The 288,358-nt window shown below is 36.0% G+C and overlaps 1 protein-coding gene across 1 annotated transcript; it reads right to left on the bottom strand.

Annotated features, from left to right (window-relative positions):
• Positions 1-48,586: 48,586 nt before the first annotated feature.
• SEMA3D (semaphorin 3D) lies at positions 48,587-276,298 on the bottom strand. The gene is made up of 19 exons (XM_007530229.3): positions 275,952-276,298; positions 206,517-206,707; positions 179,447-179,607; positions 158,665-158,727; positions 144,540-144,659; positions 137,771-137,864; positions 130,293-130,421; positions 123,409-123,551; positions 109,599-109,713; positions 107,734-107,803; positions 100,482-100,626; positions 86,664-86,886; positions 83,590-83,678; positions 81,760-81,801; positions 70,087-70,244; positions 66,045-66,109; positions 59,413-59,552; positions 51,741-53,214; positions 48,587-51,381 (listed from the first exon to the last, which is right to left on the bottom strand). The coding sequence occupies exons 2-18, from the start codon at positions 206,665-206,667 to the stop codon at positions 52,789-52,791; spliced, it is 2,334 nt and encodes a 777-aa protein (XP_007530291.1). The 5' UTR covers positions 206,668-206,707; positions 275,952-276,298; the 3' UTR covers positions 48,587-51,381; positions 51,741-52,788.
• Between the last annotated feature and the right edge of the window lie 12,060 nt (positions 276,299-288,358).

Raw genomic sequence — 288,358 nt, 5'->3', positions numbered from 1 at the left:
GCCAGCATCCTGGTGGTATCTGGAACCTGGTGATTGAAAAGAGAGTTAACATATGAAGCCAAACAATTTGTTGAGGAATCATGGATCCCAAGCTTGGAATAGTGGAGAGGAAGTGTTAGGGAGGTACTCACTGCAAACTCTAGTGTACTTCTGCTTTCAGGTATATATTTTGCAGTAGTTTATGGATACGTGTGCACATAAGCTCTCTCTCTCACAGAAACTGGTGTATATCTAGGTTATGGGACTTTGTTAGAAAGTGAACTACCTGAGATGAAATTAGAGTGTACTATAAAAGGAAAGGACTCACCCGAGTAATGAAGCTGAAGGGTTGTCATTCCACACATGAAGTCTCTGGATACAGCCTGAGGTGAAGCATGTTGAGGTGGCAATCGTTGCTTTGGTTAGGTTGTGATCGGCGGATGCAATATTATTTGGTTTGGATTGGGAGATGCATACGGGAAAGTGGGCCCTATCCAAGGGTTCCAGGACTGGGGGAAGTAGGGGTTCTATAGTGAAGATGTGAGGTTCCTGCTGTCTTAGGGTTCAAAAAGACAATTGATAGTTAATATTATCATCACATTATTTGTTAATTGGGTTAACTTTGAAAAGTCCCTTTGTTATGGTTTGCTGTACAGTATCCAGTATCTTGTATATAGCTGTGCTATTGGATGCTTCTAATCTACTTGGTCTAGGCTTTTGAGAGAGTCCGCATATCAAATACATAGCCTATATATGAAAAAGATTCAGTTTGTCTTTTGAGAAACTTTGAGACATACAATTGATTTCGCCCTCTCATATTAATTAACTACTGATTTATATGTCTACATTTTGCTAGGAGTGTACATAAATACCATTCCCACCACCAAAAGACTGTGACCCATCCCACCCAACCACTCCCACCCCCCACTGGCCCAGGAAGCTGCATGTCTACCCCTCACCATTGGGTTTTTACTTTGGTGCCCCACTTACAATTTGATCAGGTCCTGCTTTTAGTTTCCCTTTCAGATCTTCTTAGTCAGCTTCTGTTGATGAGTGGGATCATCCCATAATCATCTTTATCTTTCTGACTTAGTTCACTTAACATAATTCCTCATAGCTCTGTCCAAGATGGGTCAGAGAAGGTGGGTTCATTGTTCTTGATAGCTGCATAGTATTCCATTGTGTATATATACCACAGCTTTCTCAGCCACTCATCTGTTGTTGGGCACCTGGGTTGCTTCCAGGTTTTAGCTATTATGAATTGTGCTGCTATGAACATAGGAGTACACACCTCTTTTTGGTTGGGTGTTATGGAGTCCTTGGGGTATAACCCCAGGAGAGGAATTACTGGGTCATATGGAAGGTCCATGTCTAGTCTTCTGAGAGTTTTCCAGACTGCTCTCCACAGAGGCTGTACCAATTTACATTCCCACCAGCAATGTAAAAGGGTTCCTCTGTCCCCACAGCCTCTCCAGCATTTGTTGCTGCTGTCCTTTTTGATGTATGCCATTCTTACAGGAGTGAGGTGGTATCTTAGTGTTGTCTTAATTTGCATTTCTCTGACAATCAGTGACGTAGAGCAGTTTTTCATATGTTTGTTAGCCTTTTGGATCTCCTCTGTGGTGAATTTTTTGTTATTTCCTCTGCCCATTTTTGGATGGGGTCATTTGTTTTTTTGGTGCTAAGTTTGCTGAGCTCTTTATATATTTTGGTGATTAGTTTCTTGTCTGATATATGGCATGTGAAGATCTTCTCCCATTCTGTGAGGGGTCTCTCTGTTTGTTTAATAGTTTCTTTGGATGTGCAGAAGCTTTTCAATTTGATGTAGTCCCATTGGTTTGTTTCTGCTTTAGTCTTCCTTGCAATTGGGTTTGATTCATCAAAGATGTCTTTGAGGTGTATGTAGGGAAGTGTTTTACCAATGTTTTCCTCTAAGTATTTGATTGTTTCTGGTCTGACATCTAGGTCTTTGATCCATTTGGAGTTGATTTTTGTTTCTGGTGAGATAAAGTGGTTCAATTTCATTCTTCTGCATGTTTCAACCCAGTTTTCCCAGCACCATTTATTGAAGAGAGCCTCCTTTTTCTATTTAATACTTTGGGCCCCCTTATCAAAGATTAGATGCCCATAGGTGTTGGGATTTACTTCTGGGCTTTCAATTCTGTTCCACTGGTCTGTGTGCCTATTTTTGTTCCATTACCATGCTGTTTTGATGATGATGGCTTTATAATATAGTTTGAGGTCTGGGAGTGTGATGCCTCCATTTCTGTTTCTTTTCCTTAAGATGGTTTTGGCAATTCTAGGTGTTTTCAGGTTCCAGATAAATGATTGTAGTGTTTGTTCTATTCTCTTAAAGAAGCTTGGTGGAACTTTGATGGGTATTACATTAAATTTGTTTATGGCTCTGGGGAGAATATTAATTTTGATGATATTTATTCTTCCAATCCATGAGCATGGGATATCTTTCCATTTCTTGGTATCAGTTTCTATCTCCTTGAGTAGCGACTCATAGTTTTCAGTATACAAGTCTTTCACTTCTTTGGTCAACTTTATTCCTAGGTATTTGATTGATTTTGCTGAAACAGTAAATGGGAGTGATTTCTGGATGTCTTCTTCAGATTTAGTGTTTGCATAAAGAAATGCCACTGATTTTTGTACATTGCTTTTGTAGCCTGATACCTTGCTATATTGCCTAATAACTTCCAGTAATTTTCTACTGGATTCTTTAGGTCTTTCTATGTATACTATCATATCATCTGCAAATAGTGAGAGCTTGACTTCTTCCCTTCCAATCTGTATGCCTTTGATTTCTTTCTCTTGCCTGATTGCTATGGCAAGAACTTCCAATACTATGTTGAAGAGTAACGGTGACAGTGGACAGCCCTGTCTAGTCCCCGATCTGAGGGGGAATGCTTTCAGCTTCTGTCCATTGAGTATGATGTTGGCTGTAGGTTTGCTATATATAGACTCCACTATCTTGAGGAATTTCCCATCTATTCCCATTTTTTGTAGAGTTTTGAGCATGAATGGGTGTTGGATTTTGTCAGAGGCTTTCTCTGCATCTATTGAGATAATCATGTGGTTTTTGGCTTTGCTTTTATTGATGTGGTGAATGACATTGATTGACTTACAGATGTTGAACCAGCCTTGCATTCCTGGGATGAATCCCACTTGGTCATGATTAACAATCTTTTTGATGTGTTGCTGTATCTGGTTGGCCAAGATCTTGTTTAATATTTTGACATCTATGTTCATCAGAGATATTGGTCTGTAGTTCTCCTTTTTTGTTCTGTCCCTATCAGCTTTTGGTATCAGGGTGATGTTGGCTTCATAAAAGGTGGAAGGGAGTATTCCTGTTTCTTCAATCTTATGGAATAACTTAAGAAGTATGGGTATTAATTTTTTCCTGAAAGTTTTGTAGAATTTGTTTGTGAAGCCATCTGGTCCAGGACTTTTGTTGTTGGGGAGATTCTTAATAACGGTTTCAATTTCTTTGTCTGTGATTGGTGCATTTAGATTTTGTAGTTCTTCATGGTTCAGTTTTGGAAGTGCATAGGTTTCTAGGAATTGTTCCATTTCTTCCAGATTCTCTAGCTAGCTGGCATATAGTTCTTTATAGAAGTTTCGCAGGATTCTCTGGATTTCTGTGGTGTCAGTTGTGATATCTCCTGCATCGTTTAAAATTCTATTAATTTGAGTCTTCTCTCTTTTTTGTTTGGTGAGTCTGCCTAGGGATTTGTAAATTTTTTTTAATCTTTCAAAGAACCAACATTTGGCTTCATTGATCTTTTGTATGGTTCTTTTATTTTCGATGTTGTTTATTTCTGCTCTAACTTTAGTGATTTCTGTCCTTCTGGTTGCTTTAGGGTTCCTTTGTTCCTCTTCCTCTAAGTCCTTGAGGTGTGCAGTAAGGTCGTTCATTTGGGCTTCTTCTTGGTGTTTAATATGTGATTGTATGGCTATAAGTTTCCCTCTCAGTACTGCTTTAGCTGTGTCCCAAATATTTTGATAGGTTGTGTCTTCATTTTCATTAGTTTCCAGGAACATTTGAATTTCCTGTTTGCGTGAGTCTTTGACCCAGTGGTTCTTAAGGAGCATGTTGTTTAGTTTCCAAATTCTATGTCTTTTAATAATTTTCCGTTTGTTGTTAAATGTTAGTTTTACTCCACTGTGGTCTGAGAAGATACTTGGGATTATTTCAATGCTCTTGAATTTATTGATGCTGTCTTTGTGGCCTAACATGTGGTCTATCCTTGAGTATGTGTTATGTGGATTTGAAAAGAAGGTGTATTCCAGTTTTTTGGGGTAGAGGAGTCTGAAAATGTCCAAGAGGTCTAGTCTGTCAATCTCTTCATTCAATTCTCTTGTATCTTTATTGGTTCTCTGCTTTGTTGATCTGTCTAAGTGTGAGAGTGGGGTATTGAAGTCTCCCACTATTATTGTATTACTATTGATGTATTTTTGAAATTCTTTCAGTAGATGCTTAATGTATTTAGATGGTCCCTCATTGGGTGCATAGATGTTAATAATTGTTAAGTCTTCTTGGCTGATTGAGCCTCTAATCATTATGTAATGTCCTTGCCTATCTTTTATTACTTTATTTAATTTAAAATCTATCGTGTCTGAGATGAGAATGGCTGTTCCTGCCCTTTTTTGTGGTCCGTTAGCCTGTATGATAGTTTTCCATCCTTTCACTTTAAGTCTGTGTTTATCTTGTTGTGACAGATGGGATTCTTGCAAGCAGCATATGGTTGGGTTATGTTTTCTGATCCATCCCCCAACCCTGTGCCTTTTGATGGGTGAGTTTAAGCCATTGACATTTATTGATATTATGGATTTAATGTATTGTAGTGCCATTGTTCTAAAAAACAATTTGTTTACTCTGATATATTGCAAGTATTATAGTGATGGTCTTGTTTATAAGAGGTCTTTTAGTACCTCTTTCAGGGCCGGCTTGGTGATGGTTGCCTCCTTTAACTGTTGTTTGTCTAAGAAGGTTTTGATCCCTCCATCTAGCTTGAATGAAAATCTAGCAGGATATATTATCCTTGGTTGAAACCCTTTTTCATTCAGGGCTCGATAGATATCTTGCCACTCCCTTCTGGCTTTTAGAGTTTGAGTGGAGAAATCTGCAGATAATCTTATGGGTTTTCCCTTGTATGTGACTTTTTGTTTCTCTCTTGCAGCCTTTAGGATCCTTTCTTTATCCTTACTTCTTCTCATTGTGACTATGATGTGTCTTGGTGTCTTCAGGTCTGGGTTGATTCTTTTTGGTACTCTCTGGGCCTCTTGAACCTTGATATCCTTTCTGTTATTCAGGTCAGGGAAGTTTTCTTGTATTATTTCCTCTACAATGTTTGCTTCCCCTTCCTCTCTTTCTTCCTCTGGCAGGCCAATTATACGAATGTTACTTCTTTTGAGATCATCCCATATGTCTCTGTTGTTGTTTTCAGTGTCTCTCAATCTCTTTTTAAGCTCTTTCACCTCTTTCTTAGTTTTCTCTAACTCATCCTCTGTCTGACTAATTCTGTTTTCTGCTTCTGTTAGTCTGTTTTCCCTTGCCTCAGCTTCTTTCTTCATTACAGCTATTTCAGCTTTCAGTTCTCTAATTGCCTCAAGATAATCAGTATTTTCCTTGGGGGTCTCAACTGTTGTTTCCCTAATACTGCCATTCCTTTCCTGCAGTGTTGTTTTCATTTCTGTGATTAATAAGTTTATTATTGCTTGCATACTTTTCTTATCTATGGTTACTTCTGGCTGATTTGTAGTTTCTGGGCTCTTGTCTTCATTCATTGGAGTAGCAGTTTTATTTGTTTTTGATCTACCCATTTTTTTGATTTATGTGTTTCTTTTTTTATGCTCTGTTGTTCCTCAGCTGTTGTGTCTTGAGTACAAGCAACACTGTACTAAACACCTTTATGAAAATTGCACTCACCAACCTCAGGAATTACAGTAGCAACTGAATATTGAAGTAGTTTAATCGTTACCAGTTAGCCAAACAATTTCTCCAGTCCGTGAAAAAATAGTAACCAAATCCCAGTGAAGAAAGAGAAAAGAAAGATAGGATAGCAAGAATAGACAGTTATGCAAATCTACTATCCAGTGTATATTCTAGGGGTAACAAGAGGGGAAAGGGAACTAGAGCAGAGATACACACATAGAGTCCACTCTGAGTCAGATTTCTTCCCCAAAGTAATTCACAAATTCAGAAAGGCAAAGAAGAAAGAAGAAGTTTATGACAAGATTAAAGAGAGAGAGAGAGATAAGAGAGAGAAAAGGGAGAAGATAAGAAGAACAGTTATAATTAAAGAGCAGTGCAAGGAACTTCCCAAATGTGTATCAGTGAATTAAAAAAAAACACCCTGTTTGGTGGTATGGGGTATCCTGCTAGGAGCTGGTCCCAGGGGCTGCTTATGGAGGGGGGGGGGGCGGGAAGGATGTATGCTTGAAAATTAAAAGGAATAAAAAAGAATTTTTTTCCCTACTCTAATTCTTAACCCAAATTAAGTTATAGTCACCTCCTTGGTGTCTAAGGACACCTTATTGGCTGGCCTGCTAAAGGCAGAAAATCCTATTGTCTCTAGGGGAATGTGTTCGGAGCTCAGAGGCTAGCAGCTTCTCTGTCCGCCATCTTCCGGGAAACCCCCCCCTCCAGACTTTTTTAAGGGATTTCTCGAAAATGAAAACTAGCTCCAAGTCCTTTGATCCAATGAGAGCTATACTCAAGAAGTCTTTGGATCCGCCCTCAGGGTCGCGGTGGTCCCTGGAGACTCCTAAGAGAAAGCCCCCATGCTATAGTGCTCCCTCCAGGTCCTCTGCCTGCCGCCCAGGAGCGCTCTGCAACCAGCGGAGGAGCCGCCTTCCCGGGCAGAGGACAATGCCCGGCGCACTCACCTTGCCCGGCGCCGCCTGGGAAGTCTGGAGCCCCGCTAGTCCGTGTCACCTTTACTCTAATTCTTAACCCAAATTAAATTATAATCACCTCTTTGGTGTCACCCCTTATTGACAGGCCTGCTAAAGGCAGAAAATCCTACCGTTTCTAGAAGATGTGATTTGAGAACACGCTGTTAGCAGTTTCTCAGTCTGCCATCTTCCCCCTTCTCCCACATAATTATTTTAATAGATGCAGAGAAAATTTTTGACAAGATACAACATCCTTTATGAGCAAAACTTTTTATTTATTTATTTATTTTTATTATAATCTTTATTTATTGGATAGACGCAACCAAAAATAAAGAGGGAAAGGGGTGATAGAGAGGGGGAAGAGACAGAGAGACACCTGCAGCCCTGCTTCACCACTTGTGAAACTTCCCCCTACAGTTAGGGACCAGGGGCTTGAACCCAAGTTCTTGCACATGTAAAATATGTGCTCAGCCAAGTGTGCCACCAGCTGGCCCCAAGAGCAAAAGTTGTTTTTTGTGTGTGTGTGTTTTTTTTTTTTACCAGAGCACTGATCAGCTCTTGTTTATGGTGGTGCAGGGGACTGAACCTGGGACTTTGGAACATCAGGCATGAGAGTCTCTTTGCATAACCATTATGCTATCTACCCCTGCACAGAGCAAAACTTTCTAAATTGGACAGAGTGGTAGCATATCCAACAAAGCACACATGTTGCCATGGTCAAGGATCGAGGTTTGAACTTCATGACACTGAAACAGTACTCCAGGTCTCTCTCTCTCAATCCCTCTCTCTCTCTCTCTCTCTCTCTCTTTCCTTTTCTACTTTTAGCTCCGTCTCTGTCTCTATCTCTCATCCTCTTTAAAAAAAAAAGGGGGAGTCGGGCTGTAGTGCAGCAGGTTAAGCGCAGGTGGCGCAAAGCACAGGACCGGCATAAGGATCCCGGTTCTAACCCCGGCTCCCCACCTGCAGGGGAGTCGCTTCACAGGCGGTGAAGCAGGTCTGCAGGTGTCTATCTTTCTCTCCTCCTCTCTGTCTTCCCCTCCTCTCTCCATTTCTCTCTGTCCTATCCAACAACAACAACAACAATAATAACTACAACAATAAAACAACAAGGGCAACAAAAGGGAATAAATAAATAAAATAAATATTAAAAAAAAAAAAGGGTGGATGGGGGAAATGGCTGCCGGAAGTGCTAGACTCATTTTTAGTCACCAAGTCCCACTATTAGCCCTGATGGCAATAAATAAATGAATAAATAAGTAAGTAAATATGTAAAACTTATTTATTTATTTTTACCAGAACACTATTCAGCTCTGGTTTATGGTGGTATGGAGGATTGAACCTGGGACATCTGATGTCTCTGGCATGAGAGGCTGTTCAAAGAACCATTATGCTATCTACCCCACCCAATATGTAAAACTTTTAAGACAACTGGAATGAAAGGAATACCCTTCAACCAAGTAAAGTTTAAATTTGACAAACCATGACAACATTATACTCAGTGGTGAAAACTGATAACTTTCCCTCTCTTACATTAAGCACTAAAGGCAGCTTCACTATTGCCAATACTGTTCAACATAGTCTTAGAAGATTTACCAATAGGAATTAGTCAAGTACTAGAAATCAAAAGGAACACAAATTGGAAAAGAAAATAATATAATAGCATACAATGGAAATTCAAAGAAAATTTGAAAATTCTTTAGCAGTGCAGTAAGATGGAAGATTACAAAATTTATAAAATTTGTTGTCACTCCTATATTCAAATAGTAAAATGGAAAAAGAAATAAAGACACACCAATCCCATTTACATAGCTGCATAAGTAGTCATTTTCTAGAAATAAATTTAACAAAGGAGGTGAAACACTTATGCATGGAAAACTATGGTCACTAGAGAGGAAGTAGAAGAAGACACAAAGAAATAAAAAGACTTCCCATATTTGTGGACAGGACATATGTAGACTATTACAGTCACAATTACATCCAGAGCAAAATACAGATTCAGTGGAACTCCTATCAAAATACCACCTCATTTAAGGAACAAAGTCAATGAAATAAAGATTTGTCTGGAACCAGAAAATACATAAAATTGACAAAGAAATTCTGAGGGGGAAAAATGTGATTGGGGCATAAAGCCTTCTGACTTCCAGTTATATTACAGAAATATAGTAATCAAAATTACATGATGTTGAAAAAATAAATAGAAACATTGATCAATGTAGCAGAATTGAGAGCTCAGGAAAAAAATTTATACTATAAAACATTAACATATGAAAAGATAACCCAGAACATTAAATGGAGAAATGAGAATCCAGGGGCTGGGTCATGGTACACCTTGTTGAGTGCACATGTTACAGTGCACAAGTACCTGGGTTCGAGCTCTCAGTCCCCACCTGCAGGGGAAAAGCTTTGTGTGTCATAAAGTGGTGCTACAGGTGTCTGTCTATCTTCTAATCCCCCCTCTCAATTTCTGCCTGTCTCTATCCAATAAACGAATAAAGATAATACTTTACAAAAGAGAGAGATAAAGAAGAATCTCTTCAACAAATGATGGAGAAGAAATTGGGTTAAAACTTGCAGAAGTTTGAAACAGGAACATCACATCTCAATGTCCACAAAAATTCACTCCAAAGAGAACAAAGACTTGAGTATTAGGACAGAAATAAAAATATACATTGAACAAAATACCAGCAGAACACTTCATTATCTTCAGAGTCCAAAAATAAATAAATAAATAAACAAAAATAAACCAATAGGACTACATCAAATTGAAAAAACATTCATAATAAAAGGAACCACCATCAAAATTAAAAGACACACTGCTGAAGTGGAGGTCTTTACTGCCACACATTAAATGAAGGAATAATAAGCAAGATATATAAAGAGCTTCCAAAATTTTGTAACAACGATAACAATTAAAACAAAAACAATCCCATTAATAAATAAGGAAGGCTATGAAAAAAATATCAATTTGGCTTAACACATGAAAAAAATGTTCAAAGTCACTGATTTTTAAAGAAATTCACATTGACTATAAAGAGATATTACCTAATATCAGCATGAATATCAAACACTAAAAAGGACAGAAATGGCAAGTGTTATATCTTTTTAGGAAAAAGATGGCAAACGCTAGAAGAAGGAAAAAGATAATTACTGGATGTTTTTTATTTTATACAGAATAGAGGGAAATACAATGCATGAATCTGTGAGAAAAAAAAAAGGAAAGAAAGGAAGGAAGAAAGACATGGCAAGTGTTACTGAGAATGTGGGGGAAAAGAAACCTAGATACAATGTTGGTAGGAATATAAATTGTTGCAACCCCTGTGGAAAATAGTCGAGATTCCTTGGAAATAAATCTACCCCTATGACCCACAGTTTCAATCCTAAAGGTTTTTCTAAAGAATACAAAAGCATCTATCTAAAGATATCTGTGCACACCTATGTTCACAGCAGCACAGTTCATAATAGCCCACAGTTGGAAGCAACCCAAATATTAAATAGCAGATGAGTAGTTACATAAATTGTGGTATAAATAAACAATAGAATACTATACAGTTGTGAGAAATGATGAAATATTCTCTTTTGATACAACATAGAAGGAACAGAAAGGAATTATGCTACTGTAGACGAGCCAGAAAGAGAAGGCAGAACACTGGATAATCTCACTCATTTGTGGGATTTAAGAAACCAAGAAAAACAAAATACATGGGGAGGCTTAGATTAGCTATGATCCATTTCAGCAGATAGAAGAATTCTAGAGAGAGAAGGAAAGAGGACGTAGAAAAGACATTTAAGTTCTCAATGGATCAATGTGAAGGAAGATGTTATATGGTGGCAGATGTATGCAAATACCTCTGGCTAGGGTATAAGAAAATTAACAAATGTAATAGCAACTATCTTGTCAATGATTATTCCCCTAGTAAAGAGATTTTAGAAATATGGAACCAGTGAGATAGTGACTGTAAATAAATTGACTGGCTCCAATGCACACCTGAAAGATGAGGGAAAGATCAGGTTGTAGAATAAAAAAAAAATTATAGTGACAGGTAAGTGGGAGCAAAAAGTAGGAGGTATTTCATAATCACATTGCCCAGGAGGAATCTGCTTTGAATTTATGACCTCGGACTTTGCCACGAAAAACTCTTTGCTTCCTTACCTGGATTTGAGTATCTATTTGCAAGATGATACAACACTCTTCCTTCTCTGGACATTTTTTTCCACAGCAGAACCTCGGGGACTAGTTGTGGCAAGAGTATGAGAGCATTGGAATTCTGTCAAGCTTTTCTCACATGCTTGAAGAGAAGGGGCAGTTGGTTGACTAACATAGGCCAACTATAGTTAATCATGAGTGAAGCCCTGTTGTCTTTGTTTTACTTGATGAGGAAATTAAGGTTGACAGAGGGTGAAACTGCTAGCCTAAATTCTGTAAGAGCTACTAAATAGTGGTTTGACTACAATATACATTTAGTCAATGGGATGAATTCCCGTTTCTCCAATTAACTAAAATGGATAGAAGACACAAGAGAGGTCCCATCATACAACTTCTTAGCTCATACAGAAGAGAGATACAACCAAATTCAATATTCCAACTCAGACGGAATATATCGTATAAATAACCAGAAATATTATGTGAAAGTATGTTATGAGTTGTATTGTATTCCACTCCCGGTTCATACGTTTAAGCCTCACTTCACAGTATCTCAAAATGCAATCTTATTTGGAAATAGAATCATTGTGTATTTTACTAAGATGGTCATAATAGAGTAGATAAGGACCCTTATCCAATATGACTGGTGCCCATAAAGAAAACTTAGACACAGAGACTTGTCATGTGAAGATCAAAGCTGAAATCAGAGTAATGTATCTACAAGCCAAAGAATGTCAAAGGCTACGGACACACCACCAGGAGTAAGAAGAAGCCTGGGATAGATTCTGTCATAACTCTCAGAAGGAATTAACTCTGGTACATTGAACTCAGTCTCGAAAATTATAAGACAATAAAGCTTTGTTTAAAATGCTTCCTGTTTCCCATAGCAACACACACACACACACACACACACACACACACACACACACAAATGGGCACACACAACTATTCCAATGATTGTCAAAAGTTTTAGTCCATTCAAATGACGTTTAGTATATACCCACTAATCCAGAGCTGAATACAGAAGTGTGTCTACAACCTATAATAGATTTGGGGGTTGGTAAGGCTAAGAAAGAAGATAAGAATATAAGAAGATAAGAATAAGAAAAGTGGTTGAAGTTCTCAATTGATTGGAAAATATAGCTTGAGTTAAGTTTTCTAAATTATGAAGTTTATGTTAAAATCTAATTTTTCTAAGAGTAACTATTTTTCAAATAAATTTGTATGTATCTACTAAAGTTCTTCTAGTAGTACAGAGGGATAAAACTATAAATATTGAACAGTCATATCAGAGAAACTATTTCCTAACCTCTACTTGCTATAATGTTTTCTTTGAGTTCCTGCTCCCTTCTACATATATGTATTATAGATTACAGACCATCTTCCTTGATACTGGTAAATGTTCAGGACTCCAGCTCTATTTATGATTCTGATGTGAAATTGAGACCCTGATTTAGCATGATTAACATGCAGCACATTGGAAATTACTGAAACAGTGCTCTGAAGTTATGCCAAATACACACTCTGTAGACATGATAGCCTTCAATAAAGATCACAAATGATTGTTTTCATTTTCAAGCAAGCACATTAACTCCAGGACTACCACCCAGAGAGTTATGTTCATATTGCTAGGGAATGATTCATTTTGAATTATGAAAACACAACTCCTTTCAGTCATGTCTGAAGTTCCATTCAACCTAGTATGAAAGCAAGTATAATGCACACACACACACACACACACACACACACACACACACAAACACAAACACACAAAACTATGAAGGGTGCAAATTAAACCCACACAAAGAAGGATTCTAGCCAGATTTCTAGAAGGATATTTGAGCTTAGCTCATGTCACTGTTGTGCAAACATAAATTAGAGAAGGGAAAGTGCCAATATCCTGACTGAGTAACAGCATGATTCTAGCCTCAGGCCTAAAATCTAAATTATCCATTAATAATATTTTCATTCTTACTCAAACTGAGCATGATGCTTGAAACAATTCAAGAGTCTGATACGTGGTGAGCACAATTAGCTCACACATGTGAGGTAATTCAGTGTCTTCTGGTATGAAGGAACAGTGGTAATTTACCAAATGGTACCCTACTGACCTGAAAGAGCTGATTTACTTCATATGGGAGTTTCATTTTAGAAGGGTTTTTTATTGACCAGACCTTATTATAAGACTGACATATTGTATGCTGACTGAAAGTATATTGGGATATTTTTTCCCCTAAGGTTCTTTTTTGAATTAAGAAGTTTTATATTTAGGTGACGATTACAGGTGATGGATTAATATTCTAAAACTGGAAATAAGAGACATATAAAGTGTATTTGTCCTTTATTGTGACTGAATCAGAATAATATCTATTATAGTTATGAAAACATGAGCCTTTTATAAATCCTGGTTCACAGAGGAAAGTTTTTGCTCTTGAAGAATTAAACATATGTTATTATTTCAAAACTTGAGTTTCTCTGCTTTGTATACTCTGCAGAAAAATTATGTTTAAATGTGATGTATTAAGGGTTTCCAAGTCTGTAGTTTAGGATCAAGTTACTAAAAATTAGGTTGCTTTTTCAGTAATGAAAGAGGAAGATCTTGCATAGCTGTTAAAATGAAACATTTGCAACAGTAAATATGTAGAAAGAATGATTATTACTGTATTACTTTGGTGTGCATTGTGTCACTATAACATTTGTTTAGTGGAATTATTTTCAAGATTGTGTAGAGAGTAATACAAAATTCTACCTTCTTGAAAAAACAAATTGCTTGTCAAACATGCAAAGTAAAAAACCCAATCGACTGACCTGGGGGAGGAAGAGGGAGAAATAATTATTGAAACACTATTCCAACTGCTCTGAAAACTGCATATTATATTTTGTCCTGTGGGTCTCTGAAAGGACTCAACTCACAATAATGCTGTTGCTAGTCCTTGTGATACTCCCACAGCATCATTTAGAATTCTCTCATCATTAAATAACAGACATTTTGTGGAACTGATAAATATAGTCTTCAACATTAACTAAATAATCCTCCCAAAAGTCTGGTAAAACAGATGGAGAGAATAAAACAGAGAAGCTGTTAAGGGTCTTAAGTCAGTCCACAGAGACAATCTTGTGACTTAGTTAGTTTTGGACCTCCCTAGTTTAAGTTTATGACACCTTCTCTTCCATCTTTTAGCATATAAATCTCAACCAAGTTTCCAAACCATAACCACCGCAACCTCCATTTCTTCATATTGTCTTTAACTTTTTCTATTTAGTCAAGAACATAGCACAGTGGTGCAGCAAAGGGAATTGTAGGTTTTTCATCTAAATATATATTTTTGGCACACCAGAGTCTAACACAGGCACAATTCCACTGCTCCCCAGTGAATTTATTTATTTATTTATTTATTTATTTATTTATTTATTTATTTATTTATTTGATAAAAAGAGGAAGATACACATATGGGGATATCAAAAGCACTACTCCACAATTTGGGGAGTTTCCTCTGATGCTTCCTCAAATGGTTTTTCCATATGGTAGCTGGAGTTTTTTGTACTCTACTGAGTGAACTATCTCCTAGCATCATGTATATATTTTGTAGTGTATATATACATTTTTTTTTACTTTTTTTAATTGGGGAATTAATGTTTTACATTCAACAGTAAGTACAATGGTTTGTACATGCATAACATTCCCCAGTTTCCCATATAACAATACAACCCCTACTAGGTCTTCTGAATCCTTCTTGGACCTGTATTTTCCCCACCCACCCACCCCTGTGTCTTTTACTTTGGTGTGATACACCAATTCCATTTCAGGTTCTACTTGTGTTTTCTTTTCTAATCTTGTTTTTCAACTTCTGCCTGAAAGTGAGATCATCCCATATTCAGCCTTCTGTTTTTGACTTATTTCACTCAACATGATTTTTTCAAGGTCCATCCAAGATCGGCTGAAAACGGTGAAGTCGCTTTTTTTTACAGCTGAGATGTATTCCATTGTGTATATATACCACAACTTGCTAAGCCACTCATCTTTTGTTGGACACCTGGGTTGCTTCCAGGTTTTCGCTATTACAAATTGTGATGCCAAGAACATATATGTACACAGATCTTTTTGGATGGATCTGTTAGGTTCCCTAGGATCTATCCCCAGGAGAGGAATTGCAGGGTCATAGGGTAGGTCCATTTCTAGCCTTCTGAGAGTTATCCAGACTGTTCTCCACAGAGGTTGGACCAATTTACATTCCCACCAGCAGTGTAGGAGGGTTTCTTTGAGGACACAACCTCTTCAGTATTTGCTGCTGTTACCTTTTCTGATGTATGACATTCTCACAGGAGTGAAGTGGTATCTCGTTGTTGTCTTTATTTGCATTTCTCTGACAATCAGAGACTTGGAGTATTTTTTCATGTGTTTTCTAGGCCTTTTCTATCTCTTCTGTGGTGAATATTCTGTCCATGTCCTCCCCCCATTTTGGGAAGGGGTTATTTGTTGTCTTGTTGTTGAGTTTGGCAAGCTCTTTATATATGTTGGTTATTAACCTCTTGTCTGATGTATGGCATGTAAAGATCTTCTCCCATTCTGTGAGGGGTCTCTTGGTTTGGGTAGTGGTTTCTTTTGATGTGAAGAAGCTTTTTAATTTGATGTAGTCCCATAGGTTTATACTTGCCTTAGTAATTGGATTCGTTTCATTGAAGATGTCTTTAAAATGTATTTGGAAAAGAGTTCTGCCAATATTTTCTTCTAAGTATCTGATAGTTTGTGGTCTAACATCCAAGTCCTTGATCCACCTGGAATTTACTTTTGTATTTGGTGAAATAGAGTGGTTCAGTTTCATTCTTCTGCATGTTTCAACCCATTGTTTCCAACACCATTTGTTGAAGAGACTCTGGCTTCCCCATTTAATAGTCTGAGCACCTTTGTCAAAGATTAGATGTCCATAGGTGTGGGGGCTCACTTCTGGGCTCTCAATTCTATTCCACTGGTCAGTGTGTCTATTCATGTTCCAGTACCAAGCAGTTTTGATGACAATGGCCCTATAATACAATTTGAGAGCTGGGAGTGTGATGCCTCCGGTTCTGTTCTTTTTTCTCAAGATTGTTTTGGCAATTCTAAGTCTTTTCTGGTTCCAGATAAATATTTGTAGCATTTTTTCTTCTCCTAAAATATGTGCTTGGGATCTTGATGGGGATAGCATTAAGTTTGGATATGGCTCTGGGTAGTATATTCATTTTGATGATGTTAATTCTACCAAACCATGATCATGGAATATCTTTCCACTTCTTTGTGTCTTTTTCAATTTCCTTGAGTAGCGACTCATAATTTTCAGTATACAAGTCTTTCACTTCTTTGGTTAGGTTTACTCCTAGATATTTTATTGTTTTTGTTGCTATAATAAAAGGAATTGATTTCTGGATTTCAATTTCTTCTAGCTTAGTGTTTGCATAGAGGAATGCCACTGACTTTTGAATGTTAATTTTGTAGCCTGACACCTTACTGTATTTCCTGATGATTTCCAAAAGCTTCTTGCTGGATTCCTTAGGGTTTTCTGTGTATACTATCAAGTCATTTGCAAATAGGGAGAGTTTGACTTCAGAACAGGGAAACAAAATAGATGAACTCCAGAAAACAGTAGAGGGCAGAGAGAATAGAATCAATGTGGCTGAAGACAGAATTAGCACAATCATGGACGAATTAGAGACAACTATGAAAGAAGTAAGAGATCTCAAAAAGAGATTAAGAGATGCTGAAAACAACAACAGAGACCTATGGGATGACTTCAAATGAAACAATATATGAATTATTGGCTTACCAGAGGAAGAAAGGAGGGAGAGGAAGAAAGTATTCTTCAGGCCATAATAGCTGAAAACTTCTCTAGTCTAGACAACATCAAACACATAAAGATTCAAGAAGCCCAGAGGGTTCCAAACAGAATTAACCCAGACTTAAAGACACCAAGACACATCATATTTAGAATGGAAAGGAATAAGGATAAGGAAAGGATCCTGAAGGCTGCAAGAGAAAAACAGAGTCACCTACAGAGGAAAACCCATAAGATTAGCAGCAGACTTCTCAACACAAACACTACAGGCCAGAAGAGAATTGCAAGATATCTATCGAGTTCTCAATGAGAAAGGCTATCATCCAAGAATACTATATCCTTCTAGACTGTCATTCAGACTAGAGGGAAGCATCAAAACCTTCTCAGACAAGCAACAGTTGAAGGAATCAACTATCACCAAGCCTGCCCTGAAAGAAGTTCTGAAAGGTCTTCATAAACAGTCAGACCATCATAAATAGGACATATATCAGAACACTCTAAAACTCTACAAGAATGGCGTTAAAATATCTTCAATCTTTGATATCAATAAATGTCAATAGCCTGAATTTACCTATTAAAAGACACAGAGTAGGAAGATGGATCAGAAATACAACCCAACAATATGCTGTCTACAGGAAACCCATCTAACTCAACAAGACAAACACAGACTTAAAGTGAAAGGATGGAAAACTATCATACAAGCCAATGGCCCACAAAAAAGGGCAGGAACAGCTATTCTCATATCTGACATGATAGACTTTAAAATAGATAAGATTAAAAAAGATAGGAATGGACACTACTTAATGTTTGATCAGTCAATCAAGAGGACTTAACAATCATTAACATCTATGCACCAAATGAGAAGCCATCTAAATATATCAAACGTCTACTGAAAGAGCTACAGCAATATATTAATAGCAACACAGTCATAGGAGGGGACTTCAACACCCCACTCTCTCAACTTGACAGATCATCCAGGCATAAAATCAATAAAGACATAAGGGAGCTAAATGAAGAGTTAGATAAACTAGAAGTATTGGACATTTTCAGAGTCATTCATCCAAAGAAACTGGAATACACATTTTACTCAAATCCACATGGGTCATTCTCAAGGATAGACCATATGTTAGGCCACAAAGACAGCATCAGCAAATTCAAGAGCATTGAAATCATCCCAAGCATCTTCTCAGATCACAGTGGAATTAAACTAACACTTAACAATCAACAAAAGATTAGTAATAGTCCCAAAATGTGGAAGCTCAACAGTACACTTCTTTTTTTTATTTATTTTATTTATTTATTCCCTTTTGTTGCCTTTGGTGTTTTATTGTTGTAGTTATTATTGTTGTTGTCATTGTTGGATAGGACAGAGAGAAATGGAGAAAGGAGGGGAAGACAGAGAAGAGGAGAGATAGACACCTGCAGACCTGCTTCACCGCCTGTGAAGTGACTCCCCTGCAGGTGGGGAGCCGGGGTTCGAACCGGGATCCTTATGCCGGTCCTGTGCTTTGCGCCACCTGCGCTTAACCCGCTGCACTACAGCCCGACTCCCCACAGTACACTTCTTAACAACCTCTGGCTCAAAGAGGAAATAAAGGGAGAAATCAAAATGTTTCGAGACTTCAATGAAAATGAAGGCACAAGCTATCAAATTATTTGGGATACAGCTAAGACAGTACTGAGAGGGAAGTTCATAGCTATACAAGTCCACATTAGGAAACAAGAAAAAGTACAAATGAACAGCCTGACTCCACAACTTAAAGACCTAGAAGAAGAAGAACAAAGGAACCCTAAAGCAACCAGAAGGACAGAAATCACTAAAGTTAGAGCAGAAATAAATAACATTGAGAATACGAAAACCATACAAAAGATGAATGAAAGTAAATGTTGGTTCTTCAAAAGAGTGAACAAAATCGACAAACCTTTAGCCAGACTCACAAAACAAAAAAGGGAGAAGACCCAAATAAATTGGATAGTAAATGAAAGAGGAGATGTCACAACAGACACCACAGAAATTCAACATATCATGCAAGGCTTCTATGAACAACTATATGCCACCAAGCTAGAGAACCTGGAAGAAATGGACGATTTCCTAGACACCTACCAACTTCCAAAACTAAGTAAATAGGAAGTGGATAACATGAACAGGCCCATCACAGCTAATGAAATTGAAACAGTTATCAAAAATCTCCCAAAAATAAAAGTCCTGGATCAGATGGTTTTACAAATGAATTCTACAAAACCTTCAAAGAGAACTAATACCGCTACTTTTAAGTCTTCCAGAAGATTGAAGACACTGGAATACTCCCTGCCAGCTTCTATGAAGCTAACATCACTGATACCAAAAGCAGACAGGGACACAACCAAAAAAGAAAACTACAGACCAATATCTCTGATGAACATAGATGCTAAAATACTGAACAAAATTCTAGCCAACTGGATACAGCAGTATATTAAAAAGATTGTTCATCATGACAAAGTGGGGTTTATCCCAGGCTTGCAAGGTTGATTTAATTTACATAAATGTGATCCACCACATCAACAAAAGCAAGACCAAAACCCATATGGTCATATCAATAGATGCAGAGAAATCCTTTGACAAAATACAACATCCCTGTATGATCAAAACACTACAAAAAATGGGAATAGATGGAAAATTCCTGAAGATAGTGCAGTCTATATATAGCAAACCTACAGCCAACATCAAACTCAATGGTGAAAAACTGGAAGCATTTCCCCTCAGATCAGGTACTAGGCAGGGCTGCCCACTATCACCATTACTATTCAACATAGTGTTGGAAGTTCTTGCCATAGCAACCAGGCAGGAGCAAGGAATTAAAGGGATACAGATTGGAAGTGTAGTGTATATATTTTAGAAGCATTAAAATTTAATAGGTCATTTTACTTAAGTTATTTTAACATTTTCAGGACCAGATTAGTTTGAATTATATTGCTTCTATGCTACAAATAGCTTTACCTATTGCTCTTGGCTATGACCACATCCTCTGTGATTAAAAACTGAGATAGCCATCGTTATTGCATTTTATCTTTATGACAAGTGCTTTATTAGCCACTAAAGGGGGAAAATAGTATATGGCTGGTATCTTGAAGGAAATCATAATAGGAATTTAGAATGGCGACCAGGTAGATAATAATAATCATAGTGATGCTAGTAATTCCTTGGGAGGGGGATATTATATTCCAGATCTAGAGCTAAGCATAGCTAACCTCATGGGTTCTTTGATGTAGAGTTTTTTTTTATTTTTTGCCTCCAGGGTTACTGCTGGGGTTCACTGCCTGCACCATGAATCCACGGCTCCTGGAGGCCATTTTTTTCCCCTTTTGTTGCCCATGTTGTTGTAGCCTTGTTCTGGTTATTATTGTTGTTGATGATGTCGTTCGTTGCTGGATAGGGCAGAGATAAATCAAGAGAGAAGAGGAAGACAGAGAAAGGGAGAGAAAGACACCTGCAGACTTGCTTCACTGTGAAGCAACAGCCCTGCAGGTGGGGAGCCAGGGCCTCAAACCAGGATCCTTACTCTGGTCCTTGCACTTTGTGCCATGTGCACTTAACCCACTGCCCTACTGCCCGACCCCCGATGTAGAGTTATTTCTGTTCAATTTTTATTTTTATTTATTTTTTTATTTATCTTACAAACCATGAAACTTTAGCTTGGCAGATGAACACCATTACACATTAAACATAAGTTTTATCCCTTTCTTCTCTTCCAGGATCATCAAGCATATTATAATACTTCAATTTTATATACATTTATCCACATAGAGCTTATCTAGCAGCTTTAATTCTAAATATAATGAATACTTCTTATTATGGTCTACACTTATATGATTTTCTTGGCTTGAATTCTGTCCCTAAGTTCAATTAGGGTCACTGACAAATAGCATTTCAGAACCTGCAAATTGAGAGCTATTTTGAAAATCATTGTATCAGGCTACTCAGTAATTTTTTTTGGGGGGGTAGTGATTTTTCTCTCAAATACTAACTGATCCTTGAAAATTTCCCCACATTTAAGTAGTTGTGAATACTACTTTTATATTGCCTTAAAGTATATACTGCTATACTTATTATTTCTACATTCATATGAAATCCTTTATTTTCAAATAATACACATTTTATATGTAAGATTAAAAGTAGGAAATGAAAGGCCTTCATAAGATTCAGATCTGAGATTTGCAAAGTTGTTTCTTTTGCTATATGCTTTTATTTAAGTGAATCACAGAGCCAGCACAGAGTCAAGATCAGATAGTTTGTTTTTAGATAAAAAAGAGATACAAATAAAAAGGGAGAGTTGGGGCCAGGTGGTGGTGCATCTGGTGAAGCACACACATTACAGTGCTCAAGGACCCAGGTTCAAGCACCTGGTCCCCTCCTGCAGGGGGAAAGCTTCACAAGTGGTGAAGCAGGGCTTTAAGTGTCTCTCTATTTCTTTCTCTCTCAACCTCCCTCCCTCTCAATTTCTCTCTGTTTCTATCCAATAATAAATAAAATAAAATAAAAAATAAAAGATTTTAAAGAAAAAAGAAAAGAAAAGATAAATAAATTTAAAAAGGGAGAGTCATCAAAACACTATTCTAACATCTATTAATCTTTCTCTGATGTTGCCTTCATCCTCCTATAGTGTCAGGTTTCAAACTTGGGGGTCATGGCTTGGTAAATCAAGCGTTCTAATGCATGAACTATATTTCAGTTCAAAATATTTCTTTCTTATTTTAAATATTTATTTCTTTTCTCATTGTAATATCATAAAGGCAGAGACCAGGTCTGGTGTCTGTTTTCTCTAATACAGTCTCAATAATACTATGTATAACTATGTATAACAGCAATACTATGTATAACAGCAATAGCAATTGCAATAAGGTGACTAAATGAGAATTTACCTTGAACCAAAAACCATTTGCAGTGGTTCAAAAAGAATGTCGCTGTCAACTCTCTTAATTGTGCAGTTATTTGAAAGTAATCAGAATCCAGAGGATATTATGGTATTCAAACATGAGGATCTCTCAGAAAGTAGAGAATGTGCTATTCAAATTCAGAGAGCATTTCTAGTTCCTTTTTGTTTGTTTGTTTCTGTTTTTTGCTTGTGATTCCTTCCCCCCTTCTGGTCAGTTATTTAAATGCTAAATTTGTGAATTTTAACAACTTCTAAGGGAAAAAAATGCAAAGGTTCATTGTTCAGTAGAGGAATATTTAAAATCTTTACTGCTTTGTTATATTTATGATGTCCTCATTAATTCAAACTTAGTATGGTAATCATTAATGTCAACTTTTGTACAAAAGATGTTTCCTCCAAATGTGCACATACTAATACTCCAACTCTATCTCTCTTTTACTTTCTACTTAGTATACATAAAATCTGTATTAAAAAATCTGTTAGCTGTGTTAAAATTTATGCCAGTTTGTGCCCGATCACTACACTTAGAAGTCACAGTAAAACTCATATTTATCTAATCACCCTTTTATTCAGGACTATTTCTGCTGAACTTAAACTCTTTCTTTGTAATTATTGAAGACTCATCAGTGACATTAGTAGTTTCTTGTAATATAATATGTTTGCATTCCATATTTTTCTTAGGTAAAGAAATCAACTCTGACAAAGTAATGACCTCTATGTAATTGTTGTTAACAAAAGGTTACAGTGTTCTCACCAGAATAATAGAGCTGGAAATCACTCTCTTTTGTGAATCTACATCTTACTTTGCTCTAAACTCTTTAAACATAACAAATAATCATGCTTATTAAGCACCTGCTCAATGGAGTTGGGAAATAAGACTATAGCAACATTAAACCCTGGCCTTTGACTTCTTCTGTCAGATGCCAGGATGATTATTTCTACCGGATTTTAGTTTGACATTAAGGAGCAATTGACTAATCCTCAGACTTTCTAAACTTGCTCTCTGATCTCTTGTTAATGCTCATCTTGTTCTCTGTGTTAGATTTATTATGATATATCCACCATGTAGAGTAATAGTATCTCCTTTTATCTTAAAGGGAACAGTATCTAGATGATTTTTAATCCTCCTTCTCAAGGGAATTTAGAAAATATTTGAAAATGTAGACATGGACTTTATCTTTTCATTTTGTCTCCTTTCCTTATATAGAATTTGATAAGTGAAGAGATGTGTGAAAGAGTGAAGAGAGGCTGAGTTTAAGTGGTTGAAACTTATCACTTGAGGAGTAAATATTAGTATAACACCACATCCAGAAAAAGATTTATGGATTTGAATAGTTTTTTAATCAACAAGTCGAATATATTTATTTTGAAATGTAATCACTGAGCCTTTAGAATCTTAAAAGCATAGTTGGAGTTGGCATTGCTTCTAGGTTATAAATATGATGAAGTCAGAATAATGAATAATGTAAACTTGAATTATATACATAATTAAGTGCAAGAAAAAGCATTGCAGCAGACTAGACAGAAGAGAGAAAGCTTGAGGAATAGATACAAATATAATATGTAATAAAAATGAACTATATTAATTGCACATCTATGATGTTCAACACACATATAGAATTGCCTAAGTTACATGTGTGAGAGACAAATAAACACTTCATTAAATATTTAACCTACTCGGTGTACATTTATAAAACACATCATTCATACTGAATATTTTATTTGAAAATTATGCCTATTAAATCTCAAATTACGATGAAGTCAGCTGGAATATAGTGATCCTATGAAATGAGATGCTATGGGCTCTAAAGAACAATTGTATATTAACTTGTGAGAACATATATCTAAGAAAAATGCAGAAGACATTTGCATTTTGTACATTTTTCAATGTACAAAAATGTAAGATGCATGGCCTTTTATTTAGTTATTAAAGTTATTTAGACATGTGCATTATGCCTGTACAATTTCACCATCCCAGGTCAATCTTTTCAGATAAAATAGAGTGAGAGAAACAGACAGAGGGGATGAATCAACACAACATCAAAGTATTCACCAGTGCTATAGAGCTTCCATGGTATCTGCTGGGCAAGCCTGCATCACTTTTTTTTTTTTTTAAGAGAATGGAGAGAGGACAGGAAGATAGAGAGGGGGAGAGAAACACCTGCAGACCTGCTTCACCGCCTGTGAAGTGACTCCCCTGTAGGTGGGGAGCCAAGGGCTAGAACCGGGATTCTTCTGCCAGTCCTTGTGCTTTGCACCACATGTGCTTAACCCACTGCACTACCGCCTGACTCCCAGCCTGCATCACTTTTGCTATCTCATACTATTGAAAAAAATATGAGCAATTGAGTTCCTGAGTACCTATATGTATCAAAGATCATAGAAGGATAAACACTAGCTTAGTTTATGGAAACTTAGCCTGAAATATTCATATGAAGCATGTGGATTATAGTTATCCCTCATGAATCATCCACTGGTTACTAGACACTAGCCATTCATATAGGATGGCATCTCTACATTCACTATCTTTTCTTTCATTCAAATTAATTTTAATCCTTTCCCAATATTGGGAATACCTATTATCTTATACTTTTAAATTTATTAATACTCCTTGTCTCCAATAAATCTTACTCTGACTCAAATATTCCTCTTCCCTTCATTGTTTACTCACAATTCAGAGTTCTATGTTCTCATAAATCCATTTGAAAAGCAGAAAATGTGGACATACAAGCTCTTCTTTTATTATTTTTATGTTATTAGTTTTGATTTTCTTTTAAATCCATTCAAACCAATTCAAAATCTCTAGTAATTGAAACATGATGAAGCTCAATGATTATAACTTTAAGGAATACAACTATTGTGCTTGTTTGCCTTTTTATTAGCATGTATATCATTTGGGGACATTTGGAAAGGAACTTATTACAGTATCTGTGCTCAAACTCTGTTATACAAAGAAGGAATTAGAAAATGGTGGCCCATTTTTGGTTTGAGAACTGTCCAAAATCATAACAGTGACTGGATGTTTTGGTCATTTTATCTGAAAATAATCCTCTAGAGAGGATTAAAGTCAAGCTAAAGTTGTCAGTGATAAAGAAACAGTTATCTTCCTACTTAAATCAGCAGAGGTGCTGTTATTTTTATAGTTGTAGACTATCCTTGTCTCTGTTTTATTTTAGGCATAGGCACAGAGTGTTTTTCTCTGGGTCACAGGCTGATGGGATGCCATTTGAATTCTATAAATATTATTAATGTTTATTTGGGAACATTAAGTCTAACTACAAACTCTAGGATTATAGGTCCCCAAGCCTGTCAATGTGAAACATCTTTATTAATGTTATTTTTGTTTTCTATTTGTTTCCTCTTCTCCCTAGGGATCTTTATTATTGGTTTGTTTGTTGGTTTGTTCCATTTGTTCACCTCCAGTTGCTGGGGCTCTGTGCCCGCAGTACAAAGAATACACCAATCCTGATGGACATTTATTCCCTTCCTCCTCTCCGTTTTATTAGATGGGACAGAGGGAAATTGAGAGAGGAGGGGGAGATAGAGAGGAAGAGAGATAGACACCTGCAGACTTGTTTCTTGTGAAGAGTTCTGGAGGCAGGTTGGGTGCATGGGGATGTCTAACTGGGTCCTTGCACTTAGTAATATGTGCACTTAGATGTGTGCATCACCGCCTGGCCAGCTATAGAGATTTCTTTCTACCATTGATTATTATTATATAATGAAACAGAATCTGGTTTAGTGTAAATCAGAAAGGTGTAAATCCATTCCTAAGTTTCTGGGAAGAAAAAAAAAGGACAATAGTGCTAAAAGTGAGATAATTTTGTAATATCAAAGATCTCAAGTGAAGAGCAAGTCACAACATAGTTTTACTCCTATGAAGTCATCCTGTGACACAAGTGAGCTTTTTGGGGGGTCTACACAGAGATTGACTTGGTCACACAATTCAACCTAAAGTATATTATATTTGCAATGATGGCCCACTTAGTTTCATTCTTGTCTTATGGTCTTCCTTATGTGTAATGGATATTAATGTATTTTCACCTTCAAATTGTGATGATATGTCAGCTAAATCAACACAACCAGTTCCACCATGCTACGTTTCACTTCAGACCGTATCCAGAAATGCCAAGCCTGAGATGTCAACCTTCCAACTCCAATAATCTGGTAAGACCTTTCCTAACACATGGAGCTACCCATTTCCATTTCAAATAGCACATTCCCTAGCAAAGTTACAGGTCCTAGATAGAGACCAGAGCCTAAGGGACAGTGTGCATGTCATATATCTCCATAAATTGAGGAAAACCATGTACCTGAAGTAAAAGTGCTCAATAGTCTGCTGCAAATAACTTAGACACAACAAGTTCTGCAAACAAGTATAAAAGACCTAAAGAAGACAACATAAAGTACCTAATAAAATATTTACTGCTTCGGCCTAGACACCCTCCTCTCCTACCCCCTACTTCATTTCCCTCAATCACTTTATGTCTAACCTCCTCAGATAAAGTAAGGACTACAAAAGCTGGTTAGGGCAAGAGACTGGCACCCTTTAATGATGGCCTTTTTGGTCAATACCAAGCCAATCCATCATCTGGAGTCTCTAGTCAGGGAATCCTTGGATTTCCACATCGATACAATGTGCCTAAACTTCTCTTCCTCCTACTCTTCCTTCTTCTTTAATCTTTATTTATTAGATAGACAACCATAAATGAGAGGAAAGGGAGAGACAGAGAGGAAAAGATACAGAGACTGTCCCTCTCTCCAAAGGGAGACTGAGTCAACCTACTAAGTCACTTGAAGAAGACTGAGTATGTGCCAAGGTTTAAGATAGTGCAGGTGGTTAAGACAGTGATATAGGCTGGCCTTCACTGAGTGAGCATGTGATACAAATAGAGATGAGGAAGGTCCTTAAATGAATGCAGCCTAGAATGTTCCTAGTTGTGACCAAGGATTGTGAGCTCAGACTGACAGGGAATCAGGTTACACAGGCTTCTATGCTAAATAGATCTGTAGCCCAGAGACTGTAGAATCAAATCAGCCAATCACACACATTCATACCAGAGTTTAAGAAACATTCCCAATTTTAAATTCCAGATACAGTCATCTTGATTATTAATAGAATTTCTTGACATGGCCTAGGGCCATACATATTCATATTTAGACTTTCTACACATTCTTAACCCTTTATTATATTTCAGTCTTTCTATCCTGTATGGAGACTTACTTACAAATGCACCACAATCAGATTATAAGCACATATTATAAGTATATACAGGGAATAAAATATAAACATTCCATATCAGTCAGATTGATGGGATTAACAGTTAATGGTATTTTATACTTTCCTCATATTTGGGAGCTACTCTCTGCACTTACCCAGCTTTCTAATCCTATTCTCAACCCTGACTCTATATTTCCAGACAATACTTTCAGTCCACCTGCATGTTAACTATTGGGCTTAGGCAAAAATTACTAAAGTCATGCATGGTCCCTTTGAAACATACCTAAAATAGACTTCCTAGCTTCTACCATAATGAAGACCCCACTTCACCTGTTATACTCTTACCTTTAGGTTCCTGATTATTAAGATTATTATTCTGCTTTACATCTTAATGCTTTTCATCCACCAAGTTGCGGATGCTACTGTGACGCCAATCTGACTTCTCTGAGCAAGCGACTTCAACAATGTGTCCTGGAACCCCACTTTCTCAGAGCCCTACCCCACTAGGGAAAGATAGAAATGGACTAGGGGTATGGATAGACCTGCCAACACCCATGCCCAGCAGAGAAACAATTACAGAGGCCAAACCTTCCACCTTCTGTTCCTCAGAAAGATTTTTAGACCATTTTAATAATACACAAAATATATGAGTTTCTTTGAGGAAAGTGACAGTGGTAAAATTATTATGATAGTTGGCTCATTAAATAGAACAATGGTAGGATTGTTAAATTTTAAAGATGGCTTGGGTGGTGGCATACCTGATAAAGTACATACCTTTCTTTCTTTTTTTTAAAATTTTTTATTTATAAAAATGAAACATTGACAAAACCATTGGATAAGAAGGGTACAACTTTGAAAAATTCCTACCACCAGACCTCTGTATCCCATCCCTTCCCCTGATAGCTTTCCTATTCATAAAACCTCTGGAAATATGGACCCAAGCTCATTGTGAGATGCAGAATCTTGAAGGTCTAGCTTCTGTAATTACTTCCCGGCTGAACATGGGTGTTGGCTGGTCAATCCATACTCCCAGCTGTTGGGTAGTTGCCATCTCCCCCTGGCTTCTGCTTAACCATATGCCTATATAGGGATTTTACTGGTCCAAAGCTTTGGTCTATTTACATAAATCACTTTTACATAAAGCACTCCAGGGCATTGGTGGTTCTATGATTCTCTCCTGCTCCACCCCCTCCTTGTCACACACTGATCCCTTCTTTGTCACACTCTGATTTTCACCAGTCACTTTTCTCTCCACCCTCTCTATATCACATCCTGTTTCCACCCTACTTGGAGAGTATAAAAACAGCTGCTCTTCTGATTAAAGACACTTGGAAATTGCTTTCCGGCTCCGAGAGTTCCAGAGTGTATCTCCTGCGGAAGTTGGTGCAGCACGAGTTCCTGATCCCTCTCCCACACAGCAGCCTAGATCAGCTCCAGTTGAGTTCTCTCCAACCCAGAGAGCACTAGCTCGGGAAGAAGTACCCTCAGGCTATCCCCGCACCCAGCCTGTCTCTATCTTTGCTTAGTGGGGAAGGGCTCTGAGGAAGCAGAGCTCCAAGGTACATTGGTGGGGTTGTCTGTCCAAGGAAGTCTGGTTGCACCCTGCTAGCATCTGGAACCTGGTGGCTGAAAAGAGATTCAATATACAAAGCCAAACAAATTGTTGAACAGTCATGTACCTAAAGGCTAGAATAATGCAGATGAAGTGTTGGGGGGTCTTCCATTTTGTAGATAACTAGTAGGCATATTTTAGTTATATTTCAAAGGTCCTGTAGCTATACTAGTGGTGTTTTTTTTTTTTTTTTTGCCTGAGCCTGAAATCTGATATACAGGTAGATCCAAAATATTGTCTGAGGAGATGATGTCATGGCTGGGAAAAGGACCAGAAAGCTGGATCAGGGAAGAGAGTAATTCTCTAATATGGGAAAGGAGTATAAATATTGTTGACTGTAAACCCCATCAATCTGATGTGATCTGGGGCCCATATTCAGCTTAGGAGCCTGTGTGACCTCTGCATTCCTCTAGATCTGAGCTCATATTCTGTGGTCTTGAGTAGGAACATTCCAAACTGCCCCAATATCAGGACCCATCTTCCTCAGGTGTAGCATAGAGTATGTTGTGTATCTTCCTTTCGGAGGATGGAACATTCTCTTCCATTGTTGATCCAAGTTGAGGGCAAGATCCTATGGGGGCCCACAAAGGTGTCTATTTTGTTGTTCTTTAGAAATGCTATTTCCTTGGGAGACGGGCAGTAGCTGAGCGGGTTAAATGCAAGTGGTGCAAAACGCAAGTACCTCCATAAGGATCCCAGTTCAAGCCCCCAGCTCCCCACCTACAGGGGAGTAGCTTCACAAGCAGTGAAGCAGGTCTGCAGGTGTCTGTCTTTCTCTCCCCCTCTCTTTCTTCCTCTTCTCTCTCCATTTCTCTCTGTCCTATCCAACACAACGACATCAATAATAACTACAATAATAAAACAAGGGCAACAAAAGGGAATAAATAATAAATACTAAAGAAATAAATCTAAAAAAAAAAAAAGAAAGAAATGCTGTTTCAGCTCTATTAAAACTCTGTGGGCCCAGTTTTGCAAGATGGAGGGAAGAAGAAAAGAGAGGAACAAAATCTATAAATAAATTTGTGGTAAATCCAGGCAGTTATAAGCAGCCATTGTGGAATTTAGTTCTAAGAGCAATTAGTTTGGGGAGGTAGATTCATAGAGAAATACCCATAGGTATAGACTGCTAGAGTTCTCCCAGCACTTTATGATATCAATGCTGCATCAAGCTTCTGATTATAAAACCTTGGAATTCTAACCTTAGCCATGTACTTATGGCTGTTAATCCTTCATTACTACTCAGAACAACCTAAGCACAGTGATGGCCCTGTTTTTCACAGGTAATCAATCATAATGGGAAAATAGGGCATTTTGAAGGAAACCTCAAATTCAAAAGTTATTTAGATTTCCTGAGGAAGATTTTATATAGAATCGCTAGACAGTGGTTTACCTTGTTGAGTACCCATGATACAATTTGCAATGGCCTGGGTGAAGCACCCCTCCTCCCAGTCTTGGACCAGTTTCCCCAAAAAGTTCCTGAAAAATCACAGCTTTCTAGTCCTATTTCCAACTCTGACATCATCTCCCAAGACAGTACCTTTGGCCCACCCGAGTATTAATTGTCGGACACAGGCAAAAATTAGTGCCCCTTGGAATATACCTCAAAATGACCTACTAGGATTTTACAAAATGGAGACCCCAAATCTCATCTGTTGGGGAGTCGGGCAGTAGCACAGCAGGTTAAGCACACATGGCGCAAAGCACAAGGACCAGTAAAGGATCCCAGTTCAAGCCTCAGGCTCCCCACCTGCAGGGAAGTCACTTCACAAGCGATGAAGCAGGTCTGCAGGTGTCTATCTTTCTCTCCCCTCTCTGTCTTCCCCTCCTCTCTCCATTTCTCTCTGTCCTATCCAACATCGACAACATCAACAACAATAATAACTACAACAATAAAACAACAAGGGCAACAAAAGGGAATAAATAAATAAATAAATATTTTTTAAAAATCTCATCTGTTGTATTCTTGCCTTTAGGTTCCTGATTATTTAACAATTTCTTCTGCTTTATATCTTAATGCCTTTTCAGCCACCAAGTTGCAGACACTACCATGACGCCAACCTGACTTCTTTGGGCAGACAATCTCACCAACGTACCCTGGAATCCCAGCTTTCCAGAGCCCTGCCCCACTAGGGAAAGATAGGCTGAGTATGGATCAGCCTGCCAATGCCTGCCCATGTTCAGTGGAGAAGCAATTACAGAAGCCAGACCTTCTACCCTCTGTATCCCATAATGACCCCGGGCCTATGCTTTCAGAGGGATAAAGAATAGGAAAGCTTCCAATGGAGCGGATGGGGAATGGAACTCTGGTGGTGGAAATAGTGTGGAATTTTACCCCTCCTATCCTATGGTCTTGTGGATATTTTTTATTTTATAAATAAATTTTAAAAATTTAGCTACTAATACATGTACCATTTCTAGGTCAATCTAGGATTTGAATACACCATTTGAACTGCTTTTTTTGGTTCCTTTTAGGGTTTTTACTTGGTTTCTGATTTATATTGTAATCACTATTAATATTGTAGTCGTAATCTCTACTATTTGGCTCACCCAATCAAACTTCCTTTTTCTCTTGTCCTCATGACCTTGCTTTGATTACTAGTTAACACAATCATATCTAATCCTTGGTATAACAAAATCTCATAATACGTATTAGATGTGGCAAAGTGTATGTGTTCATAAATAGGTATAATGCCCTACTAAATAAATAATGTTTTATCTATTACACAAGGTATTTGTTCACGTCTTCTCAGGAAAGGACTATATAGTCAAATGAATTTGGGATTAAACATTTGTGACAAACCAAGTTCTGGACATATAGCCAGGAAAGATAATGTTGAGTTCAATTAGGCTAGAAAAATAAACTGTGAAAGTCAGCTGGAGATGCTAATAAGAGAAGAAGAGACAAACATCTGAGGAATTCATAACATTTTAAAATCTACAAAGTAAAACAGATTTTTCTATGTGTTTTCACTCATTTTCTCGGATAAATATATTTTTTACCTTACATATTTTAAAGAAAAAAAATGGAATACAAACACTTCCTCTTCCCCACATATACATGTTAATATTCACAGGAACAAATATGAAAAAAAAATACATTTTACTTTGAAAGAGATTACCATCCTCAAGAAATCATCTTATCCCATTGTTATTAGGGTATTTCCACCATAATGTGTGGATTTCCACAAAAATTCAGATGGGGGTAAAGATACAGTGTGAGTGCTTTGTGCTGCTTCACTCACTCTTATAATGATGGGTGACGATGTAGCATATATTAACTCATAGTATGTTCACATATCAAATCCCTTTCAATAAAAAAAAAACCTTTCAATAAAACAAAAGTTGGCAAAAGACTATTTAAAATCCAGAATAAAATGCTGGTTTAAAATTACCAGGCTTCTACTCACCAGAAACTCAGAGGTTTGAACATCATTAATCACAACTCCCTCACTTCTCCTACCTGATTTTTTCACTCATAGTAAGTCAAAGTTTTAGAACTAGATTGTTTTCTTGTGTGTTGCTTTTATGAGTTCCCATTATAATTGCCAGAAACTTTCTTTTGAAATCTGTTCTTTTGTGTGAAATCATTTGGTTACAATCAGTACTTCACCTTGGTCAGCACAAAATATACAAACACTGCTCTGAAGAAAAGCACAGCCTACTCTTATTGACAGGGTTGCCTGAAATATACCCTTGTTTCAGAGTTGGCTCCCTGGAGGCAAAGCAATCTATGACAAAAAGAGAAATGGGATCGTGTCCACTAAGCCTTCAGCAGCATTTTTCTGTTTACTGTGCCTTTGAAAATGGATTCATAATTCATATAAATTCTACAGTTTCTATCATTCTTTACTCCTAAGCTGAAAAACAACTGCTATCCAAAGCCCTTCTCAGACTTAGCAGAGTGTCTTCATTTGGAATTTATCTAATAGTGTAATAACTACAAATGCTTTTATATGTTACAGTGTTAAAATATAAAATAAATATTTATGAAAGGGAAGGGCATCACTTTTACACATGTAAAAAAAAAAGCTAGAATGCTACCAACTAATTGATGAACATGAATATTCTAACTAGTGCCAGTTACCCCCACTAATTCAGTGCCATTTCTTCATTCCACGTTAGCATCTTCTGAATCTATAGAGACATACTGACTCAGCAAATTCGAGGTGCAGACAGTGATTGAGAAGAAACACAGCAAATTCAGTTAGGAAGAATTCTTATGCTGCAACATGAAATTTTAGTATGACTTCAATTTTTGCCACCCATCATTAAATCCTAAATATAATCTCTTGACTAGACTATCATTAGGCTTATAAGAAAATACACACACACACACACACACATACACACTCCATTCCAGAAACCTGATAAGTAATCAGATAGCACTGGATGGGTTAGGAAAGGAAAAAACAATGATTTGATAGATGTATGGGGGAACTACAATGACTATGAAAGTAACAAATTCTTCAAGAGAGAGATGGATATACATTCTAGTTGGGGTCCCTGAGATGCCAAGGAAAGGAGAGAGAGAGCTTTCACAGTTAGAAAGGGTTCTACCTTCTGCAACCCACAATGACCCTGGGTCCATGCTCCCAGAGGGATAGAGAATGGGAAAGCTATCAGGGGAGGGGGTGGGATATGGAGATTGGGTGGTGTGAATTGTGTGGAATTGTACCCCTCCTACCCTATGGTTTTGTTAATTCATCCTTTCTTTAAAAAATAAATAAATAAATAAATAAATAATAAAAAAAGAAAGGGTACACTCTACTCTGAGAGCAAAGACATTCCTAGTTATAGATAATGAGCTAACAGACATGCTTCGACTTGGGTAATATCTTTCCCAGACTACATTCCTCTAGGCCATAAAAGAAACTAGTAATTGCTTTTACCTGCAACAATGTAATCACTTGAGGATTGACCATCTATTTCTTGATTGGGGGGAGGGGAGAAGGACAAAATCCTCTTGGCCTGAAGGTGTTTCAGGGTTTTTAACTCAAAATAATCTGCATGCCAGAACAAGTACTGTAAAAGGACCAGTTCTTAGAATCTTGAGGTGATCCGGCTACCATACCTTTGCAGGATAACATAGTATGCATATTCTTAGAATGGAATTTAAATGTTGGGCTTGAGAATCAGTGCTAGTTTATATCAATTTGCCACTCTAAGCTTAAAACAGCAGATTCTGAGCCAGTCATTTTGGGTTCAGACTCTTAACTTTGCCTCCATATCACCAAAGACAAATTACTTAACCTTTTAAATCCTTAGTTTCTCCCTTTATAAAGTTAAGATAAAATAATATTAATCTCAGGGGACATTGTGGGGATTGAATTTATCTTTCTAAAGTACTTATAATTGGTACAATGTCTATATATTAATACACGTAAAATCATTATTGTTTATTCACTTTATACTTTAATTTCTGAAATACTAGGTTTTAAATATATTAATAAAAATAAAATACTACTTGCTAAATTGTTAAAACATTCAATGTGCTTTGCATCAACGATTAACTTCTATAATTTTAGATTTTAGTATATAGAAAGAAAATAAAAATTCTCATCTATCAGTATGAATGTACTTATTACAAACGTTCTCAATTTACATACAAATAAAAGAGAACATTGTTATCATTAACAACTTGGAATTCAATTTCAGACAGTTCAGCACTAACTAGTGACATAATATCTGTAATGACATATCACACATTTATTCTCTGTCAATTCCAATTTCTCCAATAATTAAATGGTAATTCTTACGTCTAAGGGTTGTTGTGTTAACTGAAATAACGTCTGAAAATATGTTGTCACATTGTACACATTTAATAATTGATGACATTAGCAATTTTCATTTTATTGTGTTGCATGGTTTCAGACTCAGATCACATTTCCCCTAAGAAGTTACATCTGAAATTGTAATCAGTATCTTGAAAAGTCTTTGTAACCACAGTTCATTCAAAAACTAGCTTAATAAAGCAATATACAGTGAAAAAAATGAAACGTAAGAAGTAACCGCATTCACAGGAGAGGACCCTCTTCTATGGTAGGATTACTCATCCTCTCTTAAAGGCTCTCAAACATATCACCCAAGGCAAAATATCCGTATCATCCCTCAGTACTACCACCTTTTTCTTTTTTTTTTTTTTTTTTTCCTCCTCCAGGGTTATTGCTGGGCTCGGTGCCTGCACCATGAATCCACCGCTCCTGGAGGCCATTTTTTCCCCCCTTTTGTTGCCCTTGTTGTAGCTATTATTATTGCCCTTGTTGACGCAATTCGTTGCTGGATAGGACAGAGAGAAATGGAGAGAGGAGAGAAAGACAGAAGGGGAGAGAGAAAGACAGACACCTGCAGACCTGCTTCACCGCCTGTGAAGCGACTCCCCTGCAGGTGGGGAGCCGGGGGCTCGAACCGGGATCCTTAGGCCGGTCCCTGCACTTTGCGCCACATGCGCTTAACCCACTGCGCCACCGCCCGACCCCCTCCTACCACCTTTTTCTAACTGACAAAGATTCTTTCTTTGACTAAACTTTAGTCATGCTGCTGTATGTCCTCTTCTCAACTACTCTGAACTAGGACCTTTCCTTTTTAGTCTACATGGTTATATTTTAGCAAGAATTCTGCCTGGTCAGTTTAGCAAAACTTCTTCATTCTCAACATCTGATGACCCCTGATAGTTGGAAAATTCTTCACCTCAATCTATCTCCCATGTGGGAACTAGTCAGCCTGGTCCACCTTCAACAACAGTTCTAACCATTTGCTTTAGCCAAAACCCTCACTTAACCCCTGATGTTCCCACTCTGTAGTTGTTCATCCATTGACAAAAACTCTGTTTTTGGACTGTAAATACTTATTTATTAATTCTATATTGAGGACATTGTTTTCTTTTTTAATTCAACAGCAATTATGTTAAGATTTTTTTAAATTTCTTTACTGTTACTGCATTCTTGCTCTTTTGAAATATTTTTGTTACTATAGTAATTTTCAATTTTGGCTTATGGCCATCTTGGGGATTGAAAATGGAACCTCAGTCATGAAAATTAGTTGTTTAAACAGCTGTACTGTTTTCATTGGTCCCTGAGCTCATAACACTTCCCAACATTTCTATTTCTCCATTCCCAACATTAGTATTGATTATATATTAATCTCCCTTTCATCCTCATAGCCAGTCTCTATCATATACCATAACATGATATGGTATATCATGTTGACATTAAGAGGGAGAAATTAGAACTGTATGCCACTTAGCTGTCTTGGTGACAGATAGAATACATTTCTCTGTTAGCCACTCAATCTATTGGTTACATAAGTGGAAAAACACAAAGGAGAATTACATGGAGCAGTATGATATAGAGGTACTTCTTAGGGTCCCCAGACACTTATCTATATCATATAACTCTCTTGCATATCAAAAATAACATTTTTTATATTTTCATTAAATACATTATGTGTACAGTTAATTTGCAAACATTCTTTGGATTTTATTAGTTATTTAATAATTGTTAACAAAATTATAAAAGTACAGGGTTATAGGTCCACACTGCATCTACCCATCAAAGAAAATAGTTACCAGTTTTGCCAATATCTAGAAATGTTTGCTTTTTTTAGAAGCAGGACTTTTTAGAATGCAGATTTTCCCAATTTTTAAAAAATGTTCTCTCTCTCTTTTTTAAAGATAGTGTTCATTTATTGTTGAGAAAGATAGGAAGAGAGAGAGAAAGAACCAGACATCACTCTAGTACATGTGCTACTGGGGATTGAACTCTGGACCTCATGCTTGAGAGTCCAAAGCTTTATCCACTGTGCCACCTCCTGGACTACTTTCACCAATTTTTGCATTTTTATTGTGATTTTGTTGGCTTTCAAAGCTATACATTACAAAGATGCAGTCATTTTCTTTTTAAGTTATATTCATTAATTTATTTATGTAGGAGAAAGAATTAGAACATCACTCTAGCACATGCAATGTTAGTAATTAATTCTAGACCCTGTGTTTGTGAGTTCTATGATTTATCCACTGCACCACCTCCTGGGTCATTAGGGATATAATTTTATGCCATATAATTCCCACCATGATTATTCCCATAATCCTTCACCAAAATCTACTGAAGCCCCTCCATCTTCCTACTTTGATGACATCAGTGTAGGGAACTCACATGGGTAAGGTAACAGCTTTGATGCAGAGCATCACCAATAAACAGAGCACAGTGACATACACAAACACACACACACACACACACACACACACACACACAGACATACACACAAACACAAAAAGAGAGATAGAGATAGAGACAGAGACAGGAAGAGAGAGAGAGTGATAATATAACATTGGTTTATTCTTTTTGACCTAGGATTTTAGAGATACAATATGGTGCTTTACAAGAAAATTCTATTAAGGCTTATGTGTTCTTTTATGCATAATAAATAGGGAAGTAATTTGGCAAAACTAGAATAACTGAAAATTTTATCTAGAAAATATACTGTTTTCTTGACTATGTTGCAAATTTAAACCTTTAAAAATATTTTTAAAGATCTCTAAAGTCTTTGTGTTTAAAGAAAACATCCATTACAAATTAGATGGAGTTTTTTTTTTTATATAAGTTAAGCCCATGTACTAGGCTCAAACTGTGTGTTTAATTCTGAAACCATGATTTCACTATCTAAAATAGTTTTCCCTCACTTATTTGCTATTTAATTTTAATATAACTACCATCCACCCAACTGAAAAATATAAAATGTAAGTAATCACTTTTTATATTTATTTTATATCAAAATTTGATGGAATATCATTGCCATTTCTCTATTTATAAATCTGAATAATACTTTTTTTTATGTAACCCTTTCTTCAAAGAAGATAGTCCTGTTTATAGAATTGAATTTTCATATAGTATGAATCATAAAGTTTCTAATAAACAGACACTTGTTTTCTTGCCCAACTTTTTATAGTTTCCACACATGAATGAAATCGGTTTATTTTCACTGTAAATTTTACATGTGGCTACTGAACTATAAAATTACTTTCAAATGTCTATAAGGATTAACTCATAGTAACAAAAAGTCTATAAGAGATTGAAATTTTCTTTTTTTTTTTCAAATAGTAAATTTGTAGGACAGAAGCACAACTTTAACATAATTCAGTAATGAAAATAATTTGTCTATTAATGATGTGTTTCAATGTATTAAAAACTTAGAGGAATACGACTTGTTAAACAACTCCTTTCCCTATTATAAAGGAAGTCTCATCAGTGTTATTTTCTTCTTAAGTAACTTTATGTACCTTAAGTTAAGACTTTCTTGTATGCCTTTTGTGTTCCTATTAGTTTACAGTTAAATATACTAACCCCTCACTGAACCCAATGTAGTTAAAAATTCTGGGGCATGGGTCGACATACTCTGCCACTCAAGGAAGTCGGGTCCTGATGTGAGTGTAGCCTAGAATGTTCCTAGCTATGGCCATGGAATGCAAAATCTACAGGGTACATTTGGGAGCTACTCTTTTCCCTGATACAGCTTTCTAGTCATTTTTTCCAACTCTATCACCATTTTTTCAGACAATACCTTTACATGACAGACAATACATGCATGTTAGCTATAAGGCTCAAGCAGAAAAATAGTAAAGTCATAGGCCCCTTGGAATATACCTAAAATGGATTTCCTAGCTTTTTCCAAAATGGAGACCTCAAATTTCATCTCTTATATTCTGACCTTCAAGCTCATTATTAAACAATTTATTCTGCTTTATATCTTAATTTTTTTTTCAGCCACCAAGTTGAAGATACTACCATGATGTGGGGAAAGGGCCCACTGTCTGAGAAATCGAAGCCATTATTTCCATGAGAATCTGAGTGGGTTGAGCCCCCAACCCCAGAGGGGCGGTAAGCAGGTCCCTCCTGACCTTGTGAACTTATGATGCATGGACTTTTTCTGACTTGGTACCTTCCTGCACATGCTTCTTCAATCCCTTTGAACAAACACCAAGAATTACTGTGTACAGCCGACCAAAACCCACCGCAAATATCCTGGCTTTGCTCAACTGCCCCCTTCCCCTCCTGCTCAGAGGTGCTTGTAATTCACCCTTAGAGAAAAAAGCCTACCTATATATTATGAGCTCATGACTAGACCTTATATGGTAACTTTCCAGTTGTGATCAAATACTGGATAGGTCCAGATTTAACTCTGTATTGTATATGGATTAGTGATTACCTTAACCTGTTTCAAACCTTTGGGTATATCTACTTGCTTGTCATCTCTCTGAAGCTTCTACCGGAGGGGGATGTGTGTATCTTTCCTCTCCATGCACTCTCCCTCATCACCAAAGCCCCTTATAACCCCCAGGGACTGCCCCAGTCTCTACCACCAGTGGCCAGGGAGGTGGAGGACCAGGGACGACCCACACCATGACACCATGACTTCCTCGGACAGATAACCTCACCAATGTGTCCTGGAACACCATCTCTCCAGAGCCCTGCCCCACTAGAGAAAGAGATAGGCTGGGAGTATGGATAGACCTGTCAGTGCCCATGCTCCGCAGGAAAGTAATTACAGAAGCCATACCTTCCACCTTCTGTACCCCATAATAATCCTGGGTCCATGTTCCCAGGGGGATAAAGAATAGAAAAGCTTCCAGTGGAGGGAATTGAATATGTAACTCTGGTAGTGGGAGTTATACCACTCTTATCCTACTGTATTGTGGTAGATCATTGTTAAATCAAAGAAGGAGGAGGAGGAGGAGGAGGAGGAGGAGGAGGAATGAAAAGGGAAATGAAAAAGGAAAAGAAAAAGAAAGAAAAAAGAAAAAATAGAATTTGAACCAAAGGAAAATGATAGGGAGTCAGGCAGTAGTGCAGCGAGTTAAGCGCACATGGCGCAAAGTGCAAGGACTGGGCGTAAGGAAATGCTTTGGGTCCTAATGACCATTTTCATGTTTGGTGGATTCACAATGAATGTGGAAAGATTACTACAAATTTTTTTCTATTAAAAAAAGTTCTGGGGGCAGGGAGATGGTGCACCTGGAAAAGCATACAGATTACAGAGAGCAAGGACCCAGGTTCAAGCACCTGGTCACCATCTGTGTGTGTGTGTTGTGAAGGGGGTGGGGGCGCTCTACTGGTGAAACAGTGCTGCAGGTTTCTCTTTCTTTCTCCCTTCTCTGTCTTTCTCTTTCCTTGTACCTCTCAACTTCTTTCTCTTTCTTTTTCTCCCTCCAAAAAAGAAAAAAAATCTCAAAGACAAAAATGTTTGGCTTAATTTTGTTTAGTTTATAAATATAAACAAAGTATCCACAGTAAACTGAAAGTGTAAGCTTTATAAATACAGAATATTTCCTGTGGAAGAAAAATTTTGGTGACATTACTCACTTAAAGATTTTTAGCAGGCTTTATTTTCCCTTCATTAGGTTACCTACAGAGCATGAATCAGTCTGTAAATTTGATATATAAACAAGAAAGGAAACATGCTATATAAACATCACCTGTGAACAGTATTTAATTCAGGAAAGACCAACTCAGCTATATGGAATTTTTTGGCCTATTAAACCATACTTCCACACTCTAGAATTCACATAACAATCAGGTTTTGCTTTGAAAAGTAGACATTGTTCCAGAGTTCCTTGAGGACAAAGTATCTGACTTTTTTCAGAGTCATATCTGACTTTTTCCAAATCATCAGTGTATCCAAAAGGTCCACAATGTAAGAGTGACTGGAAGGAAGCATTTATTATAACAGCTGAATAAGTAATATTCTGATGTATACATTTTTATCTTTTTCTCTTTCTCTAATATTTACATTAAGTTGTTCTCTTGACCTAATATGCTTATTTTCCTTTTTTAATGAATAATATCAAACACACAGAATTATGTTGAGAGTAAGATATTTAACTTAATATCCAAAACCCAATATCACAAATACTAATTTAAATATTAGCTTCTACAAATATATATATATATATGTTACATTTATTATATAAAATTTAGATGTGTTTTAACAAATAACACATTATTTAAGCAGTACTATTAGCCTATGTCCTCATCATCTTCTTTGATTTTTAAGAAGAAAATCTATTTTGATTTTAGTGTTTAAAGTTTCCAGAAGCAGCTCTTGTATATTTATTATACTTATTATTATATACATACAAATTCATGTATCTATAAGTAATGGCATTTGTGGCAACTTTTTCAATGATATGTACTGAACTGAGAAAAACTGGTTTGAGGAAGGTGTGCATTTAAAATTTCATTGGCTGTTGCCAATTCACTCATTGAGATGTATAATTATAACAATATGTAAAGAAAATAAATGTTGCTTCTGTAACAAAGTTATATGCAGAGGAAGGTAAACAGATACAAACAAAACTATGCAAATGAGTATTGTAGTTACAGAGATTTTCAATTACCAACTTAAATGTCAAACTCTTGTCTTCTCAATCACTTATGTGTCTTTCTAGATTCAAATAAACACACCTGGGATTTATCAGCTTTTAGTATTTAATTTATTTATTTCTTTTTGATACCCTTGTTTTTATTGTTGTAGTTATTATTGTTGATGTCATCGTTGTTGGATAGGACAGAGAGAAATAGAGAGAGGAGGAAAAGACAGAGAGCAGAGAGAAAGATAGACACCTGCAGACCTGCTTCACAGCCTGTGAAGTGACTCCCCAGCAGGTGGGGAGCTGGGGCCTCAAACCGGGATCCTTACACTGGTCCTTGTGCTTTGTACCACATGTGCTTAACCTGCTGTGCTACCGCCCAACCCCCATCTTTCAGTCTTATATTCTAGTTTATTTATAGAAAAAGCCTGGATATGAATTATCAAGGACATAATAGGAATTATATCATACTGGATAGTTTTCCTTAAATATCGTTCACTGCTGTAAGCTTTCATGTTAAGAGTTTTTCAAAAAACACTCAGAATAGTTAATATTTCCCCATACAATATTTTTATTAGTGATTAAATGTTAATTTACAAAATTACATGCCAACAGGGGTATAATTCCATACTGTTCCCACCACCAGAGTTCTGAATCCCTGATACCTCCATTGCAGTCCACCAAGGTTCTCCCAAGGTTGCAGATATGAGTTAACCAACATCTCTATAACTGTCTACATTTGTATATAGTTACCCTTCTTTTCCTTCCAGGTCTTGTTCTCTCTTCTTCTCCAAGCCACACAACACCCCATTACTTCATCCAAATATCTCTCTGCTTTTCATCCTCTCTCTGTGGGACTTAATGGAGCTTGAGTTCAGAGCTCTCTTATCCTCTTCCTCCTATTACTTCTCCCCCACTGGAAGTATGGATCAGAGTTGTTTTTGGGGTGCAGAGTTCTGACTTCTGCAATTGCTTCACTGCTAGACTTGGGCATTAACAGGTCAATCCATATCGCCAACCTATCTGTATCTTTCCCTAGTGTGTAGAGCTCTGGAGAGGTGAGGTACCAGGACCATTGGTGAGGTCCTCTGCCCAAAGAAAACAGGATTGAATCACTATAGTACCTACAACTTGGTGTCTGGAAGGTGGCAAGACATAAAGTGAGACATAATGGTTAATGAACAGGAACCAAAACATAGGAACAGAGCAGATGAGATCAGGAATCCCAGGCTGGAAGAAAGCTAGGAAGTTCACCTTAGGTATATTTCCAGGAGCCCACATTTATGGTAGTCACTGCCTGAGTTTGATAGCTTAGTGTAAAGTCTGATAAAAAAAAACAGTCTGAGAAAATGGCGTCGGAGTAAAGGGCTAGAAAGCTGCATTAAGACAAAGAGTAGCTCCCATCCCTACAATATTCTGTAGATAGAATTAACTATTTACCTCCATTCACCCAACCCAAGGTAGATATATACATTTAGCACCAAGCCTGTATAGCTTCTGAGTCTTTATTGGCCTGAGCTCCGAGCTCATGGTCACAGCTGGGAACAATGTAGGCTGCATTCATTTCAGAATCAATCTTCCTCAAGTGGAAGGGCAGGATACCCCAGTCTCCCAATGGAGTCTGGGGTAGTCCCAGCCATAGCTGCTCTATGATGAGGGCTAGATCCTGGGAGGGCAAACAACAGGGTTTGCGATGATATTCCTGGTAGAAGTGACAAGTGGTGGTGGAGAGAGGGATGCATTAGCAGGCAAGACTCATTATATTTGTACGGGAATCCAAGGTTTCCCTAACTGGAGCCACAGATGATGCGTTGGTGAGATACTGACCAAAAAGGCCATTATTAAATGAGCCACTCTGTTACCCTTATCCAACTTTTGTAGTCCTCTCTTTATCTGACAACTTTAGATTTCCTCCTAATTGTTTAAGCAATGAGTGTCATTTATTAAACCCAACCAGAATTAGGCATTTGAGATCTGTCTTCTTTAGGCCTGTTAGATCACTTAGCTAATTAAGTCTAAGTCTAATATATTAGAGAATTTATTATGCCTTTTTTCATATATATTTTTTCATTTATTTTTTATTTAAGAAAGGATAAATTAACAAATCCATAGGGTAGGAGGGGCACAACTCCACACAATTCCCACCACCCAATCTCCATATCCCACCCCCTCCCCTGACAGCTTTCCCATTTTCTATCCCTCTGGGAGCATGGACCCAGGGTCTAGTGGGTTGCAGAAGGTGGAAGGTCTGGCTTCTGTAATTGCTTCCCCGCTGAACATGGGCATTGACTGGTCAGTCCATACTCCCAGTCTGCCTCTCTCTTTCCCTAGTAGGGTGGGTCTCTGAGGAAGAGGAGCTCCAGGACACATAGGTGGGGTCTTCATCCAGGTAAGCCTGGCCGGCATCCTGATGGCATCTGGAGTCTAGTGACTGAAAAGAGAGTTAACATACAAAGCCAAACAAATTGTTGAGTAATCATGGACCTAAAGGTTGGAATAGTGGAGAGGAAGTGTTGGGGGGTACTCACTGCAAACTCTATTATACTTCTGCTTTCAGGTATATATTTTGCAGTAGTTTATGGATACGTGTGAACATATGCTCTCTCTCACAGAAACTGGTGTATATCTAGGTTTTGGGTCTTTTTTAGAAAGTGAACCACCTGGGATGTTTAAAAAGACAATGGAAAGTTAATGTTATCATCGCATTATTTGGTAATTGGGTTAACTTTGAAAAGTCCTTCTGTTAGGATTTGCTGTACAGTACCCAGTATCTTGTATATAGCTGTGCTATTGGTTGCTTCTGATCTACTTGGTCTAGGCTTTTGAGAGAGTCCGCACATCAAATACACAGCCTATATATTAAAAAGACTCAGTCTGTGTTTTAAAAACTTCGAGACATACAATTAATTTTCCCACTCTCATATTAATTATCTAGTGATTTATATGACTACACTTTACTAGGAGTGTACATAAACACCATTCCCACCACCAAAAGACTGTGACCCATCCCTCCCACCCACTCCCACCCCCCACTGTCCCAGGAAGTTGCATGTCTACCCCTTATTTGTTCTTATTTTTATTTTTTATTTAAGAAAGGATTAATTAACAAAACCATAGGGTACGAGGGGTACAATTCCACACAATTCCCACCACCCAATCTCCATTTCCCACTCCCTCCCCTGATAGCTTTCCCATTCTCTATCCCTCTGGGAGCATGGACCAAGGGTCATTGTGGGTTGCAGAAGGTAGAAGGTCTGGCTTCTGTAATTGATTCCCCGCTGAACATGGGTGTTGACTGGTGGGTCCATACTCCCAGTCTGCCTCTTTCTTTCCCTAGTAGGGTGGGTCTCTGGGGAAGCAGAGCTCCAACACCTTGGTGGGGTCTTGGTGGAGGAGAAGGGAGGGGAGAGTCTGTAAAGAGGTAGGAGTAAGGAGACAAGTTCCTCCCACAATAGATAAGATGCCCACTACCCTAGCAATGAAAGATACCCTAAGAGTTAATTCTGATCAATCTAAAGGGGGGGGGGAAGATATATGCCTTTATATAATATTAATAATAAAATAGAGCAGGGTAAAAAAAAAAACCTGTCCCAGATTGCCTCAAACCTCGTGATCGAGGCAGCTGATTGTTAAGAATGAGAAAAAACTCAACAACTTGTTTGGCTTCGTATGTTAACTCTTTTTTCAGTCAGGTTCCAGATGTCATCAGGATGACAGCCAGGCTTCCCTGGACTGAAGACCCCACCAAGGTGTCCTGGAGCTCAGCTTCCCCAGAGACACACCCTACTAGGGAAAGAGAGAGGCAGACTGGGAGTATGGACCGACCAGTCAACGCCCATGTTCAATTACAGAAGCCAGGCCTTCTATCTTCTGCAACCCACAAGACCCTGGGTCCATGCTCCCAGAGGGCTAGAGAATGGGAAAGCTATCAGGGGAGGGGGTGGGATATGGAGAATGGGTGGTGGGAATTGTGTGGAATTGTACCCCTCCTACCCTATGGTTTTGTTAATTAATACTTTCTTAAATAAAAAAATAAGTAAAATAAAATAAAATAAAAATTATATGTAAATAGACACAGTTCAAAAAGTAATAGTACATGGAAAAAAATAAGCAAGATTATTCAAGGTTTTTTTGTGATCATAGGGATAATATAGTAAAATATGTGGATTTATTAAAAAAAAAGAATGAGAAAAAAAAAACCTCAGGACTAGACAAGGATAGCTGAAATAGACAGTTATGTAAATCTATTATCCACTGTATATTCTAGGGGTGGCTAAAGGAGGAAGGGAAGTTGAGCAGAGACACTTGCAGTGAGAGTCCACACTGAGTCGGAATTCTTCCCCAAAATAATTCCCAAATGTGTATCAGTGAATTCAAAAAAGCACACTGTTTGGTGGTGTGGGGGCTGGGGGCTGTGGCTTTGGAAGCTGTAGGATTAAGGAAGAAAGGGTGACAAGAATGAGAAAAAGAAAAAAAAAAGAGAGAGAGAAAAAAGATAAGAAAAGAACAGTCTTAAAAGAGAGGTGAAAGGAAAGATTTATTTATTTATTTATTTATTTATAATTATTTAATTAGCTATGCGGGGTGAGGTGGGAGGGTTGGCTACTTAGAAAGAAAAAAGGCCAGAGGTTTCAGAAGGGTATAGACTTAGAAAAATGATACTCCCTGGTGGGACAGGAATTTGGTAAAGACAGAAGCTCAGCAGGGGAGCATTCTAGGAGCTGGTCCCCAGGGACTGGTTATGAGGGGGGGAGTGTGCTTAATAATTAAAAGGAAAGAATTTTTTTCCCCTTTTTTTTTCTACTCTATTTCTTAACCCAAATTAAGTTATAGTCACCTCCTTGGTGTCACTGCTAGGACCCCTTATTGATTGGCCTACTAAAGGCAGAAAATCCTACTGTTTCCAGAAGATGTGGTCAGAGCTCAAGCCACTGGCAGCTTCTCAGTCCACCATTTTCCGGGAACCTCCTTCTCTACCCTTATTATGCCTTCTTTTTTTTAAAAAAAAATATTTATTTTATTTATTCCCTTTTGTTGCCCTTGTTTTTTTATTGTTGTAGTTATTATTGTTGTTGTCATTGTTGGATAGGACAGAGAGAAATGGAGAGAGGAGGGGAAGACAGAGAGGAGGAGAGAAAGACAGACACCTGCAGACCTGCTTCACCGCCTGTGAAGCGACTCCCCTGCAGGTGGGGAGCCTTCTTTAGGCACTTCAACTAGGACTCCAGGTTTACTAGATCTAAGTATAATCACCAATGACTGTTGAATATTATTACTTGAGTTATATAATTGCCCTCTGCTTATCGATACATGTATACCTATACCCAGTACCCTAAATGCTGTCGCATATCTAGTACCTGTGTTAGATATCTAGTACCTATTGTTAGATAATGTGCCATCTAACATGGATGTAGATAGTGCAATGTGTTAGGAAGGATCTCATCCGGTTTGAAGAGTTGCAAGGTTAACATCTTAGGCTCCATATCTCTAGTTACAGTCCATCTTAAGAGTTCATTAGCAGCATAATGTGGGATGGTAGCACTAGCAGCAATTCGGTTATGTCTACGTAGGTGATGTGGCATTAAAGAATCAGAAAAGAATTAACAAGTATGGGTGTGGTCCTAGAGATTACAGGACTAGGAAAAATGAGGGTATTAAAAAGGATGGAAGGGGGTCAAGTGGTAGTGCAGCGGTTTAAGTGTACACACTACAAAGCGCAAGGACTGCCATAAGGATCCTGGTTCAAGCCCCCGGCTTCCCACAATCTCTTCACAGGCAGTGAAGCAGGTCTGCAGGTGTCTTTCTCTCTCCTCTGTCTTTCCCTCCTCTCTCAATTTCTCTCTGTCTTATTCAGCAACGATATCAATAATAACAATAATTAACTACAACAACAATAAAACAACAAGGACAACAAAAGGGGAAAAAACTTAAAAAAAATTTTAAAAAGAGAATGCAAGAGGTTTATTGTAGTCTTAGAAAGAGTTTAGAGTAGCAATAATTAATCATTATTAAAACCAGGACATTTGGGGGTTTCTATAATAGCCCAATGGTTAGCATCTACAGTAATATACTTAGCCTCACTGTGGTTTCTGCCCTTTATTGGTATCTGAACATCTTTGTATTTTAGATACTGACAGGGCCAAATGGTCTTGATCTGTCTGGCCTAAAATTGTAGTTGACTTAGATGTTTAAAAAACTATATATCGGGAGTCCGGAGGTAGTGCAGTGGGTTAAGCGCATGTGGCGCAAAGCGCAAGGACTGGCATAAGGATCCCGGTTCGAGTCCCCGGCTCCCCACCTGCAAGACGGGGGTAGTCCCTTCATAAGCGGTGAAGCAGGTCTGCAGGTGTTTTTCTCTCCCCCTTCTGTCTTCCCCTTCTCTTTCCATTTCTCTCTGCCCTATCTAACAACAACAACATCAATATCAACAACTACAACAACCATAAAAATCAACAAGGGCAACAAAAGGGAAAATAAATAAATATTAAAAAAATAAAACTATATATCAGATTTTTAGACCTCCTTAAATAGTTTAAGCCCAATGTCAGAGTTTGATCATCTTACAAATCTGAGATATTAGATACTTATGTTAATGCAAATATTTGTACTTAGAACCATAGTCTAGGCAGTTAGAAAACATGAAATATTAAATCTATTTCCCCTCTGACAGTGACTTATGAAAATACAAATCAAGAGGATTATCATTTCACACCTTTCCTGCTACCAAAAGTCGATGCCCATCCCCCATCCTCTTTGGCAACCACTATAGTTTTTCACAATCTGAATATGGGTTGTATTTAGTTAATTTGCTTATTTCAAGTATGTGTGTTCAGTTCTCTAAATTCTACATATAAGTAAATCCATCTTTTGGTTTTTCTTTACTTTCTTGCTTATATCACTAAGCATAATGTTCTCGAGTTCCATCCATTTTTATCCCAAAGGATGTAAACATCATCTCTAATGGCTGAATAGTACTCCATTGAGTATATGTCCCATAACTTTTTAATCCAGACTTCTGTTGAAGGGCATTTTGGTTGCTTACCCCACACAATATTTCTACAAGTTTTTCATTACCATGTTTGGTGAGGACCTATAATATCACCTATTTGTTCCAAATTGCTGAGATTTTTTTTTTTTTTCCTGCTCAAAGAAAGTCAAGGGACTGAGTGTTACCATGAACAAAGAACTGGGTTCAAGCTCCCAGTCTACCTGCAGTGGAAAATCTTCACAAGTGATAAAGCAGTATTGTAGGATTCTCTCTCTCTATCTCCCTCTCCCTCCCACCTTTCTACTCTCAATTTCTCTCTATAAAAAAAAAGAAGAAATAAAGAAACAAAAAGAAAAAATAAAGAAATGATTTTACAACAAAAATAGAATAGAAACCCCAGCTTATTCCTTTTATAAATTATTCTCATACACAGATAAAGTTATAGATAAGTATTCAAAATCCTACATACAGAATGAAAGTTTGGGATCTTAAAAGTATGATTTTTGGAAGTAATGTTCACCTGTCTAAAAAGTTTAAATTAAAATGTAGTAACATATAACTATCTATTTTTTAAAAGGGAACTTATTGCATATTAATTTTGCTGAAAATAGAAAAATTGATATTTGATTTAGTGAACTCTATATAAAATTCAGCTATCATATTTCATGTTTAAAAATTTTATTATACAAAGTAACATAATGCTTATAATTACAGAACACTAACATTTGTTTTATTATAATACAACCAAAATATACATTTAATACTTTCAATTCTTAGATTACATTTATTTTAAAATAGCAAAACTATAAATTCACCACATACAAGATAAGAATTAAATTACAAGATTAACTGACAGATTTTTGTCCTTTCCCAAAGAATCTATCTTAAATTTACTATAAATACTTTATACCACAAAACATATAAATGAGAGGTATCAATTAATTACATGTTCCTGTCTTTGCGCTGTCAACATGTAGAACCTGGGAATTTTAATTTTTATTGGTTAGCCTCATATGGAATATAAATTATTTAAAGAACATCGGTATTTATTGTGAGAAAAATATGCTGTTCTATACACACTTTTCAAATACGTGTTTTCTAAACTCTTTATACCCAACAGGGGCTTGTCAATGTCAACAAATTATGGAAGAAAATTGTGGAAATCTAAAGGGAAAAGTATTTCTCTTTTGCAGTCCATATGTAATTAAGGTAGTTATGAAATTTATCTAAAATACAGACTTAAAATAAATCTTTAATTATCTTTTAAATTTAGTATTTTGTGAACATAAACTTGATAGTGAATTATTCTTTTAATTTGATGATGCCGGAAAACAAATACTGGCCATTGTAAACATACTTTTTAGTTTAGTCTATATAATTCAGCAGGAATAAAACTAAATAGTACATTAAGAACCCAGTTATAATTAAAGACAAATTCAAGCACAGGATCATTTTGCAAGCAGCATAATGAAAATAAGTATTTTTCTAGTCAGCAGATTAATGAGATGTGATAGGAGATATAATTCTTCTCTTTTTAATGACATTTACAAATTTCTGAAGTCCTCTATTATCATTTTCCTTAGTTTTAAGCTTTACGCATTTTAATTGCTGAGTCTATCCATTTCCAAACAATCTCTTAAAATTCCCAATAAATGAATGTAAGTGAATGCAGCCAGACAGGATTCTACTTAGTAGCTAGGAGGAAAAGTAGGCAAAAACATGTTAAGCCAAAACATGTATTCAAAATAGGAGAGAAATATGAGACAAAAAAATAAGCATAGATGTTTTTTTCCAGAGAGGGTTGGTTTCTTGACTTATGTATCTGAAACTGTTAACCATAATTTTATTTTTCCATATTCAACAGAAATTTTATAATACTTCATTGAATACTTCAGTGGTAAGGAAGTACATTGTGTGTTTTATCTTTAAATATATTCACACATTGTGAAGTAATTAATTAGGTTAAAATTAATTGCAGCTTAGATGAACTCATTTTTATAAATCCAAACCAAACCTTATCCATATGTTGTTTATCATATGACATTTTGTTAATATTTCAATTTTCAAGCAATTATCATAAGTTTGTATTATGGATTCATAGCAGTATTCATAGTATTGTCTCACAATACTGTGAGACAAAATAGGTTCTCAAAATTTTTTCTGAACAACTAAGATTAGAAAGATAATTAAAATGGCTTGAACATTCAGATTTTGATCAAAACAAATTTTATTTTAAATAGCAAATTAATATTCAGGTGTCATGTACTTTTATAGATACTATCTACAATCTTATTAATTCCATCTGATACATAAACATTTAGAAATCTTTTTGAAATAGGTGTCATTTATTATCAGTCTTACGTTGAGTTCCTAGAACATTTTAAACCAGCAAATCAATAGTTAACAGTCTTACTGTGATATTCAATTAATGGTCTGATCCCCCTTCACCTGCTTCAGCTATGCATATGCCTTTTTAAGTTATTTGCTCTGCCTCATTTACAGAAAAAAGAAAGAAAGGAAAAAAATGAATGAATGAAAAGAAGATATACATTCCTTATTTTCTCTATGTACTGAGACATCTGACCACTTTGAGATAGGTAAGCAACTGTAAGTGAAGTCAAAGCAAAATTGGATGTTTTGAACATAAACGCTAGTCACTGACATGATCCTGAATACTGTATCCTCTCATAACTGTATCCTCTCATAACAAGGTTTCTCACAGGTTTTTCTTTCAAGACAATTAGAAAGCATGAGAAAAGGGCCTTGTCTGCTTTTTAGTTTTCTGAAAGGCTGCCTTCCATGTGAGGAAGTGACTAATTTTTCATTTCACACTATAAGGTGCGTGAAAAGGCAAACCAGAAGAAGGCAACAGGCTTAGTGTTGTGAGAAGGAAAGGTGAGTCCTACTTAATCAGGCAGGAAGCATGCCATATAAATTCAGAGGGAAAGTAAAACTGGAAACATTTAAAAGTGCTAATAAAATGTGAAAAATGCTTATGTTAATGTTGTGAGTTGGCTTTTTTACATGCTTATTTACGTATTTATTATTAAATTATTGAAACAATGTTATTCAACTTACACCATATAATCTCAGAAATGCAAAAAGGTTATGAAGATGTCAAAGAGTTAACTTAACCCTTTCCGTTGTCTAATTTTTGCATTTGTTGTTATTCAACAAATATATATGACCCCATTCACCACCATTATAGTCTACCTAAGCCTATCTCTATGTATGTAAATATTATTTTTCCTATTTAACCAAAAAAATCCAACAATATACTATTTAGGAGAGAATAGAAAGTAAATGTAAATAATTTACATAGTATGATGAATTTTTAGAAAAAAATAATGAAAATACATATTGATATTCAGTAGCTGCAAATAAATTTACATTTAACCGTCCTATGATTTCTTAAAAAAATTTTTTCTATAGATGTTTTATAGCATTTCCCATGATCTATATTTGTTGTTTACATTGGGTTGTTCTAGTTCTCCCCCGCCAAGAAAATTGGATCAGTCCAGTTAGTTTCGCGGCCGCTTGGCCCCACCCCTAGGAACCCTGAGAGAAGTGCCAGAGTTCCAGAGTTGGAGACTTGGAGAGTTGCAGAGTTAGAGAGTGCTTGTGCTGCTGCGGGGGGGGGGGGGGGGGGGGGGAGGCAGCAGAGTTCTGTTTGGTGATTAGTTTGTCTTAGTTTATGAATCGTTGTTCTTGAATAAAGAAATACAGCTTCCCTGCCCAGCCATATGTCTCTGGTCATCTCTGTTACCCGCCCGTGAAGCTAGCCCGGCCAGCTGGAGCCGCCGAATTTTAACAACATATATTTTTAAAAAATAGATTACAAATTGGCAACTGCTTGCACACTAGTGAATAAACTTAGGTTACATTCCATCGGCTTTATATGTGATTGTTCTTCCTTTTTATATCTCCTATGAGTATTCCCCAAAGCCAGAATTTATGGTTGTCTTCAGTTCTGCTTCTGTCTCTTACAAATCCCATCTGCATGTCTTCCCTTGAGGATGCAGTATACACGATGATGTTCTCTTACTTTAAAAAAAAAATGTTTCCCCACATTGTATTAAAGTACATATTAAGCACCCTGTGTCTGTAAATGAGCTTAGCATATATTTTAAAAACACTGCACTGACATTAATTTTTCTCTAACCTGCATCTCCTGACAAGTCTTCAGAAATTCTGGGATAAGCACTTACACCTTCAGTAAATCTTTGTTGCAGTAACTTAAATACCTCCCTGGGATCTGAAAAATAAAAAAATAAAAATAATAATGCACCTCTCCTATTCCTCAACTATGCTCCAAGAGTGAATGACTCACTGGGAATCTTTCTGCTATTAATGTGAGCTTTTAAAATTTGTGTCTTCTTCCTTTCCTTTCCATTCCTTTCACATGATAGCCAATTTGAAAGTGGAATGATAAATATATTCATAATAACATGAAGCCCAGCTCCATGGTAAACTTCATGTTTAATGGCCATGTAAAGGGAAGAAAACACCTTATTTCAATATCAAATATCATGCTTGTTTAACTCAGCTATTCATATGACATGAAAAAATTGTAAACTCAGAAAGTAAGTAAAACACTTAAAAATGCAAAGTCCTTATTTAGAGAATTTTTTAAAAATAGTTTTTTCAGGTACAAGCTTAGTTCACGAAAAGCTGAATCAGATTAATGAATTATTTCCCCTTACTAAGCCACATTCACCATATAGTCTATTCAGATTATTGAGATTATTGTTCTTGTGCATCAGCAAAACACGGAGAGTCCTTTGAGTTAATACAAGGGCTGTACAAAATGGAAGACCATATTTTTATTTTCATATAAAGAATTTTTTGCTTTAAATAGAAAAACTACGTGGCCACAGCTCTAGAAAGTCCATCCAGATCTCTGTGATGTCTTCGGTTTCGTTTCTTCTTCATTTCCTGCATGTGCTTCCACTTTGGTCCACCCTTGTTTCGCTGTCTCCGTTTCTCCCTGTGCCACATCTGTTCGCAGTACTGGTCCAGGCTGAAGTTTGGGCTGCTAAGGATTTGGATGTAGTCTTTGTATCTCAACCGTGACTCAGCCAACAGATCCTTGACCTGCCCCTCCTCGTGCTCTGCCCTCTGGGTATTTTCCATCTGCTCGTTCTCAATGACATTCAAAGTCAGCTTCACTATGGTATGGATAAATGTGTGCTCCTGTGCTTTGCAGTAATATATCCCAGAGTCCTTCTTTTGTAAACTTCGAATCAGTAGCCCATATTCCGTTTTGATGATCCTTTCATCAGGTTTCAACTGCAGAATTGGAAAAATGTAGGTAATAAATTAAAAACAGAGAGGAATATTAGCAACTGAAAACAGGCTGTAGAGTTTTTGTGTAGATGGACCTAAAATATAAATTCACCAGCTCTCTATCATCAAGCATAATATTGTTATCCACAACCTAAGAGGGTAGAAAAAAAGTCTTCACAGAGGCAAGTTTGCATCTTATGTCTTACTGAAAATAGTAAGTACAGTTAGCCTCTCTATGAATCTACAAACATATGTGAAAAACTGAAAATTAATGGAGTAAAATTAGAAGCTATCAGTTGATCTCTTTTTACATAGATTTTGGTTACTAATTGGTTTTCTAAGAAAATCAAGTGGTGTCTTAACTCCAAAGCTAGAATGTGACACATATATTGTTTGGCAACATGTTCTTTGATTAATGCATGCTCGTCTTTGTAATGTAGAATAAAACTATGATTCCAAAACGAATTTATTATTTTTTACACATCAAAGAAGTGGTCTCAGTAGTCTATGCAGAGCTATAAGTGGTTAAAAGCCCAGTCTAGAGGCATGAAAACAGAAAAATCTTTTGGATGTTAGATTTGTAACTGAGTAAAACTCTTATTGGAAGCCTAGCAACATTTAAAGTTGAATTTCATTTCATTGTGGATTGGATTCCAAGATCATGTATGTGTGTACATATGGTCCTTTAGACTATGTAATTTGTGGAAATATTTCCCATACCTAAGTATACTATAACAAGTTAATGTGATTTCAAGTGTGAGAAAACTCAATGGACAAAAATGTGGTGCTCCTTATCCTTTGAAGTAATGCTACTAAAAGACAGTTCAAGCATTTAAATTTGCCAGGACTATAATCTGGTCAGAATAGCAAGTCTATCTTCAATAAAAACAGAGGTATGCTTACTGACATAAGAGGCCTGTTTAATATGAAGTATTAGTGAGAGGGTCAGTATTAAGTAGAATAACAACAATCACCACAACAAAGAAGTCTGGAAGAGTTCCCAGTTTACACATCTGCCCCTGTATTGTACACTTTTAGTTGATGAAAATCAAGGAGGTATAAAGATGGCTAAATTAAATTTATTCACAGTGGGTGGACTATACCCTGCATTTTTATGTGAAAAATATGTAGGAAAAAAATCCCTTCAATTCTGGACATATGAGAAAAGGAAAAGAAACATCTCTGGCTACCAGCCCAGCTAACTAACAAGTATGTAGCTAGCCACCCTCTGTGCCAGAGAAGTGCAGCTGGCGGGGTACCACTTGAGGCCACAGGCAGGTCACAGCTCAGATCTTTGGTTAATGAGGCTGAATGGTCTCCAGCCTTGACTTCACTCTATGCTGAATCCACACCATCAGGGTTTGTTTGTTTCCATTTGCCCATTTGGTGAGTTGGGTGTGTGGGAAGTTTTTGTTTGCTTGATTGTTTTAGTTTGCTTTTTAAAATGAAGTTATTATTAGGGCCCAGACATTTAAACTTGCAAATTAACTTTTAATTTCCTTACATTCTCTGAAACCACAGGAACTTCATGCCTAGAATAAATGAATTTGAATTGTTAGCATTTTAAATGGTGAATCTTAAACAGAAACATCAATCTCGAATTTAACAGTATGCATACAGTTTTTCATTATAATACTTACATTGTGGGGATTATTATTATTTTTAAGTTGAATACATCTTAAATTATAAAATACTAACTTCACTGCTCAGTTTCTGGTCTCTATCTTCTCTGCTTCCTATGAAGACTCGTTTATCTTCCCCAACTGGTCTCCTATTTATCATACTGGTGACATAACATATGGTGTATTTGAGGGTTAAAAGTAAAACTCATAGACTATTGCTATGCTGTTTAAGAGGTAATAAAGTGTGTGTGTGTGTGTGTGTGTGTGTGTGTGTGTGTGTGTTCCCATTATTCTCTTCATAGAAAATGGCCCTTAGTTATTAGTACAGCAATCAAAGTTGGTGGTTTCAGTTCTTGGTCACCTATAGATTACCTATTGATAACTGCTATTCTTTCAAAAGCTTAAGCCTCATTAATGTGTTTTTTTAGATATTGGTTATAGCTCTGACTCATTACATTCTGTTTATCAGTCTTCTGACAGGAAGAAATTATTACTTTGATTTTACACATTATGTAACACTTGGTCATTATTTTTGTTATGTATTTTTTGTATCTTGTTTATGCTTTTTACTCTGAAGTATGAGTCCCTCCTCCTCTTTCTAGTCTAATTCTGTCTCTACAGGACTCAGTGTATTATAAGTACTTGGGATTTCATGACTCCATAGTGTTTCTCATTTTTGGTTTCTTCCATGGGACATTTAACTTGTCTTTGATTTTTGGCCTACAGATATTAAACTTGCTTTAATAAATGGTGGGGTTACCTAATGTCTATTAGATTGCTTGTGATTATGTCTCCTAAAATATGGAAAGTATGTCTTTATCAAAATGAGGGTGTTAATAAAATACATTTGAATTGAGATATTTACATAGTATTTTTGTGACTGGGAGATTGCAATGTGTAATCCAGACATTGAGTGGTTTATTAACAATTTCCTGCTTTATATTTTTCACATGCTATAATGCTATCATCCTGTGATGAAATAGGAATGTATTATGCAGACTGAATCATAATGGTAAAATGTCAATTTAGAAAATTCAGCTACCCAACAGAGAGATAATTTCTGGCCACCGATTTAAATTCAAGATTTTTTTCCCCACACTAGAATTTATAGGAAAAAAAAAACAAAACTGCTCAGCCTTTGAAATGAAAACCATACTTGAACTGGGGTAGACTACTCATTTGCCTAATCAGTGCAAGTATACATTGCTTCTTTAATTCATTTTGATACTCCAAATTCAATAGACACTCTCAGACTGTAGATTAACTTGCTAGTTACAGCATAAACGTCAATTTCGGGGCTGAGTGGTGGCACACCTGGCTGAGTGCACGTTACAATGCTCAAGGACCCAGGTTTGAGGCCCTGGTCCCCACTTGCAGGGGGAAAGCTTTGTGAGTAGTGATCAGTGCTGCAGGTCTCTCTCTCTTTCTCTCTATCGTGTGTGTGTGTTTGTGTGTGTGTGTGTGTGTGTGTGTGTGTGTGTGTGTGAAAGAGACAGAAAGAAAGAAAGAAAGAAAGAAAGAAAGAAAGAAAGAAAGAAAGAAAGAAAGAGAGAGAAAGGGAGGGAGGGAAGGAGGGGGAGAGAGAGAAAAACAAAGAGAGAGAGAGAGGGAGAGAGGAGAGTTGTGTGAAAATAATTCATACTGTGACTTTCCTGGTAAGGAGCAGAAAGTATCCTGCTGGGAAAAGTGCTTCAAAAACAGTCTGGATTTTGCTCATTCCCTCAATTTAGGAAGCAGTATTACATATCCTGGACAATGTGTAGCTTCTTATTTACAAAGATACATAGAAAGATAAAACTAGACTTAAGTGAAATAGACTTGTTCAAAACATAATAATAAAGCATAGAATTTTAAGGAATATGAAAGATATGAATGAATGCCAGCAAGCAGAGGCAACTATGTGTAACTGTAATCAGAAGATTTCCCCAAGAAAAATGTCTAATTTTTAAAAGTGAGATTAAAATTTCCATGGAGGAAAACCATTGCTAAATAACTGCAATTCAGCTGAAAATGTATTAAGACTTAACTGTAACATTTAAAACATCCGTGGGGGTAATTATAAATAAAACATTACATGTAACTAGAATATCTGCAAAGAAAATATTCAGATATGATTCTTCCAACATGTCATGGGTAAAAGTTACAGATCCTGGACATAGACTAGGACCTTTGGTACTGTCTAGATGTATTCTTGGCTTCATAAATTAGAGACAATTATATACTAAAAAAAGTAAAAGTGTTTACTAGTTCTCTGTGACTAGATGGAGATGTAATACTCTAATAGAATGGTCTAAAGAAGGCACCATAACTTCTCTAATTAAATATTTAGGCCTAGATGCATTCTTCTCCAACCCTCTAGCTTCCCTTATTCACTCTTGCTATTCGACTAATATACATAAGTAAATAAGTAGGATTCACTTTCCCATCGCTAATCTCTTCTGACAGGGGATCAACATTACTGTCACCCTTTGCCAATCTTTCGAAGAAGAACTGTGTACAATTAGTCAAGAGATGTACTTCAAGGAACATACTCGGGAAAAAAATCAAGTAAAGTACAACTGTTGTCTCTATGACAACCTTTACTAGTTATAAAAAAAGAAAGTTATATAAAATAAATCAATTTGAAGTTAACTCAGACCTCATTAAAACCCTAGTTTTATTTCCTTCCTAACTTGAGGCCAGCCTCTGTAAACCTAGTCCAGTCTTGGATTCAACAAATAACATCCAGTGCCTTCACAACTGAGAGAAAACCCAAGCCTGCAAGAAAAAGAAAGGACTACAAAAATTGGAAAAGTGCAAGAGGCTAGCTTACTTAATCATGGCTATTTTGGCTAGTTCCATGCCACTTCATCCCCTAGGGTCCTAGTCAGGGAATACTTGTATTTCTCCATAGATACTAGAAGACTACACCTCTAACAGATCCCTCTTTACTATTATTGGTCACTTCCATCAGGAATGTCTGCCCTAACCCAGCTTTCATGTTATATTCTCTTCTTTGACATCATTCTCCCAGACAATATTTCTAGCCCACCTTCATGTTAGCTATCAAGCTGAATAAATAAAATAAATAAATATAAATAAAATCCTAGAGATTAACTATGTCAATAATTTTGAAGAATTAGGTCTTATTGGAGAACTGACATAATACAGAAGGTTGTTAATTGTTTGGTAGCAAGTAAGGTTAACATACTGATTAAAAAAAAACCTGTTTCTGTAGATTAGATCTTAGCTGAATAGAATATCAGTTTCTTACTGTAATACTGGGATACCTATAAAACAATACTGTTAGAAAATTTGATTGTTCTATTCCAATATTCTCACTCTGAATACTACTGACATTTGAGATTGTTTAATTCTTCATTGTGACTATTGTTAAGTGTATCACTTCTTGCATCATCCCTGACATTTATCTATGAGAAGTCAGGAGCAAACACCTACATGCTTATCTCCAAAGTGCTGCAAACTCTAAATTCTCTATGCATAAAATTTCATCAGGTTGAGAATCACTACCCCATGCTAATGTTTGTTTGGTTACACATATATAATTTGTATTGCATATGGACTTAGCAAAGAGTCTAATACTTGAGAGAATATTTGGCCCCATCAATTGATAATGATAAATCAAGTGCTAGAGAGATTACAACCTCCTCATGAAACATCAGCAGTCATGCTGACCATCTGACCATAATCAGCACTATTTTCTAGTCCACATATCTTCCTCTATAAGGAATCCAGTATTTTTAAAAAATCTTTTAATTTATTTATTATTGGATAGAGACAGAGAAATTAAGAAGGGTGGGAGAGATAGAGAAAAAGAGAGACAGAGAGACACCTGCAGCCCTGCATCACCACTCGTGAAGTTTTCCCCATGCTTGTGGGTATCAGGGGCTTGAACCCGAATCCTTATGCACTATAAAGTGGGCACTTAATCAGGTGTGCCACCACCTGGTCCCAAGAATCTCGTTTTAATATGCATTATTTTTTACACTTGTGAGCAATATTATGCTTTGAAATTCACATCTTCATATCTTTTTCTTAATTGATTTTCACACAGACTTTACTACTTCAGTATTACTTTTCCATATTAAAAGAGAGAGAAAGGGAATCGGGGGGTGGGGTGGGGGAAAAGAGGGAGATCTACCACAGAACCAAAGCTTACTCCACTGCCATGAGGGCTAGAAACCTGAACCAGAGTTGCACACATGGCAAAGCAAGTACCTTCCCAGGAGATCTATCTTACTGGTCCATATTATGTTCTATCTCTTGATCAGGGAGTTGTCCTAAAATATACACTTTTAAATATAGAGCTTTTACATTGAAATAATCATTTTAAAGGTTTAATTTGCTTTTGAATGTATTTCACTGTTCCATTTGTAATAAATTCACCCATTAAGTTAAAAGACAACAAAGACATTATCACTTTAGAATTAGAGAAAATAAACTGCTATTTTCCTTTTCTCAAACAGTGATAGAAAAAAAAAAAAAACTATGGTCCTAAAAGATGGGCATCTCTCAAACCAAAACTCTAGTTTCCCAGTATTTCTATCAACATGAGTATTATTTGATGGCTATAACTTACCTCCTCTCTGTGTTCATCTCCTGAACGTTGGATATACCATTTAATAGATGCTTGTTGAGATTTAGGTATACATTCCAGAAAGGTTGAATTAAATTCAATGCCAAAAATCACCTTTTCATCAGCAGTTTCATGACTAATGCCTGAAAAGCAAACATGGAATAAGAGATTAACCTTGACCTGATTTTAAAGCAATGGGAAAATAGACTGATTTAGAACAGATGCAATGGTGGAAAGATTCATACATATTATTGAAGAGAAAGGAAATTCATGTTATAATATTGTTACCTAAGAGTCAAATATTATCTAGCAGATTGACTTTTTAAAACTCTATCCATGTACTGCAGTGCACTGCAATTTGTCTCGTTCATCAATATTCTGGCCCTTTACAATCATGTTTTATAGGAATTCACAACATCTAACTTTAACATTAATTCTTTCTCTGAATTTAATTTAAAAAACTTTTTTGAATTTTTTAATTTATAAAATGGAAATATTGGCAAGACCTATAGGATAAGAGGGGTACAATTTCACACAATTCCCACTACCTGAACTCCATATCCCATCCTCTCCCTTGAAAGCTTTCCTATTCTTTATCCCTCTGATAGCATGGACCCAGGATCATTATTAACATTATTAACATCATTGTATGCTTTCATTTTCAAAGATTCATTTACAGTCATTCAGCTGAGGGTCAAAGGAATAGCTTTCCTCACTAAACCCAGGTTCCAACCAAGAAACCAGATGGGAATGCCATGACACTAGGGAAAGCTCTAGAGCCATGATGTGTGTGTGTGTGTGTGTGTGTGTGTGTGTGTGTGTGTGTGTGTGTGTGTATCTAAGTGAAAAAGTGAAAAGTAGTCTGGAAACCGTGAGATTGTGCATTAGGCTTGGTTCTACAAGTGGTAACAACAATAACACATCTTCATTTGTGTAAAACATAGTCAATGAGATAGATAACTCTGGAAGAGTAATTTTCCTCACCTTTAAGCAAAATTCTATCATGAACTATTTCACAGAACTGACTGTATAACATTAAAGCATTTTGAGGCCACAAAAGGATAATATAATAGTCTATATTTGATTATATTCTATAATTATGATAATAATCTATATGGTCTAGCGTTCTGAATCTGGATCTTATCTGTATTTTATGTTAAAAAAGGTATTTTTATTCAAGGTCAAGGAAGAATTCCTTAGACCATATACTAGGTCTAAGATATTAATGGGATGCTAAAGGAACAGTGTCTCAGACACCTTATTTTCATAAATCAACCACACCATCTGAAATACATTCCATCCAGAGTAGCCAAGGGCTGTGTCCCACGTGTGATCTAAGATCTGCAGAACAACCTTTATTAAATAAAAAATGACAACTGCTCAGTCTGGCCCAAACATCCACTTTTTCATTGTGTACTCAGATGTCTCAATTCTGCAGATGGAGCTACTTAGTGTTTTAGGAATAAACCAAAGACTAAGATTTAAGAGACCTAAGTCAACCCTACATCTAAGCACATAACATTACAAGAAAATGATATGAATGTAAGTATATCCAATAGCAAGGTTCTTTTTCAAATAACTTCTTCTGAACTTATTTATATTTTACCAGCAATGGCTAGGTCAAGCATTCTGATAATATTATGAGTTATCCAGGTTTAACCTCCAAAACATGTAGTTTCTCTTTGGACCTTGAAATCTATGAACCATTCTTATCAATTCAGCTGATCTCACCGATGATTTCCACAGTAAATAAATCCCTACTGCATAGAAAGCTCATCAGTGTCACTTGTGACTTCATAGTAAAAGATCCTATTTCTCCTGGCCTAGTGAACAAAGCAAAAAGGGTACAAGCTGATCCTCATGTTATGTGACAAAAGCTCAGGAGAAACTCCATTACATTGGTCCGACCAAAGAACGGGCTAACATTACAAAAACATAAATTAGTGAAGTCAACTGAAAAAAGTAATTAGTTTAAAACCCAGTAAAAAATAATGAGACTACATTACAAAAATATCATCACTAAATCATTTTGACTGAAAATGAATTTGTTGTTGCTTTTAATAATGTTCATTTCATTTCCTAGTTAAAATTCCCTATTATTTATCTATTTTTGTAGTACCAGGATTGAACCTAGGGTCTCATACATGGCAGGCATATGCTTTAACTCTGAGCACCCTCTCAAGCACCTGTTTTATTGTATTATATTTTTACTAAAGTGAAAATTCATGGAGTCCCACTTGTTTATGTATTTATTAGTTTCATATGTAGTTCCAAGGATCACACTTGTTAAGTCCCATGCTCTGGCTGTCCCAATTCCCTGATCCAAATTTCCTATTTTGAAATGTAAAAATGGATGAATGTATGAATATATATAGGCATCAATCTATCTACAAATATTCAAGTACATTTATTACTCTGCTCTAGTATATAGTTATATATTCAGTTACTATCTGATTTTTAAGGCATGCAATATATAGAAATTTTAAGTCACTAATGTTTTAAGGTTGTTAGGATATGTCTTCATTAACAATAACATATTTAGAGGTATATTTCAATCTTCCAGACTATAACAAATTATTTTATATAGAAACACCTAGAACATTTTAGTAATAAATCTGTGATGTATCACTGAAATCATATTTAAGTCACTGAGGCAGTATTAGATGTGTTTATAATGTTAAAAAAAAAAACATTTCCTCTAAATGTATTACTGATTTACTCTCATCCATAATTGTGCATCTATACAGCATACGACAATCAAAGAAATGAGTAAAGGAAGGCAGGCAGTAAAACAAAACTGCTATTTGCTAATTATTTCAGACTTACCTGTCAAGTAAAGTACAACACGTTTAAGATAGATTAAGGGAGTCCGGCGGTAGTGCAGCGGGTAAAGCGCAGGTGGCACAAAACGCAAGGACCGGGGTAAGGATAGATTATAAACAAGTAATTTCCACTACTATCATTATAAACTATTTTTCACTTCTGACCACTTCTTTGCCTTAAAACTGAAAAGCAGTTTAGTTGATATATATATCATCATGTACTCTATTTAATTCTCATAGCTGCCTCTTATTCCTATTTTTTTTCCTGAATTCAATTATGATCTCTATACATGTCAATTTCTTGTAACTGAACAAAAAATTATTTAAAAACACAAAATAGTTTTTTATCACCTGCAGGGTGATTGTAAACTCTATAAGATAACATAGAGAATACCTATTCTATGTAAGGATTATCTGATACTATTTTATCTACTTTAAACAATTTAATTATCTTAAGATGCAGGTCAAATTTCATACATTTGAATAGCCTTCCTTTTTATCTATGCATTACACAAATATTCTTGTATGTGATTTACACTGACATGGTTTTAGCTGCTAGGGATATACTATGACAGGCAAATTCATTTTCCATTGGAAACACAATTTAGGTCAGAGACAAAATAATTGCATGAATTAATAAACAAAGAGTATTATACCTGGCAGTGTTAAAATAAGAAGATTAAGAAATAAGGGGTTAAGGAAGAAAGATATTTAAGGTACAGCAATCAGGAAAATGCTTCAATACTGAAAAATTCACACGTTGGACACATTAAATAGCCATATGAGTATTTTAAGAGATACAGCATTAGGTAGAATCAAATGCAGTCAGACTGAGGCAAGAAGCACATCAGTGACTTCATTAAAAAAAAAGGCCATGAGTGACTTATGCAACAATGATGACAAGTGAGAGTCAGAAAATGGGTCAGGAAACAGATCAATAGAATTTGATAGATTATAGTAAAGACTGATTATTTATTTTTTTAAATTTATTTATTTTCCCTTTTGTTGCCCTTGTTGTTGTAGCCTTGTTGTGGTTATTATTGTTGTTGTTGATGTCGTTCGTTGTTGGATAGGACAGAGAGAAATGGAGAGAGGAGGGGAAGACAGAGGGGGAGAGAAAGATAGACGCCTGCAGACCTGCTTCACTGCCTGTGAATCTACTCCCCTGCAGGTGGGGAGCCGGGCCCGAACCAGGACCCTCATGCCTGTCCTTGTGCCTTACACCATATGCGCATAAGGCTCCTGGTTCCAGCCCTGGCTTCCCACCTGTAGGGGAGTCGCTTCATAGGAGGTGAAGCAGGTCTGCAGGTGTCTATCTTTCTCTCCCCCTCTCTGTCTTCCCCTCCTCTCTCTCCATTTCTCTCTGTCCTATCCAACAACAACGATGACATCAAGAACAACAATAATAACCACAACAATAAAACAACAAGGGCAACAAAAGGGAAACTAAATAAAAATTAAAAAAACTTAAAAAAAAGAAAAAATCAGTCTTTACTATGATCTATCAAATTCTATTGATATGTTTCCTGACCCATTCTCTGACTTGAATTTGTCATCATTGTTGCATGAGTCACTCATGGACCTTTTTTTTTTTTTTTTTTTTAATGAAGTCACTGATGTGCTTCTTCTCCTCTTTAATTTATCTCTAATTTAGAAGTCAATGGTCAGAAAGACAGCCCATCAGGCAGGATGAGAGACTTGCCATATATATAACCTGGGTTTGAACCACGGGCAGCACTGCAGGAAACTTTGGTGTTGTGATCTCAGTTTTTCTTTGAATGAAACAGCCCTCAGAGCAGTCAAATTATAAATTTTATAATTATAAATGCCCCACTTACACACACACAGAGCAAGAAACTAGAATTAAAATTGCCCATTGGATTTGGTAAAGAGGAAACTTTAAAAAACACTGTATAAGTTACAACGATGTTGATGATTTGAAAAGACTGTGTAACAGTTTATAACAAGAAAGAGATCTAAGATGTGGAAATGATTCTGAGTGCCTTTGGTAGCAATTGTGCTTTATATCATTTCCTTTTATAAAAATATTTTATTTGTTACATATGAGAAAGTTTCACATACAACAGTGATGGGAGACAGAAAGAGAAGGAGGCGGGAGTCAGGTGGTAGCGCAGCAGATTAAGCGCAAAGTGCAAGGACTGGTGTAAGGACCCCAGTTCAAGCCCTCGACTCCCAACCTGTAGGGGAGTCACTTCACAGGCTGCAGTGAAGCAGGTCTACAGGTGTCCCCTTCTCTGTCTTCCCCCCCCCTCTCCATTTCTCTAGGTTCTATCCAACAATGACGACATCAATAATAACTACAACAATAAAACGACAAGGGCAATAAAAGGGAATAATATAAAAAAAAATTTAAAAAAAAAAAGAAAAGGAGGTGGTGAGAGAGACAGAGAGAGAGACACAGAGAGACAGAGAGAGATCAGAGCACCACTTTGATACAATCTCAGTCAGTCATGCAAGTTTAATGCTCTACCAGTTGAGCCATTTCAAATCTGTTGCTTACATCACATTTTCTGTAATTTTGACCATTATTTCATATAGTCTATATTTTATTTGTTTTAATGGGTTTGTGTATGTGTATTTGCTTTACCTATTCCCTAACACATATTTAAATGTAAGTTTCAGGAATACCCAATTTTCTTTCTTTTTTTTTGTTTACTTATAGAGCCTCAATATCTTTAATATTCCTGATTGAATATATCATGCACCTGTAAATTTATGTACACATTGCATAGAAAATAGTAAATCAAACACTGGATATGACAGTGAGTCATCTGCACAGTGTATTGTGAAATTAAACATAATACTTGGGGCCAAATTTTATTTTTAGAAGAAGTAAAATTATGAATCATAAATAATTATTTTAGCTTAAATTAAGAAAATGGTTGGGTCATGAATTATAGACTATGAAATGGGGGATACCAATTTAACACTGAAGTGGTTACTAGCAATATATTATTGGAGGAGAGGCATTTCCTACTTCTTCCATTTGTTTGTGTCTGTGCAAAAAACTTTTTACCAGAATGTAAAGCTTGTGAAAAGTAATGAAAGCTCTGAATATGTGACTTTATAGTTTCTTTTTTTTTTCTTGGTCATCATACTCCTTACTGTTTTTCAATCTGCCCCTCTCAGACTCCGACTTTCAAGACTTTCCATTCTCTAAACTTTTATCTGAATAATAAATACAGCCCCTGGTGATATTTTCTTTCACTAAAACTCCCATATCACTAATTATGCCTTATGACATTTCCCCAAAGAACCACATCCTCTCTAAGGAGTTTCTTTGTATCAAAGAAAACCCAGGACAATTATTTGCACATGGAAGTTACTTAATAAGTATTTACTTGAACAAGCATATGAATTAACATGTCAATAAAAAAATAATACATGTCATCTCAAATTTATTTCTAATAAGTTTCTGAAGTTTTATTAGAATTTCTGGGAGGGTCTCTTTGAGTTTACTCTAAGTGTCCATATGTTTTGGGGTTGTATCTTGCATTATTTCTAATAGCCGTTTTCAGACTTTACAAGAATAGCTAAGGCAGTAAAAAAAGGGGGGTATAGGAATTTTAAAAGACATATGAAACAAATAACCATATAACAAAGGATTATTCACTCATGTATGTAGACAGGGGCTGATTTATAAAATCTCCTGTTGCTAACCCCAAATGTAAGCATACCACAAAAATAAGACTTTCCTACATAATAATTGTTTAAAGTCATATAATAAAAAGGCACACAAAGATTAGGCTTAAAGTTTAACATGGATAAAAGGCATATAAACTTAATACTTACTGTCTTCTATGTCCCAGCATTGTGTGATTGGATCTCCATACTTAACATCTTGGCGTCTAGCTCGTCTATGAAAAAAGAATAACAATGTTCAGAGCTTTCACAATGATAAACAAAATATCCAAAGTCTGCATCTAATACAATAACAGTGACTAAGGAAACGTCATTTGTGTCTTATGGCTCCACTTATATACAAGTCAATATTCCATGTCCTCTAACATTAATTCCCCTGTCACTAGTAGCAGAGTACACATAGAACAAATCCCATTTTGGTAATAAGATACTGTGAATTTTATTTTAATTCCACAGCTTATTTTTGTCCTGAAATTTGACAAATTATTTAACAGATATGTTGTATGTAAATATGATCCAATTTTTGCCTGCAGGGTTATTGCTGGGGCTCAGTGCCTGCACCACGAATCCATCGCTCCTGGATGCCATCCCCCCCGCCCCATATTGTTGCCCTTGTTGTTGTAGCCTTGTTGTGGTTATTATTGTTGTTGATGATGTCATTCATTGTTGGATAGGACAAAGAGAAATGGAGAGAGGAGGGGAAGACAGAGAAGGAAAGAGAAAGATAGACACCTGCAGACCTGCTTCACTGCCTGTGAAGCGACTCCCCTGCAGGTGGAGAGCCAGGGGCTCGAACCGGGATCCTCACTGCAGTCCTTGCACCTTGCTCCACGTGTGCTTATCCCACTTGCCACCACCCAAGCCCCAATACAATTATATACATCAAATGGAGGTAACTTTCACTATCTTTATTCAATCAGTCACAAAATGTTCTAAGTTTATTATAATAAATTTTTAAAAATTTTGTATATCAGATAGAAATGCACATAGAAATACAAAAGCTTTACCAGATAGAGAGTCATTATTACATACCTCTGCTTAAGAATAAAAAACTGAGGGGCTGGGTGGTGGCACACCTGGTTGAGCGCACATGTTACAATGCTCAAGGACCCAGGTTCAAACCCCCAGTCCCCACCTGCAGGGGGAAAGCTTTGCAAGTGGTGAAGCGGTGTTGCAGGTGTCTCTGGAGAACATGGTTATTTTAAAAAAAAAGAATAAAAAACTGAGACAGGGTTCTGGTGCACTTGTTTGAGCAGTCATGTTACCGTGCACAAAGGAACTGGGTTCAAGCCCCGAGATCCGCATTGGATCGACCTTCTCATGGTGCATCCCGTGAGTACCCATTCACTGGGGAAACTGACGATCCTTCCTAGCCGACTGAATCCACATGGATCTCAGTCACTTTCAAAGCCAGCAACAAGCGGCTCCTGACAGCTTTCAACCTGACGCTGTTGACTGGCTACGGAAGAAGGGCAAACGCTAGAAGAAGAAGAAGAAGAAGAAGATGGGGAGGCACTTTACTAGCATGGTGAAGCTATGGTGCAGGTATTTAACTGTCTTTCTCCCTCACTTCCTCTCTTTTTCTCTCCCATGCCCAATTATTCTATGTCTTGTAAAATAAAAGAAAAAAAAAAGGGAAAAAAAATGGCCACCTGGGGCAGTGAATTTGTCCTGCAGGCACTAAGCCCCAGCAAAAACACTACTGACACACACAAACACACAGGAACAACTGTCATTTGAAAAAGCACAGGTTTGATCTAACATGAATGGTCAGACATTATTTCTACCTGCTAAAAGGAAGAGAAGAAACTCACATTGTTTCTGAAAATAACATTTGTAATAGTAAATGATGTCTGCCTGCTATTGTCACATATTTTCCTTAAGAGAAATTAATAATTATTGTGCAAAAATATTTGCTACACTAAGTTAAGCAGGTTTTACACCCCAATAATTTATTTTCATTTCACAACATCAAAGGTCATAGACATTCGAGTAAATGTTCTGTGGTATTTAGGCTGTCCTTTACAGACAGTGCTGACCAAGATGACAAGCCTACAAGATTCATCTATCTCACACATTTTTTTTTTTGGCTCATATGAGCATTATGTGAGGTAAGGAAAAGCATCATAATGGCATGCGCATAGTTCAGAGATACAATCCTGGGAAATACAAGGAGAAAAAAAATTATGACAGTAAAGGTGCATGAGGTCAAGAATGTTTTTAAATCTTGGCTTCTTAAGGAAAAAAGTCAATTAATCAAAGTGAAGGTTCATTACCAACTAATAAGCATTCTTGGTTTTTAGGTTTTTTTAAAAAAAAGTACTCCCCAAAGTCTTCCTATGATGAGTATATTCTTGTCTAAAACTGAAAAAGAATGTTGAGAACTTTTACTTTCAGCTTTCAATAATAGTAGCTCTCTACTGATGATTAACTTAGAGATTTTATGACATCTAAAATGTACTCTAATTTATAGTAATATCTGCTCTTGTACTGTACCCTGATCTGTGATACACAGAATTTGCAATTTCACAGTTCAGTAAAATTTTAAAAAGAAAAAAAAGTGCATTGTAATAGTAGATTAGCATATGCTTATCTTCTATCTTGATTTATTAACGTAGATTTAGTGATTAAACAATTACCATATAGAAGCTGCCAGCAATGGCTTAGGGAGATATCATAGTATTTTATCAAACTAGAAAAACAAAAACAGGGCCAGGTGGTGGCGCACCTGGTTGAGCATACACGTTACAGTAAGCAAGGACCCAGGTTTGAACACCTGGTTCCCACCTGCAAGGGGAAAGCTTCACAAGTGGTGAAGCAGTGCTGCAGGTATCTCTCTCTCTCTCTCCCTATCACCCCCTTCGTTCTCAATTTCTGACTGTCTCTATCCAAAAAATAAATAAAGATAAAAAATTAAAAAAGAAATTATTAAAAAAAGTTTTGATCACAAGGATCGGACCAGTGTAAGGATCCCAGCTCGAGCCCCCAGCTCCCTGCAGGGGTGTCCATTCACAGGTGGTGAAGCAGGTCTGCAGGTGTCTATCTTTATCTCCCCCTCTCTGTCTTCCTCTCCTCTCTCCATTTCTCTCTGTCTTATCTAACAATGACAACATCAATAACAACAATAATAACCACAACAACAATAAACAAACAGCAAAGGCAACAAAAGGGGAAATAAATAAATATAAAAAATTCTTTTAAAAAAAGCTTTGAACAATACTTTTAAGTAAGGAGGTCACTAGCTTCTACATTTTAAAATTAGTATAATTTATTCAACAGTTATCATATTTATGGACATTCAGGTTGTTTTGAGTAATTTGCTGTTGAAACCAATGCTTAAATGAACACCCTTGAATAATTTTGTGGTAAATTTGTCCATGTGTTTGTAGAATAAATTCCTAACTGGAAATCGTTAGTTCAAAATAACATTAGTTTTAAGAGCACACCAACCAAGGAACTATAAGCAGGAGGACAATCATTTGATATGGAAGCATAGCAAGGTGGCAGAAGTTTATCAAGTTTGAATTATTATAGCAAAAATAAAATTGTCCTGCATCACTGGAATGTGCTGTGAGCTGTACATAATCAACCCTTTCACAGGCTTGTTTTGAAACAGTAATTGCCAGACACTAAATATGGACATATACATATTCAGAAATAAGATAGTAAGGAGAAGGAGTATTGAAAATTCCAATGATAAAGAATACGCTTTACAGGGCCAAGGATTCTCACATCTGTGATTTCATGTCCCTCAGATTGACCTTTTCAAAGAGACAAAGTAAGAGACAGATAGCTTCAATGAGTGAGGTCAAAGCACCATAGTACCAGAGCTTCTTCTGGTATTATGGTACCCTCATGTGGTGTCAGGGTTGAAACCTGGGCCTCATGTATAGCAAAGCATGTGCCCTACCCAGTGAAGTATCTCTCCACTCTCTAAATGTACTTTTAATAGTGTTTAAATTCAGCAGTATTATATTAATAGGAAAATAATACAAATAACAGATTTTTTTAGAATTTGACCTTTCACAATTTCTGAACACTCTTCTTTCAAATTTCAGGCTTAAATAAAACTACTGTAATATGCATATTCTACCACAGATCATCTTTCTGCATATTTTCTTTATGATTTCAACTATAAATAAGACATCCATATAGGATATTTGCTGCATAAGAAAGGCGGTTTCATACTCACCTTTTGGAAGTAGGAGCATATCGAGAGCATGCATTTCCATCCCAGGCACAGTAGGGGTCTCTGGCGAGACAACAATCTGCACAAGCTTTTCCATACGTGCCACATCTGTGCAAAGAGAGCTGAACCAATCCATCACTGGAACCAATGTACAATTGTTGCTGTAAATCAGGCACAACAAATGAATTAGAAGCATCTATCAGACCAGTCTTAAGAACATCCTTTTCTTAAATACCACAACACAAATCTCAATCAGTTTCTTTTTTGGTGTATTGCCCCAAACTGACACTTGTTCTGACATACAGGGGAGAGCAAGATAAGCAACACACTCCAAGACCTGGCACTGTGGTGTTTGAATATTTTGATAGTGAAACAGACAGCATTCTCTAGAGCAACAGTAACCTTGGCAGTAACTTAAGAAGGTCAAAAACAGCTGCTAGACAGAAGTATTAAGATGTCAAATTCCTGCTCAAAACTTGAAAATACACTTTGGTAAGTTATATCAAGCACAGATGCTCTACATGCTATATTGATGATCTTTCCCTGCCACTGACTTCTTATAAAAGAGACTTCTGAAAAGAGATTTATAAACCTTTCTTTTCTTGTTTTTTTTTTTTTAAAGATTTTTACTTATTTACTTATTACTAGATAGAAACAGAGAGAAATTGAGAGGGGAGGGAGAGATAAGGAAAGACACAAAGAAACACCCAGAGACATGCTTCACCACTCGTGAGGCTTTCCCCCTGCAGGTGGAGACCAGGGGTTTGAATCTAGGGCCTTGAGCTCTGTAAGGTGTGTGCTTAACCAGGTGTACCACCCCCTGGTCCCCCTGTTTTTTAACTAACTATTTCATTTCCTAATGAAGTACCGATTCCTGAAGAAACAGGAATTACCAGGAACAAAGTATCAAGAAGACTTGAGAGTTTACATATTGCATAAATGAAAGACTTCAGAATATTGAAAAAAAAAATCCAGCAAATAAGTTGCATTTTGCAAGTAAGTTCTGAAAATAATGTGGCACTATCTGTAAAGGGACATCTGAGTGTCTGTATTAGAGAAGTCAGAGGAGTGGGGAAAGAGTTAGAAATAAGCTATGTTCCAGGTCATCACAGAGCTCAAGCTCAATTCTAATGGACCACGCCAAATTTTAAACAGAGAAGTCAAACATGAAAAATCATATTTGTTACCTGTATGTACAGAAATCTCTCTTATATACCCATTAAACTACCAGTTAAAACTTTCTGGTTGCGGGGGTTCCCGGAAGATGGCGGACTGAGAAGCTGCTAGTGGCTTGAGCTCTGACCACATCTTCTGGAAACGATAGGATTTTCTGCCTTTATTAGGTCAGTCAATAAGGGGTCCTAGCAGTGACACCAAGGAGGTGACTATAACTTAATTTGGGTTAAGAAATAGACTAGAAAAAAAGGGAAAATAAATTTTTTTCCTTTTAATTAGTAAGCACACCTCCCCCCCCCCCCCCCCGAATAACCAGTCCCTGGGGACCAGCTCCTAGAAGGCTCCCCTGCTGAGCTTCTGTCTTTACCAAATTCCTATCCCACCAGGGAGTATCATTCATTATAAGTCTATACCCTTCTGAAACCTCTGGCCTTTTTTCTTTCTAAGTAGCCAAACCCCCCCCCTCACCCGGCCTAGCTAATTAAATAATTAAAAATAAATAAATAATAATAAAACCTCTTTCCTTTCACCGCTCTTTTAAGACTGTTCTTTTTCGTATCTTTTTCATGTTTCTCTCTCTCTCTTTTTTTTTCTTTTTCTCATTCTTGTCATCCTTTCTTCCTTAATCCTACAGCTTCCAAAGCCACAGGCCCCAGCCCCCACACCACCAAATAGTGTGCTTTTTTGAATTCACTGATACACATTTGGGAATTATTTTGGGGAAGAATTCCGACTCAGTGTGGACTCTCACTGCAAGTGTCTCTGCTCAATTTCCCTTCCTCCTTTAGCCACCCCTAGAATATACAGTGGATAGTAGATTTGCATAACTGTCTATTTCAGCTATCCTTGTCTAGTCCTGAGGTTTTTGTTTTTCTCATTCTTAATCAGCTGCCTCTGATCACGAGGTTTGAGGTAATCTGGGACAGGTTTTGTTTTGTTTTGTTTACTCTGCTCTATTTTATTATTAAAATTATATAAAGGCATATATCTTTCCCCTCTTTTGGTTGATCAGAATTAACTATTAGGGTATCTTTCATTGCTGGGATAGTGGGCATCTTATCTATTGTGGGAGGAACTTGTCTCCTTACTCCTACCTCTTCTACAGACTCTCCCCTCCCTCCTCCTCCTAGCTAATTAAAAAAACTAAATTAAACTAAAAATAAAGTAATAAAAAAAAAACCTTTTCCTTTCACTGCTCTTTAATTACAGCTCTTTTTCTTATCTTTTCCCTTTTCTCTCACTTGTCTCTTTTTTCTTTTTATTCTTTTTCTTTTTTTTTTATCTTGTCATACACTTCTTCTTCCTTCTTCTTTGCCTTTCTGAATTTCTGAATTATTATGGGGAAGAAATCTGACTCAGAGTGGACTCTCTATGTGTGTATCTCTGCTCTAGTTCCCTTTCCCCTCTTGTTACCCCTAGAATATACAGTGGATAGTAGATTTGCATAACTGTCTATTTTTGCTATCCCTTCTTTCTTTTCTCTTTCTTCTTCACTAGGATTTGGTTACTATTTTTTCACGAACTGGAGAAATTGTTGGTTAACTGGCAGTGATTAAACTGCTTCAATACTTGCTTCTGTTGCTACTGTAATTCCTGAGGTTGGTGAGTGCAATTGTCGTAAAGATATTTAGTACAGTGTTGCTTGAACTCAAGACACAACAGCTGAGGAACAACAGAGCATAAAAAAATAAACACATAAATCAAAAAAATGGGTAGGTCAAAAACAAATGAAACTTCTACTTCAATGAATGAAGACAAGAGCCCAGAAGAAACTACAAATCAGCCAGAAGTAACCACAGATAAGAAAAGTATGCAAGCAATAATAAACTTAATAATCACAGAAATGAAAACAACATTGGAGGAAAGGAATGGCAGTATTAGGGAAACAACAGTTGAGACCCCCAAGGAAAATACTGATTATCTTGAGGCAATTAGAGAACTGAAAGCTGAAATAGCTGTAATGAAGAAAGAAGCTGAGGCCAGGGAAAGCAGACTAACAGAATTAGTAAGACAGAGGATGAGTTAGAGAAAACTAAGAAAGAGGGGAAAGAGCTTAAAAAGAGATTGAGAGACGCTGAAAACAACAACAGAGACATATGGGATGATCTCAAAGGAAGTAACATTCACATAATTGGCCTACCAGAGGAAGAAAGAGAGGAAGGGGAAGCAAACATTCTAGAGGAAATAATAGAAGAAAACTTCCGAGACCTGAATAACAGAAAGGACATCAAGATTCAAGAGGCCCAGAGAGTACCAAAGAGAATCAACCCAGACCTGAAGACACCAAGACACATTATAGTCACAGTGAGAAGAAGTAAGGATAAAGAAAGGATCCTAAAGGCTGCAAGAGAGAAACAAAAAGTCACATACAAGGGAAAACCCATAAGATTATCTGCAGACTTCTCCACTCAAACTCTAAAAGCCAGAAGAGAATGGCAAGATATCTATCGAGCCCAAAATGAAAAAGGGTTTCAACCAAATAATATATCCTGCCAGACTTTCATTGAAACTAGATGGAGGGATCAAAACCTTCTTTGACAAACAACAGTTAAAGGAGGCAACCTGCACCAAGCCGGCCCTGAAAGAGGTACTAAAAGACCTCTTATGAACAAGAACATCACTATAATACTGGCAATATATCAGAGCAAACAAAAAAAGTTTTTTTTGAACAATGGCACTACAATATATTAAATCCATAATATCAATAAATGTCAATGGCTTAAACTCACCCATCAAAAGGCACAGAGTTAGGGGATGGATTAGAAAACATAATCCAACCATATGCTGCTTGCAAGAATCCCATTTGTCACAACAAGATAAACACAGACTTAAAGTGAAAGGATGGATAACTTTCATACAGGCTATCAGACCACAAAAAAGGGCAGGAACAGCCATTCTCACCTCAGACAAAATAGATTTTAAATTAAATAAAGTAATAAAAGATAGGCAAGGACATTACATAATGATTAGAGGATCAATCAGCCAAGAAGACTTAACAATCATTAACAGCTATGCTCCCAATGAGGGACCATCTAAATACATCAAGCACTTACTGAAAGAATTTCAAAAATACATCAATAGTAATACAATAATAGTGGGAGACTTCAATACCCCACTCTTACACTTAGACAGATCAAAAAAGCAGACAACCAACAAAGATACAAGAGAATTGAATGAAGAGATTGACAGACTAGACCTCTTGGACATTTTCAGAGTCCTTCACCCCAAAAATCTGGAATACACCTTCTTTTCACATCCAAATAACACATACTCAAGGAAAGACCACATGTTAGGCCACAAAGACAGCATCAACAAATTCAAGAACATTGAAATCATCCCAAGTATCTTCTCAGACCACAGGGGAGTAAAACTAACATTTAACAACAAACAGACAATTATTAAAAGTCACAGAATATGGAAACTAAACAACATACTCCTTAAGAACCACTGGGTCAGAGATTCACTCAAGCAGGAAATTCAAATGTTCCTGGAAACAAATGAAAATGAAGACACAACCTATCAAAAGATTTGGGACACAGTTAAAGCAGTACTGCGAGGGAAACTTATAGACATACAATCACATATTAAAGACCAAGAAGAAGCTCAAAAGAACGACCTCACTGCACACTTCAAGGACTTAGAGGAAGAGAAACCAAGGAACCCTAAAGCATCCACAAGGACAGAAATAACTAAAGTTAGAGCAGAAATAAACAACATCGAAAATCAAAGAACCATACAAAAGATCAATGAAGCCAAATGTTAGTTCTTTGAAAGATTAAACAAAATTGACAAACCCCTAGCCAGACTCACCAAACAAAAAAGAGAGAAGACTCATATTAATAGAATTGTAAACGATGGAGGAGATATCACAACTGACACCACAGAAATCCAGAGAATCCTGTGAAACTTCTATAAAGAACTATATGCCACAAAGCTAGAGAATCCAGAAGATATGGAACAATTCCTAGAAGCATATGCCCTTCCAAAACTGAACCAAGAAGAACTACAAAATCTAAATGCACCAATCACAGACAAAGAAATTGAAACCATTATTAAGAATCTCCCCAACAACAAAAGTCCTGGACCAGATGGCTTTACAAATGAATTCTACAAAACTTTCAGGAAACAGTACCCATATTTCTTAAGCTTTTCCATAAGATTGAAGAAACAGGAATACTCCCTTCCACCTTCTATGAAGCCAACATCACCCTGATACCAAAAGCTGATAGGGACAGAACAAAAAAGGAAAACTACAGGCCAATAACTCTGATGAACATAGATGCCAAAATATTAAACAAGATCTTGGCCAACCAGATACAGCAACACATCAAAAAGATTGTTCATCACGACCAAGTGGGATTCATCCCAGGTATGCAAGGCTGGTTCAACATCCATAAGTCAAACAATGTGATTCACCACATCAATAAAAGCAAAGCCAAAAACCACATGATTATCTCAATAGATGCAGAGAAAGCCTCTGACAAAATCCAACACCCATTCATGCTCAAAACTCTACAAAAAATGGGAATAGATGGGAAATTCCTCAAGATAGTGGAGTCTATATATAGCAAACCTACAGCCAACATCATACTCAATGGACAGAAGCTGAAAGCATTCCCCCTCAGATCGGGGACTAGACAGGGCTGTCCACTGTCACCGTTACTCTTCAACATAGTATTGGAAGTTCTTGCCATAGCAATCAGGCAAGAGAAAGGAATCAAAGGAATACAGATTGGAAGGGAAGAAGTCAAGCTCTCACTATTTGCAGATATGATAGTATACAAAGAAAAACCTAAAGAATCCAGCAGAAAACTACTGGAAGTTATTAGGCAATATAGCCAAGGTATCAGGCTACAAAATCAATGTACAAAAATCAGTGGCATTTCTTTATGCAAACACTAAATCTGAAGAAGAAGACATCCAGAAATCACTCCCATTTACTGTTTCAGCATAATCAATCAAATACCTAGGAATAAAGTTGACCAAAGAAGTGAAAGACTTGTATACTGAAAACTATGAGTCGCTACTCAAGGAAATAGAAACTGATACCAAGAAATGGAAAGATATCCCATGCTCATAGATTGGAAGAATAAATATCATCAAAATTAATATTCTCCCCAGAGCCATATACAAATATAATGCAATACCCATCAAAGTTCCAACAAGATTCTTTAAGAGAATAGAACAAACACTACATTCACTTATCTGGAACATGACAACACCTAGAATTGCCAAAACAATCTTAAGGAAAGGAAACAGAAATGGAGGCATCACACTCCCAGACCTTAAACTATATTATAAAGCCATCATCATCAAAACAGCATGGTAATGGAACAAAAATAGGCACACAGACCAGTGGAACAGAATTGAAAGCCCAGAAATAAATCCCCACACATATGGACATCTAATCTTTGATAAGGGGGCCCAAAGAATTAAATTGGAAAAGGAGGCTCTCTTCAATAAATGGTTGCCCCGGCCAGCAGGGCGGTGAGCAGAGGCTAGGAACCCAATGAGACCTGAAATGATAGGGACAAGAGACGTGAAGAACGAGAGCAAGTCAAGTTTCTGATCAAGCTCTAAATTTTATTGTGAACACAGGCATTATAAAGAATGCCCCGGCCAGCAGGGCGGGGAGCAGGGGCTAGGAACCCAATGAGACCTGAAATGATAGGGACAAGAGACGCGAAGAACGAGAGCAAGTCAAGTTTCTGATCAATCTCTAAATTTTATTGTGAACACAGGCATTATAAGGCTTTGGGGAAGGAGGGGGAAGTGCTGGAGGAGGGGAAGGGGGAGCAATCTTCAAAGAGGAATGTTCCTTGCAACAAATGGCAGGAACCAAACTGTGTGTTGACTCACTTGTTTTGACTCACTTGATTACTGATAAATGGTTTACCTAAGGGGAAATGGCCTGCCCAGGGGGGAATTAACATTTGTCTTGAGGGGTTCCGTTGTCTCAAAGCTTATCATCTATAAAGCAGAGAAATGGCTCCTGGCAAATGGTGCTGGGAAAACTGGGTTATAACATGCAGAAGAATGAAATTGAAACACTTTATCTCACCAGAAACAAAAATCAACTCCAAATGGATCAAAGACCTAGATGTCAGACCAGAAACAATCAAATACTTAGAGGAAAACATTGGTAAAACAGTTTCCCACCTACACCTCAAGGACATCTTTGATGAATCAAACCCAATTGCAAGGAAGACTAAAGCAGAAACAAACCAATGGGACAACATCAAATTGAAAAGCTCTGCACATCCAAAGAAACTATTAAACAAACAAAGAGACCCCTCACAGAATGGGAGAAGATCTTCACATGCCATACATCAGACAAGAAACTAATCACCAAAATATATAAAGAGCTCTGCAAACTTAGCACCAAAAAAGCAAAAGACCCCATCCAAAAATGGGCAGAGGATATGAAAAAACATTCACTATAGAGGAGATCCAAAAGGCTAACAAACATATGAAAAACTGCTTTAGGTCACTGATTGTCAGAGAAATGCAAATTAACAACACTAAGATACCACCTCACTCCTGTAAGAATGGCATACATCAAAAAGGACAGCAGCAACATATGCTGGAGAGGCTGTGGGGACAGAGGAACCCTTTTACATTGCTGGTGGGAATGTAGATTGGTACAGCCTCTGTGGAGAGCAGTCTGGAAAACTCTCAGAAGGCTAGACATGGACCTTCCATATGATCCAGTAATTCCTCTCCTGGGGTTATACCCCAAAGACTCCATAACACCCAACCAAAAAGAGGTGTATACTCATATGTTCAGCACAATTCATAATAGCTAAAACCTGGAATCCACCCAGATGCCCAACACCAGATGAGTGGCTGAGAAAGCTGTGGTATATATACACAATGGAATATTATGCAGCTATCAAGAACAATGAACTCACCTTCTCTGACCCATCTTGGGAAGAGCTAGAAGTAATTATGTTAAGTGAGCTAAGTCAGAAAGATAAAGATGTGTATGGGATGATCCCACTCATCAACAGAAGTTGAGTAAGAAGATCTGAAAGGGAAACTAAAAGCAGGACCTGACCAAATTGTAAGTAGGGCACCAAAATAAAAACCCTGTGGTGAGGGGTAGACATGCAGTTTCCTGGGCCAGTGGGGGGTGGGTGTGGGTGGGAGGGATGGGTCACAGTCTTTTTGTGGTGGGAATGGTGTTTATGTACACTCCTAGTAATATGTAGTCATATAAATCACTAGTTAATTAATACGAGGGGGAAAATTAATTGTATGTCTCTAAGTTTTTCAAAACACAAAATGAATCTTTTCAATATATAGGCTGTGTAATTGATAAGCAGACTCTCTCAAAAGCCTAGACCAAGTAGATGAGAAGCAACCAATAGCACAGCTATATACAAGATACTGGGTACTGTACAGCAAACCCTAACAAAAGGACTTTTCAAAGTTAACCCAATTTCCAAATAATGTGATGATAACATTAACTATCGATTGTCTTTTTGAACCCTAAGACAGCAGGAACCTCACATCTCCACTATAGAGCCTCTACTTCCCCCAGTCCTGGAACCTTTGGATAGGGCCCACTTTCCTGTATGCCTCTCCCAATCCATATCAAATAATATTGCTTCTGCCGATCACAACCTAACCAATACAACGATTGCCACCTCAACATGCTTCAGCTCAGACTGTGTCCAGAGACTTCACGTGTGGAATGACAACCCTTCAGCTTCATTACTCGGGTGAGGCCTTTCCTTTCATAGTATACTCTAATTCCATCTCAGGTGGTTCACTTTTTAACAAAGCCCCAAAACCTAGATATACACCAGTTTCTGTGAGAGAGAGCATATGTTCACATATATCCGTAAACTACTGCAAAATATATAACTGAAAGCAGAAGTACACTAGAGTTTGCATTGAGTACTCCCCTAACACTTCCTCTCCACTATTGCACGCTTTGGGTCCATGACTGTTCAACAATTTGTTTCGCTTCATATGTTAACTCTCTTTTTAGTCACCAGGTTCCAGATGTCATCAGGATGCCGGCTAGGCTTCCCTAGACTGAAGACCCCACCAATGTGTCCTGGAGCTCAGCTTCCCCAGAGACCCACCCTACTAGGGAAAGAGAGAGGCAGACTGGGAGTATGGACCGACCAGTCAACGCCCATGTTCAGCGGGGAATCAATTACAGAAGCCAGACCTTCTACCTTCTGCAACCCACAATGACCCTGGGTCCATGCTCCCAGAGGGATAGAGAATGGGAAAGCTATCAGGGGAGGGGGTGGGATATGGAGATTGGGTGGTGGGAATTGTGTGGAATTGTACCCCTCCTACCCTATGGTTTTGTTAATTAATCCTTTCTTAAATAAAAAAGAAAAAAAACTTTCTGGTTGCAAAATACAACACCTTACATTTCATTATTTTTGTACTAAATTTCTCTACTGTATTTGACAGTAAAGACTACATCCTCCTTGAAATTATTTTCACCTTCTCCTGTTCTCCCTCTCTAGTTCTACTTAAGATTTCTGTGTTCTTTGATACTGCCTTTTTGTTGTTCTATTAAATTTTGAGTTTCTTTCTTTCCTGTTCTGACTTCTTTATCCTTATTGCACAAAAACTTAAGTATCTTGGCGGGGTTGGGGGGAGAACATAAATGTGGACAATCTGATTTCCCTAAATCTATTCCTTCTGCCCTATCTTGTTGAGAGGCCAAATCACAGTCACCCAAGACACAAAGCTGGGAGCTGTCATTGAATCTTCTTCCTCTCACTTGCAATCTGTCATCGTGTCTTTTCCATTCTCTCAAATAGAAATCACTAATCTAATTCCTCTTTTTTCTTTTCCACTGCCATTCCCCTTGCTTTAGTCCTTATCATCTCTTTCCTGGATTACTTATAAAAGTGTCCTATTTCCTGTGACTTTAACTCCCCTCTCCCCCCAGCAACCTTTACATTTCTAGCCCAGGTCTCAATCTATCTACCACACTGCCATAACAGATTGATCTCCTGCTTAGAATCTTTAGTGGGTTCCATTGTCCTCAGAAGTTATTAAACTTCATAGAAGGAGTCACAACGATATGCTAAGTCTTATTCTGTCTTACTTTGCCAGATTCATTTCGAATCCCCTTTTCCCTGAACACACATGTGTGCCCTTTGCTCTAACTGTACATGGATTTATTAGAATAAGCTATGGTCTCTCACTTTTCACACCTTTTCAAATATTTTCTGTTTGTACTTGGCATATACTTCCTCATTTCATCCTCCGTTTTATTTATCTGGCTAACTGCAATATCCGTCATAGCTCAGGTTACATGTCTCTTAGTATTTCTATCTCGTCCCGTTCCACAGACTTCCTTGTACAGTTCCTCTATGTCTCCCTGGTGCACACGTCCATTATTATTCTGTATTTTCAGCTCTTTCTTTTGTCTCCCAACTTCAATACAAACTTTTGGAGGTTAAAACGTATTCATTTTAGTATCTTGAAAGGACAGTGTTAAAATGTTAAGAGCAGTTCTCCTATAGATAAACAAGTTAGTGAAAAAATCTAGAAGGTTAAATTTACTTAGATCATCCCTCTAGCAAACCCTGTACCATACTGCACAAAGAAGATTCAGTCATTTTAATGCATTAATGCTAAACATAATTACACAATACTCATAAATCAGAAGATTACATACTGAAATGGTAATTCAAGTGTGAAAGTGCTGAATCTATCAAGATTTGAAATATGTCTGATATTTATCTCTTTAATAATAATACTAAATATTTTATTAGCAACCATTTATTTCACACTAAAATTTACAAAATCATTATAATTTTACATGTAGTATCCTAAAATAGAAAGGTATTATATTTTCAACTTTACTGTTGAGGAAACTGATTGTGGGGAATTGACATTATTAAGTGATAAGTTGACTTTATCTGCTGGGCTCTTGCTACCCAGAGTCTATAATCTAACTTCCAAGTATCCTGATTAAACACTATTTTTTAATAATTAGGCCTGATAGTCAACAAAAGTTGACTACATGAATTCCTTATGACATTGACAGGAAGAAATATTTGTGAGTCTAGAAACCTGATCTAAATTCTCATGAGTCAAAGGGAGGTAGAATAGCTAACTCAATGCTCAATGAAATATGATTTCTTTCTTTTTTTTTTTTGAAGACAAGATTGAGACTGTGGTCTCTTTTTTACAAAATAAATTTATCATGAAAAATACTTCTACATTATTTATAATTTAATTTCCAATTCCAGTAGATTTTCCTGAAATGAACACTGATATTTTCTTCAAATCATTATATTGGGGTTTTAATGGCTTATACTATGGTTGTTGATATATAGAAACCATTTCTCATCTCCCCATGACTAGTCTGAAAAACACTCTCATCCTCAGAGTAGGTCCTTTTCGGTCAGATGCATCAGCATCCAGCACCCTTTCTCTACTCTTTCCCCAGAGCCCTTTGTTTTGGTGGAATGCACCATAACCAGTAATAATCTATACACACAGACAATAGAATACCTGCTTTATGGACAACTCCATGTTCAAGATGATTGATGAGTGCTGAAAAGAGAAGTTAAATATTAATAAGTCCAATCATTAGCCATCTTTCATAGAACCTAATATGTTGCTTTTTTCTTTTTTGTTGTTGTTTTTTCTTGTACAAGAAATCACTGATGTAAATGTCAACACTCTTAAATACAGGAGGCAAAGGTCTTAGTTTTTGGTATTTATTTGCCAAATATATTGATTCTACCTTAATAGAAATTATCAAAACAGTTGTTTTGATATATCTTATTACAGAAAAATTACCTAAATGTATACAGAAACACTACTGGAAATTGTTCCTAGTGACCCACAGGTTTCTTTGTCTTCTAAATCTGCTTACCTACTTCCATCTTATTTAAATTAGTAATGACAAGATCATCTCCATAATTATTTATTACAACTATCTTCTCACACATAGATCAGCAGTCAAAGAGCTTGTTCAATAACTGAGTTCTGAAAAGTATTAGTGCTCTTGTGAATGACCAGGCTTCTTTGTAGAATATATGATTATGTATAGATGCAACATTAAATCAGAAAGCTGAATACAAAATTTGACCAACTAAAACAGATGAATGTATTAAAATGTTTTATCTAACATCTATTTATCCACATATCATTAGTAGCCATTGATTTCAACTAATATTCAGTAATATCAAAGAATAGGAGATTAAAGATAAAATTTTTGAAGAAAAAAAAAGCAAGACAGTTCTACCCAATAACATTTTTTTGTTACAGACAAAGAAAAACAGGTACATTATTCAAATTAACAGTGGAATCCAAAGTATTCCTCTTCACTACAAATATCACTGAGCTAGACTTGTTCTAAAGTGACTGTAAGTGTTATGAGGTCTTTTCTTTTTGGCCTTAGGGTTTATATATATTTGACATTGTGTTCTCCCTTAGGGACAAGGCAAGACTTTGTTTTCAGTAGACACCAGATAGCAGGTCTTGTTCTAGTTAACTCCTTGATCACTATTATCATCACAATGTAAACAGGATTCTGTGAAACCCAGCATGTTAATTAACTTGAGTTCCTCACAGTGGAGAGCTCTACTCTTTTTAAAGCTAATGTATGCTTACATGGAAGCAATCCATTTTAATAAACTACCTCAGCAAAAAATGTTAACAAAAGGAAGGCAGACTATTTTCAAAGTTTCCTTTTAAATAATGTACACATATTTTGAATTTTATGTCATAGTTCATCATGTGATCTAAAAAGTATTCTGTGATTCAATTTATTGCTAAAGATAAATTCTAAATCTGGGAAATAATTATTATAGACCTATTATCTCTTTTGGTGAAGAAGGGGAGTTTAGCATTCATTAAGTCTTATTATCATGTGACTTTTAATTTTCTTTTCAAATTTCCTTACAGAAAACCAGGGACACACTATTTACATACTCTTCCACTTTTCTCAATTCAATTGAGGAAAAATTGGAAAAGCAAAATTTGCAAAGTAGAAAGCCTCTGGATTATAAAAGAGACCATAGGCTTTCATCTGCTGTGGCTGTTTGACCATATGCTTAGAGAGTGCAGTAATGATAGGGCAATCCCAGGAGCCCCCAAATCACTGGCATTTTATAACAGAAGATGAGTAGCATTCTTAGTTACTTTTAAAACTGTTTTTCATTGCTTATGGAAAAAGGAAAATACAAGCTCTCCTTGCAAAGACTTTTTCCAGGAAAGTGATAGTGTATTAGCACAAATGTGCCCTCTATGAAGAGCTATTCAGTGTCTTCACCTCCCATATCCTCCATCATCCATCTCCCTTCAAAAAAAAAAAGGCTCTGCCTTGGGACTTACCTTGAATATCTGCAACTCCTCCAGTACTACCTCTTCCATATTCCACTTCTCCTTTGAAATGCTGACAACTTTCAAGACAGTTCCGATGTCTGAAAAAATGTTATTCATGATCCTCTGTTCGTATTTTAGTACTTAGTTATAAGCACAACCCTATCAACTTTATACTATTCCCTTCATTTTCTCTAATTAACACTCAAGAAATCAGATTAAATAAATTGTGCAAGAAATGAAGTTCAAGTTTTTTTTTCCTCTGTATTAGTACAATTTTAAGCTGCTAAAATTCATATTTATAATGAAGTTTTTTTTAAGGCACACACTCAGACTCTATTCCTAACAAAAGAAATAGATATATGTCTCAATTAAAAACTGATTTAAGTAATGATAATGGAATGATATTTTGAGTCTTAATTAAAAAGGTTAAGATAAAATGACATATTATCTCAAAGTAAAAAAAAAACTTACATAATATCTACACCTGATACATACAAGAGGAAGAAATATATATTTGAACCCCTAACTTCATAATATACAAACATAGCTTGTAATATCAATAACATTATAAGATGCTTGACTATATTTCTGACTACAGTTTTAAGAAATTAAAAGCAGGTGCAGTTTTTTTTTAACAAGGAGAAATTATAGTTCACTCATAAAATGTATTTTACCCCCAGAAAAATTAATGGAATAAAAACTAAAGTTTTATTTTAAGTTACATTGTAATTAAAAAAGATTACAACACAGACCAACAAAAAAAATCAATATTTACAAAAGCTCTCTTAAGTCCATCATCTTAAATTGAGGTTACACAAGGTTACATGGTTTACAGGAATAGAATCTAAAGAAAATTTTAGGCAAAGAAAAAAATTCCTATTTGGGAATCAATTTACAAGAAGTTGATGCTTTCAAACCTCTGAGCATAGTGGCAGAAGTGTATTAAAAAGTAGGGTTATTGGGAGTCGGGCAGTAGCGCAGTGGGTTAAGCACACGTGGCATAAAGCACAAGGACCGGCATAAGGATCCTGGTTCAAGCCCCAGGCTCCCTACCTACAGGGGAGTCGCTTCACAGGTGGTGAAGCAGGTCTGCAGGTGTCTATCTTTCTCTCCGCCTCTCTGTCTTCCCTTCCTCTCTCCACTTCTCTCTGTCCTATCTAACAACAACAACAATAATAACTACAACAACAATAAAAAAAAAAAAAACAAGGGCAACAAAAAGTAGGGTTATGGTCCTAGTCTAACAAAAGGAATTTAAATTGATTATCTTCTTTTAAATTGCTAAAGGATCTTTGAAAGAAATATTAAATATACATTTTCCAAATTTCATAATTGAAAAATCTGTCTGTAGCAGTTTATTCACTTTATAGGCTTGTTTCAGTTAAAGTTATGTAGTACCACCTAGTGGTAGAATAGCATCTATGACATTAAAGGTACATCAATAAGGAAAATTAAGCAGGAAACTAGATAGTGTCAAATTAATCATTTCAAGTTTGATGCTTCAATAGCAATCTCTGTAGTCTTGGAAACATGACTGTTTTAAAAGGACTTAGTACTGAAATCTGCAACATAATCAAGTTTGAAAACTGGTGTTCTTCAAGTTCTCTGCAATTGTCATACAAGCACTTTTTAACCTATGCTTAGAATAATTTGTTCTAGAATTGGCTTTGCACTCTAAAAAACAAGTACATTACGTTGTCTGATTTCCTAGATATACATTTATTTGTATTTAATTAATTGCTTGATCTATTAAATTACATAAAATTATTTAGTACACAGGCTTTTGCTTGATGATACATGTTTACCTTTATTTTCATTAGAGCACACATGACATTATTAGGTAGTAAATTTTCTTATTTTTGAGATGTACCAAGTAAACATTGGTTTTTCTGGAAAAAATCAATTTATAATTCATGAGTAAGCATATTGGTTCCAGTAAGGAAAATTATACTTAACCCCAAAATTTAAAAGTGGAAAACATATCTCATAAATAGATTGTTTTATTTATTTAAAAAGCTTTTCAAAGTAGTGCTTAACTTCTTTTAAAAAATGCTAAAAGTTGGTAATTTTCAGAATTGTGTGAAAGAATGTTTGGGTGAAAGTATATCAAGTTATTGAGAGAGAGAGAGAGAGAGAGAAATAAGAAGTATGAAAATAAAGGGACATTGTTTTACCCTACTATTGTTTATTTTTTTCTCTACTGTTTAATCTTTGTCTATAGTCATTCAACAGTACAGACCACCTCATTTAATGCAGACACAGTGGAGTCATAATACTTATTTTGTAATCTCAATGACATTAGAAGATGCTTGACTATATTTCTGACTACAGTTTTAAGACATTAAAAGCATTGCAGTTTTTTTTTTTTTTTTTTTTAACAAAGGCTCTAGCTAATAGGGAGTTTGCTTTTCATACTTCGGCAGAATAAGGATCTCAAGCATATGCAATTTCACTATTTTAGGCTATTTTTTCATCCATATAGACATGCAGGTGGGGACTGGGGAGACAGACATATAGAAACAGAGACAATATAGCACTGAAGCTTCCTCCTGTATGGTGCCAGCACTAGAACCTGTGTTATTTGCATGAAATGCACACAGACACCTTATCCAGTGAGCTACCTTTCTGACTATGAGGTTTTAGCTAATAATTTCTTTATATTGATTTTGAACAATGATTTCTTTTTTTTTAATTGTATTTATTTTAGTATTCTTTTTATTACCACCAGGATTATTATTGTGGCTCAGTACCTGCATGATGAATCTACTACTGCTAGTGGCCATATTTAAAAATATATACATTTAATGTATTTTATTTCTATTTGATAGGATAGATACAAATTGAGAGGGGAGAGGGAGATAGATACTGAGGGAGACATTTTCAGTATCTGCTTCACCACTTGTGAAGTTTCCCCCATGCAGGTGGAGGCATGGAGTTGGAACACGGGTCCTCATGAATGATAATGAGTGTGCTTAACTGGGTGCATCACGGCCTAGCCCCAAACAATGACTTCTAAAGCTTATATTTTGTTTAATAATGGAACATTCTTTTTTGAAAGATAACACGATCTGGATATAGCATACCTGTTCCTAGAAACATTACATCGTACTGGCCGTCTTCTGCAATGACATGGTCCACCACAATCTGCGTCAGTCTGTAATCCACATTAATTCGCTTGAATGTTGGGCCTCCCGCAACTGGGTATACAGATTTATACATCACAGGATGTCGTTTTATGAAACTGATGACATCATCTGGAAAATCTCTGGTGGATTTAATCAGTGGATCATAGGTTTTGCTTGGACACTGAAAAGAAATGAATAGGTGTGTATAGACATCGCTCATGTACTTGAGAAATTTACACTTATTTTTAAATAAAGTTTTAAAGTTTTTCCTAGATTAATTTTAAAGGTTGGTCAACAGGATGAATATGGGGCCACATGTACTAGTAAAAGAGTGAAGTTTACCTTACATAGAGTTAGAGTTAGTTTTTCTCTCAAAACATTCCAAATTGTATCTATTTGTCAATACTTCTAAAGTTTCAAAAGAATGCTCTTTTGTTTAAAAGATTGTTTTTTCCCCCCCTTAGGAAAATACATGAAATATTATTTGAAATAATTATGGAAAATGTGACACATGTATATGTGGGAGTATATGAGAAATCTTTATTTTCAATTTATTTAATGTGACTTCAGTTCCAATTAAGGTTGTGATTAATAGAAATAAAATGGAAGAAATCAACATACCATAAAACATTACATATAAAAGTTTTAAAAGCTGATATTTTAATTATCAAGTTTTTCTTTTTAAAATGATGTGATCATTATACTGTGAACAATCCAACATCTCTTTCTCTGAAAGTTACATGGAAAATTCTAAGATTTTATTTCTTTTCATCTAAAATTGCCTTGTGTGCCCTTTTCAGAGTTCACTGATTCAATAGTTAGTATACTATGCCCCCTGGTGGCACATTGGTACATGTAAAAAGTTCATGCTGAAACAAGCTCAAGTTTAACTGCTTTTATCCAGAGAAAACAGAGGGAATTGCTTTTTAACTGACTTAAGAAAAAGAAAAAAAGCAAACATCTCCCCTCCCACATAGAAAACTTATTTTAACTTCAATATAGTGTAATTTAGGAAGTTACCTCAGATAAAACAATCCTGTCATAAAATTTGAACTTTAAATTGATTATATTTCTTCTGGAATTTAGAATTTTTACTTTGTGATTACAGGCATAGAGAAGATGCATGACATTAAAAAAGTTTGTAGGGGAGTTTTTAATTTTTTTCCCTGTTTTAGTTTTTAGATACATTAGAAACAAATCTTCACAGAACTGAACCACTTATGCTGTACAATAAGTAGAATCTGGCTGTCACGTTTCCAAAACTGCATTTCTCAGCCAAAGATGTCAAGAAGGTTATTCTCAGGGACAAAGTACTCTGGAACTGAAAACTAACGATACAGGAGTTAGTCACAATATATTACCCTGAACCTCATACTTTATACTGTAAAATTATACTGGCTCATTAAAATTAGAAATACCAAGTAGTTGTTACTACTACTACTACTACTGCTACTACTGCTACTACTACTACTACTGCTACTACTGCTGCTGCTACTACTACACTACTACTACTACTACTGCTACTACTGCTTCTACTGCTACTGCTACTGCTACTACTACTACTGCTACTACTGCTACTACTGCTTCTACTGCTACTACTGCTACTACTGCTACTGCTGCTACTGCTGCTACTACTGCTACTACACTACTACTGCTGCTATTACACTACTACTACTACTACTACTACTACTACTACTACAATGGTCTTCCATAGATAACTTTTGATATATTAAGAAATCTATCTTCTCTTTTTATTTATTTATTCCAAGAGCACACCAGAAAAAGTTAGAAATGTCCTAAGATATTAGTTTCTTGGTAATTTGTTAACTGAATATTTGTCTTGAGATATAAATCTGTATCCTCAGTCATTATTTCTAGACTTTAGTCTTCAGTAAAATATAGTCTATCAATTTGATAGTAGAAGAAATCCTAATTAAACAGAGGAAGCAACAACTCACAGTGGATGTAGAGCTCAGATGATACAAAGTATTTACCCAATTATAGGCTGCATGTTTGAGGTACCATCTAAGTCCATTTATAAAGACTAGGATTCTATCTGATTGGTCTGACATTAAAATCAAAGCAAAGCAAGCTTTTGTCTTTACTACCTTTTGGAAATAGCACTGCTACTTAAAAAAAAAGTCTCCTCTGAAAACAATACGAAAACATTCAAGTTATGGTTTCTGATACCAAGCTTAAAATAATTATAAAATTTTATATGAAAAAGTACAGAGGGAAGAGAATTTAGTAAAGGAAAAATTGGACATTTCTCATTACTACCTTTAAAAAATTGAATTATAATAAAAATCTAAGAAAAGAGGGAAAACCTGGTTTCTATTGAGTTTTACAAAATGATCTTGAATTTTTTTTTTTCCCATTAGGGCAGAGTTTCCTCATGGCATAGAGCCCATGTTTGAATAAGATCTCTATCCTTTAGGTAGCAGTGTATGATCTCTCCAAGAGGTCCACATCGCGTCTGTGCTTTCACAAATGAAATTGATTTGGTAGAGTTACTCCCTGAGATTTGAGATAGTAAAGTTTGAACCAAACATTGTTTTAGTTCATTCAAACCACTGGCATTTTTTCCTTTGATATCACATAGCTGCTTAGCACACAGACCTAAAAATAACTTTAGATGCCAAGAAATGTTATTCAGGTAAAAATAAAATAGAAAAGAAAAATTCCAAAATGGTAAATACAAAACACTACATATAAAGTAAATGATGAATCTGTTCATTTCCTTGAAAAAACTCCAGATTTTTTTTTTCACCACTACATTTATACATACCAAGTCTTTAAAATCTAGTGAATTTTCTCATTTGTATTTTAGGATTCACATATTATCAGCACATCTGAATATACTCTAAAGAACTATTTATTTCTCTATCTGGCTTTTTAAAAATTTTGTCTTATTAGGGAAATAATGACATATAAGACAGTTATTGTCACATGGGTACAATTTCTCATCTTTCCATGATAAATGTCTATACATAAATCTACCACCAACTTAGATCTTTCCTTCCTCCTCCCCATATCCTTAGCCTTCTTGCAATAGCTTTCTAAAGTTTCCTTGATTTCCACCATTCCAGTTCCTATAACTGAAAGAAATAAGTCAGGGAACTTAATCTATTGTCTCTCTCTACTGTTTTGAGAAACTCTTAAGATGGCTAAAATGTTTAGGGCAAAAGAAAACACAAAACACAAAAGTAAGTTAATCCAAAACTAAATTGTCAGTGTTTTGCTGTAAGCAATGTCAATACAAGAGCAGAAAAAGAGACCTGTCTAGGCAAACCCAGAGATGAAAGGGTAAATGCAATAGCAACAAGCCCTGGTACAGTGCCTATCTCCCGGTGGCTGCCTGCCACAGCCAGTAAGGTGTGATCATGTTATGCTTGGCAGATCTCCCTGTTTGCACAAGGCCTTTAGTAGTGCAGTGGGAAGCAATGGATAAGAGGAGAAAAAAAAAGGCTTATATCCAAAGAGAGAGCTTTGGCCCATTGGCAAGGCACCAGACAGCTGTTAAACGTTTTCTCTCCTGGCTGCTCCAGGCAATTCTCTACAGGTTGCAGCTCCCTTTTAAACAAATCAGTGGAATGACTAATGTGACTGGAAGACATGATGCAAGGACAAACTAAGCCAAGCTCTTATTTTTAAAAAAGGGTGAAATAAGCTAAAGAGAGAGTTCAAGTGAGCCTGCTTTTTAATTATAAATTTTAAACATGCATGTAAATTTAGTAAGAGCTATCCTATTCCTTTGTTTATTCAACTAAGAGTTACTGTATAACAAGTGGGGACAAGGAAAGATCCTATATACAACATCAATATAGAAAATGCAGGGGTACTAACACAGAGTACACATCAGTCTGTCTCTTTCTCTTAAAAGGGTTCTTTCTCTTAGAGGAATTTCTATCTCATAAAATGAAAAAAAAAAAAACAAAAACAAAAAACTATTGAACATAGGAAGTAACCTGGGACTGGAGTACCTCATTTTGAAACAAATGATGCTCTTATGGAAAAAAAAAAGAGGTAGTTGAAATGTTGATGCTTTTGTTATACATGCACTTAAAGGGGAATGATAGTGTGACTAGGTCATAGCACTCCTTCAGTGAAATAAAATTTAGAAACTTTGGAGTCAGGACATGCAGATTGTGGTCTTACTTCTGCCTCACTCTTCCAGAATTGAATTTCTAAATGGAATAGAACTTATGATATCCTCAGAAATTTTCAAAGTTGGTGGCAATATTATAGTACTTATTAAGTAAGTGGAAGGTCATGCAGTGAACTAATGCTGAGGAGAAAATAAAGCTGTGAATTGAGGTTTGTTTTTTTTTTTTTTTTAGAGAGGAACCTATGGGCTTGTTAAGCATAAAATAAGGTTTCCCTGGTTTTTCATAGGTTTAAATTAATTAGAAAACTCATAAATCAAATCATCAAACAACAATAAAATTTCAGCATTATCCTTCAGGTGCATAAATTAGAGGGAAGAATGTTAGTGTGTGGGAATTTTTCCATTTTTCAGTCACTTGATTATCACAGTCTGAAACACTGTAGATCAAAAAAAGAATTTTAGGATGTTACTTTTGAATTACATTTTTTTCCCTGTGATTCAGGAAACACCAGTGTTTAGAAGAAGTCAATCTTAAAATATTGCTATAGGGCTGGGTGGTAGCACAGTGGGTTAAGTGCACATGGCACCAAGTGTAAGGACTGGCATAAGGATCCCAGTTCGAGCCCCCAGCTTCCCACCTGTAGAGGGGGGTCACTTCACAAGCGGGGAAGCAGGTCAGCAGGTGTCTCTCTCTCTCCCTCTCTGTCTTTCCCTCCTCTCTGGATTTCTCTCTGTCCTATCCAACAACAACAATGACAATAATAATAATAACAACATCAACAAGGGGAAAAAATAGCCTCCAGGAGCAGTGGATTCATAGCATGGATCCCCAGCAATAACACTGGAGGAAAAATATATACATTGCTATAATATAGTCAGCAAAATCCTACTTAATAGGACCAACCAAAATCATGTCCTAAACATAATTTATGAGGTTCATGACCGTACACCATCTTCAAGCTCATCAAATCTCTGTGAGTAAGGTGTGTTAAAGAAATATGTCATTGTTCAAGTCAAATATTTTTTGATGTATTAGGAATAGATAATAGTATACTCAGAGTGCTGGGAATTGGGAAGTCCATGGCCATTTCAAGTCACTGTCATTGAGAACTATTGCTAAGGTGAAAGTGGGAATCTCTAAGCAATTATCTCAGTTCTAAGTCAAACTATTGCATACATCTGAAACTTATAAGAAATTAATCATTGATAAAACATTCTATTTAAAATCAACGGGAGTTGGGCTGTAACACAGTGGGTTAAGCGCAGGTGGCGCAAAGCACAAGCACCGGCATAAGGATCCCGGTTCGAACCCTGGCTCCCCACCTGCAGGGGAGTCGCTTCACAGGCGGTTGAAGCAGGTCTGCAGGTGTCTATCTTTCTCTCCTCCTCTCTGTCTTCTCCTCCTCTCTCCATTTCTCTCTGTCCTATCCAACAACGACAACAACAATAATAACTACAACAATAAAACAACAAGGGCAACAAAAGGGAATAAATAAATAAGTAAATATTTAAAAAAAATAAATAAAATCAACATTATAAACCAATATGAAGTTTAGATAAGGTAATGATGCTTTGATACTTTAGAGCAAACAGTTTTTGTTTTTTTTAACAGGTAGATAGATATTCAAGCACCTAGAAATGAACTGGCCCATGGTAGCAGTATAATTGATCTAACAAACTTTCCAGTGGACCTGGAATCAAAAGAATTTTATCATATTTCAGTGTAGTTTAAATTGTTCAACTAATGTTTGGTAAGCAATAGTTAAGAAACATTAGACATATTGACATGCATATCCTGGGTTTGAGAAATTTTATCTCACAACACAATAAAAGTTCAGCCACACAGGATGAAAACCATTTAATCTTTATTTTCTCAAGAGAAAACCTATCTAAGGACTTGGACAAAACTGGGACATCTTAATTAAAGTATTTGAGATGCTATAAAGAGAGAACTATTTATTTAGACTTGGTGGTAGGTGAAAGTCCAGTTAAGTTTAATGGCTAATTGACTAATATATGGTACTGCTTCAATTAACCCAAAGAGTGAAGAATTGGAGTCCATCCCCCACTTAGTCAGCTGCAAATGTGACGGTCTTGCATTCATGAGGCCTCCACTTTCTTGTTCTTGTACCACATATGCCAGAGTGGTGTTCTGATTTCTCTCTTAATTATTTAATCTTTTTAAATAATTTTGTCTAAAACCAAATTGGAGAGGGGAGCTGTTTATTCAGTCACTATCTGAAACTTAACAGTGATTACTTAAGCATTCACAGGACAATATATATTTATTTATTTATTGGATAGAGACAGCCAGGAATTAAGAGGTAAAAGGAGAGAGACAGACACCTGCAACACCGCTCGTAAAGCTTTCCCCCTGCAGGTGGGGACTGGGAGCTTGGAACTGGGTCCTTGCACATTATAACATGTGCACTCAACTAGGTGAGCCACCACCAGGCCTTGATATAATATTTTTCTTATCAAAAGAAAGATGATGTATTAACTATGGCCAAAAATAAACAATGGAGCAAAAATAAATAGGAAGGTGGGGATTAACTTAGTGGTTTAGATAATTTAGTGCAAACAAAAGAAAAAATTAAGAAAAAGAGGTGAAAATGCAAATATCCAATGTGTGCATAACACTCACCATAACCACCACTAGATTTAGCTTCCTCTCATTACAAAATAAGACCCTTACCCTACTCGCCACAGTCTCTTCTTCTTTCCCACTAATAAACACCATAATTTTCATCAAGTGCAAGTGTTAATTCTGCTGTTTTTTTTAATGGTAACTTTCTCGAGTTACTTATTGTGAGCGAAGTTATTCAATAATTGTCATTCGTTTCCTTACTTATTTTACTTAGCACAATCACCTTAAATTCATCACCTTAAATTCATTTTATTTCAAATAAAATAATTTTATCTTTTTAATGACATAATAGAATTTCATTGAACATATATATTATAGATATTCCACAGGCATTGCTGCTTCTTCTCTCCTCCTCTCTCTCTTTCTTCTTTTTAACTCCAGAATGACTTTACAGAGGGAATGCTGACTTACTAGATTATTTTCAGGAGAGCAGAATGGCACCTTTCCCCAAGATAGGTGTCAATGCATTACACCCTTAGTTTCTATATCCAGTCACATTTTGTTTTGATGGATATCATATGTACCATGAGGTGCATATGATTCGAGGTCCTTTTTAGCATGTTCTTTACAATATGACTTTGTTTCAAATGTTTGAAGTAACAACTTCATAGTGTTTTTAGAACCACTATTTTAGTATCTTTTAGTATATTTAAATGAAAAAAAAGTTTTTGGGACAGGTGGTGGCACGCCTGGTTAAACATACCCATTACAGTGTGCAAGGACCCGGGTTCAAGCCCCTGGTGCCCACCCAAAGGTGAGAAACTTTCGTGAGTGGTAAAACAGGGCTGCAGGTGTTTCTCAGTCTCTTTCCTCCTCTATCTTCCTTCCCCTCCCCTCTCAATTTCTCTCTCTATCCAATAATAAATAAATAATTTTTTTAAAAGAATTTAAAAAAAGAACAAGTTTCACTTATGACAAATTAGTGAGAATTACAATGTGTTTATCATTCACTGTCAATAAGGATACATTAAAAACAAATCATGAAGTTAAAAGAGGGTATCTATTTCTACCTGTTATTTTATGTGCATGTCTTGATATTTGAAAGTAAAGCCAAGGGAGGCTAGAAGGTGGCTCATTTGGTAAAGTCTACACATTACCATGCATATGGACCTGGATTTGAGTCTTCAGTCACCATATGGGAGCACATGAAGAGAAGTTTCATGTGCACTGCAGCAGTATGATTGTGTCTCTCCTCTTTATGTGTCTCTCTCCCTCTCAAGCTCAATCTGTTCCTCACCCTTTAATTAAAGAAAGGGCAAAAAAAAAAAAAAAAAAAAAACCTTTGGGAGTGATAGAGTCATGCTGGCACTGAGTACCAGAGATAATCCTGGTGGCAATAAAATCAAAGTAAAGCTAAAATATTTGATGTAATAATTGAATTCAAAAAAAAATTACATTTCACATTTTGGCTATGGTGCACAGTGTCACACAATCAAATGAGCATACATATCTTCTTTAAAGATCCTGATTTCAATTTTGTTGGACTGACATCCAAAGGTGGGATTGGTGGGATTTATGATAGATTTTTAAAGAATTTTCTGAAGAATTTTCATATTGTATGCAGAAATGAGTTAAATGTGTGACTATTGGGTGGTGCTAGGTAGCACAATGATTATGCAAAGGAGACTCTCATGCCTGAGGCTCTGAAGTCTCAGGTTCAATCCCCTGCACCTCCATAAACCAGAGTTGAATAGTGCGCTGGAAAAAAAAAAAAAAGACTATCAATGGAAACAAGTAGTCTCATAGAAAAGAGGAAAAGAATAGGGAATTAGAGGAGTGGGAACTGAGAAATTTATAGCCAATGGTTATATAGTTTCACTTATATAAGACAAATTCTGGAGATTTGCTGAATTAATTATATCTATAGACAACAGTAACATATTGCACACTAAAAATATCTACCAGAAGGACATATACTAAGTATTTTTCTAATCTTTTTGACAAGAGAATAGCTTAAAAGTGGAAACTTGCCTTTACGTAGAAAATGTGTTAATGTTTTACATTTATGCAAGATTGAAAAAATTCCTTATTGGTAGCTGGGTGATGACACACCTGGCTGAGTACACACATTACCGTGTACAAGTACCCAGGTTCAAATCTCTGGTTTCCACCTGCAGGGAGGAAGCTTCATGAATGATACAGCAGTGGTATAGGTCTCTCTCTCTCTCTCTCTCTTTCTCTCTCTCTCTCTCTCCCTATCTCCCTTTTAATTTCTTTCTGTCTCTATCCAAAAATTTAAAAAAGTATTATATAAAATTCCTTATCAATGCATAAAACCACACAGTAACTCTTACCAAAAATCAAATACGTAAGTCAGTAGATAGCTTACACAGTAGAATAACTAGATTCCTATGCATAAAAAGCTGTGGGTCTTTACCCTAGATATACCATGGCATCAAATGAAACTCTAGAGATGGTGTCATCATGTTATGGTGTCTAACTCTCTTTCTCTCTCCCTCTCCCTCTTTCTCTCCTCTCTTGCTCTCTCACTCTCAGACTGTATCTTTCCATATACATAATTGAAACTTTACAACAATAATGGGTAAAGTTGAACAAAAGTGGAATTAGCATTTTGAAGGCCATGACAGCATCTCTCTCTCTCTCTCTCTCTCTCACACACACACACACACACACATACACACACATACACATCAAATATAAAAAGTAAAATATTTTACTGCTACATATTTTCTCCAGGTTCTGAGCATCCCAGAAGTCTATGATTCTGGGGGGCTGACTTTTGATTGGTTTCTCTAAGTGACCTGTACCAATCATGGAAATATACTTTTTCCCCCCCATATTCCATATTTGGGGCTTCTTAACTACCTAAATTGCAGTTCTTTTGATTGAAAAAGTTGTTCAATCATTCCATTTGGACACTAGAGGGCAGAAGAATCACTTCAAGTGAGAAAATTGTAAGCTGATCCTGCTTCATTGTAGTTTCCAGGCTTCTTAGCATTAAAAAATAGTGTTATTATTGCAAGACTTGGAATTTAAATTTTACTTGATATAACAGGAAGATATACAAAAATGGAATCAGCTCTTCAGTAGTAGTAGGTAGTGTTTATCCCTACACCTGTCTGTATGATAATGACAATATGCAGCCAGAGGAGAATAAAAAGAAGTAGAGGAGGAGGTGGAAGAGGAACTCTAAGCAGATCATTCAGCAGCATGTCAATAAGGTAAATTAAGAGCAAAAATGAATATTAGAAATAATCAAAATTAAAGGACAAAAGATAAGAAAATCCTGACATCCATATTAATTTTGATTTTTAATAATATGATGTTGGGACATTTATAAAAATAATTTGGGCATAAATTTCCTCCTTTGTAAAATGAGGCTGAATTTTATAGTTTCTATCATCCATTCCATTTCTTACATTGTCAAATTTTACATAAGTAGTTATTTGATACACCATGAAAATAATTACAATGATTTTATGAATACAGTGAATTAAATTGTCAGATTAGTTTATGTAAAGTGTATTCGCATGATCTGTTTTCATATTAGATATGATATTCCTTACTTCAATGCCAGTTCTCTAAATATAAAACATAATGTAGATGATCAGAATAATAGTATTGCATGCAAATAGCAAGATCCATTTTAAAAATAGTAAGAAAACAAGTTTACCAAATAATGCATGCTTTTAAACATTTTCATATTTGTTCACAATGATTTTTAAGAGAACATAAAAGTATTTGTTTGGAAATAATTGTATCCTTTTGCTAGGGTGACCTCCTCTGATATGACCCTGCAACACTGTTCATAGAGGCAATCAACACTTTGCTCACACAGAACAGATTGGAAAAGGCTGGTCAATAAAATAAAATGTTAAGATACTGTGATTTTATTGACAATAGATAATAAAACAGTTAAATGTTTGAGAATGGTTTATAGCTTTGATTCTGTGCTCTTAACAAGAAAGACTCTCCCTTTTAATTAAAACTACAAAACAAACTTATATCCAGGAAGAACTAGATTTTTTTTTAATGTCTTATAGTCCTATAGAAGAATATAATTTACCTGATTAAAGTCAGTATTCTTTCCAAGGGAAAATCTATCTTTCTGTATCCATTACAATACAGTGACCCAAGTACAGACTACAGTTAAAATTTTAGTTAAAAGTATAAGCCATAACATATTTTGAAAAAAAAGAAGAAAGAAGATTTATGAGAAATATTAGTGTTTGGAAAGGATACTTGGATAACTGTGCTAAATGAAATTTCTCTATGCCTGGGATTTTTTTTTCCTTTTCTCAATTCTTGAAAACAAAAGTATGTGTTCTGAATCAACCCTATTCCCTAGAATATCTCAAAACCTTTCATAAACATATAGAACATAAACTTTGTATTTAGTCCATTTTGAATACTCTAGCAGCAATGAAGGGTTTGCTTAACAAAATGCAGTACTTCTTTCTTGCTAATGAAAAACCTTCCTTACCATGAGTCAGGTGGTAGAGCAGTGGGTTAAGCGCATGTGGTGCTAAGTGCAAGGACAAGCATTAAGGATCCAGGTTGGAGCCCCTGCTCCCCACCTGCAGGGCGTTGCTTCACAAGCAGTGAAGCAGGTCTGCAGGTGTCTGTCTTTCTCTCCCCATCTCTGCCTTCCCCTCTTCTCTCCATTTCTCTCTGTCCTATCCAACAACAATGACATCAATAACAACAATAATAACTACAACAATAATAACTACAATAACTACAACAATAAAAGGGCAACAAAAGGGAATAAATAAATTTTTTTTTTTTTAAAAAAAAACCTCCTTACTGACATACATGTTTATCTATGGGAGGTGGTAATTTATTCCATTTCATAGAATTGGTGGGCAAACGCTAGAAGAAGAAGAATAGAATTGGTCATGCACTTGAGAGTGCAGTCATGCGAGCTGACTTTATTAAACCTGTGATGATATAAACAGCTCTTTCAAATACTTACCAGGAAGAACTTAGAAGTGACTTCAGTCACCTCTACAGTACCACTTACTTACACAGTCATTATAAAGTAATAAAATCTGAATGCACTAGTATATAATCATTTTGATAATCCATTTTAATTCTTAGTATTTTAGTAGCTAACTTCAGTATATATGCATGCAAATGACTTTCAGTGAAAGTCATTTCTGATTTGCAAAATTTGCCTAGATAAAGAAGTCTGCTAAATCATTCACACCTTTGTCACTTTGGGCCAATTACTCTACTTACTTGAGCCTCAGATTGTTTCTCTGTTAAATGGCATTCACAGTAATAGCACTTAGTTCATAGAGTTGCTATGAAGAATGAACTAAAATGTGCAAAACCTTTAGAAGAGGGTGTAAGTCCATGGACCCCACCTGTAGGGGGAAAGTTGCCAGTGAAATAAGTCTGCAGATGTTTCTATCCCAGTCCCCCCTTATTTTCCCACTTCCCTCTCAATTTATCTGTCCTATCAAATTTTAAGGAGGAGGAGAAATGTTGCCAGAAGCAATGGATTAGTTGTGCAAGCACTGATCCCCAGCAATAACCATGGTGGAATAAAACAAAAACAAACAGACAAACAAAACCTTTAGAAGACTGTTTCTAAATGTGTCTACATGATACATTATTATTAAAAACAAAGATATATTAAAATATAAATACATATATTGCATTATAGTATATCCCTTTAATATATATATATGTATATATACACACACATATATACATATATACACACCAAGTTGAAAGTTTGATGTTCAAAGAAAATAAAGAAAAATATGTAAATTCAGAAATTCATTTGTAAAAACCATTATTTTCATAAAAGTTACCTTATACAATAGGCCTAGGAAGGATACTTTAAAACATATTTATAATGAGTTATTATGAAAGAAAATAGGAATATACTGTGTACACACTTAATTAAATTACATAGAAGAAAATAGAGAATTCAGAAACCCTGGCTTCCAGCTGTTTTCCCTTTTAAGAATGAACATATAAAAAGACAGTAGTCAGTGAAATTTGATGAGTTAAATCAGCAACTTTTCTCAGAATTTCTTATAGTTATTTTGACTTGGCAGAAATATTCTGAATGAATTATATGTGAAAATTGTACACATTATTTTTTCATGTATACTATGTCATTAAACAACCCCAATTATTTCAGTAACAAACTATTTTCATTATATCAATAAAACAAAAAAAATATCCCCTGTATAGTGCAAATACAAATGTTTAAACTGCAGAGACTTTTAAAACAGATGCATATACTCTAAAACACATTTCTAACATTCATAAGTTCTTGAAATACAAATTTATATAATTTGAATACAAATTTGGACTCAGGCTTCTGTAGGTCTTTTCTCTATCTAAAAATACAGATCATTCCAAGAAGAGACATAATAAGGAAAGATAAATAATACATAAGGAGAAAGGAAATTATTTATTTATGTATGTATTTATTTACTTATTTATTTGCCTCACCTATTGCAACATTACTACATTTATCCTTATACTTTCTATTTTAGGTAGTGAGATTTAAAGAAAGAGAGAGACACCACAGCATCTCTCTGCCATATGTGGCTCCATACTGCTTCTAAGTGCTGCTGGGGATCAAACCAAGGACCTCCTCCTGTAGTAACGTGCACTTTACCAAGAGTAAAGCTCACTTAAATGAACCATCATAATTGACACAACATTTTCAAAGTAAAGAAGATTTTAGTCATATGCAGAGTTGTATGAAGGCATAATGCCTATTTGGCATTTCCATCTATTTAGTAGTATTTAACATTCTAAATCCAAAATCAATTTGATGACTATAGACTTACTGAAGATAAACTCTGTTCTCAGCACATCTCGTGCTTATTGAGTGTCTGTTGTTTCCTGTATCACTTAATAGTGATATTCAAAAGAAAAATGTTAACTTTCAGTTAATACCCCACTATAAATAAGTTATTTCTTAAGTCCACCATTCATGTTTCTTTGGTGAATAGTACAGTCCATTATTATAAGACTATAAAGAGTTTGTGAAGCCTAAGAAAAGCTTTATCTTATTACACTAGATACATACTGTGCCAGGTCGAGGATAAGGAATTCTTCCATCATACTGCACCCAGCGATGGTCTGCACTTTCTTTATGAGCATATGGACCATTAAAAACTGCTCGGATATCAGCCATACTATACACACAAACAGCAGAACCTTTGAAGATGGTGCTGAGAGAAAATAACATTAGGTTATGAACTCATGATTCATTTAGTGGACATTTATACCAGGGATTTTGGACAAATACATTCAACAACTTATATTTGAATAGTGTTCCAGACTAAGTATGCATATGTCCTTAAGGATCACAAGTCACGCAGTATTGAGTAAAGTATAATAACTATAGTAGTTGGAGTCGGGCAGTAGTAGGGTTAAGCACAGGTGGAGCAAAGTGCAAAGACCAGCTTAAGAATCCCAGTTCCAGCACCGGCTCCCCACCTGCAGGGGGGTCGCTTCACAAGCGGTGAAGCAGGTCTGCAGGTGTCTATCTTTCTCTCCCCCTCTCTGTCTTCCCCTCCTCTCTCCATTTCTCTCTGTCCTATCCAACAACAACGACAACAACAATAACTACAGTAATAAAACAAGGGCAACAAAATAAAATAAAATAAATATTTTTAAATGTTTTAAATAATAATAACAGTAGTGGTAGTTTTAGTGAACTAAACAGTCACAGAATTAGAAAACTGGCATATTTTTTTTGTAGTTGTTGCTGTCAGAGTTTCACTACTTGGGGCTAATTTTGTTTTCAAATAGCTAGCTAGCTAGAGAAGCAGCAGCAGCGCTGCTGCTTCCCACAGGGTGGTGTGGTTCAGGTTCAAACTTGGGTTGTGTACATGGCAAAATAGGCACACTTTGCAGGGGACTTATTATTATTTTTTCTGTCAGCCTAGTACAATTTCAGAGAAGATGCAGTCACTAAATTGACAGTTAATGGATAAATATTAGCTGAAAAAATAGTATATAGAGGAATATGCAATAAAAGTAAAATAATAAATAACCCTACATTTTCTTCAATTGTATTTCAAGAAATCTTATTTTAAGTTATTATACCTTAATATCTTCTAAAACTCAAAGCTACAGTGTCCACTTTTCTTAAATAAAGGATTTACTTAGAATACAAATTAAATGTCTTATTTGTCTTTTTTAATGAGAGTACTGTACATAAAAATGGGCTGTTAATGATTTTTCTTATACATGTGTTAATAATTGTCGAAATAATCTTTTTGTTGCTTCTGAATTTTCAATTTATATCTACAACTTACCTGATTCTTTTTTAAATTTAAAAAAAAATTTTTATTTATTTATTTTCCCTTTTGTTGCCCATGTTGTCTTCTGATTCTTAAAATTATTATAACTAATGTCCATGCAATCAAGGGAAAGGCAATTTCCACAAGAATTCAGTAAATGGGGGGGGGTGGCACACTGGTTAAGCACATGTTACAGTGTGCAAAGTTCAAGTTCCCAGTCCCCACCTGCAGGGGTAAAGCTTTCCAAGTGGTGAAGTAGTGTTGTAGGTTTCTCTCTTTCTCTCCCCCTATCACTCCCTTCACTCTCGATTTCTGGCTGTCATTATCTAATAAATAAAGATAATACATTTTTAACAAAGAATTCAGTAAATGGAGGCTGTGTGGTGGTGCTCAAAGTTATGCACATATGTCACAATGCTCAAGGATGCATGTTCTAGCCCCTTGTCCTCACCTGGAAGAGCAGAGCTTCATGAGTGATGAAGCAGTGTTTGTTGCAAATGTTTGCCTGTCTCTCTCCTTTTATTTCCTCCTCCTCTCTGTCTCTACTAAATAAATAAACAAATAAATAAAAACTCTAAATGTTTGCATGATTAATGAGGAAAATTATTATCACTCTCATCTGATACTTCTAGAAAGCAAAAGGTATTTCCTTTGAGATTAAAACTTTCAGTAACCTCTGTTCTTCAGTATAAGCTCACCTTTTATTATCTAAGAGATATAGACAGATATGATTTTAATATCACACACACACAAAAAAACCTCAGAATCCTAAAGTATGACTAGTTTATAATTATTTGTACTCTTAGAATGACATTAATAAAAAAGTACCAGTAAACAGACAACAGAGAGAAGCAAGTTAGTTGGTAACAGAGAAGTGATATGCACATAAAAATCACAGGATCTGTCAATGATTTTAAAATGATGAAGCACCATGTTTAATGGCACAGCTTTTACCACAGATTAATTGGACAAAGGATGTGACATGCATCCCAACATTACCTCAGGCTTCAGGAAGCCATTAAAAATAAAATAATAAAGCACACCAAGAACAAAGAACTCACTTGTGATTTCACATCCTTGGTGGGCAGAAACTTAATAGAAAAAAAAAGAGAACTATCTTGGGGCTACATTTCCCTGGCACATATCTATGTCTATTGCAGGGAACCCACATTGACTTCAAAGATAGCTTTGTGAATGGAAAGATGCCAGAAGAAGTAAAGCTAAGAAACTTAACTTGAGTAACTATGGGAACTTGCTCTTCCTACAACTTTTAAGTTATAGATAAACTGGCATAAAAATGTGGTCCACAATAGCAGCTTCCTAGTGTGTCTTCTTTATTCTCATATTTAAATATTCATATTGAAAAAGTATTCACGTGTCCCAACATATTCAGAACAAAAGTACATCCGAATTTACCTCTAAGGTGTTATAAATTGAATGAGAGAGTAATGAAACAGGGAAAAATATATAATTTTCCTATAAATTATTCTATGAACTGAAAGGAGACAGACATACTATATCTCTAATATGGGTATCACTGATTCCTTCAGTAAAAAATATTAATGAATACTGAAAACAGCTATAGAAAAAAGTAAAAGGTGTTTTAAAGAATATACTAAACAGTATTATGAGACAAGAATCAAGACAAACATTGAAAATAGTCAAATTTAAGTTACTGAAATAAATGAAAATTAAGACAATGGATGTACAAACTATTGTATTTACTGTCAACTGTAAAACAATCCCCCAAAGAAGGAAAAAAAATTAACAACAACATAAACATAATGAAAAAAGACAATGGGTAAAGTATAAATAGACAAGATGATGGAATAGTAAAATAGCCCAGGACTTAAAAGTATAAGGTCCTGAGTTTGCTATCTGGCACAGAATATGCCAGTGTAAAGCTGTTTCTCCCTATTATATCGAAGAAGAATAACAGGTAAAAAGCAAATAAGATGACATGTGCTGACATTTCAAAAATCAACTATGTTCTACCTCTGAAACAGGGAGTTATACCCCATATAATCTTATAATCTTGTAAAATACTGTTAAATCACTATCAAAAATAGATAAATCTGGGGGAGTCAAGATGGTGACTTTGAAACAATAGCTGGCATGATCTCCAAAAAGAAGAAGCTTACAACCTGGGATTTTCTGGATAGGGTAGAATACTGGGCCATGGGTGAACAATGGGTGATCAGGGTGACACTAAAAAAGAGACCTATAACCCACTCTTTGGTTGGCAAACAGAGGCCAAAAGGCCTCCACTCAAACTCTAAAAGCCAGAAGAGAATAACAAGATATCTGTTGAGCCCTGAATGAAAAAGGGTTTCAACCAAGGATGATATATCCTGCTATATATACTTCATTCAAACTAGATGGAGGGATCAAAAACTTCTCAGATAGGCAACAGTTGAAGGGGGAAACCATCACCAAGCCTTCCCTGAAAGAGGTGTTCTAAAACACCTCTTATAAACAAGTACAGAAACGAGACCTTCCACTTTCTGCATCCCATAATAACCCTGGGTCCATACTCCCAGAGGGATAAAGAATAGGGACAACATCAAGGGAGGGGATGGGATACAGAGTTCTGGTGGTGGGAACTGTGTGGAGTTGTAACCTTCTTATCCTATGGTTTTGTCAATATTTCCTTTTTATAAATTAAAATAAGAGAATATCACCATACTACTTTCTATATATCAGAGAAAGTTATTGAATAAAAAGTTATTGAATAATGGCACTACAATATATTACATCCATTATATCTATTAAATATATCCATTATATCTATTACATATTATATTATATATCTATTAAATATATCCATATATATTAACTATATCCATATCTATTAAATACATCCATTAAATATATTAAATCCATTATATCTATAAATGTCAATGGCTTAAACTCACTCATGAAAAGGTACAGAGTGGGAGGATGGGTCAGAAAACACAACCTAACCATATGCCGCATGCAAGAATTCCACAAACCCAACAAGACAAACACAGAATTAAAGTGAAAGGATGGAAAACTATCATACAGGTTAATGGACCACAAAAAGGGGCAGGAACAGCCATTCTCATCTCTGACACAATAGACATTAAATAAAATAAAGTAATAACAGATAGGCAAGACCATTACATAATGATTAGAGAATCAATCAACCAAGGAGATTTAAAAATTATTAACATCTATGCACCAAATGAGGGCCCATTTAAATATATCAAACAGCTACAAAGAGCTACAAAAATACATCAACAGTAATACAGTAATAGTTAGAAACTTCAGCATTCCACTCTCACACTTAAACAAATCAATGAAGCAGAGAATCAGCAAAGAAACAAGAGAATTAAATGAAGAGATGGGCAGACTAGACCTTCTGGACATTTTAAGAATTCTTCACCCTCCAAAAGAGGAATACACATTCTTTTCAAATTCACACAGCACATCCTTAAGGATAGACCACATGTTAGGCCACAAAGACAGCATCAACAAATGCAAGAATATTGAAATCATCCCATATATCTTCTCAGACCACAGTGGAGTAAAGTTAACATTCAACAAAATATAAAGCCACCAAGCTAGAGAATCTGGAAGAAATGGAAGAATTCTTAGAAACATATGCCCTTCCAAAACTGAACCAAGAAGAATTACAAAACATAAATGCACCAATCACAGACAAAGAAATAGAAACAGTTATTAAGAATCTTTCCAACAACAAAGGTTCTGGACCAGATGGCTTTGAATTCTACAAAACCTTCAGGAAACAGTTTACACCTATACTTCTAAAGCTCTTCTATAAGATTGATGAAACAGGAACACTCCCTGCCATCTTCTATGAAGCCAACATCACCCTGATACCAAAAGCTGATAGGGACAGAACAAAAAAGGAAAACTACAGACCAATATCTCTGATGAACATAGATACCAAAATATTGAACAAAATCCTGGCCAACTGGATACAGCAGTATATGAAAAAGACTGTTCAGCATGAGCAAGTGGGGTTTATCCCAGGAATGCAAGACTGGTTCAACATACATAAGTAAATCAATGTCATTCACCACATCAATAAAAGCAAAGCCAAAAACCACATGATTATCTCAGTAGATGCAGAGAAAGCCTTTGACAAAATCCAATGCCCTTTCATGCTCAAAACACTGCAGAAAATGGGGATGCAACAAACCTACAGCTAACATCATACTCAAGGAACAGAAGCTGAAAGCATTCCCCCTCAGATCGGGGACTAGGCAGGGCTTGTCCATTATCACCATTACTCTTCAACATAGTATTGGAAGTTCTTACCATAGCAATTAGGCAAGAGAAAAAAAAACAAAGGAATACAGATTGGAAGGGAAGAAGTCAAGCTCTCACTATTTGCAGAGGATATGTTAGTATACATAGGAAAACCTAAAGAATCCAGCAGAAAACTACTGGAAGCTATTAGGCAATATAATAATATATAAAAGTTTCAGGCTACAAAATCAATGTACAAAAATCAGTAGTATTTCCTTATGCAAACACTAAATCTGAAGTAGAGGATATCCAGAAATCACTCCCATTCATTGTTGCACCAAAATCAATAAAATATCTAGGAATAAACATGACCAAAGAAGTGAAAGACTTGTATACTGAAAACTATGAGTCACTATTCAAGGAAATAGAAAATGATACCAAAAAATTGAAAGACTGCCAGCCTCTGTGGAGAGAAGTCTGGAGAACTCTCACAAGGCTAGACATGTACCTCCAAATGACCTAGTAATTCCTCTCCTAGGGATATACACCAAGGACTCCATTACACCCAATCAAAAAGATAATGTGTACACCTATGTTCATAGCAGCACAATTCGTAATAGCTAAAACCTGGAAGCTACCTAGGTGCCCAACAACAGATGAGTGGCTGAGAAAGCTGTAGTATATATACACAATTGAATACCACGTAGTTATTAAGAACAATGAACCCACCTTATCTTGGATGGAGCTAGAAGGAATTATGTTAAGTGAGCTACCTCTGAAAGCTAAAGATGAGTATGAGATGATCCCACTCATAAACAGAAGTTAAGACAGAAGATCAGAGAGGGATGCTCAAAGCAGGATTTGACTGAATTTGGAGTAGGACACCAAAGTAAAAACCCTGATTTGAAGGTGAGGGTGGATGTTTGACTTCATGGGGTGTGAGGGAGGGGTGCGATGGGGGGAGGGGGTGTGGGGAGGGAGGAGGATGGGATGGGATACAGTCTTTTTGGGTTGGAAATGGTGCAAAAAATAGATAAAGCCCAATTTCGTGATTAAAATCTAACCAACAATTAAGACACACATTTATTTAGTGTATATATATATCACAACTTTGTGAAATTATTATGATTTGTATATGTGTATATCTCAACACCCAACAATTTTAGTGTGGCAATTTGTTCCACTGATAAATTTGCTCATACTAAGAATGGCACAGGGACAAGGTCAGTCACTGAAGCACTACATGTGCCAGTAAAGGACTAGAGGATGATGAAAATTCCTTGTGTTGGAAACTTATTAAGTAAATCATGGCAACTGGACTAAGGGTTATGATTCTTTTATAATAAGAGCAAGGAGACTTTTAACAACATTTTGGTTTGGTTTTCTTTGTTGTTGCTGCTGTTAATGGGGTTACACCACTCTGGGTTGACTTTTTTTTTTCTTTTTTCTTTCAGACAGAGGAAAATAGAGATAGAGCTACAGAGAGAACGAGGAAAAGAAACCACAGCATGAAAGATTCTTCTACTCCAGTTTGAAAAATATGATTACAACCTGGATCATGGGCATGACAAAGCAGGTGCAATGTCCAGATATGCTATCTTGTAGGCCTCAAGGAGACATTTTATGTATTGATATTGAAAGTTTATAGAAAAAACTAAGGAAAAAAGTAGAGTGAGAAAGATGTGTGTACGACATGTCAAGTAAAAAGGAAGGTGGAAAGAAAACATATTACTGTATAGGTTTACATTTATATAAAATTTTTCTGTATGAATCACAGCTATTGTTTTAACATACCTGGTTGTTGTAAAGACCCCATATACTACAGGATTCCTTTCATCTCTTGTGGGGAGCAAGTAGATATCTTCTATAAATGGAAAAAATAGTCTATGTATCATTTTTCATTATAATATGTTTATTTTTCCTTAATAATGCAATATTTCTGAGACTCGTAAGCAGTGTATAAGACCAAGATGATGCTGGAGAGTTGGGTGGTAGTGCAGTGGGTTAAGTGCATGTGGTGCAAAGTGCAAGGACCAGGGTAAGGATACCAGTTGGAGCCCCAGGCTCCCTACCTGCAGGGGAGTCGCTTCACAAGCGGTGAAGCAGGTCTGCAGGTGTCTATCTTTCTCTCCCCCTCTCTGTCTTTCCCTCCTCTCTCCATTTCTCTCTGTCCTATCCAACTACGACAACATCAATAACAACAACAATAACTACAACAACAATGAAAAAACAACAAGGCAACAAAAGGGAAAATAAATATTAAAAAATTTTTTAAAAAGATCAAGATGATGCTAAAAGTAATTACATTATCACATAAGAACAAGCATGATTCTCTCTAAATAACCTTGACTTGCACACTTAACCTCTTAGGTACTTATTCCAGTCACCTATAAATGGCATAGTTGTTTCGATAATCTCCAAGACCATTTATAATCAGGAATTTATTATTTCATATAGAAAATAACTTTAAAACATTTTTTCACTTACTTATAGAAAATGTCTAACTATGTAAAGTCATTAGTGCTTTAATTAACCATTTGATAACAAAACAAAAAGATCCATGGGTAACTATTTCAATACTGGCACTAGATTATATGGAATAATACTCTAAAATAGTTTTTTTTCTATTTATTTTTATTGTAACCCAGGTTATTGCTGGGTCTCAGTGCCAGCATGACAAATTCACCACTCCCAGTGACTGTTTTTTTTATTCTCCTTTACTTTTCTTTCTCATGTTGACAGAGACAGAAAGTGGAAGAGAGAGCCATCTGGAGTACCAATTTTTTCACTCATGAAGCTTCCCCTTGGTATGTGGGGACCAAGATCTTAAAGCACTGGGTCCATGCACATACTAACAGGTGTGCTCTACTAGCTGCACCACTGCTAAGCCCTCTTAAAAAGTTCGAGATAGGGAGTCAGGCGGCACAAAGTGCAAGGACCAGCTTAAGGATCCCGGTTCCAGCCCCTGGCTCCCCACCTGCAGCAGAGTCGCTTCACAAGTGGTGAAGCAGGTCTGCAGGTGTCTATCTTTCTCTCCCCCTCTCTGTCTTCCCCTCCTCTCTCCATTTCTTTCTGTCCTACCCAACACTGACAACAACAATAACTACAACAATAAAACAACAAGGGCAACAAAAGGGAAAAAAAGTTCAAGGTACATGCTTATATACAGCAAGAAAGACTATCCATGAGTGCTGAACATGTACTTGAATACTGTTATGAGACAAGCATTACAAATCATTCACTGATACAATCATTCTGTTATGCATGGGGATATTAAAATTTCTGGAAAACAAAAGCTAATGATAATAACTTGGTATACAACAGATAAAAATAATCCTTCTGGAAATAGCTTTAAGAATAAGAAGAGAAATGAAAAACAAAAACAAACAAAAAAAAGAATGTGTAATACTTCTGAGTATCCTTTTCAGTATAAGTTGGACAGACAGAGCTCACTCAATCTGATTTTTCCTGTACTTTTCAGTAGAGGACCTCAGCAGCATAAGGAACCTAAATTCTTGTTACCTATAGACAAAGTCTCCTTTCACAGTGAAAGACTACACTGAGAATGGTGGGAATACTTAGAGCTAAACTAGAATAAGTGACCCCATACCTAACGTCTCACTAAGGCATTTTAAGGACAAAAGGAACATGTGACTTACGGAGTTCATCAAAATGTGTATCTGCCCCATCACTTCCCGAAATGGAGCAAATCAATCTTGCCTTCAGAAAAGTTGTCCATTTGTTTATCAGGCTGCGCTGACCTCCTACATCATTCTGTAGTGAAGAAAACAAACAAAAATAAATACCAAAATAAGTAAATCAACAAGCAAAAACAATGGTTATTATACAAGAAGTATCTCATTAATGCTATTGCCTGTAAACATTAGAACCGACATATTTACATGCTGAACTTGTGAATGAGAGGGAAGGCAATGTCTTTTCTTATAATTGTATGTTTACCTCATGGTTAATGCAAGCAGAGTAGCTCAGTATCCACTACTGAATGCATATACATAAGACTACAATAAGTAATGCAACTTGGAATCAAATTTATCTTGGCCAATTTTTGCTCCAGGTCCAGTAAAATCTTTTTTGTGTATTATGCACATAACTTAGATAAATAGTTTTCACCCTTTAGAAATATGGTTTAGTAAAGACTTTAAATACCAAACAATATGTGTAATAACATTTATGTATTTTTCTTTTAAATGCTAATTATATTTTCTCCATACCTATTTTACTTTAAAATATTTCATCATTAAAAAGTTCTATAGACATTTAGAAAAACGTAACTGTTTAAATCAATTAAATAGAACAAACAGGGATATGCTACTCACTAACTCACATGAAAATAGTGTACTAAGTTAATGTGATTTTTAAATCAAAAGATCTGCTATACTTATAATAACTAAAATGAGACTTTCTTCACATAAAAATACAAAGTACTGAATTTCCACTTTGAAAAAAGTATTTTTGGAGTTACATTCCATGAATTTTTTCACATTTAGATATACATTGTATAGTTTTATGTAGTCTAAATTTAGTCAAGTTAGTAAAAATTTATTGCCAAGATTTAATGTTGAATAAAAAGTCTCTTAGTTATGCTCCTTTAATTTCTGAAAATTAAATTATACTAGAGAAGTATATCTAAATAAATGCTCCAAAGAGAATTCAAAGTCATATAAATAACTGCTATTCTGGATGGACGAGAGAGAAATATAGCTTTATTTTAGTATTAACAAAGGTAATAAGGAAATCTAATTCTTAGATAATATAGTGATAGTATCAGAGCAAAGCTCAGCTGATCCTTAGACTCTTAGATGTACAGGAGCATTGAGAAAGGAAGTAAATCCCTGGAGAGCAGGATCATCTTTACAGCCTTTGCACCTAACACCAAAGGTGTAATCTGATGTCAGAGTAAATCATGTTTTATAACCCTCTCTGCTAAACAAAAAAATAATTATTAATAGTGGCACTTCTTTCATCTGCAATGACAAATGTTTTTCTTTAGTTATTCTTGAGAGTTTTAGCAAATATAAATTTAAGAGGAAAAATTTCAAATTCATTAAAGCATTTTTTTTTATCAATTAACACTTAAGATTTTGCACTCCATAGAGTTTGTACATTTCTCACTGTTTCTAATTTTAAATATTGCCAAATCTTGTGAATTTACTCTTGAATCACATGTGTGGTCATGCTCATGTGTTAGAAACTGATTACATAAATGTGTATGTGCATACATATACACAAAAGAAACAGTGATATACATAGTGATTACCATAATAAATTTTGACCAAAAGCATTTCAGTACAGAAATATTTTGTCACTAATATGGTGCTAATAAAAAGCAAATTAACATGATTTTCTAATAGCTATTTTAATTTTCACCAGTACATTCACTCTCATTCCTTTCACCTGTTACTCCAGACATATCACCAATCCTGTTTGTTTGTTTATATATGTTATATTTAATAGGTACATTTTACCGGTACACTGAAAAATAAAAGATAAAATAAGTGAAGAGTTAGTTATATTGTTTAAAATGATAGTTTCCCCTGAGCCCTGCCCCACTAGGGAAAGAGAGAGACAGGCTGGGAGTATGGATCGATCTGTCAACGCCCATGTTCAACCAGGAAGCAATTATAGAAGCCAGACCTTCCACTTTCTGTACCCCATAATGACCCTGCATCCATACTCCCAGAGAGATAAAGAATAGGAAAGCTATCAGGGGAGGGGATGGAATACAGAGTTCTGGTAGTGGGAATTGTGTGGAGTTGTACCCCTCTTATCCTATGGTTTTTGTCAGTGTTTACTTTTTATAAATAAAAATTTTAAAAAATGATAGCTTGGTTCAGATATGCAGAGATTGATTCAGGCTTTAGCCTAAGTGTTGGGAACTAGAAGGGACAAAAAACAGGAGGACTATTCAAAACATGCATGAAAACCAGGATAAACTTGATTTAGATAAAAATTGAGATAAATGGAAATAATGTACATTGTTTTATAAAAGTAAATTGGGGCTAAGAGGAAAGAAGACTTTAAAACCAAGCAAAAGCATTTGTATGTTAATTAGTACATGTGGAAAAACTTCTAAAAGATTTAGCAATTAAGAAATAAATTAAATACTAAGTTTTAATGTAATTTTTTTAAACCAGAATGCTTCTCAAATCTGCCAGGAATATTAAACCAGAGGTTTTGGGACCTTAGCTATGAATGTTTTCTCACATAATCATATCCTATCTTCCCAGCTGAAACAAATGCACAGTATATTCTCCATAATATAACCCTTTAGAAATAAATGTCTATAATTGCTTTTAAAGTTATAATTTGTATATGGTACATATATCATTGTCCAATAGTAGATAATACATATTTTCAATACCTATTAATGGTTTTTGATTTTTCAGATGTAAAGTAAAACGTATCAAACTTCTATTTCATTTTCTTTCTTCTTTTTTTTTTTTTTTGGTGGTAGTATGTTGGATCTGACACGTACAATTTCACCGCTCCTAGGTTAACTTTTCATTTTTTTTTTTTCTTTTGCAGATAGAATCAGACAGACAAAGAGAGAAGGAGAGACACTGTAACACCAGAGCTCTCCTTGGTTCTGTGACACTCCCATGTGGTGCGGGGGCTCAAAGTCAATGAGCACACCTGAGAATATATATACACTCTACCAGGTAAGTTATCATCCAGCTTCAAGTCTTCCATTAAAAAAAATTTTTTTATTATCTTTATTTATTCGACAGAAACAACCAGAAATTGAGAGGGAAGGAGACAGAGAGAGACACCTGCAGCCCTGCTTCACCGCTTGCAAAGCTTTCCCCCTGAAGGTGGGGGTCAGGGGCTCCAAGTCTTCCATTTTTAAGACTAACATTCTCCAGCATTTAAAAAATGTAAATTAAGAGGTAAATGTGAATGTACAAAATATGGATATTTCCTCCTAACATAATAATACATAACTTTGCTAATTTACAGTATATATAAAGATATACATCAGTTCCTGAATACAAGGCCTAGGACTATGCTTGGTTTATTGCTTTACTCCCACACAGAATAATTTTTCTAACTGTATAAACAGAATTGTGGTTATTTGTCTAACCACATTCCTTTAACAGGTGTACACATCATTCCTTCACCATAAAAATGAGCAGCCATGTCTTCTTTAAGGTAGGCTGCTTATAGAAATTGACAACTTGTATCCATTTTTCAAACACTATTTCTCTTTTTAATTGTAATTGTCAACCATTATTTAAGACCAATCAAGCAAATATTCTATTTTGTTAGTACCAAATTTGTTGGACAGAAATGGAAATATATACCTTACCTGTAATTTTTAGCCTGTCAAGTGGAAAGTGCAATCTTTTGAACAAGAGAGCCTTTGCTCTCACCTACCCATCAAGAGTGACCTTTCTTGGCCCCTCCAGGGATAAAGAGATGAAAACAAACAAGAATACAGGTCAAAGATAAAAGTCACCTGCTGTCAGCTAGAAAACAAGTATAGTTGTTAGGGGTAATAGCTCTCAGGAATGGATTATAAATATTTAATTACTGGATAGTAACTCACACAGACATTCAGAATTGTGACCCAGGATAGCAAAGTTCACTTTGCAAATAATTGTATTTCTAGTGGAGGGAGGTGTCAGTTCACTGACTTTGTTGACTAGCTTCTCAGCTCCCTGGATTTGTTTCCAAACCCATTACAATCCACACCCCAACCACCCCCACCCCCACCAGAACTTTAAGCCCTAGCTAGAGGCAGCTGAAAGGGAGGTAACCACTTTTGTACTAAATTGTCACCTCCCTGATTATTTTTGTAAAGTTCTAAAGAAACAACTATCCTACCAACACAATAGATTTATTATTGAAATGCCAGAATCAGCTGCTTGGTTATCAGGCCATTTCTATGGTCTCTACTCTATCACAGTTTCTTTGTGGTCAGACAGGAAAAAAGCCTTGCTATCCTGTACACAAAGTTGCAGATGAAAGTCACAAAGACATTAGATGTAAACAGACCAACCGCATGTGTTCTATGTGGGTGGTGAGTATAGAGAGTGCCAGCTTTCTTATTCTCTATAGTTTTTTTATGTGTTTGCAATATTTCTTCACTTTTAATTAATAAAGCACATAACAAATTAAAAGGTGAAGCAAATATAAGTTATGATAATTCTTTAGCTTTAAATATAATGTGGCTGTGTCATTTGATTGTATGATGGCTACATTTTATGAAATATGGTGATCTAACTGTACTAATGGGTAGGTTAATGGTGATTCCATTTTCCTTTTACTGTCCCAGCAAATTTGAGTCCTCATAAATCTTGCATAGACAAGAAGAGTAGCTATAAGCTATCACATACACATTTTTACTGAGTGTGTCTTTTGACCTCTGGGTCACTACACTAGGTTCATCCGTTAAACATGACTTTATCTGGACCACCTCAGCACTTTATAAATATTGCCATTTTCGCCTATATGTAGTGAAACAGAAGCACTTAGACAATATAATATTGACTTCCATCTACTATGCTCTTAAACTTGGAAGATTTTGTAAGTCAATGCAATCTCCATGGAATTTGTGAACATGTTCTCTGTAGAAAGAAAGAGAAAAACGAAGGAAAGATAAAATGAGAGTAAGGTTTAATACTGGAGCCCGAGGTTGCATATTTGTTTTTTTTCTTTTTTTTTCTTTTTTCTCACCCAGCATTGCCCTTCCATACCTTTGTGCAGGTTAGAGGATGACTCTGAAACGCTCTAAAAATTAATATCTGTACATTATTATTTACTCCTCCCCCCACTGTACTCAATAATAACATCAAATCATAACAATTGCAGCTTAAAATATGATCCACCTGGTGTGAACTTACTGCAGCACTGTAAAAAATACAAACAAAAAATTGTGTTTCTACAGCTGAAATCTTCACATTGAAACAAATAGATAAGTTTTCCACTGACTAATTAAAAATTCAACCAGAAAGTACAAAGTAATTAAACACAGTTATGTAGGGAGTTGGGCAGTAGTGCAGTGGGTTAAGTGCAGGTGGTGCAAAGTGCAAGCACCAGCAGGATCCCAGTTCGAGCTCTCGGCTCCCCACCTGCAGGGAAGTCACTTCACAAGCAGTGAAGCAGGTCTGCAGGTGTTTATCTTTCTCTCCCCCTCTCTGTCTTCCCCTCCTCTCTCACTTCTCTGTCCTATCCAACAAAGACAACATCAAGATCAACAACAATAATAACGACAACAATAAAACAACAAGGGTGACAAAAGGAAATAAATAAATATTAAAAATAAAATTTAAAAAATATGTCAGTAAAGACTCATTTGCTGTGCTGCCTCTGGAGACATTTCAGAATCATCCTTACATTTAATATAGACAATCTAGGAAAGGCTACCGAAGTCAACAATGACAAGGATTATTTACACACAGTACAATCTTGTTAGAAGTTTAAAGAGATATACAACAAACCTACAGACAACATCATACTCAACGGACAGAAGCTGAAAGCATTCCCCTTCAGATGGGAAACTAGACAGGGCAGTCCATTATCACCATTACTCTTCAACATAGTATTGGAAGTTCTTGCCATAGCCATCAGGCAAGAGAAAGGACTCAAAGGAATAGATTGGAAGAGAAGTCAAACTCTCACTATTTGCAGGTGATATGATAGTATACATGGAAAAACCTAAAGAATCCAGCGGAAAGCTACTGGAAATCATTAGGCAAATAACAAGGTGTCAGGCTACAACATCAATGTACAATAATTAGTGGCATTTCTTTATGCAAACACTAACTCCAAAAAAAAAAAAAAGGATATCCAGAAATCACTCCCATTCACTGTTGCAGCAAAATTAATAAAATATCTAGGAATAAACCTGACCAAAGAAGTGAAAGACTTGTATACTGAGAACTATGAGTCGTTATTCAAGGAAATAGAAAATGATACAATGAAATGGAAAGATATCCCATGCTCACGGATTGGAAGAATTAATATCATAAAATATTCTACCCAGAGCCATATACAAATTCAATGTGATATCCATAAAAATCCCATCAACTTTCTTTAAAAGAATAGAACAAAAATTACAATCATTTATCTGGAACCAGAAAACACCTAGAATCACTAAAACAATCTTAAAGAAAAGAAACAGAAATGGAAGCATCACACTCCCAGATCTCAAACTATATTATAAGGTCATCATCATCAAAACAGTCTGGTACTGGAACAAAAATAGGAACACAGATCAATGGAACAGAACTGAAAGCCCCAAACTAAACCCCCACACCTATGGACATCTATCTTTGAAAAAGGGACCCACATTATTAAATGGAGAAAGGAGGCTCTCTTCAGTAAATGGTGCTGGGAAAACTGGGTTGAAGCATGCAGAGGGATGAAACTGAACCACATTATTTCGCCAGAAACAAAAATCAACTCCAAATGGATCAAGGACCTGTATGTTAGACCAGAAACTATCAAATGCTTAGAGGAAATATTGCTGGAATACTTTCCCACCTAAAGCTTCAGGGAATCTTAAGTGAATGTATCTTGGTCCATGAAATGAACTAATGGAAGGTGGTGAAGTTATCCCTACTGAATCAGAGAAAATGATGTTGTACTTCCCTTTCTAGCCATGAAGTCTTCTTCAGCCATGTAAAACTATATTTCATGTGTTTCATTGAAAGCCAATAAATAAAAGCCCACTACTACTACTACTAATAATAAAAGTCTTCTATATCTCTGCTAATAATCTTCAGATACCTGAGAATATCCTTCTATTGAAGAACTAAAATCATACAAACTCAAACATCCTAGGCAAAAGGAAAGGAAAAAAATAAACAAACTAAGACTAAAACAAACAGAGTGTATTGAACATATTTTTCTGTGAGGATAAATTTTGTAGATTCTCTTGACATTTTTTTCTTCTTAAAAAGAACAAGTGTTTAAAATTGAATGGTTTTGATTTGCCATTGAAGAATAGAAATGGAGACCATGTTTCCTTAATTATATAAAAAAAAATTCTAAGGTTTATTACAAATGCAGAACTTGGATGATAGACCATGATAAAAAACTTCAATTGTAATATTTAAATAAGGCAAATTAAACAGTCTTTTTAAAGGTAAAGTGAGAGTTCATTAAATTAACCAAAAAAAAAAAATCCACATCCAAAAGTATAAATCCTTGCCTAGGAATTTCTGACAGGAAAACAGATGGAAGTGAAGCAAAAGCACATCTGTAGTTTGTGGGCTCTAAATCTCTCATTTAGATTGCAAGTGACACGATGAAAGTATGGAAAAAAAAAATCATGATTCAGTAGAGATTAATAAATACAAACGTATCATTAACTTAAAAACACAAATCTTTAAAGGCAATAATTGTACAAACAGGACCATATATCAAAATAGACAATGCAAGCAGAATCTAAGCACAGGACTATTAATTAGACCCCCAGGCAAGTTATGGGAAAGGGCCATCCAAAATGAATTCCTGGCATGGACAAAAGGAAATACCACATAACAACAAGATCAAAGAGATAGAAAGAGAGAGAGAACTGGCATAACCTGCAGCTGGAATCTGGAGTGGGCCAGCATAAGTAAGATAATAGACAGTGCTTCCAAAAATGAATATAATTCAAAAATTGTGTACAACAGCCTGAGGTAGAAGGCTACAAGCAAGCCTTACTAAAAAGTGATTGGTGTTTTCATATATTAGTAGTGGAAACACACACACACACACACACACACACACACACACACACACACACACACACGGGGGGGGGGAGAGAGAGAGACTGAACTACATAGTAAATAGATACAAATCTTTTATCTTTTGAGGGATTCATTTTAGCTATTTCACCTGTTCTATCAGTCAGTATTTAATATCTAGCCAAGAAAATCAGTGTAATTTACCCTCTAGAAGAGCAGGGTAAATTAATTACACTACTCAGTGGTTGAAAATATTAACTGGTATCAAAGAATTACAGACTTTAACAAAGACTTTAGAAATCACTAAAGGCTAACCACTTTCCTTTCCTATGAAATTCTCTTGTACATTGGTTTCTGTGCTTTCTAGTGAAGTCTCCTCCTACTCACTACTCTTATCCAAAATGTGCATTCTCTAAATTGTTCATACAACTTTTACTATAAAAGTTGCCAAATACTTTTGAATCTACAGAAATAAACAGAAATAAAGTCTATTTTCAAAGTATAAGCATTGTTTAAAATGAGGGCAAAACAACTAGTTATTACAACCTTTAAAACTAATATTTTTCCAGTCAACTTTTATAAGTAATCTGAATTTCTTACACACATATTCCCTCTCTCTCTCTCTCTACTGTTTAACTAATCAGGGGGAGGGCTGAGCAGTAGCCTGTAGCTTGGTAGAGCACATTGGTTACCAAGTTAAGTGGTCTAACTCCAAAACTGTGTATCTGTCATACACAAATCCCTACAACCTCATGGAAGGCCTTAGAGGCAGGGGTCCTCACTTTCTTGGTTTAAAAATGAACTAGTGAGAAGTTCAGCAAAATGGGGCCAAGTGATACTTCATCTACTACAGTAGAAACTTTATTATATACTAGGACCTCTAGTTACAAGCCCCAAGTCCCAACTGCAGGGTGGGGCGAGGGGGATAGAACTTCAAGAAAAGTGGGGTAATACTGCATGTATCTATTTATTCTCTATCTGTCTGTCTCTCACTCTGTCAAAAAGGACAAAAAGCAAAGAATGACTGCGGAGAATGGTGGAGTCATGAAAGCACTGTGAGCCAGCAATGACCCTGCAATGACCCCCACAGAGGGTTAAGCGCTCATGGCTCGAAGCTCAAGGACCAGCTCAAGGATCCAGGTTTGATCCCAGCTCCCCACCAGCAGGGAAGTCGCTTCACAAGAGGTGAAGTAGGTCTGCAGGTGTCTTTCTCTCGCCCTCTCTGTCTTCCCCGCCTCTCTCCATTTCTCTCTGTCCTATCTAACAAAGATGACATCAATAACAACAATGATAACTACAACAATAAAAAACAAGGGCAACAAAAGGGAAAAGAAATAAACAAATATTTAAAAAAGAAAATAAATAAATAAATAAATAAGTAGGTAAGTAAATTGTATAGTATAGCAAAGATGTAATCCTAGATCTGATTTCAAGTTGCATATTTGTATTACTTAGGAAAATATTATATATATATATATGTATTCGTATTTTATTCAATAGGGCAGAGAGAAATTGAGAGGGCAGGGGAGATAGAGAGGAAGAGAGAAAATAGAAACACCTGTAGACCTGCTTTACCACTCCTGAAACGTTTCCCCTGAAAATGGGGAGAGGGGGTTTGAATTTATTTTTAAAAAATATTTATTGGGAATCGGCGGTAGCGCAGTGGGTTAAGCGCACATGGCGCAAAATGCAAGAACCGGCATAAGGATCCCAGTTTGAGCCACCGGATCCCCACCGGCAGGGGAGTCACTTCACAAGTGATGAAGCAGGTGTGCAGATGTCTTTCTCACCCTCTCTCGGTCTTCACCTCCCCTCTCCATTTCTCTCTGTCCTATCCAACAACGACATATAAATGCCAACAACAATAATAATTACAACAACAAAAAAGGGCAACAAAAGAGAATAAATATTTTTAAAAAATTAAAAAATAGAGAAATTGAGAGGGAAAAGGGATAGAAAGGAGAAGAAACAGAGAATGACCTGCAAGCCCTGCTTCACCCCTTGTGAATCTTCTTCCCTGCAGGTGGGGACCAGGGACTTGAGCCTGGGTCCTTAACTAGGTGCCACATCTGGCCCCATTTCCACTTTTTTTTAAACATTGTTTTCCCTCACTGTCTGTAGGTAGAGTTTAAATTAAATTCTTTAAAATGAAAATAAAACGTCTTGTCTTTCAATTCATCAGTTAAATCTCAAATGTCTTGCTTTCTGTACACACCTCTGAGTTCCATTTACAAGATTTCTCTGTTCTGTAAACAAATGATACACTGTCACAATACTGTCTGAAATGCCCACCCTCTTTTCATTCTTTAGTGTTAAGTCATCTTCTTACAGTGCAATTCAAGTATCACTTATTTTCAGCTTCACTTAACATACAGTTTTCACCTCTAATGCTACCACATAATTGTGATTATCTGTTTATATCTCTGTTATCTTCACTAAAGAAAAGCAGAGTTACCTGCTTATCTTGCAGTGTTTAGTTTGGTTTATTTTTACCACTGAAGTTAGTTGATATGCTATCATGTTGTAGAAATAATAAAATAATAAGTGATTGGGTTACAGATTTGAAAGCATTTATCCTTATTGTGTAAGCAATTCTTTTACTCCTTGTTGTGTAATTTTGGCTTATTTCCAAATCTTCTTGACCAATAACTATATACTACTAGGTCTAACAGTAATATCTTTCACAGATCAATGAGACAACTCTTACTTTGTAGTTTAAAAGGCAAGGAAATGCCTCTGAGATTGCCAACACTTTTCCACTATATAGAAGGCATTAGTTAAAAAATGAAAGCACTTAGGAATGACAACATGGGAGTTGAGCAGTAGTGCGGTGGGTTAAGCACACATGGCACAAAGTGCAAGGACCGGTGTGAGAATACAGGTTCAGGCCCCTGGCTCCCCACCTGCAGGGGAGTCACTACACAAGTGGTGAAGCAGGTCTGCAGGTGGCTGTCTTTCTCTCCCCCTCTCTGTCTTCCCCTCCTCTCTCCATTTCTCTCTGTCCTATCCAACAACGACAACATCAATAACAACAACTACAACAATAAAACAAGTGTAAGAAAAGGAAATAAATAAATATAAAAAATAATAATAAAAGAACGACAACATATATGACTATTTCCAAGTAAATGGGTACTCCAGAACTATCTTGGCAAAACAGTATAAAGGGTTTCCATGTTATAGATAAGTTTTCTAAATTCAGTAAAACATAACTCTGTTAACTCTTAATTTAATCACTTCTCTTCTAGATCTTTACTCACATCTATTTAACTCAATTTAGCCTCATCACATAAACACACATCTGTTATTATTTGTTAAAGTAGAAAAAACAATATTACAATTAACCCAGTAGGTGGAAAATGAAACAACTGAGAACAATAAAATGTTCTAAATAATATCAGAAGAACAATTTTATGTGCAAATATAATAATAGAAATAAAGAGTTTTTAATTAGAAATTAAATTCATTTTTGTCCTGTAGGACATAAACTATTTTTTAGACACTTCAAATTATCTTTAATCTTGATAATGAGAAGACTGTCTAGGAGTGCTCATTTCTGGCCAGAACTTAATCCTAAAACTCTGGGGGCGGGGAGTGGGAGGGTGTCATGCCACAAGTAAGAAATACAAAGAAAGTATTTGTAACCATTTGACCTGAGTGTCATATATGTAGTGGGATATTCTGATGATGGTTCTCACTTTAAATAATTTCTAAGTAAAGAGACACAGTAATGTGAAATCCATCACAGTGTTTTTTTTTTTTTAGAGAGTATTCATCTGCCATATTTTCTCATTTGATCTCACAATATGTTAATTTTTTATCCAAAGACAATAGCATGACAAAATCTTGCTGTGTGGCCTCAGAGAATTTTTTTTTGTTGTTGCTATTGTTGTGGGAAGATTTATATAGTACAATTCTCTCTGCTTTTTTTAATTCTACAGGGATTTGTACATAATTCAAATAAAGTTTCCCATGGTGATACTCAAAATGTAGATTATAATTTTAATATAGATGCTTATAAAAGAGACACATATTTTAAAATAAGCATTTCTATCTTTAAGATTAACTTTTAGCGGGAGTCTGGCGGTAGCACAGCGGGTTAAGCGCATGTGGCGCAAAGTGCAAGGGCCAGCGTAAAGCTCTCAGTTTGAGCCCCAGGCTCCCCACCTGCAGGGGAGCCACTTCACAAGTGGTGAAGCAGGTCAGCAGGTGTCTATCTTTCTCTCCCCTTCTCTGTCTTCCCTTCCTCTCTCCATTTCTCTCTGTCCTATCCAACAACGACAGCAATAACAATAACTACAACAAGGGTAACAAAAGGGAATGAATAAATAAATACTTTATAAAAAAAGATTAACTTTTAGCATATTTATACTGTGATCATAAACAAATTAATTGTTATAAATCAATTTCTATCAAATGGAATAAGTTTAAACAAGAAAGAAGTACTGGGTACATAAAGCAAAGACTTGCTAAATAGTCATCAGAAACTGACACTTGAAATACATTTAACTTGGGATTTTGGAGCCTCAGCCATGAGAGTCACTTTGCATAACCATTATGCTATCTACTCCCACTGCATTTAATTGAATGTAAATCTTTTATGACATATTTAACATAGTTCATTAATACAAATGATGTCAATCCACAGCAAAACAGTGTTGAGACACTGTTGCTAGATGGCATGCTTCAGTACACTAACACAGGATGGACTACTCTAGCAATGGTCATTCATCTGTAGTCAAGAAGCTTCACAAGAAATTTCTGTGAATTCTTAGATACTGAAAGAATAGGAATGCTTTTTAGAGAATCTGTCCCCTGAGGGGGTGAAAGGCTCAATGGGAGACAGCCTTTCTGGCTAGAACACTAGGTAAAGAATGACCAGTGCTCACAAGTTGGTTTTATTCAAAAGCCATGTTTTCATAAGTAATTTTAAGTGCAGTGGAGGTTTGTACTTCTGCCCCAGGAAGTGTTCAAAAGCCTGAGGGCAAAGATTGAGGCAAAAAAGTAAGAGGCTAGAAGGTAAAAAAAACAACAAAACAAAAAAAAACACAAGTACAAAGAAAGATTCCCCTTGAGAGTATTCATTAACTTAATAGCTTTTCCTTTTAACAAATGAGTTTTATGTTCAAGGTGTCTGTCTATTTATGCAGAACTATTTCAGTGAAGATAAGTCCAATTTAGAAAACAGGCTGAAATTAAAAGCATAATACTGGTCAAATTATCATTCTGTAAAGCATATCTTGAATCAAATCAGAGCACTAAGCATAAAATGAAGATGACTGAAATTCATGTAATTTACATAACACATTGTGTCACTAAATCTATTATGATTGTTACATGTAAAGACACATCATTTTACATACACGGTATGTTTTGATAAAATTATATGCTATGGTTCTGTTAATGTTTGCTACTTTAGTTAATTTTTCAAACTGTTTCTCATTTCAAGATAACCTTAATGTATACAAACATTTTTGCCTCCATGAATGAGGAGAAAGTGACATTCAAATAATAACTGGCTGAGGAATTATCAGTCAGTAAAAGAAACAAGCTGCCATAAAAATCAAATACCTTGGTACTTGTCCAGGCACTGGAAAAAATAAATTGCAATATTGGAAACATCTGAACCCCTTTATTATTTATTTTGTGAATATCAGAATTATATGTATAACAAAATATATACTACTACTTGTGAATAACAAACATTGAACTTCAGTTCAGCATTACCTGGCAATTACCTACATATGCCTTCAGTGAAAGAAATATATCTTACCTTACAAACTCTTCCAACTCGAGAAAGGATGGTCCTATCAGAAGTACTGCCTTCTTGTGACGATTCACGAAAAAAGAAATATATTTTATCATCATCTGGATTATAGGTGTCTGGGATGGGGAAAGTTCCAATAAATTTTGCTCCTATTTGAAAGAAAACGAGGTATAAATTAAAATGCTAAGGTAAATTAACCATGAGAGCAGTACTATAATCTTTTAGATATGAAACAATTAACAGTAGACTAGCCGAGTTAAAGAAAAAAAAAAGACTAGCTACAATGTGGGAAATAAGAAATAGAAACAAATAAGCATGGCACATACAGAAATTCTTGTTAGCATGAAAAAGTCTGGAACATCCCAAAGACCATGACTAGGTGATACATACATTCTTATAACTCAAGTAACTTAAAATCCTTTCAAATCTGTGAAGTTGTGCCCCTCTTATCCTATGGCCTTGTCAATATTTTCATTTTATAACTAAAACTTAAAAAAAAATCCTTTCAAACCTGGAGACTCTATGATTTTACATTACTTTTAAAATTATGTACTTACTATGAACTCTACCATGGAGATTTTAAGAAAACTGTAAACATATCACAAATTTTGGCATAATGTGGAATTATTTTTCTGTTTTGTATAACTGCCAAAGTGGGAAAAATTCAAACAAACAACAATGCTTGGGCAGACTCCAGTGAAACTGGAGTATCCCTGCCATTTGATGGATAAGTGACCAGGGTTAGTTATTTTTCTTTTCTATGCCTAAACTACCTCATACTTTTTAGTCATTGTCAATATCATCTGTACTAGTGACACATTACTTTAGTTCAGAATTAATAATTTTGATTAAAGAAAAGAAGACAAAGAGAGTGGTTATTGAGAATTGTAGGAAGGCCACAATTGTATAGGAAATATGAGACACCTGGAAGGAAGACAAAACATTGTTTAGGAAGTAGAAGCAGAAAACAAAAGTTTCAATAAAAGAAAAAAACACATGAAATGTGAAAAATATCAACATTGCCTACTCTAGAATTTCACCCAAAAAGCTGATTACTGTATATCCCAGGAGTATTGAAATACATTCTCTGCAAATATCTAGCCATATGTCAACAATACAATGCATAAGACATCCACAACAGCCTTCCTTCAATAGATAAAACTTAATGTTTGATTTCAAGTGATGGGTAGTTCATTCCATTGTCCTAGCTTCTTTAGGTCAACTCTGAGTCAGTCTCCTGCCCAATCTCTTTTTTGTTGAAATGAGAACACAACAGAAGAAGAGAGAATAGGAAATAAAGGTATAAACTTTCCCCTTTGTTCTTCATTATTTCCTTGTTCTTACTCTGCAGTTCAGAACTCAAACAGATTCTTAAGATTTCTGATAACTTCAACTTGATATGGTACCAGATAGCATGAAAATTACTTTTTTAAAAAACGCATAGGTGTTTTTCAAATTTGTTTCTAATTAACCATAACTTGATAAGATCAATTAGCAATTTCCATTTAGTGTTTTCTAAACCCACCCTATTTTAAATTATTGACAGATCACAAAACTTTTGTTTTTGAACTCCCGAGCAAAGATTTCTTAGAAGTCAAATAAACACTACTATTTTAAAGCTTAAATATGTGGCGTTTTCTTTTTTTTAAAAATCAATTTATTAAATAAAAAATTTTTAAAAAAAGTGGTCCAGGAGGTGGCACAGTGGATAAAGCACTGACTCTTAAGCATGAGGTCCTGAGTTCAATCCCTGGCAGCACATGTACCAGAGTGATGTCTGGTTCCTTCTCTCTTCCTATCTTTCTCATGAATAAATAAAAAATTTAAAAAAAAATCAATTTATGCAAAATTTTGTTCAAACTGGTCGATGGGGTACTATGAAAAAGAATTGTTTTAGTTACTATATTTTAATGCTAAGATGAAAGAATATGAAAATTAATAAGAACTGACTCTTTACTGCAAACCAATCACAGTCTGGGTTAAAGAAATACTAACATATGGCCAAGGTATGGCTAAGGAGAAGATCCAACCTTGATGTTCCTCATGACTTGAAAGGAAATTGTAACAAAGAGTAGAGGAAAAGACAACCAAGTTGGGGTTCCCACAGACAAAGACCAGGCATTAGTAATACCTATAAAACTTTAAAAATATATGTGACAGAATTGAAATTTAAAGCTGCCAACCTGACTGAACATCTCCATCTGCAGAGCACATGTATTTTTAAAAGTATATAAATACAAAATAAATAAATCCATAAAAATTGGGTCTCTTAAGAATCTGAGTCCCCAAAATCAGCATTTTTTTTTTTCTGAGAAAAAACTGTTACAGATAGAACTCATTAACACAAGCTCAGGGTTGTCAATACATGCACAGAGAATTTGAGTAAGGACTAAAAAAATACTACTGAAGCTATACAGGAGTGTTTACTTTGACAAATAAGTGGTTTCAATATAGTGATTACCACAAGTAGAATGTATCCCAGAATTTAAGTTAAAACTGAAGCAATATATTAATAATGGTATCTCTTGCAAGCTAATCTCTTATCAGACCTACTCATTGATTGGCTTGAATTTATAACTAATAATAACATAGTACTACAAAACTTATACAAGCCTCTTTCCAGAGAGATAAAAGTGTTAAAACAGATGAAAGGTATAATGAATGCCAATGCTAAAGAATGTAGTCTCTAAAGCTTGTCAATACTCACAGGTGCAAGACATGGTTGCATAACTGATGGCTTGGGCTATTATACTTACAGAGTTCAACAACAACAACAAAAATAATAACTAAATGAGGGGCTGGACCTTGGTGTACCTGGTTAAGCACACATAGTGCTAAGTGCAAGGACTTACCCCCCACCCATTCCCCACCTGCAGAGGGATTGCTTCACAAGCAGTGAAACAGGTATCTATCTGTCTTTCTATCTTCCTATCTTCCCTTCGTCTCTCAATTTCTGTCTTATCAAAAAACAAACAAAAAAAAACAATTAAATGAAAATGAGAAGAATGTACATGAACTAAAAGGATTACAAACAAAAGTAATAATTCATATTCTCATCCTGCAGAAATGCAAAAGCCAATCCATTTACACTATGTAAAATATTAACCATGTGTTGCCAGATATTGTGATTTGAAATGGTCAAGATTAAGACTATAAAACCAGCCCACATTCAATAAATTTTATGATGATATCAGTGCAGAAAAACAGAGAACTTCTCCAAGTTATATTTCCTTTAATTCTCAAACATGTTTATTTACTGTGTTTATTCAGTAGCTACTTTTCTGGACTCTAAGTGTTGATTCTTTTATATGTCATATGAAAGATTTATCTGGGAGTACTGTAAGAAAATTCACTGGTGGCAGTGCTTAAGCCAAGTGTTTATTTTATATGAAGAAATATAATTATAAAAATAGCATAAAATACTGTTCTATTTAATAATTTAAATAACAAGCATACTTATGAGTTAAAAATAAGTACATGCTTCATGAACAGAAGAGTCTTTCTTGCAGATTCAATTGAGGTACTGTCTTAAGACATTGATGTTAGTATTTTATGATAGAAACTCTTTCCTGACTTGCTGCCAAATTGGAGTGAAAATAGGTATCATTTAATCAGTGAATGATATGCATAGTTGTTGAATTAAGTAATTTAAAATAATACCAATAGACACCTGGACTTTATTATAACACATTTTTTTTCTCCATTAGCATTAGAAGAGTATTCACTAAAAGGAATGGGGATTGAAAAATAGCTCATTCTCACAAATTTACTTTTAGCAAGCACCAAGTGTATTTTGCCAAATAAAAACAGCATAAACCAATGTGACCTGCACTTCACATCACTTTCATTTATTCCTATGACACTATTTTTACTTGCATAAGGACACCTCCACAATGACTTAATACATAATGTCATGCTCTCTTTTACTCCCTCTTGTAATATTTTTTCCAAACACACCGAAAAGCGTTATCCTTTTGTGTGGAAGGAGACTTTACAGTCAACAGAGCACTCATTGAGACACTTCAATGAAAACTACCTCCATATGTTAAGTAAGAAAATTTAAAACAAAAGTTCTCAATTATTCCGTGAAAGAAAACAAGAACACATGTATCAAAAACATCATTGTTTTCATTTACTAAATGGTTATGTCTTAGTTTTATCCTAAAATTCTCACAAAACTCTACTGTATTTGAGTAAATACACTAAGTTGTATCTAAATTTCTATTACTTACTATGCTTTAAAAGTAAGTTGATAAAAAGAAGTATGAGTTCAAGCCCTGGCAGCACATATAGCAGTGTGATGTCTGATTCTTTCTCTCTCTCCTATCTTTCTTATTAATAAATAAATAGAATATTAAAAAAATAAAGTAAAAATAAGGTAATTTTGGGGAGTCGTGCTGTAGCACAGCGGGTTAAGCGCAGGTGGCGCAAAGCACAAGGACTGGCATAAGGATCCCGGTTCGAACCCCGGCTCCCCACCTGCAGGGGAGTCGCTTCACAGGCGGTGAAGCAGGTCTGCAGGTGTCTATCTTTCTCTCCTCCTCTCTGTCTTCCCCTCCTCTCTCCATTTCTCTCTGTCCTATCCAACAACGACAACAACAATAATAACTACAACAATAAAACAACAAGGGCAACAAAAGGGAATAAATAAATAAATAAAATAAATATTAAAAAAATAAGGTAATTTTAAGTTAGTATCACAGGAATTTATATTTTTAAATGTAACTACATATATATATATATATATATATATATATATATGTCTTCATCTACTCATATCTAAAGAAACTCAAAGCATCATTAAATAACTGGGAATTTTAAAGAAAAAAGAAAATAGAGGAATAGTGTAACTATCCTGAAAAAAAAATCTAGGTTATATAATCACCTTATTAAGCAGGGTGAGAAAAATGCCTGAATCAAAAATGGTAGTTTACCTAATTATCATTTCCTTGCATTCTATGAGAATTTTTATTGTGCACCCTGGCCTTTCTTATGGTTTTCTACTAACATTGTTTATTGTTATATTTGCCGGTGTTTAAGAATCTTTTTTCTTATCTTTCCTCCATATATCAAAATATTCTATTCCCAGATAAATATCTTATATTTAAAATATCCACTGCTGTATCTTATCTTACCTGCCGCTAGCCATGCAATGGATTCTTGACACAATTAAAAAACAAACAAACAGATATTTGACTCCTTAATTAAAAAGTAGACCATACATCACTTTCTATTGGTTTCAAGATAATCCTGGTAGCTTTCCAGTCTTGTCTCATACTCTCTTGTGCTCCACACATTCATCATCCATGAAGTTAGCAACCATTCTCCATAGATCCTCAGAAGTTATTAAAAGAATGTTAAACTAAGGTGAATGCTCCATGCTTTGTAGTTCTTACCATGAACACTAAAAACAACATGCTATTGAACAAATTGTTCCTACGTTTGTTTCTTTAGCAATACTCCAGACTTTTTTATGAGCATATCACAATTAAGGACAAAACAAACAAACAAAGACGTAACAGTATCTTAAAAGAGTGGTGATATAATGATATTTACTATCCTAAGAGAGTGAAATGCAATTTATGTTTCATTTCACAGCCATAAGCATATCTTTTTACAGATAAGAATTCTTTTCTATTGGTAGACTCCATGCCATCACTTTGGAACCAAGAATTTCTATAAAAACAAGGCAAGAGGAAACTCTCACAGTGCTCAAGAAAAAAGCCTTGCCTTGCATGCATGTCAAATAAATTAGTAAAGGTGAGGGTAGTCTAAATTTGTTTTCCCTATTAATATAGCTCTGTCTGGTAAAAGGAGATCACATTGTTGGGTAAACAAACTGATCTGGTAGATTTGAGTAAATAAATGTCTTAAAAGTGTTTTTGTTTATATTGTCACTGCTGAAATGATACTGAAAGACTGAGAGATTGCCCTTAGGAAGTCTCTACCCAGGCTTCCTCTTCTAAGAATCAATATTTATGGTGGGAATTATCAATAGAAATGTTATCTCCTTTCTTTTAAACAATGCTTTTTTTTTCAAGGGAAAAGAATGAATTCATTCATTAATTAGAAATTAACATGGTTAGAAAACCATGATAAAGCCTGATTTACAGCCAAGCAGTAAAAAATAAGCAAACAAAAAGAGTCCTGCTTTGTTCCTTGGATTAATTTAATTTAATTTAATTGGGTTAAGAGATAGGTTTTGTTTGTTTTGCTTAACTCAGAATATAATATAGTCTCTAAACCAAAAGATACTCAAAGAAGCTGTCGTTATTACTGTATTTAAAACTTGAGTGACTCAGGAGATGGTACAGTGGAGTAGTGCAAGACTTTTGAAGTCCCGAGTTCAGTCCTCAGCACCACAAATGCATGCTTTATTTTTCCCTCTTCCTTTTGTTCTCTTTCTCAATCTCATTATTAGACTAATGAATCCTTGCAGTTTAACACTTTTCCACAGGGCATTATTACAAGCAGTATCTCACTTAGTCATTAAAATACAACCTGCAATAGAAAATGTGTTGACTTGAACCCCATTTCTGCAACTGACAAACTGTTAAGCCCTTATCCAATTTCATATCTATCTTAGGTTTATCACGTTTAGAAAAATATATAATAATAATAAGCTGCATATGTCATTATGAATATTTTACAATTTATTTTGAGCTTAAAACAGTGGTAAGGACAACAACTCACATACAATAAATGTCAGACACTATTGTCATATGCAAATAGGTTCTAGAGATTTGTTAAAATTAGTGGGGGATTGTTTCAAATGTATTTTCAAATGTTGTTATAGCTGTTATCGCCATACACATTTGAATGAATAATAATGAGTTCCTTATCTATCCAAAAGAAAAATCAAAACAATCAAAGTGAGAAAAATCACCAACCACTGAGCCAGTAGTGCTCTGAAATGTCAGTTCTGATGTAATGGTGGTCAAGAGTTGGCCCAAGGGACCGAGTAAACGCAGTATCTTTGCCAAGGAAATCAGAAGCTGTTCCAGAGTAGAGGTACTCATCTGGGAGGGAGAGAAAATACATAAGACTTTTTAAGGTATAGTCACAGACATATAGTATACAACATAGTATTTCCACAGTATGAAACCAGAGATATTTATTGCTTACCATCAGGATATATTGTTTCACAAAATTTAACTTCAGATTTTGAAAAATGTGCACAGTTTCAGAAACAATATTTCAATTAGCTTTGGAAAGCTGACACTTAATTGAACATATACATGCCAGTCTTCTGAATTAAATATTTCAAATATATGAGAATTTTATGAATTATCTCTTTTTCCTTTCTACGTGAAATTCAAAGATCTATAATAATTGAGTTCATCTCGGTGGCAACATAAAATATTAAAAAGTTTCATAAAGAAGAATTGATTCTGTAATCAGTATTTACTTAACTGACACAACCTCAATGACCACAACTTTTCTTTGCCTAACCTCTGTTGAAAAGGAGCTTTCAGCACTGAAGTCAATCTTTGTAATTAGAACATGTTGCATTCCTTGTAGCTAATCATGACTCTAATAGCTCTGATAAACAGAAATTCCTGAAAAGGAAAATATGTTGCCATTACTGCACACTAAAGCTCTTTGTTCTATTATTTATGTAAAGAGCATGTCCATGTGTTAACAGAGGGAGAGAAGAGGGAAGGGGAAGAGGCAGAAAAGGAGAGGAAGAGAGGAAATGGATGGAGATGGAGAAGAGGGGCTGGAAGATGAAGAAAGAAGAGAAAGTCGAGGAAAAAAGGAGGGTTGGTGGAAGATAAAGGAAAGGAAGAGAAGAGAAAAGGGAGAGGGAGAGAAAAAAGGTTTGTAGGAAGGAAAAGGAAGAACACGAAGAGCACTGGTCAATCTTTCCTAAAACTAGTCAGTATATTGGTAAAAGGATGAAGATGGTGACAAAAAGAAAACAAACAAATAAACAAACAAAATAATAATAAAAGACTTTAGATATTATCCCTTTGAAAGAAGAACCTCTGAGTAGTAGTTCAAGAAATAAATACCTTTTGATTATACTTAATAGATCAAAGTGAAAAAGTCTAATCTCTACTGAGGATTTAGATGTTTTGAAATAGCTAAAGGCAAGAACAATGAAAGGCATTGTTTACCACTGAAATCCACTTTACCAGAGGAAAATATTTTTTAAATGTAGTTTTTTATAAGCCTTTCAGATACCTTCTAAGTCTTCTGATTATATTAAATTAAGATAAATTCTAATGAATTGAGACAACCAAACCCAATAATGACAACAGTCAGTTGCTGAAGAAAAACATTTTAACACACACAAGAAATAAATTAGATGAAGTGGTACAGGACTGCTTTCATCTCTTAAGAACAAGATCCTGGCCAATAGGATACAACAGTATATCAAAAAGATTGTTCATCATGACCAAGTGGAATTTATCCCAGGAATGCAAGGCTGGCGCAACATATGTAAATCAATCAATGTCATTCACCACATCAATAAAAGCAAAGCCAAAAACCACATGATTATCTCAATAGATGCAGAGAAAGCCTTTGAAAAAATCCAACACCCATTCATGCTCAAAACACTGCAGAAAATGGGGAGAGATGGGAAATTCCTCAAGATAGTGGAGTCCATATACAGCAAACCTACAGCTAACATCATACTCAAGGAACGGAAGCTGAAAGCATGCCCCATCAGATCAGGAACTAGAGAGGGCTTGTCCATTATCACCATTACTCGTCAACATAGTATTGAAATTTCTTGGATAGAAACCAGGCAAGAGAATGAAATCAAAGGAATACAGTTTGGAAGGAAAGAAGTCAAGCACTCACTATTTGCAGATGATATGATAGTATACATAGAAAAACCTAAAGAATCCAGCAGAAAACTACTGGAAGTTATTAGGCAATATAACAAGGTGTCAGTCTACAAAATCAATGTAAAAAAAAAAATCAGTGGCATTTCTTTATGCGAGCACAAAATCTGAAAAAGAGGATATCCAGAAATCACTCTCATTCATTGTTGCAGCAAAATCAATAAAAGACCTAGGAATAAACATGACCAAAGAAGCGAAAGACTTATATACTGAAATCAATGAGTCCCCATAAAAGAAAATAGAAAACGATACCAAGAAATAGAAAGGCATCCCATGCTCATGGATTAGAAGAATTAATATCATCAAAATGAATATTCTCCCCAGAGACATATGCAAATTTAACATGATATCCATCAAAGTTCCACTAAGCTTCTTTAAGAGAATAGAACAAAAATTACAATCATTTATCTGGAACCAGAAAACACCGAGAATCACTAAAACAATCTTGAGGAAAACACAGAGAAATGGAGGCATCACACTCCCGTATCTCAAACTATATTATAAGGCCATCATCATCAAAACATCCTGATACTGGAACAAAAATACACAGACCAGTGGAACAGAATTGAAAACCCAGAACTAAATTCCCACGCCTATGGACATCTAATCTTTGATAAAAGGGCCCAAAGTATTAAATGGAGAAAAGAGGCTCTCTTCAGTAAATGGTGCTGGGAAAACAGGACTGAAACATGCAGAAGAATGAAACTGAACCACCTTATCTCAACAGAAACAAAAATCATCTCCAAATGGATCAAGGACCTGTATGTTAGACCAGAAACTATCAAATACTTAGAGGAAAACTTTGGTGGAACACTTTCCCACCTAATCCTCAAGGACATCTTTGATGAAACAAACTCAATTGTAAGGAAGACTAAAGCAGAAACAAACCAATGGTACTACATCAGATTGAAAAGCTTCTGCACAGCCAAAGAAACTATCACACAAACAAAGAGACCCCGCATAGAATGGGAGAAGATCTTCACATGCCATGCATCAGACAAGAGACTAATCACCAAAATATACTAAGAGCTCAGCAAACTTAGCAACAAAAAAGCAAATGACCCCATCCAAAAATGGGCAGAGGATATGAATAGAACATTCACAACAGATGAGATACAAAAGGCTAACAAACATATGAAAAATTGCTCCAGATTGCTGATTGTCAGAGAAATGCAAATAAAGCCAACATTGAGATGCCTACCACCTCACTCCTGTGAGAATGGCATACATCAAAAAGGACAGCAGTAACAAATGCTGGAGAGGCTGTGGGGACAGAGGAACCCTTCTGCATTGCTAGTGGGAATGTAAACTTATTCAGCCTCTGTGGAGAGCAGTCTGGAGAACTCTCACAAGGCTACACATGGACCTTCCATATGACCCACTAATTCCTCTCTTAAGGATATACTCCAAGGACTCCATAACACCCAACCAAAAAAGATATGTGTAAGCCTATGTTCACAGCAGCACAATTTGTAATAACTAAAACCTGGAAGCAACCCAGGTGCCCAAGAACAAATGAGTTGGTGAGAAAGCTGTGGTATATATGCACAATTGAATACTATGCAGCTATTAAGAAAAATGAACCCAACTTCTCTGACCCCTCTTGGATGAATCAGTTATGTTAAGTGAGCTAAGTCAGAAAGATAAAGACAAGTATGGGGTGATCCCACTCATAAACATATGGAGAAAGAAGATCAGAGAGGGAAACTCAAAGCAGGATTTGACTGAATTTGGAGTAGGGCACCAAAGTAAAAACCCTGGGTTGAGGATGAGGGTGGATGTTTGGCTTCACAAGGCGTGTGTGGGGGGGAGGATGGGATGGGACACAACCTTTTGGTGGTGGGAATGGTATTTATGTACACTCCTATTAATTTGTAGTCATATAAATCACTTTTAATTAATATGAGAGGGGACAAATTGATTGAATGTCTCAAACTTTTCAAAGCACAGACCATAGGCTGAGTCTTTGATATGTTGACTCTCTTAAAAATTTAGATCAGGGAGAACAGAAGCAACCGGTGGCACAGCTATATACAAATAATGTCAAAGGACATAAACTATGGTGATGTTGTGTATGATACAGCAAATCCTAACAAAGGGATTTTTCAGAGTTAACCCAATTGCCAAATAATGTGATTATAGCAATAACTATCTATTGCCATCTTAAAACCTAAGACAGTAGGAACCTCCCACTTCCTCTATAGAGCTTATATTACCCCAGTACTGGAACCTCTAGAGTGGAACACACTGTCCTGCATGCTCTTCTCAATTCATACCAAATGATATCGCATCTGTTGATCCCAACCTAACCAACACAATGAGTACCACCTCAGTATGCTTCACTTCATACTGTGTCCAGAGATGTCAGGCATGGAATGTCAGCCCTTCAGCCTCCATTACTCGGGTGAGACCTTTCCTTTCATAGGATTCTCTAATTCCATTCCAGGTGGTTCACTTCCTAAGAAAATCCCCAAACCTAGATATACACCAGGTCCCATGATATAGGGCATATGTTCACATGTATCCATAAATTCTGGCAAAATATATACCTGAAAGCAAAAGTACACAATAGTCTGCAGTGAGTCATTATGAAGTTCATAAGGAAATAGTGTCTACTTAGATTTAGATACCCTCCTCACCTATTTCCTGTTATACTTCCCTCTTTCACTCCCAAGTTATCCTTATCAAAGCAAGGACTGCAAAATCTAAATAAGGGCAAGAGACTGGCATACTTTAACAATAACTCTTTAGTCACTATTAGATCACCCCATTAGCTGGGGCCCTATTCAGGGAGTACTGAGATTCCCAAACAGACATGATGGGCCTAGACCTCAAATAAATCCCTCTCTCCATTGTTACTGCTCATCTCTATCAGGAACAACAAAACAAACTCCCTTGTGCACCCCCCATAGGACCTTGCCCTCAACTTGGATCAACAACGGTAGAGAATGTTCTATCCTTCAAATGGAGGCTGGACAACATATTCCATGCTATACCTGAGGAAGATGGGTCCTGATATTGGGACAGCTTGGAAAGTTCCTACTGATGACCACAGAATGTGAGCTCAGTTCTACAGGGATGCAGAGGTCACATAGGTTCCTAAGCTGAATATGGGCCCTAGATCACATCAAATCGATGGGGTTTACAGTCAATAATACTTATACACTTTTCCTATATTTGGGAGCTACTCACTTCCCTGATCCAGTTTGCAGGTCTTTTTTCTAGCCATGACATAATCCTCCCAGAAAATAACTTGGATCCACCTACATATCAGATTTCAGGCTCAGAAAAACAAAACAAACAAACAAAAAAACCCCACAACTATTAGTATAGACACAGGCTCTTTGGAATATAACTAAAATATGCCTACCAGCTATCTACAAAATGGAGACACGACACCCCCCAACTCTTCATCTGCACTACTCCAGCCTTTAGGTTCATGACTAGTCAACACTTTGTTTGGCTTTATATATTAATTCTCTTTTAGACACCAGGTACCAGATGCTAGTATGATGTCAACAAGACTTCCCCAAACAGACAACCCCACCAATGTGTCCTGGAGTTCTTATTCCCCAGAACCCCGCCCCACTAGGGAAAGAGAGAGAGAGAGGCAGGCTGGGAGTATGGATCGAATATGGATCCGACCTGTCAATGCCCATGTTCAGCGGGGAAGCAATTACAGAAGCCAGACCTTCAACCTTCTGCATCCCACAATGACTTTGGTTCCATACTCCCAGAGGGTTAAAAAAACAGGAAAGCTATCAAGGGAGGGGATGGGATATGGATTTCTGGTGGTGGGAATTGTATGGAGTTGTACCCCTCTTATCCTATGGTTTTGTCAGTGTTTCCTTTTTATAAATAAAATAATGTAAAATAAAATAAAAATAAAAAAGAAAATCCACTAAATTACATGGTAAATACAAAAATATCATGGTGGGACAAGTAATTAATAAAAAGAACAACAACAACAGAGACATTATGAAAAAAGTTGCTAAGATATTTTCTAAAGAGCAGTACCTTGAAATATTTCAGATATTTAAATGCCTTGACAACCAAAAAGAGGGGGGGGGTTTCAGTCTACAACTTGGACTCTATATGTCCTGATTTTAAAATTGGCTTCTTTGTGTTTAAATTTTCTTGGGGATTCTGAAGAAGTGTCACCATTGGCTACAATCCATAGTTTTATACTAAGTTCTGTCAACTCAGTTTGACAGATCAGAATCACAAATCATCTATCTCATTTTCTGAGGGCAATGACTGAATATTAGTCATATAATTTTCAGACACAAAAACATACAGACTTGCACTTCTAAGGAAAAGTCACTAGGTCTCACTAAGTGAAAATTAAAATGTCATGGTGCTTTACTCCTATCATCTACTCAAACATTTGACAGACAAGTTAAATAAAAAGCAACTAAAGTCATGAAGAAACCAAGACAAAAAGAATCCTTATAATAACTGAAACTCAGAGGTCATGCTGACATTCTTGAGAACAGACTTCAGACAACACAGTACTGCTCTCTTTCAAATAGGATAGGCACTTCCTAAAAGAATTTAATATGTACACAAACCAAAACAAAGACTGAAAAAGTTAGAATAAATCCACATTTCCATTAGTATAGTCAGGTTATAGTAAAAATGGGAGTGTTTTAATAGTTTTGCCTTTATTCTGTAAGTTGATTAATTTTATTAGTGTGTTTATTTAAAATTTTATTTTTATATATTTTATTTGATAGGACAAGAGAAATTGAGAGGGGATGTAGAGATAGAGAGGGAGAGAAACAAAGAAACACCTGCAGCACTGCTTCACCATTCTGTAAATGGAGAACAGGAGTTTTAACCTGAGTCTTTGTGCATTGTAATGTGTTCATCCAACCAAGTCCACCACTGCTTGACATCCATTTTATTAATCTAATTATTATTATTAGTCCCTTATTCAAATCTTTCACATTTTGTGTCTTTTTATAAAGAAGACATTTATAAATTTAAGCTCTACAGTGAGCCATAGAGGGGCATGATTTTGTTTTAAAAAACCTGAACATCTAGCTATAAAAGTACAGAAAAAATGAGCACGTGCCATTTACATTAAGAAGAATTCAACCAGTAGGCATAGAAGATGGCTCAGTGGGGAAAGCGGTAGAGCACAGGCCTTTCAAACATGAGGTCTCAGGTTTGATACCTGACACTATGTGAAAGTGATGCTATGGTCTTACCCTCTTTTTCACTTTCTTTTTTTCTCATTCAACAAATACATCTCTAGAACGAGAGAGCAAAATGAAGTATTTAGGCAGAAGCTTATTTAAAAAGTAACTGTACACACAAAGGCTTGCTAGGAGCTTATTTCATTGACAAGAATGCTAAGTATGAGATATTTTATATTAAGTATTATGTCCAAGTAACCAGTGGAAGATTAATCAGAAATAAGGATTCACTCAATAAGGAAAATGTGATTAAATATCCTTTTTAAAATGTACACATTACTAGAAAACTAAAATGTCTGTCATTGATCTTACCTGTCATTACTGAAGCAAACGGCTGTTGAGGATCAAAAGGACATTTCAGTCTACCAGACTCCAAATTATGTGTATCTAGTTTGAATGTAACTTCCTGTTATAAGAAAGAGTGACACAAGTGAGACTTTGTGTATATATATGTGTGTATATATATGTATATATATATATATATACACACATATGGCATATATATGCCATATATATATGTGCCATATATATATGTGCCATATATATATATATATGTGCCATATATATATGTGCCATATATATATATATGTGCCATATATATATATATATATATATATATATATATGCCAAGAACACAGATGACAAGAACCAAACTCTAGCTCATTAATTCAATAAAAACTTATTGACATATAGCATGTGTATCATGCTGAGCTCCTTAACTCTTTAGCAAATATTATTTCTGGCAAGATTCCATTCCTATGTCTTTGTCTCTATTTGTCCAAAGTAGTAATGTTAATTCTGAGCAAACTTCCACTGGGAATAGTAATATACTAATTAATTTTTTTAGTATGGAGCATTATTATTATCAAACACATATTTTGCACAGTAACTATTGTATTGAATTTAATATAACCAATTCCCTCATCTAGAGAACACATTTATTATTATGACAATTATGCTTTCAGAGTAATGAAGCTTTTGCAACTATATCAAACTTTTGAAGTCTTGTGCTATATTTTAGTTTTAATGATGTAAAAATGTTCTAAAGCAGGAAGCTTATTTTCAGAACTGTTGATGCATATGGGCAAAAATAAAATCTGTTGTAGTATTTTCACTATTATGAAAACACTGTACACAGTAAAGTCACATAGCTGTATTGGCTAAAACATCTATTTTTACAACAGTGACCACAAACAGAATACCATTGGCAGCCTTTTAGTACTCAAGGAAAAATAACATCTTAAGTTGTACTTTCCAAGAAAAATATGAATGTATAATGAATATAGCCTATAAGCTTGAGTGTTTCAGAACAATGATAATATTGCCATGTAGCAAAAAAGCTGATGACTCGCCCTGAATAGACATTAATTGGAGACACATTTCAGACATTCTCTCTAGATGCTGTATCTACGAGATTACATAAGACAGGGCTGGGTGGTTGTGCACCTGGTTAAGTGCACATATTACCATGCACAAGGACATAGGTTCAAGTCCCTGGTCACTCTCTCCCTCTCCCCCTCTTTCCCTGTTCCCCTTTCTATTTCCTCCTCCCTCTAAATTAAAGTTAAAAAGGTAAATATTAAAAGAAAACAAAAGTTAGATAGGAATACATCAGTAGTAAGAGTCATTCAGGATTATACTTATTTAGAAAGCATGCAATTAAGCACAGGGGTTATAATAATAAAATAGGGTATTTGATATGTTACAATTTAAGTTCTTTTAAATTATCAATACGATTATTATTATTATTATTATTTTAACCCAAATACTGCTCATCTCTGGCATATGGTAATATCATTAATTCTGGAAAATCTGAGCCTGAGGCATTAAAGTTTTTCTGCATAAGCACTATATTATCTCCCTGGTGACATCTTTCTCTCTTTTCTTTCCTTCCTTCTTCCTTTCTTTCTTTCTTTCTTTCTTTCTTCCTTTTCTTTAAAATATATACAGAGACAGAGAGTGACTGAGATTTGGGGGCCAGGCAGTGGAGCACTTGGTTAAGCATACACATTACAGTGAGCAAAGACCTGGGTTCAAGCCCCTGGTCCTCACCTGCAGGGAAAATTCTTCACGAGTGGTGAAGCCAGGCTGCAAGTGTCTCTCTGTCTCTATTTTCCCCTCCTCTCTCAATTTCTCTCTGTCTCTATGAGACTACAATACAGAAGCTTCCTTTAGTGCAGTGGGGCCTGGGTTGGAACATGGTGCTTAAATATGGCAAAATAGCACACTATCCAAATGAGCTATTTCATTGGCCCCATATCCCTTTCTTTCAAACTTTTTTAAATTTTTCCCTCCAGGGTTACCACAGGGGCTCGGTGCCAGCACTACGAATCCACTGCTCCTAGAGGCCATTTTCCCCATGTTGTTGCCCTTGTTGTGGTTGTTATTGTTGTTACTGCTAGACAGGGCAGAGAGAAATCGAGAGAGGAGAGATAGACACCTGAAGACCTGCTTCACCACTTGTGTATCCTTCACCAAAAGTCTAATGATGGAGCTATGCTAATAACTCTAGCTTTAGAAGAGAAATGCTAAAAATAGAAGTACCATGTTCTTTATCATATAACTAGTAAGTGGCAAGGCAGTAACTTGAACTCAAGGTTGTCTACAGAGCCCATACTTTTAATAAATCTTTCAGCTGTTGACAAGTTATGATAGAATCTTAGCATGATGCCTTAGGCATGCTTTCCAACTGTGAGTGGGGGTAGAGATATGTGAGGGAGAAACCCCTGTAGTTAGTGACTTGTAATTATTCTTAAATATCATTAAGGCCACATTATTCTACAAATTTCAAACAGAACCACTGACTCTAAGACACTGCAAAGGGAATATGCTGAATCCTGGTGCACAGGAGACTATAGCAAAAAGTTAAAAACACAGTGTCACAGTTATTAAGTACTATACAAAGCCTTATAATTGTAGAGAATTCTTTTTTCACAATTGAACATTTAATTAAGTCTCTGATATAAGCCCAATAAAAATGGTGGTTATAGAAGTCAAGGAAAAAATCTCTCTTATTAGCTCCCTGTGAAAGGTGTGAGAAAGGACTAAAATCCTCTGAGCCAGAATCATGGATATTAACAGAAAAATTCTGTGAAAGATAATGGCTGATTAAATGAAATTCCTGAGATAAACTTGACTAAATAATATGGCAACTTTTATTTTGCAAAAAATTTCCATGAAATTTCTCAATCCTAATTGTGTGAAAAGTGCCTATCTAAACTGCACACAGGAAAAAAAATTGAAATAGAGAGATAAGACATAATGTTAGGAAGCATTTAATCAACACAATGACTAGGCAATGTTATTAATAGTATCATCTTCATTTACCATCTGCACGACCTAGGTTAGAGTATTTGGACTCCATTGTAGTGAGGGGATCCTTGGTCTCCCTTAATTTATCTCTATCTCTGTCAACCTGGAGTGATGAAAACTTGGTGATGACAAAGAAAATAAAAAATAAAATAAGCTTATAAATGTGAAATTTGAAGCAGTGGAAAAAAAAAGTACTCCCAACCTATATTATATAACAATCAGAAACTTCCAGCATAGTAAAGAAAAAGTGAGAATGAGTGTGAGAGAGACAATAATTTGTTGTGAAATATTTATATCTAATTTTGAATTTCATATCTATAACTTTTGGTGCCCTTGTTTTATAGGATAAATAAGACTTATTTATCTATTTATTTTAGATAGTGGCTGAACCTGAAAGAGACCAGAGGCCACAATCCTGATTCTTCTATCAATGCAGTGGGGGCCAGGCTCAAACCGAGGTTTCCACATGGCAAAATAGCACACTATCCAAGTGGAATAAAACAAGTGATCTACCAAAATATATATAATCATTTTATCTTTCACATAGTTCTGTGAGGTAGATATTACTTGCATCACCCTTTTGCTGAGTAAGCATAAACCTGGGAATAGTATGCAATGTGAATAACACAAATTGCCAATAAAAAACTAGAGTCAACTCTGGCTCCCCAGGCTGAAGCTGTTGATAACATCCCTGACTTTTGTCCTGAAAACCAGATCTAATGGTCCACTTGGAATGGCCTACCAAATATTTCTCGAATGCAGAATGGTCAAAATGAATTCACCACCCCCACTCATAAAAAAACAAAACTTGTAACTGTTCTCACCCCAATAAATAACACCACCTTCCAACTCACTGCCAATGACAGGATCTGGGATTCATTTTTAAGTTTTCTCCCAGTTTCTCTAGCCATATGGAGCAGTAATCCCCCAAAAAGGAATTAGCCCTATTTTCTTTTCAAATATCAGTATTCCTTCCTCCCAGTCACTATAGCAACAACTTTATTCATCTGAAAATAAAAGGGCCTTCTACGGTGTTTCTGGGAGGACAGTTCTTCGTCTTCTAGCGTTTGCCTGGGAGGACAGTGATTTCAAGGAATTAATAATTCACTTTAAAAGTTAACAGTCTTCGGGGAAGCAATTACAGAAGCCAGGCCTTCTACCTTCTGTAGCCCCATAATGACCCTGGGTCCATACTCCCAGATGGTTAAACAATAGGAAAGCTATCAGGAGAGGGAATGGGATATGGAGTTCCGGTGGTGGGAATTGTGTGGAATTGTAACCCTCTTGTGGTCTTGTCAGTGTTCCCATTTTATAAATTAAAAAAAAAAAAGTTAATAGTCTTTGGACATACAACCTGTACTCCTAACCTGTGGAAATCTCGTAAGGCTCAATACCGCCCAGTTCACTCATAAATCTCTTATTCATAGAACGTGTAAATTTGACTGCCCAAAGGCTTCTTGACAGTCCCCAGCTAAGTAATTTTGTAAAACCCTTTTCAGCATAGGTGCCTTTTAGGAGTTAAAGAATATTAAGGGGGGGGGGGTGTTTGTGTGCGTCGGGCGGTAGTGCAGCGGATTAAGCGCATGTGACACATAAGGATCCCGCTTCTAGGGCCCGGCTCCCCAACTGCAGGGGAGTCACTTCACAGGCAGTGAAGCAGATCTGCAGGTGTCTATCTTTCTCTCCCCCTCTCTGTCTTCCCTTCCTCTCTCCATTTCTCTCTGTCCTATCTAACAACGAACAACATCCAACAACAACAGTAATAACCACAACAAGGCTACAACAACAAGGGCAACAAAAGGGGGAAAAATGGCCTCTAGGAGCAGTGGATTCATGGTACAGGCACTGAGCCCAGCAATAACCCTGGAGGGGGGAAAAAAGGGGGTACATAATATTACTTGGATCCCCCAGGAAGACCTCAAGGCCTAAAACACATCTGAACTGCAGGGCTATCTCATATAATTATATTCAGTACCTTCTGTTACCAACTACTTTTATATATTGTCCTTCATCAAAACTAGATATGAAGAGAACATTATACTAGGAAGAAAGAATGATGGATTCAAGTTGCCAGGTCTCCTAGTGGTTCAGAGATTTACCCATCAGGATTGCTTTATTTTCAGCAGCTGAGGCTGGAATGGTTAGACAAGATGGTTTGAGAGGAAAATTTATTCAGCTAGATTTGTGGGTTTGATCTCTGCATGAATCAGTAAAATTAATGTAAAAAAAAAAAAAGCGCCCTGTTCTAAAAGCCAGACTTTATTTGCAAACATGTAACCAATTTTTCTCCAATATGTATGGTTATTCACAAGAAATATATACACAAACATGATGGTGACAGTTTAATCCATCAACCCATAGAAAGAAACAATTTAGAGTATATATTTTAAAGTTCAGCTGGGCTTGTTTGCTAGAGATAGACTGCTTTGGTTAAATTCCTTCTTAGAGCCTGTATTAGGTACTCTTACGCAAGTTATCTAATTCCACTGAGATTTTTTTACTAGCCAGCAAATTTGAAAGCTATGAATTTATTAGCTTCATTATGAATGCTGTGAAATTCCAAATAAACAACTTTTAAACATCAAAGTCTCTGACACACACAGAGGCACACACACAGGTGTGTGTGTGTTTGTGTGTGCATGTGTGCATATGTTAGCTATTAAATTACTGGAAGCTACAGGATTTTCATTTATTAAATTGCTCACTGATAGCTGGGATACATTAATCTTAATTAATAATCTTTTATTTCCAATATGTCAGTGTGGTGTGGTAGAAATCATAAGTTAACTGAGTTAATCACATGTCTACAATTTTAAGCAAGTTTAAGAAAATAATTAACCTATCCTATATTTATTGTGCAGCATTGTAAACATATGTAAAACTCTTATATTTATGAATGGAAAAAATCAGTTATTTATCTGATACAATACTATTGCAAAGTCTTTTGGAAAATGAACTTTTACTAAATGCAACCTACTATATAAATCTTTTTTTTTTTTTTCTTACCAGAGCACTGCTCAACTCTGGCTTTATGGTGGTGCAGGGGGTTGAACCTGGGACTTTGGAGCCTCAAGCATGACACTCTCTTTGCATAACCATTATGCTATCTACCCCTGTCCATAAATCATTTTTTAAAAGAAACTCAAAAGAAAATGAAAGCATCTATATAGCCCATAGGAAAAAAAATATATATCCATTCTCAATTCTTAACATAAATTCTTTCAATCATGTTAATAAAAACAACTCCAAATATGAACACATTAGCTAGTTTATATTTATAATCAAAATGATAATCCACAAATTGGGAACATGAGTTCTTATATAATTAAAAAATGTAAACTTTTAGACATAAACCACTTACAACAGTAGCTCCTGGTAAATAATGAGTCAGTTGGTTTTATCATTACTATATTTCATTAACTCAGATATGTACTTTTCAGTTTATTCTGCACTATTTTAAAGCAAAAATTCCTTGGAAAATTATAAGGCACAGTTTTCTCCCAGTCAAATTTTTTAAACAGTTTTGAAATGAAAGTACCCATAAAATGAATGGGTTCATCAATGATTAGTGATGGGTAAATAATACTTGCAACCAATTTTACTGCATGGAACCACTAGTTGAACCATTTTGATACAGAGAATAGGACTCCAGAGTCTAATTCACATCCTAGTTCCTGATTCAATTGTTACTTACAAATTTGTTTTGTAGCATTAGTAAATAACTAGATATTAAAATAAATTGTACATTCATGTGATTTCATTATATTACCTCTTTGTAGACTCCAAGGTCAATATAACCACATACTGGGTGAAATGCTCCAGTTCCACACACATAAATATGAGTTTTATTATAGGGTTGAAGTACACGGATGAAATTTGCACATTCTATCTATTGGACATAAAAATAAAAGCATTAATAGATTACAAAAACATGTGCATTAATGTACAAGTTTTTGAAAGATTATCACCAATATGACCTGATTCCCATTTAGATAAATCATCAAAAGCAAGAATAAATATGGAAATAATTTTGGGAAGTGTTTAAGTACAAACTTTACAAAATGGATGACTTTGAAGCTTTGTGAAGTTTTCAAAGATTTTTAATGAACCAAATGCTAAAATCCACACACCTATAGTATAATGGAGATTAAAAAATGGATATTAAAAAATATTTCTCCCCAAGGTTTTCAGAAGAGGCCTTGTCAAGGTATGTCCCTTAGCATGTAAATTATATTGAGCAGAGGTCAACAAGGTCTTGCAATATTACAACAAAAATGTACAATTTCTGCAGCTAGGGAAACAGTTCCACTGGTAGGGTGCCAAATTTACAAATCCTCAGTTCCCTATTCAATCTTTAGTGATGCATGTGCCATTCTTGCTCTGATATATGTGAGTCTCTCTCTCTCTCTCTATCTCTCTCATAATAAATAAAAGAATAAAAAATTCAAATATTACCAAGAATAAGGATTTAGGACAAACATCTAATTAAGACAAACATTAATTAGGAGAGCATATAATCCTTGTCACCGCATTTGACTCTTCATTCTTCTTGAAGTCACAAGCCTCTCTTCTATTTCATAGCAGAGAAGTTTGCATCAATGACTTTGAATTCCCATCTATGTAGATTTACCATATACATGTAATAGTTATATGTATTTTTCTTTTTTTAATTTTATATATTTATTTTCCCTTTTGTTGCCCTTGCTGTCTTTTTATTGTTGTTGTAGTTATTATTGTTGTTGTTACTGATGTCATCCTTGTTAGATAGGACAGAGAGAAATGGAGAGAGGAGAGGCAGACACAGAGGGGGAGAGAAAGATGGAAACCTGCAGACCTGCTTCACCACCTGTGAAGTGACACCCCTGCAGGTAGGGAGCCGGGGGCTCAAACTGGGATCCTTACGCTGGTCCTTGCGCTTTGCACCACATGTGCTCAACCCGCTACACTACAGCCCGATTCCCCTTATATTTTTCTTTTTTTTTTTTTTCCTATTTGATCGGATGTTAATTTGATTACCCCGCTAGTCCAAGAAAACACATAAGGGCTTTCTCTTTCTTGTAGTTTGTTCCTTACATCAGTGGCTATTAAGGCAATATTTCAGTGGTGAGAACCCCATGGAAATGCAAAAAGTAGACTTTTTCTATTAATTACACTTTTTTTCTGTTAATCTTATCAATGGATTTGTGAAATTCTAAATTTTTAGAAAGTACTTGGGGAAATCCCCTCCCAATTATGTAAACATGTTAAATAATTGTGATGCCTACATTTCTGATCAACAATTGCCTGGAGGAAAAAAAATCTATCAGGTTATGATATTCCAGAGTAGTTTATTCTGCCTGTATGAGGAATGTACTGCTCCTGGAGACTATTTTTCCTTTTTTAAAAAGTTTTTTCTTTGATAGAACAGATAGAAATTGAAATGGAAGGGGGGAGAGAGAGAGAGAGAGAAACACCTTCCCCCACCCAGCAGCAGGTGGGGAGAGGGAGCTCAAGCCCAGGTCCTCACACATGGTAATATGTGGGCTCAACCCAGTGTACAACCATCAGGCCCCACCATTTTTCTTAAAAGACTCAAATTAGAATTCCTGCTCATTCACAGTCTTTTCTTTTATTGCCTTTCATGATATTTTATTTATTTGTGTACTTATTTGACTCCAGGTTATAGCTGGGTTCCGTAGGTGCCTGTACTATGAATCCACTGTTCCTGTGGCCTTTTTGGGGGGGTGGGAGTAGGGCAGAGGGAAATTCAGAAAGGAAGGGGAAAATAGAGGGGGAGAGAGACACTTGCAGACCTGCTTCACCACTTACGAATCGATTCCACCCAGCAGGTGGGGAGCTGGAGGGCTAGAACCAGGATCCTTGCCCTGGGTCCTTGCACTTCGTGTTAACCCAGTTGGTCACTGTCCAGCACTCTTTGTTTCTTTTAGCAGTGTTGGTCAGCTCTGGTTTCTAATGGTGCTGGAGACTGAACTTGGGACTTCACAGCCTCAGGCATTAAAGTCTATTACATAACCACTGTGCTATCTCCCCAGCTCACTCACTCTTCATATTTCTTATAAAAAGTCAACTTTCTGAAGAATTCATTTTATTTCTGCTTATTTTATATATATTTAGGTTCTGTAAATATTTCTTTATGGCTTCATCATTTTATTAACTCAATTATCTTTATCACTACTATTTGTAAATAGTGACTATATTTTTCAAAATATCAACTTGTTATCATATGTTAATTTCAATTTACTTTCTTTAAGTGATTATTTTTACTTAAATATTGGAAGCCACATTTTTTTTAATCATGTCCTCCTTACTCCCAGACCAAAGGTCTCTGATAAACACCAGAATCTATCACATTTTTATTTTAAATTTACCAAGAAAATGGACAAATATTTTCTAAAAAAAAATTAGAACTTCACAAATCAAATAAGATTAACATAAAAAGTGTAATTAATAGAAAAATTCAGGGTGAAGCCAAGACTTGGAGCCAGCTGCTGGCATGAGATCCAACAAGCAGCAGCCTGTGCCTTAGGATTCAATGGATAGGGTAGGATTTGGGGCCATCAGCAGGAGTGTGAATAAGGAATCCTAAGTGTGACACCAAGGAGGGGTCCTATAGCTCACTTTGGGGTTAGAAAACAGAGAAAAAAGAAAGGAAATCTTTTGATTATTTCTGAAGCTCACCCCTTCCCCCCACCCCAGAACAGGATCCTAGGGGCTGGACAATTGCTCCTAGCAGGCTTCCCGCTGAGCTATTTTCTTTACCAAGACTCCTGGCTTACCAGGGGTCTCATTCCAATCCCTTTTGATTTTTTTTTTCTTTTTGATTTCCCTCTCTCTCTCTCTTTCTTTCTTTTTTTTCTCTAACTGGCTGGAGCTCTATTTGAGTGACAAAAGACTAACTGGAGGGTTTTTTTTTTGGATACTTCTTACAATTGGCTGTCTTTGCTCAGGCTGCCTTAGCCAATCCAGAGTTATCAAAGCTGCAGAAAGACTGCTAGGGCTTTTTACTCTATTCTATTTTATTATTACTATTATATATACACGTGTCCCTTTCCCCCCCTCCATCTTCCGGTTGGCCAAAATTAACTGTTATTGTATTTTCCATTGCTAGGTGAGCATGTGTCCTACACATTGTGAGAGGAACTTGTTTCACTCTACCTCTTCCCTCCACTTTCCTCTCCTTTTTCCCTCCTCCTACATAATAATAATAATAATAATAATAATAATAATAAAAAACCTCTTCCCTTTCACTGTTCTTTTTGTTTCTTGTTCTTGTCTTATTTTCTTCCCTCCTCCTTCTTTTGCTTTCTGAATTCCCTAATACTCATTTCTGAATTATTTTGGGGAAGAAATCTGGCTCAGAGTGTACTCTTTGTCTGTGTCTCTTTTCTCTACTTCCCTTTCTCCTCTTGCTATCCTTAGAATTTTCAGTGGACAGTAGATTTGCATAATTGCCTATTCTTGCTTTCTCTTTTCTCCTTTCTCTTTATTTTTCTTTTGGATTTGGTTGCTATTTTTTCTTGGACTGGTGTTGTTTCACTAACTGGTATTGGTTGAACTGCATCAATCCTTACTTAAGTTACTATTGTTGTAATTTCTGAAGTTGGTGACTGCATTTGTCATAAAGGTATTTAGTATAGTGTGGCTTGTACACAAAACACAACAACTGAAGAATGACAAAACAGAAAAATAAAAAGCACATCAATAAATAAATGATTAAATCAAGAGCAAATAAAACTGCTACCACAATGAATCAAGACAGGAGCCCAGAAGAAACTCCAAATCAGTCAAAAGCAACCATAGATAAGAAAAGTATGCAAGCAATAGTAAAACTAATAATCACAGAAATGAAGACAACTATGGAGGAAAGGGGTATCAGAATTAAGGAAACAACAGGTGAGACCCTCAGGAAAATACTAGCTATCTCAAGGTAATGAGAGAACTGAAAGCTGAAATAGCTGAAATAAAAGGTAAATTAACAGAACAAGCTAATACTTTATAACATAATTGAAGAAAGTAGCTGAGGGAAGCAGAAAACAGAATTAGCCAGATAGAGCTGGAGAAAACTAAGCAAGAGGTAAAAGAACTCAAAAAGAGATTGAGAGACACTGAAAACAACAACAGAGACATATGGGATAATCTCTAAAGAAGTAACACACGTATAATTGGCCTAACAGAGGAAAAAAGGAAGGGCAAGTAAACATTCTAGAGGAAATCATAGAAAAAAACTTCTCAGACCTAAATAACAGAAAGGACATTAAGATCCAAGTGGTCCAGAGAGTCCCAAACAGAATCAACCCAGATCTGAAGACAACAAGACACATCACAGAAGTAAGGATAAAGAAAGGATCCTAAAGGCTGCAAGAGAAAAACAGAATGTCGCATACAGGGGAAAACCCGTAAGATTATCAGCAGACTTCTCCACTCAAACTCTAAAAGCCAGAAGAGAAAGGGTAGATATCTATAGAACCCTGAATGAAAAAGGATTTCAGCCAAGCATAATATATCCTGCTAGACTTTCTTTCAAACTAGATGGAGGGATCAAAACCTTCTCAGACAGACAACAGTTAGGGGAGGCAACCATCACCAAGCCTGCCCTGAAAGAGGTTCTAAAAGACCTCTTATAAAAAGAACATCACTTACCCTAATACTTGCCATATATGAGAGCAAACAAAAAAATTGTTGAATAATGGCACTACAATACATTAAATTTATAATATCAATAAATGTCAATGGCTTAAACTCTCCCATTAAAAGTCACAGAGTGGGAGCATGGATCAGAAAACACAACCCAACCATATGCTACTTGTAAGAATCCCATCTGACCCAACAAGACAAACACAAACTTGAAGTGAAAGGATGGGAAATTATCATACATGCTAATCGACCACAAAATAAGCCAGGAACAGCCATTCTCATCTCTGACACAATAGGCTTTAAATTAAATAAAGTAACAAAAGATAGGCAAAGCCATTACATAATGATTAGAGGATCAATCAACCAAGATGATTTAACAATTATTAACACTTATGCACCCAGTGAGGGACCATATTAATACATCAAACACCTACTGAAAGAACTACAAAAATACATCAATAGTAATACAATAATAGTGGGAGACTTTAACACCCACTGGGTGTTAAATAGTGGGGAGGCGGAGGGGATGGGACACAGTCTTTTGGTGGTGGGAATGGTGTTTATGTACACTCCTATTAATTTGTAGTCATATAAATCACTATTTAAGTAATATGAGAGGGGAAAAACTGATTGAATGTCTCAAACTTATTAAAGCACAGACTAAGTCTTTTTAATACATAGGCTGAGTTTTTGATCTGTTGACTCTCTTAAAAGCTTAGTCCAGGGAGAAACAGAAGCAACTAGTGGTATATTTATATACAAATAATGTCAAAGGACATAAAATATGGTGACGGTGTGTATGATACAGCAAATCCTAGGAAAGGGATTTTTCAAGGTTAATCCAGTCGCCAAACAATGTGAATATAGCAGTAACTATCTATTGTCTTCTTAAAGCCTAAGATAGCAGGAACCTCCTGCTTCCACTATAAAGCCTATATTTCTCCCAGTTCTGGAACCTCTGGGGTGTGGCTCACTTTCCTGCATGCTTCTCTCAAGTCAGGCCAAATGATATTACATCTGCCAATCCAAACCTAACCAATGCAAGGAGCACCACCTCAGCATGCTTCACTTCAGAATGTGTCCAGGGACATCAGGCATGGAATGCCAACACTTTACCCTCATTACCCGTGTGAAATCTTTCCTTTCCTGGTATTCTATAATTCCATTCCAGGATGTTCACTTACTAACAAAGTCCCAAAACCGAGATATAGACCAGGTCCCATAAGATAGAGCATATGTTCACATAAATTAGGGAAAAATATGTACCTGAAAGCTAAAATACACAATAGTCTCTAGTGAGTCACTATCAAGTTCATAATAAAATAGTGTCTACTTAGACTTAGATACCTTCCTCACCTACTTCCTATTACAGTTCTCTCATTCATTCCAAAACTAACCTTATTAAAGCAAGGATTGCCCAAGCTGAATAAGGGGAAGAGACTGGCATACTTTAAGGATGACTCTTTAGTCACTAGCAGGCCATTCCATCAGCTGGGGGCCTAATCGAGAGTCCTGAGATTCCCAAATAGACTTGATGGGTCTAGACCTCAAATAAATCCCTCTCTCCATTGTTACCGGTCACTTCTATCAGGAACAACAAAATAGACACCTTTGTTGTCCCCCACAGGACCTTGCCCTCAACTTGGATCAACGATGGTAGAAAATGTTCATTCCTCCGAAGGCAGGATGGACAACATACTCTATGCTACACCTGAGGAAGATGGGTCGATATTGGGGCAGCATGGAATGTTCCTACTCATGACGACAGAATGTGAGCTCAGATCTAGAGGGATGCAGAGGTCACATAGGCTTCTTAAGCTAATTATGGGCCCCAGTTCACATCAAATCCATGACGTTTACAGTCAACAATATTTATACCCGTTTCCCATATTAGGTAACTACTCTCTTCCCTGATCCAGCTTTCTAGTCCTTTTTCCAGCCATGACATCATCTCCCACAGACAATAACTTGGATCCACTAGCATATCAGATTTCAGGATCAGGAGCAAAAAGAAAAAGGAAAAAAAAAAAAAACTAGTATAGCCACAGGCCCTTTGGAATTTAACTAAACTATGCCTACTATCTATCTACAAAATGGAAACCCCCCCAGCTCTTAATCTGCACTATTCCAGCCCTTAGATCTATGACTGGTCAACAATTTGTTTGGCTTTGTATGTTATCTACAAAATGGAACCCCCCCCCCCAGCTCTTAATCTGCACTATTCCAGCCCTTAGATCCATGACTGCTCAACAATTTGTTTGGCTTTGTATGTTAACTCTCTTTTCAACCACCAGGTTCCAGATGCTAGCATGATGCTGACCAGACTTCTCTGGACAGACAACCCTACCAATGTGTCCTGGAGCTCTGCTTCCCCAGAACCCTTCCCCACTAGGGAAAGAGAGAGAAAGGCTGGGAGTATGGATCAAGCTGTTGACACCTGTTTTCAGCGGAGAAGCAATTACAGAAGCCAGACCTTCAACCCTCTGCATCCCACAATGACCTTGTTAAAGGGTTAAAGAATAGGAAAGCTATCAGGGGAGGGGATGGTATACAGAGTTCTGGTGGTGGTAATTGTGTGAAGTTGTACCCCTCATATCTTACGGTTTTGTCGATGTCTCCTTTTTATAAGTAAAAATTTTTTTTAAAAAGTATGCTTTTTGCGTTTCCATGTGTTTCTCACCATTGAGACACTGATTTAATAGTCACTGATGCTAGAAACAGACTACTATAAAGAGAAAGCTCAAGATGGTTCTAAGAATTAAATAATAATTTTCAATGGCAGAAATGACTCAACTTTGTACCGATCTTTATATGGATTAAAATAAGTGCTATTTAACAATTGTTTATTTCTTTTTTTAAAAAAAATCATATTTAATTTTTTATTGGATAGAGACAGTCAGAAAAGTTGAGAAAGGGAGAGGCAGAGAGGGAAACAGAAAGACACCTGCAACCCTGCTTTATCACTCACTAAGCTTTCCCCCTGTAGGTGGGGACCAGGGGCTCGAAGCTGTGTCCTTGTGCATTGCAACATGTGTGCTCAACCAGGTGCGCCACCACCTAGCCCCATAATTGTTTATTTCTTTCTCTGATTTTGATCTATACAAAACACCAATATTTCAATATCCCAATGGTTATTGTGATTTTAGTGTGAACTAAAGCTAAAGTAGAGAGTTTAGTTTTTAGTAAATGATTATGCTCGCTTGGGGAGGGAGACTATATGAAATGCTAAGGATATAATAATGAAATTCTTCCATCCTTTCATATCAGAATTGCTAGAAAAAGAATGGTGTGTGGGTGAATTCAGAATTAATGACAAAATTTATCAAAAAATAAAATAGACAATTATACTCAACATTTTATCCAATAAAATTGATAAAGGGTAGTTCTCTAAATAAGGTAGAGACATTAAACATACCTTCATTGCCTAAGAGAAAATACTTGGGAACATAAGTCATACAAAGATAGTTTCATGGGGCTGGGTGGTGGCACATCTGGTTAAGCGCACATGTTACAACGTGCAAAGACCCAGGTTCGAGTCCCTGGTCCCCACCTGCAAGGGGAAAGTTTCAGGAGTGGTGAAGCAGTGTTGCAGTTGTCTCTCTGACTTTCCTTATCACCCTCTTTCCTCTTGATTTGTGGCTGTCCCTATTCAATAAATAAATAAAGCTAATTAAAAAATTAAAGATAATTTCACACTTCATATGTTGCCTAGGGTAGACAATTTTGCAAAACTCAGGGAAACTTTTACTATAAATATTTTAGTGATTTAATAATGAATGATAAGAATGTGGTATAAGAGGGGTGCAATTCCCACCTCCAGAGTTACATACCTCCTCTCCATTGGAAGCTTCCCTATTCTTTATCCTCTGGGAATATGGGCCAAAGATCTTTATGGGGTACAGAAGGTGGGAGGTCTGGCTTCTGTAATTGCTTCTCTTCTGGACAAGGACATTATCAGGTCAATCCATACCCCCAGCCCATATCTTTCCCTGGTTCTCCTGTAATTTATAACTTCACTTTTTAAGTCACAAAGACCCTGTATTTTCTTTTTTTAGGCACAGCTTCAAAGTTTTGGTTAAATAGAATGATAATAATTAACTTGAGCTAATTCACTTTGCTACCTGCATGGCTGGTAATGGTAGTGTAAGTCTATGAGGCATGAAAAACGATAACTTTGAGAAACAACTTTTTAAATTTTCCCTGAAAGCTGGCTAATTTGTCAGCTACTGCCTGCAGTTGCAAGAATTTTACAACAATCTAATCATTCAATGAAAGGAGGAAGCAATGTATCTGATTTATTCAACTCCCATGAAATACTACATTTCTTTTGCCTGTAAGCATCCTAACTCTCTTTGACCACACCCAGGAATAAAAGAAAAGAAATTTAAAGCAGTAACACTTTTTAATATTGTCAGGTAATATTATTTACTTAATCATGTCATCTCTCATATGAATTCAAAGATGTGTAAATAAATAAATAAATAAATAAAACAAGTATAAAATATGATTAATATTCAGTGCAAACATAAACATGTAGTCATCTATGAAGTAATACATATAATTCTATTTTCTAGATAAGTCGAAAGTATTAGTGAAACATAAATATCTTTTAGTACTCTAGACAAACATACAGTCCAGTTAAATCTGATATAGCTTTATAACAATTGCTTATGACTAAGTTGTAATTTAATTATATTTAGTTATATAGAGAGACATATTATTATTCAGAAATCTCGTGCTTTAAATTTAATACAGTTTGCAGACTACTTTTACCATGTAAAATATTTATTTATTTATTTATTTATTTATTTATCCTTGGGCATAGTCATGTGTGTGCTTCACAGGGTGCACCACCACCTGGCCCCCTCATGCAATGTTTTCTGATCATCTGTTACCTGCCTATTATGGTGCTAATGGTAGTTTTGTCTAGCAGACTTAAGAATACATTCTGTAAAGGTAATTTATGTTTTACAGTGTTGAAAATAGTTCAATAAGTTATTAGCACTTCAGAGAAAAACACGATGAACTAGGCATCACAAGGGAGAAAGCCTAGTGCTAAAGTCAGTGCATGCATGAATAAGACTCTAGGTTCTATCAGGCACCACACATGATTAACAAAGACAAAAAAAAATAAGCAAATAGAAAATCATAAAAGGTGGAGATTACCTAAGCTTCTACCCACTCCTCTGTCTCCTACATACACAAAAGAAAAATATTTTCTAAAACCATTTACATAGAAAATCTACAAGAGCTTTCATATATCTCATATATCTTATATTTAAAATGTTTTCTACACTCTTATCACATGTTATTTGTAGTCTCTTCTTGTAGAATATGCATATACATTGCTAGTTAAAGTATAAAAGCCACAAACTTTCTAAAGAACAATTTTGCAGTGTATAAATTAAGATTTTATATATGTGACAGTAATCTGATCCATAATAAAAGATGCTCAAAATGTTTATGTAAAACATTTCATAAGCAGTAACAAAACTTCTAGCAAAAACTGAAAATACAGCACAATTCTAACAATGCAGGATTGATGAAACAACATAAAAAGGGATGCAGTGAAGCTATAAAAAGGTAGTATTATAAAAAGGAATTTAATGACATGGGAAAATGCTTCAGGCAATCTGTGAAGGAAAAAATGGGGGAGGAGTCTGTGTATACAATGATTTCATTCTGAAAAATAGTAAATAGATAAGATAGGAGAATAAACACCACAATGTCACTAAATATCTCTGGGTAATGTTCATGGAGGAGAGGTATTTACAGATGACTTCTATATACTTAACAAATGTTTTACAACCATCACTTTGTTTTACTTTTTAGATTTCTTTAAAAAGAAGAATGTAATCATAGAACTTTAGAAATTGAAGATACTGTAACTCAGTGTAATCTCTCTGTTGGCAAAGTCATATGTCTAAATGTAACGCCACAGACAATCCAAGCTGACCTCACTTTGTACCTTCTTTTTCCTGCTCTGTGCTGTTTAACTCAGTTATTTTAGTCAAGTCTAAATGCATCTCTTTAATAACACTCAAAGCAGATACAAAATGCTACAAAAAGAGCTTCTTTGATTAAACTAGGGCCTATGTTCAAGAACAGAAATAGCTCTTTTGTTTCCTCATTTTCTATCCCTTCTTCACTCAACTAACATAGACTATGGTAAATAATTCACTGTTTTTTCAGTTATATAGTACCTTTGTGTCAAGGAAAATCTTACCAAACACTTATTAATCCAAAATATACTCTTGGGAAGTAGGTAAAAATTACCAGAGGAGCAGGAGAAGTCAGAGCAATGCTAAGGGTAGTAAATGATGCCAATATAACCACATATTTGTTTCAGTTTCCTGTAGGCTGATTAACATAGTGCTATTTAAAATGTACTGTTTGTACTATAATGATATTAAAGAAAGAAGTGATTTCATGGATAGGGTTTTCAAAACTTCTTTAAAGAGTTCAAAATTTTTATGTATAGTTTATAATATTTTTAGGTTCAGGAATAAGAGTTCTGGCAATACCTGGCTTTGCTATATATTAAATGTGTAATATGGGGAAGTCATTTCATTAATAATAAAAATCTGGCACAAGTATTATTATAAGGATTAAACAAGTTTATAAAGCATTAGGATCAGCTCCAGAATCATGGTAAGTGCTGTGAATTTTTATCCACTATAATGATGAATTAAATAATAATAAAACAGAAGACAAAGGCTTGTGTTATCACTACTTGATTAAAGACTCAACTTCATAAACTAATAATAATAAAAAAAAACCTGAGAACTCTTTCTAACCCTGGGCTAGCAACAGACATGCTTAAAAATTAACAGGGTTAATAGTTTCCAAATCAAACTGACCTGGAAAAGGCTCTATTATTTAGATCCTATATGTTCTAGGATATCACCTGCAGAAGACTTTGTCACTCTTAGCTGTATCTTTATAATAATGACACATAATTTTTATATCACTGAATTTAGCAGAGTCAAGCATGAACACTTTCACAATGACAGTTTTCACTGATTGTTTGACCTTGATGGTTTGGCACATATCTACTCCATGAGAAAACTGATAGCAATTATTGGAATAATTATAAGTACAATTTTTCTACTCATCTCTTTATTAGATACTAGATATCAGGAGCAGAAAATGTTCATACTTTTTAATGATATCCTTAACCTATTATTCAACACAATAATTTTGGAAACTTATAACGTAAACTTCATTTATTCTCCCAAATTAAAAAAATACTGACAAGTTTTCAGATCAGGGTACCAACTCAGAGATGGGATATTTCACAGGATAAAGAGATGATTATAGACATAGGAGGAAGAGGAATACATTGTACAAGATTTATTATTTTTCATTTTTAGTAATATAAGTGTAAGAACTGTTTCCTGTCACATTTGATGTTAACAACTGCTGATAAATTTCAGCTAAAAAACATGTATCTGGAAAGATTATATTTAACACTAGCTGAATATAAAAGCCATAACCAAAAGTTTTTTTACATTTGTTTTGCTTTACTCATCTTGCATATATCACTGTATATATATATATATATATATATTTGAATAGTATAAGTACCCCCATGAAAACAGATACTATATCAGTTTTTACAAATATTTATGCACATAGGGTTTTACCATGTGCTTGTTGAATAGATAATGAACCAATGAGTGTACAAATTTACTATAGAGGGTTCTTTAGCTTCGCACCTAATTTATTAGGTGTTGTTTCACTTTTATCATGTAGATAAAGCAAAGTGACAATTTTACATCTAACTATGCTTTCATATAAACACACTATTTGTAGTTATTAAATGTGAAAATACTGCTTAGTTTAGTACTGCTGGATTAAAGGCAATATTAGAAGATGTTACAAAAACCCTAGAAATGTTCATGTTCCTGCCCAAGGTCAGGATCTTTGGGCATCTTGAGTTACACATTCAGGAAGTAATTTATTTTGCCAACAAAAGAACAACTCCTCTATCCAAGATATGGAAGTCAAAGCAAAACACAGAGCATCTGGCCTAAAGCAGAACACAAAGATGAGAAGAGGCAGAGTCACAGAACTTTTCAGTCTGGAGATAAAACAGGCAAGACAGTTTTGGGATTACGAAGGACAACTTGAGCAGTGCAGAAAGGAAGCCACATCGGATGTCCCAATTGTGATGTGGATATTCATACTTGTGTAAGATTCTTCTCTGGTCCTTGAAGCAACTTAATTTGAAGTTTTTTTAATTTTTTTTTATTTTAGGGAGAGAGAGAGAGAGAGAATGAGAGAGAAAGAGAAACACCAGAGCACTGCTCAACTCTGGCTTATGGTGGTGCAGGGTTTAAACCTGAGACTTTGGAGCCTCAGGTGTGACAGTCTGTTTGCATAACCATTATGCTACCTCCCTGCCCCTGAAGTTCTATATTAGAGTCCCACTCCTTATCCTTTTAAGTTATTTGTTGTAATTGTGCTGAAGTAAATTTTAAGATAATACATTTCTATTTCTTATCCTACTATGCTGTTGGTATGCTTCATATTGGTTTGGTTTCACTCCCCCCCACCTCCAGGAGATTGTGGTTTAGTCTTTGCCTTTTCGCACTTCTCCCTTCTCCCCGTCCCCTATCCTATGTACTTCCTGGGTTCCACTCTGCTGCTGGAGGGGAAAGATGGAGGAGCACATGGTGTGGTGATTAGGTTGTTTGCCTGCTGGTGAATAAAGATTAAACTGGTTCTCAGCTCAGCCATGAGTTTCTGGTCATCTGTTACCTGTCCGTGAAGCCAGCCCGGAGAAAACAACAGTATGCTGTTTCACTTCAAAGCAATCCTCAATAACACCAACATTTGAAATAACTGTAAATGTTTGAAGTTTAATTTCAAGGCAAATTAAGTATCAACTGTATGTTAAAATTACTTATGATTTTGTGTAGTTACAAGATATAAGCGTATAAACAAAAATAAACAGTCCCAGAAATCAGTAGTTTCAGATAATTTGCTTTTGAATGTTTTAGATATATATCCAACATGCTTTGTTAGAAAAAATAACAATATTGAGAATTAGTTCTTTAAAAGTCACAGTATTGACAAATTTATAAGAATAATGTTATGTCTTTTAATCAGGTAGAAATAGATTATACCAATTTGTTTTTACATGCAACATGCTAATTAAATCTTAAAAGCAATATACTGATGCAATTAATTAGATAAAACCCAATATAAATATTTACAATCAGCTCCAGTCAAAGATTTTTAAGTACCATACTTACATTGGCATCTTTCCCAGCTAATTTACATAATTCCACCCGTTCTTTTGCAGCAGGCCAATGAATCTGTAAGACATTTCAAGGTGTGTTAGAATTTTATTTTCTAAATGACCTTACAATTGGGGGAGTGAGTGTGTGAAGTTAAGAGTGGTTAGCAATCTGAGAACATATTGCTAGACATAAGAATTGTGTGACTAAAATATTTTCCAAAGCTCCCTTAAATAGTTCCTAGCTAAGAAAAAATGTACTCAGGATATATTTATTCATCCTTTAATTTATTTTTACATGGATCTAATAATAACATCAACATTTGAAATACATGTAAATGTTTTATGTTTAATTTTTTAACTTGAATTTTAACTCAGCTTAATAAGGTTATACAGTTTTATATTGTGATGACTTCAGATTATCAGATTAGGGTTTGCATAAATGATTATATTTCCCCTGATTTCCTGTATTTATTCAGAGTGGTGATACATTATAAAAGTGAAAGATGTGGTATGGAAGATAGCTCTCTCACAAACATTAATCTTAGAGTGTTAGGTTACTCCAAACCCATCTGCATGAATTTGTTAGCAATATTTAACATGCATGAAACTCAGGGGAATTCTGGACTCAACTAATTGTCTAATAAACATTCCTTATTTATATATCATACTAATCCTATGAAATGACTATACTTACATTCTCTGATTTAAGGTCAGAAGACTTTTTAGCTTAAAATAAAAATATGACCCAGGCTCTATCTGTCTACTGAACTGGGGAAATCTTACCCACTACAAATATATATATATATATATATATATAGTTTGAGGACATACTAAGGGACAAGTGGTATGTAGATTTCAGTCATGTTTTAATAATAGTAAATTTATCACAAAGGTTTTGATTTTTTAACCACCTTTAGGAATTCTGTCAGAAAGTCTTTGTAAAATAAGGTGCAGCTGCAGTACTCCATCATCTTACAGAAAGAAATGTTCTGTTAAGGTACAGGCAAGAAGAAACAAGAAAAGAAAGCTGTGAGTATTGTGTTTCTCACCACTATTAGCAGAAAGTGTTTTAATAGGTGGAGAAAAAGGAAAATATCCTGAGGGAATACATTGAAAGAGACTTGTTAAACCAAGAATTAACAAATGATTTAGAATTCACTAATGTCTACATAGTAGTATCTCATAGTGAAACTTTAAGGTTTTAAGAACAGAGAATTTATATTCAAGACTCTCTTAAAAGATAAATACAATGAAATTATTAAGGTTTTTTAAATGAATTGAATGTATACATGTAGAGCACATTTTAACAACCTACAAATTACATTTGCAAAGCTAAAAGATACACTAAGCCAGGGTGGCTGAGTCAGAAATCTGCTTCCAAGATAGCTTGCTTTCCTTAGTGTAATTCACAGTGAAGAACTAAAGGCATGATTTACTCATAAAGGGTTTAAATAATCACCTTATACATTAGCACATATTGAATTGTAGCCAGTATTAAGCCATGAATAGACTACAGTAAGGAAAAAGTATTATGGGGACAAAGAGGATAGTTTTAGTTTATCAGAACACCAATCCTTCAAATCCAAGGTCCCAGAGATCAGAAGTTAAACCCCCACTATCATTGTATATCAGAGTTGAGCAGAATTCTGGTCCCTTCTCTCTCCCTCCTTTCACCTTCATTCTCATCATAATTAAACATATGGATTAAATATATGGGTTAAGTGATAGCTCACCCACTGAAATATATACCTACCTTTTAGGCCTTGAGTTTGAGTTCCACACCACATGAAAGTACAATAGGGTGGTAGCGCAGAGGGTTAAGCACATGTGGCGCAAAGTGCAAGGACTGGCATAAGGATCCCAGTTGGAGCCCCTGGGGTGTCGCTTCATAAGCAGTGAAGCAGGTCTGCAGGTGTCTCTCTTTCTCTCCCCCTGTCTTCCCCTCCTCTCTCCATTTCTCTCTGTCCTATCTAACAATAACAACGATAATAACTACAATAACAATAAAAAAACAAGGGCAACAAAAGGGAAAATAAATAAAAAAATTAATACAAAAAATACTATAAATGGCACCAGATGAGGCTCATAAATGAACAGTGGAAAGACCTCTCTCACTCTCTCTCATCTTCATGTCTCTCTCTCCCTCTTCTTTCTCTTTCTAAAATAAACAATGGGATGTTTCACTTAGGGAGGTCTACTCAAAGGTAACATAACATTCACATGGTGCTTGCTTTTATCACTTTTCCAAACCACAAATCAGAGGGGGAAAGGGCAATGTGGCTGGCTCTTAGCCATTCATTATTAGACAAAAATGTGTCCCCCCAAATTGCAAATGAAATAACACTTTCTGAAGTAAATATAAGAGCAAGTAAAAATATAGCTAATATAGATCATTTGAGATGTACAGATAGGTGAATAAATATATCCATAGAATAGTGTTGACTACAGGATACACACAGATGATTACCCAAGGTGGGGAAAACAATTTGATAGTGTAGATATTAGATTTGTTCTAGATGATACATGTTCATGTATTTAAATACATACTAAAAAAATCTAAATGATACAACAGAATCATGTTATACTAAGTAAATGAATGACAAAACTAACACTGTGGCTCTGGCAGGAAGCTTTGGAACTTCAGGAAGTTGGTTTTCATGGTTTGTGTAGCCACCAATAACAAAAATATTCAGCAGTCTTTTTTTCTTTTCCTTTTTAAATCATCATTTTGAATTTACGGACTATTATATTTCTAATTAAGCTTATGAGTTTAAGATCTTGAGCTCTAAGTAGATGATGATGACCACTGCCAGAGCTTCAGTACTCTAGGCTGGATTTTCCATATAGATGATAGATAGGTAGACGAAAGAAAGAAAGAGAGAGAGAGAGAAAGAAAGAGAGAGAGAAAGAGAGAGAGAGAGAGAGAGAGAGAGAGAGAGAGAGAGAGAGAGAGAAAGAAAGAAAGAAAGAAAGAAAGGAAGGAAGAAAGAAAGGATGAACACTAGGATGGAAGCTTCTCCTAGTGCTCAGTACTCTCATATGGAGTCATAGGACTAGAAACTAGGTTGCAAACATGGCTATAGGAACCCTCTCTGGTGAACTATCTTGTTAGTGACTGTGCTCCCTTCTTTCCTTCCTTCCTCCTTCCCTTCTTTCTTTCATATTCCTTCACAAAATCTAGGTCTTGGGTATGTTCAATTTTGTATCTTTTAGGCTTTTTATTTTCCATTCAGAGAGGCAGAGAGTGAGGAAGAGATACCACAGTGCCACTGTGTGTCTCATGTGATAGCAGGGCTTGTAACTGAACCACACTTGTGAAAAGAAACATGCCTTACTGGAAATGCTATCCCTCTAACATCACTATACTTACCTTTCAGGTATATAGTTCAGTGGTAAGTATATTCTCATTGTAGTTTAACAAGTCTTCTGAATTGCAGCATCATACAAAACCAAATCTCTTAATTTGGTGATTTTTGAATACCTTAATTTTCAAGAGATAATTTTTAATCATTGGATTTAAAATTAATCATATCCAGAATGTGTGTCTATGCTTCAGTGGCTTTAATTTTTAGTTCTCCTCCTTTGGATTCTAATTTAGATTAATTATGCTTTGAGCCATTTCAATACATTGGATCTTGTTCTTTTGGTTTTATATGATGGTTCAATTTAATCACTTCTCAGATATAACTAAGATAATTATCTATAGACTTTTGACACCTGATTTCTTTAATGTCATTAAAATTAATTATAGCAAACTAAGTCATAAAATAAGAAATTTCCATTTAAGTAAAGAAAACATAAAGAAGAAACAACTTGTCATAGGACTCTATTTTATAGCCTACATTGCTGTACTAAAAGACAGGGTTAAAGTAAATCATGATATAAGTGTTTATATTAAATTTATATTTAATATAAAGTTAAATGTGAATATGTTGGTAAGCACTACAAAAAGGAAGGAAATATGAAAAGACTGAAAGAAATATGGTGTCATCTATTGATTTTTAAATCTAAATGAAAATACCAAGGTTAGCACTGAATAGTTATCAGTCACGAATTGTGTGCTCATTAGGTACATAATTGTGAAAGCCCTTTTGTTCGCCAAGCAAGGTGTGGCATGCAATTGTTAAAATCTGAGTCAGATGATAGTTCTGTAAACAGATTGGGTAACAGAATTTCCATGAGAGATACAAAATGAGAAGAGAGCACAGGAATGGAGATACTATGCTAAGGGAACATTAAGTGCTAAAATCTCTACCAGTCATCTATTTTGAGCCATTAGTTTAAATTACCTGTTGACAATGTCAACTCTAAAGTAATTACTTAGTTTACTATTTTCAACTTTAGTTTTGTCTTAAGTATTTGAACAATGTAATAGTGTTTTATTTTTTTCTATTTGAAGAGGAATATAAATCTCTAGAAGTTAATTAAATAGCTGTTTTGTATGTATTTAGTTATTGATTCTAAATTATATAACAGTTAATTGAATTGTGTCATTTTAGTTAATGATGCAATGAAACTAAAACCACAAGTTATCATCAAAGTTTTAGTTAGTTAATATCGTTACATAAAAAAATTTTAAAAAGCACTGAGAACTGATTGCACTCCAGAAGCTGGTTTAATATATCTTTTGGTTTCTTTTAAAAAGCACACTTTTTTTTCTGGTTTTAGCCCACTTTTCACCATTCTCTTTCAATGCTATAAAATCTAGCAACTGTTAAAAATAACAATTATCCTTAGATCATTATTACTACCACATTCTTAGAGTATTACAAAGATAATTTTACTTTGTAAGGTAACACTCAAGTCTTAAAAATGAAGATTTATTGACATTAAATATTGGCTTATTTTAACACAATGCCATCAAGAATTTAGGAAACAAATGTAAGACCACCTTAATTATAATAATCTAGAACAAATCTGATTGTCTTCCAGACTCTGAACATTTACTTAAAAAAAGGAAAAACAATCTTTGTAGCAGTGCCAATATTAAATGATTATTTTAACTGTGACTTATGGTGAGAATTCTTGTCAACTAGTCATTAGAATAAAGTGGTTTTTTATTAATGTATTTATTTATTTTTCTTTAGGGCTATATATTTTTTACATTTTCACAGTCTGGGAAAGACACAGCATTTTACATTTTCCTTTTTCTTTTTTTTTAATTTTTATTTATAAAATGCAAATATTGACAAGACTATAGGATAAGAGGGGTACATTTCCACATAATTCCCATCCCCAGAGTTCCATATCCAATCTTCTCCCTTGATATCTTTCTTATTCTTTATCCCTCTGAGAGTATGAACCCAGGATCACTGTGGGGTGCAGAAGGTGGATGGTCTGACTTCTATAATTGCTTCTCCAATGAACAAAGACATTGGCAGGTTGATCCATATTCCCAGCCTGTCTCTGGGATCTGGGGAGGCAGGACTCCAATACACATAGTGGGCAGGGAAGTCAGGTTGGCATCATGGTATCATCTGGAACCTGGTGGCAGAGTAACGAAGCTAAAGGGTTGAAATTCTATGCCTGAAGTCTCTGGACAGTCTGAAGTGAAACAATCTGAGGTAGTGGTACTGGTTGTATTGATTAGTTTGGTATCAGCAGATGCAGTATCAGTTGGTATGACTTGATAGAAGCATACAGGAAACTGAGCCGCACTCAGAGGTTCCAGGACTGGAAGATGTATGGGCTTGATAGGGAAAGGGGAAGGTTCCTGCAGTCTTAAGGTTTAAGAAGGCAATTGCTATAACAAATTATTTGGCAATTGGGTTAATTTATGATTTGTAGTATCATACAAGACCTCACCATAATCTATGACCTTTTATGCTATTTACATATAGCTTTTTCTTATAAAGTAATGCTATCAGTTGCTATCAGTTCTCCCTGTCCTAAGTTTTTAAGAGATGTAATATTTCTGAAGAACAAGTCATTATTAGAAATGTATTAACAATTTGAGCCCACTGTTAAAATTCAATCTGATTACCATTTTGAAGTCTTAAGTGCTTAAAGTAACATACTCAACCTATGGTCTGTGCATCAAAAAGTTTGAGACAAGGGGGCTGGGTGGTGGCGCAGCTGGTTGAGCACATGTATTATAATGCATAAGGACCTGGGTTCGAGCCCCCGGTCCTCACCTGCAGGGGAAAAGCTTTATGAGTGGTGAAGCAGGACTACAAGTGTCTGTCTCTCTTATTCTCTATCACTCCCCTCCCTCTTGATTTCTGGCTGTCTCTATCCAACAAATAAAGATAATAAATAAAGAATAGTTAGTTCAACAACAACAAAAAAGTTTGAGGCACTCAATCAGTTTTTTCCCTCTCATATTAATTAAATAGTGATTCACGAGACTGCAAATTAATAGGAGTGTACATCAACACCACCAAAGGACTGTGTCCTGATTCCCACCCCCTCTCCTCCAAGTGAAGCTCAACATCTACTCTCACCCTCTACCCAGAGATTTTTACTTTGGTGCCCTACTCCAAATTTAGGAAGAACTTACTTTGAGTTTCCCTTTCTGTTCTTCTTTCTCAACTTCTGTTTATGAGTGGGATCATCCCATACTTGTCTTTATCTTTCTGACTTAGCTCACTTAATTAACTTAATTCTTTCTAGCTCCATCCAAGATGGGTGAGAGAAGATGGATTCGTTGTTCCTAATAGCTGCATAATACTCCATTGTGTAGATATACCACAGCTTTCTCACCAACTCATCTGTTCTTGGGCACCTGGGTTGCTTCCAGGTTTTAGCTATTACAAATTGTGCTGCTGTGAATATAGGTGTACACATATCTTTTTGGTTGAGTGTTATGGTGTCCTTGGGGTGTATCCCTAGGAGAGGAATTAGTAGGTCATATGGAAGCCATGTGTAGCCTTGTGAGAGTTCTCCAGACTGCTCTCCAGGGAGGTTGGACCAATTTACATTCCCACCAGCAATGCAGAAGGGTTCCTTTGTCCCCACAGCCTCTCCAGCATTTGTTGCTGCTGTCCTTTTTCATGTATGCCATTCTCACAGAAGTGAGGTGGTAGATATCTCAATGTTGTCTTTATTTGCATTTCTCTGACAATCAGCAATCTGGAGCAATTTTTCATGTGTTTGTTAGCCTTTTGGATCTCATCTGTAGTGAATGTTCTGTTCATATTCTCTGCCCATTTATGGATGGGGTCATTTGCTTTTTTGTTGCTAAGTTTGCTGAGCTCTTTGTATATTTTGGTGATTAGTCTCTTGTCTGATGCATGGCATGTGAAGATCTTCTCCCATTCTATGTGAGGTCTCTTTGTGTGATGGTTTCTTTTGCAATTATCCTGGGTATAGCTACTGATTAAATTAATGCTAAATAATTAAGGCTTGAAACTGATTTTAACTAGTGTGCTCCTTCTACAGATAAAATTGAAAATAGAAAAAGTACTGTGGGAAAGAGAAGAAATAAATTTTTAAATGTTTTCCTCATAAAGTGATATATAAGTTAATGTTTTAAATCAAAATCCTATGATAAGCCAGATTCATTTTTCTGTAGTTTACTGACATAATCATATTAGTATCCTATTCTTTCTAATATGATACAAATTAAATAAATCACTTCTAAATAATTTCTTTTTATATTTATACTGATAATGATAGAATATTATTATATGACATATATGATATATATTTATTTATTTGGATATATAAAATTCAAGCATGAAAATAGCTGACTTAATAAAATGAAAATTATTTTAGTGTTTCTTATATTTGACAAAAGTTTACATAGTTAATTGCATTTTTTAGTAGAGATTTAATAGTAATGTTTTATGAAAAGTCAAAGGAGCAACATGCATTTTCAAATGAAAGTTATGCTCCATTTATCTTATGTTGTTTCTCCTCAACATACTAAATGTTACAATGCATTTGAATATTTTAATTTATTTTGAACAGAAATAGGCTGGAGGACTTCACAAATAAAATACTGCACTGTACTTAACTATGACTGTTTAATTTACAATTTACATAGTTCGTTAACAGTTATCATTTAGTAAGGTAAAATGCCAGGCAGATTATTTCTAATCATTTAACCACAGACAAGTTACAGAAACATAAGAAAAAGATAAGGCGTTATAACAACATCCTAAGGAAATTCTAATTACATCTGTTCTTTGTTTCATCTTTTGAGATACAATTTAATTGACTCAGCTTAGCAAGTGCAGGGTCAGTCAAATGTCCTTAGGCCTAATTCAGAGCTGCTGTAAAGACTGAATGGAGCATACAAGAGGAAGTCACAACTTGTTCACAAAACTTAATTAGGGGCAAGAATTCATAGCCTTCCTCAATAAAGAAATAAATAAAAAAATTCATATCCTTGAAACTGTTACGTGGTTATTATTATTATTATTAATTATCAAAGAATAGGATTCAAGATTTTGAATGGTTGTAAAGAATTTGGAAACATGTTACTTCTATACGATATGGTACAAGAACTTAAAGTACCAAAAGAACAATGACTATTAGGGTACCAAAACCAGAGCATGGTTGATCTAAGCTCAATGAAGGAAGTACTGAAAAATAGGATAGAAGCACTGAGGTTAAGTTTACACAATTGAAGTTGACTGGTAAATGAGAAGTTCACTTTTCAGGCTGTTTGGAGTGTGAGTTGTTGGATGTGGCAGGGGACAAATTAACAAAGTAACAACAATGCTATATGTTTTTTTATAAAATGCATTTACATTACTAAGAAAAATAAGTTATATTCTTTCCTCTGATCTACCCATGTGTTTCACTTCCTGAAATATAGGTGAGAATTCTCTTTCTCTCTTTTCTCCCTCTCCTTCTCTCCCCCCCCTTCTCCCCTTGCACCTTACTTTATGTAACAAAATTTAGTTTGGGACTTGTGTGTGTGTGCATAAAGATCAATGAAATGAAGTGGAATTAGAAAACAAAAGTTCAGAGGATGGCAGAGGACCTGGGGGGGTTGTATTGTTATGTAGGGGGTTGTATTGTTATGTAGGAAACTGAGAAATAGTATGCATGTACAAACAATTGTATTTAATGTTGACTGTAAAACATTAATCCCCCAATAAACAAACACACAAAAAAGAAAATAAGAGTTCAATTTCCTGTGGCACTGCTTGTTAGTAGATAATGCTACTCTTTCACACATTATGGTAACATTACCTTCAGAATGAGCTTGTTTCACCTGACATGCTCTGGATTGTCCCTTCAGATAATAATGTCTAGTTTAATAACACTTCCCCAGGAGGTCTCTTCTAATTGTTAATCTGAAGTTTCTTTTCCTGGATTATTATCACATTAAAAATAGCATTTGGTGACATTAGCGCAGCGGTTGTTAAGCACAGGTGGCGCAAAGCAAAAGGACCGGCATAAGGATCCCTGTTCTAGCCCCTGGTTCCCCACCTGCAAGGGAGTTACTTCACAAGTGGTGAAGCAGTTCTACAGGTGTCTCTCTTTCTCTCCCCCTCTGTCTTCCCCTCCTGTCTCCATTTCTCTCTGTCCTATCCAACAATGATGATATTAATAACAACAATAATAACCATAACAATAAAACAATAGGGGCAACAAAAGGGAATAAATAAATTAAAGAAAAAGTTAAAAAAAAATAGCACTTGGTGGGAGGCCAGGTGGTAGTGCATCTAGCTGAGTGTACACACTACCATGCTCAAGGACTTAGGTTTGAGCCTGTGCTCCCCACTGATGCTTTATAAGTATGGAATCAGCACCAAGCCCCAAAGATAAAATTGGTGGTTACTAAAACAAAACTAAAAATCTACTCAATGCTGTATTTTTCTTATTTCTTTAATCATTTTCTTTCCCATAATACACTTTCTAGAAAAACAAAAAGTGGGGTCACTGTAAGTACAAAAGCCCAATCTACCCTATTTCCCACACTATTTCTATCATCTAAGTGAGTGCCAAGAACATAGCAGAAGCTCAATGAACATGCATTGGTAGAAAATGAGATAAGGTCGGGTGGTGGCACATCTGGCCGAGCGCACATTTTACCATGTTCCAGGACCCAGGTTTAAACCCTTGGTATTTGGTATCCACATGCAGGGAGCAATTTTCATGGGTGGTGAAGCAGGGCTGAACATCTCTCTCTCTCTCTCTCTCTCTCTCTCAGTACATTGTTCCTTCTTCCTACTCTCTTTAATGCCTAATATGATATCGCATATCTAATAAGAACTCAATACTTACTGAGCAGTGATCTGTAGTAGCATTTCCCTTAGAATTCAAGATAGAATTCTGTAAGATTTCTGGCAAGAGTCTGAGCAGCCTGACAATATCTCAATAGTCTATTACAGTGACCAGATGGGACCTGCACATCAGCACCCAGGCTGGGGAGCCAACACATCCATGAAGGAGGCAATTGTTTTACCTCTGTGATTTCTGGATAGCATGTGTTCCACAGGCAAAAGGAACAGATTAATGACCAAAAAACTAAGTAGGGCTCCTTACACTAAAAGTTTATTCACTGGGATGTCCATATGGCTCCTAAATACTTTTATTCTCTTATTTCAAGTAGTATCTACAAATAAAAAAAAAAACACAATCTCTTTTTATGAATAAATTATTTTAAATGAAATGGTACTTATTATAAAGCCTTCCCCTTATGCACCTATAAAATAAAGTCCTAAGTGAGAATGTCTTTTTCAGTATGAAGTAAGTAGATCTGGAGTCAAAAGGTCATACTGATTTATAAGAGCATTTCTGCTTGTAGTCAGTAGGATGCAAGCAATGAAAGGATCCTCATATATGAAAACCTTCTTGTTTTAGATTTAATTTCGGAAAGGGAAATGAAAAAGCACTTTCTATGCTATACAATGAACAGTGATTCAACATTCTACTGGAAATCACTATATTTAATATCATAAACTCATCTGACTTATTACTTTCTAATTGAAAATGCTAAAATAAGGGAATTACTTGACCAATTTCAAGTAATTTAATTTATATATTTTGTTTATTTTGGATAGAGATAAATATTGAGAAGGAAGGGGGAGATGAGGGGAGAGGCAGAGAAGCAGAGAGACGGGCAACACTGTTTCACCACTTATGAAGCTTCCCCTCTACAGATGAGGGTTGGGGTCTTGGCTTGAACCCAGTCCTGTAATATATGTATTTAACCAGATGCACCACCACTTGGTTCCCAATTTAACCAATTTTTATACTTATATGCCAAGTTTTAATGATAAACCCAGAGGTTATAATAACAGCTTAATTTATGACTGTTAGTGATAAAAACCTGATATACTTATATTCATAACATTCCCTAACATTTTGTTAAAAAATGTCAATTGTTTTAAAGACCCAGATTTAGATCAAGTATTTTATATTTAAATTTACTCAAAGTTACCTTTCAAAAACTCAGACTGTCTTTCTTAAGTAACCAAATAGAACCATTCTTAAGTAGACAGGGAGACTTAATTTTGAGCAAGGAAGTGACATCTGATTATTCAAAATATAATGTTAATCCTCTTTGACAGCATTACTGTCATCTCCTTGATTATTTTAGAAGAAATATTATATACAGTTAGACAAGAGATATACTGGCAAATATATGTCAACTAAAGAAGCAATTACAGAAGTCAGAACTCCCGCCTTGTGCATCCCCAAAAGAATTTTGCTCCATACTCCCAGAGGGATAAAAAATAGGGAAGTTTCCACTGGAGGGGATGGAACACAGAACTCTGGTGGTAGGAACTGTGGAATTATACTTCTAATATCTTATAGTCATGTAAATCACTAATAAAAATTTAAAAAATATGAAGTTACCTTATATGGACTATGACATTACATACTGCTTTAAAATATTATGTTCTCATTTTAAAACCCACAGGAATACTTCTCCCCCTAAATAAAACTTTTTAAATGTTTTTACAGTAATTATATATGTAGCTTGGGTCAGAAGTTTGGCTCAATAAGAGAGTAAATGCATTAAATGCATAAGACTGGAATCCCAGTACCTTATAAGAGAGAACTGTACTGTAGTTTCTCTTTAAAAAAAAAAATCATTATTTTTATCTATTGGATAGAGACAGAAATCCAGAAGGAAGGGGAAGAAAGAGAGGAAGAGAGACAGAGAGACACCTACAGCACTGTTTTACCACTTGCAAAGCTTTCCCCCTGCATGTGGGGACCACGGGCTCAAACCTGGGCCCTTGTGCATTGTACCATGTATGCTCAACTAGGTGTGCCACCACTGGGCCCCACTAATCTCTCTCTTATCAAAAATGAAAACATTATAAGGAAACACATGCAAATTACTGAACAGAACTTTAAAAAATATTATATTGCTTTTGGCATTAACATTAAGGTTAGCTAGTAGTTTTTTGTTAGGACCTAAAGATATTTATTTTTTCTTAGTGAACAAAGAAATTATTTGAATATTGTACATTTAATAGTTTTATTTTAAATTTTTTGTGCTATATTTAATTTATTTATTTACTATTATTAATGAGAGAAAGAGATAGAGAGAAAATAAAGAAAGGGCAGAGAGTTAAGCTTGACTTATGGAGAGGCCAGGGATTGAACATTGGTCCTTAATGTCTCAGGATAAAAGTATTTTTTCATAATCTTTATATTACCTCTTTAGCCTAAAACAGCAAATGTTTTGATTGAGGTTATTAATACCCAGAAGATGAATAATATTAATGGAATGCTAGCATTCTGTTACTGGCTACCCTTATGATTCCAATGCACATGTTACAGGAATGATACACAAAGTGTTTGCCCATTACATTTGGAAACAAAGCAACATTCTTTTCGGAGTTCATTTTATGACTTTGATAGTATAGCAAGATGTTAAAAGAGATGTTTTAGCTTAGAAAAATTTCAAACTTACAAGATAACTCAAGATACAAATATTTTCAAAGTAGGTGGCCAAGAAATACTTGGATGATTTCAACCATGACTAAACTATAAAATAGTTGGAAATTGGAGAATAGAAAGTTTTTCCTTTCTCTTGAAAGGGATACCGTGTCTTTGACAGTTGTATCATGCACTTTATAACTCTCAGGGTGAGGAATAGGTGTCAGGAAGATGCTTTGATGGGACTAGAGAAGCACTTGAAATTCAACCTTCAGTTTGTGAGACATGTGGATTAACACCTAAATGGTTAGAAAGAAACTATCTCTAGTAAAAATAGAGGTCAGGTTCAATGGTTACATTATATCAGTCTAAACTATCACAGTGTGTCCAAGTAAATGCACATGACGGTTCCCTAAGGAACAGATGGAAACCATGCTCAAAATTTAGATGGCATGAGGTCATCTTAGGTCCCTCAGAAGTGAACACCTGGTAGAACTGCCATCTGTCTCATGATAATGAATCAGTGTACAGCAGTCAAAGGTGAAATGCAGTCACGCTTATCCAGTGAACTGCAGGAAAGAAATTCAGAGGGGGAAATTCCAGAAACTCACAAAGATGCCTATGATTGAAATTTCACATTTAAATGTCTGACCAGACCCAAAATTCAAGAAGTCAGGTCTCCTGATAGTGATAATAGAATGAATGAACACTTGTCTAAAACCCTCTATCGTTTTCCTGACTTGATGTTAAAGGGGGTCAGACACTGTGTTTAACAAGTTTAGGGAAGAGAGGGTGCTCTAAGGAGGGGCAAAAGAAAAGATTTCTACCATATGCCTCACATAGTATGTCCAAGCAGGGGTAACATATTGGGACCAGAGATTCAAATTTAATTGAGATTGAATATTTATTACATTAGACTGGAAATGTTAAACTGCTGGCTAACATTTTTCTGTACTACTCACATGTGGACTTAAAATGCATGGGGCCTAGTGTAGTGATAGAATTGGATCAAAAGAAGTAGTTCACAGAGTACTGGAAGAGATTGTGAGAGATAAAAGAAAGCTTACTACTATAGTGTTTGAGCTGACATAGAAGCTGGTGTTAGTTAGGTGGTAAAATAATTAATTGTAGTCTCTGAATAAGTTTGTTTCTCATTGATCTGCCTATATAGCCTACATGAACAAATAAGAAAAAAATAAAACAAGAATAAAACTCATGTGATATTAGGGCTCAGTTTATGAAATCATTCCCTTTGTGACCTGTTTGCTTATATTCTGATGTAGAGACTCACTCCACCCATATATGGTTTGAAATGCTTCCAAAATGAGTAACATTTTCATATGGAAGGATCCCAACAATTCATTAGCTCAGAAGTCCAACTAAGTAACATAACTAAACAGAGAGAATTACACTTTTTTTTCCTGTCAACATTGACTCCATTAAAGGACACAGAGAGGGAAAGTGAAAAAGAAAAAGACACAATCAGTTTGTATATATTATACTTGTAAGTTTACAAAGAAAAGGCTCTGGGTTTTACATGAATTATTTCTAGGACTATTTAAGGCTGAGTGAAGTAGGGAAGGTTCATTTGTATCACAGTGATGTTATGTTGTTAAAAATATAATTTTAGAAGTCAGAGGTCCTTATACCATATTGTACAAATGCCAAATACTTTCAATATTATAGTGTCTACTTTGAGCAGGTTTCTAATACATCACTTGCAATCCAACTACAATCTACCACCTTTCTCAAAGAGTATCAGAATTTATTTCCTGTATACTACCTCTGACTTGTGGGATGGGATGGAAACTAAGGGCTGGATCTGGAAAATCTTGTTTCCTTAGCTTAAACTATGAGAAACATACACAAAGAGGGGAGAAGCAACTCTCTCCAATCCATTTCTCCAACATGTTTTTCCTTATACTAACTAAACAAGGTAATAGTAAGCTTTAAATTATGAATCTAGATTCATAATTACTAACTATTCATAATTCATAACTACTTTCCAGATTACATTCATCAGTTTGACCTAGTACAAATGCTATATACATGTGGTTTCCCTTCTTCCTGAATTCTTACAATGTGATCTGTCCCATTAATACAGACATTTAAATTTTGTCTAACCTGTCCTGTAAAGCATTTAATCATGATATATTCTCTTTAATTCATGTACCTACAATCTCAGAACCTGGAATTTTTATTCTGTAGACAGTCAAAGTATTCTTAGGCCATATATATTAATGTAGCTAAAAGAGAAAATAGTCAAAGTTCTGCTACTAAAAGTGTATGCAGCATTCCGAGAGGTGGTCCAGTTTCTAGAGTTGAAAACATGAGATCCTGAGAGAGTCAGGCAGTAGCACATCAGGTTAAGCACAGGAGGCACAAAGCGCAAGGACCATACAAGGATCCCATTTTGAGCCCCTGGCTTCCCACCTGCAGGGGAGTCGCTTCACAAGCAGTGAAGCAGGTCTGCAGATGTCTGTCTTTCTCTCCCCTCTCTGTCTTCCTCTCCTCCTTCCATTTCTCTGTTCTATCCAATGACAATGACATCAATAACAACAACTATAATAACTACAACAATAAAAAAGTAAAACCATGAAATCTTGAGATCATTCCCAAGAGTCTCATATAGCACACATCTACAAAAATATATTGTACATTTAACTTCTAGCTCAGAGAATGGCAAAATGAAATTAATCAAAATGTCATTAGTGGGGGCTAGGTGGTGATATACCTAGTATAGAACATATGTTATCACGCACAAGGAAACTGTTTCAAAACACTGATCCCTGCCTAACTACAGGACAGAAGCTTCATGAGCTATGAAGCAGCACAGCAGGTGCCTTTCCCCTCTCTCTGTATCCATCTTCTCTGTCAGTTTTCCTCTGTCTTTAGAAAAAAAAAATGCCCATCAAGAGGGGTGGTTCTCTTGTGCAGTCACTATAATCCCAGTAATAATCCCAGTAGCAGTAAAAATATAATAAAATGACATTAGGGTCAGAAGACAGTTGAACATCAGAGCACAGTACTTGCACATCTGAGTCCCTTTTCTTGTCCCCCTGACCCCAGGCATGCCAGGCTCAGTCCTAACCAGTATCATATGGCAGAGCTTAGTGATGCTCTGGTTTCTTATGCTTTCATAAAAATAAGTAAGTCTTAAAATCATTATTTTAATTATTGTTCTGATAGATCTATAATTTTATAATATGTATTCAATGAAGCCTCAATCACATTAGGATACGTAACTTTCAAAATATGTTCTCTCATTTAATATATAGTATATGATACTGAGCACTAGTACTAAACAAGAATAATACAGTCTTTAATGTTTTGAGTCAAATTGTAACCTGCTATCTCTAACCAATGTTAGCAATGAAAGCTTCTCCAATGAAAGCTTCAACATTGGAGAGAGAAAAGTGACAAGGTATCAGAAATTTTGAAGAGATGTAAAGCAGATGATATCATGAAAATTGGTTTATAGAAAGAATCAACAGAAAAAAATTGCCACCAGGTTTATTATCACTGGTAGCTGTACAACAAATCCAGGGCTCCCAGTGGTCATTTTTCATTTTTTTGTTTGTTTGTTTGTTTAATTGGACAAAGGGGAATTGAGAAGGGAGGTGAAATAGAGAAGGGAAGAGGGGCACCAGCAGCGCTTAGTCACCCCTGCAAGTGGGGAGTTGGGCTAGAACCTGGGTCCTTGCACATGGTAATTTGTGCATTTAACCAAGTGTACTACTGCCTGATCCAACCCCAAAAAAACTTTTATGGAAAAAATAAAAACTTTTACATAATTACAAGAAGAATCTGTAAGATCAACAGATTTCATTTTATTATCACCAATACAGGGTGATACTTTCTGTATTGTGGAAGTAGTCTGAGAAACCTAATTTTTATTTTTATATATTCTTTTGTTCATCACTTTATTGAACATATGCATATATTGTTTACTGTATTAGGTACAAAATATTGTCTGAACAGAGCACAAATTGTAATAAGGACATTATTAAAAATTTATTCCTTAATAGTTTTGTAAATGACTTTGTTACAGTTTCTAATGAATATACACCCCCCAAAATAATAACAAATACTTAATGGCAGACATTTTCACTATGCATACACTTGTTTGTACAAAAAAAATCAAGAAGTCATAAGTCCTAAATTTTGATGTTTTGTTTAGATATTTTCTATTGACATCTTTATTTCCCAGAGGGGAAAAAAATCCCAACTAGTCACTCATAACCCAATTATGTGTTATAGATTGCTTTAACTCTAAAGAGTACAAAGGACACCCTTCAGCCACACAGAATTCCAACATGTGTGGTTTCATCCACAGTGGGATTTGGATTTTTGCCTAAGGGCATTGAGCCAATACAAACCACCTAAGCCTAAATACTGCTAAAGTGCTACTTTTTGACACTTATTTGCTACTGTGGAGTACCTTTTAACACCACAGTGATTTATATAAATTTTAAAGATGAATTTCTATAGAAACATAAATGCTTACCTTTGCATACATAAATTCTTTAACAATTATCCATGTTATATAGAGAAGCTAGTTAACCAGAAAATCTCCAGTCCAGAATCTAATTTTATTATATGAATAGTTATTTATTTCTATAAGATCATTAAGGAAATCAATATTTTATAAACATTTATTTTATTAAATATCAACAGATTTTAAGTATGGAATATGGCCAAAGAGAGATTAGTTTAAAATAGTCATAGAAGGAAGTTACACTATCAGAGTTTATTTTAAGCAATGATCTAATACACTCAGCTCAGACAAATGGACTTTTTATTTCAGTCCCTCAAGGCAGAGACAAGCACAAAAACAAATTCCCTTTTTATATGAGTTGCTTTTTTACTATTGTACTAAAATTGAGACATACTTCGGGAAATTCTTTGTTTGCTATGTAATATCTCTTAAGGCAAAACCACAGTGTTGATTAAGGGTTTTTTCAGCTTCTTTTATAAAATGACTTATTACTTGCTACGATGTTTAATAATGAGTGAGGCATCACCTGATGCCTCATCCATTGACTATTCTAAGACTATAAGTATGTAAAACAATTTCTTACAAAAAGCAATACATCTTTAAGAATAAATGCAATGGAGGCTGAGCAGCAACACATTTGGTAGTGCACACATGATACAATGTGCAAGGACCTAGTTTCAAGCTTACATCCTCTACCTGTAGAAGAGAAGCTTCAAGAGCAGTGGAGCAGTGCTGTCAAGTGTCTCTTTTTCTCTATCCCTCCTCTTGCCTCTCAATTTTACTCTCTCTAACAATAACAAACGAGAGAGAGAGAGAGAGAGAGAGAGAGAGAGGAGAAAAAAAAAAGAAAGTGGCCACTAGGAGCCGTGGATCCATCATGCAAGCAACATGCTTCAGTGATAACAATGGTGATAATAAAAATAAGGGGCCAAGTTATTGTCTGGGGAGATGATGTCATGGCTGGAAAAAATATCTGCATATCATATTTCAGGATCAGGGGAAAAAAGAAAAAGAAAAGGAAAAAAAACAGTATAGCCACAGGTCCTTTGCAATATAACTAAAATATGCCTACTAGCTATCTATAAAATGGAGGACCCCCAACTCTTCATATGCACTAAACCAGCTTTTAGATCCATGACTGGTCAACAATTTGTTCAGCTTTCTATGTTAACTCTCTTTTCAACCACCAGGTTCCAGATGCTAGCATGATGCCGACCAGACTTCCCTGGACAGACAACATAACCAATGTGTCCTGGAGCTCTGCTTCCCCAGAGCCCTGCCCCACTGGGGAAAGAGAGAGGCAGGCAGGGAGTATCGATCAACCTGTTGACACCCATATTCATCGGTGAAGCAATTACAGAGGCCAGACCTTCCACTTTCTGCATTCCATAATGACCTTGGGTCTATACTCCCAGAGGAGTAAAGAATAGGAAAGCTATCAGGGGAGGAGATGGGATAATTCTGGTGGTGGTAATTGTGGGGAGTTGTAACTCTTTTATCCTATGGTTTAGTCAATGTTTCCTTTTTATAAATAGAAAATAAATAAAATAAAATATTAAGGGGCCAGGTGGTGGTGCACCTCATTGAGCACAAGTTACAATACACAAGGGCATGGGTTCAAGCCCTCAGTCCCCATCTGCAGAGGGAAAGCTTCACAAGTGGTGAAGCAGGGCTGCAAGTGTCTCTCTCTCTCTCTATCTCCCTCTCAATTTCCATCTGTCTCTATCCTATAAATAAATAAAGATAATTAAGAAAAATACTAAAATTCTAAAAAATAAAATAAAAGTAAGTAACAATCAATGAAATAATACTGGAAGAATGGTGGGTGAGCTTATGAAATCTTAGCATGAAATCAACCATTCATTTTACTTTACTATAAACAAGATTTAAGGTATAACTTATTTCTAAATAAGATAAACTTATGATGTATTTGTTTGGATTAAAACAAGTGAATAACAAATACCAGTAAGACTTTAGTGTGATATGTATTCATAATTTAATTGAAATATTATTTTTCATCAAGTATGAAGAGTCATAAAAATCTCCTTTTCGTTGGTGTAGCTCAGTAAAAAATTCACATATTTAAAATCAGATGACTATAGAAATCAATGTGACGGAAATAGTCCCATTAGTTGCACAACAAACTTTCATGCCTGAGATCCCTGAGATCCCAGGTTTAATCCCAGATACACTACCATATGCCAAAAGTGGGAAGTGCTCTGGTTAAAAGAAAAAAAAAAAAAACCACCACCACCAACAACAACAATAGAACATGTTGTTTCTAAGGCAAGCATGATCACATACATAGTTTGCCTCTATAGACTAGAGTTCTAAGAGCTGATAATATTCCAATAACTGAATAGCAGTTTTTGTTGTTGCTATTGTCATTGTTATTGCTTTTACAGCAATGAGAAGATTGTATAAGTTCATCACTGGGAACCATTGTCCTGAAACCTCATGATGTCTCCTGAGTTTTTATTTTTTGGTATACTTTAGAAAATGAAACAAAATAAACAACAAGTCAATATGCCTTATGTGTAACAAGCTATATATTATGTCTTCTCATATATTTTTCAATTCATTCAAGTCTTGGAATCTAATAATTTGTAAGGCTTAAATTGTGACATACTTTCTTTTTGTGGCACTTGTTTTGTTATCACAGAGATAGCTGAAAATATAGAATATAGTAGTGAATGACTTCTGTATTTTAATCACTAGCATATAATTCCTCTATTATCGGATTATTTTATTTTTTATTATTTATTTTCCTTTATGTTGCCCTTGTTTTATTATTTTTATAGTTGTTATTGTTGTTGTTGTGTATGTTATTGTTGTTGGATAGGATAGAGAGAAATGGAGAGAGGAGGGGAAGACAGAGAGGAGGAGAGAAAGACAGACACCTGCAGACGTGCTTCACTGCCAGTGAAGTGACGCCCCTGCAGGTGGGGAGCCAGGGCTGGAACCAGGATCCTTACTTATGTTGGTCCTTGCATTTCACACCACATGCACTTAACCTGCTGCACTACCACCCGACCCCCTATTGGATTATTTTAAATGAGGCCCTACTTAGATTATCATCATTAATCTTCATTGCCTAAATGTGAAAAAGTCATAGGAGAACACATCTAGATAAGAAGTAATTGTGATGAAGACTAGGTGGTAAGTTGATAGCATGACTTTTTTGTTCCTATAAACTCAAAAAGTGTCCATTTTATAATTTATACAGATGTACATATGAAATATTAATAATCCCAGCTTCTCAATCACAAACATTGTAATTCTCTTGTTTAGTCTAGCATCCACTCATTTGATGATTTCAGGCATATTTACAAAGCTTTAGTGTCACATTCATTCTGGTATATGTCTAAAGCAATACGTTGTTTTTTATGACATATATGTATATATATATATATCCAAATGCAAATGCTAATAAAATCAAGACAAAAGAATAACAAAAATTATAATAACTGCATCCAGTCAACTTATATATAAATAAACTGACCTTCTTAAAATTTTTGTTTAAGTCAACCAGGCTGAGCAGGAAGATGTGGTCCTTGGCTCCCAGGAATAGCCTGCCCCTCTCTTCATCTAACAGAATGGTTTGGAAATCCAGTCCTTCTGATGAACCCAAAAAGGGAATACAGCTATTTGAAAGCAGCAAGTCTATGATGACGTAAAAGAAGTAGAAAGGATGAGAAATTCTTAATAAGCAAAATATATATTTGCATGTATACACACACACGTATATATATATATATAGCCACACTTCATAAATACATATACAACAGATAAAAAATAACCAATTTAGATAAAAGAGGTAAAACCAGTTTTTAATACATACTCATTTAGAAATGTATATAATTTACTTCTATTTTATAGATAAAATATTTACCTTATATAGGAGATATTCATGATATAAAATTAAGCATTAAAAATAAATACAGTAGTAATTATATGCAAAATATTTCACAATCTTACATTCATTTTCTTAAATTATAAATGTAAAGAATTGCTTACAGTAATATCTATAAACTGAATAGACCTATATTTGCATAATAAGCATTAAACTAAAAGAGGTAAAGCTCATAGCATTTAATCTCCTGTTTTTTTATAATCTTTTGATAGATCCTGGAGTTTGGAAGATTACATGGTACCTGCTTTGTATATTGAAGAAGACAAACCAAAAAGTGGAATCCAAAAACAATGAGTTTTACAAAAACATATAATCCTGAAAGAGTAACAGCAATATTTTTATATTGGAAAGAACCTTGAAAATTAATTAATGCAAATTTGTGATTTTATAAATGAAACTATTTAATTCCATTAAGGTGAAGTTGCATGTTGTAATGTCACAAAATTATGTTAGCAAAGAATTCCTACATTCATTTCCTTTTACACTTGTTTATGGTTTTATTCTTTGTTTCAATTATAATTAAGATAAAAGCACATTAATATGTAGATTTAGAGCTGGAATTAGATGAATTCAAACATTTTAAACATATTTCATCCTTACTATCTATCATAATTATTTTCTACAACTATAGAGTATTATAATCAAACAAGGTAATAATATCACTCATTACTTACTAAAGTCCATTTATGTTGCTGGATTTGAAAACTAAATCACTATTTTCAAGTGATTCACAATTAATCAGTGAAAAAGATAATGTTTTAGAAAAAAAAAACAAAACAGGACACTTCTACAATGTATCACAGTAGTTCCCCAAGTTCTATAAAATGCATCTTGAATAACTTAAGTTTAAAGGTTATATATCAAAAAAATAAAATAAAGGTTACATATTGTACCCATCATTTGTGAACATTTATCATAATTCGATATGTAAATATAAACATTTAGTTCTCTCTTTTTTTCTAATTTACCTTGAATAAATGTTATTTTTCTTATTTACTAAGCTAGATTTTTGTGTTAGCTTTGACCAAAATTATCTACCGAAGAAGACACAGTCGTACCTCAATTATCAAGTGTGGCTTTACAAATATAATTGTCTTATTAATACTTAAAGTTCATAAATACTATACTGAATTGAGTTCTAAATCCAACTTATTCATACCTAAATAAAATGTTAACTGTTTTTAAGGTCATAGAAACAATAAAATAATATATTTTAGATCTCCATGTGCACTGACCCTATTTTTGCTGAGCTGAAATTCAATAATCTTTTCATAGTGACTAATATAGAACTGAAGAGGGGAAGAATGAAATCAAGAGTATTAAGATTTAAGAGATCCCTAAAGCCTTAACAAGAGGAACTATTCCAAATAACTATTTAATCAGGCAAGTCTATTGCTTTCATGGAATATCCTTTTATCTAGCAAAGATTGGCATGAGAAAAAATGAAAAATAAAGGGCTTTCCAAGAGTATCGCCTGATTCAACTAATAAATACTGGAAAGTAGGTTAAAAGACAACTTAGTATTTCAAACATACCTTTATATATGCAGCTATTTTCTGGTTTGTTTGCTTTTATGGGATGGAGGGAAGAACAAGACAAGTAAGAGTAAGAGCCAGGGCTGGGCGGTAGTTAAGTGCACATAGCGCAAAGCACAAAGACTGGCGAAAGGATACTGGTTTGAGCGCCTGGCTGCAGGGGAGTTACTTCACAAGCAGTGAAGAAAGTCTGCAGGTGTCTCTCTTTCTCTCCCTCTATCTGTCTTCCTCTCCTCTCTCAATTTCTCTCTGTCTTATCTAACAACAACGACACCAATAACAACAACAACAACAACAACAACGATAAACGGCAAGGGCAACAAAAGGGAAAAACAGCAAGGACAACAAGAATAATAGCCAGGAGAATGAGAAGAGTAAGAGTAGGGCTGGAAGGGTAAGCAATCTACCAGGAGGTTCACTTTTGCTTCACTTGGATTTTTGTCTTTTGGATCTAAATTGTGAAAGCTCCACACTCAGTTTCTAGTTTATTTTAATTAATTAATTAATTAATTAATTAATTAATATTGCTAGGGTTATTGCTGGGGCTCAATGCCTGCACCATGAATCCACTGCTCCTGGAGCCCATTTTCCCCCTTTTGTTGCCCTTGTTGTAGCCTTGTTGTGGTTATTATTATTGTTGTTATTGTTGATGTCGTTCGTTGTTGGATAGGACAGAGAGAAATGGAGAGGAGAGGGGAAGACAGACAGGGGGAGAGAAAGACAGACACCTGCAGATCTGCTTCACAGCCTGTGAAGTGACTCCCCTGCAGGTGGGGAGCCGGGGGCTGGAACCGGATCCTTAGACTGGTCCTTGAGCTTTGCGCCACTTGCGCTTAACCTGCTGCGCTAGCGCCCAACCCCCTTATTTTTTTTAATGAGTGATTTAATATTAATTTACAAAACTGCAAGATAACAGGGGTATAACTCCACACTTGCCACTACCTAAGTTCTGAATTCCCCAATCACTTCCTTGGGTTCCTGGTGGAGTTGGAATTCAGAGCCCTCTGGTCATCTCCCCCAGTCATTTCTCCCCCACTGGAAGTATGGATCAAAATGATTTTGGGGGTGCCGAAGGTGAGAATTCTGGCTTTTGTAATTGCTTCTCCTCCTTTCTCCTAATCAAATTGGAGAATCCCTTAAGCCATATATATTTAAGACAAAATCCATGTGATTTAGGGGAAAATAGTACATGAATGAATTTTGCCTAAAAGGAGAAAAAAATGGAGTTGGGCTACACATAAGTCACACAAAATGCTAGTAACTCAAGGCAAAACAGAATGTGAATGCAAATAGCTAAGCAAAATGAACAGGAGGGATGACCTCTTTCAGTAAATCTGGTGTCTGTGGCTTTTTGCTTCAGTCCAGGTAAGATCATTGGAGAACTGTCCATATATACATCTACTCTTAACGTTGCATTAGAATGTTAATTATAAAATGAAACAAGGTTTAGTCTAAGAGATGTGAACTTAGGCCCAGGCCACACAGGTCAATACCCTACTTTTACAATTCTGGTTATGTTCTGTAGTCAAGAAACTTAATTTCTCCATGCCTTGTATTTTTCTTTATAAATTGATAAAATGAATAGAAACTATATAGCAAATCATATAAAACTAAATGAATTAATAAAGACCAGTGCAAGAGAGTAGTGTCTGGGTCATAATAAGTGCTACATAACTATCACTTATGAGAGTGATAATGTATTTTAAAACTATAAAAAAACAAAAAAAATCATAATATAGCCCAATTCATAATTCTCAAGATGGATAATAGAGTTAACTTATATGAAGTTCTTATAACACTGAGATATCTTAAACATAAGAGAGTTATTTTTAAATAGATTATAATAGATTATTAAAATTCAAATTTGTTATTAAACCCAATGGTGTTTCTGGGTCCATGCTCCCGGAGGGTTAAAGAATAGGAGGGATATCAGGGGAGGGAATAGGATATGAAATTCTGGTGGCAGAGACTGTGTGGAATTTTACTTCTCTTATCCTATGGTCTTCGCAGTGTTTCCATTTTATAAATAAAAACTTAAAAAAATTAAAAATTATAATATAAAAAAGAATGTGTCTTTTCATCTAAATTGCCCAATTTGTTTGCATAATAAAAGTTTATAAAATTAGGGGAGTCAGGCGGCAGCACAGCTGGTTAAGCACCGGGTTCCAGCCCCTAGTTCCCCACATGCAGGGGTGTTGCTTCACAGGCGGTGAAGCAGGTCTACAGATGTCTATCTTTCTCCTGCTCTCTCTGTCTTCATTTCCTCTCTCAATTTCCCTCTGTCCTATCCAATAATGAACGACATCAACAACAATAATAACCACAACAAGGCTACAACAACAAGGGCAACAAAAGGGAAAAATCAATATATAAAAAAAAGTTCATAAAATTAAAAAAAAACCCTTTAATTTGAACAAGTTAAACTGTAATGAAGAAGCATATCATCACATATTCTGTGAAACCATACTGAACTAAGGTTATTGTATGCTTTTGATATAAAATATTAGGGTAGTACTAAAAAGCTATTCAGTCAACAAATATCTATAAGCATAGAGTACATGTTAGATACTGAATATGAAGTTAAGACTTTACTTTCAACAAGCTCAGGATCAGGGTAAAAATAATATGTATGAAAATTCAACATAAGTAAAATAAATTCTAACAAAAGTTGACAGAAAATTCTAGCAAGTTATTAATTGTGCATCCCTTTTCAACAAAAAGCAGTATTAGATGTCTTGAAGAACAGAGAGAAAATTTACAGGATGACATAAAGAAAACTGTGTCCCAGGCAGAAAGAACACTGGAACATACAAAGGGTATACCATTGTATGCTGAACTTACACACTGCATTTTTCATGTCTCCTACTCTGGGGCTAAAACACCTTCAGGGCAAAGACCACGTCTTACTTATCTTTGAATGCTCAGAACCTAGCTCAGATTCTGAGACAAATGAAGCACTTAATAAATATTTGTGGAGTTGAAGTGCTTTGTATGCTGGGACACAGTATGCAGGGGTAGTGAGAAGTGAAGTCAGATATAACGGCAGCTTCCAGATAACCATGTTCTAACATGGCAGTCTGGGGCATTTGGCTAGGTGTAGGTAACTAAAACATATTTGTGCAGTAAAGTGGCAAAGACAATAATTGAGTGTTAGAAAGATAAATCTGGTTGCAGTGTTCAGGATGGATGAGGACCAGGAAAGGTGATGGCAAGGAGTGGTCTCAGAAGTTTCTGGGAAGCTAGTACCTGAATTTTAGCAGTAGTAATGGAAGTGGAAAATGACTATGAATCTTGAATATCATTTTTTTTACTTGTTCAATGAGAAAAAATAAATATAAATTTGATATCATAACTTGATTTATTTTCTTTTACCATAAACAATTCTATTTGGATTATCTTCAAACCAAGTTGACAGAAAAACAGCTGCAAAAATAGTGACTAACCTGAAATATCATTTCAAAGATGATTTAATATTGCCTTATGACAATGTTAGTATCAAAACATTTAAAGCATGTTTCACCAATCTTTTGTAGCCAAACCAAATAATTCAACTTATGCATTACACATGAAAATTTCTCAGGCTGACGCACACAGTTTGAAAAGACCTTGGAACAGGTTCCCTCTTCCCCAAGCAGCTTATCTTTCTTGCATTTCTGCCAAGTCAAGCAAAGTCATTTTTGTTTCCATGGGATCATCAACCAAATTCCAGAAAAAAAAAAAGTTAAGCCTGTTGCCTATATCTTTAACACCTAGAGCTTATACAGTCCTAGGATTTCAGGAATCAGACATAGATACTATCTCTGTAGGCTACAAACTCATAAATGTTTTTAAAACTAGTATTTTGACATCTATTCTAAGCTTTTTTTTTTTCTCCTCCAGTGGTAATTCTTGGGCATATGACTTTAAAGATTGTCCACAGTTTATAACCCTTTTGAAGAGGAATTCTATTTGGTTTTCTCTTGGTGGTGGAGTGAGTGTGTGGCTTCACATATGCCAGTCAAAAAGGGCCTGCTCTGCTCTTATGTAACCAGCTCCTTAGAAGGCAACAGTATAACAATATTATTGACAGTAGCACTTGAATTCTTTCAAATATTTCACAATTAAAATATTTTTTCATATTTAAAATGCTAAAAAAGAAAAAAGGGAAAAAAAACAGGCTGGGGATATGGATCAACATGCTAATGTTTACATCCAGCAGAGAAGCAATTACAGAAGTCAGACCTTTCACCTTCTGCACCCCATAAAGAATTTTGGTCCATACTCCCACAGACATAAAGAATGGAGAAGTTTCCAATGGAGGGGATGGGACATGGAACACTGGTGGTGGGAACTGTGTATTATTGTACCCCTCTTATCTTACAATCTTGTTTATTATTAATAAATCACTATGAAAAATAAATTGGATATATGTGGAAAAAAAAAGGCAACAGTATTTACCTCTAAGTCCTAAATACATTCTTTGTTCTATCTACCTAAACCTCTGACCTAATACATTCTATAATCACACTTTTTTTTTTTTGCCTGCAGGATTATTGCTGGGGCTTGGTACCTGCACTACGAATCCACTGCTCCTGGAGGCCATCTTTATTCTGTTGTTGTTGTCGCAGTTATTGTTATTGCTGCTGTTGGATAGGATAGAGAGAATTTAGAGAGGAGGGGAAGACAGAAAGGAAGAGAGAAGGATAGATACCTGCAGACCTACTTCACCGCTTGAGAAGTGACTCTCCTGCAGCTAGAGATACGGAGACTCAAACTGAGATCCTTGCGTGTTTCCTTGCAATTCACATTACGTGCTCTTAACCTGCTGTGCTACGACACGACCCCCATATTCACTCCCTTTAACTGTTCTTTTTAGTCTAGGAACCTTGCACTCAGTTTGTAATCATACTGAATCTCCAAAGCCCTCAAATTCCCATGTTTGTCTTGCATATACTCTTGGAAAATCTACAAGCAAACTATTTCTGAAATGAAAGAAACAGAAATACAATTGTCAACTTATTTCAATTGGATAAATATAGAAATCACTGTACATAGTGCTTCTATTTTAATGCATTGCCAGTACATGAAGCAAGGGCTTTGTGCATGCATGATAACACCAAACAGTCTCCAAGTCTGTTTTCCATTTTATATTCCTGAGAGATAGAATAAGATACCAAAATAACACTTTGCCATTCACAAAATCCCCTTGATGTTGCTCTTGGAGCCCTCGCGTAGTGCCAGGTACAGAATCCAAGATTACATGCACGTTAAGGCATGTGTTCTAGCCACTGAACATCCTGCACCCACATAGTGAGTTTTATAAAGGCTGGGAATGAGAAAGTATTCTTAAACTATGTCCAGTAAACCACTTTTGACCACAGGTTAGCTCTGAAGGTCAAAAAATCTTACAATCAACATGCAGTGCCATATGTTTTCACACATTGCAAATTTTCCCAGAGTATTTCCAGAGACAACATCAAATTTTCACCAAAAACCATAGGAAAATTGTGTTTCCAATAGTTAATAATGATTAACCATACTCCGAATAAATTTTAGGGCACAAAAGTAACTCAATATCTCTATAAAACTTGACTTTTGAAAGCAATGACTAATTCAACTAAAATTTCCAGGTATTTTTCATATGTTACAACGTGTTTGTTATTGTGTTTCTTTAGACAAAGATAGAGAGGAAGAGAGAGGATATTAAAGAGATCATAACAGGGGTCAGGTGGTAGCCCTGCTGCGGGTTAAGCACACATGGCACCACAGGCAAAGACCAGTGAAAGGATCCTGGTTTGAGCCCCAGGCTCCCCACCTGCAGGGGGTTGCTTCATCAGTGGTGAAGCAGGTCTGTAGGTGTCTATCTTTCTCTCCCCCTCTCTGTCTCCCCTCCTCTCTCCATTTCTCTATGTCCTATCCAACAACAACAACATCAATAACAACAATAACAAACAACAAAGGCAACAAAAGGAAAAATAACCTCCAGGTGCAGTGAATTTGCACTGAGCCCCTGCAATAACCCTGGATTCAGAAAAAAAAAAGAATGAGAAAGAGAGAGAGAGAGAGATTACCACTGAAACTTCCTTCAGTGTAGTGGGGACTGGGCTCAAGACTGGGGTCATGCACATAGCAAAGCATCACACTATTCAAGTGAGCAATTTATCTGGTCCCAAAGATTCCAATAGCAATTTACACTCCTGAAAATCTAGCACTTTCTTGGACTGCAAATGACCATCTACAAGCAATACGAAAATACATTTGGGATAAAGAACCATTATAGTTAAAGTAATAATAAGATGAAAAGAACTTCAAGCATGCACTTCCCTTATTGTTAAATTTCCCTTATCAAGTCAAATAATGTTACTTCAGTTCTCTCACCTGTCTGTGTAGGCTGAAAAGCCAAACGATCTGAGTACCTTCTAAAATCGGAGTACTCTTGCCATTAGATTCACGTATTTAACTTTGTTTAAATAGAGATTGCATGGAAGAGTAAACAGTTACATTGTTTACCTGCATACTCCTGATCATCGTTCTATTTCCTGGAATAAGTAGTCTCTATATTTTCAGAAGAAGCAATTAAATATAAAGGGACATGTTATCAGTAATAACTTTTGACTAAGTAATCTTCATGAAAGTCATTATCTTAGCAGGCAAGAACAGAGTCACTCATAGATGCAAACTGTCTATAAGAGGGGAAAACTAAGGATCCTATAATCCCTGCTTATTTGAAATAAACATTTCTTGTGAGGAGTAGTCTTTGTACCCCTTTAGAGTCTATTAATACCATTGATATCTTCGCCCACCCTGTCCAATGCTTGACGTCTCATCATCCAATCTGGTCTCCTACGCCTACAATGAACTTCTCTGTTCCAGACTCTTGGAAACAGAGTTGGCAGTCAGCTGAGGTAAAGAACAAACACCTCATCACAGACCCCTGCAAGCGTCAACCCGGCTTTGACCTAGCACGTTATGATTGGGCCCTCCTCAATCGCTATCGAACAGGCCATGGCCAATGCGCCGCTATGTTCCATCGCTGGGGAGCCAGAGACGACCCGAACTGCCCCTGCGGCTACAGACAGACTATGAACCACATAGTCAAGGACTGCCACCTCTCCAGATTCAAAGGAGGTCTCGAAACTTTACATCAGGCTCAACCTGACGCTGTTGACTGGCTACGGAAGAAGGGCAAATGCTAGAAGAAGAATACCATTGTTCATTCAATACAGAGAAACATTTGACCTGATGGTATAATTTTATTCCTCTTTACCCTTGAAAGGAAGGGAGTGGCCAGTCATATTTAATCTAATAAATTTAGGATTAAGAAGCACAGACTTCCTCAGTATTTGTTAAGTGAACAAGATCTAATACCCCTGAAAATCTAGATTGACTGCCAGAAATTCAGAACTGGGTGGAGCTGTTTGTCTCACAAGAAGATGACATAACTGAAAAATGGCTTCCCACAACCTTTAAAGAACAATTAATAAAATAATTTCTGAAGAAGAAAATGGATGTTACTAATGGCAAAATGTCACAGGATTCAAACAAGATCACCTCTGAGGAGAGTCAATTTTCATTTCATGCAAGCTGAAGAACAGAATTCTTCCACAGAGAAAGCTTTGTATTCAAATAATCAAATGTAACTTTGTGCCCTGTCTTTTCTTGACTAAAACTGACTCAGATTCTTTGGGCTAAGAAAAGCAAAAAAAGACCTGGCCTGAGGCTTGTACATCAGAGTCAGTGACAATCTTTCCTAGGAACAGACATACAGTTATTTCCCTTTGATCTTGACTGAACTTTTCTGGTAATTAACCAGGGCCCCAGCCTAAGCAGTACTGCTCAACTGAAGTTACTCCTGCAATAGCATCCTCTACAACACATAGTATATGATGTTGATGAGATTTGTCAACATCTTATTTTTAAAAAATTCTTTATTGGGGAATTAATGTTTTACTTTTGACAGCAAATGCAATAGTTTGTACATGAATAGCATTTGTCAGTTTTCCATATAACAATACACTGCCCACTAGGTCCTCTGTCATCATTTTGGGACCTGTATTCTCCTCTGAACCCACCCCAGAGCCTTTTACTTTGTTGCAACATGCCAATTCCAATTCAGGTTCTACTTGTATTTTTTCTTCTCATCTTGTTTTTCAACTTCTGCCTGAGAGTGAGATCATCCTATATTCATCCTCTGTTTCTGACTTATTTCACTTAACATGATTTTTTCAAGGTCCATCCAAGATCAGCTGAAAACAGTGAAGTCACCATTTTTTTTAAGCTGAGTAGTATTCCATTGTGTATATAGACCACAACTTGCTCAGCCACTCATCTGTTGTTGGACACCTGGGTTGCTTCCAGGTCTTGGCTGTTACAAATTGTACTGCTAAGAACATATGTGTACACAGATCATTTTGGATGGGTGTGTTGGGTTCCTTAGGATATATCCCCAGGAGAGGAATTGCAGGATCATAAGGTAGGTCCATTTCTAGCCTTCTGTGAGTTCTCCACACTGTTCTCCACTGATGATGGAACAATTTACATTCTCACAAGTAGTGCAGGAGGGTTCCTTTGACCCCACAACCTCTCCAGCATTTGCTGCTGTTACCTTTTCCGATGGATGACATTCTCACAGGAGTGAAGTGGTATCTCATTGTTGTCTTTATTTGCATTTCTCTGACAATCAAATACTTGGAGCATTTTTTTCATGTGTTTCTCGGTCTTTTAGATCTCCTTTATTATGAACATTTTGTCCATGTCCTCTCCCCATTTTCAGATGGGGTTATTTGTTTTGTTGCTGAGGTTGGCAAGCTCTTTATATATTTTGGTTATTAGCCTCTTGTCTGATGTATGACAAGTAAAGATCTTCTCCCATTCTGTGAGGAGTCTCTTGGTTTGGGCAGCAAAATAAACCACTACCGAAACCAAGAGACTCCTCACAGAATGGGAGAAGAACTTTACATGCCATACATCAGACAAGAGGCTAATAACCAAATATATAAAGAGTTCTGCCAATAGTTTCCTCTAAGTATCTGAGCGTTTCTGGTCCAACATCCAAGTCCTTGATCCACTTGGAATTTACTTTTGTATTTGGTGAAATATAGTGGTTCAGTTTCATTCTTCTGCATGTTTCAACCCATTTTTTCCAACACCATTTGTTGAAGAGACTCTGCTTTCCCCATTTAATAGTCTGTGCACCTTTGTCAAAGATTAGATGTCCATTGGTGTGGGGTTTTTTTCTGGGTTCTCAATTCTATTCCACTGCTCAGTGTGGCTATACATGTCCCAGTACCAAGAAGTTTTGATGATAACGGCCCTATAATACAATTTTAGATCTGGGGGTGTGATGCCTCCAGTTCTGTTCTTTCTTCTCAAGATTGTTTTGGCAATTTTAGGTCTTTTCTGTTTCCAGACAAACATTTGTAGCATTTGTTGTTCTATTCTCCTACAAAATTTGGTTGGGATCTTTATGGGGATAGCATTAAATTTATATATGGCTCTGGGTAGTATATTCATTTTGATGATGTCAAATCTTCCAAACCATGAACATGGAATATCTTTCAACTTCTTTGTGTCTTTTTCAATTTCCTTGAGTAGTGACTCATAATTTTCAGTATACAAATCTTTCAATTCTTTGGTTAGCTTTATTCTTAGATATTTTACTGTTTTTTTTTTTTTTTTTGCTATAGTAAAAGGAATTGATTTCTGGAATTCAACTTCTAACAGTGTTTGCATAGAGGAATGCCAGTGACTTTTAAATGTTAATTTTGTAGCCTGACACCTTACTGTATTGCCTGATAATTTCCAAAAGCTTCTTGCTGGATTCCTTAGGTGTTTCTATGTATAGTATCATGTCATCTGCAAATAGGGAAGAGTTTGACTTCTTTTCTTCCAATCTGTATCCCTTTAATTCCTTTCTCCTGCCTGATTGCTATGGCAAGAGCTTCCAACACTATTTTGAATAGTAATGGTGATAGTGGGTAGCCCTGTCTAATACCTGATCTGAGGAGAAATGCTTCCAGGCTTTCCCTATTGAGTATGATGTTGACTGTAGGTTTGCTATATATAGACTCCACTATCTTGAGGAATTTTCCATCTATTCCCATTTTTTGTAGTGTTTTGATCATAAAGGATGTTGCATTTTGTCAAAGGCTTTCTCTGCATCTATTGATATGACTATGTGGTTTTTGGTCTTGGTTTTGCTGATGTGGTGGATGACTTTCATTGATTTACGTATATTAAATCAACCTTGCATCCCTGGGACAAACCCCACTTGGTCATGATGAACAATCTTTTTAATATACTGCTGTATCTGGTTGGCTAGAATTTTGTTCAATATCTTAGCATCTATGTTCATCAGAGATATTGGTCTGTAGCTTTCTTTTCTGGTTGTGTCCCTGTCTGCTTTTGTTATCAAAGTGATGTTTTCATAGAAGCTGGAAGGGAGTATTCCATTGTCTTCAATCTTCTGGATGACTTTTAAAAATAGAGGTATTAGTTCTTCTTAGAAGGTTTTATAGAATTCATTTGTAAAACCATAAGGTTTAGGACTTTTATTCTTAGGAAGGTTTTTGAAACTGTTTCAATGTCATTAACTGTGATGGGCCTGTTCATGTTATCTAGTCGCTCTTTCCTTAATTTTGGAAGTTCGTAGGTATCTAGGAAATCATCCGTTTCTTCCAGGTTCTCTAGCTTGATGGTATAAAGTTGTTCATAGAAGCCTCATTTGATATGTTGAATTTCTGCGGTGTCTGTTGGGATATCTCCTCTTTCATTTATTATTCAATTTATTTGGGTCTTCTCTTCTTTTTTTTTTTTTTTTTTTTTTGGTTTTGAGAGTGTGGCTAAAGGTATGTCGATTTTGTTACTCTATTGAAGAAACCAACATTTACTTTCATTGATCTTTGTATGGTTTTCTTATTTTCTTTCTTTCTTTCTTTCTTTCTTTTTCTTTTTTTACCAGAACACAGCTCAGCTCTGGTTTATGGTGGTGCAAGAGATTAAACCTGTGGGACTTTGGAGTCTCAGGCATGGGAGTCTGTTTGCATAACCATTATGCTATCTACCCCTGCTGGGTTTTCTTATTTTCAGTGTTATTTATTTCTGCCCTAACTTTACTTATTTCTGTCCTGGTTGCTTCAGGATTCCATTATTCTTCTTCTTCTAGGTCTTTAAGATGTGCTTTTTTTTTGTTGCTGTTGTTTGTTAATGTGTGCTTGTTGGCTATGAGCTTCCCTCTCAGTACTGTTTTATCTGTCTCCCAAATATTTTGATAGTTTGTGTCTTTATTTTCATTAAACTCTCAAAATATTTTGATTTCTTCCTTTATTTTCTCTTTGACCCAGTAGTTGCTAAGTAGTATACTGTTGAGCTTCCACATTTTGGGTCTATTACTAATCTCTTGTTGATTTTTAAGTGTTAGTTTCATTCCACTATGCCCTGTGAAGATGCTTGGGATGATTTCAATACTCTTGAATTTGCTGATGCTGTCTTTGTGGCTTAACATATGGTATATCCTTGAGAATGACTCATGTGGACTTGAGTAAAGTTTGTATTCCAGTTTCTTGGGATGAATGACTCTAAAAAATGTCCAATAATTCTGGCTTATCTCCTCATTTAGCTCCCTCATGTCTTTATTGATTTTCTGCCTGGATTATCTGTCAAGTTGAGACAGTGGGGTGTTGAAGACCCCTACTATGATTGTGTTGCTGTTAATATGTTGCTGTTGCTCTTTCAGTAGATGTTTCTTTAGATGGCTACTCACTGGGTGTATAGATGGTAATAACTGTTAAGTCCTCGTGATTGACTGGTCAACTGAGCATTAAGTAGTGTCCATCCCTATCTTTTTTAGTTTTATTTACTTTAAAGTCTATCATGTCAGATATGAGAATAGCTGTTCCTGCCCTTTTTTTGTAGACCGGCTTGTATGATAATTTTCCATCCTTTCACTTTGAGTCTGTTTGTCTTGTTGAGTTATGTGGGTTTCCTGTAGAGAGCATATCCTTGGGTTGTGTTTTCTCATCCATCTTCCTACTCTGTGCCTTTTAATAGGTGAATTCAGGCCAATGACATTTATTGATATCTAAGACTGAATATATTTTAACACCATTCCTGTAGAGTTTTAGAGTGTTCTGATATATCGCCTATTTATGGTGGTCTGTTTCTAGGAGACCTTTCAGAACTTCTTTCAGGGCAGGATTGGTGACAGTTGATTCTTTCAGCTGATGCTTGTCTGAGAAGGCTTTTATGCCTCCATCTAGTCTGAATGATAGTCTAGCAGGATACAGTAGTCTTGTTGAAAGCCTTTCTCACTGAACACTCTAGGTAGATATCCTTCTCTTCTGGCCTGTATTGTTTGTGTGGAGAAGTCTGCTGCTAATCTTATGGGTTTTCCTCTGTAAGGGACTCTTTGTTTTTTCTCTTGCAACCTTCAGGATCCTTTCTTTATCCTTCTTCCTTTCCACTCTAAATATGATGTGTCTTGGTGTCTTTAAGTGTGGGTTAATTCTGTTTGGGACCCTTTGGGCTTCTTGAACTTTTATGTCTTTTATGTTGTCTAGACTAGACAAGTTTTCCTGGATTGACTTGTGTCTAAGTAATTTAATTAAAGGGTTCACAGTTGTGGAAATTGACAGTTGCTTCAATACTATTTTAATCCCTGAGTTGTAGCTCAGTGGCTTAAAAGCCTCTTTTGTTCTTTTTCTTCCCTGTAGGCTATGGGAACCTGAGGGCTTTCAAACTATCAGTAGGCTTCTTAGCTTAATCACTGACTCCAGAAGAAGAGACAAAGCAGGGTGAGGTAGAGATAATCCAGTAGTTATGCAAAGAGACTCTCACAGCCCCACTGCTAGGGCACCAAGCTATAGTTCTTCTCCTGTGTTTCCTGGTTAGTTCTCTGTCCCCTGGTGTCAGCACAGGGCCTCCCTGCTGCTGTTCCAGATTCTGAGGGAAGTAGCAATGGAGACTCACAGTTGCATTTGGTGAGTCTTAGGGGAGTCCTCTTCTTCCTTCAGCTGTCTTCTTCTTGGTGAAACAGACTGGAGGTTGTGTCTTAACTGGTAAACTGCTGGACTGTTACCAGCCACTTAATCTCTCCCTAGGCTCCTCTCTGTCCAGGAGCCACATTTGTTTGCACTCACAGGTGATTTGATGGGTTCCTGAAGTTGTTCTAGTCCTGTCTTGTTGAGGTCCCAGGTGTTCTCCTTTGGTATTACTAGTTGACCTGGGAGAGGAGAGTAACACAGCTGCTGCTGCTCTGTAGCCCCACCTCTGGAAGTCTCCTATCTTTTTTTTTTTTTTCTTCTTCATTACATGGGCTGTCTCAGATCTTTGTCACTCACTATATGGAACATACCCAACCCCCTTATCACAAATATGCATGGCTTTTCCCAGAAATTGAAACATACTTGGCAATATAACTCAACTGAAAAGTACTGGCCTTACAAACCAGATTTGAGAACCCTGCACAGAGGGTACTGGGAGGAAGCTTGGATGTTGTGGAGTGAAGCCTCAGTAGGGAAGCAATTCCAGAAGCCAGACCTTCTACCTTCTGCATTTCACAATGGGTGTCTTGGGTCCATACTCCCAGAGGGTTAAAGAACAGGAAAGCTATCAAAGGAGCGGATGGGATACAGAGTTATGTTGGTGAGAACTGTGTGGAGTTGTACCCCTCTTATATTTTGTCAGTGTTTCCTTTTTATAAATAAATTTTAAAAGATTAAGAATAATAACAGTCCTTAATAGACATAGCTCTACTCAGTATAAAACCAGATTGCCCACTTAAACTTTTCCAAATCTTGCACTACAACTTATGCTGTCTACACAAGTTTTCCAACTAACAAATTGCCTTTTCATCAATAACTGTCTTCTTTTCAATTCAGTGATGGTATGATTATTGAGGACATTTTACAAATACTGATCTAACTAAACTCAATGATTTTCCCTATCATCTCAGCTACAAATTAATGCTCAATCCACTCAAAGAAAGACTAATTGTTATCACTAGGGTTTCTTGAATTTTCATAAGTATGAACAAAAAATTCAGCATGTTCTATGCAAAGATGTAAAATTAAAGTATATATACACACACACACACACACACACACACACACACACACACACACACATATATTCAATTTCCACTTTTGACCTTTTGAGTTCCCAGGTCTTTGATGATGATATCTAAATGTTCCTTCTATGAAATTCTTTCTTCCCATAGTTTTGAGAAATGTTTTGGCTATAAAGCTATTCTCATGTCCCCTCCTCAAAAGAAAAAAAAAAAAAGGTACCTATTCTCATTTGAAACAGTAATTAACTGGCTAGAGTTTTTTTTTTAATTCTTTATTGGGGGATTAATAGTTTATAGTTGACTGTAAAATAGTTTGTACATGCATAATACTTCCCAATTCTACATAACAATACAATCCCCACTAGGTTCTCCTCTGCTATCATGTTCCAGGACCTGAACCCCCTCCACCCCTAACCCAGACTCTTTTACTTTAGTTGTAATGCACCAACTCAGTCTAAGTTCTGCATAGTGTTTTCCCTTCTGATCTTGTTTTTCAACTTCTACCTATGAGTGAGGTCATCCCATATTGACGCATCTCTTTCTATTTTATCTCACTTAATGTGATCCCTTCAAGCTCCATCCAAGATTGGGTGAAGAAGGTGAAATCACCATTTTTAATAGCTGAGTAGTATGCCATTATGTATATATACCACAGGGTATTCAGCACTCAGCCACTTATCTATGGAGTAATTTTTTTTTCATTCCAAAAATTAAAGTGTTGATATAGCTCCCACAAAAATAATTAGCTTTTACAAACATCGTAGTCCACCCACCATCAACTACAACCTAACACAATATTGCTGCTAAGGAAGAAAGATTATCAAGTAAAACCCAAGTAAAATAGTGGTATCATGTGCAAGAGGGGGAACTATATCCAAACTCATCCTCCTATCTTTCTCTAACCGCCCTCCCTCCACCATTACATAGGATCTAGTCACATGGCTAGGTAGACCCATCAAGTCACAAGGTGACAAGCCAGGTATTCTTTTGTTAATCTGCCAGGATATGCAGCTAAGGTCTGTGCTATTCGAGTATAGAGGTTGGTTTTATAAATGCCCATGAGGTTGGTTTACTTTCATTTGGTAAATGTCTCCTTTCCTGTACTGCAGGCAGCTCAGTTATAGAATCACTTATACTGTGCCTCATGATCCCTAGGGCTCTTGGTGAACTTATACTTGTTTGTCCAACTTTTCAACCAAGGAAAATAATAGGTTCTTTCTTGTACTCAAACTTAGAAATATTAAGTCATCTTAAATTGGCCCTTCAAGAGTTATAGCTGGTTTTCAGAGAGGTGAGGTCATACTGAAAAATGTTGCTTACCAAATTAGTTCACTTCCACCTATTAAAAATATCAAATATTTTCTTTTTCATTCTTTTTTAAAGATTTTATTTAAGAGGAAGTACCAGACATCACTCTGGTATATGTGTTGCTGAGAGTCCAATGCTTCATCCACTGTGGCACCTTCCACACCAACCAAATATTTTCTATCTATGTAAATTTAGTATATACAACTCACTATATAAAACACATAAAGAAAGAATAATAGCCCTGATAGATAACCCAATAGGTAGGGCATGTGTACAGTTTGGGTTTGAACTCCAGAATCACATGGAAGTGCTATGGCATCAAAGAAAATTCTAGTATTCTAGAGTGGGAAAGAGGCCAAGATAATTCTTCCTCATAGTTGCAGATCCATCATACTTAAACTTGATAAAGAATTACAGCAAAAAATATGATTTACAGGAGTGTTTTAGCTTTTTAAAAAGACTTTAAAAATCTTTAAAACTATATTTATTTTTATTGGATAGAAACAGAAATTTAGAGGGAAGGGAGAGCAAGAGAGAGGGACAGAGACAGAGAGACCCCTGCAGTCTTGCTTCATCACTATTGAAGCTTTTCTGCTTCATGGGGGGACTAAGGGCTTGAAACTGAGTGTTTGCACACTGTAATGTGAGCACATAACTAGGTACAGCACTGACTAGCCCCCAGGAATTTTTTAAGTTTTTATTAAGGAAAAGTGAGGGCATGCATACAGGTTTACCAGTGGGCAGAGAGTGAGAGAGAAGTGAGAGAGAAAGAGATAGAAAGAGTTGGTTCTTTTATGAAATTCGACGGTCAGCCTTTGCTTCCTTTCTCAGCACAGCCATGTTTATTACAACTTTGGGATGTCTGTCCTCTTCCTCTTCCTCTTCACCATTTCTACCTTTAAAAATTTCTCCACTCAAATGTGATAACAAAATACAAAATGATCATAGACGTACAGCCCAGGTTAATTGAGGTACTAGGCCTTCTGACCCTCAGAACTGCCCCTAGCAATATTGTAGGTTTCTTACTCTTCCTATGAAAAAGAGACTCTGAGTGGTAAAAGTGCACATGAGTGAGGGTCTGGCTCCAAAGAGAGCAAAAAAAGAGAATATTAAGCACAAAATACCAACAAAAGTATAGGTGTAGGGACAGTGAAATAGGTCACTTGGATAGTGTGCTACTTTGCCATGTGAACCAAGTTCAAGCCTGGCTACTAATTCATTTAAGGAAGCTTTGGTGCTATGGTCTTTCATACATACATATATATATATATCTCCCCCTAGGTAAGAAGTCCAATCCATTGTCTTCTGCACATGGAACTTAAAAATAATTCAAATTCTAATTTGATCTTTTACAATGAAATGTTGGAAATCATTCTGTTCATTGAGTCTAAGAGTTTGTCTGTCAATAAGAAAACAGATGGTATCACATAGGTAAATATAAATTAAAAAAAACTATTATGCTAATAGATGTTTTTTTTCTTGCCAGGACAGGAAGTAGAATAAGAATGTGGCAATTTTCCACTGTCATTTACCTTCTGCACCCATGCTTTTAAAGCATAGGTTTATTCTTATTTGGTTAGATTTCAATAGTAAATGTTTCATGTAATTCATTACCTGTGGGGATTTACAAATTATAATTATGATTCTTTTAAATTATTTGAATAAAAATTAGTCATTTTAGGATTCTCAAATATCTTGCTATAATATCTGTTATCTGTCAAAATGGTAGCATCATAAAGTCCAACTATATTTCCAGAAGAAGAACACATAATCGAAAAACCTTCATCAAGAACAGTTAGGAGGATCCTTGGAGAGGAAAGTGATTCTCCTTTGAAATTATTTTCATACCTTACCTTCAAAGTAATAAGAATTTTGCCCTTTTCAGTTATCATGAGATATTTAAAATCAAAATGTCAGGTCTTGAATATGAATTGCTTTTCAATCAAAGTGCATAAACTTTAGTTTAAAAAATTTCAGGAAATCATACCTTAATTATGATCTACTACTGAGTCTAAATACCAAGACAAATATGGCCAAGACAAATCACTTCTCAAATAAGAATTAGGAATTACAAGAATAACTTAGAAGCTAATGAAATCATGATTCCAAAAGGACGGAGTCATCTGACATGGACCTGCATTTGGAAAATAAAAGAACAGCAATTATGGGCTCACACACCCACCCTTTTTCTAACCCTTGCCTTTACAAATAATAAATAACAATAAAAACAAATGAGTCTTTGTTTCAGAAGGAACCTTTAGGAGGGCATAATCCTGAAGATGGGTGAAGCTTTCCTGCTGCAAATGGGGACTAGGAGTTTAAACCCAGGTCCTTATAACTTAACCTGGTTAAGTACAGGCATTACCATACTTAAATACTCTGGCTCAAGTCTCCACTCCACACCTGCAGGGGGATGCTTCACAGTGGTGAAGGTCTGCAGATGTCTCTCTATCTCCCTTTCCTCTCTCAATCCCTATGTGTCCTATCTTATAAAAATAGAAAAGGAAAAACAACAAAAAAACACCTCCAGGAACAGTGGATTCATAGTGCTGACACCAAGCCCCAAAGATAACCCTCATGGCAATTAAGTAAAAATAGGGGGCCAGGCAGCAGTACAGCAGGTTAAGCACACATGGTGCAAAGGACAGGCTTAAGGATCCTGGTCTGAGCCCTGGCTCCCCACCTGCAGGGAGTGAAGCAGGTCTACAGGTGTCTTATCTTTCTCTCCCCCTTTCTGTCTCCCCCTTCTCTCTCGATTTCTCTCTGTCCTATCCAACAACAATGACAGCAGTAACAACAATAACAGTAACAACAATGATAAACAACAAGGGCAGCAAAAGAGGGGAAAATAGCCTCCAGGAGGAGTATATTCATAGTGCAGGCACCGAGCCCCACTGATAACCCTGGAGGCAAAAAGTAAAAAAAAAAAAAAGTAGGAATGGAAAAGAATATTATTTAAGGGTCTGTAAGTATATACAAGCTGTAACACTGTGTCACGCTGAAAACATTCTTCCTTGAACATATGTTTGTATCTTTTTAACCTTTTTCCATCCAGCCAGTAGTTGACACTAGTAATGACACAGTTATAATCAACAAGTCATTTTCTCAAGCCTTAAGTTCTAAAAGAATCCCATTACTGGACCACTCCAAAATGGAGCCTTATCAAATTTTTAATATATTATATATCATCGATTATTCATCTCATAGATTTTTCAATTAGTGTAAAACCTGCTATTGTTTATGTTTTAAAGAATTCTTACCCCAATTTCTTCTTTTTATTATTTATTTATTTATTTATTTATTTTTATTATTGAATAGAAACAGAAAGAAATGAGAAGGGTGGGGAAGACAGAGGAAAGAAAAGAGACTGAGAGATACCTGTAGCCCAGCATCACCAGTCCTGAAGCTTTTTCGCTTCAGGTGGGGACCAGGAGCTTGAACTCCGGTCCTTGTGCACTGTAATGCTTAACCAGGTGCTCCACTGCCTGGCCCCAAACCTGCTGTTATTTAAATTGAACACCCCCCCTTTTTTAAAAATCACATTCTTTACCACTATCAAGTGGGTTAGTTTCCTTCCTGGTATCTTAAAAGTGCACGTTCAGTGTTGTTGGTTTATTATCATTCTTTAAGATAACAAGTTTGGTTTTTTTTAAATAAAAACACAAAAAATGAATATACAGTTTAATTCTGTTTTGCAAGTCTTGAGAGATTGTTATAAGAAAACATAACATATATAATGTGCACATGTATATAATATACATATTATAAGGGTAAAAGATTAATGATTCAAAAGCCAATTAAATATAAAATAGAAGAAAAAAGGAAAAAGAAAGGCTAAGAGAATATGAAAAATAATAAGATAAAAATAGCTTCACCTTAGCAGTTGGATCTTGGTTATATTGGCTAATTTTCTTCTTTTCCTGAAGATTTTGTCTGCACTTATTTATTTTTTTTTAATTAGCTAGATTATTTATCTCATCTCCTGGAATTTTTCAGATGAACATAACAGATACTAATGATTCCTGGTTATAGAAACCCTTAAAATATGATTTCCTTCATAATAATTATGAGACATAAATATTTACACTGTTTCATGATTAAAATAAGTTTTCACTCAAAAGTTACTTTTACTATATCTGCTGTATAATCTATATACATTATATGAAGTTATATTATCAGAGTATATATATATATATGTATAATATATATGTATATGTGTATATACCCTGACCTATATATGAAGGTGACTACATATATATGTATATATATATGACAAAATCCAGAGAGCATTCTGATATACAAAGTTTCTTACTTATTACTGAAAAACAGATTTAGCTTGCATAAATCTGCAAGAATTCAAAATATGAATCTGAAAGGAAATCTCTTTACACAACAATAGAACCAAACAAGCTACTGTGGATTTGAAGGTTCAAAGCTAAGTCTTTATCAAAGAGCATTCTTTGGATAAAATGGTTATTATATTTCTGTTGGGCCTTTAAAGCAATCCCTCAAAATAATCTCACAGCTGTTTGAAGTGGTTATCTACTGGTTCTAGTTGTTTGTCTGGTCAGCACATAAGGAAACATGAATTTCTTCTCTTTCTTGTGGAATGGAAGGAGAAAAAAAGCAGATGTTCTTACTATAAAATATTATTTTATTTGAATTTTTATAATTTTTCTTATAGGAAACATTCCTTAATGCAACCTACATATTTTTATGGTATTCTTTTCTTTCTCTTCCTTCCTTTCTTTCAAATCCACTGCTCCTTGTGGTCTTTTTTTTTTTTTTTTCCTAATTTTTTAGTTAAGACAGATATAAATTGAGAGAGAATGAGGAGATAGAGAGAGATGAAAAGACAGATACCTGCAGACCTGCTTCACCACTTGTGAAGCATCCCTATGCAGGTGGAGAATGGGGGCTTGAACCTGGGCCCATGAACTTAATGAACTTAAGGGGAAGAGCTGTCTCCCGCTCCCCAGACTTTACCTTTCCAAAATGATTTTTTTTTTCAGATAGAGAGATACAGAGTGAAAAGACAAAGCACCAAAGCTTCTTCCTTCAATGTACCCTGGGTCAGACTTGACACTTGTTTTGTACATGGCAAAATGGCATACTGTCTAAGTCATTTTGTCCACCATGTGGTATTTCTAGAGAAGCATGTTAATGCATTAAGATTTACTGACTTACTTGAAAAACAAAAAAAGAAGAAGGTGAGAACATCATTCCAGAATATGTGAGGTTTGAGCTTAAATCAAGGGCTTCACTCATAATGGTCTGTACTCAGTATACTGAGCTACCTCCCATGGTCAATTATTATTATTATTATTTTTACTTAGTGGTATTCTTTTCCTTTTGTGAGGGAGAGGGATCCTTTCTTTTTTTATTAGATAGGACAGGCAGGAATTGAGAGAAGAGGCTGGAGACAGAGAGAGTAAAAGATTGACATCTACAGACCTGACTCACTGCTTCTGGTGAGTGAGGGTTCAAATCCAGGCCTTTGTGCATGATAACATGTGTACTAAAAAAGGGTATCACACTGGTCCCTTGTCACTTATCTTTTTAAGCAAGATTATTATTATTATTATTTTTATTTTGGCCGATTCCTTCAACATCACATTTGGTCAGTGCCCAAGCCTGAACTTTTAGACTTCTCTAATTTTCCAAAGTAACAAGTGATACTAACTGATCTTATTTCACTAGAGTCAAAAGAGAAAAATAGAAATTACCAAGTGGTAAAAGGAGAATGAGTGATGGTGCACCTGGTTAAATGCACATAGGACTATACACAAGGACCTACTCAAGGATCAAGGTTCCAGCCTCTACTCCCCACCTGCAGCGGGACACTACATGAGTGGTGAAGCAGGTCTTCAGGTGCCTATCTGTCTCTCCCTCTTCTCACCTCAATTTATCTCCATCCTATCAAATAAAATAGAAGAAAAGAAAAAGGAAAATTGGCTGCCAGAACCAGTGGATTCATAGTGCCAGCACTGAGCCAAAGAAGCAATAAACCAGGAGGCAAAATAAAATAAAATAAAAAGACAGAAAGAAAAGAAAAAGAGAGCGCAGAAGAGATTACCAAGGGACCAAGGAGTAGTGTGGCTACCATCTCAGAAAGAAGAACTTGATAAACAAGCAATTTTCTTCACCCTCACTTCAAATAAAGAACAATTTTTCTGTCAAGCTTTGTTTACACAGAATAAGGCAACCTTAAATACAAAATAACATGTTAGGACTTAAACTATTTTCCATCTAAACTCTCAGATGTGGTACAGAAGAGGCTTATGGAGAAACTTGAAATTTTTGGAAACAGATGGTAAATGCAGACTTCAGTGTGCTTAACTGAGGATTCTCAAAGAAACATTTCATATACTTTAAAATGAAGAGTGCTTCAGGAGGCAGGTGGTGATAGTCCTGGTTGAGTGCATGTGTTACTGTGTGCAAGGATGCAGGTTCAAGCCCTCTGTCTCTATCTGAAGATGAAAGCTGCATGAGAGCGAAGCAATGTTGCAGGTACATTTAATTGTCTCTCCCTATCTCCCCCTTCTCTTTGAATTTCTCTATTTCCTATCAAATACAACAACAACAACAACAAAACTAAAAAGAAGAACGAACCATTAAGACTGTCAGAAATTCACAAACAAAAATGACATTTTTTTTCCTCCAGGGTTATTCCATTTTTCCCCATTTTGTTGTGCTTGTTGTCGTTATTGTTGCCACTGATGTTGTTGCTGAATAGTACATCGAGAAATCGAGAAAGGAGGGGGAGAGAAAGACAAACACCTGCAGACCTGCTTCACCGCTTTTGAAGCGACCCCCCTGCAGGTAGGGAGCCAGGTGCTCGAACCAGGTTCCTTGAGCCGGTCCTTGTGTGCTTTGTGCCACATGTGTTTAACCTTCTGCACTACTGGATGACCCTCCCTACAAAGATGATAGTTCTATTGTTAACTTGCAACCTGTAAATAATAATGTAAATAGTAATCATGGGGAGCTAGCAGAAGAGAGAAAAATGAAAAGGACGGAGGGAGAAGAAAGACTGTTTTTTGCTTGTGTGTATTTGTTTGTGTGTCTATGAAAGTGAGTCAGGAGATTTCCACAATGCCTACACTTCATTCAATCTTTGTTACCATTTTCCAGGCTATGATACGTAGGTAATCTACATGCATGTGAAAAACTGAAGAAAAAAAAAAAAGAATATGACACTTACAAGTTGGGCGGTAGTGCAGCAGGTTAAGCACAGGTGGCACAAAGTGCAAGGACCCACGTAAGGATCCTGGTTTGAGCCCCCAGCTCCCCACCTGCAGGTGAGATACTTTACAAGCAGTGAAGTAGGTCTGCAGGTGTCTTTCTCTCCCCCTCTTTCTCTTCCCCCTCCTCTCTCCATTTCTCTCTGTCCTATCCAACAACAAGGGTATCATTAGCAACTATACCAATAAAAACAACAAAGGGCAACAACAGGAAATAAACAACATAAACACATTTTTTTTAAATGTGACACTGAAATGTATACAGAATATAAGAACCACCCAAAGACTATTTTTTGTTGCTTTTAAACAAGAACTTATGCCAGGTATTCATTTATGTCAATGGGAGGTAAAGAGAGACAACAGAATAACATAAAGAATAAAGAAGTTTGAGTCCCCTATTTTCCTCACATTTAAGATATTAGTGAAGTCAAGGGTATATCATAGAAAACAGGACACGAAGATGACGACTTGCAAGCAGCAGCTGGCATAAGCTCCAACAAGCAGCAGCTTGTGACCTGGGATTCTCTGGACAGGGTTCCAGATGCTAGCATGATGCCAACCATACTTCCCCACCAATGTGTCCTAGAGCTCTGATTCCCCAGAGCCCTGCCCCGCTAGGGAAAGAGAGAGGCAGGCAGGGAGTATGGATCGACCTGTCAATGCCCATGTTCAGTGGAGAAGCAATTACAGAAGCCAGACCTTTCACCTTCTGCATCCCACAATGACCTTAGGTCCATATTCCCAGAGGGTTAAATATTAGGAAAGCTATGGTGGGAATTGTGTGGAGCTGTAAGTCTCTTATCCTATGGTTTAGTCAATGTTTCCTTTTTATAAATAAAAATTTTAAAAAAACAGGACACATATTTTGACATGGTATTTATCATTAGCTATAGATAATACACACAAGGCACATATGTACATATACTTACATATAGAGAGAGACACAAAAGATAATTAAACACAAGATGATTAAATAAAGCTTAGATTTCTCCGTTTTCTTACATGGGCTAAATGTCATTATTATTTTAAAATTTTTATTCATTTATTTCTTGTTTATTTCTTATTTATTTTTCATTTACCAGAACACTGCTCAGCTCTGGCTAGTGATGGTGTGGTGGATTGGGGATCTCTGAGCCTCAGGCATGAGATGCAAAACCATTATGCTATCTTTCCCACCCACATTTTAAATCCTTTACCTTAACAGACTTTTTAAAGAGCCTGGGCCTTGAGCATGTGTAATTTCATTTCCACCAGGTTGTCTTATTTATTTATTTATTTATTTATTTATTTATTTATTTATTCAAACTAAGAAAAAGGTATACTAACAGTACCAGAACTTCCTTTGGTGCTAAATACCAAGTCTTGGACCTGTCCTATATTCATGCTAAGGCACATACTCTATCTGGAGAGATATCTCTTAAACCACAGATTTCAATTCTTAATTTTTTAAATCTTTACTTATTTGATAGAGACAGTCAGAAATTGAAAGGAAAGGGGAGACACAGACAAATGGAGACAGAGTGACACCTGCAGCACTGCTTCACCACTTGTGAAGCTTTCCCCTTGCAGATGGGGATCGGGGGCTCAAATCCGGGTCCTTGCACACTATAACACGTGCACTCAACCGCTCAACCAGGTGTGCCACCAGCCGCCCCCCAGATTTCAATTCTTAAGTGACTTGATCATCTCTATATCTTAAAACTTTCCATAGCCTTGTCTTAGTTTAATAATTAAACATGTATAGGCTTGACAACATAAAGTTAGTCCAGTTATTAAAATTTTGAGTATATAATACTATACTTAAAAAGTCCCCTCTAGGATAAAACTAGTCATAACTGTATGGGATTAGCTTGTATTCTTAGACAGAGGCAGAACGGGAGAGACAGAAATAGAAGGGAGACACCATAATATTGCTGCTCGATAATTCATGAAGTTTTCCTGGTATGGAACTTCCATTTCCATATGTACCATGGTGTGGTAGCCAGGGAGTTCAAACCTAGACTCTTGCACAGACTGAAGTGTGCAATTTACTGGGTGAGCTATCTAGTTCTCCCTGACTGATTTTTCAAAATACAAAACTGATTGCAATTTTCAGACCAGAATGACCTCTTGTGGGAACCTTGAGATAGCTTACTAGGTAGAGCCCTTCTGCATGTTGCAATGCAGAAGGCCCTGGTCCCAGCTTCAGGGAGGAAACTTCCTAAATATTGAAGCAATGCTGCAGGTCTCTTTTCTCCCCTTCTCTCCTCTCAAATTCTGTCTCTATCCAAAATAATAATAATAAATAAAATATCAAAGACAAAAATTCATCTTGCTAATCAATAGCAGATCTTTGTAAACAGTGGGTTTGAACAGATGAGCATAAACTACTACAGCATTTATTTTTCACACAGAAATACTAATTTGGCTGTGTATTCCACAGTAATATGTTTATTAAATGAGATCCACGCAATAAACCTGTAAATGAAGTTATTATACATCTTAATAAGAAATATAGTCATCAAAAGGCTACCTGAAAAAATATTTACCTTTATAGGTTAGCCTGAGTCGTGGAATATTTTCCTTAGATGTTCCAATGACAGGGAAAAACACCATGGTCATGCTCAAGACCATCACAGCATGAAAAAGGTGAAAATCCTGGTCTCTGGGCTTCAGTCTCTCATCTTTACAATCATTCATGATGAAAATAATGTTCTTTATCAAGTAGTGTCTGTTTAACCTAAAATGCAAAAATAATTGTTAATATAAAGACTTACAATTTTCCTATACTTATTAAATTATTACTTAATGAGGTATAAACAAACAAAAAAAAGAAACAATTGCTCCTTCTCTGTTGTTTTGCTCTTACAGAAAAATTGTTGATGGAGAAATGAATCAGAGATGAGTAATAGAATTCAGAGCTGGGCTTACATAGATTTACAGATGAGTGCCTAAGTGCAAATTCAATAATTTATGCTAATTAGCATAGCTTTTCCTGCTAATTTTATTTCAGTTGCAGATTTCTATGACTCAATGAGTTATTTGATTGGGTCAGAATACTGGTAGAAGCCCACTCATATAACTCCCAAAAGAAATGTTCCTTAAGCTGTCATTTTGAGGATGTTTTTAGTACCTCTGCCTTAAAAAGATATTTTAAACGTCTCCTTAAAATTGGGCAGATTTGATACGATCAATTCAGAACCACTACTATAGATTTTAGGGCAAGGGCTATGCAATTTTATCTGTATCTTACATAGTATTACATACAAGTCAGTACTGTATAAAATTACAAATTAAAATAAGAGGTTTAATAAAAGGTAGACAATCACGTAGGTTCTTGAAAATAAGCTGCCTTGGTCCATTTTGTTAAGACATGGAGTAAAGTGAATCTCTCATATTTCAAACTAAGCTCAATAATTATGATGCCCAATAATATTCATTGAGTACCAGAAAAGTACATGTGACAGATAGTTTTAAAAAAAAAAGTGTCTTTATTTTACAGAACTAGGATCTAATGTGTGCATGACTTCACTACTCCTGGGCCAGACTTAAGAAAGAAAGAAAGAGAGAAAGAAAGAAAGAAAGAAAGAAAGAAAGAAAGAAAGAAAGAAAGAAAGAAAGAAAGAAGGAAAGAGGAGGGAAGAAAGAAAGGGGAAAGAGTGAAGGAGAGAAAGAAAGAAAAGGAAGGAAGGAAGGAAGGAAGGAAGGAAGGAAGGAAGGAAGGAAGGAAGGAAGGAAGGGAGGGAACAACATCTGAGCTTCCTCCAGTGTCATGGTGCTGTTGTGTGATGCTAGGGCTTGAACCTAGGCTGAGAGCACAGCAAACCATGTGTTATTATCCAGTGAGTAAATAAGTTTTTTTTCTTTTTTAATATTTAATAAGTATCAAAACCTGTGTGCAGGTGCTCTGGATGCAGGGGAGCAGAGTTTCATTCACATTTAAGGTTGAGAAATACATTTTATCACACTATGAACAGAGAAAAGAATGTTTTTTTTAATTTTTCTTTGTACTGATTTACAAAATTACAAAATAACAGGGGTACAGTTCCTCACTGTTCCCGCCTTTTGTGTCCCTATTCCCTCCACTTGTAACTGCAGTGGTTCTTCCAAGGTCACATCACAGAGATCGGTTGACTGTTATTCCTCTATCTATCTATCTCTTTTTTTTTTTTCTTGGCTCACTTTTTCTATGGTCCTGCCTTATCTTCCATCTTAAATCATACCTACACCTATTTTACTTTTGAATGTTCATTCTTTTTTCCTCTTCTTTCCTAGGTCCTAATGAAATTGGGTTTCAGAGCCCTCTAGTCATCTTCTAATATGTTTCCCCGTCTTGGAATAAGGACAAAAATTCTTTTGGCTAGATTTTAACTAAAGACATTTTTTTCCACTATACTAAGTACACCACCACCCAGCCTAATAATAATAATAATTATTATTATTATTATATATTCTATTTGTCCATCCTACTTATATTCTTCTCTAAAAACATTTCGTTATATTCAAATGACTAAAGTATCAGCTAATAACTCCAAAAGGATTTCTATGGAATACTATGGAAGACAACTTAAAGGAGTATCATACAGAATTGAGCAAGCAAGTCATGAAGGACATAGAATGGAAAAGAAAGTACTAGAAAGCAATGCTATCAATTTCTTTTTTTTTTCATTTCCTGAAAAGCCAGAAGCATGATAAATTTGGTGTAACTGCAATGATGAAGCATAATCCAATAAAAATAGTGAGAGAGAATACTGGAGACCTAACTCTGAAGTATGCCACATGCATGTGTGATACCTGATGTCACCACTTAAACATTGCTAATATTCTATAGAGCTGGAATTTTCACTCATTTGATTTTCAATTGTCCTTTATCCACATGTTAACAGTACATAATATCTGAACATAGCAGATACACAATCTTGACATACACATATGCATTCTTTCATGTACGCATCCATACCCTTTGAAAAAATGTAAAAGGTGGGGCCAGGTGGTGGTGCACCTGGTTTAATGCACCTGTTATAATGTTCAAAGACCTGAGTTGAAGCCCCTACTCCCCACCTGCAGGGGGAAAGCTTCACGAATGGTAAAGCATGGCTGCAGGTGTCTCTCTCCTTTATTTTCCCCTTCCCCTCAAATTCCGGCTGTCACTATCCAATAAATAAAGATAATTTTTAAAAAGAAAGAAAAATGTAAAAAGTAAATAGAATGTACAGATTAAATTTATCCACTGTTAAGTTTTGTTTCCCTGAGCTTCTGGATCTGTAACTACTACTTTTTCAATGTTTATGTACATAAGCAAAAGAGAGGGTGCTTTCCATGTGTGTGTCTTATTAGCAACAATGACTTCAGAACAGGACATTTACGGGGAATTAATGGCCAGTTGGGGTTAATGATCCTTGGCCAGTATTGAGATCTTTACTCCTCCAACTGGTCATTAATCGCTAAGACATGCCCTGCACCTCTAACACCGTAAGTTAAGAAGATTGATGTTTGGTTTTCAGTGAACAGCAGTCATACTGTTTCTTGTAACTGAACTCATTAATATTGATAATAAGTTAAAAATCAAAGCACTACTTTCCTTGCTATGATGGTATCCTGATAAGTGCCTACATGTGCTGAAACACATATTAATGGTGGGGTACAAAAGAAAACAGAAAGTCCTGATCCTGTTGCAGTTATTTTTCACTTTAAATATTTTTCTACTATAAAACAATCTCCATAATCTGCTGCTCCTACTACCAATTAATTTTCTTCCCAACAATCCTTTGAATTTAATTCTTAGTTTTTTAATTGAAATAATTTATGGGTCAAATGACTTTCCAAGAACCTCTTTACTAACCTATTGATATTTTGCTATCTTCCAGGGCTGTGTTTGTATATGTGTGTGTACTACTTTTGTGCACATACTTGTATGTGTGTCCTGCATCTGGGAAAAATCATAGAAAGAAGTAGGTGTGATTTAACCCAAAGTGGGTGGATTTAGTGAATTGCATAGGTTATACTGCAAGCTACTGTCTGTAATAAACTCGACCTGGAGCCAATTAGCTGCATGTAATCTATTCCAGATGTTCACTTGGACAAATAGCACTCCTGGGGATCTTCAGATGTGGAGCCAATAGGGAGTGCTCTGATTATGAGAGATTTTTACACACTGTTCCACTAAATCAGAAATCCAAATGCATAATCTAATACTCAGAAAGGCCTTGTGCCATTACCCAGAGGAATACAAAGACTTGAGGTCTTACTGTCAGTAGATGGACAGTAACTCATTAAAACTTTTACCTAAAGAGCAAGAAATATAAAAATGTATATGTAAACATTACTTGTTTGATTCATTTATACATTTGTTTGAAAAGTCATTAAAATAAGATAATACATAGTGGTGCTAAATATTCTATGTACAAGACAAATATGTAGGCATATTTAATTAAATAATCAGATTTCACATGAATATTTCCACTGAAAATTAATTCTCATGTTTATGTGGGATTATTGAATAGTTTAAGTAGAGAGAATAGAATTCTTGCTATTTTAATTTGCAGAGAGATTTTTTTTTTATTCCTTCATACCTTTGTAGTAGACCTAATTCATGAGAATATTTTTATCCACTTTAGGAGACATGAAGAACTAGGACTATATATGAATTAAGAGTATAAATGTATGATCTGTATAAATCTATATCCTATAGTGGAGACACATACCTACCATGCTGAGGATCCAGCTCAAAGCCCCTGTTCCCCACCTGCAGGAGGAAGTTTCATGAGCAGAGCTACAAATGTTTCTCCCTCTCTCTCCTCTCTATTTTTCTCTGTCTCTGTGAGGAGGCAACTGCAGGGGATGGAATGGAAGGTGATTAATTTTTGTAGTGTATAGAGCTCAACAGAAAATAATGTCATAAGTGACATTTCAGAATATGTATGTGAAACCTGTTACCTTCAATACTGTGGGCTTAATTTTTTTCTGAACATAAAGGTAAAAATGAAACAATATTTACATTACAAAAGGCCTTAAAGAAATGCTGTGTCTCTAAGGTCCAAAAAAAAAAAAAAAGCTCAAATAGTTTATATATTTATGAAAAAATAGTAATTACCTATTTGCATGGTTAGAAAAAGTACAAAGAGAGGCTGCCTGATGATCTGCTTGGTATAGCACACATATTACCACATACAGGATCTGATTTAAGTTCCCAAACCTCACCTATGAGGGGGAAACTTGGAAAGTGAAGTGATACTATAGGTATCTATCCTTCCATCTCTCTAATATGCTATTAAAAAAAAAACAGAAAGAAAAAGAAAGCGAGGAAGATAAGGAAAGAAGGAAGGAAGAAAAGAAGGAAGGAAGAAGGAAGAAGGAAGGAAGGAAAGACAGAAGGAAGGAAAGAAGGAAGGACGGAAGGCAGGAAGGCAGGCAGGCAGGCAGAAAAAAAAAACACTGGGAACAGTGTCTTTGTGTAGGTAGAGAGCTCCAGCAATTGGCCTGGTGGCAAACAGAAAAAAAAAAAAATATATATATATATATACAGCCAACTTAATCACATCTTAAACTGACTTATTCACAAGTAGAAGGTTCAAGATATTTCTTTCATATACTCTAAAGAACTATTTAATCCATATAGCTTTTCATTCAATTTACTCTTCCACAGGCCTATTGCTCACTTAAGAATGTGAATTGCTTCCAGTGCTACTCATTTAAATCATATCGTCTAATTTATCAAGAAAAGGAAGATAATTAAATGTTGAAATAAATAACATCTCCCTAGTAAATCTTAAAATCAAAATAAAGACTGATGAATACATATATCTTAGCAAAGATTCTCACTTACATTGGTAAGATTAAAAGGATTATAATTCTTTTCATCTCTATAACACCAGAGGCATTAGATCCAAAGGAAAAAATAGAAAATTCAAAGAATTTTGTACATTATGTAAAACTGAATAATATAGTATATTGAATGTTATATTCAAAATATATTAATAGCATAGTTAAAAGTCAATGCATTCCTTGTGTTGGATCTTACTACATACGATAGTTTTAATTTTTATGCAACCATTCATTTAATCTAGTACACTATTTTCTATTCCTACCTTTCTCTTATATCTTAAATATATTTAATTTACTAATAACAATAATTATTAAGCTCTTTGCATTGTACTGTCTTTAAAAAACTTACTTCACCCAATTAATGATAAAAATAAATAACTTTACATATTTTATTTTATTATTTTTTTAAGATTTTATTTATTTACTAATGAGAAATATAGGAAGAGCGAGAGAGAGAGACCCAGACATCATCCTAGTACATGTGCTGCCAGGGATTGAACCCAGGACCTCATGCTTTATCCACTGAGCTACCTCCTGGACCACTATAGATATTTCATTTTCTACACATTTCTCTAACATAATCTGTATGTATTAGATTTTTCATTTATATCAATTTTATTGAGAAATAATTCACACATGTCCTAAACTTAAGATACACAACATGATTACATATTTTAAATTATTGTGAAATAACTACCATAGTAGATTCACTTAACTGCCACTTTTACATATACATATAATAAACAGAAAACAATGGTTCATTGCTAAGATCAGTGCCTGCATGACAAATCCACCATTCCTGGAAGCTTTTAAAACTTTTTATTTAATTTTTTTTAATGTAGAACAGATAAAATTTGAGAGCAGAAGGAGATAGAAAGGAGATAGAGGAGAGTCGGGCAGTAGTGTTGCTGGTTAAGCGCACATGGCGCAAAGCACAAGGGCCAGCATAATGATCCAGGTTGGAGCTCCTGGCTCCCCACCTGCAGGGGTGCCGCCTCACAGGCCTTGAAGCAGTTCTGTAGGTGTCTTTCTCCCCTCCTCTTTGTCTTCCCCACCACTCTCCGTTTCTCTCTGCCCTATCCAATAACGACAACAACATGATTAACTACAACAATAAAACAAGGGCAACAAAAGGGAATAAATAAATATTTTAAAAAAGGTTAAAAAAAAAAAAAGGAGATAGACACCTGAAGTACTTAATTCACTGCTCTGGAAGCTCCCCTCCCTGAAGATGGGGAACAGAGGCTTGAATCTAGTCTGTTAAATGAGGAAAGATAGTTTTATACTTAATCCAAGTTACTAACTTGTTTTATGTACCTGCATACAAAAAAAAAAAATCTTACTTTAAAATATAATTCTAAGACCTGTAAAATAGCTCACCTGGTAGGATGCCTGTTCTTCCTTGCATACAACCAAGGTTTAAGCACTACATGAGAAAAGTATAGCAGCAGGGGAAACTTTAGTGCTGTGGTGTCTCCTGTCTCTGTCTCTGCCTGTCTGAAAACAGTGACCCAGAGTTGTCAAATTACACACGCATGAGTCCCAGGAGACGACATCACAATTATGAGTCCATAGTTATTTCAGAAACACTATTAGATGTACTAGGTATGAAACACGGAAGCACGATTTTTTTTTTTAATTTTTTATTTAAGAAAGGATTAGTGAACAAAAGCATAAGGTAGGAGGGGTACAACTCCACACAATTCCCAACACCCAATCCCCATAACCCACCCCCTCCCATGGTAGCTTTCCCATTCTCTATCCCTCTGGGAGCATGGACCCAGGGTCGTTGAGGGTTGCAGAAGGTAGAAGGTCTGGCTTCTGTAATTGCTTCCCCGGAAGCACGATTTTTAAAAAGCTCATGAGCATCAATATTTTTACCTATGGCCTTTTAATAAAGAGGAGTAGCTTCTAAGCTCACACATTTGTATCTGAAAAGTAACTTGTAACCGCCCTGCTTGTGAACAATAATGCCTGTATGGAGAACAGACTGGATGCTGTTTTATGGAGTGAGGTTGAAAAAGCCCTAGAGATTTGAACTTGTCAGGCAACACCATACTTCTCAACACCCTCTGATCTTCTTGTGTAAACATATTTTGCCTCTTTAGTTTTTCTCTATTGAAGCCATATGCTGAATATCTGGCTATTCAATTTCCCTACCACTTCTATAACCATCCTTATCTAGTTCCCCATCTCTAAGTATCAGTTTCTATTTTCTTCTTTTAAATTGAAACATAACTGACACATCATATTGTGTAAATTTAATATCAGTTCGTAAATTGTATCTAATCCCATCTTTATATTCCTAACTATATCTGAAAAAAAAAACAACTAGATGTAACTGGTCATCCCAAATCTTACTATCTTAATGATAATCCCTATAAGAGGGATTCCTGATTTGAACACATGGCTACAGATGAAAATTTCTTCTTTTTTTCTTTTTAACTATATTTCCCTTTCAGAGACAATGTGTCCACTTCCTCTATATAAACACTGACACTGACTCAAAATAAAACCATAACTGAGGTCTAAATTTCACAATACAGAATCCATCTTACCTAACCCTTCAAAATCCTCAATAATTAAATTGTTTAATTTTTATTAGGCGTCCAGACAGTGGCACATTGGGTTACTGCACATAGTATTTTTTATCATGTTTTACAGCATTTGAGATAAAATTATTGAATTGCTGAACCTATCTCTGTTGTCTTGTCATGCTTGCAGAAGAGTTGTGTAAATGGTATAACATCCAACTTTCATTCCACAATGTGACATAGTCTAAAGAGAGCTTAGATTCTAAGGATGTTATGGTTTGGGCTGTAATACCTGTTTTGTTATTTATTTATTTATTTTAATTTTTTTTCTGGTTTGGCAAGGTGTGGTAACCAAGCCTCTCTTTATTGAAAATGTCTTATTCTGCTCACAGCAGATTCTTTACTTCAATTATAACTCTTTTTACAATTGTGCAGGGGCTGGGGAGACAACATAGTGGTTCTGCAAAAAGACTTTAATGCCAGAGGCTTGGAGGTTCCAAGGTCAATCCTCAGCAGCACAATTAAGTCCCAGCTGAGCATGTCTGTACTTACTTAAAAAAAAAAATTATAAAAAAGAAACATTGGCAAAACCATAGGATAAGAGGGGTACAGCTTCGCACAACTATTTGAAGTGTCCCCCCCCCTCCAGGGTTATTGCTGGGGCTTTGTGCCTGCACTACAAATCCCACTGCTCCTGGAAGCCATTTTTCATTTTTATTGGATAGCATAGAGAGAATTTGAGAGAAGAGGGAAGCTAGGGGGGAGAGAAAGTCAGATACCTGCCAAGTGGAGAGCCAAGGACTCAAACCAGGATCCTTCCACCAGTCCTTCCACTTTATATTTTGTGCGCTTAACCCGGTGAGCCACAGCCCAGCCACCCTTATTTTTTTATTTATCATCTTTTTTTGAGAGAGAATTTAATTCTCTGAATATAGCTTCCACAGTCTATGAAACAGGATTATTAGCTTTTATCAAAAATCTTTATACTTTACGTTGTCTGACACATAGCTAGTGCTTAAAACATGTTATTTTAAACTCTTCCATTTTCACATGGGCTGAGATAGAAATTATTTTTCCAAAGATACTAAAGAAATAAAACTTAAAAGGAGGTCTGGAAACTCCAATGTTGCTCCTTCATGGTTACAAAGGAGTTTGTGTAACTGGCATGATAACTGCCAAGCTTCATTCCATAATATACATTTTCCAATACACAAGCAGATAAGATTAAAATTCCAGTAATAATACATTAGTTTCTCTAAGCTTCAATTTGTATAGATGTATGCACTGCCAAAATGAAATTCTACCCAAAAAATGCAATCAATTATTTTATTGGATATAGAAATTGCTAGAAAACAAAGGGAGAGTGAACAATGAATGTTTTTAATTTAGAATGTTCAACTTGATCTTACTAAATATGTTCAAAGAAAAATCTTGGAGGCCTTAAAACTGATATTAGTCCTTATGAACAATTTTGACAGTAAGCCAATTTAAAGATACTTCTGAAGATTTAGTTACATATTGTAGGAGACAATGAGTTTATACACACATGCAAAATTAATTTTAGTTATATAAATGCTTTAGTTTTCAAAATGTTTAAAACAATGAATTATTATAATCCAGTAAAATCATAGTTATAAAAATCATTCCAAATAGTATTTAACCATTCCCTGAATATCTGTGGACGTTGAGGTTTTTGTCTATTAGTTTATTTCTTTTCTTTCATTCTTTCCTTTTTTTTTTTTTTAACCATAACACTGCTCTACTTTGGCTTATGGTTGTGTTGGGGATTGAACCTAGAACTTGGTTCACTGGTCCCTGAATATTCCTTTTAAGTTACATAAATAAAAGAATAATCAATCACAATCACCACTGTATCCTCAAAGCTTAACACAGAGTCATGAAATGTGAAAACAACCTAAATTTTGGAGTCGAGTTGGTTTGGGTATGAATTCTAGTTTTACCAGTTTCTGGATAAGATCTGTTATCATCTCTGGTGGTGGGAATTGTATGGAATTGTACCCCTTTTATCCTATGATCTTGTGTGTCATAATTCAATCAATAAAATTTTTTTTAAAAAGATTGACTATCATGCCCCTAAGTAGGTGTAGTCTGTCAGTGAATGTTGCCTGTACTGATAATTTGAAAGTGAGCTTTTCAGTAATTAATGAAATTCTGCTGAATTTTATTTTCACTTATCTCTCTCTGTGTGCCTCTGTGTGTGTGTGTGTGTGTGTGTGTATGTGTGTGTGTACTTTAGTGTGATTCTTTAGCATCACCTTTATACTTTCTTTTTATTAATAAATAAAATGAATCTTAAAAACTTCAATTGATGTCATACTTAGATTGGAAAGGAATAAGGATAAAGAAAGGATCCTCAAGGCTGCAAGAGAAAAACAAAGAGTCACCTACAAAGGAAAACCCATAAGATTAGCAGCAGACTTCTCCATACAAACACTACAGGCCAGAAGAGAATGGCAAGATATCTATCGAGTGCTCAATGAGAAAGGCTTTCAGTCAAGAATACTATATCCTGCTAGATTGTCATTCAGACTAGATGGAAGCATCAAAACCTTCTCAGACAAGCAACAGTTGAAGGAAGCAACCATCACCAAGCCTGCCTTGAAAGAAGTTCTGAAAGGTTTCCTATAAACAACCAGACCACCACAAATAGAACATATATCAAAACACTCTAAAACTCTACAAGAATGGCGTTAAAATATCTTCAATCTTTGATATCAATAAATGTGAATGGCCTGAATTCACCTATTAAAAGACACAGAGTAGGAAGATGGATCAGAAAACACAACCCAACAATATGTTGTCTACAGGAAACTCACCTAACGCAACAAGACAAACACAGACTTAAAGTGAAAGGATGGAAAACTATCATTCAAGCCAATGGCCCACAAAAAAGGGCAGGAACAGCTATTCTCATATCTGACATGATAGACTTTAAAATAGATAAGATTAAAAAAGATAGGAATGGACACTACTTAATGCTCAGAGGATCAGTCAATCAAGAGGACTTAACAATTATTAATATCTATGCACCCAATGAGAAACCATCTAAATACATCAAACTTCTACTGAAAGAGCTACAGCAATATATTAACAGTAACACAATCATAGTAGGGGACTTCAACACCCCACTCTCTCAACTTGACAGATCATCCAGGAAGAAAATCAGTAAAGACATAAGGGAGCTAAATGAAGAGATAGATAAACTAGAACTATTGGACATTTTCAGAGTCATTCATCCCAAGAAACTGGAATACACATTTTACTAAAATCCACATGGATCATTCTCAAGGATAGACCATATGTTAGGCCACAAAGACAGCATCAGCCTATTCAAGAGCACTGAAATCATCAAAAGCATCTTCTCAGACCACAGTGGAATTAAACTAACACTTAACAATCAACAAAAGATTAGTAACAGTGCCAAAATGTGGAAGCTCAACAGCACACTTCTTAACAACTTCTGGGTCAAAGAGGAAATCAAGGAAGAAATCAAAATGTTTCGAGAGTTCAATGAAAATGAAGACACAAGCTATCAAAATATTTGGGACACAGCTAAAGCAGTCCTAAGAGGGAAGTTCATAGCTATACAAGCACACATTAGGAAACAAGAAAAGGCACAAATAAACAGCCTGATTGCACATCTTAAAGACCTAGAAGAAGAACAACAAAGGAACCCTAAAGCAACCAGAAGGACAGAAATTACTAAAGTTAGGGCAGAAATAAATAACATTGAGAATAGGAAAACCATACAAAAGATCAACGAAAGTAAATGTTGGTTCTTCGAAAGAGTAAACAAAATCGACAAACCTTTAGCCAGACTCACAAAACAAAAAAGGGAGAAGACCCAAATAAATCGGATAGTAAATGAAAGAGGAGATATCACAACAGACACTGCAGAAATTCAACATATCATGCGAGGCTTCTATGAACAACTATATGCCACCAAGTTAGAGAACCTGGAAGAAATGAATGATTTCCTAGATACCTACCAACTTCCAAAACTAAGTAAAGAGGAAGTAGAAAATATGAACAGGCCCATCACAGCTAATGAAATTGAAACAGTTATCAAAAATCTTCCCAAAAATAAAAGTCCTGGACCAGATGGTTTTACAAATGAATTCTACAAAACTTTCAAAGAAGAACTAATACCTCTACTTTTAAAAGTCTTCCAGAAGATTGAAGACACTGGAATACTCCCTTCCAGCTTCTATGAAGCCAACATCACCCTGATACCAAAAGCAGACAGGGACACAACCAAAAAAGAAAACTACAGACCAATATCTCTGATGAACATAGATGCGAAAATATTGAACAAAATTCTAGATACAGCAGTATATCAAAAAAATTGTTCATCATGACCAAGTGGGGTTTATCCCAGGCATGCAAGGTTGGTTTAATATACATAAATCAATCAATGTGATCCACCACATCAACAAAAGCAAGACCAAAAACCACATGGTCATATCAATAGATGCAGAGAAAGCCTTTGACAAAATACAACATCCCTTTATGATCAAAACACTACAAAAAATAGGAATAGATGGAAAATTCCTGAAGATAGTGGAGTCTATATATAGCAAACCTATAGCCAACATCATACTCAATGGTGAAAAACTGGAAGCATTTCCACTCAGATCAGGTACTAGACAGGGCTGCCCACTATCACCATTACTATTCAACATAGTGTTGGAAGTTCTTGCCATAGCAATCAGGCAGGAGCAAGGAATTAAAGGAATACAGATTGGAAGAGAAGAAGTCAAACTCTCCTTATTTGCAGATGACATGATAGTATACATGGAAAAACCTAAGGAATCTAGCAAGAAGCTTTTGGAAATCATCAGGCAATACAGTAATGTGTCAGGCTATAAAATTAACATTCAAAAGTCAGTGGCATTCCTCTATGCAAACACTAAGTTAGAAGAAATTGAAATCCAGAAATCAGTTCCTTTTTCTATAGCAACAAAAACAATAAAATATCTAGGAATAAACCTAACCAAAGAAGTGAAAGACTTGTATACTGAAAATTATGAGTCACTACTCAAAGAAATTGAAAAAGACACAAAGAAGTGGAAAGATATTCCATGCTCATGGGTTGGAAGAATTAACATCATCAAAATGAATATATTACCCAGAGCCATCTACAAATTTAATGCTATCCCCATCAAGATCCCAAGCACATTTTTTAGGAGAATAGAACAAATGCTACAAATGTTTATCTGGAACCAGAAAAGACCTAGAATTGCCAAAACAATCTTGAGAAAAAAGAACAGAACCGGAGGCATCACACTGCCAGATCTCAAACTATATTATAGGGCCATTGTCATCAAAACTGCTTGGTACTGGAACATGAACAGACACACTGACCAGTGGAATAGAACTGAGAGCCCAGAAATGAGGCCCCACACGTATGGACATCTAATCTTTGACAAAGGGGCCCAGACTATTATATGGGGGAAGCAGAGTCTCTTCAACAAATGGTGTTGGAAACAATGGGTTGAAACATGCAGAAGAATGAAGCTGAATCACTGTATTTCACCAAATACAAAAGTAAATTCCAAGTGGATCAAGGACTTGGATGTTAGACCAGAAACTATCAGATACTTAGAGGAAAATATTGGAAGAACTTTTTTCCACATAAATTTTAAAGACATTTTCAATGAAACGAATCCAATTACAAGGAAGACTAAGGCAAATATAAACCTATGGGACTACATCAAATTAAAAAGCTTCTTCACAGCAAAAGAAACCACTACCCAAATCAAGAGACCCCTCACAGAATGGGAGAAGATCTTTACATGCCATACATCAGATAAGAGTTTAATAACCAACATATATAAAGAGCTTACCAGACTCAACAACAAGACAACAAATAACCCCATCCAAAAATGGGGGGAGGAATTGGACAGAATATTCACCACAGAAGAGATCCAAAAGGCCGAGAAACACATGAAAAAATGCTACAAGTCTCTGATTGTCAGAGAAATGCAAATCAAGACAACAATGAGATATCACTTCACTCCTGTGAGAATGTCACACATCAGAAAAGGTAACAGCAGCAAATGCTGGAGAGGGTGTGGGGTCAAAGGAACCCTCCTGCACTGCTGGTAGGAATGTCAATTGGTCCAACCTCTGTGGAGAACAGTCTGGAGAACTCTCAGAAGGCTAGAAATGGACCTACCCTATGACCCTGCAATTCCCCTCCTAGGGATATATCCTAAGGAACCCAATACATCCATCCAAAAAGATCTGTGTACACATATGTTCTTGGCAGCACAATTTGTAATAGCCAAAACCTGGAAGCAACCCAGGTGTCCAACAACAGATGAGTGGCTGAGCAAGTTGTGGTATATATACACAATGGAATACTACTCAGCTGTAAAAAAAGGTGACTTCACCGTTTTCAGCCGATCTTGGATGGACCTTGAAAAAATCATGTTGAGTGAAATAAGTCAGAAACAGAAGGATGAATATGGGATGATCTCACTCTCAGGCTGAAGTTGAAAAACAAGATTAGAAAAGAAAACACAAGTCGAACCTGAAATGGAATTGGAGTATTACACCAAAGTAAAAGACTCTGGGGTGGGTGGGTGGGTGGGGAGAATACAGGTCCATGAAAAATGATGAATGAAATAGTGGGGGTTGTATTACTAAATGGGAATCTGGGGAATGTTATGCATGTTAAAAAAAAAAAAAAGAAGTAGAAACGCAAAGCAGAAATTGACTGAGTTTGGAGTATGGCACCAAAGTAAGAAAGCAGAAGTATACTAGAGTTTGCAGTGAGTACCTCCCTAATACTTCCTCTCCACTTTTCCAAGCTTTGGGTCCATGATTGCTCAACAATTTGTTTGGCTTTGTATGTTAACTCTCTTTTCAGTCACCAGGTTCCAGGTGTCATCAGGATGCCGGCCAGACTTCCCTGGATTGAAGACACCACCAATGTGTCCTGGAGCTCAGCTTCCCCAGAGACCCACCCTACTAGGGAAAGAGAGAGGCAGACTGGGAGTATGGAGCGACCAGTCAACGCCCATGTTCAGCGAGGAAGCAATTACAGAAGCCAGACCTTCTACCTTCTGCAACCCTCAATGACCCTGGGTCCATGCTCCCAGAGGGATAGAGAATGGGAAAGCTATCGGGGGAGGGGGTGGGATATGGAGATTGGGTGGTGGGAATTGTGTGGAGTTGTACCCCTCCTACCCTATTGTTTTGTTAATTAATCCTTTCTTTAATAAAAACAAACAAACAAACAAACAAACTTCAATTGACAGAAAGGCAAAAAAAGTCAGTTTTAGAAAGTTTGCTTTCAGATTTATTTTCTTTTTATCAAATAGAGAAGTAAATACAAAATATACTTACCAAACAGAAGACAAAGAAATATCTGTTCTTTACCAAAGTTGCCATCATTGTTAGTGATGTCTTTTAATATTACCCATGTTATTTTATCTTTGGGTTTTTTTTTTTTTCTACTTTACTCTCGGGCCACTAATGGAGCCCAAAGTGCTTTGACTTTATCCCTGGACTATTAAAATTGATATCATGGACTCTCCCCATAGACTTCAATCCTGGGAGTGCCCGGTGTTTCCAGATTTGTTTTCTTAAAGTGTTTGCTTTCATAATACCATCTCTAATTTAAAATATAAACTCCCTCGCATGGCAAGGCAGTTTCTTCCTTATATAAATTACTTTCTTTCTCTGTTCTCCAATGTGCACTCCCTGTTCCTGTCAGGATGGTAATGAACACATGCCATCCAAGTCATGCTTATTTCCATCTCTCCATGTATGATGCTCTGCCCTCCCAGAGTAAATCTCATCTAAAAAGCATTTCTGGACAAACTCCAGATCAAAACATTCACCTACCATCAGGATCACTACAGTACATTTATTCCTACCACATTCACTTACAGTCATATTATCTTGTATAGTACTGGATAGTGTGCACCTCTAATCTTGGCAAAAAAAAATACTAGATAACTCTAAAGCACACATACACACACACACACACACACACACACATTCTCTCTCTCTCTCTAGCAAATTAGTCCAAGGAATCTGACTAGGCTCAAAGTCAAAACAAAAAAAAAAAGTTCTCATTAGATAAGAAATCAACCAATTATATTAGAAGGAATGAATCTTAGGTACAAAGCTATATTCCTGTTTACCCTCTTAGCATTCTTCATTCTTCTTAGTAGCAACCATAACTGACATCCTGTGTGTGTGTGCATAATAATTAAATAATCTTAAATAGAAAACGTAATGTTATAAACATACATTTGACCATCATTTCGAAGAAAGAGGTTTTCATTATGAATTTCCAACATTAATTAGAGTCCTGGGTCTTCTTCTAGCAAGATTTCACTGCTTTAGATAATTCTTTTCATCAGATAAAGAGGGGGAGATAACAGAACATCTTCACAATACCCCGTGTAGTGCTGGGACTCAAGTCTTAATCTTAAACATGATAATGCAGACACCTAACTGAGTGAGCTATGTTGCAGCCCCAAGAAGTTAAATTTTTGGTGGCACACCAAGGTAAGTGCACATAGTATTATACCCAAGGACTGGAGAAAGGACCCGGGTTTGACCTCCTTCTCCCCACCTGCAGCAGAGACATTTTCATGAATTGGTGAAGAAAGTCTGCAGGTGTGTCTATCTTTCTTTCTCCCTCTTTAACTCCCCTAAACCTCTTAATTTCTCTCTGTCCTGTGCAATAAAATGGTGGGGGGGGGGGAGAGAAAATGCTCTCCAGGAGTGGTGGATTCATAGTGCTGGCAGCAAGCCCCAGCAATAACCCTGGAGGCAAGTAAAAAAAAAGAAAAAAGAATAGTACGTTTTGTTGCAAAGAAAGCAGGCAACAGGGGAAGGAAAATAAAAAGGAAATCGTGGAATCATAAAATGTGAGGGACAATATGAAAGAATATTTTCTACTGTAATGCTGTTGGTTTAAAATTCATTCAATCACTATTTATAGACCTTTTAAAATATGACAAAACTCCTCTTTGTGTTAAACATAAAACATAAGACTAAAAAAGATCATTTCCCCCACCCAAAGGAGCTTATTTTCTATAAGCATGAGTACAACAGAGCAATAAATACTGAGAACTAATTACTGCACAAATCATGAAAAATGTGTTGGGAAAAGAAGACATGATGCTGCTGGCTAAGGTCTGCAAATTTAAAGATGCTGTTTAGGAAAGACTTCAATGAAAAGTTAAATTTGAGTAACGATCTGGCGAAGATGAAAGTTTTGTGGCTAAAACATCAGAATTTTGTTCTAGAGGTAGAAAAACAAACAAACAGTGATGGTCAGACTTACATTTGTTCTAAAGATGGAGCTATTAGCATTCACTGAAAAGCTGGATATGGGTTATGAAGAATGATCTAGAGAAAGTTAGCTGCAAGATCAAGTTGGGGGGGATTTGCATATATTAACTATACCTGCTGTGTATCTATCTAGCAACATTGAGAAGACAGCTTGATTAAAGTCAGAATGCAAATTTATGGAGCAGGGAAAGAAGCACAGCTTTGGTACACTTGATGATTATAAGCATGCAGATAGCATTTATGAAATGAGATTGCCAAGGATAGAGCTGTAGGTAGAAAAGAGAATAGGTACAAACTCTGGTTCCTGGAACATTGCATTGTTCTAAACTCTGGGTGAAGAGAGTGAAACCAGCACCGAGACTAGGAAAAATATATAATTAGTTAAATAAAGTAGGAGTAAAGTAAAATAGGAGAACTGTCAGAGAAAGACAATGGAAGAGATAAAAATGTGGCATGGAAAAGTTACATGGGCAATGTATTAAGTTTACCTGTTTCAATCTATAGCCTATTTCAGCATTTCCATTCCATTGTTTCAAAGGTGAGAGGTGGATACAGTCAGAAAGGGGGTTGAAGAAAGACCCCGTGTCTCATGCTGGAAAAGGATAATTTGATCATGAGTGATAATATACATAATTTGGGGAAATTTGAACTTGTGCCTCTGTGAAAACAGCCATCTTATATATTAAAATTTCCTCAATAGCGGTTTTTTTAAAGCACTGTTATTGTGAACATTTGAAATGCACTATTTTTAAATAGACTATCTCCATTCAAAGCAGCAAATTTGTCCTAACTTGGAACTTTGTACTTGTGTGTATACTGTTAGAGCAAATTCTTATTTCATGAATTTCAACCAGAAGGAGAATAGTTTTCTTTTTTTATTGTTGTAGTTATTATTGTTGTTGTTATTGATGTCATCATTGTTGGATAGAGAGAAATGGAGAGAGGAGAGGAAGACAGAGAGGAGGAGAGAAAGATAGATACCTGCAGACCTGCTTCACCGCCTGTGAAGAGACTCCCCTGCAGGTAGGGAGCTGGGGACTCGAACCGGGATCCTTATGCTAGTTTTCTTTTTTAAAGTAAAAAAAAAAAAAAAAGCTTCTGAGTTATTTTTTACATTGGAAATTATTCCTCTAAATTTAGCAGGCAGGATCATAAAACTTATATTTTCATGAGATAATTATAAAAAAATGATATCTGGCTTGACATGCAGATTGAAAAAAAGTATTGCAAATTATGTCTTTGCAGAATACAGCAAAGAGATATTTCATCTTGAAATCCAAATAAGAATGAAGTCTACTCACATTCGATCAATCTTGAGATGAGTAATAACTAAGCATTTGGATCTATAATTTATGTGAACCATTTTCAAATGAGACAGATAAAATCAAATGTTATTAAATAATGCTATATATATTGTGATGGGATCAAATAAACATAGATTATCAGTGAAAATGAACTATGGTGTTTATGGTTACTGTTCCATAGCCTTTTGTGGGAAATGTTTGGCCATATAGGAAAAATTAGCCTTACATCTAGTTTTCATTTGTAACTTCAAAACAATTTTATGAAATACACACAGATTCACTAAATAAAAGCATTGAACTTCCTCTTCTCCCTGAATTAAGGAAATCTTTTAATGTAGCAGAATATACAAACACAGCATTTGAGGTTGCCTGGTAGTGGCACATGAAGTTTAGTGCACATTGTACAAAGAAAGCTTAAAGATCCAGGTTGGAGCAAATGGCTCCCCATCTGCGGGGTTCACTTCACAAGTGGTGAAGCAGGTTTTTCAGGTGTCTGTCTTTCTTTCTCCCCCTCTATCTTCCCTTGCCCTCTCAATTTCTCTCTGTCCTATCTAAGAAAAGAAAGAAAAGAAAAATGGTTGCAGGAGCAGTGGATTCACAGTGCAGGCAGTGGGCCCCAACTATAACCCCGGAGGCAACAAATAAATAAATAAATAAAAACCCAACATTTAAAATCATGCAATTTAAGTTAAGATTTAAGCTCTACAAATAAATATTAATAGAAATACTGGCAAAAGTTTTCTTTGTAAATTAGAGTTCACTTAGCTTTTAAAGAAAACTAGTGAAGATGCTCATTTAGGTAACTTACTATTTAAGTGCATGCAAGATGACTCACATTTAAGACAAAGTTTAGACATTCTTCATCATCATAATTTCAAACATCAGAACACAATTTGGTCCAATTTATTATAGCACAGTTTTTGTTTCTTACTTTCTGATTTAGCCATATATCATTTTTTTTCCTATGAAGTCTACAGGCTCAACTTGCAAGACACAAATGCATTCTTCATAGTTTCTGATTACAGCAGATCCCTCATTAAGAGCCAAATTTATTTAATCTTAAATTTCAAGAAGTTTCCTGAGGGAAAGTGCTAATGTTCAGTGCATATGACTAGGGGTGGAGTAAAAGAAGTTGAAATTCACTTATTTATAGCAGTATTTTGTGATTTTTCTTTCCTGTATGTGGCAAAAGCTGAATAAGGGCAAGACTGACATACTTTAATGATGACTCTTCAGTCACTATCAAGCCATTCCACCAGCTGGGGCCCTAATCGGGGAGTCCTGAGATTCCCAAACAGACTTAATGGGCCTAGAACTCAAATAAATCCCTTTCTCCATTGTTACTGGTCATTTCTATCAGGAACAACAAAACAGACCCCTTTGTGGGCCCCCATAGGACCTTGCCCTCAACTTGGATCAACAATGGTAGAGAATAATGTTCCATCCTCCGAAGAGAGGATGGACAGCATACTCTATGCTACACCTGAGGAAGATGGTTTGATATTGGAGCAGCATGCAATGTTCCTACTCATGACCACAGAATGTGAGCTCAGATCTAGAAGGATGCAGAGGTCACATAGGCTCCTAAGCTGGTTATAAGCCCCAGATCTCATCAAATCAATGGGGTTTACAGTTAACAATATTTATGCCCCTTTCCCATATTAGGGAGCTACTCTCTTCCCTGATCCAGCTTTCTGGTCCTTTTTCCAGCCATGACATCATCTCCCAATAACTTGGACAATAACTTGGATCCACTAGCATATCAGATTTCAGGCTCAGGGTCAAAAAGAGAAAGTGGCAAACTTTATAATGCACTTAGGACTCTCAGAACAAGAATCTGTTTCAACTGAAGTCACACTGTAAAAGGATTTATTTTGTAGCAAAGTCATAGTTTGGTTCTTTGCAGCAAACTCATTTGCAATCAAATCTCATATCCTGAAAGCAACCTATGAGATTAAACACTACAATAAACATAATACTTACCACACTGATTAACTTCCAAGGTATCTTTATAGCCCATTACAATATATACTATCGTTGTATAAACACAACCAGGTAACACAATCACAAGTTCTTTTATTAGTAACAGAAAGAAAGTATTACAAAAAAAAAAGTATGTTCTCACACTACAACAGCAACAGAAAAAAATAATACATTCATCAAACTATTCATAATAGGCATGAAAGAGAAATTCAGGGCTAGGGAGATGACAGATGTGGGAAATTCAAGCCCCTAGTCACCACTTGCATGGTGGAAGCTTCAAAAGTAGTAGAACAGTGCATCAGGTATCTTCTCTTCTCTCTACCTCTCTTCCCCTCTCTCTACCTTACTATCGGTCACTCTCACTCTCTGTCAAAAAAAAAAAAAAAAAGACCATTAAGAGCATGGGAGTCTTGTAGTCAAAGACTCACAGATACACCCTGTGGCAAAGTAAAGAAGAACAAGAGAACATCACTGTTAAAATACTGTTCTTACATATTTTTCTATTCATATGCATACATATATATTATCACAAAAATATTATATGAAATGTTTTCTTTCATAAGCTCCTTAAAAATCAAGTATCTCAATTTTCCTGTCAATAAGCTTTCACTTATTTATATCAAATTAACATTCAAACTTTAAGGGTTGCCTCCAGACTGTACTTTATATCCAATCTGTCCCACTCAGGATCCAAGTCAATGGAACCCATTATATCTTGCTACTGTGTCTTTATCTTTTATTATCAATAGAGCAAACCATCCCACATTTTCCTTCCTCATTACATTAGCCTGTCAAGGAAATATAGCTTCAAATTATCTTTTTTAAAAATTCTTTAACATCTTCATAAATTTCAGTGTTATCAAGAGTTAATGCATTATTTGAAAACCACATGTTTATTGCAGAGTATGCCTATTTCTCCAAGCCCTTGATAGAAGTCAGAAAATTAATCACTATGCAATTGGGGATTTTGTGCTAATTTTCAGAAAGATTGACTGTCTTCCTAATCTTTCTCCTCAGGGAGTACATGATACAAACCTTTACGGCAGCACGGCACTACACGGCACTACCCTTCAAGAATGAGCATGAAAGCTTTCGAAGAACAAAGTACCTTCTTTGTGATCTCCATACAGCAATTTCCTCCCACGTATTCTACACATCTAAGAGTGTGCTCCTGTTGAGCTGAGTAGCACTGGTTTACCTAAATTAATGTTTATTTAGTTCTAATAATGTTTTCTATTGAGAGAAACTAGGCTGTATTTTCTCAAGGTTTTTGCCAAGTCTCATAAATCTGGGAAAAAGCTGTGTGTATAACCCCTACTATAGTAACCAAAGTGGCCACACACAGAATAAACAAGGGCCTAGTTTACAAAGTCACTATTGAAAGACCTTACTAGAATAAATTTAAATTTCTCCAGATTAACTTATGATATATGTAATGCACTTTGCACTCAAAGAGAAAGAATAAAGTTAAAGTGAGTTTAAATGGAACTGTAATATATTAAAGTACTATGCAAATTTAGCAGACCCCTACTCTCCCCCCCAAAAAAAATACACAAGAAGAACATGTGTTTCTGTGAATTATATGGAAGTTGACAATATATTTGATTGGTTTAGTTATATATTAATTTCTGAACAATGATGAACTAATATCAATTAAAAACACAATTGCCAGGTGCTCCACCCAATCTTAGTATTAATAAAGCATAGGGGGCCAGGTGATGGTGCACCTGGCTGAGCACATGTGTTCTAACATGCAGGGACCCAGGTTCAAGCCCCCGGTTCCCACCTGCAGGGGGAAAGCTTTATGAGTAGTGAAGGGCTGCAGGTGTCTCTCTGCTCTCTCCCTCTCTATCACCTTCCCTCCCTCTTGATTTCTGGCTGTCTCTATCCAATAAATAAATAAATTAAAATATATTAAAACATTAACTTAAACTTTAAGGAGTCTTTTTTCATCGACAAAACATGTTTTTAAATAAAATATATCTAGGAAAATGTTGAGAATATGCTTAGTTGTGTCTACAACTGCATAACCAACTAGGCTTAAGTCCACAAACATTTTATTGTTTTAAAATTCAAAACTCTTGTCTCAAGGATGAAATTACAACTCTATTTAAAACACTATAATAAGAGCTTTCTGAAGATGTCATAATTTATTTGTGAAAGAGATAAACTACATCAGGGAAATAAGGAATCTAACTATCCCATGGTGGTCTTAGCTCTATTTATCATTCTCCATGGCAATGATTTGCACAGAGAGCAGGATGTACACAGCTTTTAGAAAAAGGAATTTTGATATTTGTTTGGTTTTAGAGATTCCAGAAAGAAGTTCTTCATAAGAAAGGGAAGAGGGATGGCAATCCTTAGTGTCTGAAAATCCTGTCAATGTTTATTTTAATTTTATGGCTCCCTCTCCTTTCTTACCAGAAAGATTCCCAGACAAGCAATATGATGTGAATGTAATAACCTTTTCTCTTTTTGGTTGAGTGATAGTTTCTCAAAATAACTACAGCTCATCTTATTTATACTTTTTTTTCATGAATATCTCTCTTGTGTTATCCTCATCAATTAAACACTTCCTGTAGGAATGACAAATACTACCAGAAGTCTACAGTTTGCTAACCTATTCTCTGATTTGCAGTTAAACCTTCCTTTCATAACCTAGTATCCATAAGAAAAAAATAATAATTGCCATTAAGATCACCTTGGAAATAAACTATTCACAGAAATAAGTACCTATATAACTATCTTATGACAGTTAGGTGTTTGCTTGTGTTTAGTTATGTCTTATGCATAAAACAATGAGCAGGAATACCTTAAATCTAAGCTTTAAAGTGAATGTTAATAATTTTATTATAGTAATTTCAAGATAAGTTGAAGTAAATAAAACAAAATTGAGTACATATGTAACATAATCTGGTTCTGAAATATATAATAGTGGTGTCTCATAAAATATAATGGGAGACACATGTAATTTTCAAAATTATAGGCATAAAAGAAGAATTAAAACTAAGAAAATTTTATAATAAATTTTATTGAAACCAGTATTACTAAAGTCATCATTTTCACATCTACTCACTGAATGGAAAATTGATCAAATTTGTATTTTATATTACAGGTCTTTGAAATGATCAGTGTATTTTACACATTGAGCATACATCCCTATTTGGATAGTAACTCTCATCAGAAATGCTTGCTGGGAGGGAGTCGGGTGGTAGCTCAGTAGGTTAAGCGCACATGGAGCGAAGGTTAAGCACACATGGCGCGAAGCGCAAGGACCAGCATAAGGATCCTGGTTTGAGCCCCCTGCTCCCCACCTGCAGAGGGTCGCTTCATAGGCAGGGAAGCAGGTCTGCAGGTGTCTATCTTCCTCTCCCCCTCTCTGTCTTCCCCTACTCTCTTCATTTCTCTCTGTCCTATCCAACAACGATGACAACAATAATAACTACAACAATAAAACAAGAGCAACAAAAGGGGATAAATAATAAATATTTTTAAAAATGCCTGCTAGAGTAGAAAGACCTGAAAAAGACACTTTAAAAAAAAAATTAAGTACTGTGGGACTTAATCAAATAGTTTCTTTTTTTCATTTGTTTTTTTTATTTTTTATATTTATTCATTTTGCTGACCTTGTTTTTTATTGTTGTTATCACTGATATTGTTATTGTTAGATAGCACAGAGAGACATGGAGAGAGGAGGGGAAGACAGAGAGGGGGAGAGAAAGACAGACACCTGAAGACCTGCTTCACCACCTGTGAAGGGACTCCCCTGAAAGTGGGGAGGGGGGGGCTCAAACCGGGATCCTTACGCTGGTCCTTGTGCTTTGCTCCACGTGCGCTTAACCCACTGCGCTACCACCCTACTCCTGAATCAAATAGTTTCTACTTAGCCCTATATACCTTCCTCACCTGCATCCTATTGTACTTCCCTCAATTACTCCAATGCTAACCTTGCCAGACAAAGTATGGACTACAAAAGCTGGATAATGGCAAGAGACCAGCACATGTTAATGATGGCCCTTTTGGTCACTATCAGGCCACCCCATCACCTGGAGCCCTAGTCACGGAATCCTGGGATTCCCACATAGACCTGATGAGCCTAGACCTCTAACAGATCACTCTTTCCACTGTCACTGGTCATCTCTATCAGGAACAACATAGTGGACCCTCTAATGGGCTTCTACAGAACCTTGCCCTCAATGGGGAATGACAAATGGTAGAAACTGCCCCACCCTCTGAAGGGAGGCTGAGTCAACCTACTCTGGTAGATTGGTGCTGAATGAGTGCCTGGAGGCAAAATAAATAAATAAATAAAAAGTGAATCCCTGTTTCAATAGAGTTCATTGATTATCATTTCAAAGTTGAGAGAAATGGCAATTAAAAATCAACCTTTTGGAGCACATATGTTACAATGCGCAAGGACCTGGGTTCAAGCTCCCAATCTCCATATTCAGGGGAAAACTTCCAGAGTGGTAAAGCAGCCTTGCAGGTGTCTCTCTGTCTATCTTCCTCTCTATCACCTCCTTCCCTCTTGATATCTGACTTTCTCCATCAAATAAATAAAGATAATAAAAAATTTTGAAAACCAGCCTCTCTTTGATAGTCAGCATACATATGTAAGAAAGAATAAAATTTTGGAAGGAACACTGGAGTAACTGGACAATATACAGTTACAACATTTTTTTACTTTATTTTAATTTTAAAATATTTTAAAATATTTATTTTAAAATAGTAAAATATTTAAAATAATTAAAATAATTTAAAATAATTAAAATGTTTATTTACTTTATTTTAATTTATTTTCTTATAAGATAATGGAGGGGTATAATACTTGAAACCTCAGTAGCAGTATGCCAAGACTCTGAATTGTGAGATATCAATAAAAGCATCATAAGTCTATTTTCCAAATATGTAACCTCCTTCTAGAATACTTCCATTTGAGTAGAGAAACTAGAATAGAAATCTCACTTTTTAAAAAAATATATCTTTAATTTTTTGTTGGAGAGAGATAGTCAGAAATCAAGAGGGGAGAGGAGAGAGAGGAGAGAGACAGAGAGACATCTGCAGCACTGTTTCACCATTTGCAAAGCTTTCCCCCTGCAGGTGGGGACCAGAGGGTCAAACCTGGGTTCTTGTGCATTCTAACATGTGCACTCAACTAAATGTGCCACCTCCCGGCCCCAAAATCTCACTTTCTATTCCTTACTTTATTCTCACTGCAGTATACTACCTGGTGTTATCAATAATAAAAGTATTAATATAAAATAATAAAAATATTGCACTACATTGCCCATTTCCTTCATGTCAAAAGTGAGACACTCTCTGAAGACAAAGGGAACAAAAAATATTCACTTGCTGACACTGCCACTTTGGAAAATGTGACCTCTTCCTGAAAGCAAATATTCTTTTGACTCTGATTGGGCAGACACTGTACTGGAAAGAATAAATACACCTAACTGGACTGGTTACTGGACACTGAATGATGAAACCTACATTGATCTGTCATGCACCTCTCTCTTAATGCCAATACTAACAACTGTACCCTCTCTAATGTTTCTCTGCTTTTTTATGTGTATGTGCATGTGATGTGCAATCGTTGTGTTTTCCTCAACTATAAACAGCCACCTTTTTTTCTAATAAACATACATGCCAATCCTGGAAAACTTTCAAATATGAATAGCTTGCCATATCACACTAACTCATCTCATGACATCAGATCTGGCTACCACTTCCTCACTCCCTCCTTTTGAAACTTGTTCTACAGCCTATGCTATCTAGACATACTTTTCAACTTATGATGCTTTCTAAACAATTAAAGCTTTCTTTTCTACTCAGCTATTTCTGTGTTGTTGTTTTTTGTTTGTTTGTTTTCACTGAAATGACTGAGTAACAAATAAGTCTGTTCATTTGTTTATAAGAGAGAGAACCAGAGCATCTTCTGCTATACACAGTGCTAGGGATCCAGTTCAGGACTTCATGTAAGTTCAGTGCTCTATTTGTGTCACATCAAAGGCCACTGTCCCCATGAGTTTTTACAATAGTGTATAAGACACGTTCAATTTATTATGTGTAATGAGGGGCTTGGAAGATGGCACACCGGCACATGTTCAAGGACACAAGTTTAATCCCATGCTCTCCATCTGTAGAAAGAACATTTCACAAATGGTGAAGCAGGCCTATAGGTTTCTACCTCCCTCTCTTCCTACCTATCTCCAGTCTCCACTCTCAATTTCTCTGTGCCTTATCAAATAAAGTAGAAAGAGAAAAGAGAAAAAAGAAAATAATAACAAAAAATAAACAAACCTGACACAGTGCCATATGCAGAAAAAATAGTTATATAAACTATCAGGACAGCTATAGGATATTTGAATTAAAAAATAACTGGGAAATGAATGACTCAAAATTTGAATTCAAAATCATACAAACGTCTGTAACAGGAACTAGGTATCATCATTAATGATCAGTGTTAATGGTGCTTGAGTTATGCAAGAATGGCTCTGTGCTACTGCATTTTCTACTGCTCTTTAACTTAAAATTAATTTATGTTCTGTCCAATATACCTGAAGGTAGCTTTATAGTTTTATTCTCTGAATCTTCTTTGAGGACACTGATAAGTTCATGATGTATTGACCCAGAAATATATCATCTTAAAAATATTTCTTTAATTTACTTTAAAAATGCAGACAATATCCCATGAGTTATTTGGTTGAGCAAATGCACATTTCTATAACATATTCATTTTGAAAAGGAACCATGTGTATATAGTCAGCTGTGTTGCTGAAATGGAAAAATGAAATAAATTGTATAATCGGTTCAATTTTCTTGACTTAGAGCACACAGGGTTTATTTGTAGTTAGCATACCCATGTAAGAAGATAGAAACTCTCCTATTAGTACAATGCATCGCAAATGAATTGTTAAAAAAAAAAGCTTCTAGAAACTTTGAGGAACATTTAGTCAAACTCATAAGATAGCATGACAAAATTTAAAATGTACTAGCACACACTGTTACTATCACTTTTATAACAAGACACAAGTAATAATTATGTGACCATATGTATGATAACATCACCTTTCCAGTTCTATTGAAAGTTATACTGTGAATTATGAAAGACATTTACAATAAGCACACAGAAAAACTAAAACCACAGATTAAAAATTAAGGACTCAACACTTTTTTGTTCATTAATAGCAATTTCCATTCATTTCACTATGACAGAAGCATTTTTATTTTGTACTTTTCATATTCAAGGCCTCGGAGTAACACTATCAACAAATTTGAAGTTGTGACTCTAAAACTATGTGGAATTACTCTGAAGTATCATTGTGAATTCACAAGATGTTGTATGGAATGCTTTAAAATTTCCGGGAGTCAGGCAGTGGCCAGCGGGTTAAGCCCACGTGGCGAAAGGACCAGCGTTAGGATCCAGGGTGGAGCCCCTGGCTCCCCACCTGCAGGTGAGTCGCTTCACAAGCTGTGAAGTAGGTCTGCAGGTGTCTGTCTTTCTCTCCCCCTCTGTCTTCCTCTCCTCTCTCCATTTCTCTGTCCTATCCAACAACAATGACATCAATAACCACAACAATGTTAAACAACAAGGGCAACAAAAAGGGAAAATAAATAAATAAGTAAATATTTTAAAAATCCAGGTAAACATATCAACATTCAACATCTGTCAGATACTATACAAGCTACTAGTCAAGGAATATCACAGTTTCATCACTAGAGAATGCAACATTCCTTTCAAGGGCATCATAGCTGTGTGAAACTGGGTTTTTAATAGGTGATGAAATAAAAAACAAGTTATCTCCTAAAAATGCATGTGTAACAGGTATTGAGGGTCACAGTGTTGAATGTGTCACCAAAATTTGAGAAGTTCTAAGGGAGCCACATGCACATAAGCATGAATACTGGTGTACACACAAATAAGTAATTTTTGTCATTTAATAATTAGTTAAAAATAATAATTTTTCCTTAAGTTTAGACCATCAGGCATAAAAGCTAATAAAGTTGCTTGATAATAACTAACATTATTGGGCTGTAACCAATAAACAGAATTCCTGATTTTTGTTTTTCCACTTAATGGCATCATGGAATTATTACTGAGTTGTTACACTGCTGTGAACTGAAAATTTGCTTGTTCTGTATGCTTTTCTAGAAAACTAAACAATGTATCATTGCAAAAAAAAAATCATACTGGAAGGAGAATTTGTGCATGGAGCATACTAATTAATTTAAAATCAATTGATTTTTCAAGTTTCATTTTTTATCTTTTATTCTTCCACGTTTACCATGATTGCAAGATACATAGCTAAACATATCGTCATTGAAACTTTCCTTTTCTCCTTTTTCTATTGGTAGGATGAATAGTTTAGAATAAACACAGTTGTTGATACATCTGTAAAAAATTTAATTTTCTGCCAAACACTCTCAACCCCAGTCTTTGTCTTCTTCCACCAAAGAGCACTGTCACTAGCAACAAAGAAATTCACCTATACAGAATTAAAGGCTATCCTTACTACTGAGATTACAAAGCAAGTTGTGCTGCATTTAATAAAAGTAGAAAGAGATAGAGAGAGTGTGGAAGTCCGGCGGTAGCTTAGCGGGTCAAACAAACTTGGCGCAAAACGCAAGGACCAGCGTAAGGAACCCAGTGATGCCCAGGCTCCTCACCTACAGGGGAATCGCTTCACAGGCGGTGAAGCAGGTCTGCAGGTGTCTTATCTTCCTCTCCCCCTCTCTGTCTTCACCTTCTCTCTCCATTTCTCTCTGTCCTAACAACTACGACAACAATAACAACAACAATAAAACTATAACAATAATAAAAAACAATAAGGGCAACAAAAGAAAAAATATATATATATATATTGAAAAAGAGAGAATATTACTTTTGACAGAGTTGTTGGAGTAGAGTTACAATCACGAGGCCCTGAGTTCAATGCCCAACATGGTATGTGCCAGAATGATGCTATGTTTCTTTAAATCAATAAATAAATATAACTCTAGAAAAAAATTAAAAGAAAATTTCTATAACACTCTTATGTAAATACTGTCAGAGAAAGCAAAATAGTTATATAAACTATTCATTATATAAAGTATTCATTTTCTTCTTTCTTTTGACTGATTATAGTCTGCCTTTTCTTTCAAAATTTTCAATAAATCTAGGTTAAGTAATACCTGGAAATCCTTTCAAATTCCAACTTAATGCAAAACAAATAAAACCTATGATGTTTTAACAAGCAATAATAGGATATATACTTTTTAAATTTTTAAATCTGTATTGCCACCAAAGTTATTGCTGGGACTCCGTGTGCAGCACTATAAATCCACTGCTCCTGGTGACCATTTTTTTTCCTTTTTATTTTCTTTTAAATTAAATAGGACAAAGGAATTGAGAAAGGACAAGGAAGTAGAGGGAGAATAAGACAGACACCTGCTGGCTAGCTTCACTGCTCCTAAAGTGGACCCCCTACAGGTGAGGAGCTAAGCCTTGGACCTGGTTCATTGTGCTTGGCAATATGTGCACTTAAAGAGGTGCACCACTGTCCGGCCCCAACCATAGGAAAGTTTTTTTAAAGTCAGTTCCATAAATAAATATATATACATATATATATATATATATATATATATATATATGTATATATATATATATTTTATCAGAAGTACTAATAATTGACAAGAATATATTACTATATTTGTAAAACGATAATGTGCTATAGTCACATAGGCATGTACTTGTTAATTAATTTTATCCTTGTCTGGAACCATCCATTCCACCCCGGTTCCATGGCTGCCAGTTCTCAGCAACATCGCCCCACCAGATATTCGTCGGGCGGCATCATCTAAGTTCATTTCCCACGTCTACGCTCGACCAGATATACGCGTATATTTTCGCCCACCCTGTCCAACGCTTGACGTCTCATCATCCAATCTGGTCTCCTACGCCTACACTGAACTTCTCTGTTCCAGACTCTTGGAAACAGAGTTGGCAGTCAGCTGAGGTAAAGAACAAACACCTCATCACAGACCCCTGCAAGCGTCAACCCGGCTTTGACCTAGCACGTTATGATTGGGCCCTCCTCAATCGCTATCGAACAAGCCATGGCCGGTGCCCGCTATGTTCCACCGCTGGGGAGCCAGAGACGACCCGAACTGCCCCTGCGGCTACAGACAGACTATGACCCACATAGTCAACGACTGCCACCTCTCCAGATTCAAAGGAGGTCTCGAAACTTTACATCAGGCTCAACCTGACGCTGTTGACTGGCTACAGAAGAAGGGCAAACACTAGAAGAAGAAGAATCCTTGTAATCTTAAAAAATTATTATCTATTTATTATGGAGAGATTTAAAAATTATTATCTATTTATTATGGAGAGATTTAAAAATTATTATTTATTTATTATGGAGAGATTCAGAGGTACAGAAAGAAAGAGAGAGAGAAAAAAAGAGAAAAGAAAGGAGAGGCCAGAGCAAAGCTCAGGTCTGGCTGATGGTAGTGCTGGGGGTTGAATCTGTGCCTACAGAGCCTAAGGCATTGAAGTTTTTTGCATAACCATTATGCTGTCTCCTGAGGTAGCTTCCTTCCTTCCTTCCTTCCTTCCTTCCTTTTTTTTTCCCAGGAAACAGTCAGTAGATTGAACCTGGAACCCCCTTGCCTAAGAAATGAAGCCTACACTTCCCAGTGCTTATCCAAAATGGAAGAGATTATACTATGAGAACAATTTAAGTCTATGATAGGCATGTGATATAAGTTGGCAAGAATGGAAATGATCTGAGAGTTATAAATGACACTTAAAAAACAATGAAGCAATAGAAGATTAAGAGAGACTACAGTCTCTAATCATGAATTAGTAGTAAAACAGCAATGTCGATTATAAACCAGCAAGAGTATATATAGATAATATCATTATTAGGATAATTTCTACAAAAACATGTTTTGGGAAAACTTAAGTATGGTTCTGAATGAAAAATTAAGCAATATGATAAATTTTAGTATTCTCTAAAATGAACAAAATATAGGATAACCCTAGCACATTTGTTAACAAGAACTTCAGTGCTCATGAAAACAAATTAAAATCAAGTGCTAGCAGAAACTACAATACTTTCCCCAGTCTATAGGAGGCAATTATTATAAAACTACAGATGCTAATTCTGAGAAAGTTAATCAACAATTTGTAGAGCATTTCTTACCTAATGACAAACTAAGAAAGCATATAATTGGGGCCAGGTGGTGACATACCTGGTTGAGCACATATGTTACAATGTGCAAGGACCTGGGCTCAAGCCCCCAGCCCCTACCTGCAGGAGGATCTCGATCTCTCTCTCTCTCCCTATTCCTCTCACCTTCTAGCTGCTTCTATCCAATAAATAAATAAAGATAATTAAAAAAATTAAAAAGAAAGCATATGAGTAAGAATTACTAAGTTCCATTATTATTCCTATGTCCTCTTGCATTAACTCAAGTTCAAATATTAATAACTCATAGTGACTGGTAACATTTCCCTTTTTAGTAGGCTCTTTTACTTTTATTTAGAAGAAAATGAAACAAAATATGCAAGGACCAATAAAAGAGAGTTGAATGGACAAGGAGGTTCTCTTCAGTACTCCAGCACACCTTATACAAATTCCACCATGTGGGGGGTCTGCCCCTTTCTTTCTGCCAGGAATTACCAGACATACACTTATTAACACTTTAGAAGTGATCGTGTATGAAGTAAATTTGCACAGTCTGCTTTTTATTGAAAATGAAGTAATGGTCTGAATGGCAATAATTTGAAAAATAGTGGTACAGATTATTTCCTTGTTTATAGAGAACTAGAAAAGCACTATAAAGTGCACTTTGTAAATGTACTACAGAGAATCATAAAGCTGAATAAGCCCATTGATGAGGATATAACACAGGGTGATAACTTTAGGTTAGCCCTAAATAATAGACAACCATAAAAAATAATTAGATTTAAATGTATAACCTAGAGAAAAGACTGAAGTCTTTCTTTAAATAATTCATAAATCAAAAAAAAAAGAAAGAAACTAACGTTTCTTTGTACTTAAAATACACCTCTCATTTAGAAATACAGTGATGCTTTATCTTTTATATTTAAAGAACTGGTTCATGTCATTGGCATTTCAGTTCATTTTTCAGCACACTGATTAATTTAAGATGATATAATAATCTTAATTGCAGTTACTAATTTTTCTTAGAAAATTTAAGTATAAATGTAAGAAACAAACAAATGCAGCATATTTATTCTACAATGAATATTCTTCTGAATTCAATATTCACTTTGTAAAATATTTTTCCATCTGGGCACTGCATCTAGTTTAAAAAAAACATGTTGTTTTTGTTGTTGTTGTTGTTTTTCAAGAGAGATGAAGATATGAAGACACTTTCCCTTAATACTCTAGCATGATATACCTTATTTCTCCTTTAATTTAAAAATCTATTGCTAAGACATAAACATAATCAGCAAAATATGCTTATTACTGTGCATTAAGTCACTTACAAGGTAGTTAGTTTGTTCATTGCAGCATAGCGCTTATGAGACTATGGTTTTAGTTTTAAGCTCCCCGATGGATTAATTAGTTATATTTTTCCATAGGTGCATATTAGGCACCTAATAAAATTTGGTCAAACTAAAACTTGTTGCATTTTAGGCAAGCAAGTAGTGTACAAGAATAGTTATAGGCAAATAAATTAGAAATGACTTATTAATTGTGTTAACATAATTTGTCTAGTTCATTTATATATTGAATGACAACAGAACACATGTTTTGTTTGATAATGAATTAAAAATACTACACTGGGATGTTGTTTAACAGTATCTTGCATATGCAGGGCTTTGGATTTATTTACCTGGTGCTTCATCATCAGAAAAAAAAAATTCTGCTAAGCCATTGAAAGCATGAGTAAACAGTATGAGTAACTGAACTTATGCAAATTCCTTCATTTTACAAGATGTGCTACTAAATCAAATTTATCAGTATCAATTATTTCTTTTCAAAACCAGTAGTCTATATCGCCTATTTCTTACATATATATATTAGCTTAGAAAAATTACTTATATACAAAATAAGGTATTACTATATTCATATTATTTTGTTGTTAATATTGTTGTTACTAGGACCACAGCACAGCTACTGGTAATTTTTTCATATATACATGTGTAAATATATATATAAATGGAGGGGGGAGAAAAAGGGGGAGAAGGGGAGGGAAAAAGAGGGAGAGGGAGAAGGAGAGGGAGAAGGAGAGAGACAGAGACCACAACCCTGAAATCTTTCCAAGTGCCATAGTCTGAGGCAGTTAAGCTGGTTCATGTACATGGCAAAGCAGGTGTCCTCCCAGATAAACTATCTCACTTACTCAGTAGCTATATTTTATGCAACACTTTGAAATAAGGAATCCTTAGTATAATAGTGCAGTTTTCACCTTTATATATTTCATAAAATAAATACAACCACTAGAATTCTACTGATTTGGAACAATAATTGGATATTTAAGAGTATAATGTTCCAAGATACTCTTGAGGGGAAAAAAGCTCTATTTATGGTTCATGTCTTTTGATAATAATTAGATGCAATAATGAAAAGGTTTTGAAGTACTTACCAATTTATGAGAGAATTGTATCTCCACATGTGAAGTTGGTACCCTTTATCATTTATATGGCATCAATATTTATTTAGCACAGAAGACATATATTAAAAAGAAAGCTAGACAATATTAAGGAACTGATAGTTCTTTATGAAAACTATTAACCTGGGAGTCGGGCTGTAGCGCAGCGGGTTAAGCGCAGGTGGCGCTAAGCTCAAGGACCGGCGTCAGGATCCCGGTTCGAGCACCCGGCTCCCCACCTGCAGGCAGGTCCCTTCACAGGCAGTGAAGCAGGCCTGCAGGTGTCTGTCTTTCTCTCCCCCTCTCTGTCTTCCCCTCCTCTCTCCATTTCTCTCTGTCCTAATGACATTAATAATAACTACAACAATAAAACAACAAGGGCAACAAAAGGGAATAAATAAATAAAAATAAATAAATAAATAAATAAAAGAAAACTATTAACCTTTCCAATAAGAAAATAATTTGCACGACACATAATAATAACAAAGTTATGTCATGCCAGTGTCTTATAAACTACAAACCTTTCATGAATATTCCCTCAGAAATTGATCACAAAATGTAATGGGATAAACACATTTGTTTGGCATAATGATGCCATTTAACAGTTGGCAGTGCTGTTCTCAGATGGAAGTGAGTTTGCATAATAGTTTACTTTACTCTTTATAGAGATAAACACAACAAGACACTGCAGAGAGGCTGAAATGTTTTAGGATTCAATGCCACTTTAAAATATATAAAGTCTCATTGTACAAACCTACCTTTTCAGTCAGATTGGAAAAAAAAAAAATCTGGGCTTTGATTCTATTTCTTTATTCTGTCAAAATAAAGATCCATTTAAAAAATATTTAGTGTATGTGAGAGATGAAAGCATCATGAAGATATATGTAGTGCAAAGAATTAAGCTAAAAGCCTTACATATGCAAATCTTGAACTCTACACACTATACTATCTCTTCAACTATTAGAAAAAAAGTTCCTTATTATTTAGGAGAAAAGTAAACTCTCCATATAAAAATGTGACAGTGAATAAATAAGTTATATAATTATAGAACAAGGTAATGATCCTGATACTTGTCTATCATTTTAAAATACTGGTATAGTATAAGGAAGCCGTGAATGACTATTTTTGTCATATTCAAAATATTAGCAGAAAAAATTTAATTCATATTTCTAGTTGGCATAATTGGTATTCCTGAAACCTACTCCATTCCCCACTGTTTAAAACCCTTGTCCAAACACTATTATCTAAAGTATATGCTGTATTATTCTGATGTTTAGATTTTTTCCTATTGTATCTCAACATAATCTATTTACTTGTTCTAATAGTTTTTTCCATGATTTGTGAGTATATAAATGAAAAGTATCAATTTGCAGCTGTAAATGCACTACCATCATTTGAAGTAAACAAACAAATATCCAAAAATCTATCCTCAAATAATCTACCGCAGTTACTTTAAGAATACTGACTACAACACTATTCAGAAGCCTTCCTTTCTTTCTTTCTTTCTTTCTTTCTTTCTTTCTTTCTTTCTTTCTTTCTTTCTTTCTTTCTTTCTTTTTCTCTCTTTCCACTAAGAGCAAAAGGTCAGAATTCCCATGTTGCTCACAAATTCCTTAACTCCTCTCAACCCTTCATTCAAACTGTGTCCACCTGTTCTGCTAACTATATCTCTCTCTCTCTCATCACAGCAATTGGTCTTTCCCTCAATAACCTTGTTATCTTAGGCTATTAGCCAACCTTATCCTCCTCCTCCTTAGTCTGACCCTGATTTTATTCAGATCAGACCATAAAACTAGCTTGTTTTGACCATGACTGCTCTTTCACATGAAAATTTGCTAAATGGTTATATGCATATGAATCACCTTAGGGGATTATGATAATTAACAATGTCATTGTAGTCATCTCTAAATAATCCATTTCAGTAAGACACAAATGCATAGTCAATCATATAAGTTAACAATACCAGTAATAGAACCCAATTCAAACCAATTTTGACCAGACTCAAAGTAACCTTTTTTTTTTTTACCAGATTTTAAAGGTAGTTCTTAAATCCAAACGTACCAAACCCAACTTTCCCTCTAAGCTCTAACATTTATCTGTTTTTACTATCTAATTCCTGGACTGTTGCCATATTTTCCTAGTTCAATTTCCAGTGCCTCTTACTTCAATTCTCCATTCATGCATAAATGACAGTCTTTCTCTGAAGGTATTTTGTTAAAACTAATTTGGCAGATAATGGGGACTCATTTGTTGTTTATTTACAACTTTTCAAGGTTCTTCTCCATTTAACCCAAATTTTTATTTGGAAGTGGTCTTGCACTATTCCTGTAACTTGTAAACAAATTGTTTTCTTATTCTCTGTCATATTCTGAAAACTCATACTTGTTATGCATGAAGATACAAGTGACAGGATGTAAGTGACCACATGCAGGTTCACAGCTCATGATACTTAGACTAGGTGTAAAATACAGGTGTTAGTAATCTCTCCTTCATGTCATTCCACTAGTGGTAGAATTTCAACAATTACTACATGATTAAAGAAACAGGAAAGAAAGGAAATAATGGGGTGGCAGAAGAAAGAAAGGAAGGAAGGAAGGACGGAAGGAAGGAAGAGAGAAAGAAAGAAAGAAAGAAAGAAAGAAAGAAAGAAAGAAAGAAAGAAAGAAAGAAAGAAAGAAAGACCAGTATCCAGGAAACACAAGCAACAATTTTTACTGCACCTATTTCAGAGACATTATGACTTTTACTCTCTGGCCTCCCTCCAAAACAAAATGATTTATGGATACAAAACTGAACCAACCATTATTGTGTTGCAAAAAGTAGTGTTAAAATAATTTATAGGGGGCTGAACAGATAGCTTACCAGATAAGGATGCATGCCTGGTCATGTATGAGTGTAGATTCTAGTCCCAGCATAAGATGGAAGGTGCTATGACACCAGAAGAAGCTTTATAGTATCTCTCTCTGTCTGTCTGCCTTTCTCTGTGTATCTGAATGAAAAAGCATACATAAGGCCCCAGCTCTGAATTAAAAAAATAAATAAAACAAAAAAAACTTACTCTGAAGGTGTTTTGATAAAATTAATTTTGCAAGTTATCAGGAGTTGTTATTTTATGCACAGCTTTTCAGGTTTTGAGCTCTTTCTCTAATCCAAAACCTTTTTTGCTCTTTCTCAGATCACTAGTAAAAATAAACTTTAAAAAAAAAATCTCACTTGGAATTTGTCTTGCACTATTCCTATAACTTCCTTCATACATAATTTTTGGCTCAATTCTATAAGCAACTAAGAATAATATAAATTTTAGTTCTAATAGCACAATTAGAAACTAAATTATCAGCTTTATTTTTCTTAAGTAACACATTAGGTAAATGTAAGGGAAGAGTGTATGTCTTCCCATAGAGGTATGAAATAAGCTGGTTTGGCTAGGAGTTATACATTTATGTGATAAGCACAATAATTACATTTTAGTGCCAAGTATAATGTCATGGAACTGGGAAGATACCAAGTTAGATTATAAAGCGAGACAGAGAGAGAGAATAAAATAAATAGATTAGACCATAAGACAGGCAGGGCGAGTAAAAAAAAAAAAGGAAAAGAACAGGTCAGGAGAGAGAGAGAGAATGAGAGAGAAGGAGATTTTCATTATGGAAAAAGGCTTAGCCAGAGGGGGTTGCAGGAGAATAGAGGAGATGGAGTTATGCTTGATTTGCCTGTAGAGACAGGCATCATATCTCTAATGAGTACCGCAGGGAATAAAAGGCATCATAGCAGCACTGGAGGGAATGCGACCCTCCTAGACAAGCCTGGTGGGACTGCACCTGGTGTTCAGATTCAGGCACCTCATTATCCAAAGGTGCTGGAAGGAGTTCAGAGACATAACAGAAGAATGATTAAGATGAGAAGAAAAAATGATTTATGATGAAAGATAAAAGCACTAAATAATCACAGCTTGAATGAGCAACAACTGATGGGCAAAGCAGTTATCTTCGAACAGGCCAAAAGTAAAAAATAAATAAATAAATAAAATAACACTCTAAAGGAACACATGATTTAACCTAGCACCAGGAAGAGAAATTTATGCAGAATAATTGTGATAAGGGTGAAAAGAAGGTAACCCTAACATTAGGAAGGGAAGTATAAACATCTAAGTGATAAATCTTCTACCAGATATGGAGCAAGACATCACCCTGGAAATAAAGTTTATGTGTACAAGATATGAGCAATGTAACTACATAGATGGATGTACTGTGATATAAAGGGCAATGCAATCAACTAAATAAACAAATGCAGGCAGGAGTACACACACACACATACACACACACACACACACACACACACACACACACTCTACCATGTGAGAGAATATGAACAAATACCATTTCCCCATTTGCAAAGAGAAAGCTTCACCAGAAATGGAAAAGTGCTGCAGATCTCTCTCTCTCCCTCTATCTCCACTCTTTCTCCTTTTTCTCTCTGCTTATATCATAAAATAAAGAAATAAATAAAAATAAAGATTACCAGAGGAATAGAATTGAGGGTTGAGGCACTGAGTCCCTATGGCAACAACAACAAGATAAAATAAAATAAAATAAAATAAAATGAAGGAACAAAACAAATAAATGTTGAAATCATATTAATAATTTAAATGCAGTTGGGCTACATACTTGACCTTGTTCTCCACTGTTTTGTACATGTAGTGGTCTTATTAAACAATGACTTGAAATGCTGTAATAATTCAGCAGTTTTCAGAAAGCAACAAAATGATAATATATTAATTTATTATTGTTCCCAGTAAGGTATGGGCTGGCATGCAATGTGAGATTTTAAAGGATTAAAACACAAATTAGCTACTTATATAATTAAAGACATGGGCAGAGGTGAAGCCTTAAAATCACCATTCGTATGGGAACAAAATGATTTCTCACAGAAGGAAGCCAAGGATTCCCATATGAACTTTGTCCATGATCATACGTGCTGCTACATTTCCATGTAGGCCATCTGTGCTTTTTCTATAAATCACACTGAAATACCCATCTTATCATCATGTGGAGAAACTGTTACAAAGATATTATTTTTGGACTATAGCACTTTGGTTAGGAAAACAGGTATGGGATGCATCTGGCCCGGGTACTCAAACAGTTACTAGGTTATACAGATATTTTTATTTAAAGTTCTGAGAGCAGATACAACATTGAAAGAACATCCCTGGTACTCAATGGGAGGTATAATAAATTAAATTATTGAAGAGACTCATCTTTCCCTATTTAGTAGTCTGGGCACCTTTGTCTAAGATTAGATGTACATAGGGATGGGGGCTTACTTCTGGGCTCTAAATTCTATTCCACTGGTCAGTGTGTCTATTCATGTTCCAGTACCAGCAGTTTTAATTACAATGGCACTGCTTGTGGGAATATAAATTGGTCCAAACTCTGTGGAGAGCAGTCTGGTGAACTCTCAGAAGGCTAAAATGGACCTACCTTATGATTCTGCAATTCTCCTCTCCTGTGGATATATCCTAAGGAACCCAACACACCCATCCAAAAAGATCTGTGTATACCTATGTCCATAGCAGCACAATACCACAACTGCCAAAACCTGGAACATCCCATGTGTCCGACAACAGATGAGTGGCTGAGCAAGTTATAATATATATACACAATGGAATACTACTCAACAATTAAAAATAGAGATTTCACTGTTTTCAGCCCATCTTGGATGGAGCTTGGAAAAGTCATGTTTAGTGAAATAAGTCAGAAAGGATGAATAAGGGGTGATCTCACTCTCAGGCAGAAGCTGAAAAATAAGATCAGAAGAGAAAACAGAAGTAGAACCTGAACTGGAGTTGGTGTATTGAACCAAAGTAAAAGACTTTGGGGTGGTTGGGGGAGGGGGGGGGTAGAGGTCCTGGAAAAGGATGACAGAGGACCGAGTGGGGGTTGTATTGTTATATGGAAAACTGAGAAATATTATGCATATACAAACTATTGTATTTACTGTTGACTGTAAAACATTAATTCCCCAATAAAGAAATTTAAAAAAATAAATAAATGAAATTATTAGATTAGACATACTTCCATTTGTTTCCTCAAATTTACATGATGGATAAGCCTATTTCTGTGCTTTAAAAGTCATTACTAAATCTTTTGTGTAGTTGCCTCCAATTTGTGAAGTGCTGATGGGCCTTGAACATCATTTGAATTTAAATGTTAGAGTTAGCTATTCATAAATCCAAATTCATAAATATCAAACAATGGAGTGAATATAGTTTCTGTGACTCTAAAGACAAGTAGACAAAGTGACTTATCAACAGCAAAGACAAGCATCTTCAATGACCTTTCTCCTGCACTACATTTCTTACAGCATCCCTGTCTTCAGTCACTTAGAGTTCATCTAACAGAGATTATTGTATAAATATTCATCCTCATTATAAAATTCTTGGGAGTAATCAAATAAGATTGGTATCTAAAGAAATGTTAAAAGTAGATGGAGTAGATCAGATAATAGATGAAAGGGACAAGACTTGGTTGTTCATATTTCCAGAAGTGTAGTTACTTATTTTCACAGAGTGACATATTACCACTGATTAACTTATAACTCTTGCCACAATGGAGAAAGGCAGTGCAAGATTCTGGCGAATTTAAACCTTCAGAACAGGAGGATATTCTGAAATGATGTGTGGTGGACGGAAAAAAACCTAATAGAGAAAATCTTAGAAAATGAGGCTAAACCAGTGGGAAAAGTGAAGAAAATAGAATGGAAGCACTGTCAAGGTGCCAGAAATTGGAGCACAAGCATACTCTCAAAAAGAATCTTGGCAACTTCTCCTCAAATGCACCAAGGAAAAATTGCAGAACAGAAGGTTCCAGTAGCAAAGAGGAAATACACTTAGCAGGGGCAAACTTCAGCTTGGAATAGACTGAAAGGAAAATAACATTTTCAATGTTCAGACTTCTTGAAAGACAGAATTAAGGGAATTGAGTCAGTGATTGAATGTCACAGGAAAGAGTCTGAGAGACGGAGAATATCCTAAGTAGTGAGCTAATGACTTGAAGGGCAGAGGTATGGTAGGAAGAGCAGAAAACAGGAGAGCGAAAAAGTGATATATTCTAAAATGCTAATTACATTTTGAAGGAAAGGGAGAAACCTAAAGAGAAATATACTAACATGCAAAACATGGTTTATACTCCTAACAATGTGTGTTATATTGGAATGATGAAGAGTTTGTGCTTTGGAATCAACCATACCCCCCTTCACTATTTATAGGAAGGAAATAAAGCAAGTAATTTAATCTTTGTGTGCACCTCAATGTCTTCACCTGTGAAAGCTGAAAACATTATAACTCACCACATAACAGAATTGTAATTCAATTAAGAATTGTCTTGCTAAGAAGAAACATGTTACAAACAAAATGAGAGAGTGAACAGGAAAACAAAATTTCCAAAATTCATGAGAATACTTGAAAAAAACAAAATTGAATTTGAAACAGCGTCTAATACCACCTCTGTACCACCACTGTACCACCTCCTGGGAATAAGCAAGAACTATTAAAATAGCAAGAATAATATGAAAATAACTAGGAAAAGAATCAAGTGTTTAAAATAAGAGAAAAGTTGAGATGATTTAAAGCTGCATTTTTTTTTTAATAATAGAAAAATGGGAGATGCTTCCTAAAATGTATCTGGTCAAGGGCAATTTAGTCTAAAAGTCTAAATTCATGGAAAATGGGCAATGAAACTCTTATTTCTGAAAGGACCAATTCAGAAACTTAGCTTCAATCATTCATTCAGATGCCTTTCTTCTCATTCCCAGAACTGCCTTCAACTAGCCAAGGGTTTCAATTTTGATTCAAGTAAATAATTAAGCATTTCATGCTGAATGTCCTTTCATAATAGTAAAGAAAATAATTCCTATCTCTCAAATATAAATAAAAGTGAGCAAAACCACAATGTCTCTTCTAACTGGAGGCTTAAACTTTCAACACATAATTAACATTTTAAATAAACACAATGATAATAATAGACATTTTTATTGTATTTGTGTATTTAACTCAACACATTTCATTTCAAGTTCCTGAAGTAGATATAATTTTAAATCCAAAATAGTGACAGGGAAGCTCAGAAAAGTGAAGCTAGTGTTTCAGGACACACAGTCAGTAAGTAGCAGAGCATGGATATTAATAAAGATCTGTCAAAGGAAAATTCTCCTTTATAATGCATTTTCTTTAAAAAATGTATTTATTAAGTCAAGAGGGGAAGTGCATATAGAGGAGACAGACACCTGAAATAATGCATCACTGTTTTTGAAGCTTGCCCCATGCAAATGGGGACTAGGGTCTTGAACCCGGGTCCTACAACATTTTCTATTATTTGTTTATTTATTTTGTTTATTTATTATAGAGGGAAATAGGATGACAGGGTGTGGGGCGGGATAGTAAGAGAAAGAAAAAGAGAGGTATCTACAACCTGTTCTACTATACTGTTCCACTACTCCTAAAGCTGAGCCCCTTGCTGGTGAGGACCCAGGTTTGAACCCAGTATGGTAACTTGTGTAGTTAAGCTGTTATGCCACCACCTGGTCCCCTTAAAATATTTTCTATGTAGAAGTCTTTATTGAATAACAATTTGAATGGAGGCACCATATCTTTTTTTTTTATAATTTTTTTTTTCCTCCAGGGTTATTGCTGGGCTCGGTGCCTGCACCATGAATCCACCGCTCCTGGAGGCCATTTTTCCCCCTTTTGTTGCCCTTGTAGTAGCCTCCTTGTGGTTATTATTATTGCCATTGTTGATGCTGTTAGTTGTTGGATAGGACAAAGAGAAATGGAGAGAGGAGAGGAAGACAGAGAGGGGGAGAGAAAGATAGACACCTGCAGACCTGCTTAACCGACTGTGAAGTGACTCCCCTGCAGGTGGGGAGCCGGGGGCTGGAACCAGGATCCTTATGCCGGTCCTTGCACTTTGTGCCACATGCGCTTAACCCACTGCGCCACCGCCCAACCGCCGGCACCATATCTTTTATGTGGAACTATCCTAGAGCTAAACTAGTTTTCTTCCCAAGAGCCCCACTCTACTAGGGAAAGAGAGAGGCAGGCTGGGAATATGGATCAACCTGTCAATGCTCATGTTCAGCAGGGAAGCAATTACAGAAGCCAGACCTTCCACCTTCTGCATCCCACAATGACCTTGGGTCCATACTCCCAGAAGAATAAAGAATAGGAAAGCTATCAGGGAAGGGGATAGGATACAGAGTTCTGGTGGTGGGAATTGTGTGGAGTTGTACCCCTCTTATCCCATGGTTTTGTCAATGTTTCCTTTTTATAAATTAATTAATAAATTAATTAAAACTACTGTTTAACTTTTGACCTCACCAATGTATCTACTGCAACCTCACTTCCCCAGAGTCCTATCTCACCAGGAAAAGAAAGAAACAAACTGGGATTATGGAACAACCTGCCGGCACCCATGTCCAGTGAAGAAGCAATTACAGAAGCCATACATTCCACCTTCTGCTCCCCATAAAGATCTATGGTCCATACTCCCAGAAGGGTAAATAGGGAAGCTTCCAATGGGCGGGATGGGATACAGAACCCTGCTAATGAGGATTGTATGGAATTGTATCCTTCTTATCCCACAATCTTGTCAATCATTATTAAATCACCAATTAAAAAAAGAATAATATAAATATATAACTGAACATGGTTTGATAGCTTTGGTCAAGAGAAACAAATGTGCCAAGAAGATAGTTAGCAACATGAGTGGGATTAACAGTCATGAGCAACTAACTTGGTTAGAATAAGGTTGTTGTTACTGTTATTTACTGTTAGATTTAATATACATTAATATACATGACATTATTAATATACATATATTATTAATATGCATGTATTATTAATAATATACATACTTATGTACACATAATAATCTCATTTTATTTTTATTTAAATAATTGATACATTTTTAAATTATATAAGGCCTTGGTCTTTCCAAATATAACATCCCCAACCAAGATAAATGTTTTGGAGTACAACAGTTGATATTGCTTGTGGCTTATGATTAGAAGAGAACAGGAATACAGGTTAGGAGACTCTTAAAATAATTCAGGCCAAAGAGCATGATGGTTTGAATCATGGTGTTGGCACTGAGAATGGAAAATAGGGAAATTTTAAAAACTTGCTGATCTAACTGGAAGAGAAAAGAGCAAAAGAAAGTGATAATAACAGTAGCTAGTATTTAGGTAGCAATATAAATAAGAAGTTAGTACTATTCTAAATTGTGTTTCCATATTGATTTATTTAATTTCTACATGAATGATTTGATATTTTTAAAATATTATTTTGCCAACTTCTAAAACGAGAATATTAATAAATAAGATTCTCAAAATCATAAATCAGTGATGGATCGACTAAGGGTGGGAACCCAGGTTGATTAAGACCAAAGTGCAACAGAAATTATTATTCTTTTTTTAAAAAAATATTTTATTTTATTTTATTTTATTTTATTTTAATGTAAGGGAAAGCGAGACACAGAAAGACATAGAGAGAAAAAACAGTATTGCTCAGTTCTTGCTTATGTTGGTGCTGGAGATTGAACCTAGGGCCACAGAGCCCCTAGCATGAAAGTCTTTGGATAAACATTATGCTATACCCCCAGCCTGGAAATGTTTATTCTATAAAATGTGAACTATTAGTTGGACGGTGATGACTGTAAGAATATAGGGGAAAAAAAGGTCATGCATATCAATGAAGAAAATAAATATTTTTTTATTATCTTTATTGAATACAGCCAGCCAGAAATGGAAAGGGAATGGGGAGATAGAGAAGGAGAGAGACAGATATCTGCAGTACTGCTTCACCACTTGTGAAGCTTTCCCCATGCAGGTGGGGGACTGGGGGCTTGAACACTGAAACGTGTGCTCAACCAGGTACGTCACCACCCGCCCCCCCAAAATAAATAATTTTTTAAAATTCTGTTTTATTGTATTAATTTTTGGCTTGAAGCCCAGGAAGAAATAAAGGGAGAGGAAGTAGGAAGTTTTGTACAGGAAGATACAAATATTATGTCCAAAGCAACTGATCATACCATTGTCTGAATAACAGTGCACAGGTATTATGAGTAAAATATAAATGACCAAATTTGGTAAAACGTAAATGCTATTCTGAAACCAACACAAAGTAATTTTCCTACAACCAGTGTTGCTAGTAAGTCAGCATACATAGATATAGGTGAGTAGAAACATACATGTGAGACATACAGCCCATACCAAATTATGTATCATTAAATAGGAAGCAACTCCAGCACATAGATAGATATATGAGATGTTATACAACAAGCTGAGGATTTTTGTTTTAAATGTCTGTTCTCTATATGATCATTGGTACATGGGTAAGTGAAGCCCTTGAAGGGCTAATGGAAGGCAGTCAAGGGCAGTGATATGATAAATATATGTCATTTCATCAGGAGTAAGGAAAAGATACAAAAATGATAGGGTGTTGATTTACTACAAATTTTTAACTTTATCTTATTTGTTTCTTTTTATTTTTTTCATAAGAGACACAGAGACTAGAGCATTGCTCAAAGCTCTGGCTTATGGTAGGAAGGGAGACTGAACCTGGGACCTCAGAGCCTCAGGTATGATAGTCTTTTGCATAATCTTTATGCTGTGTCCCAAATCCAAAATTTTTAACTGTAAATGAAATTTTATTTTTTTGAAACTGATACTTATGGTACTGATCAAGTTGCTTATATTTTAGTAGGAATATGGTTCATTTCAGTAGGAAATATATTTACTTCTAAAACCCCTGGATTTTTTTTTTAACAATACCAAAGAAATATCCTTAGGAAGAGCTATAGATACTCGAGATATATTTGAACATTTAATTAAGACTGAAAAATGAAAAGAGAGTTTTATTTCCAGATCAACTCACCAATTTAAAGTACACACACACACACACATACACACAAACACACACACACACACACACACACCCAACTTGGGAAATTATTCCAGGAAGGATGGAATTTCCCTCTGCAGGAAAATATCTACAATTGAAAGATATAATGCAATAAATAAATACAGATTAGAGAAAAATAATACTGCACATCTGCTTCCTGGTAGAATTATGATGAATACATTGGGAAATGTTTCTTTTGGTTTCTATTATTAAAGGTGACCACATTAAGAAAGCATGATATTGTGTAAAAATGTTTTCTCTTTTTGTCTGTTCACACCCATCTGATAAATGGAAAGTGGCAACATTTTAGATAAGCCTGTACCTAATACAAAGGACTATAAATAATAAACCAGCAACTGTACTGTTTAATTCTTCTTCTTCTAGCGTTTGCCCTTCTTCCGTAGCCAGTCAACAGCGTCAGGTTGAGCCTGATGTCTGCTTGTTGCTGGCTTTGAAAGTGACTGGGATCCATGTGGATTCAGTCGGCTAGGAAGGATCGTCAGTTTCCCCAATAAATGGGTACTCACTGTTAACTTGAATAATAAAATCCACACAGTAGCTGAGTGATTTGAAAGTGCTTTGTACCAGAATCTTATCTTAAAAATGTGACAAAGAACCCACTACTTAGCATTTGAGACAGTGGGAACAATTAGACACCAATCCTAAGGGAGCTTCATCTTTTCTTCAGGTAGTATAAGACTTATATAGGGACCAAATAACAATAACTACTATTTACCAACTTAAAAAAACAGTTGGTTTTTTATATTTTTTTAATTATCTTTATTTATTGGATAGAGACAGCCAGAAGTCAAGAGGGAAGGGGGTCACAGGGAGGGAGAGAGACAGAAAGACATCTGCAATACTGCTTCACCACTCACAAAGTGTTCCCCCTGAAGGTGGGGACCAGGGACTTGCACGCCAGTCCTAGCACTTTGTAACATGTACACTCAACCAGGTGCCACCATCACCTGGGCACCTATTTATTAACTTCTAACAATGTTTCGTTGTGTTCTACTTTTATCTAAAAATAATTCTTCACATGCCATACATCAGACAAGAAACTAATCACCAAAATATATAAAGAGCTCAGCAAACTTAGCAACAAAAAATCAAATGACCCCATCCAAAAAATGGGCAGAGGATATGAACAAAACATTCACCTCAGAGGAGATCCAAAAGGCTAACAAACATATGAAAAACTGCTCTAGGTCACTGATTGTCAGAGAAATGCAAATTAAGACAACATTAAGATACCACCTCACTCCTGTAAGAATGGCATACATCAAAAAGGACAGCAGCAACAAATACTCTAGAGGTTGTGGGGACAGAGGAACCCTTTTGCATTGCTGGTGGGAATTTAAATGGTACAGCCTCTGTGGAGAGCAGTCTGGAAAACTCTCAGAAGGCTAGACATAGACCTTCCATATGATCTAGTAATTCCTCTCCTGGGGTTATACCACAAGGACTCCATAACACTCAACCAAAAAGAGGTGTGTACTCCTATGTTCATAGCAGCACAATTCATAAGAGCTAAAACCTGGAAGCAATCCAGGTGCTCAACAACAGATGAGTGGCTGAGAAAGCTGTGGTATATATACACAGTGGAATACTATGCAGCTATCAAGAACAATGGACCCACCTTCTCTGACCCATCTAGGACAGAGCTAGAAGGAATTATGTTAAGTGAGCCAAGTCAGAAAGATAAAGACGAGTATGGGATGATCCCACTCATCAATAGAAGTTGAGTAAGAAGATCTGAAAGGGAAACTAAAAGCAGGACCTGACTAAATTATAAGTAGGGCACCAAAGTAAAAACCCTGTGGTGAGGGGTAGACATGCAGCTTCCTGGGACAGTGGGGGGTGGGAATGGGTGGGAGGGATGGGTCACAGTCTTTTGGTGGTGGGAATGGTGTTTATGTACACTCCTAGTAAAATGTAGTCATATAAATCACTAGTTAATTAATATGAGAGGGGGAAAATTAATTGTATGTCTTGAAGTTTTTAAAACACAGACTGAATCTTTTTAATATATATTGGATTTGTATTTGATATGCGGCCTCTCTCAAAAGCCTAGACCAAGTAGATCAGAAGCAACCAATAGCAGAGCTATATACAAGGTACTGGGTACTGTACAGCAAACCCTTCTTCTTCTAGTGTTTGCCCTTCTTCCGTAGCCAGTCAACAGCGTCAGGTTGAGCCTGATGTAAAGTTTCGAGACCTCCTTTAGTAAAAGGCCTTTTCAAAGTTAACCCAATTACTAACCAAATAATGTGATGATAACATTAACTATCGATTGTCTTTTTGAACCCTAAGACAGCAGGAACCTCACATCTCCACTATAGAGCCTCTACTTCCCCCAGTCCTTGAACCTTTGGAATAGGGCCCACTTTCCTGTATGCCTCTCCCAATCCATATCATATAATAATAATGCATCTGCCGATGGCAACCTAATCAACACAATGATTGCCACCTCAACATGCTTCAGCTCAGACTGTGTCCAGAGACTTCACGTGTGGAATGACAACCCTTCAGCTTCATTACTTGGGTGAGACCTTTCCTTTCACAGTATTCTCTAATTCCATCCCAGGTGATTCACTTTCTAACATAGTCCCAAAACCTGGATATACACCAATTTCTGTGAGAGAGAGCATATGTTCACACGTATCTATAAATTACTGTAAAATATATACCTGAAAGCAGAAGTACACTAGAGTTTGCAGTGAGTACCTCCCTAACACTTCCTCTCCACTATTCCAAGCTTTGGGTCCATGATTGCTCAACAATTTGTTTGACTTTGTATGTCAACTCTCTTTTCAGTCACCAGGTTCTAGATGTCATCAGGATGCAGGCCAGGCTTCCCTGGACTGAGGACCCCACCAATATGTCCTGGAGCTCCTCTTCCCCAGAGACCCACCCTACTGGGGAAAGAGAGAGGCAGACTGGAAGTATGGACTGACCAGTCAACACCCGTGTTCAGCGGGGAAGCAATTACAGAAGCCAGACCTTCCACCTTCTACAACCCACAAGGACCCTGGGTCCATGCTTCCAGAGAGATAGAGAATGGGAAAGCTATCAGGGGAGGGGGTGGGATATGGAGATTGGGTGGTGGGAATTGTGTGGAGTTGTACCCCTCTTACCCTATGGATTTGTTAATTTATCCTTTCTTAAATAAAAAAAAATAAAAAATAAAATAAAATAAATTTTGAAAAAAAAAAGAATTAAAAAAAATTTCCTGATCATATGAAATACACTGTATATTATTAGTAAGAATGGTCTATTCCTATACCCCCAACACTTCATCTGCACTATTACAGTCTTTAGGTCCATGATTGTTCAACAATTTGTTTGGCTTTGTATGTTAACTCTCTTTTCAGCCACCAGGTTCCTGATGCTGACCAGACTTCCCTGGACAGACAACCCCATCAATGTGTACTGGAGCGCCACTTCCTCAGAGCCCCACCCTACTAGGGAAAGACAGAGACAGACTGGGAGTATGGACCGACCAGTCAACGCCCATGTTCAGAGGGGAAGCAATTACACGAAGCCAGACCTTCTACCCTCTGCAACCCACAATGACCCTGGATCCATACTCCCAGAGGGATAGAGAATGGGAAGGGTATCAGGGGAGGGGGTGTGATGTGTAGATGGGGTTATGGGAATTGTGCGGAATTGTACCCCTCTTATTCTATGTTTTTGTTAATGTCTCCTTTCTTAAATAAAAAAAAAAATCCTAAAAAAATAAAAATAAAAAATAAAAATAATTCTTCTACTGCCAGGGAATTTGTTTAGCAGGTATATCACAAGATGCATATTCCTAAGGTCCCATTTTCAATCACTGGCACCACTTATGTCAAGGCTGAGTGGTGCTCTGGGGTCTCTCTCTCATTAGATTAAACAATAATAATATTAATAATGTTTAAAGATATCTGTCCCTTCTAAAATTGTGTCTTTTCAAATAAACCACAGACTATGCACGAGTTTACACTGCCCTCACATAAAACTAAATCTGGTTTAGGTCTCATAAAATAATTTATACTAAAACTAACAGATAACAATGTAAATCAGAGGACAGATTAAAATAAGGAAAAGAAGTTAAATCAAAGGCTTCATATTTTCTAGGCTGTCCAGAAAGAAACATCCTGAATGTCTTTAACTAGGGAAAAAGTCACTGTGGAGACTTGAATGACATTCAGCCTATATAAGAATCATTTATTAGTTAATATTTCTTGTAGAGCACCTATCATGTTTTTATTTACATTGACATGATATTTAAGATATGCATGTGTCTGCCAATGTAGGACTTACCACAAAATGGAGAACACATATAAAAATGATCAGAATTTTTATTTAATATGAAATATATTTCTCTTTTTTATTTTTTCATTGGTAGTGATTTGATACTTAAAAATGAAGTTGCTAGATCAGATGGTAATTTTTCTTAATTTTGTTACTTACTTGTTTGCATTTAAAATGGTTTACTGAGATAATTACAATAGCCAACATATTAGTCATTTGTTCCACAGAAGGATTTGATCTTTGTCTATATTGTGAAATGATCAAGCCTAGTTAACAATCCTTAACATTTATAGTTACAAATTTTTCTTGTAATCAGAATTTGATACCTACTACTTTACCAAATTTCAAAAACATAATAAAATATTAATTATGGTCACAATGTTGTATATTAGATACCTATGAACTAGAATTTCTTTATCCTCCTCTGGAAAACACCAACATGTTCTCTGTTTCTATGAGCTTAGTATTTGGTTTTTATGTTTGTTTTTTGTTTTGTTTTTCTTGAACAAAACCATCTTCACGGGCTAAGTATAACAAATATGAGAGAAATGTCCGAGTCAACATGTTAAAGCGTGTTATTTACTGTTTTTGTAAAACTACTTTATAAGGGGAGTCGGGCTGTAGCGCAGCGGGTTAAGCGCAGGTGGCACAAAACACAAAGACCGGCATAAGGATCCCGGTTCGAACCCCGGCTCCCCACCTGCAGGGGAGTCGCTTCACAGGTGGTGAAGCAGGTCTGCAGGTGTCTATCTTTCTCTCCTCCTCTCTGTTTTCCCCTCCTCTCTCCATTTCTCTCTGTCCTATCCAACAACAATAATAACTACAACAATAAAACAACAAGGGCAACAAAAGGGAATAAATAAAATAAATATAAAAAAAACTACTTTATAAGAGAGAATAAATTTTCAAAGTAGAGGAGACAGCATAATGATTATGCAAAAGACTTTCATGCATGAGGCTCCAAAGTATCAGGTTCAATCCCCTGCACTTTCATAAACCAGAACTGAGAAGTATTCTGCTCTCTCTCATTAAAATAAAACAAAATAAATTTGAGAATAGATATTCCCTCCTTTGCTCCAACACTGATTAATGAATTTTAAAATTTATTTAATATCTTTCTAAAACCTTACTACCTTATGTCTACACTCTGTTAATAGTATAGAATATATTTAGAGATTAAAAAACACACAATACAAAGTATATGTAAGCAGATATAATGTGTAATTATACTAATATGTAATTCTTATATCCACCTATAGTAAAAAATACTATGCAGTATGACAGACATATAAATGAACATATATAGGTATTCCTATGTATACATACATGACTATGTACTTATAAATTATATATTGTTAAAAAGCTCTAGTGTTAATAGAAGGAGCATATTTATAAGTGTATTATTTTCTTATAGTTAAACTTAACTTGATGGAGACTATATCAAGGGCAAATTATGATCATGAGGCAGCCATTTTTTTCTTTGCTTATAACATTAGAAAATTAATATTTTTTCTGAAATGGTCATCATTATGTAAGTAGTAGCCCTCAACTTGTCTGACTAAAGTGCAAACTATTTTGCTACAATGCATTATATTTTTTAAAAAACATTTTTCGATATGTAAGAAGTGGATGTTTTGCTACTCCAGGAGTGAAGAGACTTCAATTATTAATCCAGTTTTACAGTTCTCATTTGTGCACTTCCGAAGACACTAGAATTAGTGTCTCATAGTCAAGGACCATGCCTGGGGCCATTCCCATTCAAACATTACATACCAATCTGAAAATATAAAAGTTGTTTCATCATGTTTAAGGAAGGAAATGAGGGAGAGAAAGTAGGAAGAGCACTGGAATATAAAGAACAAAGGAAAGATAATCCATATTACCTCATGCTGCTATCTATTTGCAAAATTCAACTGAACATAAATTATGTCAGGTTGATTTTTTAATCCTGATGCAAGTCTATCAGACAAACTAAAAAAAAAAATATGCAATGAAAACAAATACCTTCAGGAACTAGTCTCTTAACAAAAAACACCATGGTGAAGAAGCTCTAAAATTCTATATTTGAATATGTATTTTGTCTCATTAGGTAGAGAACTATGGATATATTCATATTTTACATTCACTTTCCATGGTATGTTTCATACCAATGGATCCTTATTGATTGATAATTGCAAAGTAATGAAAGTAAAATCAATATATAGCTATGAGAGTCAAAAGAAAGACCCTGGGCAGGGGAGATAGAACATGATTATGCAAATAACTTGCATGACTCCAAGGTCCTAGGTTTAATCCCTGTTACCACCATATGCCAGAGTGGAGCAGTGATCTTGTGTTTCTCTTTCTCTCCGTATTTCTCTTATAAAATAAAATAAAATAAAATAAAATAAAATAAAATAAAATAAAATAAACAAAAGCATCTTCAAGGGCTAAGTATAACAAATGAGAGAAATGTCTGAGTTAACATGTTAAGACATGTTATTTACTGTTATGTTAGTGTTATTAACTGTTTCTATAATAATAGAAATTAATTATAAATTATAAGTAAATATAAAGTAATAAGCTACTTTATAAGAGGAAACAAGGAAGGAACTCTTATTCAGGATGAATAGCATGAGCAATTAAATACTGAATATGAATGATGATAAAATAAGAATGCATTATTCTATTTCAGAAACTAGATATTTTGTTAAGATTATTATTGATTTCATTTTCCACTATGTGACAGCTGCTTTAAAGTTGCTGTTTACAAAAAAAAATCTACATCATCTGTATTAAAAGATTGTTGAATTTTGTCCACTTTAATGTAGTGTTGATAGCTTGTGGTATACTTGTTGAAGCATAGATAGAATCTTTCAATATTCAAATTCCTTTAACAGGAAACAGTTCATTTATAGCCCGGTGTAATCACGTCTGATTTCCTAGCTTACATGTATAATGTATGGCTTGCTTTAATGTGAAATTTGAACAAAATGTGCTTTATTACAAAAGTATAATATAAGTGAAAAAGTTTAAAAAATGAACACTGAGCCACACTCCAGTTATAGGAATGTTATTTTCTAAATAGTAGCAAGTTGTCTATTTTTGGATAAGCAGACAGTGGTATATCCAATAAAGCTCACATTAACATGTGTGTAACCGGGAGTCGTACGGTAACGCAGCGGGTTAAGCGCAGGTGGCGCAAAGCGCAAGGACTGGCTTAAGAATCCTGGTTCGAGGATGCTGGCTAGGCTTCCCTGGATTGAAGACCACACCAATGTGTCCTGGAGCTCAGCTTCCCCAGAGTCACACCCTACTAGGGAAAGAGAGAGGCAGACTGGGGGTATGGACCGACCAGTCAACGCCCATGTTCAGCGGGGAAGCAATTACAGAAGCCAGACCTTCTACCTTCTGCAACCCTCAACGACCCTGGGTCCATGCTCCCAGAGGGATAGAGAATGGGAAAGCTATCAGGGGAGGGGGTGGGTTATGGGGATTGGCTTTGGGAATTGTGTGGCGTTGTACCCCTCCTACCTTATGCTTTTGTTCACTAATCCTTTCTTAAATAAAAAATTTAAAAAAAAAAAAAAAAAGAATCCTGGTTCGAGCCCCCAGCTCCCCACCTGCAGGGGAGTCACTTCACAAGCGTTGAAACAGGTCTGCAGGTGTCTATCTTTCTCTCCTCCTCTCTGTCTTCCCCTTCTCTCTCCATTTCTCTCTGTCCTATCCAACAACAATAAAAACTACAACAATAAAACAAGGGCAACAAAAGGGAATAAATAAATTAAATAAATACAAAAAAAGAATAGTGTTAAAAAAAAAAACGTGTGTAACCAGGATTCACGACAAGATTCCCACTTGCAGGGGCGATGCTTCACAAGTAGTAAAGCAGGTGCTTCTCCTCTGCCTCTCTGTGTGTCTCTAACTTCTATCAAAAAAAAAAAAAAATTGGCTGACAAAAAACAGTGATGGTGTCATGTAACCACCAAGTTCCTGGTGGGAAAAAAAATTGTTGTGTCTGAGATGAAAGAAATATATAATCCTGAGTCAAGCTGAGGAGAAAGGTCTCATTGGAATAATAATAGTTTTAATATATAATGTAGGCATTAATATATAGAGGTTCTGGTCCCTGCCATTTTTCATCAGATAGACTGTGAAGAAAAGACATAGAGAAGGGTTAGGTAGACAGACTTCACATAACTGCAACTTTCCCTGAAATCATAGCTTTTCTCAAGTGATACCAGAACTCAAACCTAGGTAAACATGGCAAGGAATGTACCTTATCCACTGAGCTATCTATCTCAAGGTCCATAAAAGTTTTTACTATGAAAATCATTGTCCCATTTTCAAAGACTTGTTTATTCATATTGTTATTAAAGAAAGAAAAAGTGTAGAGACCTAGTATATGTAGTGCTGAGGGTTGAACCTGGGACAACATGTATACCAGTTCTTTGCTCTAGGACTGAGTAATCCTATAGACCCAAATATTCTTATTTTCTATTATCATTATCATTATACCAATTCAATCTTTATTCTATTTATGAACAATGTCTCTTAATTGGTCTCCTTAAAATTTATCTTCCTATAATATAAATTAATGGATTATTTCATGATTCAAAAACATTTACTGGCTTCCAATTTCTTATCAAACAAAAATCAGAAGTCACTATGCTGGCCTTCAACTATTTTGCATCCAGGATAATGTTTTAATGTGCATTACTGAGAAGAAATTAAACAAGTTGTGTTAATTTTAATAATAATAATAATAACATAGGACTATGAATTATATTTTTGTCTGCATTTTCTCATTTACTACTCACATGTACTTTGTATACAGAGCCAGCACTTAAATATTTGCATACTAGGGCTAATAGAATTAAATCACTTACCAGGTGATCCCCCCAAAAGAAATTGTGACTCTGAACTCTATTCCCTTTACAATACTATGTAATGTATGCATAAGTGTGTGTGAAATCCCAACCCCACAGTTGGAAATGTCACATAATGAGACCACAATGAGAATTTAAAGAACTGGTTGAGTGGATGACGATGCCTTAGACAAAGTCATCCTGGAAGAAGTCTTGGTAAACTAATAAAGACCTCCACAGAACCAGAGTTAATAATTATGTCCATTTTAATAAAAAGTGAGTTGAATAAATGAATCAGTGAGAACAATCTACAGACACAAAATAACAGAAATGTGCACAGAGAATAATTAATGGAAGAGACAAGAAACCGGTGACCATACTAGAGGACCAGTCAACTACTACACAGAAATAATAAAGGACTCAGAAAAAGAACCTGAATTATAGGTTCAGGGTGTTCATAGTATCTGCAATCCTAGTTTATAGATCTGAAAGGAAAAGTGTTTCTTTGAAATAGAATTATTTTTTCTAGTAATCTAGAACAATGCAGCGATCCACTACTAGTCTGGCTGGTTGCCATGATCAACACTTAAAGGTACTCATTTGAGCACTAGAAGTTAACTTATATGTGCAGTGCATGCCTGGCACCCTCCCTCTGCCTAAGAGGATGGAGTAGTGCTCTGCTAATCTTCCTCTTTCTATAAATCAATCGCAAGACTATGCTTTTTTGTTTTTGTAAAGTCATCAGCCCAAGCCAACATTTTTCACTAAATATGGAGGGACGAGTAGAAAGAAACAGACCATAGAACCAAAGCTTCCCCCAGAGATGGGCCAGGCTTGAAAATGAGCTGCATTCATGGTAAGGAAGACATCCTCCCAGGTGAGTTAACTTAATGAGCCCTCAACTTTTTTTTTTAAGAATTCATTTGAAAAAAAAAAGATGCTTCCTGCCTCCACGAAATGTATAAAAGTAGTATAAACTACTTCCCTTCATTTGAAAATTCTATAGAGATAAGCCATCAGATTTATAAATATTCACTAAAGTCATAAAAAATAGGAAAAAGAATGATGCTAAAACAGCTAAATTGACTCTTTTTTTCTAGTCTTTAATTTTGTTTCTTGCTCTTGATTTACTCTAATAAGGTTACTTTTAGAATTTTTAAGATGGAAAAGCCACAATGGGTAGGCATGTTGTCTGTGAAATGGGAAGAGTTTAATATATATCAACTAGTATGTATGAATGATTATTATATGTATATAATTGAAAAACAAACATCTATTCATTTTATGAACATCCAAAAATAAAAGCAGTAGTAAAGGAGCAAGCTAATTGAAGCAATATCAAAAACAACATTAGAGAAGTATTTTCCCATAAAGTAACTAGAACATTGTGCAGTTTCACTTCCACTTGCTCAAAGTTGAAGTGACCTCTTAAGTTCAATTTCTGGAAAATATCATTGATTAACATACTTGCTGCTTCTAGTATTTATATTCCAGAGAACTGCCAAAAAGCTCAGACAGCATTTAACAAAGACGCACTTTGTGGAAGCTTAAGTCTAGATGCATGGGCTACTTATTTATTCTTGGACTCTTCATAAATTTTCTCTTTGAGTAATGAGTGCTTCACTTCCATATGGAAATTGATCCTCCAGTGTTAATTACAAGTTTCTTCAAAGTTCCCTGAAAATATAAGGAGTAAGGATCCAGGGCTAGACATTTCCATTGGGGAAAATTTAGCATTGTTATGTAGTCTAGAATAAAAAAAAATCTAGCTTCAGGGTAGAGGCAGAAATACAAAGAATATTGCTGGGATGGTTTCCATATCCTCTAATAAAGAAACAGTGAATTACATTACTTTGTTTTCCTTAATTTCCTTATAAACAGGGCAAAAATAGAACATTCTGAAATGTAAAACAGTAAGAGCATTTAATCAGAGTTCTCAAAATAATCCCTCATAAGGAAAGGTACAAAAGCAAAGTAGTGATCAGAGGAAGTAAGTCTTGAGAAAGGGCAATGAAATGATGATGGGGCCATTTTTGAGGACTTAAGAAATGCCTATCTACTAGGTAAATAAAACTGGGGGTAGTGGTGGTGTGATGGTAAAGGTGAACAAATCACATTACTCATTTGGGGAAGGAACGATTCAGAAAAAAAAAGTGTTACAGAGTCAATAGCAGATATTGCAAATGGAGAACAAATGGAATGTCAAGAATTAAGACTAGGAATCTAGTACTGGGAAATATTCAGTGGTATAGTATAGGAATTTCATGCCTGAGGACTCAGCTTCCATCCTGGTCACCTGATAAGCAGAGCTGAGCAATACTCTACTGTCTCTCTATCTCTATGGGGTTTACAGTTAACGGTAGCTATATATATTTTCCCCATATTTGGGAGCTACTCTGCCCTGATCCAGCTTTCTAGTCCTATTCCCAACTCTTGACACTATCTTTCCAGACAATACTCCTAGCCCACCTACATATTATCTGTGAGGCTCAGGCAAAACTTAGTAAAGTCATGGGCCCCTTAGAATATATCTAAAAAGGGGGTCAGGTGGTAGCTCAGCGGGTTACACACAGGTGATGCAAAGCACAAGGGTCAGCTTAAGCATCCCAGTTCGAGCTCCGGCTCCCCACCTGCAGGGGAGTCTCTTCACAAGTGATGAAGCAGGTCTGCAGGTATCTATCTTTCTCTCCCCCTCACTGGCCCCCCCATTTCTCTCTGTCCTAACAATGATGACATCAATAACAACAACAATAACTACAACAACAACAATAAAAAAAAAACCAACAAGGGCAACAAAAGAGAAATAAATAAATATATTTTTTAAAAGAATATATCTAAAGGGAGTCGGGCGGTAGCACAGCGGTTAAGCGCAAGTGGCGCAAAACTCAAGGACCTGCATAAGGATCCCTGTTTGAACCCCCAGCTCCCCACCTGCAGGGGAGTCGCTTCACAGGCGTGAAGCAGGTCTGCAGGTGTCTTTCTTTCTCCCTGTCTTCCTCTCCTCTCTTGATTTTCTCTCTTTCCTATCCAACAACAACGACATCAACAACAACTATAATAACTACAACAATAAAACAAGGGCAACAAAAAGGAATAAATAAATATTTTTTTTAAAAAAAGAATATCTCTAAAATAGACTTCCTAGCTCTTCCAACATAAATACTCCAAATATCATCTGCTATATTTTTACCTTATGTTCCTTATTATTAAACAATTTGTTCTGATTTATATCTTAATGCTTTTCAGCCAACAAGTTATAGATGCTACCATGATGCCAACCTGATTTCCCTAGGCAGATGATATCACCAATGTGTCCTGGAACCCCACCTCACCAGAGCCATACCCCAGTTAGGAAATAAATAAACAGGCTGGGGATATGGATCGATCTGTCATTGCCCATGGCCAGCAGAAAAACAATTAAAGAAGCCAGACCTTCCACCTTCTGCACCCCATGAAGATCTTTGGTCCATACTCCCAGAGGGATTAATAATAGGGAAGCTTCCAATTGAGAGGGTTGGATAGGGAAAGCTGGTGGTGGGAATCATATGGAATTGTAACCCTATTACCCCCACAATATTGTCATAACTATTAAATCACTAATAAAAATAATAAGTATACCTTTTTTGAAAGGGTTGGACAATCAGATGAGGATGTTTTAGGAGCTCATTACTTGGCATTTAGTCTCTATTACTAGCAGCTGCTTCTATACACTAGTTACTTGTAAAGGGCTCCTCTGCCTTGGAATCTCCCTCATGTTCATATCTTGTGATCTGTTGCAGTCTACCCTCAAATGGTGTCTATTTAAGGATATTTCAGTGTAGAAGAATGAGGTAGTTAAGTTAGTTAAATGTCACCCTTTATTTAGAAATATATCTAAGGGAGATCAGCAAGAAGCTGTTTTCTGAGTGAAGTGACTAGAAGTAAAGTAATAAATATCAATGAGGCACTATAACACTGTGCAAATGATGAGAATCTTCTATTTGCAATGTAATATGCACAATCTGTATGGAGATAAAGATACCAGAGGTAATATACCAAGTATCATTTGCTTTTTTTCCCTATAAACCCTCTCTAATCCATAGAACCCTGTGATATTTGCAATTTCATGATCTTGCAGTTATGGAATGGTAAAATTTTAGAGAGATAAAGTGCTTGTGTAAATCACAGCTAAAAGTTAGGAGCTAAATCCAGTCTGTTCGCTTTCATAAGGCACAGTCTTACTTCTTGCACAAAATTCCCTCCCTCACATAAAATCCTCAGTTTAAATTAATACTAACCAAAAACTATGCAACATTAAGTTAATAGATTGGTCTCCCTTATAAAAGTAGATTATTGATCATTGGGACTTACCCATAGGTGGGGACCTAAGAGATAAGTCATGATGTTCTCCACAAGATAAAGACAGAAGTTAGGGGAAGGCTGGCACAATTAAGTAAATGGCTGTAGAGAGAAAGATACAGACTTTGAATAGGGCCATTTGTTTATTGGATTTAATAGTAGGATAGCAGCCAATTTTATTTCATCAATGACTTCCAGTTCCCAAGACACAAAAGGTACTCAGTAAGTATTTCTTGAATTTAATGAAAATGAAAAAAAAGAGATAAAATGGAATTAAAAACAATAGAGATGTGTGTAAAATAATCATTGACTTGAAGCAGCATATGTAGGGAAATAAAGCTAGTGATGACTTATATATCCAAGCAGCCTAAGAGGAAAATGAAAAGGTAAGGATTCTGAACAAATTTAATTCCAATTTAAGCATTAGATATTGTGTAGTTTTAATAGATAAGAGTTGATGTTATGCAATGAGAATCAAAGTAAGAACTATTTGTTCCTTATTCTTCAGAAACTTATTTTTGTGATTAAGGGAAATGATTTGGGAGACAAGAAAAGTTCCTAAGCAGAGGTGGGTAAATTCTGAATGAAAAGTACTTTCTAGGCAAGATTTAATGTTCTAAGTGAAGGTAATAAGGAGGATAGACACTGACTGAAGGCCAGAAGCAATAGAACTAAAAGTTATTCCAAGTGGAATGAAAATTAGCATAGCCAAAATGGAAAAAAAAAACATATAAATATAGACAGATAGTTATAGAAATAATAGCCCATATCTGTGACCTTGGGAGGACTACTGCAGTTTCCAATGGAGGGAATGGGGACACAGAACTCTGGTGGTGTGGTGGAAACAATATGGAATTATATCCCTGATATTGCATAATTTTGTAAATCAATATTAAATCACTAATAGATTGTAGACTTGTGTCTACATGCTGGTTTGTGTAGTCTGTTAATTTGGGGACATTTACAAGACTTTCTCATTTTGCTCTTCTTAGTATATAATCTACATAAATCCAAACACTTTCCAACACTGCTTGTACCCAATCAAAGAAAAAAAGGTAATCTTGAAGTCTTCTTTTGCGCTTATCAGAAATAACTGACAACTGCAAATATTAAAAAGAGGATGATTGCTGGTTGTCATGGAGATGATGAGTGTGACTGATGAATATTACAGAAAGCAGATCTGAACAAGGTATTACTTTTTTTAATTTTTTTACATTTATTTATTTATTTATTTTCCCTTTTGTTGCCCTTGTTTATCGTTGTCATTGTTATTGCTGTCATCGTTGTTGGATAGGACAGAGAGAAATGGAGAGAGGAGGGGAAGACATAGAGGGGGAGAGAAAGACAGACACCTGCAGACCTGCTTCACCACCTGTGAAGCAACTCCCCTGCAGGTGGGGAGCCGGGGGATCGAACTGGGATCCTTATGCAGATCTTTGTGCTTTGCGCCACCTGCGCTTAACCCGCTGATCTCCGCCCGACTCCCATAAGGTATTACTTTTAATAAGTCTCAAGTGAAAATGCACATGATGTGAAATGACTTCTCAGTGTACTGTAGTAGCTTTTGAGAAATACCATTCCCTGTAATATGAAAAGACCTATATGATATTGACAAAATAAGAGTTTCTAAACAATCAACATCCAGAGACTGGGAATAGGGTGGGGTGAGGAATCTGTAATATCTTAGCTCAAGTTCTGAAGGGTTTATTGAGTACACATGTGTAAGCACAGCATTCCTCTTCTATATGAGTTACTCCTGCCAAAAACTTGCCCTTTTAAAAACCTGAACAATGAGCTCTCTCTGCCAAACCTCATCAGAGTGGAGTCTAAGACAACAATCCCCCTGGCTCAGTGAAATATGAATCAAGCCAAAGAAAGGGAAGTGAAACTCTCTCATCTCTATATCCAGTGTAAATACTTTTGAACAGCTACTTTACAGGTGATAAATGTCTTAACTTCAAAAGTTGATATAATACTTTATAACTTTTTAGCAACTGCTTATTTTTAAATTATAAATAACTTGCATGATTCTTCACATCTATATTTTCACAGACAGAATAATATGACTCTTTTTTTTTATCAATCTGCTTAAGGAACAAATCAGTGCATTCTAATGCACTGTTTGTTTGTTTTTACCAGAGTACTGCTCAGCTCTGGCTTATGGTAGAGTGAGGGATTGAACCTGGGACTTCAGAGCCTCAGGCATGAGAGTCTCTTTGCATAGCCATTATGCTACCTACCCCATAGGAAATATATAATGTTACAAGGCCAAAGCATATGTGGTGAAGCATGAATTTTGAATTAAAAAACATTCACATATAAAACTAGTAAGTACGTAATTAAAAAATATATTGAAAGTAAGGAAAAGGGAGGCAAAATACTAATTGAACATATCTCTTGTACAAAGTAGATGTCCACTTTTAAAGTGTTGGTCAGGCTATTACACTTCCTGATTCTTCTTTCTGACTGAAATATATTATTTTGAGCAGTATATCTCTTTAAAAAAAAACACAATTATTTTCTGTAACAAAGATGAAAACTCTGAATCCAAGATTCCAGTGAGAGCATAGAGCATATTAGTCATATTGATTTTAGTCTTTTTCAGACACTTTCATTGTTTCAAGAAATAAGTTGGGAATATCATTTTAAAAAGAGAGAATCTTTAGTTACAGGCTTTGGGATTGGATTTCATAGCATTGTTTTTTCAAACACATTTGTGTAATGTGTTTTCAATGCTATGACTCATACAAACTGAGACACAAAAACAAAAGCATTCCCAAACATTTGAGCAATTGCTACAATCAAACACAAATGTAATGAAAACTTTAGTTAATGTAAAGTACTGAGTCAATTAATTGTCAAGATCTATGTTAGAGACATCAGCATGTGTAAATTTGGATTGCAATAATAAAAATAGGATGTTTGGTTTAAATGTAAAGAAAGCTTATTAAAAGAGAATGAAATTTGATTTTAAAGTGATAAACGATATAAAACAGTAGAGAGGAGGAATAGTATATGCATACAAACATAGGTGCATATACATCAATACATACATATGCATAGGCATACATAGAATGAAAGTCTCTATATCCAGTGAGAAACATACACACACAAACACACAGAAAAAAAACAAAACAAAGCAAAAACAGAGAGAGAATGACAATTCAAATGGCCTGCTCACGCTCCATTTTCAAAATGTTAATAGTATGTGTATTATACATATGACAATTGATAGGGAATGAATTGCCATCAACATGTTTCAAAAATTCAAAAAGGAAATAAAGAGATAGTTTGGAAAAATTTTGTAAGCTTAAAATCATTACCTAATACTGACAACATCAGGCACTGATAGTGATGTTTGTCAATAATAATAAAATAGCAAGGACATTAGTAGAAAAATATATTTTCATTTCTAATAAGACTGATTTATAGAACATTACTAATATATAGCTTTCTTTGCATTAGGACCTACAATCTAAGTTCACTTTAAAGATAAATAATTACAAAAACAGCAAATTCAAAATGTTTGTTTATTATAAGATCTATTAAATTTAGTACCAGCAAGTAAATGACCACATAGTAGTATGGAAATAGGGGAGTAATGTAAACATCTACTTGAAAGATATTAACATTGCTGACCTGAGAATGGTTCACCTATTATATAGTTTGTCATGACAGCTAATCTATATGCTTTAATATAATAAGTCCTTTATATTTAAATTTTATAAATTCCTAAAAACATTGAGTTACTACAGAGTTCTCCTGTAAACCACACCAAATTTGTCATGTTATTTTTACATTTACATGGACGTTTATTAAAATTGGAGAATGCCATGCATTAAAAGGACAAATGTTGAACACAACGCTGTGGAGAAAGAACCCTTCTACATTGGCCCAATCTAAACTGGCCCAACCCTCATGGAAAATTCCAGAGATTTTGTAGAACACTAGGAATAGACTTACCCTATGATCGAACAACTTCTCTCTTGGGGATTTATCCAATAGAATTAAAACGCCTATCCAAAGAGATCTATGTATGCCTATGCTCATAGAAGCATAATTCATATTAGCTCAAACTTGGAAGCACTCCAGATGCAAAATGACAGATGAGTGGCTGATAAAGTTGTGGTACATATATAGAATGGAACACTACTCGGCTGTTAAAAATGATGAAGTCATCTCCTTTGCCTCATATTGATGGAACTTGAAGGAATTCTGTTATATGAGATAAGCCAAGAAAAGAGAAGAGTAAATGCCAAGTGACCTCATCTATAAGTGGGCTTTACTCCCCAGGACATGCCAGGGCCTCTCCTCCTGGCATTTGTACACCTGTAGCTCAGCTTTGGTAAAACTAGCTTTAAAAAACCCATGCTTCTCTGCCCATAAGGACTAGCCTATATTTGTGTCTTTACCTAAAAACAGCCATGTAATAAAACTTTGATTTTCTTAAACCCGTGACAAGCTGCCCCCTGAACAAGCTACTTTTTTAATTACAATAGAATAACACTATGTCAGGCTCTGATAGACTAACATTCATTTAATTCATGGTTTACTGTGTATATGCCTATAGAAACCAACACCTGTAGCTTACTAACCTTTGCAAACGATTTAGTAAACTGAATTTCTTAGTGTAAGATTATGGAAGTGGTTCAATATATACTGATTCACGACTGTTAGACATTAACATAATCATGAACATGGACATAAATAGGCCTCTCAAGTTCTCTGTGTCTCTATGCAATAATAAGTTAATTAATTTGAAAAAGACTTTTCAAAATAAATAAATAAAACCTGTATGTTAGGAGCCGGGCTGTGGCACACATTACCATGAGCAAGGACCTAGGTTCCAACCCCCTCTTTCCACCTGCAGACCAAGGACATTTCACATGTAGTGAAGCAGGACTATAGGCGTAACACACACTCTCTCTCTCTCTCTGCCCTCAATTTCTCTCTGCCCTATCAAATAACACAGAAGGGGGAAAAAGTCACTCTACTAACCAATTAGTTAATTAGACTTTAATTGGCTCGACTATGTTCAAACTTACGTTAGGCTAGTTAGAGGAGAAAAATTCCTTCTTTGAAGGTAATTATGTTCTTGTCAGAACTAAATACCAAAAAAAGTTCAGAAGACAACAAGTGACTGACATTAGAATATCAACTTGAAATGCATAACCAAGATATAAAAATAAAATGATTTTGGTCATGGTCTCCTAGAATAAAGAAATATTTTAGCCAAGATTTGAGGTAAGAAATGATATGACTGGGTACATGTGGTGGCACACCTTGTTAAGTGTACACATTATAGTGTGCAAGGACCCCGGTTCAAGCCCCTGGCCCCTACCTGCAGGTAGAAAGCTTCATGAGTGGTAAAGCAGGACTGCAGGTAGGTGTCTATTTGTCTCTCTCTCCCTCTCTATTTCTGTCTCCCTTTCAATTTATCTCTGTCTCTCTCCAATAATAAATAAATAAAAATATTTTTAAAATAGAAGAGATATGAGTAACATGTATTTCCCAGATAACATAACAATTACTTCATTATTATTACTACTTATCTCACAATTTGAACATATCTTTTTTCCTTTTAAAGAATATATCTGTGCCAAAACACTTACTATTTTTTCTTGAGTGATCTATATACATAGACTAAGGAAGCAATAACAATAACTTTTCAAAAAACAGCTACAGTTCACATTTGTTAATGAAAACATGTACCAACTGACAAGAATACTTTTGGAGCATGTGTTACCAAATTAATTTTATCTCCCCAACAGAGTAGTAAAATCCAGATTCACATATATCTTCTCTCCCCGATAATGAATCTATAACAAACCAAATGTAGGCCTTTATTTTTATTTTTGATGTTAGTCATCAAACCAGCACCAACTAGAACATTTCTTCCCTTGAGACTGAGAAATTGATAATCAGATTTCCATATACTTAATAACGTGAAGACAATTCAGTGTTGCAATTAGTAAAAATGAAGATGATCTAACCTAGTATCTTATACAAACAGTAAAAAAAAACAAATAAACACAACAACAAAAACAACCACCATGTCATAGAGATATTTGCCAGCTCCAGAAGGCATCTTCAGAGATAAGTGTCAAGTCTATGATAAAACTTGTTTTTGTTACAGGGGGTTCAAAATTTTAGAATGATCTTCCCCCTCCGATAGAAAGAGACAGAGATAAAAAGAGACATTATAGTACTGAAGCTCCCTCCAGTGATGTGGAGGCCAGGTTCAAACCTAGATCACCTGCAATGCCAAGCAGATATACTCCTAGATGAGCTATCTCGCCAGCTTTAATAAATCTTTTCATAGCTATTACAAATATATGTGGTGAAATGAAAATATAGTATTAATAAGCAGAACTACATAGCATGAAACTCCCTGACTTAGTTTAAGCTCAACAGTAAAAAATATATTCTCTGGTTTTGAAGAGAAAAAGACAAACGTATAATTCATCTTAGTAACACAAGTTCAGAACGTTAGTTGTTCTGTTGACCTATCACTGCAAACAGAACATATACTTCCTTTGCTTTTGTAACTGTTTATATTCCTGACCTTACTTGACACCAAAATTATTCTGATTAACAATCTTTCACATGTAGACACAAAAACAAGCACTTGGTTTATTTTTGTGCATTTTACCCTGTAAAAATAAGAGATAAATTCATTAGCTCAGAGAGAGAGATGGGGAGAGATAATTTTCCAAGAAGGCCAAGGAAAAGTCACATTATTATTTCTCTAGCTCTTATACTTTGTCTCCACTTAAGCTGATTACTAACCAAAACTTTTTGCATTGCTAGACATTTTTTCATGATTACAAAAACCAGCCAGGAAGATAACAGGAGTCAAACTATTACTCTCCTTTGCAGGACAACTATACTTACAAAGGTGAACCAGAAATGCTGAAATAGGAAATGAGAGTTTTGGTATTAGAGTCATGAAAGTAATAAGTAAATTAAGAAGACTTCATTAATACCATAACAAATTTTCTTAATATAGTCATAGAATAACTATTTTACAAAATGTTTTTATTATTTTCATTTTTCCTTTACAGACATCATTAAAGCTATTAATTCCTACAAAATACAATAGTACTTACATAAGCATAAAATATTAATATAATATACAAATGATCCTAGGCCTACAGACTGATTGGGCCCCAGTAAGCCACCAATTACATTAAAATTATGGCCCTCTCATTATAATATACATATATTGCATCAAAATGACCTTAGGGTTCTCTTGAATCCACAAGATAGTTCACCTGGGAGACGGTAACTGCTTTGTCTTGCATTTCTCCCAGGTTTCAGCCAGGAAACACTGCACTATTTTTGTGTATATGTGTGAAACTCAGGATAGGAATGGGAATTATTTTTGGTGCCAGGTAAGACCAGGAATATAAAGTTACAAAGGCACATCATTGCTTCCAGTGAGAGGTTACTGAGTAACTACAGCTTCCATGCTGTTTTGTTTTTCCTTTTCTCCCTCTGTCTCAGTCTCTCTCTTTCTATTAAAAAAAAAAAATCTGGCTTTAATTAGTGAAGTACCAGAGATAAACAAAAAGCAACAACTAATAACAATATGGGAGGGGCCTTCCCTGTGAAAGGAAAAAGCTACCTAAAGCTGACCCCATGATCAGGTAAAAAAACAGTTTCAGTCTCAGCTCTACCTTTATTGGTTTATATTTGGACACATCTATCCTTACAACTTATTACCCTTATCTCTACATTATTTACACCCCTATCAAAATCATTTTAAAGAATTTTAACAGTTATGACTTTATCAAGACTCAAATAGCCAAAACTATCCATTTCTAGATTTCTGTGTCTCTGGTTTTTCAAAAGTAAAGGATTTCAGAAAGAAGGAAGAAAGGAGAAAGGAAGGAAGGACAACACCTTGCATAGTGTTGCTGGGGTAACTAATCATGAAAATGTACAAATCACCTGTACAAATACAATACTCCTTTCCTTCACCAATTTTCCATTTCATAAATGGACAAATTCCATTTGAAATGGTGGCATTCCAAATCAGTACACATTCATTGTCTCTCACCTACCTCTTGACCCTATTTTTATCTCTGTCTACATCATCTTCCTGTATTTCCTGGCCTTTCTCTTCCAAGGACCAAGGTCTTTTCCCATCTCCCTGACCTGCGCCATCATTTTGTCATACTGTCAGCAGTAACTCCTATAGCCAACTCTGGCTGCTTGGACTGGCCTCAGAGGCCCCAAGGCTGAATAGAATTATAGCAACTGTTGGACCTGAATGGAGCTGCTAACTCCCAATCCGGATCCTTCCTGCTCATCCTCTTTTCTGTCTGGTCTCCTGGGTGCAGGAGAAGCGAAGGCATCGCTGGAGTGATGACATGTGGTTCTCTTCCTTCCCCACCCTTCACATTTTTCTTTCCACGTGCAGAATAAATCGGGTAGCCTCTGACCGCCTTTGCCCTGGCGGTTGTCATGGTTACACAATAGCAGTGGCTCTAGACTCAGAAGTCTCATCTGTTCATCAGAAGTCTCAGACCTACCTTCTTCCCATCACCCTTTCCTACGTCGAGGTCTTTCTCTGTGTGTCTGTCTGCCCCACTTTCCACCCCCTACCTCACACACACTGGCACGCAGAAGAATAATCCTTTTTATCAGGCTAAAGTTGAGACTTTAACCCCTTCCTCCCCACACTTGATTTAAGCAAACTGTACTGACAAATACTGGATAAGAGGAGGCTTGGTTGGTTGACAAAGACGAACCTTTCTAGGGACACTTGCTTTTTAATTCCGGGTTCGCTCGGGGCTAAAAAGCAATTTCACTCTGATCTCTTTAGTTACTTGACTTTCGGGTCCCCGCAGTGGGAGCGCGGCTCTGTCTCAATCCCTTAGTTCATCCTCTCTGATGGACTCCTCCCGTCTCCTCCCGTCTATTCTCCTCCAAACGTTGCGATGCTGGTAGCACAGGAGACTGAGCACAAGCCCTCGAGCTAAGAGGAATCCAGCTGCCTGTGCGGAAAAGGGCTCTTAAACTCCAATGGACAGCCCATTAATGCGTCATCCCGGGAGGAGTGTGGGGTGCGCATTTGGAAAGGGGCGGAAGGCTCTCCCGGGATTTAAATTCACTGGGTTAAATCCCCAGCAGGAGTCAAATCAAGCTTTTCCAAATGGAGCCAAACCCAGGGCTTCCAAGCGGTGCCCTGCTCCAGCAAGAGCGCATTTTGGCCGTGACCGCCTTCCCCAGGCCGCCAGCTGTGCTGCTGATGTGTGACTCAACTTTGCCCGCAGAGTCTGCAAGGATGCTCCGCAACTCCCTCACTAGGGAAAAAAAAAAAAAAAAAGACGCCGCCCATCCCTTCACAAAAACACAAGGAAATCAACCTCCAAGATTTCCTCATCTCCCACCCCACCCCTGCCTCATTCCAGCTGGAGAAGGAGAACACAAGGGCTCGGGAGCCTCAGGTCAAATCCACCCCTAGATGGTCCACACCAGCGCGTCTCCAGATGAACCTGCAAGCGGCGGCCACAGCGCACTTTCAAAGGCACCCTTTGCCTCCTTGGCCGCCGGAAGAGGGGAAAGGAGGCTAGAAGTGGGGGTGGAGGGGATCCTGAGCGCGTCTCGAGAAGAAAACTTTGAGCGCTGTTGGCTGCCAGGAGGTCGGCCAGAGTTGAGTCTGGCAGACAGGCGGCGGCAGCGGCGAGGTGGAACTGCGCCCCTGCCGCCACACTGTCCCCGGAGCCGCGCGCTCCGGCCGCCCGCTTCGGGACGCGCCGGGGACCGGGTCTGTCTCCAACGCACCTACTCTCTGTCCGTTCTGGGCGCTTTCTCCGTCCCGGGACCCTCCATTCAGTATCCTCACATCTTAACCCACCGCCACCCCTGAATCCAGTCACCTCAGCTTAACGCCGCGTCCGCAGCACCCCGCACCCTCCCATTAGAGTAGCAGGTGACCCGAAATTAGGCTTACCTGTAGTGAGCTCTGGTCTGCTTCTCTTTGTCCGATGTCCTTGCAGGGAACTAAGAAGCGGGGGCGGAGGACTTGCAGGCTGTGGGGGTGCGAGGAGGCGACCCGGGGCACCGCGGGAGCTCTTCTGAGCAGCAGTCCCAGCTGAGCCAGCCACCGCGCCGCCGGCGGCCCTGGCTGAGCGCGGAAGCCCGTGCAGCGCAGGCGGCGCCGGGAGGCAGGGGGCGCTGCTGGCTCCCGAGCACCGCGCGGAGACTGGCGGCGAGCGAGGCACCAGCTGGAGTTTTGGGGAGGCGACGGAGGCGAGGAAAGGCACGCTCCGAGCGAGAGGGCGGCTTTTAAAGTTTGTGGTGTGACCGCAGCAGCTGTCCTGTGAAAGACTCAGTCTTTCTAAAAAGGGGATGCTCAGAACGCCGGGGATTACCTCTCCCTTCCGATCTCCTCCCCCAGCCCTCCGCCCCCTTTGCTCTGAACACACCAGACCTCCGTAGCGAGAGAAGTCCATGCCTGTCGGCAAGCAGGCTGTCAACAACGTGGATTAAATGAAGCTCAGGCTGTGCTGAGGGATGTTTTCCCGGACAAGGCACTCTGTCTATAAAAGCAACGTTTGACGTCTGATTCCGCGCCCCAGTGGCTTTAGCACCTGTTTATTTCTCCACTCATTCTATACCATAAAGTTTTTCTACAGATCTGCCGAAAACACATGCGGCATAACCGACCACAAACAGCCTCCTAAAAGCTTCAAACCTCAAAAAGAGTACCTGTATTCCCCCACAGAAAACTCCAGTCCATGGTTAATGTCCCTTGACAGAGCAAGCACCGGGAAGAGGGACAAAGCCTTTCAACAAGAATCTGGCGTCTAGGATGGATCAAACAGGGGTCCAACATATTGTCCTCCTTTTTTCTTTTTACCGGGCCTATAGGACTTACTCATTTGTTCCTATTTCAAGAAGTTCCCTTTTGTAGATTTATGCACACATTGCTTGTGAAATAGGAAACGTTCAGGTAAATGTAGTTGGACCCACATTTTGTGAAGCCTGGAACTTGCGTGTGTTAGAGGTGGAGTTTTTTTTTAATGGAAAATAATTCAGAAATAGTTTTATTCTACAGGCTTTCCAAAAGCATGTGCACATGTGCATTCGTCGTCCAGCTGTCTTCAGGGATATGGAAAAGGTCCCTGCAAATGATAAATCTTAAAGTTTGGGGCATTTTAGGTGCATGATAAACCTTTCTGTAGTGGGAATTCTTAAGTCTGTAATCACACACCTTACACTTATTAGTCCCAATCATAAGGCTAACGTGGGGAAGAACAATAGAAAAGAAACTTTCACAGGGTTCTGGATTTGTCAGCTTGATTTAAGAGCTCAGCTTGTAAGGTCTGAGAGCTCCCTGGGCAAAGGACAGGGGTGTTTTAGTTTGAGGATAGTGAGCAGACAATAGCAACAATGCAAGTACTGGGAGTGGGGAGGAGATTCTTCATTCAGCCTTACATTAGCAGTGGAGGGCTAAGAGCAACAGAAGTTAAATGAGTTACATATTGTTGGTTATGGAATCAGGCTCAAGAGAGACTCAAATTTCCTAACTTTGACCAGTGGGTCTCATGCTGACCCATTTCTATAACCTGGTTTGTCTTTCAACCACTCAAACCCATACATTTCCTCTGGATGCCAGAAGACTTAAAACTCTGTAGACTACTTCGAACTATGCTAATATGTTCTTTTTCCTTTCCCCTAAATACTTATATTTAAAGTCATACCAATCATTTGTATTTAATCATGTCCTTGGTGTATTTATTTTATGTTTGTATACTTTTATATCACTTATGATATGTCCTCTCAATTCAAATGTCAAGCTTTTACTTAAAAAAAAATCTGGAGAGTGAGTGATAGTGGTGTAACCGGTTAAACAGTTAAGCACACATATTACCAAGAGCAAGGAGCCAGGTTCAAGCCCTCACTCCCCACCTGCAAGGAGGACATTTCATGAGCTGTGAAGCAGGTCTGCATGTGTCTATCTTTCTATTTCCCCTCTCTATTTCCCACTCCTCTCTCAATTTCTCTCCATCTATAATAATAATAATAATAATAATATCTGTTTTGCTTCCTATAACATGACTTACTAAGTTTTGCACCTGAGAAATCATAAGTAGATTTTTATTTTTAAAAATGTGTATTAATTTTCTATTTATTGATTCCTATTAATTTTGAAAATCAAATTACATCTCCTATTTGCTACGAGTTCAATCTTTCCCACAAAGCCCCTATAGAATTAATCACATCCTTATGCTTTCCCAAAGCTCTCTAATTTCAGTTATAAGCCTTTTCTATGTAATATAATTTGTTATGCATGCGTTTGAATATCATACAGGTGTTGACTATTTTGTATCTTTGTTCCCTTAACCCCTAAAACAAGGCCCATGAAATTGTATTGAAATGACTTAGTTTGAAGTATCTCTGATTTCCTATTAAGATTGAGTTTACTACAGCATTTTAAACATACTATGAAAGACAACATCTGGAAGCCAAGTCCTGTGCTTCTCTTCATTTTAATTACTCTGAGCATGCAGAAGGCAGAATCAACTACACAGCCCAAAGTTGTGATAAATGACCTCAACTGTGTCCATGACTTTGTAATCCTCAACATATCTCTGTGAGTGTCCTGCATTTGATAGGTCTTTAACAAATATTACTTGAGGGTTAAATAAGTTAATGAAAATAGTGGAGGTGGTGATGATATGCAGTCACTGAATTTATTAATGCATTTCTACTATCTGCATAGAATCCTAAAAGCCTAGTTTCAGAGCCCTTCCTTTAGGAGTCTGAGATTTCCTGTCATCAAAAGCAATTTAGTAATATACACTACAAGGCTGGTACACTATCTGAATTCTAAAAATAAGATTTAGGGAGAAAGGTCTATTTTATATAATTTTAAATATAAGCTTTCTATACTGTTTAGCTTATTCCCAAAGGTGACAGAATTCAACAAGTGATGCTTAATTATATTGAAAGAGACATGCATATCATTAGTTAGAACTACCTGCTTACTGCTGTTATTTAGTATGATAGAAAAGGGAAAACAAAATAAAATAGAACAGAATACTTTCCAGGTGCTCGAAAAAAAAATGCTAAATTAGTAAACTTGTCTTGAGAGTCCAGGTCTTTTTCTATGGCATACCATCTATCTCTATTTAGTGTCACAGAGAGAATCTGAATAAATTATTCTTAGGATATGGTAGTAGATATAAGTTAAATAATGTGAAATATACTATTCCCCAAAGGATTTCATGTCAGTACTGAGTAAAACCAAAGGAAAATATTCTTTTTTAAGTATTTATTAATTCATTTCCCCTTTTTGTTGCCTTATTGTTGTAGTTATTATTGTTTTTGTTGTTAATGATGTGAACGTTGTTGGATAGGACAGAGAGAACTGGAGAGAGGAGGGGAAGACAGAGAGGGGGAGAGAAAGATAGACACCTACAGACCTGCTTCACTGCTTGTGAAGCGACTCCCTTGCAGGTGGGAAGCCAAGGGCTGGAACCGGGATCCTTAAGCCGGTCCTTGCGCTTTGAGCCACCTGCGCTTAACCACTGCGCTACCTCTCAACTCCCCAAAGGAAAATACTCTAATTGTAGAATTTCAAGAATCATCAGTTTGTGTCGGTAGTCAATTGGAGAAGACAGCAGAGATGCGTAAAAGTAGAATAGGGGAGGAAAGGAAAACAAGTAGAATAGGTATATTCTAGGCTTCTCCATCTCCATATATAGTTACCTCGGCCCAGAAAACAGGAGCAATGTAATTACTAGGTCTAGAATTTAAATCTAGCATGATCTCCGAGCATACAGACATGCTTTCAGCAGAAGCTACCAACTTAATGATTCTTTGCCAACAAAATCCTATTTCTCTTGTGCAGCTTTTTATTCACAACTCAAATGTACATTCAGTGAATTTAAAAGAGGTAAATTCTATAGGCAGAAAAAAAAATATTATAAGACTCTGTACACAGAGACAAGGAAAAAAAGAGATAAACCACAGGCCATTTAGTCTTCACTTCTATCAAATTAATCATACTTTGTTCATACATCAAATCTCTCCGCCTTTTAATAAACACTACATTGTGAATGTTTCTCCATGTATTAACATCAGTAACACAGATAAGGAGTTCTGTTACATGAGAAAGCTAGAAAATACATTAGTTTATGTCTAATTAGAACAAGCAATGGCATGAGATGAAAGCAGTTCACCAACCTCTTAATATTCTATTAGGTGTTTCCCCACATAAACTGTTGATACTTTTTTTTTCATCTGTTTCATTTGATCATATCATTCTACTCATCACTGAATCATTAAATAGCTAAATATTATGATCACTGGTGGGAGGAATATACCGGATTTTATCTTTAAATCAGCATTAATTATATATACATGGAACTTAGAAGTGAATGTATTCCTGTTTGTCATCATCAAATAAAGATCGTTTATGACTAGTTAACCAGAATGAAAAGCTGCCAGAACTTTGCTTAATGCCTCTGAGATTTAAATTTATATAAAGTCATAAATAATCATGAATATTGCAGTTTAAGAGAGGACTTAGAATGTTTCTAATGTTTATATTATGCTTGAAGAAACCAAGACAGTGAAGATGAAGTGACTGCCCAGCTCCTTCTGACTCTTGGTTCTACGCACCCCTCTTCAATATAGCACCCTGCTAAGAGCCTTTACTTGAAAAAAGAAAAAAAAAAGAACTATTTTTCAAAACCTTTCCAAGCCGGAATCTTAAGGTTATATTTACTTAGCTGGGTTGGGGTGTGGTGAATAATTAAATTCAGCAGGAATGCACTTCAAAATAAAAATAAAAACATAGCCCAACCTCTTTGGCTCAAGTCCTGAGGCCTCAGAAAAGAAAACCTCCTTGACTATGAACATTCACCAGAGGGTAGAAAAGTGTTCTGTGCCTGATAGCTATTGCACATAGCTATTGCAAAAAAGAAAGTTTCAGATCAAATAAGTAAATATCCTCCTCCTCCTCTTCCTCCTCCTCCTCCTCTCTCTTCTCTTCTTCCTCTTCCTCCTCCTCTCCCTTCTTCACAATTGTCTTATATCAACGAATGATTCCCAAGGAAATCTTTCAATGAAACATCAACTATTCTTCCTATACATCATGTGAGGAAATATATCTTGGGCAGGCGAAATAGCTCACTTGGATAGTTTGCAGCCCAGGCTTAATTCCAACCCTCAATGTACTGGAGGAAATGTCAGTGTTGTGATACAGCCTCACCACCTTCCCAACCCTCACCACCCCACATTTAAAAAACTAGTGTACAGAGGTGAAGCTATGGTGTTGACAGAATAAATAATAGTGAAATATTTTTTGAGTGTTTCTTTCTTCTTCTTTTTCTTTGCTTTTCTTAGTGCCTCACACAGTCACTATGCCACCTTTAGAATGTCCTTCAGATGTACTGTATTCTAAGGGAAAGGAAGAAGAAAAAAATTCATAGGATAACTGAGACAAGACTTATTTGTCTAAAGGTGATGAAACCAAGAAAAATATGCCCTCTTGTGGCCTATTTGTTCTAGTTCTCAACTTATTAGGAATATCCAATTATTTCCTAAAACTTAAACATACCTATATCCTAACTAGAATTAAACTATTCCTTTGTGCAGTTACTAGAGAGAACAGGTCCTTGCAGACAGCAAGAAGGCCTTCCAAAACTTTGTCCAAGGTCATAAGCAGCTGCTAAGCCACAAGAAAATCAGTATCACTAAAAAATAGGGGAGACTTTCCAAAATTTCCCACAGAATCTTATAGATATTATCAAAATACCTTTCAAATAATTGCATTAGATTGGATTTCTTTCTTAAATAGTGAGGTTTGTTTTGGAAAGATTTAACCTATCAGTTTCCACAAATAGGAGAAAATTCATAATTTCCTTTCCTACTGTATTTGTACCTCTAATATTACCTTGACTGTGGGATAAAGCTTATTTTTCCATTTAAAAGTGAAATATATAATGATGCAGCTAAGAAAATATTGATTTTCTCTTTCTTATTTTATAATTTTTTAAACCTTTGTTTATTGGATAGAGATAGCCTGAAATTGAGAAGGAAAGGAGTGATAGAAAAGGAGAGAGACAGAGAGACACTGCAGCCCTGTTTCACCACTCACAAACTTTTCCTCCTGCAGGCGAGGACTAGAGGCTTGAACCTCGGTCCTTGAGCTTTGTAACATGAGTGCTCAACCAGGGAGGCCACCACTTGGCCCTGCAAAATACTGATTTTCATTCTGTGTATATATATATTTTTTTTCTGTGCTTTCCTCCTTGTTTAAACTCAATAAGAAATTTATCAGGTATGTTATATCCCTATGATTTCTCAATTTTATAAATTCCATAATAACTACAAAAAGATGTCCACCATGCTTTTTGTTTGTTTGTTTTTGTAGACAGAGTGAAAGAGACCATGACACTAAAGCTTCCTTCAGTGTGCTGGAAGCTGGACTCAAACCTGGGCTGGGCATATGACAAAGTAGCACACAATCCAAATGAGCTATTTTGCTGGTCCCGTGTTGTATTTTCTTTCTTTCTTTTTTTATTCAATATTTATTTATTTATTTCCTTTTGCTGCCCTTGTTGTTTTATTGTTGTAGTTATTATTGTTATTGGTGTTACTGATGCTGTTGTTGTTGGATAGGACGGAGAGAAATGGAGAGAGGAGGGGAAGACAGAGAGGGGGAGAGAATGATAGACACCTGCAGACCTGCTTCACCACCTGTGAAGTGACTCCCCTGCAGGTGAGGAGCCAGGGGTTCAAACCAGGATCCTTAAGCCGGTCCTTGCACTCTGTGCCACCTGCCATGTTGTATTTTCTTAAAATAGGTAGATGGATATAAAGTGAATGACTTTCAGGTAACTGTAAAATTTAAATTTCTTTTTTTTTAAATTTTTTAAAAATTTATTTTATTTTATTTATTTATTCCCTTTTGTTGCCCTTGTTGTTTTATTGTTGTAGTTATTATTGTTGTTGTCGTTGTTGGATAGGACAGAGAGAAATGGAGAGAGGAGGGGAAGACAGAGAGGAGGAGAGAAAGATAGACACCTGCAGACCTGCTTCACCGCCTGTGAAGCGACTCCCCTGCAAATGGGGAGCCGGGGTTCGAACCGGGATCCTTATGCCGGTCCTTTGTGCTTTGCGCCACCTGCGCTACAGCCCGACTCCCAAATTTAAATTTCTTGATAATTTCTTAGTAAGTCATGAATATTAAAGGTGTAAAATAGGCTAGCTTGTTAAATTTTTAAGTCTATATTAATAATTATTATAATTCAGCTTGTCATAATTATCATTCATATAAAGAAGATTCATTCTGGTTGACTTGAAGTCACATATTTTTTATTTGTTTGAATCTACTGTTAGGTGAGCCAATGTGCCACTGCATAAAGTCGACCCTTTTTTTTAGCAAGTTGCAACAGAAATAAACAAAATGCATTCCACTCACCAGAAAGAAAAACTGCAACTTCCCAACCTCATCAATCTAATACAAAGGGTTAGCACTTTTCTATATCACAAGCTAAAATGTTATTCTGCTCTCTTATCTTTTTGTGATTCTTATGACCTTTGATATATGCATATATATAAATATTCATTAAAATGAGTGTAAAGAATATACATACCCTTTTAATAGTTTTTATTTTACTTACTTTTGTATCATTCAGTAATAAAAATTAACCTTAAGATAAACTAATTCATAAATTGAATTATTGTTCTAACTGACCCTTCAGTAGAATTATCTTTTCCTCTACTAAATAGTTTTACTTTCCAAATTTCATGCTTGTATTTGCCAAGAATATCTAAAATCCATGATAATACATTTATTTTAAAAATTATCTAGAATTTTTCTATATTTAGAACTTCCCATCCTAAGAAAGGAGCCAATTCCAAAAGACAAAAACACGTTCATATGAAAACATGTAAAAAGTTCCAGGGAGCATGATGGCTATGCAATGACTTTCATGCTTGAAGCCCTGAGGTCCTAGGTTCAGTCCCAGCACCATGCTTAAACCAGAGCTGAGATTTGTTTTGTTAAAAAAAAAAAAGTATTAAGAAGTTAAACTAAATTACTATTTTGTAAAGAACAAAAAAACAGCTATAATGATGACAATATTATGATATGATGAACATAAAAATTGTGATCATGGCAATATTAACTATTAAGACATTTTAGTCATTATATTAAAACTAAATTAGTTTATATTAAAACTTTTTTAGTATATAGATAACAAATGATCAGCTTGTGAAACAAATGGTATGTTACAGTTTACATATGTAATGGGAATTGTGTACTTTGGCTTCAGACTTTACTGGACAATAAATGCCTTCCTTTCCCTAAGCTATATTTCAGTATTTTGAAAAGTTTATTTTATTTTAATAAGAAAGAGGGATACAGAAAGGAATACCAGAACACTGTTCAATTCTGGCTTGTGGTAGTGCTGGGGATTCAACATCAGACTTTAGAACTTCAGGATTTTTCCTCAAACCCTCCTCAAAATACATTTTAAATGCAAAAGCAAAGTAAACACACACACACACACACACACACACACACCACAGGATAAAACAGAACTCCCATCCAAAATTGTCACACTCAACAATTAGAGCATTCATAATGATTTAAGGTTATAGGTATGGGGAGGCAGGTGGATTCTGAAAAAAATGATTCATGTCACATTGTCTGAGCAAAATGCCCACATTATTATTGCCTGTTATTACTAAAGAAAAGAAATAGGAATAAGATTTTTATTTTTTCAAAGATTTTATTTATTTATGAGAAAGATAGGAGGAGAGAGAGAAAGATCAGCCATCACTCTGGTACATGGCTTCCAGGGATCGAACTCAGGACCTCATGCTTAAGAGTCCAATGTTTTATCCACTGCGCCACCTCCCGGACCACAGAATATTTTGATTTTTATGAAAAAGTGAAAATATCATTCAGCATTATTCGAGAAACTATTCCAAAGGCAGAACAAACTCCCCCTCCTGACACTCCCCCATTAGAAAGCATAGTGACACCAAACTCATTACCTGGGAACTACTTCATACAGGTGTGTATTTATTATATGATTTCTAAGTTTTCCAGATGTCAGAGCTATTTTAGGTCTTATTTATTTATTTATTTATTTATTTATTTATTTATTTTAGGTCTTATAAGTTATTTGATAAGTAATTTTAGGGGGTTGGGGACAAAATATCTTTTCATATGAATTGATGGGAATTGCTTGTTCATTTTATACCATTTGGGCTTATGAAAATGTTCATACTTTCCCTCACAGAAACTGGTGTATATCTAGGTTTTGGGACTTTGTTAGAAAGTGAATCACCTGAGATGGAATTAGAGTATACTATGAAAGGAAAGGTCTCACCCCAGTAATGAAGCTGAAGGGTTCATTCCACACGTGAAGTCCCTGGACACAGTCTGAGGTGAAGCATGTTGAGGTGGCAATCGTTGCGTTGGTTAGGTTGTGATCGGCGGATGCAATATTATTTGATATAGACTGGGAGAGGTATACAGCAAAGTGGGCCCTATCCAAGGGTTCCAGGACTGGGGGAAGTAGGGGCTCTATAGTGGAGATGTGAGGTTCCTGCTGTCTTAGGGTTCAAAAAGACAATCGATAGTTAATGTTATCATCACATTATTTGGTAATTGGGTTAACTTTGAAAAGTCCTTTAGTTATGGTTTGCTGTACAGTATCCAGTATCTTGTATATAGCTGTGCTATTGGATGCTTCTAATCTACTTGGTCTAGACTTTTGAGAGAGTCCGCATATCAAATACACAGCCTATATATTAAAAAGATTCAGTTTGTGTTTTGAAAAACTTTTGAGACATACAACTGATTTTCCCCCTCTCATATTAATTAACTAGTGACTTATATGTCTACATTTTGCTAGGAGTGTACATAAACACCATTCCCACTACCAAAAGACTGTGACCCATCCCTCCTACCCACTTCCACCCCCCACTGGCCCAGGGGCTGCATGTCTACCCCTCACCACAGTGTTTTTACTTTGGTGCCCTACTTACAATTTGATCAGGTCCTGCTTTTAGTTTCCCTTTCAGATCTTCTTAGTCAACTTCTGTTGATGAGTGGGATCATCCCATACTCATCTTTATCTTTCTGACTTAGCTCACTTAACATAATTCCTTCTAGCTCTGTCCAAGATGGGTCAGAGAAGGTGGGTTCATTGTTCTTGATAGTTGCATAGTATTCCATTGTGTACAAATACCACAGCTTTCTCATCCACTCATCTGTTGTTGGGCACCTGGGTTGCTTCCAGGTTTTAGCTCTTATGAATTGTGCTGCTATGAGCATAGGAACAAGCTCCACCAAAGATGGGCTGAAAATGGTGAAGTCACCATTTTCTATAGCTGAGTACTATACCATTGTGAATATATACCACAACTTGCTCAGCCACTCATCTGTTGTTGGACACCTGGGTTGCTTCCAGGTTTTGGCTATTACAAATTGTGCTGCTATGAACATAGGTATACACAAATATTTTTGGATGGGTGTGTTGCATTCCTTAGGATATATTCCCACGAGAGGAATTGCAGAATCATAGGATAGGTCCATTTCTAGCCTTCTGAGTGTTCTCCAGACCGTTCTCCACAGGGGTTGGACAAATTTACATTCTCACCAGCAGTGTAGGAGGACATATATACTTATTTATTTGTTTATTTATTGGAGAGAGAGGGAAATCAAAAGGGAATGGAAAAATAGAGAAAGAAAGAGGGGTCTGGGTGACAGGTCACCTGATTAAGCACACACATCACCGTGCACAAGGAGCTGGGTTAAAGTCCCTAGTCCCCACTTTTTGAGGGTAAGCTTCAGAAATAGTGGAGCAGGGCTGTAGATATCTCTCTGTCTCTCTCCCTACCTCCCCTTCCATTCTCAGTTTCTCTCTGTCTCTATCAAATGAATAAATAAATAAAATGTTATTAAAAAAAAAAGAAAAGAAAGAGGGACACCCGCAGAACTGCTTTAGTGCTCATGAAGTTTTCCTCTTGCAGGTGGTGACTCAGAGCTTGAACTTGGGTGTTTGTGCACAGTAACATGTGTTTTCTAACCCATGTGCCACCACCAGACCCCAGCCTTCTCTCTTATTATTTTATTCTATTGATAATTTGTTCATTCTACTTGGTACACCTACATTGGGCCCAAGTATCCAGTCCTATTGCTATGCATTCATAATTTTCTACTTGCTATTGTTTGGATGTTCATTTTTATTTTTAAAGTTTTATTTGGGAGATTCAATTTTATCATTTTCACTTTTAATTTTTATTTAAATAAATATAAACTCTATATTTTGTGTTATGTTGCTTTAAGTATTGTCAAGTGATATCTGACAGGCAGTGTTTTAATTATCACTATTTTTACAAATTTTGGATTGTATTTCTACTTCACCTTTCTCTGATAACGTAATATGTTTTTTCTTTAATTTTTCTTAAATTCCAAATAATATTTATTGTTATAGTTTAGTTCTAAACTATGCTTTTGTAAAATGATAGTATCCTAGTAAGTTTTCTTTTTAACATTTCATTTTATAGAAATTTGGAATTTAAAGAACTAAATGTATGACCTATTTGTTTGTTGTTGCTCATCACTGAAGCTTCATTGCTCCAGGATGACTTCTTCATATAGAGAAACAAACAGAGAGAGAAAGAGATAGAGAGAGGAAAAAAGACAACAGCATCAAAACTTCCTTCTTCTCTGTGGGGTCTGGGTTCAAAATTTGGCTGCACACAGGGCAAAGCAATGCACTATATAAATGATCCACTATGTAGTTCCTAAATTTTCATGAGATTAAGGTATTTGTCCTGCTTTTTCATATATTTCCATAAAATCCATTTTCTATATTATGTTGATTATTTTCCCTTTAATCTTATTTTTTCTTCCATTTAAATTTTGTTGCTCTGAGTGAACATAGTTTGTTCAAGCTTCTGGCTTTTTATGTTCTTCTGTCTGTTTCTTTTTTATTATTATTTTTATTTATAAAGAAGAAACACAAAAGCCATAGGATAATAGAGGTACAACTCCAGACACAGTTCCCACCACCAGAGATCTGTATCCCGTCACCTCTCCTGATAGCTTTCCTATTCTTTATCCCTCTAGGAGTATGGACCAAGGGACATTATTGGGTGCAGAAGGTGGAAGGTCTGGCTTCTGTAATTGCTTCCCCATTGAACATGGATTGGGTGTTGGCAGGTCAATCCGTACTCCCAGCCTGTGTCTCTCTTTCCCTAGTGGGGTGGGACACTGGGGAATTGGGGCTCCAGAACATATTGGTGGGATTGTCTGCCCAGGGAAGTCTGGTTGGCATCATGGTAGCATCTGGAACCTGGTGGCTGAAAGAAGAGTTAACA

This window comes from Erinaceus europaeus, chromosome 8 (assembly GCF_950295315.1).
Source record: "Erinaceus europaeus chromosome 8, mEriEur2.1, whole genome shotgun sequence".
Lineage (NCBI taxonomy): Eukaryota > Metazoa > Chordata > Mammalia > Eulipotyphla > Erinaceidae > Erinaceus > Erinaceus europaeus.
The sequence above is the reverse complement of the archived record's forward strand: the minus strand, read 5'-3'. Positions and strand labels throughout refer to the sequence as shown.

Bases quoted from the DNA above. Each gene is read 5' to 3' on its own strand.
- SEMA3D (XM_007530229.3), bottom strand. From the start codon at position 206,667: ATGAATGATTGTAAAGATGAGAGACTGAAGCCCAGAGACCAGGATTTT. The intron at 81,802-83,589 runs GTAAGTCCCAAG...TTCTCTTTTCAG, and splicing joins AGGAGTTGCAGATATTCAAG to CACTCATCAATCATCTTGAA. The intron at 59,553-66,044 runs GTAAGTATTAAG...TTTGCTTTTCAG, and splicing joins ATGCTGGGACATAGAAGACA to GCATTAGTCATGAAACTGCT.